Source organism: Phyllobates terribilis, unplaced genomic scaffold, assembly GCF_046119375.1.
Source record: "Phyllobates terribilis strain yellow unplaced genomic scaffold, ASM4611937v1 Scaffold_2__4_contigs__length_985480577, whole genome shotgun sequence".
Lineage (NCBI taxonomy): Eukaryota > Metazoa > Chordata > Amphibia > Anura > Dendrobatidae > Phyllobates > Phyllobates terribilis.
The window spans coordinates 184,027,799-184,316,156 of record NW_027362762.1 but is presented as its reverse complement, the minus strand read 5'-3'; the positions used below and the strand labels follow the sequence as shown (position 1 = coordinate 184,316,156).

Below are 288,358 nucleotides of genomic sequence, written 5' to 3'. Positions count from 1 at the left end.
GAGTATGACTGTTCTGTAAAACTGCTCCCTGAGGCCAAGTTACCTAAATCTAGGTTGTATAACCTTTCTGGTCCTGAGTGGCAGGCCATTAAGGATTATATTTCTGAAAGTCTGGCTAAGGGGCATATTAGACCTTCATCTTCCCCGGTGGCCGCGGGGTTCTTCTTTGTGAAGAAGAAGGATGGAGGCCTACGCCCTTGCCTGGATTTCCGTGAACTTAATCGGATTACGGTCCGAGATCCGTACCCGCTCCCACTTATTCCCGATCTCTTTAATCAGATCGTGGGCGCCAAATGGTTCTCTAAGTTGGATCTCAGGGGGGCGTACAATCTGATTAGAATGAAGGAGGGGGATGAGTGGAAGATGGCGTTTAACACTCCGGAGGGGCATTATGAGAACCTTGTCATGCCATTCGGTCTGACTAATGCCCCGGCGGTGTTCCAACACTTTGTTAATGACATTTTTCGCCGCCTGGTTGGACAGTTTGTTGTCATATATCTGGATGATATCTTAATTTACTCGCCTGATCTGGTGTCTCATCAGGAGCACGTTAGGCAGGTGTTACAGATCTTGCGGGATAATAAACTGTATGCTAAATGGGAAAAGTGTGTGTTCGCCGTACAGGAACTCCAGTTTTTAGGTTTCCTGGTTTCAGCGTCTGGTTTTCGTATGGACCCTGGGAAAGTGCGGGCAGTTCTTGAGTGGGATCTGCCTGAGAATCTTAAGGCACTACAATGTTTCCTGGGGTTTGCTAATTATTACCGGAAGTTCATTCGTAATTTCTCGTCCATGGTTAAACCTCTCACTGACATGACAAAAAAGGGGACGGATTTTTCTAGGTGGTCTGACAAGGCTTGTCAAGCTTTCTCCTCCTTGAAAAAATGTTTTGCCTCGGCACCCATACTCATCCTGATGCGTCACAGCCGTTCATTGTAGAGGTAGACGCTTCCGAGGTAGGGGTGGGAGCAGTGTTGTCACAAGGTTCGTCCCCTGGTAAGTGGCGTCCGTGCGCCTTTTTCTCTAAAAAATTGTCGTCCGCCGAGAGGAATTACGATGTCGGCAATAGGGAACTCTTGGCCATTAAGTTAGCTTTTGAGGAGTGGCGCCATTTTTTGGAGGGGGCAGTCCATCCGGTCACCGTCATCACCGATCACAAGAACCTGCTTTATCTGGAGTCCGCAAAACGTCTGAATCCCAGACAAGCCAGGTGGTCGTTGTTTTTTACCAGGTTTAATTTTGTCGTTACGTTTCGTCCTGGGTCAAAAAATGTGAAGGCGGATGCCTTATCTCGTAGTTTCCCTGGGGCCGGGAAAACGGATGACCCGGTTCCTATCCTTCAAGAGGGGTTGGTGGTGTCGGCAGTATGCTCTGAGCTTGAGGAGGAGGTATTGGAGGCTCAGGGGGACGCCCCTGTTGGACCTCCAGGGAGACTGTTTGTTCCAGATCAGCTACGACAAAAGGTGATCGAGGCACACCATAACTCAGCTTTAGCAGGACACCCAGGGAGTAAAGCAACTGTGGATCTCCTCTCGCGTCGATTTTGGTGGCTTAATTTACATAAGGAGGTGGTGGCTTTTGTTGCATCCTGTGGGGTTTGTGCGCGCTCTAAGACCCCACATACCCGTCCGTCTGGGGCCCTCTTACCTTTGAAGATCCCGGAGCGTCCTTGGACTCATCTGTCTATGGACTTTATTACGGACCTCCCGCCGTCTTCGGGTAAAACTGTCATTCTCGTTGTAGTGGACAGGTTCAGCAAGATGGCACATTTTATCGCTCTTCCTGCTCTTCCTAATGCTAAAACTCTTGCGCAGGTGTTCATTGGGGAGATTGTGAGGCTTCACGGGGTACCCTCCGATGTGGTGTCGGATCGGGGGTCTCAGTTTGTGTCCAAGTTCTGGAAGGCATTTTGTACTCGGCGGGGGATGCATTTGTCGTTCTCATCGGCTTTTCATCCCCAGACCAATGGTCAGACGGAACGTCTGAACCAGACTTTGGAGAGATATCTCCGGTGTTTTGTGTCAGAGAACCAGGAGGACTGGGCTTCTTTCTTACCTCTGGCGGAGTTTGCTCTTAATAATAGGCGGAGCGAGTCCACTGGTAAGTCCCCGTTTTTTGGGGCATATGGTTTTCACCCCCAGTTTTGTACTTTCAGTAGAGGGGGCTCTTCGGGGGTTCCTGAGGAGGAACGATTTTCGTCATCACTCGCTTCTGTATGGAGAGGGGTACTGAATAATCTGAGTACTATGGGGAACCGTTACAAACGTATGGCTGACAGGAGGAGAGTGTCTGGTCCGGACCTAAGTGTGAACGATCTGGTATGGTTGTCTACTAAGAATATAAAACTTAAGGTTCCTTCCTGGAAACTGGGTCCCAGGTTCATAGGGCCGTACAGGATCAGTTCTATAATTAATCCGGTGGCATTCCGTCTTGATCTCCCCCCTACGTTTAAAATTCACAACGTGTTCCACAGATCGTTGCTTAAGAGGTATGTGGCGCCGGTGATACCGTCACCTTTACCTCCGCCTCCAGTGGTGGTCAATGGTAACTTGGAGTTCCAAGTATCGAAGGTCATCGATTCACGCTTTAATCGTCGGTCCCTTCAGTACCTGGTTCATTGGAAGGGGTATGGTCCTGAGGAGAGGATGTGGGTTCCTGCGTCAGATATTAACGCAGACCGGTTAATTCGGGCCTTCCACATGACTCACCCGGATAAACCTGGCCCTGAGGGTCCGGAGGCCCCTCGTAGAAGGGGGGTACTGTCATGGTTGTGTCGCCACGAAGATCGTCACGATTGCACAGCCTGACTTCTCGCAGCTGAGTTTTTGGTGCTTTGTGCTTTTCGGCAGTGAGGGAGTTAACTCTCTCTCTCTGTGCTAGACAAGGTCCAGCCTCGCCCAGCTGCAATCAATTCTGCAGTAGTGAGATTCCTTCATATGTCTGCTGATCTGTTAGGGAAGTTGTCGGTGAAAGCATTTCATGCAGACTAACAGAGCGGATCGTGGTATTTGGAGTTTCAGAGCTAAGTGTATTTGGAGTGGTTTTTCCCTTCCTCGCTTTATCATTTATCTCCTTTCCCGTTGGTGTTCCCTCTGTTGTTGTTGTGTAGTTTTTGTATGCAAGGTGGTTTTGGTTTTACCCTTGTACTGTCTCGTTCGTCTAAGTACTGAGTGTTGGCATATTATTACCTGTCCCCTTTTGTTGTGATTGGGGTCCTTCTCAGGACTAGATTACTTAGGTGCAGGGATCCTCAGGAGGTAGGGGTTACGCTGGCGGCCTGGACCTCTGTACCTTTAACAGTACCTCCAGGTAGAGGGATTAGTCAGGGCCCCAGCTTAGGGTCAGCTTAGGCCCCCTACCTCCAGTACACAGAGACAGCGTGACAGTCTGTCAGCGTAGTTGTTATGATCTGCAACAAGTACTAAGGAAAGATAGGGGGAAAGCTGTCCCTACAGTAAGACTTAGCTGAATCCCTACGATATAGCTGGCTGACTGTTCCTAGCGAACAGACCCGCCTTAGTCCTCGGCTAGTCTGAACGAAGACCTATAGCATAAGGGGAGGGGTCCCTAAAAGAACTAAGGACTGGGACAAAAATGGGACACCTCCTAAACAGAGAAGTTGTTGCAGAACACAAAAGACAAACTGACAAAAAGGTACTAGAGGTCCCAGAATGACCAAGCGAACTGAGAGAGAAAGGCACTGAAGCACCTGGCTAGAGAAACAGTCAAACACTGAAGTCCAGCATAGCCAAAAGGGCGGAGCTGGAATATAAAGGCAGATGGTCACGTGACCACAAAACACAAGATGGAAAAAACAAACAGGAAGCTTCTAACAGTAGTGTCCAGAGGCTGGAGGTGCTACCAGGAGACAGGCCAGTACACTAGGAGACGTGGAGGGGGCTGTAGGAGGGCAACAACCCAGCAGCAGGACTGCTACCTCCGCTTTTGTGCAAGGAGGAACAGGAGGAGCACTGCCAGAGCCCTGGAAAATGACCTCCAGCAGACCACAAATGTGCATGTGTCTGCACAAACGGTTAGAAACCAACTCCATGAGGGTGGTATGAGGACCCGACGTCCACAGATAGGGGTTGTGCTCACAGCCCAACACCGTGCAGGACGCTTGGCATTTGCCACAGAACACCAGGATTGGCAAAGTCGCCACTGGCGCCCTGTGCTCTTCACAGATGAAAGCAGGTTCACACTGAGCACATGTGACAGAGTCTGGAGATGCCGTGGAGAGCGATCTGCTGCCTCCAACATCCTTCAGCATGACCGGTTTGGCAGTGGGTCAGTAAAGGTGTGGGGTGGCATTTCTTTGGAGGGCCGCACAGCCCTCAATGTGCTCTCCAGAGGTAGCCTGCCAGCCATTAGGTACCGAGATGAGATCCTCAGACCCCTTGTGAGAGCATATGCTGGTGCTGTTGGCCCTGGGTTCCTCCTAATGCAGGACAATGCCAGACCTCATGTGGCTAGAGTGTGTCAGCAGTTCCTGCAAGATTAAGACATTGAAGCTATGGACTGGCCCGCCCGTTCCCCAGACCTGAATCCGATTGAGCACATCTGGGACATCATGTCTCGTTCCATCCACCAACGTTACGTTGCACCAGACTGTCCAGGAGTTGGCGGATGCTTTAGTCCAGGTCTGGGAGGAGATCCCACAGGAGACCATCCGCAACCTCATCAGGAGCATGCCCAGGCGTTGTAGGGAGGTCATACAGGCACATGGAGGCCACACACAATACTGAGTCTCATTTTGACTTTTTTTTAAGGACATTACATCAAAGTTGGATCAGCCTGTAGTGTGTTTTTCCACTTTAATTTTGGGGGTGACTCCAAATCCAGGCCTCCATTGGTTAGTCAATTTGATTTCCATTGATGATTTTTGTGTGATTTTGTTGTCAGCACATTCAACTTTGTACAGAACAAAGTATTCAATGAGAATATTTCATTCATTCAGATCTAGGATGTGTTATTTGAGTGTTCCCTTTATTTTTTTTTGAGCAGTGTAATATACTTTTGTGATGATTCCTTCATCTCGCATCTAGCCCTCTTATGACGGGACGTATTCTGAACCGTCTAGGGTGGCATGAAACTAGAGACCGTGCTTTGGACCTTCTCTCGGATCACAGACTGCATGTCAGCCATAAAGACTGCTCCTCTTTAAGGATCTTCGTTATACAATCCGCACATAGGTGCTTTCCATATGTTTCTGGCAGTTCAGTATAAGGCTATGTACCCACGTTGCGGAAATGAAGCAGAAAATTTCTGCTTCATTTCGGCATGTCCTCTCCCGGAAAAACGCATTGTGGAATTACACAAGCGTTTATCGCGCGTTTTCCACATGCGGAATTGCCTTGCGTTTTTTATTGCATTGTAAAGGCAATTCCGCTTGTGGAAACGCAAAGTTAATTGACATGCTGTGGATTTTTCTGCACATCAAAAATGCTGCGGAAAAATCCGAAGTATGGGCATAGAACTTGCGGATTCTGATTGGGGACCATGGGGTGCAGATTGACAAGCGTTTTACACGCGTTTCCGCCGCGGAAATTCCGCAGCAAATACGCTTGTAAAACGCTACGTGGGCACATACCCTTACAAGTCAGACATCTCGGTTTCTTTCGGAAGGATGAAGCAGGATGATTAGCATCCATAGTCAGACTGTGCTCACCCAATACAGCTGTAAGCACCCTTTTATAGGGTCTTACGTTATCCCAGGTGCTTAGTGAAGTCCACCATCAGTTTCTTTGCGTCCCACTCTGGAACGCACGGTGCGCCGTCCAAATCGGATGCTCCCCTCGAAACTGTAAATGTGATCCACACTAGAACGCATGCACACCCTCAAAAGGCACCAGGACCGGAAGTGCCTTCCATGCTGGAGTGCACGCAGCACACTTATCGGAAGAGCGGCCAGGGGATGCAGCGTGATGCCGAGAGCCTTCTGCAGAGGGAGGCGGTGGTGTCAGGAGCAACATCCCGCTCATCTGACCTGGCTAAGTGACCCCTACCCAACGACGTATCAGCCCGAGCCTCTTCACAGAGGGAAGAGAAAAGATTGATCCCCTTCGATCCCCCTGAGCTCCCAGGCACAATCTTTGCTCCGATGCACTCTCCCCTCTCCTGCGTCTGTCCTGCTAGGGACAGGAAAAACACTGAGGGTGTGGTGGAGGTGGGGCTTTTAACCTCTTGGGTGTTTCCTGTCCTTAGAGGATGAGAAGGACAACCTCCTGTCGAGTTGTCATGAGGGAAGTGCTGGGAAAAATCTGGTAGTGTGTTAATAAATTTGACTGTAAGTTATCACTGGTTGCCATCAGTTTACCAAAAGCAAGATATACTGAGGTCACTAACATTTCGAAGGCTGTATTAGCTTTAAAGAAGCACTCCTCCCATCAAAGTTTTTATCTTCTTGGTATATTGCAATCAATTATATAGCACTGTGTACTTACAATTGCTCATTTTGCCTTTCTACCCAGTAAAATCTTCTCTTTTCTGTAGTAACATGAAGTCTCTTATCCCTGCATTTATCATTTTCCCCTTCACTGCCTGACCCAGCTGCTCCCTCCTCCAACCTGCTGGGGATTTTTGCAGTGACTCATGAGTCATGCAGGGAAAATGGACCTCTTCTTTTTACATAAAGCTTAAAAAGATTGTTAGTTTTTAATCATGTGATGTCATAGACCTAATGGAAAACAAGAATTTACTGGGTAGAAGGGCAAAATGAGCAATCTTAAGTACACAGTGCTATATATAAATATGATGATTGCAATATATTAAGATAAAAACTTTGATGAAAGTGCTTCTTTAAAGAGCTTGAAAAGGGTTTAATACAGTCCTAGGAGACCTAAGACTGTCACACACATATTTTCAGGGCAATTGGAGGCTTTGCAGTATCTGCTGCAAATTTAGTTAAACAAATGCCCAAGATGCAAACTGAAATTATAAAAAAAATATTTGATTTTTGGTAACATTAGTGGCTAAAAGTGTTATCCAAATAAATTACATACACAACACCTCCCTAAAATAAAAGGTTAACATGGGCAGTGTACATACATACCACATAAACCTAGGTGTACATTTTATATGTAATCAAAACTGGAGAAACTAAAATTCTTGTTTTACGCTGGTAAATCAGTCATTTATAGGTGCAATACCTTTGGAATGTCTTTACATCCCCACTTTGTTTTGAGATACGACACATTAAGTACTATATGTTTACTTTAAGTCAACATTATTTTTCATATGTCCATACATTTTTTGGACAATAAACAGCTTATAAGTTTAGCAGCAACAATTTAAAACATTTTGAGGATCTTTCAGAAACAAAAGACTACGGTATTTGTTTATTTTTACACAATATTTTATTTTTCAAAACTTTTTTTTTTTCTTTAACTTCGCAGTGGTAATGCATAAAACCTAGTGTTACACAAAGACAAGACGAGATCAAACAGCTTACAGTCATACAAGCAGGTCAACTTCCCCTTCGCAATGGCCAAAGTCTAAAAAAAAATTATTTATTTATTTTTTTTAGAAAAAATAAAAATAATTGTAAAAAATGTAAATTGACCCTTTTTCTTTTAAAGCCCTTATTATTGAAATAAACACAAAACACTACACATATTTAGCATCTTGCAACTTCCTGAACTATTACACTAGCTCTCTTAGTGAGCATGATAAATTACTAAAATTACAGTTCTTCACGCCAAAAAATAGACACCCTCATATGCGGTCTGATAATTTGAGCCTTAAAATGAGCCCTAAACTGATCCTGTATCTGCGATTCAGGCTGAGATATGGCCATTAGTAGCCAGTAGACATTAACTTTCTAATACAAGTTTGTAAAATTGCAGCTATACAGTATGTCAACTGTTTATGCACTTTAATAATAAAAATATTCTTTATGGAAGAAAATGGCTATATTTTTATTTTATAAACTTTATTTTTTAGTCCAAATAAGGGACTTCACAGTGCAATCTATTAATCACTTAAAGGCGATCTCACATCAGTTTTGGCGTATTAGGCTATGTTCACACAAGGCCTTTTTTGATGCTTTTTTATGTAAATTTTCAGCTGAGTTTTACAGTACCAGCAAAGTCTGAGATTTCAGAAATCTCATGCATACACCTTGGTTTTTGAGTCATCAGTATTTTGTACTTTGCATGTTTTTTGCACAATAGAGCATGTAACTTCTTTCAGCGTTTTTCACCAATTGAAAGTAATGGGTGGTGAAAAACTTCTGAAAAAAATGCCTAGTGTGAACATAGCCATCAGATTTTGCTTTGTTTTTAGTGGAAAAAAAAAAAAGTACAGCAGTATGTAAAACTCATTTATTTTTGTGATTTTACCATCTGGTCTTGGTCACCAGAGATGACAGCTTGGATTAATACAGTTTAATTAAATTAGTTATGTACAGTGTAAACATTGGCTCATCTAGATGTGAGATTGAACAATACCTTTGACCCACAGAGGTGTGAAATTGAACAATGCCTGAGCAATTCAATGGCAGACCATAGTGTGAAAATAAATAGTGTCCTACAAACTCAATGCACTGCCAATGTCTTAGAAAAACTATTCCTGAACAATTTGCATCCCTCCACTATTACATTTGAAATTCTGGTTAATATGGTTTCACATATGTCTTGTATTGGTGACCTGTGTTCAGGCTCGGACTGGCCTGCCGGGGAATCCCTTGGTGGGCCCCGCAATGCAAGAGAAGGAAGGCTCCTCCACCTCCAACCCTAGCTCAGCTATGCTCTGCTGGGCTAATCCCCATCCATAGAGTCACATTAACCTGTTTCCCCTGCTGTGCTCACACTAGATGTCAAGAGTCTGACTGACATCAGTGCAGGAGAGGTGTCACAGACAGTAACACCTCTCCTGCACAGTTGTCAGTCTGACTCCATCACCAAGCACAAGCACTGAAGTGGAAGGAGGGAGTGTGCCACTATGGATGAGGATTAACTCAGCAGTCAGTGCATAGGTAATTAGTGTAGTGACACCCCTCCTGCAGGTGTGTTAATCTGACCAGGTTTAAGCGCTCCTCCCTCACCCAGCACAATGAGATCTTGTGGCATTGGGCACAGGGAGGTCACCACAGCAGCAGACCCCTCACTCCTCTCTGGTACATGAGAGTAGGAGCTGGATGAGGCTGTGCTGCGATTGGTGCCCAGTCATTGCCCAGCGTGCAAGCAGCTGCCAGATCTCCTCAAGAAGTCAGTGACTCCTGTGAGCGCAGAAGACTGAGTGGAAGCAGCTTAGTTTACATTATTAAATATTATTTTATGTGCAATTGAGATGTGTAATAGAGTAATAGATCTAAATGTAACAATTTTGGTGGAGGGGGACTTGTCTATATACTGTATACTATTTGTGGGGGAGGTGGATTTGTCTATATACTGTATACTATTTGTGGGGGATGGGGATTGGCTATATACTGTATGCTTTATGTGGGGGAGGGGGACTCAGCTATATACTGTGTGCTGTATGTGGGGCAGGGGGACTTGGCTATATACTGTATGCTTCATATGAGTGGCAGGGGGATTTAACTATTTACTATATGCTATATGTGGAGGAGGGGACTTGGCTATATACTGTGTGCTATACATGGGGAAGGAGGACTTGGCTATACACTATTGTAGCACCCTGAGGATTCGGCTGCTACAGGGGTATTACACCTCAAGCCAGAGGTGTGGTATTCCACTCCCGGGTAAGGATGGAGTGTGGAACTGAGCTCAGTAGGCTGCATGCACTACACACATCCCATTTCCGGGGGACAGACCAATGGTACTCCCACTAGAGAAATGTGCAGGTACGACAGTGTCTGTCCCTGGCTGGAGTGGGAGGGGGGTGGAACATCCCAGTAGTGTAGGGGCAGATAGGGGGAGCAGTCTGGGTAGTGCTAGGAGCTCATTGGGTGCTGGTCACCTGAGCTCACACATAGAGGGAGTATATAAGGTGGGAACCATCTTAGATCAGGGTCAGTCAGTCAGTCTTTTGTAGAGTGAGTCAGAGGAAGAGAGCAGAGGAGAAGAGCAGCTCCAAGGCCCAGAGAGAGAGAGGAGAAAGAAGGACCCAGAGGGGGAGAAGAGAGAACTCCAAGAACCCAAGATTAGATCAGCGGGTGAAGAGTTGGCACAAGGGTACCGGATCCCAAGCTGGTGGAGGGCCCTAATCCTTAGCCAGAGACCGGAGGTCGTGGGCAGGATCTGCCACGACCACCCACTAAATCCACCCGGAAGGCAAACCAAGAATAGGGTCAGGGAACCCAGAGACAAGGGTTTACCAACAAGAGGCCCGAGGGAGCCGGACTTAGGTGGATCCCTGGTGGGGAAGGCCAGAGAGAAGGAACGTCAGAAAGGGAGCTCAGGATCACGCTCCAGAATTACTTGGTAGTTGGCCGAGTCCAGGACCTGGTGGACGCAGCACGGCTCGGGCGGTCACTCAAGGCCGGAGTGACCAGCATAACAGCAGTAAGTAAAGACCCTGAACTACACAGCCCGACTCTGAGTCTCATTACCATCCTCACTGCACCTCCACAACCACCATCCTCTACACCTGACCCCCTGAGGCTATACCCCTCCCGTTGGGGGTTATACTACCAGAAGCTGCACACACACCATCAGCCTCAGCGGACCCTGCTGCAGCGGCGGCCGTATTGACCGCAAATAAACGGGTGGCGTAGTCGACATAAAAGAACATCTAGTAACATCTATAAGGACTGCCACACACTGAGCTTGACACCCTGGGCACGGACCGGGTCACCGCCACTCGGAGAGTACAACCCCCATCTGATCCGGCTCCGGGTATCCCCCAAACAACACTGGCCCAGGGGGCGCGTCAACTTTGGCGTAGTCGGCAGGATTACGTGCCCGCAACAACCGGGTACTGCGTGCCTGAAGAAAAGTTCACCGTTACCTTAAAAAGAAGTCTCCCGCCGGTTCCGGAGGGTCCCCGCCAACGGACCCCATCACAGGTCGTTTCCCGCCGGTTGTCCGCCATTTGCAGCTTTTTCCCGCCATCCATGGAGTTTCCCGCCACTGGGAGACGATTCCCGCCATTTCCAAAGATTTCCCGCCTTGGAAGAGCGGACGCCATTATGGGCGTGCCAGAGGGTGGCAAGAGGTTACCTCCCATCGTGGGCCAGGTCGAAGAATGGCGCCAAAAGCGGAAACCGCCCCCACCAACAGAGACTGTGATGCTGGAAGTGTCCATCAGCGTGAGAGAACTGCCCCTGGAACTGACAATCACAAAGTTGCCCCGGGACCACCCTCAATGTGGGCGGAGACAGAACAAGAGAGCAAAGATGGGTGTCGCCTGGAGCAGTCTGGAGAGAGCGCACCCGGAGACAAGAAGTCTGGAGGGGAGTCCAGAGAAAGCCTACCCGGAGATGGAGGGAGAGTCAGGCAGCACCGACCCAGTGGTCAGGAGCCTGCGGCAAGCAACGACCCCACTAGGCTTAGTGGAGGTCCTGGCACAGCTCCCCCGAGACCGGGAGTGTGCACAGACTGCGCTGGAGAGCCTCGCACGGAGGATGGCCCGGGTACAGCGAGAGACGTTGGCGGAGTGGAGCCGAGAGATGGCCCAGCAGACCGAAACCCGACAGCGGAGCACGCCACCCGAGACGAGGAGACAGACCGCCTCTGAGGATGGTGCAGGAGGACTGAAGGCCGGAGACGGCGCCGAGAAGGGAGCTGAACGGACGGAGGCAGGTAAAGGGGACGTCTCTACCCCGAGCCGGGAAACCGCGTGCCTGCCCCAGCTCCCCGTCGCAGAGCCCGAAGTTCCCCCTGCCGTGCCCGTCGCTGCATCGTCACCGCCGCCGACTAGGCCTCAACCGGAAACCGCGGCCGCGACCCCTGTGACGTCACACGCCTCGACCTCGAGCGTGGCCAAGCAGGAAATACCATCAGCCTGGTCGCAAGGCCTAGTACCCCCGGGCGCCGCAATTCCAACAGCGCCCCCTACCTCCGCGGAGCCACCGGCCTGGTCGCAGGGCCGAGTAACCCAGGGCGCCGCCGTTCTTACGGTGCCCTTTGCCTTTAGGGTGCCCCAAGCCTGGTCGCAAGGCCTGGTCAACCCGGGCGCCGCTACCATCAACGCGCCCTCAACATCTAGAGTGCCGCACCTGGGTGAAAATCTATTTGCCCAGCATACGTGCCCGGATGGGCAGCCCTTTGTATGGCCCCAGGAGTACATTCAGCTGGAACTCCAGAGAGCAAGGCCCATGTGCGAGCCCCTGATTCCGGCTCCGAAGCCTGTAAAGAGGACCTCACCCCCGCTGGAGGAGGCACAGTTTGAGTGGGACCCCACCGGAGAAGACCTCATGGGGTTCACTCAGGAGACTCGGGCGGCCGCAGCGGAGCGTGCAGAGTGCTGCCGGCAGCAGCTCGAAGTCTTCGAGAGGGAGCGGAGAGAGAGGCGGGTCCGGGAACAGCAAGCACAGATAAGGAGCGCGGAGCAGAAGAGCCGGACCAGGAGGAATCCCCGTGCAGCTCATGGTCCCCCTTCCACCGGGACTGTGATAAAATTCAACATGCAGCATGGGTGGGGCTTCATTAGAGACCATCATACCCCCGGCGACGTCTTTGTGACCCGCAGAGACGTAGAAAGCCATCTGCCGGAGGGACACAGAGGTCGTGACCTGTATGTAGGGGACGAGGTCACCTTCACCCGGCACAAGTGTGCCAAAGGACCCTACGCCCTCCATGTGCATCGCCTGACGGAGGAGGAGCTGCGGTGTGAGGAGGAGCAAGAGGGCCCGGACGGGTCTGAAACTGAAACCAACCAACAAGAAAGAGCAGGAGGACGCCGTCGTTGAAGTACGGTAGAGAGAGACTGTATAAAGTTGCCCGTCGGGGTACCAAGAACTGTTACTTATTTAAAATATGTTCCCCGTTGGGACAAAGTGTGAACTGATGCCCGTGCGTCCCTAGTTCCTAATAGCTGGCCGAGGACTGAGAGCGGCCATATCCCCTTTGTATATAGTTGCGCTTCCTAAAGCGCCCCCTACTGGTTTTATGGGAAAACCATTTTTCTTCAAGAGACTGTCGCACTTTACCCGGTCACAAGTTGCACCGTGACCGGAGGAACCAGAGACAGGAATGTTTACAAGAATGTTATTTATGAAAACGTTTTATTGCTGATATATATATGATGTTTTATATGTTTATATGTTGATGTTTATGAAAAATAATTGTATGTTTTGGATGTTTTTATCTTTAACAGCCCGAGGACGTGCTGTGATTTACCAGGGGGGAATGTAGCACCCTGAGGATTCGGCTGCTACAGGGGTATTACACCTCAAGCCAGAGGTGTGGTATTCCACTCCCGGGTAAGGATGGAGTGTGGAACTGAGCTCAGTAGGCTGCATGCACTACACACATCCCATTTCCGGGGGACAGACCAATGGTACTCCCACTAGAGAAATGTGCAGGTACGACAGTGTCTGTCCCTGGCTGGAGTGGGAGGGGGGTGGAACATCCCAGTAGTGTAGGGGCAGATAGGGGGAGCAGTCTGGGTAGTGCTAGGAGCTCATTGGGTGCTGGTCACCTGAGCTCACACATAGAGGGAGTATATAAGGTGGGAACCATCTTAGATCAGGGTCAGTCAGTCAGTCTGTCAGTCTTTTGTAGAGTGAGTCAGAGGAAGAGAGCAGAGGAGAAGAGCAGCTCCAAGGCCCAGAGAGAGAGAGAGAGGAGAAAGAAGGACCCAGAGGGGGAGAAGAGAGAACTCCAAGAACCCAAGATTAGATCAGCGGGTGAAGAGTTGGCACAAGGGTACCGGATCCCAAGCTGGTGGAGGGCCCTAATCCTTAGCCAGAGACCGGAGGTCGTGGGCAGGATCTGCCACGACCACCCACTAAATCCACCCGGAAGGCAAACCAAGAATAGGGTCAGGGAACCCAGAGACAAGGGTTTACCAACAAGAGGCCCGAGGGAGCCGGACTTAGGTGGATCCCTGGTGGGGAAGGCCAGAGAGAAGGAACGTCAGAAAGGGAGCTCAGGATCACGCTCCAGAATTACTTGGGAGTTGGCCGAGTCCAGGACCTGGTGGATGCAGCACGGCTCGGGCGGTCACTCAAGGCCGGAGTGACCAGCATAACAGCAGTAAGTAAAGACCCTGAACTACACAGCCCGACTCTGAGTCTCATTACCATCCTCACTGCACCTCCACAACCACCATCCTCTACACCTGACCCCCTGAGGCTATACCCCTCCCGTTGGGGGTTATACTACCAGAAGCTGCACACACACCATCAGCCTCAGCGGACCCTGCTGCAGCGGCGGCCGTATTGACCGCAAATCAACGGGTGGCGTAGTCGACATAAAAGAACATCTAGTAACATCTATAAGGACTGCCACACACTGAGCTTGACACCCTGGGCACGGACCGGGTCACCGCCACTCGGAGACTACAACCCCCATCTGATCCGGCTCCGGGTATCCCCCAAACAACACTGGCCCAGGGGGCGCGTCACTATACTATATGTGGGGGAGGGGACTTGGCTATATACTGTATGTTATATGTGGGGCAGGGGGACTTGGCTATATACTGTATGCTACATATGAGTGGCAGGGGGATTTAACTATTTACTATATGCTATATGTGGAGGAGGGGACTTGACTATATACTGTGTGCTATACATGGGGAAGGAGGACTTGGCTATACACTATACTATATGTGGGGGAGGGGACTTGGCTATATACTGTATGTTATATGTGGGGCAGGGGGATTTAACTATTTACTGTATGCTATATGTGGGGCAGGGGTATTTGACTATATACTGTATGCTATATGTGGGGGAGGGGACTTGGCTATATACTGTGTGCTATATTTGGGGCAGGGGATTTAACTATTTACTGTATGCTATATGTGGGGCAGGGGTATTTGACTATATACTGTATGCTATATGTGGGGGAGGGGGACTTGGCTATACACTATACTATATATGGGGGAGGGGGACTTGGCTATATACTGTATGCTATATTTGGGGCAGGGGATTTAACTATTTACTGTATGCTATATGTGGGGCAGGGGTATTTGACTATATACTGTATGCTATGTGTGGGGGAGGGGGACTTGGCTATACACTGTATACTATATGTGGGTAGAGGGACTTGGCTATATACTGTATGCTATATGTGGAGCAGGGGGACTTGGCTATATACTGTGTGCTATATGTGGAGCAGGGGGACTTGGCTATATACTGTGTGCTATACGTGGGGGAGGGGGAACTTGGCTATATACTGTGTGCTATATGTGGGGGAGGGGGAACTTGGCTATATACTGTGTGCTATATGTGGGGGAGGGGGAACTTGGCTATATACTGTGTGCTATATGTGGAGGAAGGGGACTTGGCTATGTACTGTGTGCTATACGTGGGGCAGGGAGACTATATACTGTATGCTATACGTAGAGGAGGGGAACTTAGTGTATACACTATGTAAGGGGATGGGGACTTGGCTATTTGTGGTGTGGGGCAGTTGTATCCTCTATAAATGGATTGTATGGGAGCAGCTTTATTGTTAATGTATATGTAGTGTGTGCAATGTGTGGGGAGGAGGATACTTTATAGATCATAAAGATATCATGTGTTGATGAGGAGCCTTTCTGTAAATGCTGTGTATGGCACGTGAGCTGCATAAATTGGAAAATGATTTTGTGGAATAAAGGTCTCTTTCAGATGTTGTTTTTTTTTTTTTTTTTTTTTTTTTACATCTGTGCTACATCCATGTTTTTGACAGATAGACAATAAAAGGTACCAATTCCATGGGGCAGTCCACATATCTGTGTACTTTTTTTTTACATATAGTAACAAACATTGATAAAATTCTGATCCATCCCTTTGATGAAAATCAGTTCACGTTTTTCTTCAATGTACCAGAAAACTACAGATGTCTGAATGAAGCCTGAGGATCTGTTCAAATGTAGCAGATTTTTTTGTGGAGAATTTCCATAAAAAATCAGAGCAAATTAGCAAGAATTCTCAAGAAAATCCACACCAGCAAATTTGCATTGTGTGATTTTGGTGCAGATCTTTCTAGTAAATCACTGTGGAAAACAGCAGCGTGTAAAATAAAAACAAAGTTGCTGGGAGTTGTAGTCTCACCGCATACTGCAGAGCTATTATGGCGCAGTGACGATTTAGTTACATGACCTGGGCCTGCACTGTCACTTGCTGAGAGTTGTAGTCTCACCGCATACTGCAGAGCTATTATGACGCAGTGATGGTTTAGTTACACGACCGACTGGAAGCTGAAAAATGTGCCAAATTCCTTAGGAGGCACAGGCTGTTTTACACTCTGTATTGTATGTTGTACATGTGCATGAGGCCAGAGTATGAACCAGTAAAATGTCTGCATAGAGTAGCAGCAGGGTGGGCCCTGTGGAATCAATTCCTCCTGTGGGCCCTAGGCATTCCAGTCCAACCCTGCCTGTGTTCATGCTTCTGCGGTGGAAGCAAAGCTGAGCTTTAGAATCCTGAAAAACGCACCATAACCTGCGTTTTTGACAGCTTCTTTTTTGCCAAGAGATCAGGTTTAGCTGCAGAAAAGAACACTGAAAAAACGCCTAGAGTGAACATAGCCTTAAACTGACCACGACATGGAATAGCAGCTGTAGAACTGAATAATACTTTTTTTTTATGTATCCTTTCCATTGTAAAGATATTAGCTTATAAAGTTTAGATTACAACTTATGTTAAGTCTAAGGCTATGTGCACACAATGTGGTTTTAATGAGTTTCCGCGGCAGTTTTTCCGCCACGGAAACGCATTAAAACCGCTTGTTAATAGGTCGGCCATGTACAGCAATGATAATCCGGATGTGCTGTGCACATGATGCGGAAATTTCCGCTTTGGATTACCATTGCGGCAAAAACTGCAGCATTACCATTGTTTGGGCGTTTCCGATGCAAATTCACGCCCATTGACTTGCATTGAATCGCAGCAAACCCGCACGTGTAATATCTATACCTGCGGATTTGCTGCGTTTCAATGAAACGCGCTGCGGGTGGTACTCAGGTCGGGCGAGGAGGCTATTACTCCTTTCATCCGACCGCCGCTCTGGCTGATAATAGCGAGAGTGGCGTGAATGGGAGGAGCAGTAGTCTGCTCTTCCCAGCCCACGTGTCCGCAGTAAAAAAAAGAAAAATAAAGTAAAAATAAAAAAATAAACCTCTATACTCACCTGTCCGGCGGCCCCCGGTGTCCTCCTGGTCCCCAGCAGCGAAGTCTTCAGCCCGGCGGCCAGAGGTACACTGCGGGGAGCGGGTCCTGGAAGCACAGTATACTGTGCTGCCAGGACCTGCAATGACATCAGCGATCAGCTGATCAGTCACGTGACCATCAGCTGTCCAGTGACACCAGCGATCAGCTGATGGGTCACGTGACCCATCAGCTGATGCTCACCTGACCCTGGGAACATTCGCAAGAATATTCCCAGGGTTGTAAGTTCACCGGGGCTGATCAACCACAGTGTCCTCCTGCCCAGCAATGTACACTTACAGGAGTGATTTTACACCCCTGTCAGTATACAGTGCTGTGTTGTACAGCTGTGACATCAGTGATCGCTGATGTCACAGCTGTAGACGTGACCCAGATAGTCATGGGACACTCATTGGCGGTACATGGACTGCGTCGTTGACGGCGGACAGGTGAGGGATATGGTTGTTATTTTAAGTTTTTTTCAGGAGATCGAGGGCTTCGTGGAGGCATACAATAAAAAATTTAAAACCTTTTTTTTTATTTCATTAAAATACTTTATTCTGGCCGTGTTTTTATTGAAAAGGCGGCAGATATTTTACCACGTGGTTAGTAATGGGGGCGCCCTCCATTACTAACCTGGGCTTCACATTAGCCACCAATACAAGGCTGACGTTAACCCTAACCCCACTCGCCACCGCTACAGGGCACTGGGAAGAGCGGAGGCTAAGCGCCAGATTTGGCACATCCTATGGATGCGCCACTTCTGCGACTGCTGAGGGGTGATATTAATAGCCACGGAGGGGGCTAGTATCCATGGCCCCCTTCCATGGCTATTAATATTAGCCCGCAGCTTTCTAGTTTAGCCTTTGCTGGTTAGATTTTATAGGGGGACCCCACGTCAATTTTTTTCTGAGGTCCCCCTGTAATCTAGCCAGTAAATGCTAAACAAACAGCAGCATGCTGATATTAATAGCCAGGGAACATTGTTGGCTAATGGCCCCTAGCCCGGATACTAATATCAACCCCCAGCGGTCGGCTTTCCTTCTGCAGGTTATAAAAATGAAGCGGGAGCCCACGCCATTTTTTTTTAAGTTTTTTTAAATTTTAGGTTCTGTGCCCATAATTCAAATGTAGCAGCGCTTTGGACGCAATTTTTTTCTGCGTCCATAACATTGCATTCTACTGAACACAGGTAAATCCACGTGTTCAATGAACCATCCGGATTTACCGCATTCAATACTTTCTAGTGCAGCGGCTCCGGACTGTGGCCACGTACCCAAACTCACTCGCAGCATGTCAATTTCTGTAATGGACACGCCAGTCTCCGCTGCAGATTTTGACCGATTGAAGTGTCATTATATGTAGTGGATTCACATGGACCGACAACAAAAGTGCAGCATTAGAACACTGCATTTGGGACGCAACAAAAAAACGTTGTGTCCAAAGCACTGCTGAGTGCTGATGGGGGGGGGGGGGGGACAGCTGTGAGATGTTAATTATGGGACCATGTTTGCCTATTGGCACCTTCCCAGGCTAAAATTAGCAGCTCACAGCAGCCGCATAATTACATGAATAGAAATGCTAATGAAGATTGGGCCAATGGGACTAGCTGATATCAAGCTCTTTTGTTTGGTGATGACAAGGTGTCAGACCTTTTCATGACCAAACAATTAAAGTAAAGAGTTAAATAAACACACAGAGCAAACACTTTATTTGAAATACAACAGACACATTCTTTAATCATTTAAATGAACCAATATACTCACCCCAGTTCTTATGGTAATGCAAGGGTTTAAGCAATGTCCCACCAAATAACTTTATTTAGCTCCACAAAGCATTCATTGATGTACAAAAACACTTCAAAAACACATGTAAAAAACGCATTTTCTGCCACGGAGAGGAAAAAACACTCAAGAAATTTCTGCTTCAAATCCGCATCGTGCGCACATAGCTTAAGGGGGCTTTCTTTACAAAAGAGATTTTTTTTTTTTTTTTTTTTACTGGGGGCGTGTACTTCTCCTGTATGACGTTTACCAATCATAAGCACACAGGAAAAAAAACACACACCCCAACACTAGTTTTGAGCAGATTTGTCAGTGTGAGGCATGTAATGACAGTCTACTCACACCGATCTCACTGCAGATTTGTGTATGACTACGAAGTGCCCAGACAAGATCAGAGATGAGTGTCATAAAATACTTTCAACTTTAATCTCACAGCAATTGATATGGGAGAGGGACAGTACAGCAAAGCTGAGCTTTGTCTCAGTGCAAACATCTGTGCAGCTTAGGCTATGGCCACACTATCAGTATTTTACAACAGTATGTGTAAGCCAAAGCCAGGAGTGGAACAATCAGAAGAAAAGTATAATTGAAACACATGGATCAATTCTGCAATTTTCACCCACTCCTGGTTTTGACTTTCAAATACGGACGTGAAATACTGACCAAATACTCATAGTGTGACCATAGCCTTACAATGCTATCAGCTCAGAAGTATCCTCTTCCCCTAAAACTGACTGCTCTGCGATGAAAGCTGAAAGGAGCAATTACACTAAGCTCTACTGTACTGCCCCTACCCCCTCACTGGCCGCCATGAGATGAAAGCTGAAAGGTATTAGTAAACTGTGCTCCTGACACACTATAATCACAAACAGCTCTGCAGTGAGACAAGTGAGGAGAGCAAACAGTCATTACATCTCATATAAACCTGCTCTAACCTTTTGTGGCCGTATTCATTTTTCCCCTCGTATCTTGCTACCCATTTATGATTAGTCAACATCATACAGATGAAGTACACGCTCTAAAAAAATCTCTGGTAACACCCCTTTGGACTTTTAAAATATAGACATCACTGAAAAAAAGCAGGTCAGCAGGTCCAGACACAAATGGATGCAGAAGGTTCCCCCATGATGAAGGCGGGGGCAGCACAGGTGCAAAAAATACTAATAAAACAACCACTTACTAACCCACCAAACATTGTTGAGGTGGTTGCCTAGTATTCTAAATGCACACAGGCTTGCATAGGGTGCCATACACACCATTACTTGAGATGCAACTCTGTCCGATTAACAGCCTATTACATCAGGTAGGCTTGTGTAAGTTGGTCAAAATATCGGCCAAAACCTCAGGCATTATATACCTGGGACCGGGCTCTTCAGTGGTGGCTGGGAAATGTGGGGTGGCTCTCCTGTGAGAGTACACATAGTATTGGCAACTGTCCTGATATAATAGTAGAGGTGTTGATAATAGGTTGTTATACGGACAGAGATGCATCTCACATAATGGTGTGAAAAATACCCTATGCAACCCGGTGTGTATGTTGAATACTTGGTAGACACCTCAGAGATGTGGGTGGGTTAGTAATTAGATGTTTTATTAGTATTGTGCACATGTGTTGGCCCAGCCTTTATCATGGACAACCCTGCTGCATCCTGTTTTCCATTTGTGTCTGGACATGGTATATATATTTTTTACAGCGATTTCTCATCATAAATTAGCGCATTAAAAGATGCACTTTTTTCCACCAAATTTGGGGGGAAAATGGGGTTGCGTCTTACAATTCAAACTGTAGCTGCGGTGGAGCGGGGTCCCAGGGTTGCTGCTGTTGGAAGCGGTAGAGGCAGGAGTCGGGCAATGGCTGTGGGCTCCATGCAGGTAGGACATGTTTGGCGGTGAGGGGGGCTCTGTCGACATTTGTGACAGCCCGAAGCACTGCACTTTCCATACTCTATGCGGTGGACTCCGGGAAAAAGGCCGCCGGAGGCGCTGCATGCGCAGATTGAGATCTCAGCACAGAGATCTCAATTGCCAATGCGCCGCCTCCCGTGGCCATTTTCCTGGACTTCACCGTACAGGAGAGTATGGAAAGTGCGGGGTTCCAGGCCATCACGTCGGCGGAGCCCCCTAACCACTGAATTCCCCATCCTACTAGCCTGGGGCCCGCAGTCAAGGACCCACTCCTGCCTCCGAACACCCCATCCTACTAGCCTAGGGGCCGCAGCCAAGGCCCCACTCCTGCCGCCGAACACCCCGTCCTACCAGCCTGGAGCCTGCAGCCTCTCCTGCCTCAGCCAGCAGCGACCCTGCCACCTGTGACCCTGCTCCACCACCGCTGCCCCCCAGGTAACCTACCATAAAAGCGGATTATAACACGCACCATTTTATTAAAAAAAACATATTCCCCCTATTTTCCTTTTGGGGTGAGTCTTATAATCCGCAAAATACGGTATAACAAACTTTACAAGCAAATATCTCCAGAATGGAGAGGAGAAATTGAGTAAAGTAAAAACTGTTTTACTCAGCTCATCAACCATTATTCTGTGAAGTGTCTAGGTTAACATGCTCATACAGGTGAAGGGTCCTCTATAAAGCATTATTGCTCATCAGTGAGAAGCAAAAATCTAATAGGCCATGCCAGAGTTACACTGATGTCTGGGAAAGTTTAAAAGGAGTCTGTGGCATGGACTTCAGGCAATAATTTTGTGTTCTCATTCAGGCTTTGAACCCGATTCATTAAGTAGTTTACACCAGTTTTCTTTCATTAAACTGCTTGAAATTTCACAAAACTTTTGCACAACTCACAGTTCGAGTTTTTACACTAGCCCCACCAAGTTTTTGAAAACTGGATGGTGCTTAGAAAAGAGGAGAGGTCGCCTGCAGCCCAAAAGATTCATTAAAATGTACTCCACAAATGTGGCATACAGAAATGACAAATGTTGAAACTGGAGTACACGGACTGAAGCACATTTCGAACTCTGGCGCACGCAACCTGAAAGATGCGACAAATTCACCAAAGCCAACAAATCTTACTCCAGTGCACCATTCATCAAGACTGACATACAAAACGCCAGTCACGATGAATCAGAGCCTTTGAGTCTGCAAGAGGACAGAAAAATCACAGTATACATTTTTTTCCCATGTTTTTTTTTATTTTTTTATTCTAAATTAAACTCACATGGTGTTGTACAAAAAGAAAATCACAATCTAAAAATGTTTACAAAATATACAAAACTTTACAGTGATCGATACATGTTAAATATTAACAAGTCAAGGTCTACAGTAACAATTAAAAAAATGTTAGAGGTAATCTAATTTCCCTAAATTGTCATTATTTCCAATGCATACAATAAGTTGGACACACAAATCTAATAAATCTTAGATAATACTTGGTTAAAAGGACGGAAACAACAAAACAAATTGACGGGAATTGTGCAAAGTAACATCTACATGAGGTGCGCTCCTAGCCTTGTTTTAGGAGAATATCATGTAACCATTATGACCTCTAGAGGCCATAACAGGCATAAACTTTTGTCACGCAAGTTTAATATTCAGAAGTTGGCAGCTAAAGGTCTTTGACATTGTCATTTTCTTCACATTTGTCTATCCAATTACTGATGAGTGTGTAGGCCTTACAATGGCATATTTGATATCCTTCTACAAAGGGTAAATTAGCATTATTTCTGGACATCATCATGAAACATCTGGGCATTTAGATCAGTATAAGGCACACACCGTTGTGACGATTGCCCATGAAGTAGCACTATTGTGAATAATCTCTAAATTACATTACTGTATCTAAACTTCCAAGTTATTACAGCATTCCATAATCATTATGGTTCACAGATCAACGCAACAGATTAAGAGCACCTTAAAAAAGGCAATGGCAAAGTGAAAGACCAGCTATATTTACATGGATACGCAGTTTAGAAAGCACACTTGTCAGCACTTATGCTAACTTTCTAAAATTGGAAATTTGGTAAGGATCAGAAAAATAGGAAAATCTGTGACTCTTATACGTGAGTTTTCTAGCTTAAATTTTGATAAATGACCCCCAATATGTCCTGAACAGCCTTTTGACCAAGGAAAATAAAGGAGTAAAAACATTGTAAAATGTGAACAGGTTGACTGTGGTAGATGTGCAAATAATAAAAAAACTAGGAGGTAGACTACAATAGAAAGGACTAGTTTAAAAATATTTTGGAGCTGTGAATACTGCAAATCAACCAAAAGCTTCTATAGTGAAGGTGTTACAAGGCAGAACATTTCTACCAATTACGTCAATGAGACACAAAGGCCCACCATACACATTTAAGTCGACTGAGCCTTCTGATTCAATGGGGTCAACTGATCATCTAATGTGTAGGGGAGTTTCCTGTCTCTCCCCGGAGAGATGATTTTAGTTTAAAGGCCCCGTCACACCAAGAGACGCTACAGCGATCCCGACAACGATACGACCTGGCAAGGATCGTTGCTGCGCCGCTATGTGGTCGCTGGTGTGATGTCAAACAGTCAGATCTTCCCAACGACGCAGCAACGATGCAGCGACCCGTAACGATCTGTATAACGATCTGTATAACGATGCACGCCTATGTGTTTCTGTGTCCGAGTGGTCAACAAGGTCGTTGGTAAGGTGTCAAACACACCGATGCATGCTACCCAGCGGGACCTCAACGATTAAAAAAAGGTCCAGACAATTCCGACACGACCAGCGATCTCACAGCAGGGGCCTGGTTGCTGCTAAGTGTCAAACGTAGCGATATCGCTACTGAGGTCGCTGTTGCGTCACAAAACTTGTGACTCAGCAGCGATCTCGCTAGCGATCTCGCTAGCAATCTCGCTTAGTGTGACGGGGGCTTTAGAGGCGTCTAACAGCGGCTCACTCTTCTCTTCCCAATCAGAACACATGCATGCTCACCCAAGCCAGGGAGGGAAAAGCATTTGGCCAAGAATAATGGATATGGCCACCTTTACCCCAAGATAATCTTCTCGCTTTTCTACATTCAATCACAAACGAGTTATATTCAGTTTAGCATCCACATAGTAGGAAGGCAAAAAAAAACCCAAAACAACATCATCATCATCATATAGCTCAATGTACCACTAGATAGACCCCGGTCAAAAAATTCAGACACTCCAAAGAGACAACGTATAAAATGTAATTGAAAGAGAACGCATGTCAGGCTGCCTATCATTTTTAGAATTAAAAATATGGACATAATTAGGGATGAATTGATCAATTCCACTGATGGAACAAGTAGGCCAGTATACATACAAGCATGAACATAAAAACAAAAACAATCTTAGAAATTAAAACCATTTAAGCTAGTGCAGAGGTCAAGGAGGAGGTATGTGACTCCTATTCAAACAACACTGAGGACAAGTTATGCCCCATTAGGCCCAATACTAAGCATGGAAGTGGTTTTCGACATTTGTTCCTTGCAATATGCTTCTGACTACAAATGTACATTATTCCTTTTAGGAAATCTGCAACCAGCTTTTTGTTGCCCCATTTGACAGGAGCATAATGTAGGGACAGGGATCCTAATTTCAGCGCAGGGTCACTTACATGCAGTGTTGACAAAAATCCCTTTTTTAGCAGCTTAAAGGGAATCTGTCAGCAGGTTTTTGCTATGCAATCTGAAGACAGCAGGAGATAGAGGCTGAAACACAGAATTCAGGGATATGTCACTTGTCAAAGTGTGTGCTGTAGTTTACTAACTGTGAAGGATTTATCACTAAGAGATTAACATTGCTGGACTAGTCCGGCAACTGAGCACCTCATGGTCTATGGACTTTGTACATAGGGAGCCTGGTGTGGGCGGGGTTAGCTTTCTCAGCTCTGCTGCATTCTAAATCTAAAAGCACTGATTGTGTGAGAACGGCTGCACCCAGTAATCTAAGTGATACATCGTTGGATTTAGCTTCTCTTTGTCTACATTACGATGCTCTCAGATGAGGTAGCAAAACCTGGTGACAGATTCCCTTTAAGATCTAATAGTTATCTCAATGAGCTTCGTCTAACTTCGTCCATAACATTGACTTGCACCTTTCCATCAACTCTGTATATAGGCAGAAAGTTACATATATAGTTACATGGGTCTTTTTTTCAACATAGGTCCATGAAGTTCAACCTTTTTCCACCAATTACACATTTTTGTCACAAAATTATGTATAACCCTCAATCATGTGATGGGGATTGGGGATAGACAGAGATTATGTATATCAAGGAATACATTGTTCTAGCTGCGCAAGGCCTCTTATAGACAATGTTTTATCAGCAGATCAAAACTACAGCAAGCAGTCCCAGTAAGGCTCTATTCCAGTAGTCATCCTTTTGTATTGGATCCAGTATTAAAATAAAGAAATGGATCAGTTACAAACGGATGAAAAATGACAACGTTTTATAGAAAAAAAAGAAAAGAAAAAAAAAGGGGGTTTCCTTTTGTATTTAGGTGTCTCCTAACACCTCTAGTGTTCTGGGCATGCACAGTGCTATGAAAAAAAAACCCCGATGCTTTAACGGATAACCACTTGTCAGGATCCATTTCCCATACATGTCCATGTTAAAGAAATAATTATCCAGTTGATATCTGTTTTTTGAACTGTCTAAAAAGTTCTGCAGACTATGCGTTATGATCCAGCTAAAAATTCTAATGAACGAAAATGTACAGGACCCATTCAGTTTTTGCCATCCCAAAACATATCCAAAAACGGAAAGAACTATGGACATGTGAATATACCCTTTGTGATACCACTGAAATCAGTGTCTGTCCTTACTTTACGCTTCTCTCAGAGGAGATAAAAATCTGGGTGCTAGAGTCTCTTTACGGTGGTCTACTTTTTATATTATTATTCCAATCAAAAGTTACAATGTTATTAAAAATGAAAAAAATGCATTGGTGTGGTGCACAATATATTTAGTGTTAAAATCTATACAATAAATAAATACAAACTTTATAAAATCATAACATTTGTGAAAGTAGAGCATTGTACATAACAGTCATGTATACCAAAAAGAGGACACAAAGGCTAGAAAACAAATGTCTATTGTGTTCATTAGGAGCTATGAGCACATTACGCTTCACACAATAATCCTCCCCTTGCACTGGTTTGTAGATTTACCTCTAGCTGTCTTACTGACATGTCTCCATTGAAAGGAAGTGATGGCAGAACACCTAACATGATAGGCAACGTACCAGTCAACAATTTGTTAGTCTGTAATAAGAACCTGAAAATATAAATACGTTCTAAAAATCAGCAATTCAAAATCTTTACACTATATTACACTAAACATAACCATAGGTAAAATAATCCTTCATAGTATTTATTGCAGATGTAAGATGCTAATGATATGTGTGGGACAGAGTAATGGCTGATCAAACTCCTCGAACATCAGTGATCAACACACTAATGGCAGATTTGATGGATCACAGACCGTGGTATTAAAATGCAGACCACAAAGTTAGTGTCTGAATGTTAAGAGCCTATACTCTAGAAAATACATACATCTCTTTACAAAGAAATGCATATTTATAAGAACAGAATAACTCAATCTCAATATTATGCCAAGCTATAATCACACTGGATAAGTTCACTATTCCAATTAAGTGCCATGATACATCCTGTAAGCAAGACATCTAAAATATAGGCACAAACCTAAAGCAGAGCTGGTACAAGGCTAATGTCATGTGTTAGTTGACGGCACACAACCTATTAATGCTTGAAAATTAAATGAGCGTTATTTACTAGTGATGAGCGAGCATGCTCGTTACTCGAGACTTACGACCATGCTCGGGTATTTTCCGAGTATCTTCAGTGCTCGGGTGTTATGTTTTAGTCACGCCATGCACATGATTTGCGACTGTTTGACAGCTTTAATACATTTGAGGAATGCCTGTCTTAGGCATTCTTCACATGTATTAAAGCTGTCAAACAGTCGCAAATCATGTTTTAGTCACGCCGTGTGCATAACACCCAAGCACACTGAAGCTACTCGGCGAGCATGCTCGCCGAAAGGGTTAACAGTACATACTTGCTCATCACTATTATTTGCGTCTTAAAGTCTGCGATGTCTCTCCGCTGCTCCCGGGAGTCCTTTTAACAGCTCTGCAGCAGCGACATACCGTCTACAACATGTAACTTCTGCAGTCAATCACTAGCCTCAGCGGCCATGTCAAGGCAATAACAAAGGACTGCTGAGGCCAGTTATTGGTACCATGAATACCTGTCACAGATGGGATGTCACAGCAGAAGTCATGTCAACAAAGTCCTACAGGCAGCAGTGGAGAAACGGCATGGGCGTCAATTGGTAAGTACTACTTTCTTCTTTATTTTAAAGAGTAGCTAGACTGCAAAGTTTCCAATCTATGTTATATACTGCATTATCTTACTTTGATTTCTTCCCTCTCAAACAACGTGGTGAAAGTGCTTTTTGAACTGCCTAGTTCAAGGTCCTTAAGACACTGCTTTCAACATCCGCTCTAACAAGAATCCATGCTCAAACGCCATTTACAAGCACACTCCCTCTGCTCGGCTAAGTATGCATGTTTATTTTAATCTGGAGCGGGGAAGACGTTTTTGCCAGACTCCTTGGCCACAGTAATCTGCCATTGGAACAAAGGATGACGCATGGCTAAATTCAACATTCTCAGTCCCTTTTCTTCATGATATATTCCAACAAGGGAAGTCCATATACACAACAGATTGACAGCTGATATAGTCAATCACATGTATGGCCATCATAAGTCTTTACGAACTCAGCACAAAATCTATAATAACAAACGCTGGTTCATATCAATAATTATAAAAGCCACTATACACATCCTATGCATGAAGCATAATAGCAGTATGTGCGCCGTCTGGTAAAATATTGTTGGAATACAGAGTGTTGCCCATTTACAGAGACTTCCAAACATTATGCAAAAAGGGTGTCCATCGCCCCTGCAACAATGTCACAAAATCCAAAAAATTATAGGTTGAGAGAGCCTTTACTCATAAGGAATAAGCAAAGAAAAATCCGGGAAAACTCTTTCCCATGACCTGGCAACCAAGAGTCCATTTTTGTACACAAGCCTTTACTGTACTATGGAAGCAAACAGGAAATGAAATCACATAGATATCACATAGGCATTACTGGATTTCTCTAACTGGAAGGGCATGTTGTACAGAGAGGTTTTCTTTTGAGGCATTCAAAAACGGAGTTTTCAACTGAAAACCACTTCAGGAAACTAAATGCTATTTAGGTGATTTTTCACATTCTGAAGGGGTTTTTGGAAGTTTTTTTGGGAAGGCTTCTAATTAGACCATACTTAGTTTGGAGGGGATGCCATCATAAACAACTACAAAGAAGTGAAATGCACTATTTTTTCCTACTGGGAATTTGTCAAAACCTGAAGTGTAAAAAAAAAAAAACTAAATAAAAAATCAAATAAATAAAACACTCAAAATACTGAACACATGAATGGCAAACAACAAATAGGAAGAGTCTTTCAAATGTTTAGGGTTCACACTGAGTAAAATTTCTGCATCGCTTGGCAGGAAAAACACAGGGCAAAAACGCATGCTTTTGTGCCCTGGGTTTTTGACATATTTGAGTGAAGTTTTTGGTGCGTTTTTGATATGCAGATTTGCTAGCAAAACCTGAAGCAATCCTGAGGCCAGCAATGTGAATGAGAAACCTGAAGTGTCATGCACACGTTGCTTATTTTTGACTTGCAGATTTGGTGCAAAAAATATTCTGTAGCATGTCAATTCTCTGTGCTGCAAAAAAAAAACAACAAAAAAAACACAACCCGTTTCTCTGGCCAAGAGATGCAGAAATTTCTGGATCCTTTTACTCAACGTGTGCACATAGCCTTAATTTTTTAGGTGTTCTTCGGAGCAGACTTGCCCCAAAAAACTGTGCACAAAGCCTAGAGTCAGGCTATGTGCCCACGATGCAGAAATGCTGAATATTTTTTCCGCTTCTCCCTGGCAGGAAAAACGCATGCGGATTTTACATGCGTTTTTCCTGCCAGGTAGAAGCGTTTGTCAAGCGTTCTTCACATGCATTTCTGAAAGCGGGTTAACAAGCGCTTTCCAAGCGATTTTAGCATCATTTGGAAAAGTGCTTGACAACTTGTTAACACTATATAAATCCATGCAACCGGCATGGATTTATAGTAGTGTGACCAAGTTAAAAAAAAAAAAAAAAAAAAAAAAAAAAAGACTATACTCACCTTCCGATGTCCTCCCGGTGTTTTCTCCGCTGCGTCTGGTCTCTTGCACTGCTCGCGGTGGTGTGAAGGACCTGTGGTGACGTCACTGAGTCATGTGACAGGTCACATGACTCAATGACGTCATGGCAGGTCCTTCACAACACCGCGACCCATACAGCAGACCAGACGGAGGGGAGAAAACACCGGGAGGACATCGGAAGGTAAGTATAATCTTTATTTTTTATTTTAATTTTTTTTTTTTAACAGGTTCTATGGTACCTGGGTCTGGATGAGAGTCTCCTCTCCTCCAGACCTGGGTACCATCCGCACATTGAACCGTGTGATATCCGAATGTGCAGATGCAGTGATGCGGGTGTCAAGCGGTCCAATGCAAGTCAATGGCGGCGATTACGCTGCGTGTCCGCAAAATTAATGGACACGCTGCGTATTTTTCCGCAATGATAATCCGCAGCGGAAATTTCCGCAGCATGTGCACAGCACATGCGGATTATCATTGGGGACCATGGGGCACGTATTGCCAAGCCCTTTTCTTAAGTGTTTTTGCTGCGGAAATTCCGCGGCAAAAACGCTTGAAAAACGCATAGTGGGCACGCAGCGTTACTCATCAGGTGAAAAGAAGACAGTTTTTCCCCTGTCTTCTATCAACACTTCAAAAATGTGACAAAAAAACAAAAACATGCAGCCATGGTTTTGGCAGCTGGTATGACAAGTCTAAAGTCTGCAATTATTTTTTTTATTTTAGCTTTGTTCCCCCCTACATGAGGATTAAAGAGGCTCACTTTGAACAGAAGAAAAAATGGATTGTGAAAATCATACTACTCTTTACCAAATCATGTCCACCTACTCTAGAGTCCAGAAAGCTCTTTTCTACCACAGGAAAAATCTCTCCTCAAACTCAAAAAACTGTACACATTTGTAGGAGGTTGGTTATTGTGCTTTTGAGGTCTACAAGGTCTGAGGTATATATTGTATCAGAAATGTACCTTATGAGTAGATTCAAGGACTATCACAATTCCACGTACAATGTACATTGAAGATCGCTTGTGCAGTGCAAAAGGCAAATCCATCAGAAATCCACTACCACATACAAAGTTACCAAATCTATCAAAAATCTACTACTATGTAAAAAGTAGACCAACTTAAAGGGACTATCAGCACAGAATGACTGTTCAAACGAAGTCTCCGTGCTTCACGCCAGGGTCAATCATTTATATACACCTTCCCACTTGCTTGTTTTCCCTCTATCTCCACCCTCTATTCTTTGATTGACAGCTCTGGCTTCATAGAGTCAAACAAAGGTGGAGATAGATGGAAACTAAGCAGGTGGAAAGGTGTATTTAAATGATTGGCCGCCATGATTTAATCAGCCATCAAGTGACTTTAACAGCTGCGGGTGCAGCGGTGATCCACCCGCGGCTGTTAACCTGTTAAATCCTGCTGTCAATCACTGACAAAGGGATTTAACAAGCGCCAGAGGAAAGCGGGTCTCAAATCCCTCCCACCGGCACCCGTGTCACGTGATCGCAGCGCACCAATGGGTTGTCATGAAAGCTGGGGGTCTGCAGAAGACCCCCCCCACCCTCCTAGCCTGTCATTGTAAATCTCCTGTGAACACTGGCTTGTGGCTGAAGCTCATAAGAGATCATGATTTTTGCAAGTTATGGGGAGGAAAAAATGAAAGCGCAAAAATGGAAAATCGCATGGTCTTGAAGGGGTTAATTTACATTTACCACAACCCTCCTCTGGGTCCTCTAAGGTCAGAGCTGTGAAACAAGACAGAAGAAGAGATGAATGTGAATCAAGAGGGTAGGAGGGTGCACTGAACTGTTTGGCTATGCCAAGAGTGAACCGAGAGCTCGTGCTTGCTTTAATAGTCATTTAATGCTGACAGACGCTCTTTAAAGAAAAAGCCCAGCTATCAAATCATTTTACATTGGTTACTTACACTGAGAATACCAATTGCATACTTATTATTGGGTTTTGAAAAATGTTGTTAAGGAGTTGTCCTAAGAACAGCATTTATCATCTATTACTGAACGGATAAAAAAAAATGTATTAAATCAGTGCAGGTCTGACCACTGGTAGCTCCACGAATCCCAAAAATAGGGATCCCAAAACGTTATGTCATTGGTGTGTCGGCCATACATCAGCATTACTACTCCATTCACACAGGGGATATATTCTCATGATCAGAGCGGTTTTCTGACCTTTACTATGATGGGTGACCCGTGTTATGGGTTAATCTCTTTCAGATTCATCAAGCATTCATTTTCCTTTTAGTTGCGTATCAGTACTAATAGCATATCTAAACTTCTTCACTTTGGGAAAAAACTAGGCTGTCACATAATTGTGTAATAATCAAAATCTGTGAAGCTTGGACCTATTAAAAGGGAATCAGTCAGCAGGTTTGTACAGATTGTATTAAAACGACAGGAAGCTGTTGAACAAGTGACATCCGAGGAATCAGGCTCTTTGCTTCTACATTATGATGCTCTCGGATTATAGTAGAAACCTGCTGACAGATTCCCTTTAACATGTTTGCACCAGTTAGTGTATTTATTGTTGTATTTGCTGGGAAATTTCCTTGTGAATATTATAAAGGTGAACAAACCTTTTAAAGTTATATTTGGGCAATAAGTTTGTGTTTCTTTGGTAAATGTTGACATATAGTTTCTTAAAATGAAAGACATATGCAAGTAGACATTTTCACACTATTTTTCGTCAAAAGTCCACCACAAAAAAAAAAGGTCTTATTGACACGACAATTGGTGCGATAATATGCAGCACGCAACTGGGCACCTACTGTTAAGAGTACAGAGCCATGTACCCCGATAGCCAATTTCTCATTTTTGACTGGAGTTTTTCTTCTAAAAATTAAATGGTATAAAGACCTTTTTACAATTTATGAGGAGCTAGAACTCATAATAAAACGACAAAATACACAATGTTCTCCAAAACAACCCTTTTTCTTTTGCTGGTATACTTTGCTACATTCTGAAGTAGACAATGACATTATCTATTGAGACAAATTATGAAAACATGGAAAAAGGTGGTAAAAAAACAAACAGACAGGTAAAAGGATAAATTAAAAAATAAAATTAAGAACACAAACACACAAAAAACACATTGTTTTAGTAGAAAACATTTTGACAAAGACAGCTGAGGTGGGATTGATTTAAGATAAACTAACAGCTCTATGCCAAGTTTCTCCTCAGCACGCATCAGCTGTCGGCACTCTTGTCTGTTTCTTTGGAGTGAATTGTATACATAAATGTTTGGTCAATGGTGAAGTCTGCAGGCAGGTTGCCTCGGTGCACTGCAATGTGCTCGCCCATGAGGTTTAAAGTGGAGCTGTAGTGTCCACACACAGTACATCGGTACATTAGAGCCCCTGCATGGGTCTTCAAGTGGCACTTGATGGTAGAACGGCCTCGGAAAAACTTGTGACACACTTTGCACTGATACGGCTTTTCTCCGGTATGAATTCGACGGTGGTAATTAAACTCACTGGTGTGAGAAAAGCACTTTCCACAAACCTTACATGTGTATTTGCTATGAACTGGTTGTCCAGTCACTGAATGATCATCTATTGAAAAATCCTCAGGAACTTTTCGCTTTGCCATTGAAGCTTGAAGTTGCGTAAATTCAGAATATCCAGGACGATCTGCTGGAGTACTACCACAACGATGCTGGTTCAGGTGCTGTCGGTAAGTTATTTCAGACTTGAAACCTTGGGTACAAAGATGACAGCGAAATAAAGCTTCATCTAAGCTCTGGTGGACTGTCATATGTTTCTCCAGTAAGTGGCGATCAAGGAAGCTACTAGCACAGACAGAACAGGAGAACACAGATACAGACATATGAGATAGGACATGCCACATAAGACCACAAAGTGTTAAGTGTCGCTGCTCACACAATCCACAGGACAAGTTCTTGGTGTTAAGATGCTCCAAAGCATGAGAACGTACAGAATGAAAATCTCGTAACATGGTCCTATGACATGCACCACATGGCAACTCAGTTCCCATTGATCCTACAAATGAATTCACCTCCCCGGGAAGAGGCTGACCTGGATGAACAATTATATTATGTTCTGATGTAACCCCTTCTTGTCCTCTGTGAAGAGTGAGTTGCCATTGGCTGAAAAATTTGTCTTCACACATATCACAAGAGAAAAGAAAAATGCCAATATGCGACAAAACATGAGTAATCATAGCACCCCGGTCATGGAAGCGGGCCTGACAAACTTTGCAACTACCGTTCCGCAGCTCTATATGTTCCCGAGCATGTTGGCGGATAAGCTGCAGGTTAGGTTCCAACACTTTCTTGCACACTTGGCATGGCATGGCTTTGCCACTTCGACTTTCTCCCTGACCAAATAATAACAGCTCATCTTCGCTACCATCACTCAACTCAATGACTTCCCCAGATGGCCCTGAGTCGTCATCACCTGCTTCATCAAACTGTAACTCTTCCTCTTCTAATTCATCAAGGTGGAGATCACCCATTGCTTCAAAACCCCCAGCAGATTCTTTAGAATTTCCACTAACAGAGGAGTCTCCAGGAAAGTAACCAGTTTTGTTAAAATCACCATTGTGTTGAGTTTTATAAGGTGGGCAAGTACTTGTTGGAACAAATCCAGTGTTCACTGAGCAATGAGAGGACTGGAACCTTGCTGAGGTGCTCTGTTCTTCAGTTTTTGCCGGCAGTGGAAATTGTTCCGCTTGATTCACAGTTGCCTCTTGGTCTTCACCTTTGAACGAACAAATTCCATCTCCAGGTGTGTTAAAATTTTTGTCATCTATAGGAAGAATGTGATTATCCAGTCCATTGCCCTTAGAATCTACTAGACTGGGTTCAATTGATGCTCCGGAACGTCCCTCACTAGAGGAAACAGAGCACTGATATTTCTGACCTGAGGAACCCTCAAGATCAGGAAACGTTGAATGACAAGCATTTATTAAGTCCTCCATGCCAAGCTTTTCGGCAACTTCATAGATGACTCCCACATTAATAAGGTCAGTATATAGCTCTGAGGTGTAGATAAAGTTTAGCACTTTCTCAAAATTGGCTGCTGTGATGAAGTCCACCACATATGATCGAGCAACATCTAACTCGGTGCTTGAGAACAATTTTTGGAAATAAACTGTGGCAGAACCAAGCACAGCTTTATGTGCGGCAAAAGTCCGGTTTCCAACAACGATATTAACATCACATAGTGTCCCTGACAAACGACACTTATTCAGTTCACGTAGCAGATTGCTGGGGTGGTCGCTGCTGTTTAGTTTGATTCTCATACCCATCTTTATATGCGAGAGTCAGGAGGTACGGCCTGTGCAAAGCTATCACACCTGGCTCTTTAATCGGATTACTTCTTCCACATACAGAGAGGCACCTCATCCCCGTTGTATTGAGCAGTGAGAACGTACCTGGAAAATACAAAGCGTGAGAACTTATACAATGTAAAAACTGACATTTTTTAGATGGAATATAAGATGGCCTATTGTAATAAAAAAAAAGTCCAACTAATATTCTATTTGGTGGGGAATAGGAGGGTAGCATAAAGTTAATTGAAAACTTAAAAAAAAAAAAAAAACACAGTATGCTTTGAGACTGTTTCAGGCACATGGTATGTAAACCGATTTATGAAGTGTGTCTGACATCCATTACTTCCACTGCTGTATGTTTGGTACCTATTCACACTAACTAGCAAGGGCTCAAAAAATATCCATCCAAAGCAGGGAACAAAGAAAGTTTGCCATGTTTGATTATTTAAAGAAGATCTATCAACTTCCTGACAACCTCAAAAGTAAAATATGATGAAATATAATCCTCTCTAAAATAACTACAATTAGGAAAATAACAAACGATCCTCACTTATCTATTGAAAAAATCTCTGATTCTATAAGGGGAATCTGTCAACAGGTTGTTGCTACACGATCTAAGAGCAGAATAATTTAGGGGGCAGAGACCCTGATTCCAGTGATGTGTCACTTATTGAGCTGCTAAAATCCCAGTTTTATCTGCTGCAGATCTAGCAGTTCTCTGATTGTTGAGCTCTGAAAAACTTGCCCACATTATCTTTCCTCCCATGTATAGTGTACAGAAAAAGCTGCCAATCAGTGGTGGTGGCAGGGTTATACAGAGCTCCTGAGTATGGAGGGCTACATGGCAACAGGCTTATTAGCCCTCTAGGGATAATCACCAGCTTATAAAACAGGGATTTGATCAAACCTACACTAAGCAGCCAAGTAAGTGATACATCACTGGAATCAGGGACTCTGTCCCTACATCATGCTGTTTTCAGATTAGGTGACAAAAACCTGGTGACAGATTCCGGTTAAGAGAAGAAGACTAACGTTAGCCCAAGTCGAGGCTTTCTTAGCTCACTATTTAATTAAAGAGGACCTTTCACCAAATTTTTCATTTTGTACTGGACACACAATGTAATAGTGGCTGTAGAGGAATACAATTTTTGTTGCAGAGATATCAGAGATCAAAGTAAACAGTAATTATTTTTCCCAAACTCCAAGTGGGCATTACCAGAGAGATTTCACTTCTTATTCTGACGCTGACCAATAAAGCAGGCAGCAACACATCGGGGAGAGAAGAACACGCCTCATAATAGCTCAGAACAAGCTCAGTGTGAGACATGTATTGCCAAACAGTCTCCTCATTGCAGTGAGATGGCATGTGACTTGAGTGTGATTAACTGACAGCTTTCATCTCCAGCAGTCAGTGTGGGGTGAGGTGCAGTATTGGAGAAGTAGAGTCTCATTACAAATATTTCTAGTAGCGCTTCTCTCAATTTCAAATTTGCTTTACTGGCAGAACCAAATATACATTAGTATTGCCAAAGCAAGTGTAGTGTTGCCAACTCTGCTGTACCGCCCCTCCCCCAACACTGTCTGCTGGAAATGAATGGTAAAAGCCATTAATCATACTCAGGTCTGCTGTGCTCGAGCACATGTAATTATTCTGCAGTGAGGAGAGCAAACCAGGTAATTATTTCACACAGAGCCTGTTCTAAGCTACAGTGGTGGGCGCGTTCTTGTTCCCCTTGTATGTGAACCCCTGCTTATGATTAGCAGAACTGGTGGCACTATGAGAGAACTACTAGAAGCAGGGCTGTGGAGTCGGAGTCCGTGTCTATTTTGGTGGAGTCGGTATAAAATGGACCGACTCCAACTCCTAAAATATATAATAAATTGGGTACAGTAGTTCAATGCTGTGTGTGGGGAATATTTTTTCATAAGAATTTGGTAAAGTTATGAAATGTCCTATAAATGTCTGTCCTATTCCTGATCTAAGGGTCTAGATTTTTAGCGGAGATGAATCTGTGTTACAGTAAATTTATCACTTATACATCAGCCATGTATGAGGGAGTCGTAGAGTCAGTGTCATGGAAATTGAGCAGTCGGAGGTTTGGCTTACTGACTCCACAGCCCTAACTAGAAGTGTTTGTAATGAAACCGCCCACACACCGACTGCCAGAGGTGAGAGCTGAAAGTTGTCAGTAAATCACATGCAGATCTGCTGTGCGCCAGCACGTCATCACTCTGCAATGATGGGAGCAGACTGACTTTCAATACATGTCTCACACTGAGCATGTTCTGAGCTATTGTGGGGCGTGTTCTTCTTTCCCCAGTGTGCTTATGCCTGCTTATGATTGCTCAGCATCAGAAAAAAAGTACACACCAGTGCTGTGGAGTCAGTATAAAAAGGACCGACTCCTAAAATACACTACTCACAAAAAGTTAGGGATATTTGGCTTTCGGGTAAAATTTATGGAAAATGTAAAAAGTTCATGCTACAGTGATATTTTATCATGAAAGTAAGGCATTTAAGTAGAATTTCCTCATCTCAAACAATTTATTGAAACAAAAGCCAACAACAGTGGTGGGTATACCCCAACAAAAATTGTCAATGTCTCAATAACTTGTCATGTGTCCTTGAGCATCAATTACAGCTTGACAACGACGTCTCATGCTGTTCAGCAGTGGAGTTATTGTCTGCTGAGGCTTGGCATCCCACTCTTCTTGAAGGGCGGCCCTCAGGTCATTGAGGTTCTGGGGTACAGAGTTACAAGCCTCTACATGGCGACTCAGCTGATCCCATAGGTTTGCTATGGGATTCAGGTGTGGAGAAAGCCACTCCATTTCAGGTACCTCATTCTCCAGCAGCCATTCCCAAATGATGCGACCTCAATGAGCTGGAGCATTGTCATACATGAAGATGAAATGAGGCCTGTGTTGTTCGTGCAGAGGCACAAAGACTGGATTAATGAAGTTATTCAAGTAGTAGGGGCTTGTCACTGTACCATTCACAAAGTGTAGGGCAGCTCTGTATATACTAGACACACTTGCCCACTCTAACACCACCACCAAAGGCTCGTCTGGTGACAACAGTAACTGATTCACAGCGCTCTCCTTGACGTCTCCAAAATCGCTGGCGGCCATCACTTCTGCTCAGTGTGAATTGACTTTCATCAGTGAACAGCACTGAGGCCCAAGCAAGCCGATGACACCTGTGCCTGGTTGTGTGTAAAGGTAGCCTTGCAGGTCGTCCGTCTAGCACACAGACCACACTGATGTAAATGATTTTGAATGGTGTGACGTGACACTTCAGTGCCTCTCGCCTCTCTTAAATGAGCCTGGAGTTGTGTGGCATTCATCATCAGGTTCCGAAGGGCATTGTTCACAATGAAGCGGTCAGTGTGGGGTGTGGCCAAAGGATGTCCACTTATCTACCTTTCTGTGACTCTTTCTGCCTCTCTGTATCTGTTTCAACCTTCTGATGACACTCTACGCTCAGTGGCCACTTCTGTCTGAGAACCTCCTGCTTGAAGCCTAGCAATGGGGAGGTACTGGTGATCAATTGTTAGGTGTCGTCTTGGTCTCATGTCAAAATGTTAACAGCATGATGTGGAGGACTGTTTAAATACAAATTCTAATTGAAGCTCAAAATTTATTGGGCGATTCATGGATCAAACACCTGTTGTGAATTTTGCCATTAAGTTCCTTGTTAGAGCACAGCAAGTTGCACAAAAAGTACTGAAACATTGAGCAGTTGGACATGTGAGTTGAAAAGTTTAGAAAAGGTCACATTAAGTTCACCTGAAAGGTCAGAGGGAATTTTAGGATCATCCTGAAATTTCGCCCAAAAGCCAAATATCCCTAACTTTTTGTGAGTAGTGTATATAATAAATTGGTACAGTAGTACAATGCAGGATGTACTGTACATTTTTTAATAAGAATTTGGGAAAGTTATGAAATGTCCTATAAATGTCTGTTCTATTCCTGATCTAATGATCTCTGCTTTTAGTTGAGATGGATCTGTGCTGCACTTTATGTACATGCTCAGTAGTAGGACAGTGCTGTGGAGTCAGAGTCGTGGAGTCGGGAGTCAGGGAAATTGAGGAGTCGGAGGTTTGGCTTACCGACTCCACAGCCCTGGTACACACCCCCAGTAAAATCTCTCTGGTAATGGCTATTTGGGCTTAAAAAAATAGTTTCAGTGCCAAATACTTTGATTGCTAATAGCTCTGCAAAAGAGAGGCAACATAAGAAAAACAAAACAAGGGTTTATTCTGCTTTGTAGCCATATTATATCATCTGTCAAGATCAGCATGAAAAGATTGGTGAAAGGTCCTTTTTAAACAGCGCTGTGAGACGTCCGGCTTCTAAGCTGGGAGATACTATAGTGTATAGGACTTGGAGTGTGCCGCACGGAAACACAGGACAGTCCCTTATTTCAAGATGAATCGCTCTCTGTGTACTTTGGCTGCTGGCTTTGTATAATTTGTAGTCAGATTCACATTAAAAGGATTTCTTCATGAGTGCACCCCTCCTCTGACTGCTAACTTCCTGTTTGCCAGGGGCGGTGCAGTCCTAGACTAATGACCGTTTTTCCATACTGGAAAGGTAGCTTTGCCTCCGCAGCATGGGAGAAGTGGAAAGGGACAAAGGATAGTTGCATCCAACAATCTTGTCAGCTTCAGAGCGATGCGAGCAGACTCTAAAAGCGTAGAGCCTGCATGCAGCGAGCGCTTCTTGGCTATGTAACCTGCCACTCAGACTGCAGGGTGGCCTGTAACCTAGGCAATGAGTTGTACACTGGAAGATTAAAAATTCGTCCATCCTTGAGAAAGGAATTTTACCCATTTAAGCACTTGAGACAACCTTTCTGTTTACAAGCAGCTGTCTCCTTATCAGACTCATTGTTTAGAAACAGCTATGTTCTCCTACTGTAGAATAACCCTTTAGAAGCAGACATATCTTCTTCCTTTTGCTTGTCTACAGAATACACAGAGACATCTTACTTAAAAAAAAAAAAAAAAAAAAAAATGTTCACCCGATTTTCCTTTCATCCAATTTACTTCTCATTGGAATGCATTGGTGAAATAATTTACAATGTTTGTGAATCTGTTTAGCTGAATTTAAAAGGGGAGGGTGGAATAATAAAGAAAATATCAATCAATTCTCCCCTTGTAATGGCAAATAAAAATAATAACTGAATCCTAAGGCTGTGTGCCCACGTAGCGTTTTTCAAGCGTTTATGCTGCGTACAAAAATCCGCAGCATGTCATTTAATTTTGCGGAAGTGCAGCGGAACTCCCGCCATTGACTTGCATTGAGACGCACAGAAACCGCGACTGTACATTTTTACAAGCGGCTTCTATGCGTCTCTATGTGCGGATGGTACCCAGTTCTGGAGGAGAGGAGACTCTCATCCAGACCTGGGTACCATTGTACCTGTAAAAAAAGAATAAAATAACAAATAAAGTTTATACTCACCTGTCCGGCGTCTTCTCTCTGAATGCCAGCAGCGCTGAAGGACCTTCGGTGACGTCACAGTCATGTGACCGCAGGCCCTTCACCGCTCTGTCTCGCGATATGCCGGCAGCCGGGAACCAGCGCTGCAGCCACGCCGGGGCCTCGGGGGTGAGTATAGCTTTATTTGTTTTAATTTTTACGGTTCACACTGTATAAATCCATGCTGTTTGCATGGATTTATACAGTGTGACCTAGTTGTCAAGCACTTTCCAAGTGATGCTATCGCCTGAAAAGTGCTTGTCAATCTGCATGCGGAAACGCATGTGAACCCGCATGTGGATCCGCAAGTATTCTGCAGGAAAAACGCATGCACAATCTGCATGCGTTTTTTTCTGCCAGGGAGATGCAGAAATGCTGCAGAAATTTTCTGCTTCATTTCTGCATCGTGGGCACATAGCCTAAATCCTGCAGACATAAGCACAGCCCTCCATTTACCATTCAGACGCTGTGCAGAATCAGCGGTCCATCACAGTCGGTGTCTTTCAGAGAATCTCACCAGATTTAAAGCTCACTATGGTAAAGCAAAACTAAAATCTGCTCACTGTCCAAGCGAAATAAACTTCCCTAAAATACATATTTGAGAAAAGTCTCAATTTCATTTAGTGTCACTTCTTGTGTTTTTGTCAGAATTGATATTAGTTTTAAGATACCGTATATTCCGGCGTATAAGACGACCTGGTGTGTAAGACGACCCCCCTACTTTCCTGTTAAAATATAGAGTTTAGGATATATTCACCGTATAAGACTACCCCTTTTCCAACGCATACCAAACACCGGTAAAAATTAAAAAAAAAACAGATTTGAATTTAACATGGTCCTTTTTTAATTTAAATTCTTATGACATGCAGGTATATAGCAGGAAAACTGTCACTCATAAACATATTAAAATAGGGGGGACCCCACGTCATTTTTTGGGGGGTCCCCCATTCTAATAGCTAGTAAAGGCTAGGTATTCAGCTGGGGGCTGATATTAGTAGCCTGGGAAGCTCCGTGGGTATTACCCCCTTCCCAGACTTCAAACATCTGCCCCAGCCGTCTGCTTAACCTCCGCTAGAGACTATAATGATGGTGGATCCCACGCCAATTTTCTTTTTAAAAAATCCTTTATTTTAACACTAAATGACAATTGAGGGGTTAATAAAGATGCAGTCCCTAAATTATTATTAATTTTGTAATTAATTTTTCCCAAAAATGTTGACGTGGGCTTCGCCATATTTTTGTGTCCAGCCAGGTACAGCAGGCAGGAACGGGCTGCCCCCAACCACCAGCTGCCTATTTGTACCTGGCCGGACACAACAATATAGGGAAGCCCTTTTTTTTTTAATTATTTCATGAAATAATTTAAAAAAAAAAGACGTGGGGCTTCGCCCTATTTTTGTGTCCAGCCAGGTACAACTAGGCAGCTGGGGGCTGGAATCTGCAGCGCAGGGAGGCCCAAGCTTTCTGGGCCCCCCCCGCTGCAAATTGCAGTCCGCAGCCACCCCGGAAAATGGCGCGTTCATAGAAGCGCCATCTTCTGGCGCTGTACCCAACTCATCCAGGGCCCTGGTGCGGTGGCTCACTGGGTAATAAAGGGGTTAGGGCCAGCTTGGCATTATCAGCTGGCCCTAAGCCCGAAATTCATGGGGTCACGCCAATATTAGACAAGACCACCATGAATTTCTAGTAAAGTAATTAAAAAAAACACAACACCCAGAAAAAAGTCCTTTAATTGAAATAAAGACACAATTTTTTAATGTTCTAAATTAAACCATACTTACCGTCACGCCCATTCCAGCTGAAGCCAACGATCTCCTGCAATAAAAGTAAAATAATAAAGCAACCTCATCCTTACCTTTCCATGGTTCCCAGGACCGGTCCAGCTCTGCTACATTCACATGACAGGCTGCACCGCAGCAGAACGCTGCCGTTCAGCTTGCCATGCGGCAGACACTGAGAAGCGTAGGCATGCTTGTGCTCCTCAGTGTCTGACTGTGACGGCATCCAGATGAGCCGAGATCATGTCCAATGAACTCGGCTCACCTCATGCACGTCACTGACAGCGTGGGAAAATTCTCCTGCTCCCCGCATGCGCAGTAGAAGTTTCCCACGCTGTCAGTGACGGACGTCCAGGAGGTGAGCTGAGTTCATTGTCGGCTCATCTGGATGCCGTCACAGCCAGACACTGCAGAGCGCAAGCATGCCTGCGCTTCTCAGTGTCTGCGGGATGACAGGCTGGATGGCGGCGTTCTGCTGCGGTCCAGCCTGTCATCTCGATGTAGCAGAGCTGAAGCTGTCGTGGGAACCATGGAAAGGTAAGGATGATGTTGGTTTATTATTTTTCTTTTATTGCAGGAGATCGTTGGCTTCAGCTGGAATGGGCGTGATGGTAAGTATGGTTTAATTTAGAACAATAAAGAATTGTGTCTTTATTTCAATTAAAGGACTTTATTCTGGGTGTTTGTGTTTTTTTTAACTTTTACTATGGGGTTAGTAATGGGGGTGTCTTATAGACGCCTCTCCATTACTAACCTGGGCTTGATGTCAGCTGGCATTATAAGCTGACATCAACCCCAACCCTATTACCCCCTGCCACCGCACCAGGGCAGCGTGGAAGAGCGAGGCTAAGTGCCAGAATTGGCGCATCCTATGGATGCGCCATTTCTGGGGCGGCTGACGGCTGGTGTTTCTAGCCTGGGAGGGGGCCAATATTCATGGCTCCCTTCCTGGGCTATTAATATCAGCCCCCAGCTGTCTGCCTAGCCTTTGCTAGCTATTAAATTAGGGGGGACCCCACGTCATTTTTTTTGGGGGGTCCCCCATTTTAATAGCTAGTAAAGGCTAGGTATTCAGCTGGGGGCTGATATTAGTAGCCTGGGAAGCTCCGTGGGTATTACCCCCTTCCCAGGCTTCAAACATCTGCCCCAGCTGTCTGCTTAACCTCCGCTAGAGCCTAAAATTAAGGGGAACCCCACGCCAATTTTTTTTTAAATAAATCCTTTATTTTAACACTAGATGACAAGTACAGTAACCAACACTATCACTGTACTTCATATATATGTGACTGACATGTTTCTATCTATCTAATCTATGTGTGAAGCTCTATTCTGTCTGTTATAAATTGTCGGGTACCGCTGCTGAATTGCCGGCCGGCTTTTTTAAAGAGACGGTGCATGAAAACACTATTATTTGTTTTAATAAATCCTTTACACTAAATGACAAGTACAGTAAGCAATACTGTCACTGTACTTCATATATATGTGACTGACATGTTTCTATCTATCTAATCTATGTGTGAAGCTCTATTCTTTCTATTCTAAATTGTCGGGTGCCGGCTTATGCCGCTGCTGAATTGCCGGCTTTTCATATATTGTCACAGAAGCGATGCGAACTTCCCTGCTCCGGACACAGCGCAGCGCTTCTGTGACAAGTGAAAGCTGTCGGCACAGAAGCCCTGCGCTGTGTCCGGAGCTGGGAATACGCAGCGATGTGTCAGTTTCAGCACAGAAGCGCTGACTGTCTGGACCTACCGCCGCCGTATTTTAACTCCCTCCACCTTATATTAACTCCGACATGGCAGGGATACGGCCACGGCAGCTTATTAACACCCCCAGAGTATCCCCGCATGTCAATTTCTGAAAGTTCAAAAGCATTACCGGCGTATAAGACGACCCCAGACTAGACAGAAGATTTTTCAGTCTTCAAAAGTCGTCTTATACGCCGGAATATACGGTAATTTTCTTCCATACATAATTCTAGAAATCTGAAGAGACTGCTGAGGTTCCAGAGTTCAAGAACACTAAACTTTCAGAAAGACTAAGAGATGATTTTATTGCCATCAACTGGGACAATGCCCTAAAAATAAAAGTACACAAAGCAAATGGGACACTTTTATAAGCATCCTAAATAAGACCAGTGCACAATATATACCCTATGGGAATAAACAAGCTAGAAATAGACAACCACTATGGCTAAATAGAGCTGTAAGAAGCAAAAGAAATGTCAAAACGAAAGCATTTAGAGAACTAAAAGGAAGAAGGCAGGGACGAGGAATTTCAATGCCAAAGAAAGTAAAAGTAATCTAAAAATATTAAATTTACTTAGTAAGAAACTCAAAAATTATAGTGTTGGCTTTCTCAAAAATAATCTGGGTGTAATGGTGGAAGAGGATGAAGAAAAGGTCACTCTACAATATTTACACAAGAAAATCTCAAGAAAGACAACATGATTATGGATATTATAAATTCTCCATAAAAAAAACAGCGGGAAGTACAGCGCCCAATCAAAAACACCAAAGTTAGACAAACCACTGGGCTTGGATTGTATACACCCCAGAATACCGCAGGAAATAAGTAACGTGACTGACAGATCATTAGTTCTAATATACTGAACAAAATATAAACAACACTTTTGTTGAGTATATTAAAGTGAACCTGACAGTTAATACTTCCCATAGATCGGGCAGAATTTAAGTATTAAACATTGGTTGTATGATCTCAGCGTTTCAGAGAAAAAAAAATACTTTAAGGCTGTGTGCCCACGATATGTTTTTTAAGCATTTCCGAAGCGGCAAAAACGCTGCAGAAAGGCTTAAAAAACGCATGGTAGTAGGCCTGCCATGTCCCCCAATGATAATCCACATGTGCGCATGCAGATTATGATTGCAGAAAAAAAACGCAGCACTACCAATTATTTTGCGGTAGTGCTGCGTTTTCGCGGCCATTGACTTGCATTAGAACGCATGCATTCCGCTTCACTAGATAAGGACATGTGGAATACATGCGTTCAATGTGCGGATGGTACCCAGGTCTAGAGGAGAGGAGACTCTGCTCAGGAACCGGGTACCACAGAACCTGTAAAAAAAAAAAAGAATAAAATAAAAAATAAATATTATACTTACCTTCTGGCGGCCCGCGGTGCGCTCATCCTCCCATGCCGGCAGATCACGATGGACTGAAGGACCTGTGCTGACGTCATAGTCCTATAACGGATCACGTGACGCTGATGTCGGCAGGTCCTTCAGTGTACCGCTGCCGGCAGCCAGGACGGAGCGAAGCAAGACTGCGGGGGCCATCAGAAGGTAAGTATAGATTTATTTTTTTATTTTTAAACATTCTTTTACGGTCACACTATATAAATCCATGCTGTTTGCATGGATTTATACAGTGTGACCAAGTTGACAAGCACTTTCCAAGTGATGCTAAAATCGTTTGGAAAGCGCTTATCAACCCGCATGCGGAAATGCATGTGAAGAACGCTTCACATCCGCATGACCCTGGCAGGAAAACGCATGTGGAAAACGCATGTACAATCCGCATGTGTTTTTTCTGCCAGGGAGATACAGAAACGCTCAGGAAAAATCCGGAGCATTTCTGCATCGTGGGCACATAGCCTAATAGCCGCCACGGACTGAACTGTGCTGAAGACTAGTCGGGTATGTGGGACCCGGGTGGCTTCTCCCCGCCCGCTGCCTTGGATTGACAGCTCTCTTCCTGCATGCGCGTATAAGCAGAGACCTGTCACTCCAGGACAGTGGTAGGGGATAGGCTGCTGAGGACACGTCTGTCCGATAAGTCTACAGCACGGATCAGTCCCTAGCAACTTAAAATATGCTTTTCTCTGAAACACCACATCGTCTCAAAGTCAAACATACCTGGCTGAGATTATGCAGCCAATGTCTGATGCTTGCTGCCCGCTATCAGACTAATTTGATGAACTTGTATGAGGACGCAAGTTCCAGACTGGACCAAAGCAAGGCTGTGGATGTGCTATATCTGGAATTTTCAATGGCATTTGATATGGTACCACATAAAAGGTTGGTATATGAAATGAGAACCATGGGACTGGAGGGAAAATATGTGCAATTTTATGAAATCTTTTTTCCTAGACTTGGCGACCGGGGGACGCCAAGAAATGCCAGTCTATATGCTTAATTTAAATATCCCCCCCACTCCCCTGACCGCCCCTGCATGTCAGAGGGCCCTGTGACATACAGTCTAGGGCTGCACATCCCAAGCATGCGCAGTGCGCCTATAGCGTAAGGCGCATTTTTTTTCTCCCTGCCCTATTTAACTGAACTGCTCTAGTGCGCAGGCGCCGGGGAGTCACTGTGATTTCCGCTCTAGTGACCTCCGGCATGTGCAACAATCAGGTTTGGTCCCCACTTCCTCCCGGCATCCTGCTATCACCTGTATGCCCATATTAGAGGTCTGATAACTCCCAGGGGGTGACAGATATCCTTTAATAGTGGGGTAACCCAGGGATCAGTATTAGGCCCTCTGCTTTTTAATACAATTATTGACCTTGTAGAGGACATATTAGCAGATGATACTAAACTCTGCAAGATAACGCAAAAAAGGATAATCTTACAGACTTGAGGTGAGAAGCGACAATTGAAGATTAATGTAAATAAATATAAGGTCATACACTTGGGTAAAGGAAATAATATGTATAATTATGCCATAAATGGTAAAAGAACAATGACAGGCTGCTGCTACCATGCCAAATAAAATTATGGGATGCATTAAAAGGAAATAGACGCTGATGACAATAACATAGTTTTGCCTCTAAATAGGTTACTAGTGCGGGCACACTAAGAATAAGGTGTACAATTTTGAGCTCTGTTGCCCGCATGCGTGGGGAACAGAGGGTCATAGCGGATGTGCAATGAAGCTGGTAATCACACAGCCTCACTGCGCAGGAGCGGGACAAGCAGAAATGCGCAAGCGCCCCAATAATATCAGCGCTTGCCAGGAGCAGTATTCAAATACATGGGTGGCGGCATCAGTGAGTGAATGCGGTGCTGCCCATGACTGAATAGCAGAATTACACCCCTATGACTGAACGAGCAGGTAGGATATAAGTACATAAAAGATTATAAAATCATTATACTACCACCAATTTTAATGAAAAAAGTTTGTAAGTCTAAGAGCCCACGATGCAGAAATGCTCTGGATTTTTCCTGAGCGTTTCTGCATCTCCCTGGCAGAAAAAACGCATGCGTTTTTCCTGCCAGGGACAAGAGTATGTCACGCATTTTGCACATGCAATTTCACATGTGGGTTGTCAAGCGCTTTTCCAAGCGATTTTAGCATCACTTGGAAAAGTGCTCAACAACTTGGTCACACTATATAAATCCATGCAACCGGCATGGATTTATATAGCGTGACCAAGGTGATAGTTAAAATGCATCCGGTGTCTGGGGTGGCTCGCGGTGGTATAAAAAGACCTTCCATGACGTCATTTAGTCATGTGACAGATCACGCGACCGCTGACGTTGGCAGTCGCATTTTCTGTCACATGACTAAATGACATCATGGAAGGTCCTTTTACACCATCGCGAGCCGCCGGGGAGCCAGGACGCACCGGAGAGAAGACCGGGGGCCATCAGAAGGTGAGTATAAGGTTATTTTTTAATTTAAATTCTTTTTTTTTTTACAGGTACTATGGTACCTGGGTCTGGATGAGAGTCTCCTCTTCTCCAGATCCGGGTACCATCCACACATTGAATCGCAGAATATCCGCATGTGCACATGTAGTCATGCGGATATGAAGCGATTCAATGCAAGTCAATGGCGGCGAAAACGCAGCAATTCCGCAAAATTAATGTAGTGCTGCAGATTTTTCCGCAATGATAATCTGCAGCGGAAATTTCCACAGCATGTGCACAGCACATGCGAATTATCATTGGGGAACATTGCAGACCTTCGACCAAGTGTTTGAGTGTTTCCGCGGCGGAATTGTTGCTGTAGAAACACTTAAACGCATCGTGGGCACACAGCCTTAGTGATGCACACTGCATCACTAACAAAGCAATGGGGGCAGTATAGATAGAAGCTAGGACATGACAGGTTCCCTTTAAACTGCACACCAAAAAATTAGACATCTGGTACAGTCCTTGCCCAATCTGTACTGTAACATGTGCTGACCATTCCTCTAATGATACCTGCTACACACTCCTGTCATACTGATAACACTAGAGAAGAATGTCCTGACAGATGGAACAGATTTCTATTAGTCAGATGACTGTCCTCATAAACATGAGTTTTTAAATAGCTCCACAAAAAAGGCAGTATTTAGCTGAGCATAACATGGGTGCTATTTTGCGCATATATACTACCGATGCAGCAACAAGTTCACGACAACCCAAAAGGTATGGTTCTCCAATTCCAATTTTGATGAAACGTGGGAGGTTTGGAAAATACAGGGTCAGAAAGGCACGTGTATGGCTATGTGCCCACGATGCAGAAATGCGCAGGATTTTTTCCTGAACGTTTCTGCATCTCCCTGGCAGAAAAAAACGCCTGCGGATTGTACATGCGTTTTCCTGCCAGGGACATGCGGAAATGGAGCGTTATCACTGACATTTCCGCATGCGGGTTGTCAAGCGCTTTCCAAGTGATTTTAGCATCACTTGGAAAGTGCTTGTGACAACTAGGTCACACTATATAAATCCATGCAAACGGCATGGATTTATATAGTGTGACCCGAGAGAGTGGTAAAAATAAATGTATACTTACCCTCCGATGGCCCCCGGTGTCCTGCTTTACACTCCGTTCTCCCTTGCTGACAGCGGTGGATTGAAAGACCTGCCGAAGTCAGCGTCACGTGACCCGTCACATGACTCTGACGTCAGCGCAGGTCCTTCAATCCACCGGGAAGCAAGGAGGAGCGCAGCGCGGGCCGCCGGAAGGTAAATATACATTTATTTTATTCTTTTTTTTACAGATTTTTTAATGGTACCTGGGTGTGGATGAGACTCTCCTCTCATCTACACCCGGGTACCATCCGCACATTAGAACGCTTGGATTACGCATCTACATATGCAGTGATGCGTAATCCATGCGGTCTAATGCAAGTCAATGGCGGCGAAGACGCAGCACTTCCGCAAAATAATTGGTAGTGCTGCGTTTTTCCCCTGCAATGATAATCCGCAGCGGAAATTTCCGCAGCATGTGCACAGCACATGCGGATTATCATTGGGGAATATTGCTGCCCTTCTACCATGCGTTTTTAATGCTTTCAGCAGCTGCAAAAACGCTGCAGAAACGCATTAAAAACGTATTGTGGGCACACAGCCTTATACAATATCTAAAAATGGCCTTCGTGAACGCAATAAATTAGGTTGAGAGATTTAGGATTATGGCTAGTGTTTGTTATAGGGGCGGAAAATAAGACGCCTTTACAATACCCAAATTAATTTGTATGAAAAAATATTTGCAGTTTTGGCATTTCTGTAACTCACGCACCGGTGTGTGTAGACCTCTGCCAATTTTTGCTTAGAATCACTATTTGATCCAAAGTTGCATGAAGGCTGTGGTGTATACAATTCATACACAGTATGTTGTACACGTTATTTCACTCTAGTAGCAGTTTGCAGTGTGCAGTATATATTAACACCATTGTGGAGGACTAAGAAATATTGTGTGGCCTCTGTTTCTACAGAGTGAGAACACAAGCTCATGTTTGTCAAGAGTTCCGGTATTGTTCTGTGTAAACCTAGGCTTGTATGATAGTTTTATGTGAAAATATACATTGAATGCTTTTTTAACAAAAAAATTCCCATTTGGGTCACATGTATGCGAAAATGTACAGGGTTGTCAATACAGACAACAACAGTCTGAGACAATGGTCACTGAGGTGCATCACTGCTCCATCCACACAAGGACATACGGTACCTGTATCCCCACATGATAGAGAGCTATTACACGTGACCACTGCTCCATTCATGGTCTATGGGAGTGATGGTGACTACTGCTCACTTGGATCGACAGTGATCACATATGTGAAATACAGCTCCATTCACAGGGACCTTGGGACACCAGTTCTTGTTATTGATGGGTGTCCAACTGCTAGAGCCCAGGGCTGTGGAGTCGGAGACCATTTTGGTGGAGTCGGTATAAAATGGACCGACTCCAACTCCTAAAATATATACTAAATTGGGTACAGTAGTTCAATGCTCTTTGTGGGGAATATTTTCTCATAAGAATTTGGGAAAGTTATGAAATGTCCTATAAATGTCTGTCCTATTCCTGATCTAAGGGTCTAGACTTTTAGCTGAGATGAATCTGTGCTACAGTAAATTCATCACTTAAACATGAGCCATGTATGAGGGAGTCTGAGTCATGGAAATTGAGGAGTCGGAGTCGAAGGTTTGGCTTACCGACTCCACAGCCCTGCTAGAACCCTCACCGATACCAAGAAAAGGAGTCACAAACATTTATTGACTATTCTGTTAAAAGCCAATAAATGTTTTGTTTGATAACCCTTACGAAGGGAACGGTCCATATGTTATGCTGCAATCCCCGATGCAAACAGTGACAGATGCTGATTCCAGCTTTGTGTCTGATATGTGCACTTGTGATGAACCATCGGTCACATTTACAATTGTTATTTAGCTACAGTATTCACATTGATTTGTGATGAAGGATAAGCTGTCAATCAAAGGTGTCAGGGTGAGGATAGCCTGCATCTCATAAATATGAAGGATACCCCCTCACAGTGCAATAATATTGTTGCTACTAATAAACTGTAAATTTCACCAAATGCACATCATAGACATACCAGACAAGGCCAAAATCAGCATGTCAGTCACTACCATATACTGTTCTCTATGGTGGCAGCTTAGTCTCGCCTGAGTATTTCTTCTATAGTACTCAAAATGTCACATTTTTGTAATATAGTTCCCTAAAATATTTTCATCTTTTTTTTTTTAACTCAACTGATGACTAAAGACCCTGAGCAATCCCATTTCATTAAAGGGGTGGTCCGTCACCTAAAATGTATTTTCTAATATCTATCCTTACACTCTAACCAACTTTTGTAACTAGCTTTATTACACAACACCCTACACTTCTCCCCATCAAACTAATCACTAAATGTGTTATTTTTTACTGTACTTCCTGTGATGTTTCGTTTGAGAGGAGTTTCAAATGTGACGAGACAGGAGGCTGGGGCTGCACTTACTCCCCGTAATGTCCAACGCCCCTCCTGCAACAGGACGTCACAGGGGGCAGCACTGCAGTTACTCACTAGTTTCTTGCACTGCCACCCCCTCTTAAGACCGCGTAGATCCTGGGTGATGGATGCTGTGCGAGATGCGAGTGCAGAGCTGGCACTCTTTTCTGTCTACGCTGCCACCGTAGCTTCTAACTGAAACACGTTGTCAGGGGACGGAGATAGAAGCAGTGAGTGACACTAACACCATCCTCAAACGAATCGTCAACAGGGAGCGACGCTAGTCACTCACAGCTTCTATCTGTGCCCCCTGACAACGACTTCTTTCACAGAAGCTGGGATGCGGGCGCTGCACTCACATCTCCCACAGCGTCCATCACCAAAGACATCTTCAGTGACGTTCTGTTCTAGGAGGGGTGATGGACGCGGCAAGGGAAGTGACTGCAGCCCCAGCCTCATGTGACATCCTCTCAAACAAATCGTCACAGGAAGTGCAGTAAATAAACACATTTAGGTATTACATAGGGAAAAGTGTAGGGTGCTGTGTAATAAAGCAAATTACTGTGGTTAGTGAGTAAAGATAGTTAGAAACACATTTTAGGTGCCGGACCACTCTGTTAAAAAAAACAACCCTATTGAATAAACTTTTATGTGCTTTCAAAAGAGGGGGGGGGGGGACCCAGACAAAATACTGTGCCTAAAATTAGTTTATACCATGACCGTCGCGCTTATTTAAACTGGTAAACCCCTCAGTAACACATCTTATCACAAGTAACAGAACAAGGGGAGGTGGTCAGCAGGACAGAGACTTACAGCACTCAGGACTAGTGCAAAGGTGTACGCAGCCCCCATAGTTATGTCTGTCAATATATATACATATAACTAGCAGACATAGCCGTCCCTCTGCATGCTGGGGCTTGTAGTCCTTCCACAGTGTAATAATAGTGTACAGCTCTGGACAGAGGCTTCATCTATTCCTAGGAGTCTGGACGCAGATGTAAACAGACACCCGGGCACGGTGCCCTTCTCTATGTGCCAGCAGCAGCAGTCCCGGGCACTCAGAGTCTCTTACACCGCAGCTGTACTCGTGTGCAGTGGAGAGGACCCAAGCTGTGCACGAATAACCGGGGAATCTTACCGAAAACTCCTCGGTGCCTCACCGGCCGGATAACACAAAGGCAGCTCGGTGGATCCGGCCTCCGTACAAAAACGAGAGCACCGTGCTCCGAAACAAGAGCGCCATCATCCTGCGACCTACGGGGCGTGAGAAAGAACAGCGCCCTCTAGTGTGTGGAGGCTGTGGTACAAGTGCTCCGCAGTCACCTCTGCCGAAGTGTTAATACACAGGTGCGTAATGCCAGGAGAGAAGCTGCGTGCAGAAGCCGGGAAAGTGTTACATCATAGCTGCTGGGGTAGGAAAGATCAAATAGCTCCATATTATTGGTGCATAGTATTAGTAAGCTGCGACTTGTGGCCTTAGGTGCCCTGAGGTTGCAACTTCTAACTGGGCTAAACCTGAAAAAGTGGCAAAGCATGCTGGGAGTAGTATCTGGAGGCTGAGAGGAAGAGTGTGGAGCTTCTTCATCACACAAGGGGACATTGCCTTAAAGGCGCACTCTGGAGATTTATTTGCTTGTCTTCCCCCTTACAGCTCTCATTAGTATGTGTAGAGTGCACTCAGTTGGCGGTCGCCGTCTTCTGCCCGTTTCAGCGCCGCTCCGGTGTCACGTGACTGCAGCGGCGTTGGAGATGGCCGAAATATTTGAATACACAACACACTAATGATTGTTAATTAAAATAATATTTAGAGTGCCCCTTTTAGGCCACGGTCACACGTTCTGTGTTTGTAAGAAAAAAACAGGAGTGGGTGATAAATCCAGAAGTGGTGACGTGTTTCTATTATACTTTTCCTCTGATTGTTCCACTCCTGGTTTTGGCTTAAAATACTGATGGAAAATACTGACCAAATACTGAATGTGTGAACGTGGCCTTAGACTGATGATCATACACTGGAATAAAATGTGCCAAAATTGTTAAGAGGTGAATGAATGCATCTTGATTAATTTGGAGCATTTCGGGTAGCCCCGGTGCTATAACCAAAATCTATGACCTAACGAAAATTTCCGTTACAAGCTACACCAGTTATTGGCAGAAATTATAGTAAATCTGTTGTACCCCATGTCCTCATACTAAGTCTTTTCCACTTTTTAGAAAGGGTAAGGGCAAAAAACATGGGCACAGATCCCTTCATACATATTCACCAAAATCTGTAACTGCTGTTTTCTTTGGCAACATTCCCACGGTATTTATTTGAGTTTTTGATGCAGATTTTCTGGACCTTTTACTTTCCCATGATGAGGTTTTGATGATGCGAATTTTCGGCACCTTTTAGGTTTACTTTACCACGATGAGTTATTGCTGAGTTTTTGACGTGTATTTTTTCTGCACGAAAAACGCCGCCTCCTACATTTTCAGCAAGGTGGATGGGATTTACAGAAATCTCCAGCCCACTGCTTTTTTTTATTTACGTTAGATAAACTAACCTGCGGTGCGAGTTTGAATTCCGCAACATGTCAATTTCTCTTGCGGGTACGCTGAGTTTTATGTGTAGATTTTCCCCAAAGAATTGAATTAGAAGCGCAAAATGCACAGGTAAAAAATGCACATGCGGAAACAAAGTAAGGCTGTGTGCCCACGATGCATTTTTTAAGCGTTTCCGCAGCGCCAAAAACGCTGCAGAAACGCTTAAAAAACGCTTGGTAGAAGGCCTGCCATGTTCCCCAATGATAATCCGCATGTGCTGTGCACATGCTGCGGAAATTTCCGCTGCGGATTATCATTGCGGAAAAAACGCAGCACTAACAATTATTTTGCGGAAGCGCTGCGTTTTCGCCCCCATTGACTTGCATTGAAACGCATGACATCCGCATCATTGCATCTGTACATGCGGAATCCACGCGCTTGAATATGCGGATGGTACCCGGGTGTGGAGGACAGGAGACTCTCCTCCGGACCCGGGTACCATAGAACCTGTGAAAAAAAGAATAAAATAGAAAATAAATGTTATATTTACCTTCTGAAGGCCCCTGCTGCGCACGTCATCCCATGCCGGCAGATCGGGTGGACTGGAGGACCTGTGCTGACGTCATAGTCATGTGACGGCAGGTCCTTCAGTGTACCGCTATCTGAAGGACCTCCGGGGGCCATTGGAAGGTAAGTATAGATTTATTTTTTTATTTTTTACCATTCTTTAAGGTCACACTATATAAATCCATGCCGTTTGCATGGATTTATATAGTGTAACCAAGTTAACAAGCACTTTCCAAGTAATGCTAAAATCGCTTGGAAAGCGCTTGTCAACCCGCATGCGGAAATGCATGTGAAGAACGCTTCGCATCCGCATGTCCCTGGCAGGAAAAACGCATGTAAAATCCGCATGCGTTTTTTCTGCCAGGGAGATGCAGAAACGCTCAGGAAAAATCCGGAGCATTTCTGCATCGTGGGCACATAGCCTAAAAACGCTTGTAATTCACACATGAATGCATCAATAAACTGTTGTTTTGTGAGTGTATGGGGGAGGGAACAGATAATGTTTAAGATAGGAGCACCGCAAGGTATGTGACCCCTGCGTCTCCACCTTCCAGGGTAATCTGGGGAACGGGGATAGACTAGGGTGCCTCCTAGTTCGAGGGATCAGGTAGGTGCCCACTGTTATGTTCTGCTACCAAAGCTAAGGAAAGAGAGGAGATCTGTCCCTACTATGAGACTCAGCTGAATCCCTACGATGTAACAGGGAACCTGATCCTGCGATCAGACCTGCTAAAGTCCTAATCTAGTCTGTACGAAGACCTATAGATGTGGGGAGGGAATCCCTACAAGTACTAAGGACTGGGAGGAATATGGGACACCTCCTAACAGAAATAGTAGCAGACAGACGAACAAACAAAATAGATAGAACATAGAGGTCCGTAGACCAAGCAAACTAACAGAGTTAGATACAGAGCACAGGCTAGCTAGAAAGTAGATATACAATGAAGTCCAGCAAAGCCAGAAGGGCGGAGCAGGACTAAATAGGCCAACAAGGTCATGTGACCAGCAAAGGAAAAAAAACCTAACAGCAAGGTTCTAACAGTACCCCCCCTTCTAAGAGGATCCTCCGGATCCCCTAGGACCAGGCTTATCAGGAAATCTCCTGTGAAACGCTCTGATAAGTCTGGACGCGGAAACATCATCTGACCTCACCCAAGAGTTATCCTCGGGTCCGAAACCTTTCCAGGCCACAAGATACTGCAAACTACCTCTATACCGTCTAGAGTCAAGGATGCGAGAAATTTCATATTCCCCGTCCTCCACCACCGGAGGAACAGAGGCAGAGGCGTCACCATCCGACACAACAGCTTTTTTTAACAGAGAGACATGAAAGACCGGATTAATTCTCCAGGAGGTAGGAACCTCCAACCTAACAGCAGATTGGTTGACAACCTGAAGCACCTTAAAGGGCCCTACAAACTTGGGACCCAATTTCTTAGAAGGAATCTTCAACCGCAGATTCCTAGAGGACAACCAAACCATGTCACCAACAGCGAACAAAACCTCCTGTCGTTTCCTATCAAAGTAGTCTTTAGATTTTCTGTTGGCCTCCTGAAGATTACCACGCACATCCGTCCAAACTCTTTCCAAATCACCGGAAAAATTCTCCTCCTCAGGCACGGCAGATCCCAACTTGGAGAACGACCCAAACGACGGATGTCTCCCAGAACAACAAAAAAAAGGCGAACAACCAGCAGAAGAAGATGTATGATTGTTCAGAGTAAATTCGGCAAGTGGCAGAAACTCAGACCACCCCTCTTGATTGTCTGCCACAAAACAACGCAAGAACTGCTCAACATCCTGGTTTTTCCTTTCTGTCTGGCCATTAGATTCAGGATGATATCCGGACAAAAACGACAAATGAATTCCCAACCTGTCACAAAAGGCACGCCAAAAACGAGCCACGAACTGAGGACCCCTATCAGAAACAATGTCAGTAGGAACGCCATGAAGTCTGACAATTTCCTTGACAAAGGCCTTAGCGAGAGTTTTAGCGCAGGGCAGTTTGACGAAGGGAACCAAGTGACACATCTTGCTAAAACGGTCCACGACCACCCAGATGACTGTAAAACCCTCAGAGGAGGGAAGGTCAGTTATAAAGTCCATAGCCAAATGTGTCCAAGGAGCACTGGGGACCTCCAAAGGACAAAGCAACCCCGCAGCAGGAGTATGTGAGGACTTAGATCTAGCACATATAGTACATTGGCGCACCCACTTAATGACTTCCTTCTGCCATCCAGGCCACCAAAAACTGCGACCCACCAGTCTCTTGGTCTCAGAGATTCCGGGATGACCTGCCAACCGAGATTCGTGACACTCAACAAACAAATCTCTCCTAAAGGTCTCAGGCACAAACAACCTCCCATGAGGAGTGTTAGATGGGGCATTCTCCTGAGCTTTAAGAATCTCATCTTCCAAAACGGAGTCTAAAGCAGCTATCACAACACCTTCTTGTAAAATGTTTTCCTCTTTCTCAGCACCGACTATGGGAGAAAAACTGCGAGACAAGGCATCCGCCTTAACATTCTTAGTACCAGGGATGTAAGTAACGGAGAAATTAAACCGCGAGAAAAACAGTGCCCACCTAGCCTGACGGGCATTCAGGCGCTTGGCAGCATCAAGATATATCAGATTTTTATGATCCGTAAGAACCTGAACGGGAAATTCCGCACCTTCCAAGAAGTGGCGCCAGTGTTCAAATGCGAGTTTAATAGCCAATAATTCCCGATTACCAATATCGTAATTCAATTCAGTCTCCGAAAATTTTTTTGAAAAAAAGGCACAGGGATGTAATCCATCCCCGTTATCCTGAGACAATACTGCGCCAACCCCCACAGAGGAAGCATCAACCTCAACCAAAAACGGCCTAGTAACATCAGGCTGCATAAGGATGGGAGCAGAGGTGAACCTCTCCTTGAGATACACAAAAGCTTCAATGGCCTCAGAAGACCACTGAACCGCATCAGCACCTTTCCTGGTGAGATCAGTCAGAGGTTTGACAATACTAGAAAAATTTTTTATGAACTTTCTATAGTAATTGGCGAAACCCAAAAACCTCTGTATCGATTTCAAACCAATAGGCCTAGGCCATTCCTGCACAGCCTGAACCTTAACCGGATCCATCTCAAAACCTTTGCTGGAGATAATGTAGCCCAAAAAACTAATTCTCTGTACAGCGAACTCACATTTCTCCAGCTTAGCAAAAAGCGAATTGTCCATTAATAACTGTAATACCTCACGCACGCTCCGCCAATGAGACTCCAGATCTGGCGAATAAATCAAAATGTCATCCAAATACACAACCACATTTTTACCGATCAAAGGTCTAAGGATGTCATTAATCAGATTCTGAAAAAATGCAGGAGCATTAGTAAGACCAAAAGGCATAACCAGATTCTCAAAATGACCCACAGGAGTGTTAAAAGCAGTCTTCCATTCATCACCCTCCTTCATGCGCAACAGATTGTATGCCCCCTTAAGGTCAATTTTAGAGAACCACTTGGCCCCCAATAACTGGTTAAACAGATCAGGAATCAATGGCAGTGGGTAAGGATTGCGTACCGTAATTTTGTTAATCTCACGAAAATCCAGACAAGGACGTAAACCGCCGTCCTTTTTTTTTACAAAAAAAAATCCAACCGCCACAGGAGACTTAGAGGGCCTAATGTGACCGGCGGCCAAACTTGTCTGTATGTATTCCTCCAAAGCCTTCCTCTCAGGAATAGTAAGGTTAAATAAACGACTCTTAGGAAGAGTCGCTCCAGGGACAAATTCAATAGAACAATCATAGTCTCTATGGGGAGGCAAAACCTGCGATTCCTTCTCAGAAAAAACTCTCCAAAAATCCTGAATAGGAACAGGCAATTCTCCCCTATCCAAAGCTGCAATACGCCCGTTACAACACTTGTCATAACATTTATGGCTCCAGGATTTAATTTCACTGGTAGACCAATCCAGTACAGGATTGTGAAATTTTAACCAGGGCAAACCCAATATTACTGGAGAAGGCAAGTTATTCAACACTACCAAATCCAATTTCTCATGGTGAACACCATTAATAGTGAGAGGAAATTCACAGACCTTGCGAGTAATATTCTTCAAAGGGGAGCCATCCACAGAAACCACAGCAATGGGGGATGACAAAGGTTCAGGTTTTAAATTGAGTTTTTCCACGAATCCCCCATCAATTACATTCAGTGTAGACCCGCAATCAACAAACACCCGAAATTCCATTAATTTTTCCTGAGCAATCGTGGAAGCAGCTAAAAATATACCCTTGGAATTTAAACAGGCAATACGGGCGTGACTGACCATTTTTTTTTTTTCCTTTCTTCATACGAAGCTCACAGCCTTTAATCAAATGACCAGATTTTCCGCAATAGAAACACAAGCCTTGCGAAAAACGACGGTCTTTTTCTTGAGAGCGAGGTGCCACCGATCCAATCTCCATCGGTTCACCACTGTTAGTACACACATTATCATAACCAGAAACTGACATAGCAGAGGATTTGCTCTCATTAACCCTAGCACGCAGTCTTCTATCCACCCGTATAGCTAATTGCATAGCCTGTTGCAAATCTTCAGGTGTAGGATAAGCAATTAGCAGGTCTTTAACCCTTTCACTGAGCCCAGCAAGAAATAGACTTTTCAGAGCAGAATCGTTCCACCCTGTTTGAGTGGACCAACGACGAAAATGTGTACAATATTTTTCCACATTACCCGATCCTTGTTTTAGACGTCTCAACTCAGTCTCAGCTGATGCGACACGGTCAGGATCATCATATAATAGTCCCAAAGCAGAAAAAAAACTATCCACTGATCTGAAGCATGAATCACTAGGTTGCAAAGAAAAGGCCCACTCCTGAGGCTCTTTGCGCAAAAGTGACATTATGAACCCTACGCGCTGGGATTCATCCCCAGAGGACTTAGGTCTCAAACGAAAATACAATAAGCAAGCATTTTTAAATGAAAAAAATTCTCGGTGTTCACCAAAGAACAAATCCGGCAAACATACCTTAGGCTCCAAGAAATGTGCTCCAGGACAGTTACTCACGTGCTGACGGAGCTCGGCCACTTCCAGAGAGAGTCCCTGCAGGCGATGAGCCAAATCCTGAACCGACACCATGATGGAACAGAGAAATCTTTCCTTAGAGAATTTGCTGGCTGGACTTACTGTTATGTTCTGCTACCAAAGCTAAGGAAAGAGAGGAGATCTGTCCCTACTATGAGACTCAGCTGAATCCCTACGATGTAACAGGGAACCTGATCCTGCGATCAGACCTGCTAAAGTCCTAATCTAGTCTGTACGAAGACCTATAGATGTGGGGAGGGAATCCCTACAAGTACTAAGGACTGGGAGGAATATGGGACACCTCCTAACAGAAATAGTAGCAGACAGACGAACAAACAAAATAGATAGAACATAGAGGTCCGTAGACCAAGCAAACTAACAGAGTTAGATACAGAGCACAGGCTAGCTAGAAAGTAGATATACAATGAAGTCCAGCAAAGCCAGAAGGGCGGAGCAGGACTAAATAGGCCAACAAGGTCATGTGACCAGCAAAGGAAAAAAAACCTAACAGCAAGGTTCTAACACCCACAGTCCCTAGTCACTACGTGACAGGCCCTTGACTCTGGTATTTTATTAGCCTAGAATCACATATGCAGTTTTTGGTACTAGTCATGGCAGTTTTTTGAGCCAAGTAAATAGTAGATTTATAGGGCTGGAAAATTTGCTTTATCCAGCTGAATCTATTTCTGGCTCCCTCTCTGTGCCGGAATAGTCACTGCTCCCCACGCCGGGACTGTGTGCGTGGGGAGCATTGACCATTCATGGACTTTAATAGCGGGCATGCTGACAACTGAGCGCAGCAGGAGCAGCGCTGTGGCTACAGTGTGCGCGCTATTAGGGAGAATGAATGGTCACTGCTCCCCACGCACACAGTCCCGGCATGGGGAGCAGTGACTATTCCGGCACAGAGCGGGACACAGCGCTGGTGGAGAGAGGAGGTGAGTATAATTGTTTATTTTTTTCTGTGCAGCGCGACAGGGATCAGGGGTGCCAAGCATACCAGGATGAGGGGGGCCATACATACAGGGATGAAGGGTGCCATACATAACAGGAAGAGGGATGAGGTGGGCCATACATACCGGGATGAGGGGGGCCATACATGCAGGGATGAAGGGTGCCATACATACCAGGAGCCGCGCAGCAGGCACGTGTGCCGGCTATTAAGGAAAATGAATATTCACTGCACAGCAGTGAATATTCATTTTCTTTAAGTAGCGGGCACAGTGTAGGCTGCAGCAAGCGGCTGCTGCCTCCTGTGCCCTGCTACTCCACCGCTTTTGCTTCCCCCACATCCCCCACTACCCACAGCCACAGTATTTATGTATATTGGACTATAAGACGCACCCCCCACTTTCCTCCAAAATTTTGGAGGAAAAAAGTGGGTCTTATAGTCCGAAAAATACGGTATTTTGCCTTTAGTGGTCCATTCTTTCTCCAAAAAAAGGGCACTTTGATGGGAGCCGGCTCTTCACCATCCATTGTCAATATTTATGTGTCCAGATGGGAGGAAATATATATTTCCTGATCCTGGTATGCGATAGACCTATGTAATTGGCATCGGAATTTGTGTCATATATGAATCATAATAGCATGAACCTCAAATTTACGTCTCCCATAAAGGACAAACAAATCAATTTTATCAACATTACATTGACCCACAATTCTATAGAAGGTGTGGCTGTTTCCACTTACATGAAGGACACTTCCACCAATTCTACTCTCATTGCCACTTCGTGTCATTGTAAACACGTCATTAAAAACTATTTAGGATAAAAAGAAATATGACATCAGAATCCCAATATTTGCAGGAAGCTAAAGAAGTGGATAGGAGACTACGACCACGTAAATATCCTAATTGGATGCGCAAAAGGACCAATAATATTGTATTAGACATGGATTGTAATGATATGCTGAAGAAGAAAAATTTGCAATATGAAAAATAATTGTCATATGTCTGGGTTTGACCCATTGAGCCTGTGCTTTGTGGTCGAATTCTCTGTTCGCCAAGCCACAGGAGATACGTCTTTTCTCTGGGTGTTTAGTTTCTGTTACATTTTAAAGGGGACTTGTACAGACAATAAAATACATTGCAGAATAGCAATAATCACATAAATGAACAGATACCAAGAGAAGTGAGGGCCCTGCTCTCAAGCTTACAATCTATGAGGAAATAGGGGAGACAAGAAAGGTGGATGGCACAAATTGCTTGTATTGTACGGTCCAGCCATCAATATAATAAAATGAGTGTTCACGTAATGCTGCATGAACCGGTCACCAACCAGTATGTGTACGGACACAGAGAACTATATTAAGTGCATGTAGGGTGTGTGAGCAGATGATATAAGGGTCCTGGTTTATAAGAAAAGTTTGTATCGGCAAAACAGGGATAGTTAGATAAGTGTGTTGAGACGATAGGCCAGTCTAAAGAAATGCGTTTTTAGGGCACTCTTAAAACTGTGGGTATTGGGGATTAATCGCAGTGTCCTGGGTAATACATTCCAAAGAACTGGCGCCGCTCTCAAGAAGTCTTGTAGACGGGAATGGAAGGTTCAGATTATTGAGGATGTTAATCTTAGGTCATTAGCAGAATGGAGGACGCTGGTAGGGTGGTAGACTGAGAGGGAGGAGATGTAGGAGGGTGCTGAAGCGTAGAGCTTTGTGGGTGAGAGTGATGAGTTTATATTGAACTCTGTATTGGATGGGCAACCAGTGCAACGACTGGCACAGGGTAGAGGCATCAGCGTAGCAGTTGGTGAGGAATATGATCCTGGCTGCTGCATTTAGGACCGATTAGAGAGGGGAGGGTTTAGTAAGAGAGACCGATTAGTAGAGAGTTGCAATAATCCAGATGAGAATGAATAAGCACAACAGTAAGAGTTTTTGCAGAGTCAAAGGTAAGAAAAGTTTGAATTCTAGAAATGTTTTTGAAGTGTAGATGACATAGCGGGCGAGTGATCAGGTGTGGGGAGTGAAGGAAAGATCTGACTCAAGTATGGCCCCAAGACAGTGGGCATGTTGCTGGGGAGTAATGGTAGAAAAACCCACATGGAAATGGAAAAATCGGGCGTAGGTAGGTTAGTAGAGGGAAGAAACACACGGAGTTTTGACAGGTTAAGTTTCAGATAGAGGGAGGACATGATATTAGACACACTGAAAAGACAATCACTGGTGTTTAGTAGTAATGCAGGCATGATGTCAGGCATAGAGGTGTATAATTGGGTGTCATCGGCATAGAGAAAGAGGAGCATTGCGGCTTTAAAAGTCTCCTCACCTGACCTGCTTAACACGTCACTCTCCGCAAGGAGAAATATTACCCCTAGATACCGGTCTGACGCCTCTCATCCAGCCAAACCAGAACTCACACTTGCAGTACCCCGAAACACAGTGTCTGCAAATTGAGTTTCTGGTCTTGGCTTTTTATCCTAAGTCATGTGATAAGGCTCATTAAGGGGTCACTTGACTTTTAGGATTTCTACTTCCTGTAGGTGGCACTAGAGTTCTAGTCCTCTTCCTCTCTGAAGAGACAGTCGGCATAGAGAAGGTACTGAAAACCAACTCTACTGATTATTTGTTCAATAGGGGCAGTATACAAGGAGAAGAGGAGGGGGCCTAGGATTGATCTCTGAGGATCCCCGACAATAAGGGGCAGAGGAGAGGAAGAGGAGCCAGCAAAAGATACAGTGAAGGAGCAGTCAGAGAGATAGTGGAAGAACCAGGAGAGAATGGTGTCCTTGAGGCTGATAGAGCATAGCACAGTGAGGAGGAGCTGGTGATCCACAGTGTCGAAAGCTGCAGAGAGATCCAGGAGAATCAGCATGGAGTAGTGACCATTAGATTTAGTTGTTAGTAGATCATTAGAGACTTTAGTGAGGGCAGTTTCAGTAGAGTGTAAAGAGTGAAAACTGGATTATAGAGGGTCAAGAAGAGAGTTATCTGAGAGATAGCGGATTAGACGGGCGTGGAAAAAGCGTTCTATGAGTTTAGAGATGAAAAGAAGATTAGAGACAGGTCTATAGTTAGCAACACAGTTTTGGTTGAGGGATGGTTTTTTAAGTAATGAATGTTTGCTGGCGTGTTTAAATGAGGAGGGAAAGATACCAGATGAGAGATTGAATATTTTAGTTAGGTGAGTGGTGACAGCCGGGGAAATGGACTGGAGGAGATGTGAGGGAGCAGGGTAACTGGTGCAAGTAGTAGGGCGAGAAGATGCAAGGAGCCTGAACACTTCATCTTCCGTGACTGGTTCAAAGACAGAAAGTGAGTTAGATGCAGTGGAAGAGGGAGGACAGTGCATGGTATTAAGGGATTGGGAGAATATTTCCTGTCGGATATGGTAAATTTTTTCTTTGAAATTATTGGCCAGATCAACAGCAATGAGATCGGTGGTCGGGGCCTGCAATCTTGTATTGAGGAGGGAATGAAAATTGTCAGAGACGTTTATAATTGTTGGATAGTGAGGTACTGAGTGTGTTGAAATAGGTTTGTTTGGAGAGGTTGAAGGGCATAGTTGTATGTTTTAAGCATAAACTTATAACGGATGAAATCTTCGGCCAGATTGGATTTTCTCCACAGACATTTGGCGCACCTGGAGCACCGCTGTAGGAAACATGTTTACAGCATATGCCAGGGTTGTCGCCGTCTGTGCCGAGTTGTTCTATGTGTAGAGGTGCAGCTTTTCCTGCTGGTGATGGTCTCATTTGGATTTCCAGCCATACTGCTGTAGTTTAAGCCAGTCTGTAAAAGACAAGCTAGGGTTTATGTTCTTTACACTGCACCTATCTTCTGTTTCTTTTTAGGAAGTAAGCGACATATTTTCTACATACTTAATCCTTTATTTTGTATTTCGTGGTTTGTTCTACTCACTCTGGGATCTCTTTCTATTTCAGCACACTTTCCCTTCTGTAGGTAATTTACACTCTACTCTGCCCTCCGGTTCTTTAGGAGGAATGTGTTGCTTTTGATGACCTTTCTGGCAGCATAGGTCCGAGTTGCCATAGTCTAGTCTGTGGTTAGGGCTATCACAGCTCATGCGAGAAGCACAAGCGGGGTCTGGATCTTTAGTCTGTACAGGAACCGGCAGGATCAATTGCAGTTTTTAGTGTGTTAACTATTTTCCCAAGTGAGATGCTACACTATCATAACAATAATAACATGACTAATCACCAGGGGATGGCTAGAAAATTTTGGCCTGGGGGGCAACCACAAAGCAATGGCCCTCAAATTGCAGCTATCCATCTTTAGCCTGCTTATCTCTGGACACTGCATTAAAGCAGCAGAGGTAAAAGGCTTTAAACATAATGGTGACTGGTACATAGATATGGGAATAGAAGGGAGCTTACTACATAGATCCAGGAACAGAAATAATCTACAGCACAGATACGGGAGCAAAACCAAGCATACTACATAGAGACGATAACAGAAAGGAGCTTACTACATAGAGACGAGAACAAAACCAAGCTGACTACATAGATATAGGAACTGAATCAACTGACTACACAGATACAAGAACAGAACCAAGATTACTGTTACGGGTCTGGGTGGTGGAACCTCTGTGCTTTGATGCAAGGAGGGACCAGAGGGGCGTAACTAAGTGCCTACTCGGACCGACCCAGGTCACATGGCGGCTTACTTGACTCCGTGAACCAAGGAGGGACCGGGCAGGTGAACCAGGTGCCACTCTGGGACCGACCTTGTGTGAGAGCAGGTGACTCCCACGGGTCAGATGACAGGAGCTGACTGGTACAGCGGATGAGCACAGCAGGTAGGCTGGCAGCTGATCCGGGTAGACAAGCAGGCGGGTACGGCGGATAGCCAGACAGGTACTCTGGGTAAACGAGCAGGCGGGTACGGCAGGTAACTGGCAGGTGCTCCGGGTTGGCAGGCTGGCGAGCACGGCAGTTAACTGGCAGGTGCTCCAGGCTGGCAGGCACAGCGGGTAACTGGCAGGTGCTCCGGGTAGGCAGGCAGGTGGGCAAGGCAGGTAATCAGGCAGGTGCTCCAGGTAGGCAGGCTGGCGGGCACAGCGGGTAACTGGCAGGTGATCGGGGTAGGCAGGCTGGCGGGCACAGCGGGTAACTGGCAGGTGCTACTGGTAGACAGGCAAGCGGGCATGGCAGGTAATCTGGCAGGTGCTCCGGGTAGGCAGGCTGGCGGGCACAGCAGATAACTAGCAGGTGCTCTGGGTAGGCAGGCTATTTTTAGCCCCTAACAATTGTCACATTACCGCTCCATATGCAGTTTGCCTACTTAAAATCACGTGCCAACCTCTTTCTCTTCTGCATTTTCCAGTTGAAGCAATGCCAAAGGAGTTAATTTCACTTGTCTGTTCCTAAGCTTGGAATGACAGTACACAGGCATGTACACATACACAGACATGCACGCATACATTATAATAAAGGCATGTACACATACACAGACATGCACGCATACATTATAATAAAGGCATGTACACATACAGTGCGCAGGCATGTACACACAGTTGCAAATACACACATAAGCAGACATGCACACATGCAATATCCAGACATGTACGCACACCTGCACACACACATACATGCACATGCACGTTGACATACGCAGACATGAACATGCACGCACACATACAGTTAGGTCCATATATATTTGGACAGAGACATCATTTTTCTAATTTTGGTTCTAGACATTACCACAATGAATTTTAAACAAAACAATTCAGATGCAGTTGAAGTTCAAACTTTCAGCTTTCAATTGAGGGTATCCACATTAAAATTGGATGAAGGGTTTAGGAGTTTCACCTCCTTAACATGTGCCACCCTGTTTTTAAAGGGACCAAAAGTAATTGGACAGATTAAATAATTATAAATAAAATGTTCATTTCTAGTACTTGGTTGAAAACCCTTTGGTGGCAATGACTGCCTGAAGTCTTGAACTCATGGACATCACCAGACGCTGTGTTTCCTCCTTTTTGATTCTCTGCCAGGCCTTCACTGCGGTGGTTTTCAGTTGCTGTTTGTTTGTGACTGACTTGGCCATTCAAGAATATTCCACTTCTTTGCTTTAATAAACTCCTGGGTTGCTTTGGCTTTATGTTTTGGGTCATTGTCCATCTGTAGTATGAAACGATGACCAATCAGTTTGGCTGCATTTGGCTGGATCTGAGCACACAGTATGGCTCTGAATACATCAGAATTCATTCGGCTGCTTCTGTCCTGTGTCACATCATCAATAAACACTAGTGACGCAGTGCCACTGGCAGCCATGGATGCCCAAGCCATCACACTGCCTCCGCCGTGTTCTACAGATGATATGGTATGTTTTGGATCATTAGCTGTACCACGCCTTTGCCATACTTTTCTCTTTCCATCATTCTGGTAGAGGTTGATCTTGGTTTCATCTGTCCAAAGAATGTTCTTCCAGAACTGTGCTGGCTTTTTTAGATGTTTTTTAGCAAAGCCCAGTCTAGCCTTTTTATTCTTGATGCTTATGAGTGGCTTGCACCGTGCAGTGAACCCTCTGTATTTACTTTCATGTAGTCTTCTCTTTATGGTAGATTTGGATAGTGATACGCCTACCTCCTGGAGAGTGTTGTTCACTTAGTTGGCTGTTGTGAAGGGGTTTCTCTTCACCATGGAGATTATTCTGCGATCATCCACCACTGTTGTCTTCCGTGGGCTCCCAGGTCTTTTTGCATTGATGAGTTCACCAGTGCTTTCTTTCTTTCTCAGGATGTACCAAACTGTAGATTTTGCCACTCCTAATATTGTAGCAATTTCTCGGATGGGTTTTTTCTGTTTTTGCAGCTTAAGGATGGCTTGTTTCACCTGCATGGAGAGCTCCTTTGACCGCATGTTTACTTCACAGCAAAACCTTCCAAATGCAAGCACCACACCTCAAATCAACTCCAGGCCTTTTATCTGCTCAATTGAGAATGACATAACGAAGGGATTGCCCACACCTGTCCATGAAATAGCCTTGGAGTCAATTGTCCAATTACTTTTGGTCCCTTTAAAAACAGGTAGGCACATGTTAAGGAGCTGAAACTCCTAAACCCTTCATCCAATTTTAATGTGGATACCCTCAAATGAAAGCTGAAAGTCTGAACTTCAACTGAATCTGAATTGTGGTAATGTCTAGAACCAAAATTAGATAAATGTTGTCTCTGTCCAAATATATATGGACCTAACTGTTCATAGACATGCATACTCACAGATATGTACATACTCACAGATATGTACACACGCACACATATGCTGACATGCATGACCATCTTGACGTACGCAGACACAGACATTCACGTCCATGCATGTACACATGTATGCAAACACACAAATGCACGCAGACATGCACACAGACATTGACACGCATGCAGACAAATGCTAGCACACGCAGTCACGCACATGCAAACACATGCGCACGCCAGATAGACATACATGCAGACACATGCACGTAGACCTGCAAGTGGGTTTCTTGGAACTTTAAATGTGCGTCCCACTTAATGAGTGTTGTCAGCCTTCCCTTTTACTTCTGGATTCACACGCATGCAGACATTCACATCTATGCAGACATGCAAATACATACGGACACGTACACTCACACAGTTATATACATATAAACAAACATATAAATATGCACAATTATTAGGGATGTTCTTACACAGCGCTCACCCTCCTCTGGTTTGTCTCCCGTCTGGCCTGCATACTTCATTGGAGCTCTTGTCTCCGGCGGGAAGTGACAGTGCAAGTCATTGTCCGTGACGTCACTTTTAGCAGACATAGCCGTGTCCATGTCTGCTAACGGTGACGCTGCCAGGCTGACACACACACACTATTAAAGGTGCAGTGTGAAGACACAGGCAGCCTAGCGGACCTGTACAGCTGCTGGGGGAGCAGCCCGGGGGGCATATGTTCTTCTGTCCCCCGGCCCAGCTTGCCCCTGCTAATCACTGTCATTTCTTATTACAGTCCTCAATTTTCGTCTGTTAGCAATATCATCAAACAACACATGCCCAGGATAAGAAGTTAAAAGAGATCCTTTCATAACCTGTGAGATTTGTTGCTAAAAGAGCTCCTACAGTTGGCAGTATATTATATACCAGCCCTTATATAAATGACACCTCTTCTAATAAAACCTGATTACAAACCAAGGGGTTTCATTAACCACTTCGCACCAGAGCCTGTTTTTGCCTTCGTGACCTGGCCAATTTTTTCAATTCTGACCACTGTCACTTTATGAAGTAATTACTCTGGAACGCTTCAACGGATTCCCCTGATTCTGAGATTATTTTTTCGTGACATATTGTACTTCAGGATAGTGGTAAAATTTCTTCGATATCACTTGCTTTTATTTGTGAAAAAATCGGAAATTTGGCGAAAATTTTTAAAATTTTGCAATTTTCAAACTTTGAATTTTCATGCCCTTAAATCAGAGAGATATGTCACACAAAATAGTTAATAAATAACATTTCCCACATGTCTACTTTACATCAGCACAATTTTGGAACCCAAATTTTTTTTTGTTAGGGAGCTATAAGGGTTAAAAGTTGACCTACGATTTCTCATTTTTCCAACAAAATTTACAAAAACATTTTTTTAGGGACCACATCATATTTGAAGTCACTTTGAGGGGTCTTTATGACAGAAAATACCCAAAAGTGACACCATTCTAAAAACTGCACCCCTCAAGGTGCTCAAAACCACATTCAAGAACTTTATTAACCCTTTAGGTGCTTCACAGGAATTTTTGGAATGTGGAAGAAAAAAATTAACATTTAACTTTTTTCACAAAAATGTTACTTTAGACCCAGTTTTTTTTATTTTCACAGGGGTAACAGGAAAAAATGGACCCCAAAATTTTTTGTGCAATTTCTCTTGAGCGCGCTGATACCCCATATGTGGAGGCAAACCACAGTTTGGGCGCACGGCAGCGTTCGGAAGGGAAGGAGCGCCATTTGACTTTTTGAATGTAAAATTTGTTTGAATAATTAGCGGACGCCATGTTGCATTTGGGGGGCCCCTAATGTGCCTAAACAGTGGAAACCCCCCACAAGTGACACCATTTTGGAAACTAGACCCCTTAGGGAACTTATCTAGATGTGTGGTGAGCACCTTGAACCCCAAGGTGCTTCACAGAAGTTTATAATATTGAGCTGTAAAAATAAAATTTTCTCATTTTTCCCACAAAAACGTTTTTCATCCCTTAATTTTGCATTATCATAAGGGTAATAGGATAAATTGCACCATGAAGTTTGTTGTGCAATTTCTCCTGAACACGCTGATACCCCATATGTGGAGACAAACCACTGTTTGGGCGCACGGTAGGGTTCGGAAGGGAAGGAGCGGCATTTGACTTTTTGAATGTAAAATTTGTTTGAATAATTAGCGGACGCCATGTTGCATTTGGGGGGCCCCTAATGTGCCTAAACAGTGGAAACCCCCCACAAGTGACACCATTTTGGAAACTAGACCCCTTAGGGAACTTATTTAGATGTGTGGTGAGCACCTTGCACCCCCAGGTGCTTCACAGAAGTTTATAATATTGAGCCATAAAAATAAGATTTTCACATTTTTCCCACAAAAAATGTTTTTCATCCCCTAATTTTGCATTATCATAAGGATAACTGGAGAAATTGCACCATGAAATTTGTTGTGCAATTTCTCCTGAGTACGCCGATACCCCATATGTGGGGGAAAACCACTTACTTTGGTGTACGGCAGGGTTCGAAAGAGAAAGGAGCGCTATGTTGGCTGGGATAGGTTGCAGACACCATGTCACATTTGAAGAGTCGCTGACATGCCGAAACAGCAGAAACCCCCACAAGTGACCCCATTTTGTAAACTACACCTCTCAATGAATTCATCTAGGGAAGTAGTGAGTATTTTTTAATTTTTAAATTTATACCATTGGGCAGTGAAATAAGCATAATTATATTTTTACCACAAAAAAATGTTTTACCCTCAGATTTTACATTTTCACACAGGGCAATGGGTACAAATGGTGCCGAAATGTGTCACACAATTTCTTCTAAAAGTGGCAATACCCCATATGTGGCTGTATCGTACCGCTTAGCCATACGGCGAGATCTGGGGGGGACGGAGCGCTATTTGACAATTGGAGAACTAATTATTGTAGAATAGGCATTTGGATTTGGGAGCACAAAATTTTCTGAATTTCTTTTGGGGGGCAAGGGCCATTTCGCTTTTCCAGAGCCTTTCTGCTACCAGTAACTTGGAAGTCCCTTATGTTTTTAACAGATGACGGACCTGAGTGGGGACTAGCTTTTTTTGAGGACTGAGTTGAAGCTTTTATTGGGAACATTTTACGTAACATTTATCCGGCGCTCTAGGCTGAGCACTTACATCGGGGTTTCCATCTAAATTTCCAAGTGATGTAATTCAGATGAAACCCCTGCAGGATCCATTTACTGTAATGAGGCAGCAGAGTTACTCTGGACTCCGTCTGGCCTCTGTTTAGCGGTGTCCTTTTTTTCAGAAGTGCACAAAACTGTGGCCAACCGCACTTTTATGCACGCCTAAAACAAATGACACCGTGGGATCACAGGCTAGACGGCATTCACAGTGGCCTATATCTGCCTTATTACAGAGAATCTTCCGTCATGGGTTCCGTCTGAATCACGTATTTCAGAAATTTACACGGAAACTCTGGCGTAAGTGCTCAGCGCCGAGCGCAGGATAAATGTGAGCAGAGACATAATAAACAAATCAGTAGCAGGTGAAGAATTGATTTTATTTATTTTTTACGCCGTTCCTCGTGCAGTATAAGTGATGTGATTACTTTATTCTTCGGGTCGGTGCGATTACAGAGATACCAGATTTATATCGGGTTTTTATGACTGACAGCTGTCACACACTAAAAGACGCTTCTTTTTGCAAAATCTAGTTTTTGCATCGCCATATTTTGAGAGCTATAATTTTTCCATATTTCGGCCGACAGAGTCATGTGATGGCTTGTTTTTTGCGGGACGAGTTGACCTTTTTATTGGTATCATTTTTGGGTGCATGACATTTTTTGATCGTTTTCTATTCCGTTTTTTGGGAGGTAAAATTAACAAAAACAAACAATTCAGGAATTGTTTTTTGAGGTTTTTTTTTATGCCATTCTGCGTGTGGTAAAAGTGATCAGGCAGCGTTATTCTTCGGGTCAGTACGTTTACAGCGATACTACACTTACTTTATTTTTTTTATGTTTTGGCGCTCTTACACAATAAAACAATTTTATAGAAAAAAATATTTTTTTTGCATTGCTTTATTCTGAGCGCTATAACTTTTTTATTTTTCGGCTGATAGAGCTGTATGGCAGCTTTTTTTTTTGCGGAACAAGATGACGTTTTCAGCTGTACCATTTTTATTTCCATTTTGCTTTTTGATCGCATTTTTTTCCACTTTTTGTTTGGCGATATGAGGAAAAAGCATAGTTTTTTGCTCCGTTTTTTATTTATTTTTATTACGGTGTGCACAGAAGGAGTTAATTAGTGTGACAGTTTTATAGCTCAGGTTGTTTCGGACGCGGCGATACCAAATATGTGTACTTTTTTTATTTTTACATAAATATACGGATTTATCGGTTTAGTATTTTATTTATTTATTTTAATTTATTTTGTAGTTTTTTTTAACAGTTTCAAAACATTTTTTTTGTCTTTTTTTTACATTTTTACTTAGTCCCTGTATGGGACAATAATTTTTATTTTTCTGATCGCTGATCTCGTGTAATGTAATAGACATATATTACATTACATGAGATCTTCACACAGTCAGTGTGTCCTGCCAGGCTTCAGCTGCAGGCTGACTCTGGCAGGACACCATATATGGCAGAGCTGAAGGCGGTCATGTGACCTCCAGCTGCCATAGCAACCCAAGGCCCTTGTAGGTATCAGGGGTCTTCGGAGAGGTAAGTATACCACCCCCTCTCCTCCTGCTGTCTTCTATATGCCGCGATCACTATAGATCGCGGCATATAGAAGACAGCAAAGGGTTAACATCACTGGGACCTGATCCAATCAGGTCCCGATGATGTTCCCTGTCAGAGCTATCGCTCTGCATTGCTCTCGCAGCACTTGTAGGACCCTGGGGGTCCTGAGCGCTGCGAGACCACCCACCGTTCTTAAACGTCCGCGCTGCACAGAGCCCAGGCAGCGCGGACGTTTATGTACAGTGGGCGGTCGGGAAGCGGTTAAAGGGAATCTGTCACGCCCTGGGACTTTTCAGACCACTAATATGGGCATACAGGTGATATAAATGTGAATCTATACTTACCTGTATGGCCCATATTAGCGGTCTGTTTTCTGTGTAATTGCATTTTTATTAAATGACTTCTGCTAAGCTTGGCGTCCCCCGGACGCCAAGAAATCCCCGCCTACTATCCCTATTATCATACTTACCCCACCTCTCCTACTTGTGCGCAGGCGCTGGAGTTCCCTGCTCCACAAGGCTGTATGAACGGCAGGGAGAAGAGCGCCGTCCGTACAGAGGAAACAGCGCAGGCTCGGGATCCGGCCGGGAACTGCACGTCACAGGGCCCTGTGACGTGCAGGAGAGGTGGGGTAAGTATGATAATAGGGCTAGCAGGCGGGGATTTATTGGCGTCCGGGGAACGCCAAGTTTAGCAGAAATCATTTAATAAGGCTGTGTGCCCACTATGCGTTTTTCAAGTGTTTTTGCTGCGGAATTTCCGCAGCGTAAACGCTTGCAAAACGCTTGGTAATCTGAGCCCCATGATCCCCAATGTAAATCTGCATGTTCTGTGCCCATGCTGCGGAATTTTCCGCAGCGGATTTTCCTTGTGGAAAAATCCGCAGCATGTCCATTATTTGTGCGTTTCTGCATGCGGATTTGAGGTCCCAATGCATTTGAAAAACGCAAGTCAAATCCGCATGTAAAAACGCGTCAAAAACGCGTGTAAAATCCGCAAGCGTTTTTGACTGCCAAGAACATGCAGAAACGCTGCAGAAATTTTCTGCTTCATTTCTGCATCATGGGCACATACCCTAAAAATGCGATTACACAGAAACCAGACTGCTAATATGGGCCATACAGGTAAGTGTAGATTCACAGTTCTATCACCTGTATGCCCATATTAGCGGTCTGAAAAGTCCCAGGGGGGGACAGATTCCCTTTAAGTGCGGCCACACTGTCTGCACCTGCTGCAAACCAGTAATTATCACTAAAACATTTACATATTCTGTTACCAAACAAATAACATTAATACAGTGGGGAAAATAAGTATTTGATCCATTTCTGATTTTGCATGTTTTCCCACTTACAAAGAATGGAGAGGTCTGTAATTTTTATGGTAGGCACACTTTAACTGTGAGAGACCTGAATCTTAAAAACATCCAAGAAAATCACATTGTATGATTTTTACATAATTAATTTGCATTTTATTGCATGAAATAAGTATTTGATACAATAGAAAAACAGAACTTAATATTTGGTACCGAAACCCTTGTTTGCAATTACAGATGTCAGACTTTTTCTGTAGTTCTTGACCAAGTTTGCACACACTACAGCAGGGATTTTGGCCAACTCCTCCATACAGATTTTCCCCAGATCTTTCAGGTTTCGGGGCTGTCGCTGGGCAACATTAAGTTTCAGCTCACCCAAAAGATTTTCTATTGGGTTCAGGTCTGGAGACTGGCTAGGCCACTCCAGGGCCTTGAAATACTTCTTACGGAGCCACTCCTTAGTTGCCCTGGCAGTGTGTTTCACTTAATTGTCATTCTGAAAGACCCAGACACGACCCATCTTCAATGTTCTTACTGAGAGAAGGAGGTTGTTGGCCAAAATCTTGTGATACATGACCTCATCCATCCTCCCTTCAATATGGTGCAGTCGTCCTGTCCCCTTTGCAGAAAAGCACCCCCAAAGTATGATATTTCCCCCACCATGCTTCACGGTTGGGACGGTGTTATTGGGGTTGTACTCATCCTTCTTCTTCTTCCAAACACGGCGTGTGGAGTTGATACCAAAAAGTTCTATTTTGGTCTTATCTGACCACATAACTTTCTCCCATGCCTCCTCTTAATCATCCAGATGGTCATTGGTGAACTTCAAATGGGCCTGGACATGTGCTGGCGTGAGCAGATTGATCTTGCGTGCGCTGCAGGATTTTAATCCATGACGGCGTAGTGTGTTACTAATGTATGAGACTGTGGTCCCAGCTCTCTTCAGGCCATTAACCAGGTTCTACCATGTAGTTCTGGTCTGATTTCTGACCTTTCTCAGAATCATCTTTACCCCACAAACCTGCATGGAGCTCCAGACCGAGGAAGATTGACAGTCATCTTGTGTTTCTTCCATTTTCTAATAATTGTGCCAACAGTTGTTGCCTTCTCACCAAGCTGCTTGCCTATTGTCTGTAGCCCATCCCAGCCTTGTGCAGGTCTACAATTTTGTCCCCGGTGTCATTAGACAGCTTCTTGGTCTTGGCCATGGAGTAGAGGTTGGAGTGTTATTGATTGAGTGTGTGGACAGGTGTCTTTTATACGGGTAATGAGTTCACTCAGGTGCAGTTAATACAGGAAATGTGTGCAGAGTAGGAGGGCTTCTTAAAGAAAAACTAACAAGTCTGTAAGAGCTAGAATTCTTGTTGGTTGGTAGGTGATGGTAGCCATGACCAAGCTGCTTTCCGATTACACTCTGGCACTTTCCAGACATGGCGTGTCCTAGTGTGCTGTCAGGTGTGGCGTGCATCACACTCACTTGTAGCCCGCAGGGCTCCGCTGCCTTCAGGCTTCTGTCCTCAGGAGCCACCACAGACAATTCAGTGGACACCAAGTTCTTTACAACCGGCAAACATTTACTGGTCAGTTCAAGATCATCAGGTGGTGACATGCTGGATATGGCACAGCATTTCACATTTCCTTCCTCCTTAATACGACACCTCTTCAACCCTGCCATTCATTCGTTCTAGACTACCCGTAAGCCCACTAACTCCATCAGCCTCAGGGATTTCCTGTCCACTTTAGCAGTGCATCCGGGAACAGCCACCTGCCCCCCATGTAATTCTACATCCACCGACTTTGAGATGTCAGAAGACCAAGCCCACTCCCTGATACCTGGCCTGAGCCCTAGGCTTCAGACGCTACAGGAATGTCCACAAGGGATATCGGGACGGCCTCCCACTGCCTCAAACGATTGGTTCTTCTGCCCATGGCAGCTCACAGCACCCGAACTTGGCCTTGACACTGCGCTTCTCTAACCACACACAAGCAGGAAGTGCCCACCTTTTTATTAATACTAGTTCCCACCCACTGGGCTGGTTCTATTATTAACTCATAGCCTAAACCTATTGTCCTTATCTTACGTCCTATGTGTTGCACAGCTTCTGGATACCCACAGTTGCGGTAGAAGCTTCACAGAGCAGATTACATGGGATAACAAGCTTTTACTTCTCAGAACATGAGGTAAAAGAAAAAAACGGACAGTCACACAGTACTTCACCAGGAAGTAAGAACAAAACAGAAAGTACAAAAGAGACTTTTTTTCTTTTACAATACAATAAACAAGGAAACTTTACACAACATTGCCATCTACTGTCAGATCAGCATAAAGTCCTCCTTCACAAAAACAAAGAAGTCCACAATTGTTGCATATACCAACACCCTTTCTCAACGGTAAGGACTTATTCAGTCAAACCTAATTTCTTCATTAGTCTCTGATGTTTTTCTGCATTCAATGCCTTTGTGAAAATGTCTGCTGTCATATCTTCAGTTGCACAATATTCTAATTTCAGGATTCCTTGTTCCTGATGGTCCCTCAAGAAATGATACTTCACATCAATGTGCTTGGTTCTTGGGTAAACTCTTTCCATCTGAGAAAGAACAAGACATCCCTGATTGTCCTCATTTATTTTTGTTGGTTCCAACTATGCTTGTCCTAGGTCTGTTAGCAATTGTCTTAACCATAGAACTTCTTGCCTCGCATGTACTGCTGCAACATATTCTGCTTCTGTTGACGACAGCATTACAATTGATTGTTTTTTACTAGTCCAACTAATTGGTCCACCTGAGAGAAATAAAAAATAGCCACTGGTTTCTGTCAGTCAGATCTCCAGCCCAATCTGCATCGACGTATCCAGTTGAAATGCATTTATCACTTGTAGGCCGTTTCAGTTTAACATTTCTGGTTCCTTTCAAATAACGTATTCCTCTCTTCACAGCATTGCAATCCGCTTTATTTGGCTTGGACACTTTTCTACTCAGAATTAGTGTTGAGCCACCCCCGTAGTGTTCGGGTTCGGTTCGGTTCGTCGAACACCGGGATGTTCGAGGAACTGTTCGTCGAACTGTTCGTTGAACACCTTAGAACACCGTCGAACACCGTTAAAACCAATGGCAGGCAAACAAAAACACATAGAAACACATAGAAAACACCTTCAAAGGTGTCCAAAAGCTGACAAACTGCTCAGAAGACGCTTTCTTTAAAAAAGCCGGCCGGCAATTCAGCAGCGGCATACACCGGTACCCGACAATTTAGACAAGAAGGAATAGAGCCTCACACATAGATTAGATAGATAGAAACATGTCAGTCACATATATATGAAGTACAGAACGCTGCCATCCAGCCTGTCATCCCGCAGACACTGAGAAGCGCAGGCATGCTTGCGCTCTGCAGTGTCTGGCTGTGACGGCATAAAGATGAGACGAGTTCTTGTCCAATGAACTCGGCGCACCTCATGCACGTCACTGACAGCGTGGGAAAATTCTCACGCTGAAGCGCTGAGTGCAGGAGAATTCTCCCACGCTGTCAGTGACGTGCATAAGGTGAGCTCATGTCCAATGAACTCAGCTCACCTCCTGCACGTCACTGACAGCGTGGGAGAATTCTCCTGCACTCAGCGCTTCAGCGTGAGAATTCTCCCACGCTGAAGCGCTGAGTGCAGGAGAATTTTCCCACGCTGTCAGTGACGTGCATAAGGTGAGCTCATGTCCAATGAACTCAGCTCACCTCCTGCACGTCACTGACAGCGTGGGAGAATTCTCCTGCACTCAGCGCTTCAGTGTGAGAATTCTCCCACGCTGAAGCGCTGAGTGCAGGAGAATTTTCCCACGCTGTCAGTGATGTGCATAAGGTGAGCTCATGTCCAATGAACTCAGCTCACCTCCTGCACGTCACTGACAGCGTGGGAGAATTCTCCTGCACTCAGCGCTTCAGTGTGAGAATTCTCCCACGCTGAAGCGCTGAGTGCAGGAGAATTTTCCCACGCTGTCAGTGACGTGCATGAGGTGAGCCGAGTTCATTGGACATTAACTCGGCTCATCTGGATGCCCTCACAGAGAGACACTGTGGAGCGCAAGCAAGCCTGCGCTTCTCAGTGTCTGCGGGATGACAGGCTGGATGGCAGCGTTCTGCTGCGGTCCAGCCTGTCATCTCGATGTAGCAGAGCTGAAGCTGTCATGGGAACCATGGAAAGGTAAGGATGATGTTGCTTTATTATTTTTCTTTTATTTCAGGAGATCGTTGGCTTCAGCTGGAATGGGCGTGACGGTAAGTATGGTTTAATTTAGAACAATAAAGAATTGTGTGTTTATTTCAATTAAAGGACTTTTTTCTGGGTGTTGTGTTTTTTTTAAATACTTTACTAGAAATTCATGGTGGTCATGTCTAATATTGGCGTGACCCCATGAATTTTGGGCTTAGGGCCAGCTGATAATGCCAAGCTGGCCCTAACCCCTTTATTACCCAGTGAGCCACCGCATCAGGGCCCTGGATGAGTTGGGTACAGCGCCAGAAGATGGCGCTTCTATGAACGCGCCATTTTCCGGGGTGGCTGCGGACTGCAATTTGCAGCGGGGGGGGGGCCCAGAAAGCTTGGGCCTCCCTGCGCTGCGGATTCCAGCCCCCAGCTGCCTAGTTGTACCTGGCTGGACACAAAAACAGGGCGAAGCCCCACGTCAATTTTCTTTAAATTATTTCATGAAATAATTAAGAAAAAAAGGGCTTCCCTATATTGTTGTGTCCGGCCAGGTACAAATAGGCAGCTGGTGGTTGGGGGCAGCCCGTTCCTGCCTGCTGCACCTGACTGGACACAAATATAGTGCGAAGCCCCACGTCAATTTTTTTTTAATTATTTCATGAATTTCCTGAAATAATTTAAAAAAAATTGAAGTGGGGCTTCGCACTATATTTGTGTCCAGCCAGGTACAGCAGGCAGGAATGGGCTGCCCCCAACCACCAGCTGCCTATTTGTACCTGGCCGGACACAACAATATAGGGAAGGCCTTTTTTTCTTAATTATTTCATGAATTTCATGAAATAATTAAAAAAAATTGAAGTGGGGCTTCGCACTATATTTGTGTCCAGCCAGGTACAGCAGGCAGGAACGGGCTGCCCCCAACCACCAGCTGACTATTTGTACCTGGCCGGACACAACAATATAGGGAAGGCCTTTTTTTCTTAATTATTTCATGAATTTCATGAAATAATTAAAAAAAAAATACGTGGGGCTTCGCCCTATTTTTGTGTCCAGCCAGGTACAACTAGGCAGCTGGGGGCTGGAATCTGCAGCGCAGGGAGGCCCAAGCTTTCTGGGCCCCCCACGCTGCAAATTGCAGTCCGCAGCCACCCCGGAAAATGGCGCGTTCATAGAAGCGCCATCTTCTGGCGCTGTACCCAACTCATCCAGGGCCCTGGTGTGGTGGCTCACTGGGTAATAAAGGGGTTAGGGCCAGCTTGGTATTATCAGCTGGCCCCAAGCCCAAAATTCATGGGGTCACGCCAGTATTAGACATGACCGCCATGAATTTCTAGTAAAGTATTTAAAAAAAACACAACACCCAGAATAAAGTCCTTTAATTGAAATAAACACACAATTCTTTATTGTTCTAAATTAAACCATACTTACCATCACGCCCATTCCAGCTGAATCCAACGATCTCCTGCAATAAAAGAAAAATAATAAACCAACCTCATCCTTACCTTTCCATGGTTCCCACGACAGCTTCAGCTCTGCTACATCGAGATGACAGGCTGGACCGCAGCAGAAAGCTGCCATCCAGCCTGTCATCCCGCAGACACTGAGAAGAGCAGGCATGCTTGCGCTCCTCAGTGTCTCGCTGTGACGGCATCCAGATGAGCCGAGGTCATGTCCAATGAACTCGGCTCACTTCATGCACGTCACTGACAGCGTGGGAAAATTCTCACGCTGAAGTGCTGAGTGCAGGAGAATTCTCCCACGCTGTCAGTGAGGTGCATGAGGTGAGCTCATGTCCAATGAACTCAGCTCACCTCATGCACCTCACTGACAGCGTGGGAAAATTCTCCTGCACTCAGCGCTTCAGCGTGAGAATTCTCCCACGCTGTAAGTGACGTGCATGAGGTGAGCCGAGTTCATTGGACATGACCTCGGCTCATCTTTATGCCTTCACAGAGAGACAATGTGGAGCGCAAGCAAGCCTGCTCTTCTCAGTGTCTGCGGGATGACAGGCTGGATGGCAGCGTTCTGCTGCGGTCCAGCCTGTCATCTCGATGTAGCAGAGCTGAAGCTGTCGTGGGAACCATGGAAAGGTAAGGATGAGGTTGCTTTATTATTTTATTTTTATTACAGGAGATCGTTGGCTTCAGCTGGAATGGGCGTGATGGTAAGTATGGTTTAATTTAGAACAATAAAGAATTGTGTCTTTATTTCAATTAAAGGACTTTATTCTGGGTGTTTGTGTTTTTTTTAACTTTGACTATGGGGTTAGTAATGGGGGTGTCTTATAGACGCCTCTCCATTACTAACCTGGGCTTGATGTCAGCTGGCATTATAAGCTGACATCAACCCCAGCCCTATTACCCCCTGCCACCGCACCAGGGCAGCGTGGAAGAGCGAGGCTAAGTGCCAGAATTGGCGCATCCTATGGATGCGCCATTTCTGGGGCGGCTGACGGCTGGTGTTTCTAGCCTGGGAGGGGGCCAATATTCATGGCTCCCTTCCTGGGCTATTAATATCAGCCCCCAGCTGTCTGCCTAGCCTTTGCTAGCTATTAAATTAGGGGGGACCCCACGTCATTTTTTTGGGGGGGTCCTCCATTTTAATAGCTAGTAAAGGCTATGTATTCAGCTGGGGGCTGATATTAGTAGCCTGGGAAGCTCCGTGGGTATTACCCCCTTCCCAGGCTTCAAACATCTGCCCCAGCTGTCTGCTTAACCTCCGCTAGAGCCTAAAATTAAGGGGAACCCCACGCCAATTTTTTTAATAATAAATCCTTTATTTTAATACTAAATGACAAGTACAGTAAGCAACACTGTCACTGTACTTCATATATATGTGACTGACATGTTTCTATCTATCTAATCTATGTGTGAAGCTCTATTCTGTCTGTTATAAATTGTCGGGTACAGATGCTGAATTGCCGGCCGGCTTTCTTAAAGAGACGGTGCATGAAAACACTATTATTTTTTTTGATAAATCCTTTACACTAAATGACAAGTACAGTAATCAACACTGTCACTGTACTTCATATATATGTGACTGACATGTTTCTATCTATCTAATCTATGTGTGATTCTCTATTCCTTCTATTCTAAATTGTCGGGTACCGCTGCTGAATTGCCGGCCGGCTTTTTTAAAGAGACGGTGCATGAAAACACTATTATTTTTTTTGATAAATCCTTTACGCTAAATGACAAGTACAGTAAGCAGCACTTTCACTGTACTTCGTATATATGTGGCTGACATGTTTATATCTATCTAATCTATGTGTGAAGCTCTATTCTTTCGGTTCTAAATTGTCGGGTACCGGTGTATGCCGCTGCTGAATTGCCGGCTTTTCATGTTTCACTGTTGGCACTGTTCCCATCGATTTGGGCAATCACTGTAATGCCACAACCACCATGGCTGTGGCATTACAGTGAGTGGCAGACAATCCCTGCATGATTGGTGCTCTAAATAGCACCAGACATGCAGAACACGCTTTTGGTGCACGAACAGTTATCGAACATAACCTCGAACAGCCGAATTTTTTGCAAATCGTTCGGGTTCGTCGAACAACTCGAACACCGCCCAAAACAGCTCGAATTTGAGATTGGCGAACAGTTCTAGTCGAACACCGCTCATCTCTACTCAGAATTCCTACTGCTGCTGCAATGTCTGGCCTTGTAACAGTCGCTAGATACAGTAATTTTCCTATTGAAAAATCCTTGTTATTCGACTTTGTCACGTAGTGTACTAGTTTATTGAACACTTTGCTTTTGTTCTTGATCAAGTATGTGACTGTGTATCTTGAGTAGTCATCTATAAAAGTCACCATATATCTATTGCCTCCTGATGTAGTCACTTTCATGGTTCCACATACACCAGTATGCACCAAATCAAGGGGTCTTGTGCTTTTCGTTTCACTTTCTTTAGGAATAGATATCCTTGTGGCTTTGGATTTTATACAACATTCACATCTTACGGTAATTGAGCAATCAGATATCAATAGATCCTTTGTCAATTCTTTCCTTTGTAGCTCCATTATACTTTCAGGATGTCTGTGTCCTAGACGTCTATGCCACATGTGAATACAATTCTTGTGATCATGTGAACACAACTTTATGTGTTCATTTTAACTTGTCTAGATGATCTAATTGTTCATCTGCCTTGACATTGGTTATTACCTTGTTTCCTGCTAGGATTGTACACTCATCATGTTTGAATTTTACAGTAAGTCCTTTAGCTGTTAGACTTTTACAGATTACAATCCTCCTTCTAATCCTGGAACATATAACACATCCTGTACAAGTATTTTTGAATCATTCCCAAACTTGTTAGAACAGTTTAGCATTCCTTGTCCAACACCTTCTGCAGTTATTTTGCTTCCATCTGCAAGATAAATGGCTTCCTTCTTATTTAAATTAAGTTCAGTAAAGAAATTTTTATTACTTGTCATGTGACTTGTTGCTCCTGAGTCAATAAACCAACCCAACGATGATTTCTTATCAGTTACTTTAAATGTGCCATTCCAATTATTTTCACATGAATAAGAAATCACCTTCTGTGTATATTCTTTATGATGTAATTTCTGTTGTTCTGCTTTCCATATAGTACAGTCTTTCTTTAAATGTCCTTTTTTCTTATATCTGAAACATTCTCTAGTCTCTTTATTATAGGGTATTTTTGATTCTGTAGCTTTAAGAGCATTTCCATTATCTTTTTCAGTAGAAGAATCATTTGTTTGTTCTTTCCTTCTTTGATATTCATCTATGAGTCTGGTCTTCATAAATGATGAAAGCAAAGTTTGAAGGAGAAAATTATTCTTTCAAACAAAAATCATTATTTCTAACCTTGTCAATGTCTGGACTATATTTTCTAATCATTTTGCAACTCATTTGATAAATAAAAGTATGAGTTTTCATGGAAAACACAAAATTGTCTGGATGACCCCAAACTTTTGAACGGTAGTGTAGATGACCTCAAAATACCTATATCATTTCTAAACCCTCTCATTACAAATTACACAAGTATTTTTACGGATTCAGATCTGATGATAAGGATTTTGCTAAACTTTAAAACAATTCTCTGAGAGAAAGCTATAAAAAGCTGCCATAATATCAAAATTTTACTTCTTAAAGAGCTCAGATTTGATTGTTTTTCTGTAATACTGCAGAATTAAGAGGAAGCCTTCAGCAAAACGTAGTGAAATTATGTTAGAAAAAAAAATCGTCTTGTTTTAACTTCTTATATAACCCATAGTGTGCTGGCTAGATGCAAAGTATCATACTAAGAAGCAAAAGCAATCAAAATATAATTTAAAAAAAAATTAAAGGAACAAACCTTGACTAAGGAGTGGCTGACCTTTGGCTTACCTAGCAAACAATCTCCCATCTCCCTCTTTTCCTGCATGAAACATCGCGTGACTTGGATGAAGTGGCTTCAGCAACGTTTATTAAATAACATTCTAACAATATCAGCAGATCACATTAATTACTACCATGAATACAAGGAAAGGGTCTTTGGAGGCCTACCAAACAAGGCCCAGCACCATCAGTTACTCCTCTTTGCCCCCAACCGCACTGCGATGACTCGAGGGTCTCCTGACGAATGGTGCCCCAGATGTCGACCCTCTTAGATTTTTGGCTCAGTAGGGACCCTGAATATTTTCCACCACATACCGAGGAGTGACCCCCCTCCCACCCACCCAAATACGCCATCTGTCACGGGTGTGTCAGAAGTGACAGTCGCCCTGCAGTTGGTTGCAGGAGATCTCTACATTTGGCATTACAGACATCTTAGAGGCTGTCTGTAGGATCCAGCGGCTACCTCCCTCTGGCTAATTAACTCCCTGGCCGGGGTGTGTAAATACCTTCTGTGTTTCAGAGGGAGGTGCCGGCGATATTCATTATTCCTTGTTAAGGCTTTACAAGAGCAGTACTTCTACCTCTCTGTAGCTTGAGGTCTATTGTGCATTTGTCTGGAGTCATCTAAAGCTAAGCAATTTCCCCCTGTTTCTCCTTCCTTGTTGTCTATAGTGTTTAGTGGAGATCGACTAGTGCTCATCTCCTCCCTTCCCTAGCCTGAACCAAACGCCAGGGAAAGACAGGGCGAGGTACGCGTGCGGCGATTGGTGAAGAGCCAATACAGGGACGTTAGGGGAGACAGGGTGACGCTAGATCAATCTAGGAGGTCTCCACTTCCCTCCCTTTCCCTAGAGTCTGGGCTCCTTTTCCCTCTTCCCTTTGTGTTGCACTAAGTCTTCCCACACCTTGCGTGACACCATCTCCCTATTTTACCACACCACTAATTCACTAATTGGCTCTCCCAAGAGCCATTCCTACTAGTTGCCATGACAAAATGCCCAACCCTGTGCAGCCAAACCATCCTAAATTCCATCCCCTAAACCAAAATCACCTCTATAAATCGACCAACATTAGGGTTGGTGCGAGGGATGCTGCTCCAGTAATAGACTGCCCCTGATCCACCCTTTATACCTGCTCTACAGCCACCAATCAGGTACCTTCATGTCATCTCTCTGCCCGCTCCCCCTCATTTCGTTACCATCTTCTTTGTGTTTTACTTTTTCCGGCAACAACTTAGGATGCCCTGGCACAGGGATGCACAACTCCAGTCTCCATGAGCCACCAACACCAACAGTCCATGTTTTCCGGATTTTCTTAGCATTGCACAAGGTATTGGAATCATCACCTGTGCAAGTGATCAAATTATCACCTCTGCAATACTAAGGAAATCCTGAAAACATGGACTGTTGATGAACCCTGAGGACTGAAGTTCTGCAACCCTGCCCTGGTATAGCCCCATTAAAAAAACTGTTAATCAAATAACCAGCCCTGGTGTACCTCTTGGTCATGTAGCCCTCTCTTCTAACACTTTGGATTTCCTGTACAGGCAAATGAGGATCAATTAAGGTGGGATATGTATGCCTCAGATGCATGCCATTGACTTTCATAGAAAAATATACTGCACAGTACTTTTCTCTACAGTTGAGGCACAGGTTTACATGTAATAAGTGGCAATGGAGGGGTGCTATTGCCAATCAGTGGAGGTATCCAATGAGTTCAAACTAAAAGAATTGCAACAGAAACAAAAATAGTTTGTCTCCAAGTCAGAGTGCTGGAATTAGTATGGTGATGGTAGTAATTGAGATTTTCCTTTATTCTGCTTAGGTGATGTGTGTCGCCTCCTTCCCGCTCCAGATGCATTCATGAATCTATGTATGCCAGGTCCAGAAGCTTCATTGCTCTACTGAGTGCTGCACAAATTCTCAGTATAATGTAAGAATATAAGGGTATGTGCAGACTATCCGGAGCTGGCTGCAGCCCCGAGGCTGCGGAGAAGCCGTTTCCGGCTTCCGCTCATTATGCAAATGAGCGCCGGCTTCTTTTTTTTTTTTTTTTCACCTGCAGTCATTCACCATAGAGATTAGGTCTATGGGGAAAGTCCACATGCGGACCTGCAAGAGACATGCTGCGCTCTGGAAAGACGTGCCGCATGTCAATTTCCGCGGGTGTGCCGCAGATGCATAGTGGACATGGGATTTGTATAAATTCCATCCACTATGATGTAACATATGGCCGCTGCGGATTGCACGCAGCGAACTTATGCTGCGTCCAATCCGCAGTGAACACTGATCGTGTGCACATACCCTAAGAGGGTTGAAAATGTAGCAAAACCCTGTTATCAGAGACAGTTAAAGGTGTTGTTCACTTGTTCCCAATGTGCTGCATAAAATAATAAAAGCCATACTTCTCGATTAGGCGCCAATACTCTGCTCTGAATCCCATGTCCCCTGGCAATCTCATAACATAAACAGTGTTGTTGCAGCCTTCACTGTTCCATCAGAGCAAACATCTGCTGTGATGGAATATTGAATGCTGCAGCTTATCAGCAGCCACTGATGGGCTGCAACACTCACGACAAATTGTAATTAGATCACTGGGAGTCAGAGAGGAGAAGCTGCTCCCGTCTAGGAGATGTTTGCTTTTTGTTATTTTATGCAGAACATTTGTGTCATTCAGTTGGGGTTGTCCTATACTGGACATTTGTCTTATTTCCATTGCTAAACAGGATAATTACAGCATGAAATATACAATAACAAATGTGCAAAGAATCCTCAGGTTCACTCTAGCTACTATAGCAGTGTCTGAAGTGGAAACCTTAGCACCACAAAAAGAAAATGAGATTGTAGGTCTTGCTCACACCCTGCCGCATTTCCTGGTTCCTGGCTCTTGCTACACACAGATGTCCTTGACCGCTCTCGGTCGAAACGTTGGACCATATCTGTTTGACTCCTTGCCTGATCAAATAAAAAACACTGCAGCAAGACTTACAATCTTAAGGCATATGTGTTACTTGAGTTCTGGGTTACATTTGTACAAAGATTCAAGTTGAGCTCTCCTTGGGATCATATTTTTAAATGTGATTTTCTGAATACAGTCTCATCGTAATCATATGTTTAATACTAAAGTAAAGCACCAATATTAAATATTTAAATATACGTGTATCAATTTTTTTATTATTATTACGACACTAGACACAAGTTTTTAAACAGAGTATAAGTAGTTAAATCATCAAGCTTTAATATAAAACAAAATGAACTAGTCTGAACAATTAATATTAAGTCTTTAAACTGAGCTTTTATCACCCATTTGTCCCTTCTACTAGGCGAGATTTAATCTTGTCCACAATCTCTTCCTAACAATGGCCATTTCCTTGTGTCAGTATGTATTGCTGTTTTGGGGTTTGGGTCCACCTGAGTTATATCTGATTTTTGTTTACTTTTAATATATCTGGTTTTCTTTGATAAGGATGGGGATGGACCAGAAAGTGCAGAAAAGTCACTTCTACTTCTTCATTAGCATAATCTTTGGAGAGTCCATTAGCCACCAGTGCCGATTGTATTCACAGGTCACATAACCAGTTATGTCATCCATCGCCAATCTTGTGCCATCTTCAATCACTTAATGGACTTCACTGTCATTGCTGAATGAAAAAAATCCTTGTTTTTATTTCTGTTTCACTTACTGGAATGAAAGTGTGTTATTGCTGAGTCCCTTTAATGGGTTCTCCTTTGCCTCTCTCACTTTTAAAATAATATTTCACTTCTGTCAGTATTAACCCCTTAATTTCCACCGTCAGGTATTTATTCATTTGTTCCTTTTTATTGTAATTATTTCTATATTCCGCACCACTTCTGGGGTGTGCTTGGGGTACTCCCCTTCCTAGAATCTGCTCCGGTTGTCTCCGTTACTGGGCAGATCTGGGAGATGTGATTGGATTGGTGAAGAGCAGTTTGAACGGGAAGATTTGAGTGTTTATAAAGCTCATCTCACGGTCCAGTCCGCTGTTCGTCTTGTGAAGAAGCAGCTGAAGCATCCCTCCACCCTCCCAATATCTAAAAAATCACAAGTTTTTTATTTGGAAAACATAGACCCCGCACTTTTAGACCACTGGCTGAACAGATCTGAATTCAATATTTTCACATTGACACTGTTTATATAGATTATTTTTTTTTGTTATTTTTTATAAGTATGATCCCATTGAGAGCCCAACTTGAATTTTGGTACAGATGTGGCTCGGAGCATAGGAGGCACATGTGAATTTTTTTGCAAATTTAATATCATATTGATTTTTCGGAAATGCATTTTGAAATTTTGCGTTTGATTTTACATGAGTAAAATATTAACAAAGATACTCTTGTGACATATCTGTTGAAAGCCTGTACTATTCTGAGTTGAGTGGTGTTTTTCCCCATTTCTCTATTTTGTTTCTTGCCTGAGTTATGAGGAGAAACGTAAAGGCATGCAACACAGAAAATTCAATTTTTTTCACAGCTTTGAAAATTAATTAAAAAAACCCTAAAATTTATAGATTTTTTTTTTAACTCACATTTTGCATCCTCTAACACAGTATTACCAAAGAATAAATTCTCAAAAGAATTAAAAATACAGCGGTAATATTCATTGGTTCACTTGACATTGAATGACCCAGTAGCCCATACCATCCCCTGTACAGTACTTCGATGCTGGAAGCAACGGCCCGCCTCACTTACACCTCTCGTTCATCACTGCATGCATCTACCCCACAAATGGAGTCTTCTCTCGGATCTTCGGTGATTGACTGACAGCAGATGTCTCTTGTACCCGGTGAGGTGAGGGCTGGGCCTCGGCTCTTGACGGGCTTGGTCTGGACTCCAGGTCCTGAACAGCGCAGGTCGGGTTTTTGGAACTTGACCTGCGTCATCTGGATTCCAGAGGTTTCCTGGCGTGGATCGGGTCTTGACTGGTGTCGTCTTGATTCCGGAATTCGCTTAGCGCCGCTTGGGTTGTGCTTACAGGCGCTACAGCCCACTGCCACGGACCTTCTGCTGCAGCCTGTCACCTCGGCCTCAGCATCTTCCTTGATACATGTCCTGCTTGTTCCTCCACTTGGTGCCAAATCTCCTTCCTTTTTGGCTCACCTTTTATATCAGGGAACTGCGTCATTAAGGTCACCTCACCCGGTGCTCCATTCAAACTCTTCCTCTCTGAAACTCTCCCTCTTCTGATTGGTTCCACAGGGTCTCGTTTGGACAGTAGAGGGCTGTCTTCTTGCACAAATGCCGCACAGCATTGGAGATTCTCGTCTCTTATGTCACACCTTCTTACACATGCAGGTCAAGTGGCTATGTTTGCAGGCTAAAGGATCAGGCATTTTTTGAGTCAAAATAACTGAATGAGACCTTGTTTTTTTTTCAGGACAGTATGCCATTATACTTCTACATGTCATCTTATTTTGACTGTGCATACAGATATGTATTGACACCTATGAAAGGGAATCCATTAGCAGTAGTTTCTGCTACCTAATCTGAGAGCAGCGTAATATAGGAAAAGAGACCCTGACTCAATGCATCACTTTGTATTACAACTGCTGCACCCAATAAACTATCAGAGTTCTAAGATGTAGCATAGCTCAGAAAACTAACCCTGCACACACAAGGCTCTGTATGTATATTGTCTATTGACAGTGAGCTGCAAATCAAAGGAGGGAGTATGGTCGGACCACTTGGCATGAGGCAGGTAGTCTGGGCAATGATAATCTCTTAGTGATAAAACCTTCATTGTAAGTAAGCAACAACACACAGCCTGAAAAGTAACACATCTCTGAATTCCATGTTTTAATCCTTCCTCATGCTGTCCTTAGATTACATAGTTAAAACCTGCTAATGGATTCTCTTTAGAAGGGTTTCAAGAGTGCACTGCTTCCAGTCCCCAGCTTACTAATTTGCCATGAGCGGTGTGCTCCTGGATGTTGACAGTTCGGACCAGCGACATTGTTGTGCTGCTCTGAAGTGTGCTCTCTCCAAGACTGCTAACAGAGGCAGCTTTGCCTCAGCCACATTGGAGGGGCGCATGAGCACAGAGGCTGATCGGATCCAGGGATTCATAAACTATAACTCATCCTGAAAAAAAATAAAGCCCTTATACAGCTTTGTCGAAGGGAAAATCAAGAACTTATCAGTTATAGTCTTTGAAATGTGATGATGAAAGAAATGTAAAAAAAATTGATCTGTCCTGAAAGCCCCAAATAGACCAGTCCTTGAGAGGTTAATTAATGTACCATGCTCCGCTGGTACAGTATAATTACTATGGAATTATGTATCTCCTATAAATGAAAGCGCAGAGGAAGAATTTGCGAGATATTTATTTTAATTAGAAGAGGAGTTTTGTCACTCTGCTGTGCTCTTAGAACATGTGAAGTCGGTGCGGTTTGTACCCCTGTTTTAAGATCTGTAGACTCATTTTTTTTGTAGAAAGGGAGCAAAATGTATTTGGTGCAAATTTAAAAGACTGTAATTACAAATCAATTTCCAAAAAAACAGATTGAGCACAAAGCTGAGACAATAAAGTAGGGACCTTGCTGCTTTCCTGTTAGAATATCCCATTCAATCAAGTATTATAAAATAGCACAATTAAGGTAATTTAAGTTCAGAATACACAGCGGCAAGACATTTTCCGAGCATGATAGAAATATAATAACATTTAATCAATCCTAAATATGAAGAGATTTGCTAGCTCCGGTTCATTAAATTCTGAGTGTTGAGCCATTGTGTGTTTTCCTGTTATTTCCAGCACGCTGGAGATATGCTGTGATCCATGACTTATTCCAAACTCTTCAAATATTTGTGGAATATATCAAATTAAAATAATAAAAAGACCTTACCTAGAAAAGGAAACTATAACATTCTAGTAATAGACTCCAACAGATTGTGTGATACCTTGTTCCAACTCTGCATTAATATTGTTCAATATAAATACAAATAATAACTAATTTTCATTCTGTGAAGAATTTCAATACTGTGATCTCATCCAAAACAAAGTTAAGGGAGTTGTCTAGCGAGAAAACCATTCATAGATTTGTGTGAACTCCTTGCAGTACTGGAAAAGCGTGCTAGTTTAGTTATTAAATTGAGCCAACTAGTCCCCTTCATACAGTCTGTTTGACACTGGGCTAACATAGGCAGCAGTCTTGAACCCAATTTGGAAATGGAGCTGTGAGGACCTGGAGCAGGCGCTAACAAGTAAAACTTGGAGCCTTCATAAAGAAACTGCATTAGTAAGTTGTACATATTTTAACTTTCTTAAAAACATGGAAACATTTATTTTTCTAGTCGGACAACCTTTTTAACACCAGTGAAGCATAACTATAGGGGGTAGGTATAGAGGTTGCAGTCCCACCTGGTTCCCTGTACTGAAATATGCTCCAATGCCCAATCCTGCAAAAGAAAAGCATGACAGTACTATAAATAGTAAGTCATGGTTAGAGAACTTTAAAGGAGTTCTCTGAGACTTTAAAATTGATGGCGTATCCTTAGGTTAGGTCATCAATATCTGATCAATGGGGGTGAAACACCTGGCACCCCCGCCAGTCAGCTGTTCTTGGTGTCGGTGGCTCTGTTATGGAGCTGCACAGCTCCATCGATGGAAAAGTCGGTGTGGCCGGGTACTGCACATCCACCCCCTATTGATTTACTTTGGGCGCTGATGTGCCGTACCCGGCCTCGGCCGCAATACAGTCGACGCAGCTGTGCAGCTTCGTAACTGAGTACTTCCGGCCGACACCTGGAACAGCTGATCGTGAAAGTGTTTGGTGTCGCCCCCCCACCGATCAGACATTGATGTTTAGGATAGGCTATCAATATTTAAGTCCCTGACAACTGCTTTAAGACTTGCCTTTGAACATTCAAGATGGAGTCACACATAGTTTTTGGTTCTGTTTTTTAACACTGATTTTTTTTTTCTGCCAAAGGCACAAGTAGATCCCAATGAAATAGTATAAAGTAAAGGCGTCGCACAAATCTACATCAGGGGCCTTCTTCAGAGCCTTAATTGTAGATTCTGCCAAAATTTGTCCAAAATAATAGTGAAGCTGGCAGCATTATTTTTTACAGTACAATAATGGAGTCTATCGGGCCAGTTTGGTATCCTTCGTGTCACGAATTCCTCACTCTCCAGCATTCTCCTTTTTTGTTCCTACAACAGAACAGTAAACCGGAAATAATAATGCATTTGTGAACCCAACTCTATACATCTACAAAGTAAAGTCTTATCTGCAGTATCCTCCAATAAAAGCTGCTCTCTGGGTGCTCCAAACCTCGACCACCATCAATCAGCTCCATTTCTATGAAGTAAAAATACATATCTTGAATGTTCTTGTTTCTAAGGATAGAAGAGACTTAATTTTATGCAAAGTGCAGCAATTCTCTTTAGCGGGCATGCACACCGTCAGTTTAATATATAGTGTAGGAGTTTGGAACTGTGGAAATAATTGTCTCGCTCCTTGTGCTTTTTATTCAGTGTTAGTTTGTGGAAATTGCCAGGTAGTTGAATCCATTAGTTCAGAAAAGCGAAAAATGGAGCTATCTCAATTTTAAACATGTTTGCTACAGAAGAATGAGAGGAAAATTGATTCATTGTCTTCCTTTTGTTGTATAATAGTATTGTTTTCATGTTTTACGTGCCCCTTGAGGAGTGCCATTCTGATTTAGCTTGTGAGCCAGACAGCATTGACTCTGAATATCTATACATTTAGTTACAATTCTATAAAAAGCTGTACCGTGGCAATGACTGGCATACTAAGAATAGACACAATAAAAATAGGTTTGATCAAATTTTAGCTATGTTACCTGTGTGCTGCTATTTGCAAAGACAGGTAAGTATACGATACTAACATCTTTTAGATGCTCCAATATACAGCATATCACATGCATTGTATAGACATGGCAGGCCAATCAAAATCTATAGCATAGTATTAATTATGGCATTTCTTTAAATAGTAACTAATTATTATTTTATTTTTAAATCATCAGAACAAGTGAAGAAAAAAAAACTTAGTAGCACATCTTATTAGAGAAAAATGCCACTTTTCTTTCTCATCAGTTACTTTTTGTCTCCTGCAGTGATCAAAACCGCTGAAATTTGTCCACACATCTGCAGTGGGGGATCCAGTTACATCAGCAACTTATAAAACATCTGTGCTGTCACAGCCATCACTTCCTCTTCAGAATACTTTGCTCCCTTCTGACTACATTTCCCTTCATTCCTTGTGCTGAGCGGCAAGCCAGCGGTCAGCACACCCTCTGTAGCTCTGCTTAAACCCCTCTCACTCCTCCCCAGCTTCACATACAGCTTCAGCATCTTCTGTACAGGACACTGTTACAGGGAAGAGAAGTAATGCACAAAGCACCATTACACCAGTCCTAGCATTAAAGATCCCTATTTTCCCTCACTGACAAATGGATGGGTGCAAAGAGAGATATGAATGAACTCTTATTATAAAGGGAATACAGCAGGCGGGGGGGCCCACTCGCCGTCAGGCACCCCGGCGCGTTATGGGACCCGTGAGCGGAGGAGAGCGGTGCCAGCGTCCGCCTTTCCCCCGCTTCCTCAGGGCCCTGGCCGGGACAATACTTACCTTTCCCCGTGCCTCCACAGCCGGTCCTGTATCCTCTGCGGCTGCTGCACTGTGACGTCTCAGGTCAGAAGGCGCGGTGATGTCTTTCCAGTTCACCCTCTCCTGAGCAGTCACAGCGCAGAGCGGGAATACGCCGGTGACGCTGAGGAGTCCGGAGCAGCAGCAGCAGGTGAGAAGTGAGGTGAGTATTTGATTTTTTTTTTTTTTATGCATGGAGGCATGGGGCATTATATGTGGGGGGGGGTGACATCCTGCATGGGGCATTATATGGGGGGGTGACATCCTGCATGGGGCATTATATGGGGGTGGGGGACATCCTGCATGGGGCATTATATGGGGGGTGACGTCCTTCATGGGACACTATATGGGGAGGGTGACATCCTGCATGGGGCATTATATGGGGGGGTGACATCCTGCATGGGGCATTATATGGGGGGGGTGATATCCTGCATGGGGCATTATATGGGGGGGCTGACATTCTGCATGGGGCATTATATGGGGGGGCTGACATCCTGCATGGGGCATTTTATGGGGGGGTGGCATCCTGCATGGGGCATTATATGGGGGGAGACATCCTGCATGGGGCATTATGTGGGGGGAACATCCTGCATGGTGCATTATGTGGGGGGAACTGCCTGCATGAGGCATTATGTTTGGGGAACAGCCTGCATGGTACATTATGTGGGGGGAACTGCCTGCATGGGGCATTATGTGGGGGGGACAGCCTGCATGGTGCATTATGTGGGGGGAACAGCCTGCATGAGGCATTATGTTTGGGGAACAGCCTGCATGGGGCATTATGTGGGGGGCACAGCCTGCATGGGACATTATGTGGGGGGGGGGGACAGCCTGCATGGGGCATCATGTGGGGTGAACAGCCTGCATGGGGCATTATGTGGGGGAAACAGCCTGCATGGGCCATTATGTGGGAGGCACAGCCTGCATGGAGCATTGTATGGGGGCCAGTATTCTGTATGGAGCGTTTTGGGGGGCCAGTATCCTGTATGGATCGTTATAAGGGGGCCATTATTCTGTATAGAGCGTTATATGGGGCCAGTATCCTGTATAGAGCATTTTATTGGGGCCAGTCTGTATGGAGCTTTACAGTGGGGAAAAAAAAGTATTTAGTCAGCCACCAATTGTGCAAGTTCTCCCACTTAAAAAGATGAGAGGCCTGTAATTGAGATCATAGGTAGACCTCAACTATGAGAGACAAAATGAGAAAACAAGTCCTGAAAAACGCATTGTCTGATTTGGAAAGAATTTTTTTTCAAATTTTGGTGGAAATTAAGTATTTGGTCAATTACAAACAAGCAAGATTTCTGGCTCTGACAGACCTGTAACTTCTTCTTTAAGAGGCTCCTCTGTCCTCCACCCATTACCTGTAGTACTGGCACCTGTTTGAACTTATCAGTATAAAAGACACCTGTCCGCAACCTAAACAGTCACACTTCAGACTCCACTATGGGACCAACGTTACACTGGCTATCATCAGTAACACACTACGCCCCCAGGGACTCAGACCCTGCAGTGCCCGAAGTGTCCCCCTGCTTAATCCATTACATGTCCAGGCCAGTCTGAAGTCTGCTAGAGAGCATTTAGATGATCCAAAAGAGTATTACGAGAATGTCATATGGTCAGATGAAACCAAAGTAGAACTGTTTGGTAGAAACACAACTCGGCGTGTTTGGAGGAGAAAGAATGCTGAGTTGCATCCAAAGAACACCATACCTACTGTGCAACATGGGGGTGGCAACATCATGCTTTGGGGCTGTTTCTCTGCCAAGGGACCAGGACGACTGATCCGTGTACATGAAAGAATGAATGGGGCTATGTATCGTGAGATTTTGAGTGCAAACCTCCTTGCATCAGCAAGGGGATTGAAGATGAAACGTGGCTGGGTCTTTCAGCATGACAATGATCCCAAGCACACAGCCAGGGCAACAAAGGAGTGGCTTCGTAAGAAGCATTTCAAGGTCCTGGAGTGGCCTAGCCAGTCTCCAGATTTAAACCCTATAGAAAACCTTTGGAGGGAGTTGAAAGTCCGTGTTGCCCAGCGACAGCCCCAAAACATAACTGCTCTAGAGGAGATCTACATGGAGGAATGGGCCAACATACCAGCAACAGTGTGTGCCAACCTTGTGAAGACTTACAGAAAACGTTTGACCTCCAAAGGATATATAACAAAGTATTGAGATGAACTTTCGTAATTGACTAAATACTTATTTTCCACCAAAATTTGAAAAAAAATTCTTTCCAAATCAGACAATATGTTTTTCAGGATTTGTTTTCTCATTTTGTCTCTCATAGTTGAGGTCTACCTATGATGTCAATTACAGGCCTCTCTCATCTTAAGTGGGAGAACTTGCACAATTGGTGGCTGACTAAATACTTTTTTTCCCCACTGTATATGGGGACCAGTATTCTGCATGGAGCATTTCATGGGGTCCATTATTCTGTATGGAGCATTATATAGGGTCCATAATACTGTATAGAAGACTATACTGTCAGGTCTGCACTGTGCGCTGCAAGGATTCATCGGTTTCTGAGCTAATGTAGAATTTACAATAGATATTGCTCATGTAATGTAAGAAGTGAAATCTTTGGCATTATACAGTCATGGCCAAAAGTTTTGAGAATGACACCAAAATTATATTTTCACATGATCTGCTGGCCTCTGGTTTTTATTAGTGTTTGTCTGATGTTTATATCACATACAGAAATATAATTGCAATCATATTATGAGTACCAATAGGTTATATTGACAGTTAGAATGAGTTAATGCAGCAAGTCAATATTTGCAGTGTTGCCCCTTCTTCTTCAAGACCTCTGTAATTCTCCCTGGCATGCTCTCAATCAACTTTTGGACCAAATCCTGACTGATAGCAGTCCATTCTTGCATAATCAATGCTTGCATTTTGCCAGAATTTGTTGGTTTTTGTTTGTCCACCCGTCTCTTGATTGACCACAAGTTCTCAATGGGATTAAGATCTGGGGAGTTTCCAGGCCATGGACCCAAAATCTCTGTTTTGTTCCATGAGCCATTTAGTTATCACCTTTGCTTTATGGCAAGGTGATCCATCATGCTGGAAAAGGCATTGTTGGGCGCCAAACTGCTCTTGGATTGTTGGGAGAAGTTGCTCTTGGAGGACATTCTGGTACCATTCTTTATTCATGGCTGTGTTTTTAGGCAAGACTGTGAGTGAGCCAATTCCCTTGGCTGAGAAGCAACCCCACACAAGAATGGTTTCAGGATGCTTTACAGTTGGCATGAGACAAGACTGGTGGTAGCGCTCACCTCTTCTTCTCCGAATAATCTGTTTTCCAGATGTCCCAAACAATCGAAAAGGGGATTCATCAGAGAAAATGACTTTGCCCCAGTCCTCAGCAGTCCACTCCCTGTACCTTTTGCAGAATATCAGTCGGTCCCTGATGTTTTTTCTGGAGAGAAGTGGCTTCTTTGCTGCCCTCCTTGAAACCAGCCCTTGCTCAAAGAGTCTCTGCCTCACAGTGTGTGCAGAAGCACTCACACCAGCCTGCTGCCATTCCTGAGCAAGCTCGGCACTGCTGGTACTCCGATCCCGCAGCTGAAACAGTTTTAAGATACGGTCCTGGCGCTTGCTGGTCTTTCTTGGGCGCCCTGGAGCCTTTTTGACAACAATGGAAGCTCTCTCCTTGAAGTTCTTGATGATGCGATAGATTGTTGACAGAGGTGCAATCTTTGTAGCTGCGATACTCTTCCCTGTTAGGCCATTTTTGTGCAGTGCAATGATGGCTGCATGTGTTTCTTTAGAGATAACCATGGTTAACTGAAGAGAAACAATGATACCAAGAACCAGCCTCCTTTTAAAGTGTCCAGTGATGTCATTCTTACTTAATCATGACTGATTGATCGCCAGCCCTGTCCTCATCAACACCCACACCTGTGTTAATGGATCAATCACTAAAACGATGTTAGCTGCTTCTTTTAAGGCAGGACTGCAATGATGTTGAAATGTGTTTTGGGGGTTAAAGTTCATTTTCTGGGCAAATATTGACTTTGCAAGTACAGTAATTGCTGTTAAGCTGATCACTCTTTGACATTCAGGAGTATATGCAAATTGCCATTACAAAAAATGAAGCAGTAAACTTTGGAAAAATTACTATTTGTCTCATTCTCAATACTTTTGGCCATGACTGTACACTGTTCAAAAAAATAACGGGAACACTTAAACAACAGAATATAACTCCAAGTAAATAAAACTTCTGTGAAATCAAACTGTCCACTTAGGAAGCAACACTGATTGACAATCAATTTCACATGCTGTTGTGCAAATGGAATAGACAATAGATGGAAATTATTGGCAATTATCAAGACACCCTCAATAAAGGAGTGGTTCTGCAGGTGGGGACCACAGACCACATCTCAGTACCAATGCTTTCTGGCTGATGTTTTGGTCACTTTTGAATGTTGGTCGTGCTTTCACACTCATGGTAGCATGAGACGGACTCTACTACCCACAGAAGTTGTTTAGGTAGTGCAGCTCATCCAGGATGGCACATCAATGCGAGCTGTGGCAAGAAGGTTTGCTGTGTCTGTCAGCTTAGTGTCCAGAGGCTGGAGGCGCTACCAGGAGACAGGCCAGTACACCAGGAGACGTGGAGGGGGCCGTAGGAGGGCAGCAAGCCAGCTGCAGGACCTCTACCTCCGCCTTTGTGCTAGGAGGAACAGGAGGAGCACTGCCAGAGCCCTGCAAAATGACCTCCAGCAGGCCACAAATGTTCATGTGTCTGCACAAACCGTTAGAAACCGACTCCATGAGGGTGGTATGAGGGCCCAACGTCCACAGATGGGGGTTGTGCTCACAGCCCAACACTGTGCATGACGCTTGGCATTTGCCACAGAACACCAGGATTGGAAAAGTCGCAACTGGCGCCCTGTGCTCTTTACAGATGAAAGCAGGTTCATGCTGAGCACATGTGACAGGGGTGACTATATATATATATTTCTCTGCGGTATCTGTGCATCATGAATCATGGTATGTATTAAAGGGGCCCACTGAGACTCTTTCGCCTGGGGCCCACAAAAACCTGGAGCTGCCCCCGACTGAGACTTTTAGCATCAGTGATATGAAAACATGGAAGTTTTCTCCTGCATATTAAGTGAAGAGAGGGTTAATAGCCAGGAGTTACAAGGGCATGCTTTACAGGTGGACGACTAAGTGCTGGGAGGGAGTCGTCCACCCTATCTCCTCTCCAGGGCATGGTTTGGGGGCTATAAAGAGCTAGCCTTTGGACTCAAGATGTGTTCAGTACCTGGACATTAGCTCCAGAGTGAGGAGCTCATGTTTGTTTGTGCCAAACTGAACCATGTGTTTTGCTAATCCTGAGTGGCCCGACCCCGGCCGGTGCAAGGACTTTGACATTTTCTCACTTTGTTTAGCCGTTATGCCAGATTGGCTATGTTTATTTTAATGAACTTTGCATTGGTTTATGCCTCATAATAAACCAAGTGAAAACTTAAAGAGACAGTGTTCCGCATTTACCTCCATGTGCAGCCAAGTGAGCGGATCTACCACAGGTGGTGGAGAATGCGGCAGCATTCCCAGCGAACATGTGTGACTGCTACAGGAGAAACTGAATGTCCTGGGTGAAGGCAGCAGTAAGCCAGGAGGCGCAGTCAGACAGCATGACCTGCTTAAGCACCCTGTGAAGGCCCAACAGCAAGCCCAACAGCAGCAACAGCTGGCACAACACCAGGAACAGCGGGCACATCAGTAGATGAGTAAGCTGTCGATGCAACAGATCCAACAACAGCACCTGCAGTACTTGCAGCAGCAGCAACAAGACCAGTACCGACTGCAGTAGCAACAGATTGAGTTGCTCACGGATGCGGTTCATGGAAGGCCGGCAGCCCCTTCCCCAAATCAAGGTGATGACGACACATCCGTCCAGAAAGCGGTAAGACGAGCGATGCAAAAAATGACCATGGGAGATGATGTAGAAGCCTTTTTGACTGTGTTTGAAATGGTAGCAGAGCGGGAGAAGCTGCCGCCGGAGCAGTGGGCGGAGGTTCTAGGCCCCTATCTGACTGGTGAGTCCCAAAAGGCTTATTATGACCTGGCCTTACAGGATGCCCAGGAATACCCCAAATTAAAAACTGAGATACTTGCACGCTCTGGGGTGACTATGTTGGTCAGAGCTCAAAGGGTCCACCACTGGGCATATTGCGGGGATAAACCCCCTCGCTCCCAAATGTTCAACCTGCTGCATCTGGTGCAGAAGTGGTTGAGTCCTCCAGCCCAGATGGTAGAACGGGTCGTAATGGACATATTTATCCACTCCCTCCCCAGACCGGTGCTGACCTGGGTTGCCCAGGGAGACCCCCGAAATGCTGGTGACCTACTGGGCCTAGTAGAAAGGTACCAGGTGGTTGAGAAGGCCCTGAGGAAGCCGGGCGTTGTTGCATCCTCATACTGGGGTACCCAGAAGGAGCCTGAATCTCAGAAAGGGGTGGGGCATCCAAGGTCCAAAGGGGCAGGGGAAGCGGTGCCCAAGGTCCCTGCGGGAGAGATTATTTGTTGGAGGTGTCACGACCCTGGCCATGTAGCTGCCCGCTGCCCTCTGACCCCTGAACAGACGGACTGCAGCGTGGGGAGGCGCTGTTCATATTATGCCAATCTAGCTTGCAGTGTGGACTGTCAGCCCGGGGAGGGGCCACAGGCATGTCTTGTAACAATCAATGGGATACTGGTGACGGGACTCTTGGACTCGGGAGGTTTGGTAACTCTGATAAGGGCCACATTCCGCCACCAGGTGATCCCCGGGAAAAACTTGGGCATCCGCTGTATTCACGGGAACGCCAAAGACCACCCTGTTGCCAGAGTGACTATAAAAACTGACTGCGGTGCTGAGTTCCATGAGGTGGGGGTAGTGAAGGACCTGTTACACCCTGTGATAATAGGGCGGAACATTAACCTGTTCTGGGAATTATGGCAGAAAGCAGACGTACCACGTGACTCAGGAAGGAGCTGGTCCCACCATGTTGAATCCCCATCGCCGTCTGAGACAGATAAATTTCCCCTGTGTGTCCTTGCCGGTGACGAGGATGAGACGGTGACCCAAGAGGCCGAGATTCCTGAGTTGGGGGTTTCTGGGCTAAAATTTTGGAACTGCTAAGATGCAGTACCCCACATTGAAAAATGCATTTGAAAATGTGCCGGTGATAAATGGGTTTGCTCAAGAGCAGGGGGGCTGACACCAGGTTCCCATATTTCACCCTAAATGAAGACCTATTTTATCGGGTCACTAAATCAAGAGGGGAAGTCGTAGAGCAGTTGGTGGTGCCTGGTCCCTATAGGCGTAGGGTGTTAGACCTGGCCTATTCTCATATCTTGGGTGGACATCTGGGAGTAGAAAAAAAAAACAAGAGTGGGTCCTGCAGAGGTTCTATTGGCCCCGATGTCACAGAGAGATTATTAATTACTGCCGGTCCTGCCTCACCTGTCAGATAACTGCTCCCGTGTCCCACTTCGGAAGCCCTCTAGTGCCATTGCCTATCATAGAGGTTCCATTTGATCGGATTGCCATGGACCTTCTCGGGCCCCTGGTCAAGTCCGCCAGGGGACACGAATACATTCTGGTAGTGTTGGACTATGCAACTCGGTATCCAAAGGCGGTACCTTTGAGAAACTCCTCCACAAAGAGTATCGCCAGAGAGCTTGTATATATTTTCTCCTGGACGGGCCTGCCAAAGGAGATCCTGATGGACTAGGGAACTCTTTTTATGTCTAAGGTGATGAGGGAGTTGTGTAAAGCTCTCAAGATTACACAACTCCGGACGTCTGTATACCACCTGCAGACGGACGGCCTGGTGAAGAGATTCAACAAGACCTTGAAAACTATGCTGAAGAAGATCGTGGAGAAGGATGGGCGAGACTGGAATTGCCTGTTGCCATACCTGCTGTTCTCCATTAGGGAAGTTCCCCAGAGCTCTATGGGATTCTCACCATTTGAGCTACTATACGGACTTGGGAAGCAGAGGTTACGCCCCACCGGAGCGTCATAGAGCATGTGTCTCAAATGCAGGACCGGATCGCGAGGGTGATGCCAATTGTGAAGGAGAGCCTCCTACAGGCACAAGAAGCCCATGCAAGGGTCTACAATCGGGCCGCAAGGCTGAGACAATTCAACCCTGGAGACCAGGTACTAGTATTAGTACCCCAGTCGAAAGTAAGTTCCTGGCCAAGTGGCAAGGGCGTACGAGGTGGTCGAGAAGTTGAATGAAGTCAACTATAAAATCCACCAGCCAGGGAGAAGAAAGCCATACCAGATCTACCACATTAACTTGCTTAAGCCATGGCGGGACAGGGAACCGGTGGAAGCTGCGTGTCTGGGGGTTAAACCTGACACCAGGATTGAAGATGTCACAGTGGCCGAGACACTATCATCGGCCCAAAAAACAACAGTGTCGGGAACTGCTGCAGAGAAACAGAGACCTGTTCTCAGAGTTGCCTGGATGTACGCAGGTTGGGGAGCGTGAAATCTTGACGGAACCGCATGTACAGGTGAACCAGAGACCATATCGAATCCCCGAAGTCCGCCGCGAGGTGATCTCCAAGGAGCTGCGGAGAATGTTGAGCCTGGGAGTCATTGAGGAGTCTAAGAGCAGCTGGTCCAGTCCCCTTGTTCCTGTACCGAAGCTGGACGGAGAATGGCATTTCTGTAACGATTACAGAAAACTGAATGAAGTGTCTAAGTTTGACGCCTATCTGATGCCCCGGGTCGATGAACTTATTGAAAGGCTAGGGCCTGCCAGATACATCACTACCTTGGACCTAACAAAGGGGTATTGGCAAATCCTTCTGTCTCACAGTGCCAAGGAGAAGATGGCTTTCTCTACACCCTATGGGTGCTTTCAGTACACCAGGATGCCGTTCGGTTTGCAGGGTTCCCCAACTATCTTCCAGAGGGCCATGTACCGGATCCTAGCCTCGCACAAGAAGTACGCCGCCGCTTACCTGGACGACATAGTGATCTTCAGCCCAGATTGGAGAAGTCATCTGCGGAAGGTCCAGGCAGTACTGGATGCGCTGAGGAAGGCCGGCTTTACCATAAACCCGAAAAAGTGCACTATGGGAAAAGAAGAGACAAAATACTGGGGCTACATTGCCGCAAGGGGCGAAATAAAGCTCCAAGTGAAGAAAGTTGAAGCAATCCAAAAGTGGCCGCAACCGGCCTCCAAAAAACAGGTTTGGGCATTTCTAGAACTTGTGGGATACTATCGGCGATTTATCCCTAATATCACCATGATAGACGTACCCCCGACTGGCCTGCTTAAAGGGACGAAGACAATGGTTGCCAAATGGTCTGAGGAAGCGGAGGGAGCATTCCAGGAATTGAAACTCTCCCTGTGTAAGCAGCTGGTCTTGATTGCTCCTGACTTCAACAAGGAGTTTGTAGTCCAGACGGATGCCTCGGCCATCGAGTTAAAAGCCGTGTTGTGCCAAGAAGTGAATGAGGAGGAATATCCCATCCTGTATTTGAGCAGAAGAGTCACTGGTGTTCTATTTGAGGGGAACTATGTTTCACTACGCTTATTAGCCTTCGTGAACTGAAACCTGTTATGTGGCAGGGGGTTAATTCATTATATTCAAAGGGTGTGGTTTTTGTAGGTGAGAGACGGTCGGGACTCCTACTCACCATATCTCCACCTCAAGGGTGTGGCTAGAAACAGTTAAATACTCAGTCACTGCTTTTTTCCCTGTGTTGTGGTCTGGAGAATGAAGTCTCCAGGCTGTGTGTGGTGAAGCCAGAGAGCTCCACCGAAGGACTTGTGTTTGGTGGGACTTCACTGTGTTACCCGGAGCAGGCAAAGCCCCGCTCACTTATGAACTGTGCTGTACTTTATCTTTTGTTTTCCGTTATCTCGGAGAGTACTTGTTTACTTTTGTGGAACCCTGCTGTAGTTTATGCCATCTAATAAACCAGCAGGAAGTTAACGTGAGACGTGTGTCCTGTGTCTGCCTCTGTGAGAGCCGAGCAAGTCGCTTTACCACAATATATATACACCCTGCTGTATACATAGGAGGAGAGAGGGTGAGCTGTGTCTGCAACTGCATGCACAGGAGTAGTGAAAGATCTGCTGAATGGAGCCTCGCTCACACAGCAAGTCATGCCCACCTATAAGTATCCAGAGCATGGAATGCAGGGAGATTTTCACATGTCAGCACACAAAGTCAGGAGATTATCAGCCAGAGATCATGTGACCATAAGAGGACCTCAGGTTGCAGAAGGATTTGGGAAATCAAGGTATTTAGTAAAGTGCTTATCTATGGCAGTTCACAAGTACTTCTATACTTTTAGTATAGAGGGAAAACTGCTAAAAATGCAGGATATAAGTTAAAATGTCCAGAAATATAGTATAGCATGTACACACATGACAGGTTTTTCTGAAAACCTGCTGCAAAGAGCAGTTACACTTTAAGGAACTTTAAATTCATAATTTATGTGTGTGTGTGGGGGGGGGGGGTACCAGTGGTTGCTGCCAGTTCTTAGCTGCTGTCACTGCTGGACATCTTCCAATTTTGAAGTGAAGTATGATGTGTCTTTCATTGGCTGCACTAAGCTTCCTTGGCCCACCATTGCTTCCAAGGTCCTTAAAGTTGTCCATTTTTTGGGTGTCCTCAATGCTGAGAAATACAGTCAAATACCTATCCATGCAATACCACTAGGGAGGCATCTGAATGGCTACAAATGTATTCTGGAGCAGGACAGTGACCCCAAACGTGTCATTAAGAACTATCATCAGCACAAAGAAGAACAAGGAGTCCTGGATGTGATGATATGGACTCCACGGAGCTTTGATCTCAACATCATGGAGTCTATCTGGGATCACATGAAGCGCAGCACAAGCCTACGTCCCCAGAAGATCTGTGGTTAGTTCTTCAAGATGTTTGGAATAACCTCATTGAAGAGCTCCTTCAAATAATGTGTGCGCAAGTGTACCTAAGAATTGATGCTTTAATGTTTTTTGAAGGCAAAGAGTGAAATTTAGGTTTCTCTTTTGCACATTCAATTTACATTTTGTTAAATTGATGAAAATAAATCATTAACACCTCCAATATTCAAAGCGTTTTTACTTTGCAAGCATTTTTTTCTACATCTGACTAAAATGTTTGCACAGTACTGTATATACTGAATCTTTTGTTCAATTAAGGAAGTATGCTAATGTTTATCCCTAACTACCTCCTGACTAGGGATGAGCGGACCTGAACGGTAAAGTTCGTGGTTCGTACCGGACACCTATGGTCCTGCGCCGAACCCCAAACGCAGACTTCTGACTGTCTGTTACTGTTTGGGGTCAGCAGCCTAATAAAGCTTGAACAAGCGCAGCCAATCAACAAGCTTTAAGACTGTAGGCACTTCCGGCCCCATCACGGCTGTGATTGGCTGGCACACCACGTGACCCGGCCTGACAGTTAAAATAAATACATTTAAAAAACGACGGTCGGTTTCCCCTATTTTTAATAACCAGCTAAGGCAAAGCATACAGCTGGAGGGTGATATTAATAGCCTGGAAAGGGCCATGGATATTGGCCCTTTCCCAGTCTAATAAGACCAGCCCTCAGCTGCCCCAGAAATGGCACATCTATTGGATGCTCCAATTCTGCCCTTAGCTTGTTCTCTTCCTGATTTCCCTGGTGCGTTGGCAATCGGGATAATGGTTTTGGAGTTCATGTCAGCAGCTAGCGCTAAAATCAAGTCCAGGGGTTAGTAATGGAGAGGCGTCTGTCAGACATCACCATTACTAACCCAGTAGTCAAAAGAAATAAACACACACCTTATAAGTTCTTTATTTAAAAAAAAAAAAAAAAAACAATTTCGCTCTTTAACCCATTATGAAGCTCCATAGACTGGAGCAGCAGCCGCTGCCGTGTCTCATGCTGCACACCGTGAGACCCAAGTGATGTGAACTGCGGTAACGTCAGTAAGGTTACCTCAGTTCACAGGCGTCATTTCTCACAGGGGCAGCACGAGAGCCGAAATGATGAGTAGTCACGTCACCACTCTTCATTCCGGCTCTTGCGCTGTACTCCGCAAGAACCGGTGGTTGTGAATTGCGGTAACCTTAATGATGTCACCTCAGTTCATAGTTCACAGTGGCCAGGTCTCGCTTTTGTGAGTGCGACATCAAATATTCTAAATATTACACTCATCTATGTAATGCAATCCTCACAGTTTTTATTTGACCTTGCTTTAACAAAAATACCTTGGCACCATATAAATACCTCAGGCCCTTTCCCAATTGCTAAGTGTAATAGGAATATTAAAATCTCTGCAGCCACTGGAGTGCAGGGACGTTCACCCCCCCTCCTTCTCTATCACAGATTAGCAGTAGGACAAGAGCTTGCAATCTAAGAATGCCCAGTTGACAAGTAGGAAATTACATGTAGCTGGATAGTGAACCATCTTAATAAATATACAAAATCTTCTTTTAGGACAAATGACCCCAGCGGTACCAAGAAGGATGTCTTTTGTGTGTAGACAAAGGGTTATAATTGAAGCAGGAAAAGTCTTTTCAGAGGTTTGGGTAACAATAGGGACATGTTTTACACATAGACACAGAAGTGGAAGAAGCCTTTTGTCCCCAGGAAACACATTGTCCCTTCTAGGGAAACATTACATCTTTTCCCAGTTGAGGCGGTACCAGTGAAAACATAGGAATATCAGGGTGTGTATGGACCCGATGTTGATGAGACATACATTTTCAGCTTCAGGGCTTATCGGGGAATAATATGCATATTTTCTCATAACTGTAACATCTGCCTATAAGCCACAAATCGATAGTGTCCAGATAACTGACACCAGCCATATCATGTTTGGTCTCTGGGTAGCAGTAAAATCCCAATAACAAATATTGCTGCAGTCTCGAACTTCTGTGATCATCGCATAAGTTGGGAATTTCATAAAATCCTAAAGGGCTGAGGACAGCCCACAACCCTTCCCACGTGAGGTCATCACGGGGGGTGTATTGGTGTAACTCATGATAAAAGATCAAGCCGAATTATGATCTGTGTTCCTATAGAGAGATCCACGTCGTGTATGCATGAATCCTGTTCACTGAACGTCCCCAAGTGAAGCACTCTCCTTCAGCTAAGTTGACTCATCTCTGTGAGCGGCATTGTAAGTTCTTTTGTTAATCCCTTTTATTTTCTGTAATTGTACATGCTGTATTGTTTTGTCCCCTTTGTAAAATCTTTTGCATATCTTTTATAAACACTGCCTCATTTTGGATTAAGTATAAAATTGAATAGTTCTGTTCCTTTTGTTCTGTAAACCGTACTTCGAAGCTATGTGCTACCTACCAGGCCTCCAGTCAGCCTATAAAAACGACTGGTGGTGACAGCTAATAATATTTCTTGGTTTATCGAGGAGTTAGCAGTGATCATACGGGGGTATATATATACCCCATGCGTTGGAATCGGAGGTGTATACACCATACACTCACTGTTAGTTTCCCAATAACTGGCCTATTAGTGGAAACAGCCTGCAGCCTCTTCCTTTAATCGTCGGCCAATTGTTTAATTGTCCAGAGAATAGGGGGCAGCAGAGAGATGTTCGACACAAAGATTACAGCGAATGGTTCTGCGTGACCTTTCCGGGCTGTGATCTTTGACAGTGAGGATAATATAATCTGTTTCCAACATAAATATTATGTTATCCTATGTTCTATACTTAGAGCCCCATGGCACTGAGGGTCCCTGCAGAATGGAAAAACATGGTAGTCGTAGCTTGTACAATTTTTATTTGTGAAGATAAGTAGTCATAGTGCAGAATTCTTTTACTAGGGTTAAAAATTCCACTCTTGCCCTGTCAGTAAATACCCAGCCATGCCAAAATAATTTGTTGGTACACCTTCTGTCCCCAGTATGACTACTGGATGTCAAGTGAGCAATGACTGGTCAGAGTGATCCCTTTATTGGTCTCATTTTCTTGGTACCCACATTACATTCTTGGCATTTAATTAAAATGATGTACATTACTATAATAATGTGAGTCATAGATCGGATCAGAACCTACTCCTGTGTTGTCTATTCTCCATCCACAAGTTCGGATATGGCTGGTACTAGAACCATCTACACTGTGTGCAGAATTATTAGGCAAGTTGTATTTTAGAGGATTATTTTTATTATTGATCAACAACTATGTTCTCAATCAACCCAAAAGACTCATAAATATCCAAGCTTAATATTTTTGGAAGTTGGAGTGTTTTTTTTTTTAGATTTAGCTATCTTAGGAGGAAATCTGTTTGTGCAGGTAACTATTACTGTGCAGAATTATTAGGCAACTTAATAAAAAAACAATTATAATCCCATCTCACTTGTTTATTTTCACCAGGTAAACCAATATCAGTGCACAAAATTTAGAAATAAACATTTCTGACATGCAAAAACAAAAACCAAAAAAATTAGTGATCAATATAACCACCTTTCTTTATGATGACACTCAACAGCCTTCCATCCATAGATTCTGCCAGTTGCTTGATCTGTTTTCTATCAACATTGCGTGCACCAGCCACCGCTGGCTCCCAGACACTGTTCCGAGAGGTGTACCGTTTTCCCCCCCTGTAGATCTCACATTTTATGATGGACCACAGGTTCTCTATGGGGTTCTGATCAGGTGAACAAGGGGGCTATGTCATTATTATTTCTTCTTTGAGACCTTTACTGGCCAGCCACGCTGTGGAGTAGTTGGATGCATGTGATGGAGCATTGTCCTGCATGAAAATCATGTTTTTCTTGAATGATACCGACTTCTTCCTGTACCACTGCTTGAAGAAGTTGTCTTCAAGAAACTGGCAGTAGGTCTGGGAGTTGAGCTTCACTCCATCCTCAACCCGAAAAGCTCCCACAAGTTCATCTTTGATGATACCAGCCCATACCAGTACCCCACCTCCAACTTGCTGGCGTCTGAGTCGGAGTGGAGCTCTCTGCCCTTTACTGATCCAGCCTCTGGCCCATCCATCTGGCCCATCAAGAGTCACTCTCATTTCATCACTCCATAAAACCTTTGAAAAATCAGTCTTAAGATACTTCTTGACCCATTCTTGACGTTTTATCTTATGTTTCTTGTTCAAAGGTGGTCGTTTTTCAGCCTTCCTTACCTTGGCCATGTCCCTGAGTATCACACACCTTGTGCTTTTTGATACTCCAGTAACGTTGCAGCTCTGAAATATGGCAAAACTGGTGGCGAATGGCATCTTGGCAGCTTCACGCTTGATTTTCCTCAATTCATGGGCAGTTATTTTGCGCCTTTTTTGGCCAACACGCTTCTTGAGACCCTGTTGGCTATTTGCCATGAAACGCTTGATTGTTCAGTGATCACACTTCAAAAGTTTGGAAATGTCAAGACTGCTGCGTCCCTCTGCAAGACATCTCACAATTTTGGACCTTTCAGAGCCCGTCAAATCTCTCTTTTGACCCATTTTGCCAAAGGAAAGGAAGTTGCCTAATAATTAAGCACACCTTATATAGGGTGTTGATGTCATTAGTCAACACCTCTCCTCATTACAGAGATGCACATCACCAGATTTACTTAATTGGTAGTTGGCTCTCAAGCCTATGCAGCTTGGAGTAGGACAACATGTATAACAAGTATCATGTGATCAAAATACTAATTTGACTAATAATGCTGCACACAGTGTAGAAGAACCTTCACATATAAAATTTGTGGCATCAGGAAAAACTAGGATTCTTAACCCCTTCACCCTCCCACCCCCAGCCAGTTTTCGCCTTTCTGATCATTTTTTTTTAAATTCTGACCAGTGTCACTTTATGAGGTAAGAACTCTGGAACATTTCAACATATCCCAGTGATTCTGAGATTGTGTTTTTGTGACATGTTGAACTTTATGTTACTGGTAAATTTTGGTCGATATGATTTGCGTTTACGGTATTTATGAAAATATAGAAAATTTTACAAAAAAATTGAACGTTTTGCAATTTTCAAACTTTGAATTTTTATGTTCATAGTGGATGCTGTGACGCGTTTGCAGAACCCCTGATGTGCCTAAACAGTGGAAAACCACCACAAGTGACCCCAATTTGGAAACTGCACCCCTTAAAGAACTTATCTAGAGGTGTAGTGAGCACTTTCAACCTGCTGTTGCCTCACAGAATTTTATAACGTTGAGCCATGAAAATAAAAAATCACATTGTTCCCCAAAAATGTTGATTTATTTTCGCAAGGGTAAAGTACAATTTGTTGTGCAATTTCTTCTACCTCATATGTGGTAGAAAACTACTGTTTGGGCACACGGCAGTGCTTGGAAGGGAAGGAGCACCATTTGACTGTTGGAATGGAAAATTGGCTGGAATAGGTAGCGGATGCCAAGTCACTTTTTCAGAGCCCCTGACGTGCCTCAACAGTGAAACTCCCCACAAGTGACCCCATTAGGAACTTATCTAGAGGTGTAGTAAGCACCTTGAACCCACAGGTGCTTCACCGAATTTTAGAATGTTGAGCCGTGAAAATTTAAAAAAAAATGTTTCCCCAAAAAATGTTGCTTTAGACCCAGATTTTTCCTTTTCACAAAGGTAACATTAGAAAATGGACCCCAAACTACTGTTTGGGCAAATGGCAGGGCTCAGAAAAGAAGGAGCGCCAATTGAATTCTGGAGCACAATTTTCGCTGGAATAGATTGTGGATGCCATGTCACATTTGAAAAGCCCCTGACATGCCAAAACAGCAGAAACCCCCACAAGTGACCTTATTTTGGAAACTACACCTCTTGAGGAATTAATCTAGGTGTGTAGTGAGCATTTTTAACTCTTAGGCGATTCACAGAATTGTATAACATTGGGCAGAGTCAATGGAAAATTGCCATTTGTTTCCACTAAAATGTTGCTTTGGCCCCAAGTTTTCAATTTTCATATGTGGGTGTACAGTACTGCTTATCCACATGCTCTATTTGACTATTGGAGAACAAATATAGTTTGCAGACTCTATATACACAGCCCATAAGTGCCAGAAGAGCAGAATCCCCCCTCAAGTGACCCCATTTTGGAAATTATACCTCTCTGGGAGATTTATTTACAGGTGCCAATTTTGACTCCATGTGAGTTTTCCAGAAACAAGCAGTCATAGTGGATGTTGCTGAGTGAAAATTGCAATTCTGCCATTGTAGTGCCTGTACATTGTGGTGCCTGTACGTTGTAGTGCCCAGTATGTTGTAGTGCCCAGTAAGTTGTAGTGCACAGTGCATTGTAGTGCCCATACACTGTGCCCAGCTCATGCTTCTGGAGACATAGATCCCGTAAATTAGGCAGGCTTTCATTGCTACAAAAATTCCAAACATGTGGACTCTAAATGTGGTTTAGGCACACTCTGGGGCTCAGAATGGAGAGAGTCATTTGGATTTGGGAGCGCAGAATTTGTTGGATTTAGAATGAGAGTTATAGAATGTTAGTTGAAAGGGACCTCCAGGGTCATTGTATCCAACCCCTTTCTCAATGTAGGATTCACTAAACCATCTCAGACAGATGTCTGTCCAGCATGTCTGTTTGAAGACATCTATTGAAGGAGATCTCGTCACCTCTCGTGGCAGCCTTTTTCTAATATCTAATCTGTTGCTTCTACCTTTCAGTTACATTCTATTGCATCTCATGTTTCCATGTGCAAATGAGAATAAGGATGATTCCTCTACACTGTGACATCCCTTCAGATATTTGTAGACCGCTATTAAGTCTTTTCTTAGCCTTCTTTTTTGCAAGCTAAACATTCCCAGATTCTTTAACCGTTCCCCATAGGACATAGTTTGCAGTCCGCTAACCATCGTGGGAGCTCTTCTCTGAACTTGCTCCAGTTTTTCTATGTATTTTTTGCAATGTGGTGCCCAGAACTAGACACAGAATTCCAGATGAGGACTAACCAAGGAGGAGTAGAGGGGGATAATTACTTCACGTGATCTAGACTCTGTGCTTCTCTGTGTTTGCTTTTATTGCTGCTGTATCACACTGTTGACTCATGTACAGTCTGTGATCTATTGGTATACCCATCTTTTTCACACATGCTGTTGCTTATTTCTATTCCTCCCATTCTGTAGATGGCATTTTCGTTTTTCTTGCCCGGATGTAGAATCTTTCATTTCTCCCTGTTAAATACCATTCTATTAGTCGCTACCCACTTTTCAAGCATATCTAGATCCTTCTCAATGCTTTCTCTGTCTTCTCAAGTGTTAGCTATCCCTTTTAGCTTTGCATTGTCTACAGATTTGATTAGTTTACTTTCAGTTCCCTTTTCTAGATCATTTATAAAAATTTTGAACAACACTGGGGCCAGGACATACCCTTGTGGTACCCAACGTTAAACTCTTTTCCAATTGGATGTGCAACCATTTATTACAACTTTTTAAGTACTATCACTGAGCCAGTTATGAATCCACCTAACCATATCCTTGTCAATCCCATCTGTGGTACTTTTTTCAATAAGGATCGTATGAGATACTTTATCAAATGCTTTGCTGAAGTTGAGATATACTATATCTACCCCATTTTCCTGATCTACTCAGTCAGTGATTCCATCTTAGGAAATTAGATTAATCTGGCATGACTTGTTTGCTACAAACCTATGCTGGCTCTGGTTAGTTACTGTATTCTTATCCAAGTACTTACATACATGCTGTTTAATAATTTGCTCAAAGATCTTTCCTGGTATAGAAGTAAACCTCACTGGCCTGTAATTTCCTGGCTTCATCTTTTTTCCTTTTTTAAGGATAGGGACAACATTTGCCCTTCTCCAATCTTCTGTGACTTTTCCAGTTCTCCAGCAATTTTCAAAGATTCTGGCTAGTGGTTCTGCAATTTCCTCTGCTATCTCTTTCAGTAACTCATCTGGACCAGAAGATTTAAATTAGCTAAGTGTTTCCTCATCATCTCTTTGTTTTTATAGATAGTGTACATTATTTTATTCCTTCAATAGCAAAGTGAAGATCAGTTGATGTTACATTTACTTTCTTTGAGAACACAGATGCAAAATAGGAATTTAAATGTCCGGCCTTCTCAACATAATTTTTTACCACTTCACTCTTTTCATCTTGTAAAAATCCTATAGCATATTTGACTTTTCTTTTGCTTTTTGACATACCCCCAAAATCCTTTTTTTATTGATTTTGGTCTCACTTGTAAGCCTCACTTCATAACTGGCTTTAGCTCTTCTAACGCCTGCCCTGCATTCCCTGCAGACAGCATTATATTCTTTAGATATACCCCCCTTTTTCCATTTGACATACGTTTCTTTTTTCCTTTTTAGCAAGTGTTAAAGTTCTGAGTTCATCCATCCTGGTCTCTTTAAATGCTTCCATTTCTTCCTTCTTTTCTGGATTGTTACTGATTGTGCAGTGATAATTTCATTTAGCAAAATCTCCCATCCTTCTTGGACATTTTTGTCCTTTAGAACATCCAGCCATTGGACCTTTCCTACCCTCTTTCTGAGTTCCTTAAAATCTGCCTTCCTGAAGTCCAACCTGAAAGTCCGAGTCTTTGTAATAGTGGGGAAGGACGTAGCCTTCCCTAGGCACTGAAGTAGTTAAGGAAAGTGTTCCCTTAATTAATCCTCTCTGCACTGTGGTAGGCCAAGCTAAGGGGTTAGCTCTGGCATAGTTTCTTGTGGGCTGCAGTGCCTGTAATCAGCCACAAGATGCCACTGTCCTGGGTGCAGATGTCAGGTTGAGTCTGCTAGCAGTGTTATAGACAGTGATGGGTTAAAGTTCTGTGATGACAGCTCACAGAGGGTGGGCACACTAGCAAAAAAGCCTCTGTTTTAGTGTCCAGAGGGCAGTAAGAGATAGGACAGTGAATTGTATGGGCAGCTAATATATGTGGCTGCTAGGGTAGACGGGAGCTCCATACCCTCAGACAGTGGGATCACCAGTGTGAAAGTCTCCCTACGCAAGAGCAAGAGTCCTGTTAGCCGGCCGGAGAAACTCATCAAAGGTAGTGAGGACCCGGGGCACTTCTAGTCTGCAGGAAGCAGAGGAAGATAAATAGGACTCCAGGCTAAGACGTGGGGGAGAGATATCAGATCCAGATCACTGTTGATATTGCGGAAGAGTCTCTTGGGCCAGAGATTAGAGTCACAGAGATGCTTCACTTAAAGAGGGAACCAGGGCTGAAGCAGTTGCCAGCGCCTGTGAGAGAGATGATAACCTGTCAGGCCTTATCCATTATATCTGCCTGTAAATATTGTATATATTCCTCTTCCCCAAGTAAAGTTCAAGTTCTGGTTAAGAACCTCGTGATCTCTGAATTTATTGCTGACCTGGTCCCAGAAGAGAAATGCCTGGAGACAGCCGTGATCGGATGGCTTGAAGTAAGTGAAGAGCATCACATACACAGCCACACTTCAGAGGGAGGACACGTATTGTCTGTAGGGTAATGATGGAGGTGCTGGGAGAGAGCAATGATGGGGGTGCAGGGACAGAGCAACGATGAGGGTGCTGGGACAGAGCAATGATGGGGGTGCTGGGACAGAGCAATGATGGGGGTGCTGAGAGAGAGCAATGATGGAAGTGGTGGGAGAGAGAAATGACGAGGGTGCTGGGAGAGAGCAATGATGGGGGTGCTGTGAGAGAGCAATTATGGGGGTTTCACTTTGCTTGTACTGTAAAGCCTTGTATGTTTTCCATGTGCACATAGCCTTACAGTTAATTGGAGAGAGTCACAGAGACTGAATAATTTATATTATTGGCCGGTGCAGATTATAGTTAATGGGCACAGCGCTGCTTATCACTTTATATTTTGATTACTGAGTGGCTAATAGTATATTAATGGGGGGGGTTACATATCTGTATTCGAGGGCACAGAGCGGGGGAGACACATGTATGCATACAATATGTGACCTTGTTATTTTCTAGGCTGGAGATCGTGACAAGACGAGTCGTGGCTGGGAGATGTCGACATGAAGGTCTGACCAGATGGAGAAGAAGCAGCAGAAACTGACTCTGATCAGTGAGACGTCAGCGGTAAGTGCCTGGATGTTAATATTATTCTATATCTGCACTGTGTGACTTGAAGTGATAATATTATCTGTAAAATCCCTTAGGCCACATTCTCACATTTGTGTGAAATGTCCGTGTGCTGCCAGATCTTTTTATCGGATGATCCACGGACTCGTACAGTTTTATAGATCCATTCACACATCCATGAAAATCACGTATCTGAGAATGAGATCTAAGAGGGTCAGAGAATGTCCTGTTCTGATCCGATTTTGAGGATTAGAATAGGACATGCTCAATGCGTCAGTAAAACAGGGCAGCACACTGACATTGCACACAGATGCAGGAATGTAGCCTTATTATGTATAGCACAGTCCCTTAGTATATAGTGTACTCACTTATTATGTATAGCGCCATCCTTAGTTATATAGTTTCCTCTTATTATGTATAGCGCCGTCCCTTATTATGTACCATCCTCTCTAGCGGCTCACAGTTGGGGGATCATACTGTGTTGGGGTCAGCATACTTTACCCTGGGAGTTGAGGTGGGGTACAGTTGGGTCATTATACTGTGCATGTGGAGGAATTCACCATGGGGGTTTCATACTGTGTTTGGGGGGCCCTTTTATTGGCATCACACTTTATGGGGCAATGAAAATTACTATGTAAAGGATGGAAAGTTGTGAGATCTGATCTTTGGTGACTCCGACAATTATTTTATTTTATTTTTTGAGGGGGGGACCCAATTAGAGCTTCTGCTATGGGGCCCCATGATTCCTATGTACGCCCCTGTCTGGGAGTAAACAAACGTCTTCCAAAGTTCTTCCGCTTTCCCTTGAGCGGGGAGCCATTCCACAAACTAGGGCTATGACTGTTTTTGAAGAGGCTCTCTACTCCTCCCTTGAGCCCCACTACATGCTGTTGGGGACACATTTTACAAGGAAAATAATTGTACGTTAGCTTATTCTATGACTATCTTTTTCAAGAAAAATCTTATAAAACATTGTTGAGCAATATAACTGTAGAAGGGAAATGTGAGATTTTGTTGGTTCTGTTGATAAATAAATCTACTTCAAGCATGAATACATCTCTCCATAGTTTCTCTTCTTTGTATTAGCATTTAATTCAAAAGTAAAAGAGAAAATTGGCAAAATAAACCGGTGCTACTCTCTGATATCTTACACATGGATCAAACTGAACCAAGATTCAGCGAAGATACTTAATTACTTTATTGTTAAGAAATCTACACATTTCAACCCCAAAAATGTGGTCTTCGGGATGTATAATCAAAACAGTGTTCATCTCGCAAATAAATGGTGCAGTAATAGACTGATTGGGCCTTTCATCTTCCCGTCATGGGATAGATGCAAATGTTGGTTGTTAAAGGACCTTCAGTGAGGAAATAAACATGGTGGTTCAGTGGTGCATTTGTGTAGATGTCCACCAAGTCCTCTAGCTTTCTCCAACACACACAAAAACCCAATACTCTGGGGAATAACAGTTCTATGAAATTTGCTCCGTGACTGTACAAAAGAGTGCTCACAATCTGTACACAGCATTGTGAATATGTTCCATATGCATAATGTGTTACATAAGCAACAGGAAATAAATAAATTCTGATAAATAAACTTTGTTTATTGGGACTTTGATAATCATATTGGGACAGTGTTCATTAATTAATTTTATCTATTTTTATTTTTTTAACTAATGTTTACTTTTCTTTTCTGAAGAGGTCTCTGTATCCTAAACTAGGATCTCCATTTTTGCACACATCAATATTTTCCTTTATTATTCTTTTATATTTTTCTGTTTTTCTCTTATTCCTGATATCCAACCTCAAAATCAAACTTACCTCTTCCTTTTTAAATGCATAATTATACTGTATTAATGAGGACAAGGCAATATTTATTTTTGCTTGTGTCACCTTCTCTTTCTTACACTAAGAATCTAAGCTTAGTCAAGGTTAACTAATGGGTGGATTCACATTTATTTACTTATATAAATGAGCTGTTTTGTTACATTTTATGAATATTATAAGTTGTTGCAAAATTGATTCTGTACTTTACAACAATTTTGTTTCTACTTTAAAAAACCATTGGTTAATTCCATGGATTGATGGGTGCTAACAAGCCATAAAGATGTGTGCTAATAAAGTGCAGTGCAGGATTACAGCTACACTGCTTAGTACTGAGCTTGTAGATGGAAAAACTGGCACAATGCTGGAAACCAGTTAAATAGGAGATAGTGTTATTCCATTATTCGTGGTCAAACACTTGACAGCTTATTCTGAAAAGTCACCTAAAGTAACTGTCTTTCAACAAAATTGGGGCTAAGATTAGTAATACTTTGAAAATAACAAAACGAGCAATAATTACCTCTTTAAGCTTCTGCTGCTCCAGTGCCCCCTCCCTGCAGGTATTGGTTTAATGGGCTGCAGCGGTGATGTTCCATCTACACCACTTGGCTGCTACAACCTTTGGCCTCAATAGTCTCAAGCTGTCTATTGTCACAAGACTGCTGAGGCCAGTGATTGCTGCAGCTGCCATGTGTCATAGATAATGAGTCAATCCTTTATTACAATCCCAAAATTAAACATACATTTTGGTGCACATTTTACTGATACTATGTGTAGGACCAACAATTTTGTTTCTACAGCTCCTATGCAATCCTAAGTGTATATGTGGCAAAACACCAAACACATTATGTGTAGGGCAATCCTGCAGGGTCACACTTTTTTCATTTGTTTTGTACTTTGTCATATTATGTATTTGGTAGATTTGGCAGAAATGGAGGACCGGTAAAAGGGCATATTAATGCAGGATCAGACTACAAACAGATTGTTTTTTAAAAAAATATATACATTTTTATTGAAAAAAATTGATTTAAAAACCACACAGAAGAAAACATGATGGACAGAATAGTAATAGAATAGACGTTCCGGGTACAGGCCTAAATGACCAAAAGTTTGGTCATCAAATGATCAGCGAGTCTGAGATAGGAAGCGAATATAACACAAGTAGAAATTTATATAATGGATATTAGTAATTTATCTTTTATCTAGTTATAGAAATTGTGCCCTAAATACTGCTGAGATGCTCATAAGTAAATGACCTTACCCATTAGTCAGGGGAAGTGTGGCCTGGCCCAGAATGCAAAAGGCTGGAAGTGGGGCGCTTACTTATGAGCATCTCAGCAGTATTTAGGGCGCAATTTCTATAACTAGATAAAAAATTACTAATATCCATTATATAAATTTCTACTTGTGCTATATCGCTCCCTATCTCAGACTCACTGATCATTTGATGACCAAACTTTTGGTCATTTAGGCCTGTACCCGGAACGTCTATTGTATTACTATTCTGTCCATCATGTTTTCTTCTATGTGGTTTTTAAATCAATTTTTTTCAATAAAAACGTATATATTTTTTTAAAAAGCTACTCCTTTGTTTCTCCTGTTTGATATACAAATTTCCGTTGGAGTACATAGCTATATACTATATGCACTAATGATCTATAAGGATCCTATTCAGATTAATTAATCATGCCCACGGGATTTTCTCTAATTACAAACAGATTGTTGTCTGTTGTGGAATTAGTTGCCGTTTTTGAATTTGGTGCAAAGTTAAACATTTACTTTTTTCCTGTCTTGAACTGCGTTTGTAACTTTTGGTGCCAAAAGTAGCAATTTGGCTCCAATAGTCACAAAATTTGCAGCAAATTACTGGTGTACTCGAAAATACAGCAGGTGGGGGACTAGAGTGAAATTGCACCAAATTATGTGACTTTTTGAAAGTTGCAATTCATGAATCCAGCAAAAACATCTGGAATTGCTAAACTCTATCCACAATGTGGAAAAAAAACAGGCGAGCACCTAGAAATTGGACTTCAAAAAAGGCACAAAGCAAAAAAAAAGGTGCAAGCAAAAAAAAGCCAGAAAGCAAACAATAATAGACAAAAAACAGGCCTAAAGACAATGATGAGTCAGGGCCATAGTCGGCATAAGAACTATGGAAACAAAAGTATGGCAAAGTTTTCATTACCACCCATTGTAAAGTTACTTAATTTTTAGTTTTATATGCAATGAATTGAATAATAAATGTTTATCGATGTGGACACAGACTTTATAGATTATGATGTTTAGAAAAACTAATTTTCAAATATCTTGTTAGGGGATTCTGAGTTAAAGGGGTTGTCAACAACTCAGACAATCCCTTCTGAATCCCTGTTTCATCCCAGTAAAATAATAACACTTTTACTCACCTCCAGTGCCCGTGCTGCTCCAGCGGTGTCAGCACTTGCTCTCCCGAGGCTCATGTGACATGACCATATGGACAATCAGCACTGGCTTTACTCTCCCCTCCTTCAGACAAATCAAGATGTCCTAGGAAGTGAGCTGCTGATGCCCTCTCACATCCTCCAGATGTCCATTACATCCATAGGAGACGAGAGTGAAGCCAGCAGTGATTGGCCACTTTGATTGCGTGACATAATGTCACACAAGGCCCTGGAGAGCCAGTGCTGCCAGCACTGGAGGTGATTATAGGTGTTACCTTACCGGGAGGAAACATAGGGATTCAGAAGAGGTTGACTGAGTAGTGGACAACCCCTTTAATAGTTCAACAATTAATGACCTTGACCTATAAAGCAGAACTGTGAATGTATACAAAGACCCAGGTCTGTCAGACCATGAGCCATTGATACTAGGTTGGCGTCTACGCTGTCTCAACCCATCTGATTCCTATACAACTTTCATGTTACTGTTTATAACAAAGGGTACATTATATTCGCAGAAAAAGACTCAACGCAGAAGATCATATGTAAAAATATTGTTATTATTTTTAACGGATTATTTTCTGTTGAAGCTACATTGTATCTTGCATGGCTGATAGTCTGACCTTTCCAAAATCCAAACCCCTTAAGCTTCTTTCTTGTTTGCATCCTTCATTTACAAGGCACCTAGCTTCATCATTGGTTAAAATTTCAGTAATAGTTAATCGCTTGACTGACAAACTAGGAAATGAAATTACACAAGGACAGCATTATCATTGCCTCAGTGTACACCAAAATTAAGTTGCCAATATTAAAATGCTACTCACAGAGATCAGAAAAGATGTGGCAAGTGTCAAACTACATACATGATATGACCAACACATGTGCCAAACAATATGCAGATGTAAATGGTACAGCTCAGAAAGACATCACTACAGCTCATATGTGTCACTTGTCCTTTTGTTTGATATGTGATGTTTTAATAAATTAGCATGATGGGACACGGCCACACAGAGGAGGGTGAAGCTATATTGCAACATATGTGGGGCGTTTCTCCAGTGATACAAAATAAGAAATCCAGCGTGGTTGGCATTGAACCATGAATGTTTATGTCGACAGGACCTTTTCTTCTGTCCATCCTATACTGAGCGTCTGAACCTGTTAACACAAAAATGCAATATATGTGGTCAATGCACAATACACAATTAGTACATTTATAGGTTAGATTGTCGTGTTATTTAATGAATATTACTACACCGATGTAAATATAGAATGCACAATTGTAATGCGTCTGTTTACTATACTGTTCTACCCACAACTTCTATCGCAGATGTATTCTGAAATACATTTTTATTACATAATTACATTAGTCTGTCTGCAAAAAGACACATCCAATAAATTGCACTGGTGGAGGGTAAAGGACATAAATGAAAAGGTGAAAAGAGGGAGAGTTAAACCTCGGAAGACATCCCTATTATGCAGAGGATTGCAAAAACAATCCTGAAAGGCTAGGGGTACCTTCATGTATGTTTCTTTCCAGTAGTACAAACTGAATGCAGATGTGTGTGTCCAGGTTATCACTGTTTTCAATAACTTTCATGTATCAGCACAGCTTCATTCCTGTAGTGATTTCCCCTTCTTTAGTTCATGAAAGATAATGGGTTTTCCTCTCTATCTACAGCCCTATTTAATAACTTGAATGCTTTATCCACTTTCTCTTCTCTGATCTGTGGTGTACAGCCTGTTAAAGCTGCTATATTTAAGGGCTTACTTACCTGTCAGTTTTTTGCTTTCGTGTACTGTCAATGTTTTCCACTGACACATATTTTTTGTGCCATTTTTTTTTGTTGATCATTAGTCTACATAAAAAAAGATATGTTTTTCATTGATACGATTTTCAAACCAAACCTGTCCATTCATATGAATAGAGTAATAATTTGCGTGCACTCTGTCAGAAGTGGAGGTGCTGATGTAATAGGCAGCAAGTGCCCCTTAACTGTAGAGGATTAATTCATCGCACACTCAGATCCCGTGAATGCAGAATACATTTATTGATAAATAGACAAATATTCAAACCAAGTTGCAGGGCGACAGTAGTAAGACGTTTCGGCCACAATTTCGGCCTTAATCATTTAGTCGCTTACTAGAAAAGAAGAACATATATGGTGTCAGAGCCAAATTTGTAACATCATATTCATAATTCCAAGCATGTTACAGAGAAGCATGACGAAGAGGTAGGGGTGGAGGGGAAGGCAGGAAACTGGTGGCAGTGGGGGTTGTGTTTAAGGACAGGAAAAGGGCCAGGGTTTCACATATAAAGTTCCTATGTACAATATATACACATTTATAAATAAACAAAGTAGGGTAGAAGTACCATAAACAGTATAGAATTGATAAAACGGTTTTATTCTTACTTGTTTATGTGGTTTGAGACTGTTTAGAGTCTGAATAGGACTACAGTCCAGGAAAGAGGAGGGCTACATTATCAAGATGTTAAAGTTTAGATATGTTACCCATGATGTGCCAGTAAGATGATTTTACTGTGTAGGATGGTTACCTCAACCAGGTCCGATAGTGGTATAAGGCCACGTGGATCTACAAAATATATATTATGGAAAGTTAGAAATAGCTGTACATTCATAATGTCATGTGTAGCCCATCTTATGCTGGCTGGTCAGTATCTTACCATACAGTCTTATGAAGTCCCTGTACCGTCAGTTGTTCCCAGGAGAGGTTGTGCCAATCATTGGTGGTGTGGAGGGGTATAGCGGCTCTCCTGCGGATTTCTTTGGCCATGGTAGATGGCATAGTGAGAGGGCTGCGCTTTACATACTGGCGGGGAACGCCGGACCGGAAATGCGTCACTGGTAGGGGGCGTGTCACCGGAAGTGACGTTCCGCCAGCCCCGCATTGGGTGGCCGGGCATTGCCTGTGATTACAGGCATGGCGCTACTGCTCCCATTTTGTATGGTGGTTGTCAGGGAGACTGGAGGTGGCACATGCGCAGGGAACCAGGCTATAGAGTATAGCGCAGAATAGACAGTTCAGATACATTTAGGCCTGAAGGTGTATAGTGTACTGCATTGAGGCATAGTATACATTCCGAAGGCACGGTATAATACACATGTCATTTTTGATCATAATACATGGCATTTGATAATAAATTAATGAGTCACAGTATTTTGCTGGATAGTAGATATGAGAGGTGGCCTGTAGGGATGGTACTAACATAGCCAGGACACAATAAGATATTATTGGATGGTCACATGGGTAATTGATGGAGCAAATCAAAACCTTAGAAACAGGTTATGTTATATGAAAGGATTGAGACACTCACCCGTGGGGCCGGATGGATTCAGTGTGTCTGTGGAGGGAACAAACCAGTGAGTCAATAAATCCAGTCTATTTCTCTATTCAGACCATTAGGCGCAAGAGTTTGCAGGGTATAGATCCAATATGATTCTCGTTGTTTTAGTAATTTCACATGATTACCTGCCCTCCTAGGTCTTGGGACATGTTCGATGACCTGAAAGCAGCGCTGTGATACAGTGTGTTTCACTTTTGAAAAATGATCTAGTAGTGGTAACCAGGTTTTTCCGCGTCTAATAGTTGATTTATGACTTGCTATGCTTTCTTTCATGTGTTGTGTCATCTCACCCACATAGAGAAGGCTACAAGGGCACTTAACTACGTAGACGACGAAATTGGAATCGCATGTATGGAATCCCTTGATGGGGTAACTTTTACCGGTCCTGGGATGCATAATGTTATCTGATTTCATTACATTAGAACAAGCAGCGCTGCTCAGACAGGGAAAGGTTCCGCATTTGCGGGTACTCAGTAGCAGTTGAGAAGGGATGGTGCGTGAACTCCCTATGTCAGCCCTAATGATTTTGTCCTTGATGTTAGGGGCTCTCCTTGTGCACATGAGGGCCAGAGCGGTAAAGGCTGGCATATGGGTATATGCTTTGGTGAGGAGGGGCCAATGTTTCCTTATGGTAGTGTGGACTTTGGACATAAGTGGATGATAGGTATGAACAAAGGGTACCAGCTCTGGTTTGGAGGAGGAGGATTGGGTAGGTCTGGTTACCACTACCAGACCATTTTTCAAAAGCAAAACACACTATAGCTTTCAGGTCATAGAACATGTTTGTTCCCTCCACAGACACACTGAATCCATGTGGCCCCACGGGTGAGTGTCTCAATTCTTTCATATATCATAACTTGTTTCTAAGGTTTTGAGTTGCTCCATCAATTACCCATGTGACCATCCAATAATATCTTATTGTGTCCAGGCTATGTTATTACCATCTCTACAGGCCACCTCTCATATCTACTATCCAGCAAAATACTGTGACTCATTAATTTATTTATTATCAAATGCCATGTATTATGATCAAAAATGACATGTGTATTATACCGTGCCTTAGGAATGTATACTATGCCTCAATGCAGTACACTATACACCTTCAGGCCATCATAAATGTATCTGGACTGTCTATTCTGTGCTATACCCTACAGCCTGGTCCCCTGCGCATGCGCTACCTCCAGTCTCCCTGACAACCACCATACAAAATGGGAGCAGTAGCGCCATGCCTGTAACAACAGGCAATGCCCAGCCACCCAATCACGCAGTGCGGGGCCGGCGGAACGTCACTTCCGGTGACACGCCCCCTACCAGTGAAGCATTTCCGGTCCGGCGTTCCCCGCCGGTATGTAAAGCGCAGCCCTCTCACTATGCCATCTTCCACGGCCAAAGCAAGGCGCAGGAGCGCCACTCTACCCCTCCACACCACCAATGATTGGCACAACCTCTCCTGGAAACAACACCCTGACTGTACAGGGACTTCATATGACTGCATGGTAAGATACTGACCAGCCAGCATAAGATGGGCTACACATGACATTATGAATGTACAGCTATTTCTAACTTTCCATAATATGTATTCTGTAGATCCATGTGGCCTTATACCACTATCGGACCTGGTTGATGTAACCATCCTAGACAGTAAAATCATCTTACTGGCACATGTAATATATCTAAACTTTAACATCTTGATATTGCAGCCCTCCCCTTTCCTGGACTTTAGTCCTATTCAGACTCTAAACAGTCTCAACCACATAAACAAGTAAGAATAAAACCCTTTTATCTATTAAATACTGTTTATGGTACTTCTACCCTACTTTGTTTATTTATAAATGTGTATATATTGTACATAGGAACTGTATATGTGAAACCCTGGCCCTTTTCCTGTCCTTTAACACCACCCCCACCAGTTTCCTGCCTTCCCCTCCACCCCTACCTCTTCGTCATGCTTCTCTGTAACATGCTTGGAATTATGAATATGATGTTACAAATTTGGCTCTGACACAATATAAGTTCTTCTTTTCTAGTAAGCGACTAAATGATTAAGGCCGAAATTGTGGCCGAAACGTCTTACTACTGTCGCCCTGCAACTTGGTTTGAATATTTGTCTATTTATCAATAAATGTATTCTGCATTCACGACATCTGAGTGCGATGAATTAATCCTCTACATTCATGTGAATAGGTAAGTGAAAAAAAAACACATAGCATAAGGATGCAACTCGATGACCGTATACTGTCTGGTTTTTATCACTGATCAATTCACTCGAATGAACGATTTTTAATGGCTGGTTGCTAAGAGAAGCTTAAGAAAACTCCATCAGTTTGATTAGACAAAAAGAGAAAAAGCAGTACAGAAAAAATGTGCACATCTATAGGTACAAAAGACAAATATGTATTGGTATAACAATACTCCAAGATTAAAAGCAATTAAAACCTGAGTATCCACATCAGCATCCAGAGGTAACATGAACTAAAAGGGACTATAGATGTAATAGTTAGGCACTGACCCCTTAGAAATTCACATTCACATCAAATTTAGTATCAAAAAAATCTTTAGGTAAATAGTGTGATCAGGTGTAAATTCCCTACAGATGGATATAGACAGAGGAACAAGACTCCACTAAATATAGAGAACAATCATGAATGCCATATAATAGCCCGGGTGAGGAAGGGCAGAGCCTATGTTGTATGTCCCAAAGTGTAAAATTCAAACTAAATACAAAAATATGGAACATAGAACCAAAATAATAAGGAATAAGATAGTAATAATCATAACATTAGGGCAAATGCAAAATATAATATAAAGAATCAATAATATCATTATAAATATAAATCATATGGAGCATTGTTTTTTCTTTACAGTTATAGCACCCTTTTAATTTGCTTGACTGTACATTTATTTCAACTGTATCCGTCAATTTTATTACTCATTCTTAGTAAAAATGGAAACGCAGACCAAAAGTGAATGAATGAATATTGGATCCAGCACACACTTTTTTTGAATTCAAGAAAAAAATACTAAATATGAATGCAGCCTAAGGCTAAGTGCCCACGATGCAGGAATGCTGCAGATTTTTTCCGCATCTCCCTGGCAGGAAAAACGCATGCGGATTTTACATGTGTTTTTCCTGCCAGGTAGAAGCGTTTGTCAATCATTTTTGCATGCATTTCCGCATGCGGGTTATCAAGCGATTTTAGCATCACTTGGAAAAACGCTTGACAACTTGGTCACACTATATAAATCCATGCAACCGGCGTGGATTTATATAGTGTGACCAAGTTATAGTTAAAAAAAAGAATAAAAATGATAAAAAATAAACATATACTTACCTTCCGATTCCCCTCTGTGTTTTCTCCGGTGCGTCCGGTCTCTTGTACGGCTCGCGATGGTCTAAAAGGACCTGTGGTGATGTCATTTAGTCATGTGGCAGGTCACGCGACCGCTGACGTCGGCGGTAAGTATATGTTTATTTTTTATTTTAAATTCTTTTCTTTACAGGTTCTATGGTACTCGGGTCTGGAGGATAGTGTCCTCTTCTCCAGACCCGGGTACCATCCGCACATTGAATCGCTTAACCCCTTAAGCCCCACGGCTGGTTTGCACGTTAATGACCGGGCCAATTTTTACAATTCTGACCACTGTCACTTTATGAGGTAATTACTCTGGAACGCTTCAACGGATCCCCCTGATTCTGAGATTGTTTTTTCGTGACATATTGTACTTCATGATTGTGGAAAAATTTCTTCGATATCACTTGCGTTTATTTGTGAAAAAAACGAAAATTTGGCGAAAATTTTGAAAATTTTGCAATTTTCAGAATTTGAATTTTTAAGCCCTGAAATCAGAGCAATATATCACACAAAAGAGTTAATAAATAACATTTCCCACATGTCTACTTTACATCAGCACAATTTTGGAACCAAAATTTTTTTTTGTTAGGGAGCTATAAGGGTTAAAAGTTGACCAGCGATTTCTCATTTTTCCAACAAAATTTACAAAACCATTTTTTTTAGGGACCACATCACATTTGAAGTCACTTTGAGAGGTCTGTATGACAGAAAATACCCAAAAGTGACACCATTCTAAAAACTGCACCCCTCAAGGTGCTCAAAACCACATTCAAGAACTTTATTAACCCTTCAGGTGCTTCACAGGAATTTTTTGAATGTGGAAGAAAAAAATGAACATTTAACTTTTTTTCACAAAAATGTTACTTTAGACCCAATTTTTTTTATTTTCACAGGGGTAACAAGAAAAAATGGACCCCAAAATTTGTTGTGCAATTTCCCCTGGGCACGCAGATACCCAATATTTGGGGAAAAAAACACTGTTTAGGCACACGGCAGGGCTCGGAAGGGAAGGAACGCCATTTGACTTTTTGATTGTAAAATTTGCTTGAATAATTAGCGGACGCCATGTTGTGTTTGGAGAGCCCATGTGTGCCCAAACTTTGGAGCTCCCCCACAAGTGACCCCATTTTGGAAACTAGACCCCCCAAGGCACCTTTCTAGATGCATAGTGAGCACTTGGAACCCCCAGGTGCTTCACAAATTGATTCGTAACAATGAAAAAGTGAAAAAAAAAACACTTTTTCATTTTTATGAATCAATTTGTGAAGCACCTGGGGTTCCAAGTGCTCACAATGCATCTAGATAGGTGCCTTGGGGGGTCTAGTTTCCAAAATGGGGTCACTTGTGGGGGAGCTCCAATGTTTGGGCACACAGCGGCTCTCCAAACGCAACATGGTGTCACTAACAATTTGAGCCGATTTTCCGTTAAATTTGTTAGAGGACACCATGTTGCATTTAGAGAGTCCCTGTGTGCCCAAACATTGGAGCTCCCCCACAAGTGACCCATTTTGGAAACTAGACCCCCCAAGGCACCTATCTAGATGCATAGTGAGCACTTGGAACCCCCAGGTGCTTCACAAATTGATTCGTAACAATGAAAAAGTGAAAAAAAAAACACTTTTTCATTTTATGAATCAATTTGTGAAGCACCTGAGGGTTCCAAGTGCTCACTATGCATCTAGATAGGTGCCTTGGGTGGTCTAGTTTCCAAAATGGGGTCACTTGTGGGGGAGCTCCAATGTTTGAGCACACAGGGACTCTCTAAATGCAACATGGTATCCGCTAACAAATTGAATGGAAAATCGGCTCAAATTGTTAGCGGACACCACATTGCGTTTGGAGAGCCCCTCTGTGCCCAAACTTTGGAGCTCCCCCACAAGTGACCCCATTTTGGAAACTAGACCCCCCAAGGCACCTTTTTAGATGCATAGTGAGCACTTGGAACCCCCAGGTGCTTCACAAATTGATTCGTAACAATGAAAAAGTGAAAAAAAAAAACACTTTTTCATTTTTATGAATCAATTTGTGAAGCACCTGGGGTTCCAAGTGCTCACTATGCATCTAGATAGGTGCCTTGGGGGGTCTAGTTTCCAAAATGGGGTCACTTGTGGGGGAGCTCCAATGTTTGGGCACACAGGGACTCTCCAAATGCAACATGATATCCGCTAACAATTTGAGCCAACAATTTGTTAGCGGATATCATGTTGCATTTGGAGAGTCCCTGTGTGCCCAAACATTGGAGCTCCCCCACAAGTGACCCCATTTTGGAAACTAGACCCCCCAAGGCACCTATCTAGATTCATAGTGAGCACTTGGAACCCCAGGTGCTTCACAAATTGATTCATAAAAATGAAAAAGTATTTTTTTTTTCACTTTTTCATTTTTACGAATCAATTTGTGAAGCACCTGGGGGTTCCAAGTGCTCACTATGCATCTAGAAAGGTGCCTTGGGGGGTCTAGTTTCCAAAATGGGGTCACTTGTGGGGGAGCTCCAAAGTTTGGGCACAGAGGGGCTCTCCAAACGCAATGTGGTGTCCGCTAACAATTTGAGCCGATTTTCCATTCAATTTGTTAGCGGATACCATGTTGCATTTAGAGAGTCCCTGTGTGCCCAAACATTGGAGCTCCCCCACAAGTGACCCCATTTTGGAAACTAGACCCCTCAAGGATTTTATTAAGGTGTATAGTGAACATTTTGAACCCAGAGGTACGGCACAGAATTTGTTTACATTAGGTCATCATATTGAATAAGTTGTCATTATTCTTGAGCGCAAGTGCTCGCTACTTGAGTTTGCATCGGGTACTCAGGTATGCACCATGTACAGCGTGTGCTCGAGTGACATGCTCGAGTCCCTGCTCCGCATGTTTCACGGTTATTAGACACCCAAAAAAAAACATGCGGGGATCGCTCGTGCATGGCAGGCAATCCCCGTAAAGTTTTTTGGCCGCGAAGCATATGGGGCAGAGACTCGAGCATGTCACTCAAATACCCACGATACTCAATGCATACCAGAGCACCCGATGCAAACTCAAGTAGCGAGCACTTGCTCTCAACACTAGTCGCCATATCGTCATCTTTTTTTCTTACTTTTGAAAAAAATCCCAACCCCAGCCCTAGCCCCAGCACAACCCTAGCCCCAGCACAACCCTAGCCCCAGCACAACCCTAGCCCCAAACCCAGCCCTAACCCTAGCCCAATCCTAACCCAAGAGTTTATTTTTGACGCCGTTCCTTGTGCGGTATAAGTGATTAGACGACTTTATTCTTCGGGTCGGTGTGATTACAGCAATGCCAGAATCATATGGGGTTTTTATGACTGACAGCTGTCACACACTAAAAGACGCATTTTTTGTAAAATCTAATTTTTGCATCGCCATATTTTGAGAGCTATAATTTTTCAAGATTTTGGCAGACAGTCATGTGACGGCTCGTTTTTTGCGGGATGACTTGACGTTGTTATTGGTGCCATTTTCAGGCACGTGACATTTTTTGATCGCTTTCTATTCCGATTTTTGGGAGGCAGAATAAACAAAAACCAACAATTCAGGAATTGTTTTTTTTTTTTTTTTTATTCTGTTCCGCATGTGGTAAAATTGATGAGGTAGCTTTATTCTTCGGGTCAGTACGTTTACAGCGGTACCACATTTGTATCATTTTTCTATGTTTTGGCGCTTATACACAAAAGCTATTTTATAGAAAAAAATATTTTTTAGTATCGCTTTATTCTGAGAGCTATAACTTTTTTATTTTTCGGCTGATGGAGCTGTATGGTGGCTTGTTTTTTGCGGGACGAGATGACGTTTTCAGCGGTATCATTTTTATTTATATGCGTCATTTTGATTGCGTGTTATTACACTTTTTGTTTGGCGGTATGGTGATAAAGCATTGTTTTTTGCTTCGTTTTTTTTTTTTTTTTTTTTTACCTTGTTCACTGAAGGGGTTAACTAGTGGGACAGTTTTATAGGTCAGGTTGTTCCGGACGCGGCGATACCAAATATGTGTACTTTTATTGTTTTTTTTTTATTTTTTTTATAATAATATTTATTGATGGGTACATTATATTTTTATTTTTGGTGTATTATTTTTTTTATTTTTTTTATAAAATTTTTGCACATTTTTTTTTTTTTTTTTCCACTTTCACACAGTTTATACACTTTATTACTTTGTCCCACTCTGGGACTTTCACTTTTTCTTTTCTGATCGCCTGCATGGCACAGGAATGGAGCACCATCCCTATGCCATGAAGGCTGTCAGAAGTGCACAGTGTGAAGATTGCTTGGAGATGCACTGCGCATGTCCAAGCAATCTTCCTGCTCTCTGGTGACCCGGATGTTGTCATGACAACATCGGGTCGTCATGGCAACACCCGGGAAGCCTTTGCAGACTGCGCTGGAAGCCGGAAGAGGAGGTGAGTATCGCCGATCACCTCCCCTTGCCCCCGCAATGCCGCGATCGACTTCGATCGCAGCATTGCGGGGGTTAATGTGCTGGGAGCGGTGCAGGACCGCTCCCTGCACATAGTACCGGGTGTCAGCTGTGACAATCAGCTGACACCCGGCGGCGATCGCGCCCGCACAGCCTGTGTGCGCGCGCGATCGCCATGACGTACTAATACGGGTCTGGGTATTAAGTCCCAGGGCACAGACGCGTATTAGTACGTCAGATGTCAGTAAGGGGTTAATATCCGCATGTGCACATGTAGTCATGCGGATATCAAGCGTTTCAATGCAAGTCAACGGCGGCAATTACGCTGCGTGTCCACAAAATTAATGGACATGCTGCGTATTTTTCCGCAATGATAATTTGCAGCTGAAAGTTCCGCAGCATGTGCACAGCACATGCGGATTATCATTGGGGACCATGGGGCACGTATTACCAAGCGTTTTTTAAGCGTTTTCGCCGCGAAAAACGCATAGTGGGCACGCAGCCTAAGGCTACGTGCACAAGTTCGGTATTTGGTCAGTATTCTGTCTCAGTATTTGTAAGCCAAAACCAGGAGTGGAACAATCAGAGAAGTATAATAGAAACACGTCACCACTTCTGCATTTCTCACCCACTCCTCGTTTTGGCTTATAAATGCTGAGGTAAAATACTGACCAAATACTGAACGTGTGGACGTGGCCTAACACTGACCGAAGGTAGGGGAAGAGCAGAGAGAATTATCAAAAGCACAGTTTGGATGAATTTGTGATAGATTTTGCAGACCAGCTTACTAGATGAAAAATGTACACTCTGTAGCAATAAAATGGTAGGTGTTTTTTAATGCAGTCTATATGAAAAGTTCACTAATTTTGCATTTAGTAGGCAAATTACAAAATAGGAAATTGATTGCAAAAATGAACATGTTAAACATTTTTTGATGCATCTAAAAATGATAAGTGTTTTTCGTATTCTCAATAGCTTTTATTACAAGCATTTTGTTGTGATTTTTATTTTGCAATATTAAGTACATGCATTTTTTTCTGAAATATTGAAGTCGTATAAACAGGCCTGTGGAGAAAATGCAGGGGAAAAGCCACATCAAAAGCATGATGTATTTAAAAAGAAAAAAACAGTCACTGACCAGTGAAAAATTACTCTATAATCTCCACTGATAAGCAAAGTTTCGTGAAACAGTTATTGCTTGAAAATTTAAGGTTTCTTAACCTCGGAAAAAACTTTGTGTGAATACAGCTTACATATCCCATGATCAACTTTGAGTGATATTATTGAAAAGTGAAAGCATTTAGGAGCCATTCACGGACTGCACAAAGTTATAGAAGTGGGCCGCCGAGTGTTGAGGTGCATAAAAGCAGCTAATAGCTTGTGCCAAGTGCATCTGTGGCTGCGTCTTTGCTGATTTGGTGCCAGTCTTGCTGGGTCCCTCTGCAAAGCGCATAACAGAATAAACAGCCATATATATATATATATATATATATATATATATATATATATATATATATATATATATATATACATACAGTGAAGGAAATAATTATTTTGATCTCTTGTTGTTTTTGTAAGTTTGCCCACTGACAAAGACATGAACAGTCTATAATTTTAAGGGTAGGCTAATTTTAACATTGAGAGATAGAGTATCCCCAAAAAAAACAAGAAGATCACATTGTATAAATTAGATAAATTTATTTGCATTTTGCAGTGCGAAATAATCATTTATTTCCTCTGGCAAGCAACACTTAATACTTGGTGGCAAAACCCTTGTTGGCAAGCACAGCAGTCAGACGTTTTTTGTAGTTGATGATGAGGGTTGCACACATGTCTGGAGGAATTTTGGTCCACTCTTCTTTGCAGATCATCTCTAAATCATTCAGATTTTGAGGCTGTCGCTTGGCAACCTGGAGCTTCAACTCCCTCCATAAGTTTTCTATAGGATTAAGGTCTGGAGACTGGCTAGGCCACTCCATAACCTTAATGTGTAGCCTGCTGTCGTCTAGAGCAGTCACTGTGACTGCTGATGTGACTGCTCTACAAGTCATCCAGATCTTCGTGAGACATGGATTATTTCTTCACTTCGGATAGGTGAAGGATATGTTTGATTTTTATTTTTTTACAGGTGACAATGGCTTCTGGAATTAGCTTTTTTATTTTGTTTTTTTTTACAGGGAACAGTGGCTTCAGGAATTAGACGTTAGGTGAGTATAACTGGGTTTTTTATTTTTAAATAGATGAGTAAAAGCATGTGTACTTTTATTTCAAATAAAGGATTTTTTACATGCCGTGTCTTTATTTTCAAACTTTTACTATGGAGTTAATAGGGGTGTCTTATAGACGCCTCTCCATTACTAACCTCTGAGCTTCATGTCAGCTGCCAATACAAGGTTGACATGAACCCCAATCCTATTACCCCACTTGCCAACTCACCAGGGCAAGAGAGGAAGCTAAGCGCCAGATATGGCACATCTTATTGATGCACCATTTATGGAGCGGCTGAGGGCTGATGTTATTAGTCTCGGAGGGAGTATCCATGGCCCCTTCCCTGTCTTTTAATGAAAGCCCACAGCTGTCTGTTTAGCCTTTGCTGGTTAGATTTTATAGGGGGACCCTGCATCAATTTTTCCTGTGGCCCCCCTCTAAATTAGCCAGTAAACATCAAACAGCTGTGAGCTGTTATTAATAGCCAGGGAACATTTGAGCCTAATGGCCCCTTCCTAGGCTATTAATATTAGCCTGCTGCTGTCTGCTTAGCCTTTTCTTGTTATGAATAATTGGCGGTGGGAGCCCATGCTGTTTTTTTAATTTAATTCTTTATTTTACACATAATGTACATTGTGGGTGCTAACTGCAACTCCCATCATTGTCAGCCAATGAACTCCTTTGAACTCTCTCAAGGCAGCTCAGTGCTATACACTGCAGGACCGATTACGCTCTTGTCAGTGTGTACCTTGCTGGAGGTTACAGCAGTCATATCTGCTGATGTGACTGCTCTAGAAGTGATCTGATCATTGTGGGACAGTATGGATTAGGTGAATATTATGGTGATTTATTATTTTTTCTCTTTTACAGGTGACCTGGGCTTCGAGAATTAGGCGATAAGGTGAGTATTGTGGTGTTTTTTTATTTTTTTTTACAGGGGACAAGGGCTTCAGGGATTAGGTGTTAAGGTGAGTATAACTGTTTTTTATTTCAATATTTATTTATTAATTCTAACTTTTTTTTTTTTACTTTTAGCATAGGCGCTGGTTGATGACTACTCCCATCAGCGGTGCCTGCTCTCGCTGTTATCAGTGACAGCAGGCATAGGCTGATGGGAGTAGCAGTAATTTCATCAGCCGACGCCTGTGACTAGCAATAAGTTTTTTACCGCAGGTCACAGTCACAGCTGCGGGCTCACACTGACATCTGACAGCGTGGTCCCACAGCGCTCTGACTGAAAGTAACGATTTTACCGTCGATCATAGCCCCTGTTTCACGCGATGTTATGTAGATGACAGCGTGGGAAACCACGGATATTCGGGCCCCCCATTCATATGAATAGGGTCTGGGTTCGGTACTGTTCTGGTACCTGAACCAGACTTTTAATAGATGTTCGGCCGAACCCGCCGGACTCAATCATCCAGGAGAACACACATCACTAATCATAATGCTAGGGTAAAGGGTCACTGTCTTTTCACACCCTAATGGAAAGTGGCACTTTTTATTAGGGCATGAAAAGGCAGTGCAGTGACAGAAAGCGGGGTATCTATGGTCACAGACTGATATATCAATGTAGAGAAAATCAAGTTTATTTAATCATGTTAATGAGCTGGCAAGTGCTCCTGCTCTTCACATCAAGGCCATGTGCACACGTTGAGTATTTGGTGAGTTTTTTACCTCACTATTAGTAAGCCAAAACCAGTAGAGGAACAATCAGAGGAAAAGTATAATAGAAATACGTCCCCACTTCTGCATTTTTCACTTACTCCTGGTTTTGGCTTACAAATACTGATGTAAAATACTAACCAAATACTGAACGTGTGCACATGGCCTTAATGCTGCACCTTGGCACTTGGATTTGATAAATAGATGAATTGTTGGGAAATACTCAGAAGCATACAGTGCGTGGTCATTACTTTCTTTGCTGTAGGCAATAGCTTCACTGACATGCACTGTTGCCCACTGTAGAGAGACTGCAGCACATGCACCTGAAATGCACGGAACATGTACAATATTTCAGTAAAGATAACAGTGACCATCACAGTAGTGCAGCCATCCGTAAAGTAAAAGGGGGCAATGTTAGTTAGGGTTTAGCATGGGGAGCTGCAGCATGTGAAACTAGGACTTCTCTCAGAGTACTTTCCAGCTCATTTAGATAATTGCATGAGTTCCCAACCCAGTGATGTCGAAGGTTGTTCAGGTATAATCCATCTGGCAGATTCCCTTTAAATGCTACAACTATTTTATGGTTAGATAGTCTGATCTGATTATAAGTCTTTCATTGATGATTAATATACTGTACAACTGTTCAGATACTTACTTCATTCGGCATTTTGTTGAGTACCTGGAATCAGGCTCAGCTTCGTTCTCTTCGTTATTAGGGTTGCCTTGAAATATAAAGTTGTATGTTGTTATTATATGTAAATAATAAGGTATCTGAGCATAAATTTCTTCTGTTCTGCATATAAAAAATGATATTTTTTATATATTCAAATATCTAACTCATTTTCCTCAAAACTATGTTAAAAAAATCCCAGATACACTGTAAGTGATGAAATGCAAATAATTAAATGTGTTCTGGCAGTTTTTGCTACAGTATATACTGGGAAAAATGTTATTTTCAAGTGCTGAACTTGGGGACTATTATTGTGATTGTTCCAGACATCTGAAGGGGATTTGTAAACATCCATGCACAGGCTACAGATGCAAGGCTTTTTTGAATGTATGGAGCAGTTCTTAAATCTAAGAAATCTTGAACAAATTAGCTTCAGGTAAATTTAGTCATTGAGTGGTCCTCTTTTGTAAAATTGTGGTTTTGTTCAGCAGTTTAACTCCCAGGGAATCCTATATCACAGTTTACTCAGTATTGTGATTTCAGCATTTGCTGCAGATCTTCATGCCCTATTAATTCTGTATGTTTTTCAGCTATTTTGTGAATTTTACTATTGTTAAGGGGGTTGTCTCATCTTATTAAATTGGTGAAAATGCAAATGGTTTTGTTTTTACTAGTACATTGCAATTTACTTATTACAAACTCTCTCAGTTCTCAAGAACAGAGATATTTTTAATTCTGTAGCTTACAGCTCATTGCTAAGGTGGCAGGATCCTAGGCAAGCAACTGCTTGGCTTGCAAGCTCTGCTCTGAAGCTGGCCAGATTGCAGGATCTGGGCAGATTCAGTGCTTTTGGTTCCTTTGCTGCTATAGTGGCAAATCTGCCTCTTCTAACAGCAATGAAAAGTGCATGATTTGACCAGTGGCTCATCCATGCTGCCAGCCCAAACTGTCAATCATCTGGAGATCACTGACAACCCCTCCCTCTCCCCCAGCAAGCAGGAAATCCGGCAGAGGAGCAGTTTGAAAATTGAAAGAGAGACAAACCCTTTAATGGTATAAGAATGCACAAGTAAATCTTCATGAAAAAATGGTGTAGGTGTTATGCAGACGTCTGTATGGATCTGCATGGATTTATTTAGTGTGACCAAGTTGTCAAGCACTTTTCCAAGTGATACTAAAATTGCTTGGAAAAATGCTTGACAAACGCTTCTACCTGGCAGGAAAAACGCATGTAAAATCTGCATGCGTTTTTCCTGCCAGGGAGATGCGGAAAAAATCTGCAGCATTTCTGCATCGTGAGCACTTAGCCTAATGGTGTCGCACAGTTTCTGCTGCTCCTGTTATTGGATTTAGTTTCTAAATGAGGAGTATTTCTAAGAGACCAAATATGTGGATGTCTTTGTTTTAGGATGAAAATGTTATGGGCACAAACAGTTTTAGGCTATGTGCCCACAATGCAGAAATGCTCCGGATTTTTTCCTGAGCGTTTCTGCATCTCCCTGGCAGAAAAAACGCATGCGGATTGTACATGCGGATTGTACATGGGTTTTTCCTGCCAGGGACATGCGGATGTGAAGCGTTCTTCACATGCATTTCCGCATGCGGGTTGACAAGCGCTTTCCAAGCGATTTTAGCATCACTTGGAAAGTGCTTGACAACTTGGTCACACTATATAAATCCATGCAAACGGCATGGATTTATATAGTGTGACCGAAAGAATGTTAAAAGATAAAAAATAAATATCATACTTACCTTCTGATGGTCCCCGGAGTCTTTATTCGATGCGTCTCGGCTTGCCGGCAGCTCGCGGTACACTGAAGGACCTGCCGTCACATGACTAAATGACGTCAGCGCAGGTCCTTGAGTCCACCGTGAGCTGCAAGCAAGCCAAGAGAAGCACACCGGGGGCCATCAGAAGGTAAGTATAATATGTATTTTTTATTTTATTCTTTTTTTTACAGGTTCTATGGTACCTGGGTCCGGAGGAGAGTCTCCTCTTCTCCAGACCCGGGTACCATCCGCACATTGGAACGCATGGAATGCGCATGTACAGATCCAGTGATGCGGATTCCATGTGTTCCAATGCAAGTCAATGGCGGCGAAAACGCAGCGCTTCCGCAAAATAATTGGTAGTGCTGTGTTTTTTTCCGCACTGGGGAACATGGCCGGCCTTCTACCAAGTGTTTTTTAAGCGTTTCTGCAGGGGAAGTGCCGCTGCGGAAACGCTTAAAAAACGCATCGTGGGCACACAGCCTTATAGTTGTATAGCCTAGATGAGTTTTTTGGAAATAACAAAGACATACCTGTCTGTAGATTTCTCTTCCCCATTAAACCCACAAAGAAGTCATGCATGTCTCCTGAAAGGTACAATTAGAAATGATTTTTTTAAAGAAACGTTTTAAAATAATGTCTTATTCTGATATATGTATATAAGATAGTTAAATGTCATTGGACATTCTATTCACACGAATGTATCCCACTAAAAAAATAATGAATAACGAGGAAAGTGGATATTAGTTATGTGCATAAAATATAACCTTTATAATCTTCATTAATATCAATTTAAATAATTCGTTTATATATATATAAGTCTCAAACAGTGGGGAAAAAAGTATTTAGTCAGCCACCAATTGTGCAAGTTCTCCCACTTAAAAAGATGAGAGAGGCCTGTAATTGACATCATAGGTAGACCTCAACTATGAGACACAAAATGAGAAAACAAATCCTGAAAATCACATTGTCTGATCTGGAAAGAATTTTTTTTACAATTTTGTTGGAAAATAAGTATTTGGTCAATTACAAAAGTTCATCTCAATACTTTGTTATATATCCTCTGTTGGCAATGACAGAGGTCAAACATTTTCTGTAAGTCTTCACAAGGTTGGCACACACTGTTGCTGGTATGTTGGCCCATTCCTCCATGCAGATCTCCTCTAGAGCAGTGATGTTTTGGGGCTGTCGCTGGGCAACATGGACTTTCAACTCCCTCCAAAGGTTTTATATAGGGTTTAGAGCTGGAGACTGTCTAGGCCACTCCAGGGCCTTGAAATGCTTCTTACGAAGTCACTCCTTCGTTGCCCTGGCGGTGTGCTTGGGATCATTGTCATGCTGAAAGACCCAGCCACGTTTCATCTTCAATGCCCTTGCTGATGGAAGGAGGATTGCACTCAAAATGGCCTCATTCATTCTTTCATGTGCACCGAACAGTCGTTCTGGTCCTTTGGCAGAGAAACAGCCCCAAAGCATGATGTTGCCACCCCCATACTTCACATTAGGTATGGTGTTCTTTGGATGCAACACAGCATTCTTTCTCCTTCTACTTTGGTTTCATCTGACCATATGAAATTCTCCCAATACTCTTCTGGATCATCCAAATGCTCTCTAGCGAACTTCAGACGGGCATGGACATGTAATGGCTTAAGCAGGGGGACACGTCTGGCACTGCAGGATCTGAGTCCCTAGCGGCATAGTGTGTTACTGATGGTAGCCTGTGTAACGTTGGTCCCAGCTCTCTGCAGGTCATTCACTAGGTCCCCTCGTGTGGTTCTGGGATTTTTGCTTACCGTTCTTAAGATCATTTTTACCCCACGGGGTGAGATCTTGTGTGGAGCCCCAGACCGAAGGAGATTATCAGTGGTCTTGTATGTCTTTCATTTTCTAATTATTGCTCCCACAGTTGATTTATTCACACCAAGCTGCTTGCCTATTGCAGATTCAGTCTTCCCAACCTGATGCAGGGCTACAATTTTGTTTCTTCGACAGCTCTTTGGTCTTCACTATATTGGAGTTTGGAGTGTGACTGTTTGAGGTTGTGGACAGGTGTCTTTTATACTGATAACAAGTTCAAACAGGTGCCAGTACTACAGGTAATGAGTGGAGGACAGAGGACCCTTTTAAAGAAGAAGTTACAGGTCTGTGAGAGCCAGAGATCTTGCTTGTTTGTACTTGACCAAATACTTATTTTCCACCAAAATTTGAAAAAAAAAAATTTTTTGTATGTCTGATAGTTTGTGTGCTATACAGCTGTGAGCCACTAAAGTCTCAGAGTGCAGCCTCAGGGTGTTGTAAAATTTATATTAATAGAGTCCTAACCAATGTCACTCATACAATTAAATTGACCACAGCTGGAAAATCTTTGTATGTTAATTAGGTCAATATAAGAATTGTGTTGCAAAAAACTCAGTGATCAGATATCACTAGTATCCATATATTATACTGTAGCAGGTTTGTTATATGGATATACCATTTCTAAATATTGACAGTATATATAATCGGAAGATAGGTAGTTTGTGCTCTATCCTACATGAAGACAACTGTCAGCAATGAGCTTGAGTAAGTGGTATCATTATGCAAGAGGCTGCGCAGTTCTTACGATACACACAGGGTTATACTGTGGACATGCTGCTTTGTGCATTTTGCAAATTTCGGAATGCTGGCTTTTCATAAGGGCCCTTAGGAAAAGCCGGTTTTCCACTAAACACGCATCAGGGACACATGTCCCGCTGTGCAGATCAGGTGTTAACGAGGGTCAGATAGCTGTGGCAGTCAATCAACAGTTCAGAGAGGATTAGCGCACTGAGAGATTACGTCTACCCCTATTGTCCTACCGACACATCATGGCGCTCATGTGGAACGCCAAGCAGCGTGTCCACAGTATAACACTGGGTGCAGTGAAGTACGCCGCTGCCTCCCATATAACGATACCACTCAAACTCACCACTGGCAGTTTTCTATCTGCAGGATAGAGCACAGACTATCTATCTTGTGATTACATATACTGTCAACATTTAGGAGCCGTATATCCATATAACAAACGTGCTACAGTATAATAAATGGATACTAGTTATATCTGATCACTGAGTTTTTTGCAACACTTAATTCTTATACTGACCTAACTAACATAGAGATTTTCCAACTCCGGACAATTTAATTGTATGAGGCACAATGGTTAGGGCTTTATTAATATTTATTTTAAAACACCCTGAGACTGCACTTAGGGACTTTAGTGGCTCACAGCTGTAGAGCACACAAACTATCAGGCATATAGTAGTGATCCAATAAATACCTAATACAATAATGGGTATATGAGATTCTTATCAATTTAAATAATTATTTTATATACAGTACAGACCAAAAGTTTGGACACACCTTCTCATTTAAAGATTTTTCTGTATTTTCTTGACTATGAAAATTGTACATTCACACTGAAGGCATCAAAACTATGAATTAACACGTGGAATTATATACTTAACAAAAAAGTGTGAAACAACTGAAAATATGTCTTATATTCTAGGTTCTTCAAAGTAGCCACCTTTTGCTTTGATGACTGCTTTGCACACTCTTGGCATTCTCTTGATGAGCTTCAAGAGGTAGTCACCGGAAATGGTCTTCCAACAATCTTGAAGGAGTTCCCAGAGATGCTTAGCACTTGTTGGCCCTTTTGCCTTCACTCTGCGGTCCAGCTCACCCCAAACCATCTTGATTGCGTTCAGGTCTGGTGACTGTGGAGGCCAGGTCATCTGGCGTAGCACCCCATCACTCTCCTTCTTGGTCAAATAGCCCTTACACAGCCTGGAGGTGTGTTTGGGGTCATTGTCCTGTTGAAAAATAAATGATGGTCCAACTAAACGTAAACCGGATGGAATAGCTTGCCGCTGCAAGATGCTGTGGTAGCCATGCTGGTTCAGTATGCCTTCAATTTTGAATAAATCCCCAACAGTGTCACCAGCAAAGCACCCCCACACCATCACACCTCCTCCTCCATGCTTCACGGTGGGAACCAAGCATGTAGAGTCCATCCGTTCACCTTTTCTGTGTCACACAAAGACACGGTGGTTGGAACCAAAGATCTCAAATTTGGACTCCTCAGAGCAAAGCACAGATTTCCACTGGTCTAATGTCCATTCCTTGTGTTCTTTAGCCCAAACAAGTCTCTTCTGCTTGTTGCCTGTCCTTAACAGTGGTTTCCTAGCAGCTATTTTACCATGAAGACCTGCTGCACAAAGTCTCTTCTTAACAGTTGTTGAAGAGATGTGTCTGCTGCTAGAACTCTGTGTGGCATTGACCTGGTCTCTAATCTGAGCTGCTGTTAACCTGCGATTTCTGAGGCTGGTGACTCGGATAAACTTATCCTCAGAAGCAGAGGTGACTCTTGGTCTTCCTTTCCTGGGGCGGTCCTCATGTGAGCCAGTTTCTTTGTAGCGCTTGATGGTTTTTGCAACTGCATTTGGGGACACTTTCAAAGTTTTCCCAATTTTTCGGACTGACTGACCTTCATTTCTTAAAGTAATGATGGCCACTCGTTTTTCTTTACTTAGCTGCTTTTTTCTTGCCATAATACAAATTCTAACAGTCTATTCAGTAGGACTATCAGCTGTGTATCCACCTAACTTCTGCACAACACAACTGATGGTCCCAACCCCATTTATAAGGCAAGAAATCCCACTTATTAAACCTGACAGGGCACACCTGTGAAGTGAAAACCATTTCCGGTGACTACCTCTTGAAGCTCATCAAGAGAATGCCAAGAGTGTGCAAAGCAGTCATCAAAGCAAAAGGTGGCTACTTTGAAGAACCTAGAATATAAGACATATTTTCAGTTGTTTCGCACTTTTTTGTTAAGTATATAATTCCACATGTGTTAATTCATAGTTTTGATGCCTTCAGTGTGAATGTACAATTTTCATAGTCATGCAAATACAGAAAAATCTTTAAATGAGGAGGTGTGTCCAAACTTTTGGTCTGTACTGTATATTATTAAAGATTGTATTTTATTTACATAACTAATCCAACCTCCCCTTTCCTTATTATTCCTTATTTTCCTATAATAATAATAATATTTATACATAAAGCTTATATACATACACTAGATATAAAAAGTCTACACACCACTGTGAAAATGACAGATTCTTGTTATGTACAAAAATCATACCAAGAAGTAAAATTTCAGAACATTTTCAGCCCATAATCAATACAAATCCATTGAGAAACGAACTGAGATCTTTCGGGTGGAAAAAGAAAAATAAAGAAGTAAAATAATATGGCTGCATAATTATGCATACCCTTAAAGGGGTTTTCTAGCCTTAGGCTATGAATCAGCAGTCATTCTATGTGTGGGAGCTGCTGGCATGAGACCGCAAGTATATGATTTCTTTACATGCGGTCACATGCTGACTAGATGGGTGCAGGTGCACACAGTCAAGTCAGAATGTGGCTGGAAGTATGCAGTTTGCATACTTACGGTCACATGACTGCCCGGTCCTGGGATCGGGAAATCCTCACCGCGCAGTGTCACTGCAGACTTGTAGCCTAAGGCAAGACAAATCCTTTAAGCTAATACTTTGTTGAAGTAACCTTTGAATTTTTGCTAGAATTCAGTAATTTTGGGTAGGAGTTTATCTGCACGGAACATCTAGAATTGGCAATCGTTGTCCACTCTTCATTGCAGTAGCACTCCAGTTTCCTGAACCAATTTTCTTTTTGTCCCGTCACCAATTTTTAAGAGATGTCCAGTTCTAGATAGTGTCACTGTTGTGCCAAATTTAAGCCACTTCTTGATGACCATCTTTACAGTGTTCCATGGTAGATCTGATGCCTTGGAAATAGTTTTGTACCCTTCTCCTGACTGATAATTTTCAACAATGAGATCCCTTTGTTGTGTTTTAATCTATTTACGGACCATGGCTTTTGCTGTAAAATGCAACTAAAAAAATTTCAGGAAATTCCTAGTAGAACAGCTAAACTTTATATAGAGTTAATCAAAATCACTGTAAATTATGGCTGCTGTGTACTGACTAATATTTAACATGAGAGTAAATGTGATTGGCTAATTCTGAACACAATCACATCCCCAATTATAAGAGGGTGTTCACACTTATGCAACATCATTATTTTAGTTTCAGTATTCTTATTTTCCCCCTCAAAATTATTTAGCTTGTTTCTCAATGGATTTTTACAGAACTGTGAAGACACAGGGTCTTCCGTGGGCATAATCCTACTCAGACAACACAGGGTGAGGGTAAAACAGTGTGGCAATACTTTATTGAACCACAAAACGGACAATAAATACATAGAACAGTCCCAGCAAATACCCAAGATGGTACAACATTAGACAGTCCTCACCCTTCCACTCCACCTGCCTGGGATAGAACAGCTGCGACTTTGGGACCTCCAGGGCCAACTACCTCAATCAGTGGCCCCCCCCGCTTCTGGCGGGCCCCCACAGAGAGGAGGTAGCGGCAAGCTTAGGAAGCTAGCAGTCCATCGAGGTAAAAGGCCAGGAGACCCGAGGGTCCCACCCTGGTTTCTCTGAATTTCTCCATGGGTTCCAGGTGACCGGATGGTCCCAACTGGCAACCCCAAACAACATATCCATGGGGCCAGGTGACTTCATCGTCCCAACCTGATCTCCCCAAATATATCCATGGTCTCTCTGATAGTCAGTGGAGCAGATCCGTATCTTTCCATGCAGGGCCATACCCTTAGGCCGGAATCAGGTAGAATCCAAATCTGTGCGTCTTTGGTTAAAGCCACACTCCCAAGCTGATGGTCTCAGAGAGTCTGATCCTTGACTCTCCCTGTAAAGTCTTTCTAATTTCAGTACCAAGTCTCCCCTGCTACAGAAGTACATGTCCTTTTTAAGTATACATCCACAGGTTGGGGAGAAAGGGCAGCCTCATGTCTCATTGTTTGAGCATTTAATAAATTTGCTTAGTTTGTCCTCCTGTCTTGTAAGTCAATAAGCCACAAGGTCCACAAAGGTTAATCAACATAGTTAGCAAACATTCATTGTTTCAGAATCAAAGAGGAGACAACAATCAGGGTTATACAAATACTGATCTGTTCTTCTTGACCAGCCACATAAATACACATACATTTACAACTCAACACAAAGATAAGTGTATTTCTCTTGGATTAACAAATCTACACATCTGACTTATTAAGATTGTAGGCTGTATTGTCACAAGAATACATGTGACATTAAATATGAAATGATTCTTCTTGATATTTTTTTAGATGACTAAAACCTGACATTTTAACTGGGGTATTTAGACTTTTTATATCCACTGTATGTTCTTTATGGCTCAATTTTGAATGTGCAAGCCATCCTACATCACATGGAGCATCCTGCTCTAGAAGTAACAAAAAAAAATGTCTCCACATGGCTATGTCCAATCTCTCCACACTTTGATATGGAATTTTATCACATAATATGTTATTCTGCGTCTTACTTACTTTTTAAAGGCATTGATGAAAACTCCTTGGAATCTATAAAACAATAAACTTTTTTTTATAAGGTCTCATATGATACTATTTGAAATTACATACTTTTTACATACTTTTATATCAAGAATGTTAAATGAAAGGGTTTATTACCCCGTGTTTTCATCACACCTGCTGCTCACATCTGCTTCCTGCCTGGCTGCTCTTTACACCCTACATACTGCTATCTATTATGTATAAATGTTACTTGTACGGCATTCTATGCCCCATTACACTGCACCGCTATCTCCTTGGAAGTCTTATAAATAAACTATAGTAAAGTGATATTAATAACACATTCATTTCTTTTTGCCAGGACAGGCTATTTTAACAATTAGAACTATTTCATATTGGTGTTAACAATTTGAGCTAATAATAATAATAGCACATATTGTATAACATTTCCCAGCAGGTAGTGTCTGTGTGGTGCCTAGAGAAGAATAGACTGCAACACATTGGAGATAAATATTATTCAACATCAGGTCAATGAACAACATGTACTCGGGAATAAAATAAAATATACATGGTGTATCCCTTCCCCTCACAGCCTGTTTTCATATTTTCATTTTCATATTTTCATCCTCTACTTCCAAAAGCCATGAATCTATATATATGCATAATTTAAATGTGATATATTTTTCCTGCCACCACTTTGTACAGTATAAAATGCATTTAAAAACTAAAACAAAAATTTTTAGGTTTCAGGGGGAAAAAAACAGCAACTTGTAATTCTTAATTCACTTCTTACGCCATTTAAGAAGCATTTAAAATGAACTGAACTGTATTTTGTGGGTCAGAATGTTTAAAGCGATCCCAAATGTCTAGATTTGTTTTGTTTTCCCTTTTTTGAAAACTAAAAATCTCTTTAAAAACTGCTTTAAAAATAAAAGATGTGTCTCGATATCCTGAAATGCATACCTTACCTTCAACTTTCCATAGATGGAAATTGTGAAAACTTGTTTGCTGTTTTTTTTTAGTAGGGCTAGTAGATATGAATCCGCTGATTTCAGTTAGATCAGCTGACTACTGATTTATATATTTAGCGTTAAATTAAACAAATTCAAAATTGGTGGGGTTTTCTGCATGGAAATTGGACAATTTTTTTTATACGCTTGTGTGAAGTCAGCCTCATTTGTGGATAGGTGATAAATGTGTTTAGAAGAATAAGCCAAAGCCTGAAGAGTCTGGCAGCAGATTATTCCCGTCTTATTAATGTAAAGTTAAAAGGCTCGATTTACCATTTGCATTTTTTATGTTACTTTTCTTATTTGTGTTGTATTTTTTGCTGACATTTTTTGCACCAAATTCCTGAAAATGGAACACATGGTTTATGAATTTAGTGCAAAGTAAAAAATGCTTTTTATTTTTATCTTTGACCTATTTTGGGACTTTTCAATTCAAAAGCTTGCATGTTCACTAAAGGGCACAAAAGTTTGTACCAAAATAATTGGCATACATAAAATCACTCAGGGCGGGGTGTGTAGGGGTGGTGGGAATGCAGTATATTTGCGCTAAATATTGTCACTTTTTAAAAAGTTTCCATTGATGAATTAGCCAAAAACATCTGGAAAACAAAAACTCCAACCAAAATGACGAACATAAAAAATATCAAAAAATAGGTGAACACATAAAATAGGATTTAAAAAGGCACAAATTAAATGAAGAAGTAGGCACAGCTAAAAAAAAACCAGGCAAAAACACCAAAAAATATACAAAAAAGTAGTAAAGATGTAATAATGAATCAGGCCCAAAGTCTCAGCTGTAATGCCTTGTAAAACTCTGTGCTGGGATGAAATGCCAAAGACAACAACTATATAGAACTTGTTTGTTCTTCCCATGCTTATCTGGGTTTTTTAAGAGTCCTCCAGTAAAAACGGATTGAATGGTAATTGACTTTCTATGAAATACCCCTAGTATGGCTCAAATAGAGAAATGACATAATATTATGTAATGAGGATTATAAAAAATGGATAAATAAATGTAATTTTACTTTACCGGAGTTTCTTCTGCCCATAAGTCCAACGAAACCATCATATGAATTGTCTTCATAAAACCTTTTCAGAAGTGATGCTGGGAGTTTGTAGACATCTGAAGATTTCTGTTTAAAAAACATCAAAGATTTGGCTTTACTTATAAAATACTTGTAGTTTTGAATTACACCATTCATTTCTTCAAATCATGTACTGAAAAAGAGGAAAAAAATCCAAGTGAGGTGAAATGGTGAAAAAAAACGCAATTACACAATTGTTTTTTGGAACTGGGGCCGAGCATGGGCACCATTCAGGACGGGATACAGAGCCCCATTTCTTGAGATTCCAATGCCGTCATCTTCGGATCGTTGGTAGTCCTAACTGTCAGACAACCCAGTGATCAGCAAGTTATAGATAGGAGATACCTTGTTTATTTGGGAATAAACCTTTAGAGATTTAACCAATATCTTACTCTATATATACTACCCAACTTTATACAGTACAGACCAAAATTTTGGACACATCTTCTCATTTAAAGATTTTTCTGTATTTTCATGACTATGAAAATTGTACATTCACACTGAAGGCATCAAAACTATGAATTAACACATGTGGAATTATATACTTAACAAAAAAGTGTGAAACAACTGAAAATATGTCTTATATTCTAGGTTCTTCAAAGTAACAACCTTTTGCTTTGATGACTGCTTTGCACACTTTTGGCATTCTCTTGATGAGCTTTAAGAGGTAGTCACCGGAAATGGTTTTCACTTCACAGGTGTGCCCTGTCATGTTTAAAAAGTGGGATTTCTTGCCTTATAAATGGGGTTGGGACCATCAGTTGTGTTGTGAAGAAGTCTGGTGGATACACAGCTGATAGTCCTACTGAATAGACTGTTAGAATTTGTATTATGGCAAGAAAAAAGCAGCTAAGTAAAGAAAAATGAGTGACCATCATTACTTTAAGAAATGAAGGTGAGTCAGTCCGAAAAATTGGGAAAACTTTGAAAGTGTCCCCAAGTGCAGTTGCAGAAACCATCAGGCGCTACAAAGAAACTGGCTCACATGAGGACCGCCCCAGGAAAGGAAGACCAAGAGTCACCTCTGCTTCTGAGGATAAGTTTATCCGAGTCACCAGCCTCAGAAATCGCAGGTTAACAGCAGCTCAGATTAGAGACCAGGTCAATGCCACACAGAGTTCTAGCAGCAGACACAGCTCTACAACAACTGTTAAGAGGAAACTTTGTGCAGCAGGTCTTCATGGTAAAATAGCTGCTAGGAAACCACTGCTAAGGACAGGCAACAAGCAGAAGAGACGTGTTTGGGCTAAAGTGCACAAGGAATGGACATTAGACCAGTGGAAATCTGTGCTTTGGTCTGATGAGTCCACATTTGAGATCTTTGGTTCCAACCACCGTGTCTTTGTGCGACGCAAAAAAGGTGAACGGATGGACTCTACATGCCTGGTTCCCACCGTGAAGCATGGAGGAGGAGGTGTGATGGTGTGGGGGTGCTTTGCTGGTGACACTGTTGGGGATTTATTCAAAATTGAAGGCATACTGAACCAGCATGGCTACCACAGCATCTTGCAGCGGTATGCTATTCCATCCGGTTTGCGTTTAGTTGGACCATCATTTATTTTTCAACAGGACAATGACCCCAAACACACCTCCAGGCTGTGTAAGGGCTATTTGACCAAGAAGGAGAGTGATGGGTGCTACACCAGATGACCTGGCCTCCACAGTCACCAGACCTGAACCCAATCGAGATGGTTTGGGGGGAGCTGGACCGCAGAGTGAAGGCAAAAGGCCCAAAAGTGCTAAGCATCTCTGGGAACTCCTTCAAGATTGTTGGAAGACCATTTCTGGTGACTCATCAAGAGAATGCCAAGAGTGTGCAAAGCAGTCATCAAAGCAAAAGGTGGCTACTTTGAAGAACCTAGAATATAAGACATATTTTCAGTTGTTGCACACTTTTTTGTTAAGTATATAATTCCACATGTGTTAATTCATAGTTTTGATGCCTTCAGTGTGAATGTACAATTTTCATAGTCATGAAAATACATAAAAATCTTTAAATGAGAAGGTGTGTCCAAACTTTTGGTCTGTACTGTATGTTATTGAGTTTGTCCAGGCTGAATTGAAAAGTCGTCAGCCACTTTATGTGATTGCAAACTTTCAAATTGTGACAGCACACAGTATTACGATTCCCCTGTTCTCCCTGTGTCATTTTTCTGCCTGGACAACCCCTTCAGTAGTTGGATAGTATGTAAAGCACATGCATGTTTTATTTTTTTTTCTTCACTAGAAACAGACATACTGTATATCTAAATATATTGAATTTCTTTTGTGTGTATTATTAGCAGCCTCCTAATTTTGTAATATCAATATTTTAAATAGATGGAAATTTTTCATGAGCCGTCACCAGTTACAGCTGCCATGTACTAGATAACAATGAGTAATTTTGGGCACAATGACAAACATGGATTTATGCCTATTATAAGCCATATAAACAAGGTTAGCTCTGCACACCGGCAATAATTTTATCAGCCCCATGTAAACTGGTGATAAGCAAATTCTTCATCAAATAGGACAATGTAATTAAAAAGGTATAGATAGTTTGATATTATATAATAGAATTGAGAGTACAAACATTACAGAAAAGGTACAGAGAGGATGCAAAGAAAGCACAATGATGACCTAAGGCAGTGGTGGGCAATTAATTTTCCCGAGGGGCCACATGAGAGCACTTGAGTGTTGTGGACGACCGAACCAATAAGCTGAAATTAATTCTGCTCAATATTAATATATCAATTATAATTATTATTTTAAATTTACAAATTTACATTAATTGTATTACTTAATATTGAGCAGAATTAAGTATGCTGACACCCCCTACATACCATATGAGCTCCAACACAGGCCTTATATACAGTATGAGTCCACACACAGTCCAGTCCCCCTGTATAAGGTATAAGCCCCCACATAGTTTCCCAATATACAGTATGAGCCCCCACATAGCCCCCTATATAAAATGCAAGCCCTCACATAGTTCCATTATATACATTATGAGCCCCCAGATAGCCCCACTAAATATAGTATGATCTCACACACAGCCCTCCTATATAGAATATGAGTCCACACATTCCCCTATATATGGCATGAGCCCCCACATACATCTTTCTATACTTTATGATCCCACATACAGCCCCTATATACAGTATGAGCTCCCAAATACAGTATGATCCATCACATAGCCTCCCTATATATAGTATGAGCCCCCATGTAATCCCTCATATACAGTAAGAGCTCCCACATACATCTTTCTATACTTTATGATCCAACATACAGCTTCTATATACAGTATGAGCTCCCAAATAGCCTCCCCAAATACAGTATGAGCCACCACATAGCCCCCTATGTACAGTATGAGCACCCATATAGCCTATATACAGTATGAGCCCCCACAGAGGACCCTATATACAGTATAATCCGTCACATAGCCCTCCTATATACAGACACAACTCCACACACATTTACACATATTTAAAAAAAACATGTTTACCTTGCTCCCATTCACTCAGCGCGCTGCTGCGGTCTTTGCTGTGTGCACTGATGCCCCCCTGTATACAGTATGTGCCCCCACACAGTCCCCCTATATACAGTGTGAGGCCTCACATATCCTCCCTATATACAGTATGAGCTCCAACATAGCCCCCTATATACAGTATGAGCTCCAACATAGCCCCCCTATATACAGAATAAGCCTCAACATAGCTTCCCTATATATTGTATGAGCCCCTACACAGCCCCATATATACAGTATGAGCCCTCACATAGTCAGCCTCCCTATTTATAGTATGAACCCCCACATAGTTCCCTCATATACAGTATGAATCCCCTATATACAGTATGAGCCCCTGCATAGCTCCCTATATACAGTATGAGGCCCCATATATACAGTATGATCCCCCACAGAGACCCATGAATATAGTATGAGCCCACACAGAGTCCCATATATACAGTATGAGCCGTCACATAGCCCTCCTATATACAGACACAATCCCACACACATTCACACATATATAGAAAAAAAAACATACTCCCCTTGCTCCCATTCTCCCGGCACTCTGCTCCGATCTTTGATGTGTGCACTGATTCTTTGCACAGCAGACACGATGTAGTGATGTCATCACATCTGCTGGATCCAGGCGCTCCCTACCCCACCACTATATTTACCACTTTTTGCATTCTGAGGATGCAGTTACTGGACAAATTGGAATGCCGGGCGGGAGGGCAACCCATGGGTCACTGTTTTCCGCCCTTCGGCTATCTCGGATCGCATTTTGCCCAAGTCTGACCTAAGGTGTATAAATGAAAGGGGTTCTCTGGGTTAAACTTAGACAATTAAAGGCTTTTAGATGTGTAAAATAATAAACTGGGCTGTTTCTCATGGCTCCAGTGTTTACTCACCGACCCTAGAGAGTAACAGCTCCATTTATTATATTATACAAGTGCTTCTCACTAAATTAGAATATCAAAAAGTTAATTTACTTCAGTTCTTCAATACAAAAAGTGAAACTCATATATTATATAGAGTCATTACAAACAGAGTGATCTATTTCAAGTGTTTATTTCTGTTAATGTTGATGATTATGGCTTACAACCAATGAAAACACAAAGGTCATTATCTCAGTAAATTAGAATAATTAACAAAAAACACCTGCAAAGGCTTCCTATGCGTTTAAGAAGGTCTCTTAGTCTGTTTCAGTAGGCTCCACAATCATGGGGAAGACTGCTGACTTGGTCACTGACATCTCCCACCAAATGCTCTATTTTACAAACATGAAAGAACTTGCAGCTGGTGAGTTTGGAAAGCTGACAGAAAACAATTGTTGCTAACTCTATAGTATTTTTGTGAAATTTATATATTTTACAATCAGAATGCAGATCAGTTTAAAAACAAATAAATGAAATGTCATTATAAATACATTCTTAAAACTTGAAATGTTAATAGTACAGGTGCCTGTGAGCATATGCAGTAGGAAGTTTCCCTACTGTGACTTGGAGACAACCTGTACCATATACTGTCAGTACATACTGTCACGTACTGTCAGCCACTCAACATTTAGAGCAACAGGGTGGATAGCAGTGTGAACAGCCTCTTCTTATCTCTGCACCCCTGGTTTTTCCAGTAATAGATCAGATAGACAGGATGGATAGAAGTGTGAGCATCCTCTTTTTACCCCAGCACACCTGGTATCTTGAGTATTGGATCATATAGATAATGAGAACAACAGTCAACAGTGTGAGTATTGGTGTAGCATGCAGGAAAGCACATATTGAGGGAGAACTTGGAACCCTGAAGACTATAGGAGGCCAGAGGCTGAGAGGATGCAAGAAAGTCCAAAACAATGAAGGCGGCAGGTATGCAGGGTCACAAGGCAGATGAAGGCCAAGAGCTGCATCATTTCATAGTCCAGAACTTGATTTCATACTCCGTGATTGGATCAGAAGCAGAAAAAGGAACTGTTTTGACTTTCGAAGAGGACCTGTTGAACCCCAGAAGGTAACCTGCAGATGGAGAGTTTGAAAATGAAGAGGAAAAAGCAAAGACACACTCAGGCTGTTACGTCTTTCTTGAAGTTCTCTTTGCCCCAATGCCCAGAGGAGACATCTGCGAAATCCCGATAGGAGGCAGGAATATTTGAGGCAGTGGATGCTGAGCAAAGTTTCTGACAAGGTGATAGAGATGGAATTTTGAAGCCATTATAAAAATAAACTGATTCCTACTGGGAAATCTGGTCCGATAACCAGTCAATGACCGGAGCATTTTGTCGAAGCAATGAAAGCTCCAAAAGCACAGACGCATCAGAAAGTGGCAAAACTAAAAGAAATTCTCAACATGTCGTGCACCAATCTTTCACTATCCAGAATTGGATATGACCACCTGTAATTGCAGAGCCATTCAGAGAAGTTAGCTTCAGGGGCGTCTGTAAAGAAACTAAAGTAATTTTCAGCTTTTTGGCCAGAGAGAAGTCCTTAAAATTCTCTGCTGCTCTAGAATCAATAAGCGATTGTCCTGTAAACATAGTATCTGGAATAGCATTTCTGGCGCAGCACCCACCACTCAGAAGGGGCGCCAGTCTTCATGAATCGGCCCCATTGTATTTCAGAAACATTGCATTGCATTTTTTTTAGCAGTACAATGATTCATTAAGCCTTATTTCAATAAAGCGGCAAAGCTCATTTAACATTTTCTAGTCTATCGGGAAATGTCATGATTAATTCTCATATTAGCAGTGGTTTTACCATAAAAAGTTATTACTATGCACATAATAATCAGTTAGATATCAAGTTCAACAATGCGATATCTGCATACAATATGATGTTCATGTAAGCGAATCTATAATAATGTATATGAGATTGTGTTCCCAAGTAACAATAAGTAAAATATTTTTATAGTTTGTGAGCCACAATTTTAACCCCTTCCATCCTCAGCCAATTTTGGTTTTTGCGCTTTTTTCCCTCTTCTTCCAACAGCCATAACGTTTTTATTTTTCTTTCCACATAGCTGTATAATGGCTTATGTTTGCACAACAAGTTGTAGTTTTGAATGGCACCATTCATTTTGCTGTTCAATGCATTAAAAAACAGGGAAAAACGTGGTATGAAAAAAAAAATTCTGCATTGTGCCTCTAAAAGAGAGGAGTGAGAATGGGGAAGCTGCAAGTATCATCAGCCTTTTAATGTCATTTCTCCCTCCTGCATAGACTCTAATGACCCCAGCTCAGAGTTACAAGAAATTTTCTTCATGTTATCACCCTACCATCATACCGCATGGAAGGCTATGGTGGATCATCACACCGCATGGGAGACTGTGGAGATAATAATAATACTGTATATGAGCTGTTGTGGCGGACCATCATACTGTGTTGGTTACTGGTGATCATCATACTTTACAAGGGGCTTTTGTAAAGTATGACAGTCAAAAGGGGCTGTGGTACACAATGTACTGTATATGGGGAGCTGTTGTAGATATCTTACTCTGTGGGGTGCTGTGGGACATCATACTATGTAGGTGGAGGAATGTGGGGGCATCAATCTGTATGTGATGTCCCCGGAGAGGGGACATATCACCCTCATATTGAACATATGAGTTTAATTATAATTGGTGATGTGAGAAAGCTGACACTTCAACCTCCATTTAAGCAGGACCTCCTGCAGTGAACATGTAATTACAAAAGGGATCTGCTGAGAACCAGCCACCAAGTCTAGGATTCATATACTCGGACGCGGAGAAGTACAGGGGCTTCCTATGTTCAAAGTAATTATCTCAGATACTCTAGAGCCAGTGGTCAGTGATGAATAATGGGGTTTGCATCGATCCGATATTTATGGGAGGTATAGTTTAAGCATTGTAGCGAAGACAAACATAACGCATTCATTACATCACCATAAGGCCGGCCGAACCCTTCCAACTTAATTTCGGGGAGATGGATGATGCTATCCATGCCATGTTTCATCTCCATAGAAAGGTAAAATTGTGATAGGAAATATTACAACAATATCTCCCGCTTAGGACCTCGAGGGGGGGGGGAGATATCCTGAAAGTTTGGTATCTCATAATCTTCTAAAGACCTAGCATATCCCCCAACCAGTCCCCCATATGAGCTCACCAAGGGGAGGTATGTGGGCGTAACCTTGATCTAATAACAATCAGAGTTTGGGTTTTTGTCATTTGTCCTGAAAGATTCAGCTTGCTGTGGTCCTGTTTGTTTTCCTTAAAGGAGTACTTTCCTCTAAGCTCTGAGCCATTTCCGTGACACAGGTTTAGTACTTTTCTTTTGTTATCCCTTTTATCACATGTGACTATATATACCGTATTGTTTTGTTGCCATTTTGTAACATCTTTGTATATTTTTTATAAACACTGCTTACTTTTCCGGATTAAATATAAAAAATTTAAGAGCTGTGTTCCTCTTGATCTGTAAACCGCACCCCTGAAGCCATATGCTACTTGAAATTGGTGTCCAATTGGGTTATATAAACGATTGGTGGTGACAGCTAGTTCCTTTTGTTGTTGTAGAGTTGGCAGTGACTGTATCTGGGTATATATATATATATATATATATATATATTCCATACATTGGAATCGGAGGTGTATATACCATGCACTCACTATGAGTTCTCCAATTACATAATAGGGAAAACAGCAGTGGCCTAGTCTATCTGTCGTTAGTCAATTGCATAATTGTCCTGACGATTGGAGGCAGCAGAGTTGCGTCCCCTGACTGGTAGTATAGTGGGTGACAACACTACGGGGCTTCAGTAGGGTCAAAATAACTGTGTAAGTGGAATACATATCCCTCTCCATTTCTTAAAAAGTTGGGAGGTATGATGCTTTGCTATGAGGCCCCTGTGATTTCTATGTATGCACCTGCTCAGGAGCATTGTTACAATCAAGAGGCACTGAGGGTCATTATTAATGAGGCAGAACAGGGGAGCATTATTATAAGTAAGACTGCTGGGGGATTGTTATTATAGGGGATGTATGGGAGACGTTACTATTATAAGAAAGCAAAGGGTGGTGTTTTTATTATAATAAGGAGGTACAGGGTTATTATAAGGGATGAAGGGGGATTATTATTAACCCCTTTCTGTCCCAAGGCGTACTAATACAGTTATATGAAAAAGTTTGGGCACCCCTATTAATCTTAAGCTTAATGTTTTTTTAAAATTGGTGTTTTTGCAACAGCTATTTCAGTTTGATATATGTAATAACTGTTGGACACAGTAATGTTTCTGCCTTGAAATGAGGTTTATTGTACTAACAGAAAATGTGCAATCTGCATTCAAACTAAATTTGACAGGTGCATAAGTATGGGCACCCTTATCATTTTCTTGTTTTAAATACTCCTACCTACCTTTTACTGACTTACTAAAGCACTTTTTTTGGTTTTGTAACCTCATTGAGCTTTGAACTTCATAGCCAGGTGTATGCAATCATGAGAAAAGCTACTTAAAGTGGCCACTTGCAAGTTGTTCTCCTGTTTGAATCTCCTCTGAAGAGTGGCATCATGGGCTCCTCAAAACAACTGTCAAATGATCTGAAAACAAAGATTATTCAACATAGTTGTTCAGGGGAAGGATACAAAAAGCTGTCTCAGAGATTTAACCTGTCAGTTTCCACTGTGAGGAACATAGTAAGGAAATGGAAGAACACAGGGACAGTTCTTGTTAAGGCCAGAAGTGGCAGGCCAAGAAAAACATCAGAAAGGCAGAGAAGAAGAATGGTGAGATCAGTCAAGGACAATCCTCAGACCACCTCCAGAGAGCTGCAGCATCAACTTGCTGCAGATGGTGTCACTGTGCATTGGTCAACTATACAACGCACTTTGCACAAGGAGAAGCTGTATGGGAGAGTGATGCGAAAGAAGCCGTTTCTGCAAGCACGCCACAAACAGAGTTGGCTGAGGTATGCAAAAGCACATTTGGAGAAGCCAATTTCTTTTTGGAAGAAGGTCCTGTGGACTGATGAAACCAAGATTGAGTTGTTTGGTCATACAAAAAGGCGTTATGCATGGCGGCAAAAAAACACAGCATTCCAAGAAAACACTTGCTACCCACAGTAAAATTTGGTGGAGGTTCCATCATGCTTTGGGGCTGTGTGGCCAATGCCGGCACCTGGAATCTTGTTAAAGTTGAGGGACGCATGGATTCCACTAAGTATCAGCAGATTCTTGACAATAATGTTCAAGAATCAGTGATAAAGTTGAAGTTACGCAGGGGATGGATCTCTCAGCAAGACAATGATCCAAAACACCGCTCCAAATCTACTCAGGCATTCATGCAGAGGAGCAATTACAATGTTCTGGAATGGCCATCCCAGTCCCCAGACCTGAATATCATTGAACATCTGTGGGATCATTTGAAGAGGGCTGTCCATGCTCGGCGACCATCAAACTTAACTGAACAGGAATTGTTTTGTAAGGAGGAATGGTCAAAAATACCTTCATCCAGGATCCAGGAACTCATTAAAAGCTACAGGAAGCGACTAGAGGCTGTTATTTTTGCAAAAGGAGGATCTACTAAATATTAATGTCACTTTTCTGGTGAGGTGCCCATACTTATGCACCTGTCAAATTTTGTTTGAATGCGGATTGCACATTTTCTGTTAGTACAATAAACCTCATTTCAAGGCAGAAACATTACTGTGTCCAACAGTTATTACATATATAAAACTGAAATAGCTGTTGCAAAAACACCAATTTTAAGAAAACATTAAGCTTAAGATTAATAGGGGTGCCCAAACTTTTTCATATAACTGTATGTATCTGTGCCCTGGGCCTTATGGGCCAGATACGTATTAGTACGCCCTGGTGATTTCACCCGCACACAGGCTGTGCGGGCGCGATCGCTGCCGGGTGTCAGCTGATTGTCACAGCTGACACCCGGTAATATGTGCAAGGAGCAGTGCCGCACCGCTCCCTGCACATTAGCCCCGAAATTCTGTGATCGAAGTAGATCGCAGCATTGCGGGAGCAAGGGGGGAGGTACGCGCCAATACTTACCTCCTCTCCGGCATCCAGCTTTGTCTGTGCCGGGTCCCGGATATTGTCATGGTGACCCGATATTGTCATGACAACATCCGGGTCACCAGGAGGCAAGAAGTTACTTTGGTCATGCGCAGTGCGCAACCAAAGTAACTTCTCCCTGTGCAGCGCTGAAAGCCTGTATAGCACAGGTATGGTGCTGCATTCCTATGCTATACAGCCGATCAGAATGTAAAATGTGAAAGTCCCATAGTGGGACAAACTGTATAAGTAAGAAAAGTGACAGAAAGTGAAAACAAATAAGAATATTTTTTTACAAAATATTTAAAATAAATAAATAAAAAAATATTCCCCAAAAAATAAAAATATACTGTACCCATAAATAAATATTCTTATGAAAAAAATAAATAAACCAATAAAAGTACACATATTTGGTATCGCCGTGTCCGGAACGACCTGACCTATAAAACTGTCCCACTAGTTAACCCCTTTAGTGAACACGGTAAAAAAAGATGCTTTATCATCATACCGCCAAACAAAAAATTAAATAAGAAGCAATCAAAAAGACAAATGTAAATAAAAATGGTACTTCTGAAAACATCACCTTCTCCCGCAAAAAACAAGCTGCCATACAGCTTCAACGGCCGAAAAATAAAAAAGTTATAGCTCTCAGAATAAAGCCATGCAAAAACAATTCTTTTTTCTATTGAATAGTTTTTATTGTGTAAAAGCGCCAAAACACAAAAAAAAATATAAATGTGATACCGCTGTAAACATACTGACCCAAAGAATAAAGCTACCTTATCAATTTTACCACACGCGGAACTGCCTAAAAAAAATTACACAAAAACAATTCCTGAATTGTTGGTTTTTGTTTATTCTACCTCCCAAAAATCGAAATAGAAAGTAATCAAAAAATGTCATGTACCCGAAAATGGTTCCAATAAAAACGTCAACTTGTCCCGCAAAAAAAAATCCGTCACATGACTGTCGACTGAAATATGGAAACATTATAGCTTTCAAAATATGGCGATGCAAAAACTAGTCTTTGAAAAAACAAGGGTTTTTTAGTGTGTGACAGCTGACAATCATAAAAACCCGATATCAATCTGGTATTGCTGTAATCACACTGACCCGAAGAATAAAGTCATCTAATCACTTATACTGCACGAGGAACGGCGTAAAAAATAAACTCTAGGGTTAGGGTTCTGCTAGGGTTAGGATTGTGTTGGGGTTGGGATTTTTTCAGAAGTAAAGAAAAAAAAAGATGACAATATGGCTATTAGTGTTGAGCGCAAGTGTTCTAGTGTACTTGATTTTGCATCGGGTGCTCGGGTATGGAACGAGTATCGCGGGTGCTCGAGTGACATGCTCGAGTCTTCGCCCCATATGTTTTGCAGCTGTTATACAGCCAAAAAAACCTTGCGGGGATTGCCTGCCATTCACGAGTGATCCCTGCATGTTTTTTTTGGGTGTCTAACAACCGTGAAACATGCGAGCGGGGACTCGAGCATGTCACTTGAGCACCGGCGGTACTTGGTGCATACCCGAGTACCCGATGCAAACTCAAGTCATGAGCACTTGCACTCAAGACTAATTACAACTTATTCAATATGATGACCTAATGTTATCAAATTCTGTGTCGTACCTCTGGGTTAAAAATGTTCACTATACACCTTAATAAAATCCTTGAGGGGTGTAGTTTACAAAATGGAGTCACTTGTGGGGGGGTTTCCACTGTTTAGGCACATCAGGGGCTCTCCAAACGCAACATGGTATCCGCTAATTATTCAAGCAAATTTTACAATCAAAAAGTCAAATGGCGCTCCTTCCCTTCCGAAACCTACTGTGCACCCAAACTGTGGTTTTCTGCCACATATGTAGTATCTGCTTACTCAGGAGAAATTTCTCAACAAATGGTATGGTGCAATTTCTCCTGTTACCCTTAAAGAGCAAAATTAGAGGCTGGAAAACATTTTTGTGGGAGAAATGTGAAAATTTTATTTTTACGGCTCAATGTTATAAATGTCTGTGATGTACCTCGGGGTTCAAGGTGCTCACTGCACACTTAGATAAGTTCCCTGAGGGGTCTAGTTTCCAAACTGGGGTCAATTGTGGGGGTTTCCACTGTTTAGGCACATCAGGGGCTCCCCAAACACAACATGGCATCCGCTAATTATTCAAGCAAATTTTACAATCAAAGAGTCAAATGGTGCTCCTTCCCTTCCGAACCCTGCAGTGCGCCCAAACAATGGTTTTTCCCCACATATGGGGCATCTGCTTACTCAGGAGAAATTGCACAACAAATAGCATTGTGCAATTTCTCCTGTTACCCTTATGAAAATGCTAAATTGGAGGTTGAAAAACATTTTTGTGGGAAAAATGTGAAAATTTTGTTTTTACGGCTCAATGTTCTAAACTTCTGTGAAGTATCTGGGGGTTCAAGGTGCTCACCACACACCTAGATAAGTTCCCTGAGGGGTCTAGTTTCCAAAATGGGGTCACTTGTGAGGGGTTTCCACTGTTTAGGCACATCAGGGGCTCCCCAAACGCAAAATGGTGTCCGCTAATTATTCAAGCAAATTTTACATTCAAAAAGTCAAATGGCGCTCCTTACCTTCCGAACCCTGTGGTGCATCCAAACAATGGTTTTCCCCCACATATGGGGTATCTGCTTACTCAGGAGAAATTGCACAACAAATTGCATGGTGCAATTTCTCCTGTTACCCTTATGAAAGTGCAAAATTGGAGGCTGAAAAACATTTCTGTTGGAAAAATTTGAAAATTTTATTTTTACTGCTCAATGTTTTAAACTTCTGTGAAGCACCTTGGGGTTCAGGATGCTCACCACACATCTAGATAAGTTCCGTGAGGGGTCTTGTTTCCAAAATGGGGTCACTTGTGGGGGGTTTAGGCACATCATGGGCTCCCCAAATGCAACATGGCGTCCGCTAATTATTTAAGCTAATTTTACATTGAAAAAGTCAAATGGCGCTCCTTCCCTTCCAAACCCTGCCGTGTGCCCAAACAGTGGTTTTCCCCCACATATGGGGTATCAGCATGCTCAGGAGGAATGGCACAAATTTTAGCATCCATTTTTTCCTGATACCCTTGTGAAAATAAAAAAAATTGGGGTCTAAAGTAACATTTTTAAGAAAATAGTTAAATGTTCATTTTTTTCTTCAACATTCCAAAAATTCCTTTGAAGCACCTGAAGGGTTAATAAACTTCTTGAATGTGGTTTTAAGTACCTTGAGGGGTGCACATTTTAGAATGGTGTCACTTTTGGGTATTTTCTGTCATAAAGGCCCCTCAAAGTCACTTCAAATAAGATGTGGTCCCTAAATAATGGTTTTGTAAATTTTGTTGTAAAAATGAGAAATCGCTGGTCAGTTTTAACCTTTATAACTCCCTAAAACAAAAAAAAAAATGTGTTCCAAAATTGTGCTGATGTAAAATAGACATGCGGGAAATGTTATTTATTAACTATTTTGTGTGACATATCTCTCTGATTTAAGGACATGATAATTCAAAGTTTAAAAGTTGCAATATTTTTGCCAAATTTCCATTTTTTTTACAAATAAATGCAAGTAATATCGAATAAATTTTACCACTATCATGAAGTACAATATGTCACGAAAAAACATTCTGAGAATCAGGGGGATCTGTTGAAGTGTTCCAGAGTTATTACCTCAAAGTGAAAGTGGTCAGAATTGTAAAAATTAACCTGGTCATTAACATGCAAACCACCCTCGGGGGTAAAGCGGTTAAAGGGGACATTATTACTATATGTTGCTGTATAACTGCACGGAGGGACAGGGGAGCATTATTACCATGAGGAAGTATAGGACGAGCATTATTACTGTGTAGGGGCACTGTCATTGTGTGGAGCACAATAATAATACTATACAGGGCACAGAGGGGAATTATTAAAGTCTGGGGTACTGGTTATAGCAGAGGTCCCCAACCGCGGACCAGGACCGGGCCGTTGGGGTTTTTCAGCCGGTCCGCGGGGAGAGGGGGCCCCTCCAGCAGGGCCGCCATCAGGGCATGACTGCCCTGACTCCAGTATGGGGCCCGGCCGGTAGGAGCCCCCTCGGAGCCCCCCTCTTGTGCGTCTCTCGCCTCATGGGGTCCCCGGCCGCATGCTAAGCGCCGGGTCCGGGACATCTTAGCGCTGCGCTGCTGCGGCAGCACCTTCATGATTCCCCTGACTTCCGGTCATGTGACGGCGCCGTCACATGGCCGGAAGTCAGGAGAACCTGGTGTCAGCGATTTGGACGAGCGCCAGGATTCTGCAGGGATCGCATGGGGGTAAGTATAACAAGTTTTATTTTTTTTTAAATACAATTAACTAGGAGTGGGGGGAATGGGAGATGCACATGGGGGGAGGGGAGAGATGAGAGATGCACATGGGGGAGGGGAAAGATGAGAGATCCACATGGGGGGGAGGGGAGAGATGAGAGATGCACATGGGGGAGGGGAGAGATGAGAGATCCACATGGGGGGAGGGGAGAGATGAGAGATGCACATGGGGGGAGGGGAGAGATGAGAGATGCACATGGGAGGGAGGGGAGAGATGAGAGATGCACGGGGGGGTGAGAGATGCACGGGGGGGATGAGATGCATGGGGGTGGATGAGAGATGCACGGGGGGGTGAGAGATGCACGGGGGGTGGATGAGAGATGCACGGGGGGTGGATGAGAGATGCACGGGGGGGTGGGAGATGCACGGGGGGGATGAGAGATGCACGGAGGGTGGATGAGAGATGCACGGAGGGGGATGAGAGATGCACGGAGGGGGATGAGAGATGCACGGAGGGGGATGAGAGATGCACGGGGGTGAGCTGCACATGGGGGGGTGAGAGATGCACATGGGGGGGGTTATGTTTACATAACTTTGTTGCCTTATGAAGGGCGGGGGGGGCCCCCAAAAATTTCTTGCACAGGGGCCCACTACAGTCTGTGTCCGCCCCTGGGATGAAGTAAATGCAGCTGAACAGCAGCTGTCAGGACAGCTGCCCTGTCCTGCTGCAGGGCGTGATGGGGCCTCAGTGATGCGGCTCCTGGCACAGCACATTATGTGGGGCTCCTGGCGGGGACCTGGTCTACACTATATGATAAGTATGCACTAAACTCCAAATCCCTCCATTACCCCGCCCCCATATGACCAAAGCCCCGCCCACCCCACCCCCTCCTTGCTGGGCCATGGAAAAATGATCTTGCTTCAAGCCGGTCCCTGGTGCAAAAAAGGTTGGGGACCACTGGGTTATAGCACTATACTTTTTTTGTAGAGTTGGTTGAATGTGAGGATGGAGGTGGAAAAGCAATAAGCCAAGGATGTCTGTGTGTTACTTTTTGTAGGGATGAGTTATGGATGGTAGAAGTGGTCATGTCGTTCTTGGACGAATGGAAAATAAAAGGAAAAATAAATGACTATAAACATCGAGCACACCACTGGTGAGTAGCTGCACAGTATACACATATATGGTCAGCAGATCACTGGTGTGAAACTGATATTACCATTATATGGTGATTGTATGGTGGTGATATCAGTCCTAGTACAATGTTTGTGATTATTGATCAGAATGGCGGTATTATCACTACTGTATATGCTGGTAATATTTGGTTATGGTCTGGTGGTATTTGTTTGTTATGCTGCAGTATTATTCTTGTTGTTACTAAATCTTACATAGCAGTATTATTGAAAATATGAATCTTGTAGTAAATCTTGATTTCCTCCCAGTAGGGTAATAGTAGTAGATACCCCAATCTGGGGAAGGGGGCGGGGGCAGTATGGGCCTGTGTGCTTTCAAATAACAGGGCTGAATTTTAGGTCTAGACATGGTTTCAACTATAAAGAGTGAGCAGCTTAAAAAAGTAGCAAACCTAAGAATGAACATGTTGCTTCTTGTATCTGCTTCATTGTTTCCAAATCCTGAAGTGGTTAAACAAAGTAGCAAAAAACTACACATGTGCAAAACAATGTCTTTTTTTTTACATCGCTGTGCATTATGTTAGTTTCTTGCGGCACTTTTCAGGCAGGCTCCACGTGTAATTCGCCTGAAAGAGACGAGTATGTGTCTTTTTACCGAAATTTTGGAAAGAAAACTTTTTTAGGAGGATTTTGGAGTTTCTGCTCAGTTTCTGCTTCAAAACTCCTCAATAAACCCAGTGTTTTTCATTGCATCACAACATCCCTCTTGCCAAATCAAGGACGTCAGACGACTTTGTGACTCAAATGTTTATCTGATCTTGGATGGTGAAGATTTCTGATTTATTTAGTTCAGGCGAATTTGTAACATTTTTGTTCATGTAAACCAAGAAACCAGAATATAATTTGATTATTTATTTTATTATACAGGTTTTATTCGTGTTTGCTGAAATTAATACAATTGTCCTAACACAGCATAGTGTACATGGCATTCTCTATTACATGCCAAGTTATGCCAGCATTCTCCCATAGAGGAATTGCATCTGAAGGAGAATACAATGTCTCATGAATCCCTAAGAAGAAATCATGCCTTCGTACAGATCGTGTACTTGAGCTTGAAGAAGAAAATACCAGTAATTACATGAGTAGTTTTAACCTAATTTAAGATAGGAGAAAGTTATCCAACTGAACAGAAATCCTCATGTAAAATGATGACATATGACAGTAATTCTGATACTTCAAGTATCAAATGATTTCTTTAATACTATGCGTCAAGTTCAAATGATCCTAATTATATTATAAGAGCTTCTTGAGTCTTCTCTTGTCCATGTACTGCTGATTACTTACTCTTGTCACAAGGGGAGGTATGCTACTGGCTTTAAATTAGTAAAATCAAGACTCAGATGGATATTACAAGTGAACACTACATATTAGAGTTAACTATTTATTTCAGTTAATGAGCCACCATTTAAATAGGTGAAAAAGAACCACATTATATCTTCATGCACATAATTGTCTTGCAGATCAATGTAGTACAGATCCTTAAAGGGTTGTACCCTTTCAGAAAAGTTTTTCCTGTGTGCTCCATTAGTAGTGAAAAAAACTAGTGCTTGCAGAGCTGACGTCACATTGACAAAGCTGAAAACAATTCCTGAGCTCAGTGGCTTTGCCGATGTAAATGGCATGAGCCGTTGAGTTCACCAATTGTTTGCTATGCTGTCAACATGACATCAATGCTGCAGACAATAATAGACACAGAAGCAGCAGCTGATACTTAGCCCTGGACCTGGTGAAGGTAAGTAATGTGCAGTTCTTTGTTTTACTACTAACGGAGCTTATAGGAAAAACATTTCTGAAAAGGCACAAGCCTTTTAATGCAGCACCCATCAACTTTATTTTTGGTACACACCTGTCTCAGCTCCAGAGTCGGGCTCTACTGTCTTCTCCTATGGCTGACTTCTCCTTTGCTGTGCTTCACATTGGGTTTCACAAATTACCTGTCAAACTCAAGTGTCATCATCACCTAGGGCCTTTTAAGGCTCACTTGGACTTGTTCCCGAGTATTAAATAAGGAGTATGATTGTTATCTTCTCTCTTCCAGTTTGTTCCACTGGTACCAGTTTGTTCCATGATATTAAAGAGGTTGTCCACTACTTTTACATTGATGACCTATCCTTAGGATAGCTCATCAATGTCTGATTGGCCAGGGTCCGACACCACCGCAGATTAGCTGTTATCGGTGCCGGCCAGAAGTACTCACTTGCCGAGCCGCTCCATTTACTTGTAGTGGCCGAGGCTTGGTACTGCACATCCGCTTCCTATTCAAATCAATGGGAGGCAGATGTGCAGCCACTACAAGTAGACAGAGCAGTTCGGGAAGTGAGGAAGCGAAAAGCGCGTTGGGGACCTGAGCCGATGTTTAAGCTGGACACATGCAATGGGTAATTAACTTTTTATAAATACATTCACATCAAAAGCCTTTTCTCCTTAATATGGCATTTCACTTTTGAATATTAGAGATGCCTTTCATAAACTTTGATGTATGACACATATGTTACTCTATATGTTGTCTGTACCTAGACAACATTAGTGTACTAGTCTTTACTTACACATTCTTCTTATGAACAGGCATGTCTGTCATACATGGCCAACTACAGGTAATATATATGTCTTTTGATATTATTTATTAATTGCAACCAGACCGAACCCTCGACCCACATATCTGGGATCTTTTCACTGATTTTCTATGTATCCATTATTCTAAATTGATTATGTAACTTCATGAAAGACTTTTATCCTAGTTGTATTAATAAAGATAATATTTTATTAGCATTATAGACTCTTACTCTCCCCTTCTTATAATTTATACTGAGTCACTAAATACATGGGTACTCTATAGCAAAATGTTGAGCTGGTATATGTTTAAAATGATAATACATTTTGTCTTCCTTCTCTGTTGTCTGTTTGGCTGTGTCTGATAGCTAGCTTCTCACCCCTGTAAGGTAGCGCTATTCATCACACTGGGGTACTCGCTTCACCGGGTCAATTAAAGCACACATGCAACGTTTTCCGGTAACATGTAGTCCAGCAGTTTATTACACATCATAAACCATACATAACATAGTCCATCTCAGTGGCTCGCAGGAATGTTACACATGTATCCCAGAGCCTTTTCAGTGGCAGCAATGCCCGCTTGGCTTCAAATACAAACTTCAGCAAGGTACAGCAACAATATTCACTTATAGCGCCTATTTACCTTTGCCGGGTCTCAGCTGCTTCTGTCAGCTCGGTTCTGCCACCGCTGTGGCTTTAAGGCTTCCCAGATGTGGCCTCCAGGCCACGTACCTTCCAAGGCTACTGGTATCTCAACCACAGGGATCCAGCCTCTGCCTTCCAGGCTTCACCAGGCCTCACCAGGCCTCTCTCTCTCTGTCTGTTTCAAAACCACCAGGATTTATATATCCATCTGTGCACACAGGACATGTGATGATGTCACATTCATGTGATCAGTCACCTGAGGGGGAGGTAAATGGTCAGCCAGAACACACCCCCTAGACATTTTAGCAATGCAGCAAGCCACTGCATTACACCCCGTAACTGCATTATCTCATGCAAGCTGCTTACTTTGCACTGACGTTTTAGAATGTCAGTGCAGAGTAAAGTGTGGACTGCCAGAACATTTAAAATCTGTTGGCAGTGCAGAAATAGTTAAATAAGTGATGATTCACTTGATGTTTAATATACAGTTAGGTCCAGAAATATTTGGACAGTGACATAAGTTTTGGCATTTTAGCTGTTTACCAAAATATATTCAAGATACAGTTATATAATCAATATAGGCTCAAAGTGTAGACTCTCAGCTTTAATTTGAGGGTATTCACATCCTAATTGTGGTAAGAGTTTAGGAATTACAGCCCTTTAATATTTAGCTGCCTCTTTTTAAAGGGACAAAAGTATATGGACAATTATCTCAAAAACTCTTTAATGAGCTCTATGGGCTATTCCCTCATTAATCCATCATTCATTAAGCAGGTAAAAGGTCTGAAGCTGATTCCAGGTGTAGAATTTGCATTTGGAAACTGTTGCTGTGAACCCACAGCTTGCAGTCAAAGGAGTTGTCAATGGAAGAGAAACAGACCATAATTAGGCTGAAAAAAATAAGAAATCAATCAGAGAGATAGCAGAAATGTTAGGAGTGGTCAAATCAACAGTTTGGCACATTCTGTAAAAGAAAAAATAACTCAGGCTTGAGAACTCAAAAAGGCCTGAATGTCCACGGAAGACAGCAGTGGTGGATGATCGCAGAATCCCTTCCGTGGTGCGGAAAAACCCCGTCACATAATCCACCCAAGTGAAGAACACTCTCCAGGAAGTAGGTTTTCAGTATCTAAGTCAACCATAAAGAGAAAACTTCATGAGGGCAATACAGAGGGTTCACCACAAGGTGCAAACCATTAATCAGCCTTAAAAAATAGAAAGGCCAGATTAGATTTTGCCAAAAAACATCTAAAGAAGGCAGCCAAGTACAGATGGACAATGACCCAAAATATACTGCAAAAGTAAGCCATGATCTTTTTTTTAAGGCAAATAAGTCAAATATTCTGCAATGGCCAAGTGAATTACCAGATCTCAATCCCTTTTCACATGCTTATGACAAAACTTAGGGCAGAAAGACCCACAAACAAGCAACAACTTCAATCAGCTGCGGTATAGGCCTGGCAAAGCATCACAAAGATGCAAACCCAGCATTTGGTGATGCCCATGGCTTTCAGACTTCAGGCAGGCATTGCCTGCAAAGGTTTCTCTACAAAATATTTAAAAATTAATATTTTATTTATGGTAAAGTTAATTTGTCCAATTACTTTTCAGCTCCTGAAATAAGGAGGCTTTGTAGAAAAAGTGTTGCAATTCTAAAATGTTTCACAGGATATTTTTGTTCAACCCATTTAATTAAACCTGAAAGTCTACACATCAATTGCATCTCAGTTATTTCATTTTAAATAAAAAATAGTGACATGCAGAGCCCAAATCATGAAGATTCGGTCACTATCCAAATATTTCTGTGCCTAACTGTATTTCACCCCATGAGAGGTACAACTATAAGATAATCAATGATAGTCACATCACCTGTTGATGGTCTTATTGTTTTGACTGATGGATGGGGTAGTTTTTACTTAATCATGAACGTGTTAATTGTGTGTTCTCTTTCATCTGTAATGAGATCTGCAGTTCTTTGTTTGTGCTGTGCTTTATCACCTTTTTTTTTATATTTTTTTCACTTATAGAGAAAGTTTGTTGTAATATAACCAATGGAGTGCACAAGTGCACAGTAATTTTTTAGATTTTTTGGTCAAACTAGAATACGCTATTTAGCTAGAGTCAAGATGATATCCTATAAGCATCAAAATTATGACTAGTGTGCTAGAATTAAATTTTGATCTAGAATGACCTCCATATATTGTACAGTTTACAGCCAGCATGCATTGATACGACTGACTTTCATTATACTCTGTATGAAGCGGGTCTTTGGAAAATGTCAGATTAATTTTTCCCCATTAAATCCAAACAACTGTAATGAAAAATAAATGTCTTAACCAGAACCATTTTAATATGATTTAAGATGAAAGTGCTTAAAGGCAGTCAAATGAAAAAGAATTGAAATACAAATCACCCAAAGAGACAGACAAAATATTCATACCATAAAAACAAGAATTGTTGAGTTCTGACTATTCATCTCAGCCTCAAAGCTGAGCAACACCAGAGTGCTCTCATTCTTTATTAAAGCAATACCAGAGATTTCACAGATATAAATGCAAAGAAATGATTATAGCTAAGAAAGTATGTCAGGATTAATCATATTTTCACCTTAAAAACCGTTTGTAGATGCTAAAACTAGACCAAATTTATATTTGTGTTTTTGGTTTGTATTTTGCATCATTATTTGAAGGCTAAAATCAGAAGTTGGGTCCAAAACATGGAAGAGTGGCATGGGAGACCAGCCAACAGAGGAGTGTTGCTCCGAGTTCCGTAGGTGGTCTGCAGATACTAGGTGGAATGACCCTGCACTCCGTAGTCAGTGTTGTCAGGGGATTTCTGAGAGGGTAAAAGATGCCTTTGCTCTGTATGAGACCTAGGTTTCCATGGAGGTGGCCATGTCTCTAGCCGAGTGGATCACCGCCTATGTGAGAGACATAAAGAGACACCTCAATTTTCATGGGGTCAGGGGTCAATGGAACCTAGGGTTGAGTCTACTGAGGAACCTATGCAGTGTGGGGAGGGGTGACTTGTTTCATCAGTCCTGCTGCAGTTCGGCGCAAAGAGGGAGTGTGTTTTTTTCTGTGGTAAGAAGAGTTATTTTGTGGTACCTGTCCATCCATACTTATCCGCAAACAGCCGTTGGAAAACTAATGAGCCCGGGTTGCGGGAGGTTAGCAACCCGGGTGTACATATATCCTCTGTGAGTATATCACAATTCTTTTTACCGTCCGAGATTCATTTTGGCGAAAGTAAGATGGTTATTTCAGCCTTTTTGGACAGTGGGGCACGGTTTAATCTGATTGACGCCTGCTTTGTCCAGGACCAGGGTCTCAATCCTCATAAGTTGTCTAGACCTACAGTGGGGAAAATAAGTATTTGGTACACTGCCGATTTTGCAGCTTTTCCCACCTACAAGCAATGGAGAGGTCTGTAATTTTTATTGTAGGTACACTTCAACTGTGAGAGACAGAATCAAGAAAAAAAAATCCAGAAAATCACATTGTATGATTTTTACATGCAAATTGCCTCATCAGAGAAAAAGAGGACTTGTACTCTATAGCGCCACCTATTGAAAGCAGCAATCCTACAAGTCACAATCAACCCTTTAACGAGTCGTGCAATATGACTTAGGATAAAAGCCAAATCAGAATCTCAATTTGCAGACACGGTGTTTCGGGCTGTTGGCCCTCGTCAGTGCAAAGTATGAGCTCTGATTTGGCTAGGTGAGAGGCTCTGGACTGAGGTCTAAGGGGTAACGTTTCTCCTTATGGAGAGTGACACACCTGCTCTGGCACGTCTGGCATAATTAATTGCATTTTATTGCATGAAATAAGTATTTGATACAAAGAAAAACAGAACTTAATATTCGGTTTTGAAACCTTTTTTTGCAATTACAGAGGTCAGATGTTTTCTGTAGTTCTTGACCAAGTTTGCACACACTGCAGCAGGAATTTTGGCCCACTCCTCCATACAGATCTTCTCCAGATCTTTCATGGTTCGGGGCTATCGCTGGGCAACCTTGAGTTTCAGCTCCCCCAAAAGATTTTCTATTGGGTTCAGGTCTTGAGACTGGCTAGGCCACTCCAGGTCCATGAAATGCTTCATACGGAGCCACTCCTTAGTTGCCCTGGCTGTGTGTTTTGGGTTATTGTCATGCTGGAAGACCCAGCCATGACCCATCTTCAATGCTCTTACCGAGCGAAGGAAGTTGTTGGCGAAAATCTCACGATACATGACCCCATCCATCCTTCCTTCAATACGGTGCAATCGTCCTATCCCCTTTGCAGAAAAGCAACCCCAAAGTATGATATTTTCCCGACCATGCTTCACAATTCGGACAGTGTTCTTAGGTTTGTACTCATCTTTCTTCTTCCTCCAAGTATAGCGAGTGGAGTTGATACCAAAAAGTTCTATTTTGGTCTCATCTGACAACATGACCTTCTCCCATGCCTGCTCTGGATCATCCAGATGGTCATTGGCGAACTTCAAATGGGCCTGAACATGTGCTGGCTTGAGCAGGGGGACCTTGCGTGCCCTGCAGGAATTTAATCCATGATGGCATAGTGTGTTACTAACTGTGATGTTTGAGACTGTGGTCCCACCTCTCTTCAGAACATTTACTAGGTCCTCCCATGTAGTTCTGGACTGATTCCTGACCTTTCCCAGAATCATCCTTACACCATGGGACGAGATCTTGCATGGAGCCACAGACCAAGGAAGATTGACAGTCATCTTGTATTTCTTCCATTTTCTGATAATTGTGCCAACAGTTGTTTCTCTTCTCATCAAGCTGCTTGCCTATTGTCCTGTAGCCCATCTCAGCCTTGTGCAGGTCTACAATTTTGTCCCTGGTGTCCTTAGATAGGTCTTTGGTCTTGGCCATGGTGGAGAGGTTGGAGTGTGATTGATTGAGTGTGTGGACAGGTGTCTTTTATACAGGTAATGAGTTCAAACAGGTGCAATTAATACAGGTAATGAGTTCAGAGTAGGAGGGCTTCTTAAAGAAAAACTAACAGGTCTGTGACCAAAATTCTTGCTTGTTGGTAGGTGATCAAATACTTATTTCATGCAATAAAATGCAATTTAAATATTTAAAAATCATACCATGTGATTTTCTGGTTTTAGTTTTTAGCTTCTGTCTCTCACAGTTGAAGTGTACCTACAATAAAAATTACAGACATCTCCATTCTTTGTAGGTGGGAAAACTTGCAAAATCGGCAATGTATCAAATACTTATTTTCCCCACTGTATACCTATAATTGCTATTTATTCTGCACCCTTGAGCCAGGGGTATTTTACTTAGGACATTCAAGAGATACGTCTACAGGTAGGGGCCATGCACTCTGAATCAAACGATTGTTATGTGCTAGAGGGCTTGTCCTCTGTTGTGGTTCATAGACTACCTTGTCTGACTTTGCACAATCCCGTGGTGGACTGGCAGACTCGGGAGGTAGTAAGGTGGAGCGAGTATTGCAAAAGACACTACGTGAGCACCCGTTTAGCCAGGGTTGATGCCCGGTCTCTGCCGGAATACCTTTCTGATTTTGAGGATGGTGTTCTCGGAACACTGGTGTCAAGAACTTAATCATCATCATCCATATTATTGCACCATTAATTTAATTTCTGGGGTCAAATTGAGAAAGAGCAGGTTGTATAATGTTTACTAAGAAAGAAAGAAAGAAAGTCTTGCTAAGGGTCACATCAGACCTTCCTCATCTCACGTTGCAGCAGGGTTTTTCTATGTTAAGAAATAAAATGGAGGTTTACGCCCCTGCTTAGATTTCCGTGAACTAAATCGGATCACAGTTTGAGATCCATATCCCCTCTCTCATTCCGGACCTCTTTAAACAGATCGTCTTGACTAAGTGGATTTCCAAACTGGAGCTCAGGGGGGCATATAATCTCATTCTTATAAAGGGGGAGGGGGGATGAGTGGAAGACTGCTTTTAATACACCAGAGGGAAACTACGAAAACCTCGTTATGCCATTTGGGTTGACTAATGCTCCCGCCGTTTTATAGCACTTTGTAAATTAAATTTTTCGTCATCTGACAGATTTGTGGTAGTCTATCTGGATGACATTTTGATTTATTCACCGGACCTTGAGTCACATCAGGTAGGGGGTCAGACAGGTCTTACAAATACTTAAATTATATGTCAAACCAGAGAAATGTATGTTTTTGGTTCAGGAGATCCCTTTTCTGGGATATTTCTTATCGTCCACCAGTTTTCGCATGGTTCCGGTGAAAGTCTGGTGGTACTGGATTGGGATCATCCTGGAGATTTAAAAGCTTACAAAGGTTTTTAGGGTTCACCAATTATTACCGTAAGTTCATCAAGAACTTTTTGGTAGTGGCCAAACCACTTACAGATATGACTAGGAAAGGGACAGAGTTTTCTAAATGGTCCAGTCTGGCCAGTGAGGCATTTGCTACTTAAAAGAGGTGTTTTGCTTCTGCACCGATTCCGATACAGACTGACATAGCCATTCATTGTAGAGGATGACGCATCCCTGGTAGGGGTTGGGGCTGTATTGTCACAGGGTTCATCTCCAAGTAAATTGCGTCCATGTGTTTACTTCTCCAAGAAACTGTCGTCCGCCGAGAGATACTGTGACATTGGTGATAGGGAACTCTTGGCAATAAAGTGGGCCTTTGAGGAGTGGCGTCATTATTTGGAGGGGGCAGTTCATCCGGTCATGGTAATCACTGATCATAAAAATATTTTGTATTTGGAATCTGCCAAACATCTGACACATAGGCAGGCAAGGTGGTCATTGTTTTTTTACCAGTTTCAATTTTTTTGTGACTTATAGGCTGGGAGATAAGAATATTAAGGCTGATGCTTTATTTTGTTGTTTTCTGGGGGGAGGAAACCGGTTCCTATATTACAGAAAGGGGTAATTATTGCTACTATATGTTCTGATCTGGAGAACGAGGTTGTAGAGGCTCAGGGGAACGCCTCTGTTGCCTGTCCTTCAGGTAAACGTTTTGTCCCTGTGAACCTCTGTCTTAAAATTTTGAGTGAACATCATCATTTGGTCCTGACTAGACATCCTGGTAGTAAAGCCTCCACAAATCTTCTTACTCGTCGTTTTTGGTGGTTTAGGGTGCACCATGATGTTTAGGAATATATAGCTGCCTGCATAACTTGTGCGCGTTATAAGATCCCACATACTCGTCCATCCGGGGTTCTTCAACCTTTGGCGATTATTTGTAGACCATGAGTTCATTTGTCTGTAGATATCATCCCTGATAGTTTACCATTACCTGTTTTTGGAGTTGAAGGAGAAGTTTAGTGTTTATAGTAGGCAGTTGGAGAATTTTTCAGGAGATTTCTGTGTGGAGTTGGTTTGCGTGTTTATCCTTATCCTCTCCCATCTCCACTATCCTGGGTAATCCAGGAGACAGGGATAGCCTAGGGTGCCATTAGATCGAGGGATCAGATAGGTGCTCACAATTCCTTGTCACTACGTAACAGATCCATCACACTGTTCACTGTTTATTTTTTACTACTTGTTTTGACTTAAAATATTGGTGAAAAATACTTACTAAAATATGTCTAATTGAGGACATCTTTACAAACACTAAGTAACTGCATAACTTTACTTACTATTTTACTGACCCTGAATTATAGAAAACTGCAAGCACAATTTTTGCTGAGTTGAAAAGTTTTTCTAGGTTGTTAAAATATTTGCATTTAGGACATCTTGGAAAAAAACAAACTGTGACACCCAGGTCGCCGACACTCCTTTTGTTTCAATGTTCCATTTATAGTTGTTGTGACATCAACACCAAGTGATGTCCACAGGACTGACACCAGTATGAAGAGACCAACAACAAGACCACCAGGAATAGCTGGTAGCTGTAGCAGCTGAGATTTTAAATGGGCTCTGTGAGCACGAAATGTCTGTTCAAACTAAGTCCCGCCGCTCTGTGCGTCATGGCATAGGCCAATCAATGAAATACACTTTCCCACCTGCTTGTTTTCCCTTAATCTCTACTTCCCCTCTTCTTTACTTGATAGCTCTGGCTTCATAGAGCCAGGGAAGGGTGGAGATAGATGGAAAGCAAGCAGGTGGAAAGCTGTATTTAAATGATTGGCCCTGCCGTAAAGCACCGAGTGACTGTTAATTATTTGTTAATTATTTTAATTGACTGGGATAATGACTTTTGTGTTTTGATTTGCTGTAAGCCATGATCATCAACATTGACACAAATAAACACTTGAAATAGATCACTCTGTTTATAATGACTCTATATAATATATGAGTTTCACTTTTTATATTGAAGAACTGAAATAAATTAACTTTTTGATGATATTCTAATTTAGTGAGATGCACCTGTATATGTATCTATATATTGTAATGCAGCGCCTTGCTGCATTGCTAGAATGTCCAGGGATGTGCTCTAGCTGACCATTTACCTCCCCCTCAGGTGACTGATCACGTGATTGTGACATCATCACAGGTCCTGTGTGCACAAAAGGATATATAAACCTTGGTAGCTTTGAAACAGGTAGAGAAAGAGTGGCCTGGTGAGGCCTAGAGAGAGAGGCCTGGTGAAGTCTGGAAGTCAGAGGCTGGATCCCCGGTGTTGGAGATACCAGTAGCCTTGGAGGGAGAGAGGCCTGGTCCCTGTGTGGGACTTCACTAGCCTGGAAGGCACAGGCTAGATCCCCCTGTGTTTGAGATACCAGTAGCCTTTGAAGGTACGTGGCCCAGAGGCCCCATCTTGGAAGCCTTAAAGCCACAACTCTGGCAGAACTGAGCTGACGGAGCAGCTACGACCCGGCAAAGGTAAAAACACTGCTTGATGTGGACATTGATATTGTTACCTTGCTGAAGGCTGTGTCTGGAGCTAAGTGGGCATATCTGTCACTGGAAAGGCTCTTGGACGTTATATGTGTAACATGTCGGCGAGCCACTGAGATGGACTATGTTATGTGCGGTTTATGAGGTGTAATAAACTGCTGTACTACATATTACCGGAAAACGTTGCAGGTGTGCTTTAATTGACCCGGTGAAGCGAGTACCCCAGCTTGATGAATAGCGCTACCTTACAATATACATACATATATACATTGTTATAGGGGTAATGTCCCCCAATTCTGTTAATATCCCCTATCCTGGTATATATGGCCCCCTCCTTCCTGTTATACGTGGCCCTCATCCCCATCCTGATATGCATGGCACCCCTCATCCCCATCCTGATATGCATGGCACCCCTCATCCTCATCCTGATATGCATGGCAACCCTCATCCCCATCCTGGTATGCATTGCACCCCTCATCCCCATCCAGGTATGTATGGCACCCTTCATCCCTCATCCTGGTATGTATGGCCCCCCTCATCCCCATCCTGGTATGTATGGCACCCTTCATCCTGGTATGTATGGCCCCCCTCAACCCCATCCTGGTATGTATGGCACCCTTCATCCCTCATCCTGGTATGAATGGCACCCTTCATCCCTCATCCTGGTATGTATGGCACCCTTCATCCCTCATCCTGGTATGTATGGCCCCCCCTCATCCCTCTTCCTGGTATGTATGGCACCCTTCATCCTGGTAATTATGGCACCCCTCTTCCTGGTATGTATGGCACCCGTCATCCCTCTTACTGGTATGTATGGCCCCCTTCATCCCTCTTACTGGTATGTATGGCCCCCCTCCATAAATAAAAATAAACAATTATGCTCACCTTCTCCTCCAGCCCTGCGTCCCGCTCTGCTGCCAACAGGGATCTCACTGTGTGAGCCGTGCATGATGTGACTGCCATGTGCCCTCACACTGTGAGATGCTGTGCCAGAATATTCACTGCTCCCCATGCTGGGACTATGTGCGTGGGGAGCAGTGACTATTCACTCACTTTAATAACGCGCACACTGTACCTGCAGCGCGGCTCCTGCTGTGGCCGGCGGTCACGTGTGCGCGCTACTGGCAAAGTAACATAGTAACGTAGGTTGAATAAAGACCTAGGTCCATCCAGTTCTACCTTTCTCCCCCAATTGTCCCTACACTACCATACTAACTTACTGGGACTAGGCGTCACAAATGTATTATTACCATTTTTATTATTGCTGCACTATTACAATTAAATATTAACCCGTTTATAATTTTTTTGATTAGTTTTATATTTTGTATTACTCTTATGATTCTAATAGTGATATTACTAAAATCCCTATGCCTAAATCTGTTGATCCAGAAGAAGGCAAAAACCCCAGGACACATTCAGCCAATTTGCATCACGGTGCTGGAGAAGGAGGTACAGTACAGACCAAAAGTTTGGACACACCTTCTCATTTAAAGATTTTTCTGTATTTTCATGACTATGAAAATTGTACATTCACACTGAAGGCATCAAAACTATGAATTAACACATGTGGAATTATATATTTAACAAAAAAGTGTGAAACAACGGAAAGTATGTCTAATATTCTAGGTTCTTCAAAGTAGCCACCTTTTGCTTTGATGACTGCTTTGCACACTCTTGGCATTCTCTTGATGAGCTTGAAGAGGTAGTCACCGGAAATGGTCTTCCAACAATCTTGAAGGAGTTCCCAGAGATGCTTAGCACTTGTTGGCCCTTTTGCCTTCACTCTGCGGTCCAGCTCACCCCAAACCATCTCGATTGGGTTCAGGTCTGGTGACTGGAGGCCAGGTCATCTGGCGTAGAACCCCATCACTCTCCTTCTTGGTCAAATAGCTCTTACACAGCCTGGAGGTGTGTTTGGGGTCATTGTCCTGTTGAAAAATAAATGATGGTCCAACTAAACGCAAACCTTATGGAATAGCATGCCGCTGCAAGATGCTGTGGTAGCCATGCTGGTTCAGAATGCATTCAATTTTGAATAAATCCCCAACAGTGTCACCAGCAAAGCACCCCCACACCATCACACCTCCTCCTCCATGCTTCATGGTGGGAACCAGGCATGTAGAGTCCATCCGTTCACCTTTTCTGCATCGCACAAAGACACGGTGGTTGGAACCAAAGATCTCAAATTTGGACTCCTCAGACCAAAGCACAGATTTCCACTGGTCTAATGTCCATTCCTTGTGTTCTTTAGCCCAAACAAGTCTCTTCTGCTTGTTGCCTGTCCTTAGCAGTGGTTTCCTAGCAGCTATTTTACCATGAAGGCCAGCTGCACAAAGTCTCCTCTTAACAGTTGTTGAAGAGATGTGTCTGCTGCTAGAACTCTGTGTGGCATTGACCTGGTCTCTAATCTGAGCTGCTGTTAACCTGCAATTTCTGAGGCTGGTGACTCGGATAAACTTATCCTCAGAGGCAGAGGTGACTCTTGGTCTTCCTTTCCTGGGGCGGTCCTCATGTAAGCCAGTTTCTTTGTAGCGCTTGATGGTTTTTACAACTGCACTTGGGGACACTTTCAAAGTTTTCCCAATTTTTTGCACTGACTGACCTTCATTTCTTAAAGTAATGATGGCCACTCGTTTTTCTTTACTTAGCTGGTTTTTCTTGCCATAATATAAATTCTAACAGTCTATTCAGTAGGTCTATCAGCTGTGTATCCACCAGACTTCTGCACAACACAACTGATGGTCCCAACCCCATTTATAAGGCAAAAAATCCCACTTATTACACCTGACAGGGCACACCTGTGAAGTGAAAACCATTTCCGGTGACTACCTCTTGAAGCTCATCAAGAGAATGCCAAGAGTGTGCAAAGCAGTCATCAAAGCAAAAGGTGGCTACTTTGAAGAACCTAGAATATAAGACCTATTTTCAGTTGTTTCACACTTTTTTGTTAAGTATATAATTCCACATGTGTCAATTCATAGTTTTGATGCCTTCAGTGTGAATGTAGTCATGAAAATACAGAAAAATCTTTAAATGAGAAGGTGTGTCCAAACTTTTGGTCTGTACTGTATGTTTCACTGAGGTTATTAGCTACAGTGATCTTTAACCCAGATGATTCCCTCCAGCACACTAAGTGGTGTAAGGGGTTAAGCAGCCATTGTAAAAGGGCTGGGTTTTTTGTGAATGACCACAGAGCAGGTGTAACGGGTCTGGGAGGTGGAACCTCTGAGCTATTATACAAAGGGGCAGTCTTTGTAAGGAGGCAGGTGGCTCCCAGGGAAGGCGGGAAGGTAGACACGGCAGGTGACAAGAACAGTCTCAGGGTAGAAGGACAGAACGGACACGGCAAGTAACGGTAACAGTCTCTTGACAGGCGGGTGGTCACGGCAAGTGACAGCAGAGCCTCCAGGTAGGCTAGCAGGCAGGTAACAGGTGAGCGCTCCCAGGTAAGCGGGCAAGAGTCTCTGGACAGGCAGGTGGTCACAGCAAGTGACGGCTAAGCCTCCAGGTAGGCTAGCAGGCAGGTAGCAGGTGGGCGTTCCCAGGTGAGCGGGCAAGAGTCTCTGGACAGGCAGGTGGTCACAGCAAGTGACGGCTAAGCCTCCAGTTAGGCTAGCAGGCAGGTAGCAGGTGGGCGCTCCCAGGTGAGCGGGCAAGAGTCTCTGGACAGGCAGGTGGTCACAGCAAGTGACGGCTAAGCCTCCAGGTAGGGTAGCAGTTGAGCGCTCCCAGGTGAGCGGGCTAGAGTCTCTGGACAGGCAGGTGGTCACAGCAAGTGACGGCTAAGCCTCCAGGTAGGCTAGCAGGCGGATAGCAGGTAAGCGCTCCCAGGTGAGTGGGTAAGAGTCTCACGGCTGGCTGGCAGGTGGTCACGGCAAGTGACGGCATAGCCTCCAGGTAGGCTAGCAGGCAGGTAGCAGGTGGGCGCTCCCAGGTGAGCGGGCAATCTGATCCATAGACAGACTGGCAGGTGCTGGTAGGCAGACTGTCGGACCACAGGAATGCAAGCAGATAGACAGGTATCAGGCAGGTATCAAGCAGGAATCTGGCAGGTATCTGGTAACGGGACCTGAGGGCTGAAGCAGAGTTGATAGGCTTTGCAACAACATTGCTCGGGCACCTCCATTTTAGAGGAGGTGCCTTTTATATGGTGAGGTCCTCCGGCCATTGGCCGGGGACTCCTTAGGACTGCGCGCGCGGCCCCTTGAAGAGAGGGGGAGCGCGCGCGCCCTAAGCACAGTGGACGGGAAGCAGCGCGCGCTGCCAGCAGAGCGGGAGGAAGACGCCGGGCACGGAGCGGAGAGGTGAGGGGAACGGCGTCCCTGCCTACCAGGAGGCAGGGACGCCGACGCTACAGCAGGTTGGAGGTCGTTCACCATATCTCCACCCCAGGGTGTGGTCCGGGGTTTAAATAGGCGGCCTGCTGAGGCATTCAGTGTTCAATAGGTCTGAAGAGGTGAACTCCAGATATGTTTGTGTTGAGCTAACCTGAACGATGTGGAGTTTCTAAACTCTAAGCATGGTGATCCCTGCAACCACAAGGACTGTGCTTTGTGTTGTCACTTTGTTTTGTTTTTCCTGTTTTGTCCAAAGAGCTGTGTTTACTTTGATGAACTCTGCGTTTGTTTATGCCGCATTCTAATAAACCAACAAGAAATTTAAAGAGACAGCATACCTGTGTCTACCTCCATGTGCAGTCGAGTGAGCTGATCTACCACAGGTGGTGGAGAATGCAGGCACAATCCCCTGGAGGAATGTGTAGGGGCTAATGGAAAATTCGTAGATACTGGGTAAAGGCAGCAATAAGCCAGGAAATTACAACAGACATCATGGAGGACATGATCAAGCTCCTTGTGACAGCAGCAGTAACCAGACCAGCTCCTACAGCAGCAGCAGATGGAGATACTCGCAGAGGCGGTTCATCAGAGGCTGACAACCCCTCGCCCAACTCCAGGTGATGACTCATACGTCCGAAAAGCGCTAAGATGAGCCATGCAAAAAATGACCCTGGGCGATGATGTGGAAGCTATTTTGACTATGTTTCAAAGGGTGGCAGAGCAGGAGAAGCTACCGCTGGAGCAGTGGTCGGAGGTGCTAGCCCCCTATCTAACAGGTGAGCCCCAGAAGGCTTATGTGACATGCAGAAGTAGTGCTGTTGCCGAGTGTGACATGCAAAAGTAGTACTGTTGCTTTAAAAGCATTCAGCAACTATTAGAAGTAACACAAGCATATGAGACAGGAGGTGTTGTGCTCCAGAAGCATCCAGCAACTAGAGGGGTTAACACAGTCACAGGAGAAGGGGAGTGTTTTAGCAGAGCCCCAGGGGGATTGTTGGGAAGTTGTTTACTGTCTGGCTGGAGCCGAAGAGAAAGGTGGTGTGTGTGTTCTGTATCTCACAGAAGTGCCCCTGCAAGTGAAAAGGATTCAAGTCAGAAGTGAAACTAAGCACAGGTCAGGTAGAGTTCCTGAACTAGCAGTGCAGAGTATTGTCTGGCAGAAAGATAAGGACTGGAAGAAATGGTGTCACAGGGATCATCTCCCTCAGCAAACCCTCCCCCCTCCTCCATCTCACTGTGCTGTAAAGAATGCTGTGTTCATTAATGTGCCTTTGCATTAGAACTGTGCTGTTCTGTACTACTGGGAAGACTGTGAACTGCTGTGCTGCTAAGGAAACAGTACTGTTCATCACTGGAGCCTGTTGCTCATAAGACTTAACTTGCACTGGCTGTGCGGCTTCTTATTAAATGCTACTGTTCTATCGTTTATGATGACTTTTGTCAAGTGTGTCTGGTCAGCAAGTGAAACAACCTACATGTCTGTGCCTGAGGGTCGATACCCCTGTGTGCCTGAGAGAAACTGCAGCACATGGTCTATGGTCGCCCTGAGTAATGGTTCCCCCAGGATTCCAAAGAACTCATGTATCCTGTCTCATCCCTATCTGAACCTAGCGGCGTGTGTGTAACACTTATTATGACCTGGTCTCGCAAGATGCCCAGGAATATGTTAAACTGAAATACTGACACGCTCAGGGGTCACTATGCCTGTCCGAGCTCAAAAGGTCCACCACTGGGCATATTGCGGGCATAAACCCTTTTGCTCCCAATTGTTCGATCTGCTGCATCTGGTCCAGAAGTGGTTGCAGCCGGAGTCCTCCACCGCAGCCCAAATGGTAGAGCGAGTTGTAATGGACAGATTTTTTCACTCCCTCCCTGGGCCAGTGCAGACCTGGGTGGCGCAGGGAGACCCCTGGAATGCGGACAACCTGGTCGACCTCGTAGAAAGATACCAGGTGGTCCAGAGGTGCCCAAGGAAGACGGGTGGTGCTACATCCCCATACTGGGGTACCCAGAGGGAGCCCGAGTCCCAAAAAAGGGGTATTATTGCCTCCACTGGGGCAGTCCCAAGGGGTCGCTGAGGGATTGCCAAAAGCCACTGGGAATGACTTGCTCAGCTGGAGATGTCACTGTTCTAGACAAATAGGTGCCCATTGTCCTATGTCCTCTGAATAAATGTACTACAGCATAGGGACGTGATGTTCATACTATGCCTAACCTGCCTGCAGTGTGGACTATCAGCTTGGTGAAGGGCCGCAGTAATGTCCTGTGATAATAAATGGAGTATTGGTGTCAGGACTTTTGGATTCAGGGAGTCTTATGATCCTGGTAAGGGCCACACTCTCCCACCAGTTGATCCCAGGGAAACACGTGGGTGTCCACTGTATCCATGGGGATACCAAGGACTACTCCATCGCCAAAGTAACTATCAAAATGAACCGGGGCACTGATTCCCTTGAGGTTGGGGTAGTCAAGGACTTGCTCCACCCAGTGATAATGGGGCGGGTCTTCAGCCTGTTCTAGGACTTGTGGCAAAAGGCTTAGGTGCCCACTAACTCAGGCAGGAGCTGCTTCACCCATGAAGAATCCCCATTGCAGTCGGAGGCGGAGGAGTTCTCCCTGTGTGTCCTTGCTGGCAATGAGGACGAGACAGTGACCCATGAGGATGAGATTCCTAAATTAGAGGTTTCTGGGGGGGAATTTTGGGACTGCTCAAATGGAGGACCTTACCTTAAAAAGCATGGGACAATGTGACTATAATAAATGGGGTTGCCCAAGATCCAGGGTCTGACACCAGGTTTCCTGATTTTCAACAGAGAGGTGAAGTATTAGAGCAGCTATTAGTACCAGGACCCTATAGGCATAGGGTACTAGACCTAACTCATTCTCATGTCTTGGGGCGGGGCATCTGGTCATAGACAAAACCCAAGAGCGGGTCCCTTAAAGTTTTACTGGCCTGGGTGTCACCAGTAGGTAGTTAATTATTGTCAGTCCTGTCCTACGTGTCAGTTAACTGCTCCTGTGTCCCACTTCCATAGTTCCCTGGTCCCGTTTCCCATTATAGAGGTCCCGTTTGACCGAATTGCCATGGATCTTGTACACCCCTTAGTTAAGTCCGCCAGGGGTCACCAATACATCCTGGTGGTGCTGGACTATGCAACACGGTACCCAGAGGTGGTACCATTGATAAACTCCTCTGCCAGGAATATAGCCCGAGAGCTGGTACATATTTTCTCCCGGACGAGCCTGCCAAAGAAGATCCTTACAGACCAAAGAACTTCTTTCATGTCTAAAGTGATGAGGGAGTTGTGTAAGGCTCTCCAGAGTACACAACTCAGGACATCAGTGTACAATCCGCAGACAAACGGCCTGGTGGAGAGGTTCAATAAGACCCTAAAGTCCATGCTTAAAAAGGTCGTGGAGAAGGATAGCCGAGACTGGGATTGCCTTCTCCCCTACCTGATATTCTTGATTAGGGAAGTTCCCCGGGCCTCTATTGGGTTCCCTCCATTTGAGCTGTTATATGGTCGGCACCCTCGGGGACTTCTGGACATTGCAAAGGAGACCTGGGAAGCTGAGGTAACACCCCACCGGAGCATCATCGAACATGTGGCCCAGATGCGGGGCCGGATCGTGAGGGTGATGCCGATTGTGAGGGAGAGCCTCCTTCAAGCACAAGACGCCCAGGCAAGGGTCTACAATTGGTCAGCGAGACTGAGACAGTTTAGCCCTTGAGACCAGGTGTTGGTGTTGATCCACACGGTGGAAGGCAAGTTCCTGGCCAAGTGGCAAAGGCCATACAAGGTGGTCGAAAAGTTGAGTGACGTCAACTACAAGGTCCACAAACCAGGAAGAAGAAAGCTGTATCAAGTGTACCACATTAACCTGCTCAAACCCTGGCGAGACAGGGAACCGGTGGAAGTTACATGCCTAGGGGGCCCATCCTGAAACCAGAGTCGAGGATGTCACAGTGGCAGAGACACTGTCACTGGCCCAGAAGCAGCAGTGCCGAGAGCTGCTTCAGCGGAACTGGGACCTGTTTTCAGAGCTGCCAGGTTGTACGCAGATGGTGGAAGATGAAATCCTGATGGAACTGTATGTGAGGGTGAACCAAAAGCCATATCAGATTCCTGAAGCCTGCTGCGAGGTGATTTCCAAGGAGGTGAGGAGAATGTTGAGCCTGGGCATCATCGAGGAGTCAAAGAGCGGCTGGTCCAGCCCCATTGTCCTTGTGCCAAAGCCAGATGGAGAATGGGGTTTCTGTAATGACTACAGGAAGCTGAATGAGGTGTCAAAGTTCGACGCATATCCGATGCCCCAGGTCGATGAGCTCATTGAGAGGCTTGGGTCAGCCAGATATATCACCACCCTGGACCTAATGAAAGGCAACTGGCAAATTCTCCTGTCCCCAAGTGCCAAGGACAAGACAGCCTTCTCTACTCTTGATGGGTGCTTTCAGTACACCAGGATGCCATGCAGTCTGCAGGGAGCCCCAGCTACCTTCCAGAGGGCCATGGACCGGATCCTAGCCTCTCACAAAAAGTATGCCGCAGCTTACCTGGAGAACATTGTGATATTAAGCCAGGATTGGGGAAGTCATTTACAGAAGGTCAAGGCAGTACTGGATGCGCTGAGGAAGGTAGGGTTTACTATAAACCCAAATAAGTATGCCTTGGGGAAAGAAGAGGCAAAATACTTCGGCTACATCGTCAGAAGGGGCGAAATAAAGCTGCAAGTAAGTAAAGTGGAGGCTATCCAAGATTGGCCACAACCGAACACCAAGAAGCAAGTTCGGGCATTTCTGGGAATTGTGGGATACTATCGACGATTTATCCTAAATTTCGCCATGATAGCTGCCCCCCTGACAGATCTTCTTAAGGGCACAAAAGATGTTGATGACCAAGTGGTCCACTGAAGCGGAGATGGTGTTCCAGGAGTTGAAGCTCACCCTATGTAAACAGCCGTTCTTGGTCGCACCTGACTTCACTAAGGAGTTCGTGGTTCAGACAGATGCCACCGAAGTCGGTTTGGGAGCTGTGTTGTCCCAGGAAATAGATGGGGACAAACATCCAGACCTATTCCTGAGTAGAAAACTCTCCTCCTGTGAAAAGAACTATGCCATCATAGAGAAGGAGTGCTTGGCCATCAAATGAGCAATTGACATGCTGAAGTACTACCTGTTAGACCAGAGGTTCAGGCTAGTGTCAGATCATGCGCCCCTGAGATGGATGAGGGAAAGGAAGGGGAAGAATGCCCAGGTGACTAGGTGGTTTCTAGCCATCCACAACTTAAGTTTTCATATGGAGCACAGGCCAGGGAAACTACATGGTAACGCAGATGCCCTGCAGACTTCCCTGTTTAGCGAGTGAAGGTGCCAAAACCCCAGGCTTTGGGCAGAGGGGGGGATATGTGACAAAGTCACTGGCAAAGTGCTAGAGGGGAGGTATGTTTCACTGAGGCTATTAGCTTCAGTGATCTGAAACCCAGATGATTTGCCTCAGCACACTAAGTGGTGCAATGGGTTAAGCAACCATTGTAAAAGGGCTGGGTTTTTTGTGACCGACCACAGAGCAGGTGGGAGGTCGTTCATCATATCTTTACCCCAGGGTATGGTCTGGGGTTTAAATTGGCAGCCTGCTGAGGCATTCAGTGTTCAGTAGGTATGGAGAGGCGAACTCCCGATATGTTTATGTTGAGCTAATCTGAACCTTGTGGAGTTGCTTAAATCTGAGCAGGCAGATCCCTGCTACCACAAGGACTGTGCTTAGTGTTCCCACTTTGCTTTGTTTTTCCTGTTTGCCCAAAGGGTCGTGTTTACTTTGATGGACTCTATGTTGGTTTATGCCGCATTCTAATAAACCAACAAGAACTTTAAACAGACAGCGTACCTGTGTCAGCCTCCGTGTGCAGTCGAGTGAGCTGATCTACCACAATATATATATAAATGTATATATATATGCGTGTGTGTGTGTTTGAATGTATATATGTGTATATATATATATATATATATATATATATATATATATACACACAGGGTGGTCCAAAAGTAGGTGGACAGAAAGTGTAATAAGGTTATGAAGGGGGAGATTTATCAAACATGGTGTAAAGGGAAACTGGCTCAGTTGCCTTTAGCAACCAATCAGATTCCACTTTTCATTCCTCACAGACTCATCCAATATTACATAAGAGATGCATTTCAAGAAATTAATACCCAAAGAGACTTGTGCAAAAAAGTTTGTCGAAGCGTAAGAGGCAGACTTCAAAGCTGTGCAAATTGTAATGGAAAACAGTTTGAGCACCTGCGTTGATAAAATTTAAGGGCTTTGGTATTATTGTTCAGAATAAAATGTAATTGTCAATGTTATGCTTGTGTTAGTAAATATAATTTTATATATAAATCAAAGTAAATGTTATTATTTTCTGTCCACCTACTTTTGGACCACCCTGTACATACATACACACACACACACACACACACACTAAATATATATATATACACACACACCCCCTTTGTGCCTTATTGCACAATGTAAAAGCATTGTGCTTATATTTGGTGTAATAGTATTGTTTCCACACTGTAATAGACTGTGGCTAATATTTCCATGACACTTTATTTTATACAAATATAATCTGTTATTTCCACTTATACTGCATGGATATTGTATTTTTTCTGTAAGTCTATACTTGTACATTCTATTTATTGTTGTCTTCTAGCAAAGGTTAAAATAGCATGTTTTCTAGCATAAGATATAAAGGAGATGTGCGAGAAGAAAATGAAGCATAATAATGCTCTCTAGACAATCCAAAGCTGTAATGCACGTTAAAGAAAAAAGTCTGTGTTCAAGAAATGAAAGAAACAAGAATAGCCATTATGTATTTGTATCTATTATCATACTTCAAAGTAAGCCTTCACTTTAGGTTTAAATTTACCCAGTACGTGGAGATATAAATCAGAATTCATTGTATATTATATTCATCAATTTTGCCTTTGTTTTTCTGATACCAGCTAGCCAGGAAGGTGGCAACAGAAAATGAATGGGTAATAGTAATAATAACTAGTGATGGGCAAACGTTCTCGCCACTGCTCAGTACTCGCCCGAGCATCTCACTGCTCGAGATGCTCGGCGCTCTGCGAGTATTTCCTGGTTGCTCGGGCGGGAGCTTGGGTCCCCTCCCTGCATGTTTGGCGCTCTTTAGAGAGCCAGTGAACATGCAGGGATTGCCTGCCACACACTGTAATGCTGTAGCCATGTTGGTTGTGGCATTACAGTGATTGGCTGGCCGCACTGCATCATCAGGTGTATAGAAGACCGGGCGCCGCCATGCTCGTCGCAGTTTACCCCGGAATCAGGCAGAGTAGGGAGAGGTGCTGCTGCGTCAGGGAGAGATTTGCTTGTTTAGAGTTAGTATAGGTATTCCACAACATATATCTATAATATTCGTCTGAACTAACAGTCCTTCTAAGGACTAATCCAGCTGCATATAATCTGTGGTGATAGCAGGAATTAGGCAGGCAGTGTATGTGGCAGACTGCAGTGCATATAGCAAGAATAGCAAGAGGGTCCATTGAACGTCCTGCTAGCCTAGGTATTCCACAATAATATATATATATATATATATATATATATATATAGTACAGACCAAAAGTTTGGACACACCTTCTCATTTAAAGATTTTTCTGTATTTTCATGACTATGAAAATTGTACATTCATACTGAAGGCATCAAAACTATGAATTAACACATGTGGAATTATATACTTAACAAAAAAGTGTGAAACAACTGAAAATATGTCTTATATTCTAGGTTCTTCAAAGTAGCCACCTTTTGCTTTGATGACTGCTTTGCACACTCTTGGCATTCTCTTGATGAGCTTCAAGAGGTAGTCACCGGAAATGGTCTTCCAACAATCTTGAAGGAGTTCCCAGAGATGCTTAGCACTTGTTGGCCCTTTTGCCTTCACTCTGCGGTCTAGCTCACCCCAAACCATCTCGATTGGGTTCAGGTCTGGTGACTGGAGGCCAGGTCATCTGGCGTAGCACCCCATCACTCTCCTTCTTGGTCAAATAGCCCTTACACAGCCTGGAGGTGTGTTTGGGGTCTTTGTCCTGTTGAAAAATAAATGATGGTCCAACTAAATGCAAGCCGGATGGAATAGCAAGATGCTGTGGTAGCCATGCTGGTTCAGTGTGCCTTCAATTTTGAATAAATCCCCAACAGTCTCACCAGCAAAGCACCCCCACACCATCACACCTTCTCCTCCATGCTTCACGGTGGGAACCAGGCATGTAGAGTCCATCCGTTCACCTTTTCTGCGTCGCACAAAGACACGGTGGTTGGAACCAAAGATCTCAAATTTGGACTCATCAGACCAAAGCACAGATTTCCACTGGTCTAATGTCCATTCCTTGTGTTCTTTAGCCCAAACAAGTCTCTTCTGCTTGTTGCCTGTCCTTAGCAGTGGTTTCCTAGCAGCTATTTTACCATGAAGGCCTGCTGCACAAAGTCTCCTCTTAACAGTTGTTGAAGAGATGTGTCTGCAGCTAGAACTCTGTGTGGTATTGACCTGGTCTCTAATCTGAGCTGCTGTTAACCTGCGATTTCTGAGGCTGGTGACTCGGATAAACTTATTCTCAGAAGCAGAGGCGACTCTTGGTCTTCCTTTCCTGGGGCGGTCCTCATGTGAGCCAGTTACTTTGTAGCACTTGATGGTTTTTGCAACTGCACCAAACTTTTGGTCTATACTGTATATATATTAGAGGCAGGCAGGCAGTGTATGTGGCAGGCTGCAGTGTATAATGCAGCTCCATTCCCGTTCTGTCTGCTGCTCCTGCTGTTACAGGTATTTCTACAAATAGCCACAGGTATCAGGGGCCAGGGATAATTATTTTTTTAATCTTAATTCTGATTATTTGGTTAAAAAGCAATCCAGAGAACACCGTTTTTCTGCTCCATTTGCTTGTTGCCACAGCAGAGTACAGCCAGATTCTTTCCATATTACAGCGAAAAAAATCCAGAAATTTGTAGTGAATGTGGAAAATATTGGCCATTTAAATTTTGTTGCAGTGTGTCAGTGAAGTTATTGACACCAAGTCGCTGTGAAAAATAGTAACCTACAGGCCCGCTATTTAAAACTGGTTTTCTGTCACACGTATCACATATAAGTTCGCTCCAAATTCAGCCATTTCTGGTCTCCATGTAAATTTTGTTGCAGTGTGTTAGTAAAGTTATTGACACCAGGTCACTGTGAAAAAGAGTAACCAGCAGGCCAGGTATTTAAAACTGTGGTTTGCCGTCACACATCTCACATATCACTGCGGTTCAAATCCAGCCATTTGTAGTGAACGTGGAAAATACTGTCCTCCATTTAAAATGGGCAAGGTGCATGGCAAGTGACGGGGAAGTGGATGTGATGTTGATGATGGTGCATGCAGAGGACAAGGCCGAGGGCATGGGCAAGCTGAAATTGTGCCACAACAGGCACCCACATCTTGTCGCTCTACCTTCCTGTCTCAATTAATAGGGGACCACAGAACACCACTATTGAACACAGAGCAGTGTGAAAAGGTTATTGGTTGGATAGCAGATAATGCTTCCAGTCACTTAGCCACCACCACCACCCTGTCTTCCACACGGTCAAGTCTCAGTAGCCGTGAGTCTGGACTGGATATTCCTCACCCTGATCCTCCTTCCTCCCACCATGCCGAGTGCCCGGAGACAACTGATCACACACTTGGACACTCCGAAGAGCTGTTCACTTTTCCATTTGTAGATTCGGGCCTCTTGCCCAGTCCACTTGAAGCGGGGCAGAGGAGATCGCATGTAGCGATGCCCAAATATTTGAGCAGCCACATTCACACGATTGTGACGGTGGGATGATGATGAGGTGGATGATGAGGAGGTGGATGATGATGAGGTGGATGATGATGAGACACAATTGCCAGAAAGTCAGGAGGAGGGCCATGGTGTGGAAGTGGAAGATGAGGTGTTGGATGATATAGTAACTGACCCAGCCTGGCAGGGGGACATAGGGGGAGGGAGGCATAGCACCACAACAGGCAAGCAGAAGCAGTGTGGAGGCCGCAGACAGAAGACGAGCAACCGTTCCCCGTAACATCAACACGACGGAAGTTTCCAGTACAACAGTTAGGTGTTTCCAAGTCTGGTTGTTTTTTAAAGACTCTGCCGATAACTCCAAAAAGGCCATTTGCACCACTTGCCAGGCCAGCATCAACAGGGGTAGCAAAACTAGTAGCCTGACCACCACCAGCATGATCAGGCACATGACAGCAAAGCACCCGACTAAATGGGCCGAACCCCAGGGTCCAGCAACAGTGTCTGCTGGTGACACCACTGCTTGCTCCGCTGTTGTGCGTGCACGACAATATGCATCCTACCCTGCACCTGGCATTGAACACTCTCAACTAGCACCATCAGCAAGCATGTCCACGTCTTTGTCCCAGTGCAGCGTTCAGTTGTCCCTACCCCAGTCCTTGGAATGCAAGCGCAAATACGCAGCTAACGCCCCACAGGCCACACTACTAAATTCACACATTTTTCGAATGCTTGCGCTCGAAATGTTGCCTTTTAGGCTCGTGGAGACAGAAGCTTTCCGCAATCTGATGGCAGCAGCCGTCCCTCGGTACCCCCAGCCGCCACTATTTCTCCTGGGGTGCCGTCCCTGCATTACACAATCATGTGTCCCACAACATTGGCCATGCCCTCAACAATACAGTTACTGGGAAAGTCCACCTAACCACGGACACGTGGACAAGTGCTTGAGGGCTGGGATGGTACATCTCGCTGACGGCACACTGGATTAACATAGTGGAAGCCGGGACCCAGTCAGTCCATGGGATGGAACATGTCCTCTCGATGCCGAGGATTGCGGACCCTGGGTCAATCAGGGTTGCCCCCACATCCTACAGCTCCTGTACCTCCTCCTCCTCTTCAGCATCCATCTCTGAAATGACCACATCAATCACAAGCTGGAAGCACTTCAGGACTGCCTCGGCCAAGTGGCAACAGGCTGTGCTGAAGCTAATATGCTTAGGTGACAAACCACACAATGCTGAAGAGTTGTGGACAGCTCTAAAAGAGCAGGCAGATCTGTGGCTGACATCGCTGAACCTACAGCCAGGTATGGTCGTGTGTGACAATGGCCGGAACCTGGTGGTGGCTCTGAGGCGAGGCACGCTCACACACGTACCATTCTTGGCCCATGTGCTTAACCTCGTGGTTCAGTGGTTTCTCAAAACCTAACAGGTTCTGTCGGATCTGCTTGTCAAAGCACGCCGCCTGTGTGCCCATTTTAGAAATTCAGCTACAGCTTCCGCTGCTCTTGCCATGCTTCAGCAGCATTTGCAGCTTCCGGCTCACAGACTGGTGTGTCCCCATGTGTTGGAACTCTACATTGCAGATGTTGGGAAGGATTTGTGAGCAGAAGAGGGCAATTGTTGACTACCTGCATCAACAAGGCCATCGGTATTCAGGTCAGACTCCACACAAAAAACCTCAGGAGTGGACATGGATGTCAGACATCTGTACCATCCTCCAAAACTTTGAGAACTCCACCAAGATGGTGAGTGGTGATGATGCCATGATTAGCGTCACCATCCCGCTTCTCTGTCTTCTGAAACGCTGTCTCCTCACAATCAAAGAGGATGCATTGCTGGTGGAGCACAATGAGATGGAGCAAGGAACCATACCAGGTGATTACACAGCCCAGGCTCATCTCATTCCAATGTGGATTGGGTGACAATGAGGAGGAGAAGGAGGAACAGGAGCTAGTTTCCTGCGATATTGACGGTACTACCTACACAACAGCCATACCGTCTGTTGAGCGTGAATGACCTGAGTACAGGGAGGAGGAAGAGGAGGAGGAGAGCATGGTCAGTTGTCCTCTTGGTGAGGACACGGAAATCTTGCCTCTGCAAACTGGCACTCATGGCTGAGTTTATGTTACGCTGCCTTTCCCTTGACCCTCGCGTTGTCCAAATTTTGGGTGACAGTCATTACTGGTTGGTGACACCTCTAGACCCATGCTGCAGCGAGAACTTTATGTCTGTTATTTCCTTGCAGGACAGGCCTAATAAAATGGAGCAGTACGAGAAGGCTCTTGTTGCGGAATTAGTGAAAAAATTCCCATCTGAAAACGCTGGTGGCATAGGTCACAGTTCGTTGAACAACCAATGAATACAGGTGAGAGAGCCACAAATGCAATCCATCAGAGGCAAGGGAACACTGTCAAAATTCTGGGACAAAGTTCTCAGACCCTCCCATCGCACAGGCTCTGAGGTGGGGAGTGCTCTCACAAGGAGTGCAAAGTTTCGGAAGATGGCAAAGGAGTACCTTGCCGACCGTACCAACGTTCTACGTGATTCCTCTCTGCTTTATAATTATTGGGTATCCAAGTAGGACACGTGGCATGAACTGTCTCTCTATGCCTTGGAGGTACTGGCATGCACTGCCGCTAGCGTTTTGTCAGAGTGGGTTTTTAGTGCCGCCGGTGGAATTATAACAGATAGGCGCATCTGCCAGTAAACTGAAAATGCTGACAGGCTGATTCTTAGAAAAATGAACAAGGGCTGGATTGGGCCAGACTTCTCAACACCACCGAATGATAGCAGCGTAACAAACTCAAATCCAGTGTCTTTTTTTGGGGAGGTCTAACTCTATTTGCATGCACCTCTGTCTTCACACCCAGACATGGCTATACGCTTCCTGATTTTTCCTATTTGCTCTTGTCCTCCTCCTTCTCCGCATCCTCATCCTCCACCACCATATGTACCATATCAGCATATCTGCGTCTCTTCCAAGGGTCATTGGAGTTCCTCCAAATTTTTGGCAGCCGTTGCTTCACTGCATAGGCAAACACTGTGGGAGACCCACTTCCTAATAATGGGAACATTGTTTTTAGGAGGCTCTCTGACCTTTACGTCTCTTGCAAGGGGCATTGGAGTTCCTCCAAATTTTTGGCAGCCCTTGCAGTCACTGCATACGCAATAACAGTATAGGAGACCCACTCGTTAATAATGGGAACAACAAAGCATAGCCGGCTGATGGCTCTCTAACAATAGCGAGGGCTGACTGCTGGCCCTTTAAGAATAGTAAGGGCCGCCTGATGGCCCTATAAAAATAGGCTTTGTGAGTTTCAGAGTACCTCCATCATAAATGAAACAGGTTGTGTCTGATGATGTGTCAAACACCACATGGCTAGATAAGGTTGTAAAATGTTAAAATTACATTTCCCGGTGAATGCATTTGTCTTAAAAAACAACGTAAAAAAAAACACAGTAGGATCTTTCTTTAGTATAAAAACCAGAGTCGTCAATGTAACCTCAATGTAATCACATTGTTGAGCTCCTGTACATCCTCCTCCGGTTCGGCCTCCATTTCCGAAAGACCACATCAGTCACAAGCTGGAAGCACTGCAGCACTGCCTTGGCCAAGTGGCAACAGGCTGTGCTGAAGATAACATGCTTAATGCTTTGGTGAAAAACTGCCCACCGCTGCAGAGTTGTTGAAAGCTGTAACACAGCAGCCTGATCTGTGGCTCTCACCGCTGAACATACAGCCAGGCATGGTTCGTGTGTGACAATGGGCGGAACCTGGTGACGGAGAAATGACAGCCGGAGTAGATACGGTTTCCCAAAAGTCAGTCCTTTCACCGAGCTAAAAAATATAGCTGTAGTGAAATACAACTCACTGACACTGTGGACTGGCTCCGTACCGACCCTGGTCACATTCACTTATCTACGTGTTTGTGGTTAGGCAGTCCTTTCCAGTAAGTGCACTGGGGAGAGCACGGGTAATGTTGTGGGACCTGTGCTTGTGGAAGGCGGAGATGACACCGGGAGAAATAGTGGCAGCTGGGGACTGAGTATGGACACCCGGCCAATGCCCCCATGAGGTTGTGGACAGCTTTCAACTCCACAAGCCTAAAAGGCCACATTTCAAGTGTAAGCAGCTTCAGAGGACTTCCTGGGAGAAATGACAGCTGGAGTAGATATGGTTTCCCAAGTCCTTTCACCAAGCTAAAGAGTATGGCTGTGGTGAAATACAACTCTCAGACAAAAAGCTGTGGACTGGCTCCGTACCATCCCTGGCCACATTCACTTGACTACCAGCTTTCTCCTCCACTAGCCTAAAAGGCCACATTTCAAGTGCAAACAGCTGTCAAAAATTTGGCCGTATAGTATTGCAACGTGTGGGTGGGTGGGTGGCTGGCTGCATACTTGAGTTTGCATTCCCAGGAATGGGGTAGGGACAACTGAACACTGCCCTGGGACAAGGACATGGATGGTGATTGTTGCAAGTCTGCAATGACAGGTGCATGGCGGGAGGCATCTTCGCATGCGCCAAGGATCACTTATGATGGGCACACTTTTAGGGAGTGCTCTGGGAGTCATAGATGCTTCCAGGGGTCTTTCCCATGTTGTTCCCATGTCTTTTAAGCACTGTATGTATGTGTCTGATGATGTGTCACACACTACATGGCCAGATAAGGTTGTCAAATATTAAAATGACATTTCCCAGTGAATGCATTTGTCTTGGTTGAAAGCAAAGCAAAAACGCATCAAAAACGCTATGTGTGAACATAGCCCAAGTTGTGGAGGAGTATTTTTGTTTTTGGTTATTTATTTTGCCTTATATACAAGTCATTACCCTGGAAAGAATGTTCCTTAACATATTTCCCAGGAAAATCCATTTTGGTTTCGTTTTTGTATGTTTTATTGTGAGTCCGTAAAAGTGGCGTAATACTCTGACAACGGTGTTGACAGCAGTGATCTGGGAGTCAGAGATTCTTCCAGGGGTCTTCCCCATGCTGATCCCATGTCATTTGAGCACTGTTCCCATCGATTTGGGCAATTTTTAGGCCCTCTGCAGACTGCCGGGGGGAGCCGCTGGAAAAATGCTCGAATTTCCCATAGACTTACATTGGGCTCGTTACTCGGACCGAGCACTCGAGCATTCCAATTTGCTCGACCCGAGCAACGAGTACCCGAGCATTTTAGTGCTCGCTCATCACTAATAATAATATATATATTTTTTGTACCAACATAATATGCAGCACTTTAGAATTAAGAAGAAATATCCTATAACTCCAAAGAATGCAGCAAGATTATGTATCTATTTTGTTTGGGTCTGTTATACAACTGTAGTAGAATAGCATGGGTCCTCCATTGTACCTCTTTAATTTTTTGGGGGCATGCAAAGGTTTTCATCGTGCATTTAAATTGAATATTTTTCTTTCACAGATTCCATCACATGCTGTATAAGGCTTTGTTCACACTGGCATGGTATAGAAGCATTGCCCTAAAGGGGAATATAGTGCCATATGTAGTGCTAACATGGACCTGATAGGACACTAGGTACAATCATAAAGGGTATGTGCACAAACCCCTAATGGAAATCCGTACTCTGATAAACTGATGGGGCAGGGGAGTTCACACTTATACACAGTACCTAAAATAAAAAGTAGGGCTAGTTGTAAAAACTAGCAGAAGTAGATTGAGACTGGTATGCACAGAAATATAATAGCAGGTGTTTTTGTAGCTTTATTAGGGTATATTCACATCATGAATTTAACAGGCCTCAGTGGCTCCTTCGGGATTTCCATCTGAAGCTCTGAAAACTGGGAATCTGGCGGAAACATTGAAGGGAGCAATGACTTTATTTGAAGCAGACTGAGTCGCTTAGTGCTATTTCTGACCTCCTTTTCATTACATTATGTGTAGAATTATTAGACAAGTGAGTATTTTTACCATCATCATTTTTAAGCAGATTTTCCAACTCAGAGCTGTATATGAATGCTTATTGAATGAAGCAGATCGGGTGATGTGTATTTGTGTAATGAGGGCGGGTGTGACCTAAGGATATCAATACCCTTTATCAATGTGTGCAGAATTATTAGGCATGTTGCTTTCCTAAGCGCAAAACGGGCCAAAACACAGATTTAACTGACTCTGAAAAGTCAAAACTTGTTAACATGCATACAGAGGGATGCAGCGCTCTTGAAGTTGCTAAGATATTGGGGCATGATCACAAAACCATCAAACGTTTTGTTGCAAATAGTTATCAGGGTCACAAAAAACGTGTTGAGAAAAAAAGATGCACATTAACTGCTCAAGATTTGAAAATCAAACGTGAAATGACCAGGAAACCATTATCCTTCAGTGCTGTCATATTCCAGTACTGCAACCTCCCTCGAGTCCACAGAAGAGCAAGGTGCTCAGCGCTCAGAGACATGGCCAAGGTAAGGAAAGCTGAAACCAATCGCTACTGAACAAGACACAGAAGTTGAAAAATCAAGACTTGGGCCAAGAAATATCTGAAGACAGTTTTTTCAAAGGTTTTATGGATTGATGAGATGAGAGTGACTGTTGACGGACCAGATGGATGGGCCCATGACTGGATCAGTAAAGGGCACAGATCTCATTTCAACTGAGATGCAACTGAGATTCAACTGAGATGCCAACAAGGAAAAGATGGGGTACTGCTATGTGCTGGTATTATTAAAGATGAGCTAGTTCAGGTTGAAGATAGACTCAAAATCAACTCCCAAACCAACTGCCAGTTTTTAGAAGACACCTTTTTCAAGCAGTGGTGAAGGAAGTATGCACTTTTCAAGAAAACCATGATTTTTATGCAGGATAATGCTCTATCGCATGCATAAAAGTCTCCACTGCTTGGATGTCCGGTAAAGATCGAAAAGATGAAAGAATAATGACATGACCCTTTCCTCACCTGACCTAAACCCTATTGAGAACTTGTGGACCTTTCTTAAATGGGAGATCTACAGTGAAGAAAAACAGTCTGCCACTCTGAACAGTGTCTGGGAGGCTGTGGTTGGTGGTGCCCAAAAAGTTGATAATCAACAGATTAAGGAACTCTATGGGTAAAAGGTTTATGACTGTCATTAAAATGAAGGGTGGATGTATTGGTCACTGATTTTGTACATTTTGAGCTGTTTGGTTATTATTCTCACTTTAACAGATGAAAATAAACAACTGAGATGGGAAAATGTACATTTATTTGAATAATAATTCTGCCTAGTTGCTCAACTAATTCTGCATACACAGATATTCGCAAAAGAAAGACAAATCCTCACTTTTACTTTCTTTAACCCCTTACTGACGTCAGGCGTAATAATACGTATCTGGGCCTGTTGGACCACATACGTATTATTACGCCTTGGTGATGGCGCCCGCACAGAGGCTATGCTGGTGCGATCGCCGGGTGTCAGCTGATTCTCACAGCTGACATCAGGTGCTATGTGCCAGGAGCGGTCCCGCACCACTCCCGGCACATTAACCCCCGAAATGCTGCGACCGAAGTCGATCACAGCTTTCCGGAAGCAAGGGGAGGTAAACGTGCTCACCACACATCTAGATAAGTTCTGGGAAAAAGTTAGATTTTTTTATTTTCACGGCTCTATGTTATAAACTTATGTACAGCACCTGGGGGTTCAGGGTGCTCACCACACATCTAGATAAGTTCCCTGATGGGTCTACTTTCCAAAATGGTGTCACTTGTGGGGGGTTTCCACTGTTTAGGCACATCAGGGGCCCCCAAAACATGACATGGTGTCCTCTAATTATTCAAGCAAATTTTACATTCAAAAAGTCAAATGGCGCTCCTTCCCTTCCGAACCCTGTCGTGCGCCCAAAGAGTGTTTTTTCCCCACATGTGGGGTATCAGCTTACTCAGGAGAACTTGCAAAACAAATTACATGGTGCTATTTCTCCTGCGACCCTTATGAAAATGCAAGATTGGAGGCTGAAAAATATTTTTGTGGGGAAAATATGAAAGTTTTATTTTTACGGCTTAATGTTATAAATTTTTGTGAAGTACCTGGGGGTTCAAGATGCTCACCACACATCTAGATAAGTTCCCTGAGGGGTCTAGTCTCCAAAATGGTGTCACTTGTGGGGTGTTTCCACTGTTTAGGCACATCAGCGGCTCCCCAAATGCGACACGGTGTCTGCTAATTATTCAAGCAAATTTTACATTCAAAAAGTCAAATGGTTCCCTTCCGAACTCTCCCATGTGCCCAAACAGTGGTTTTCCCCCACATATGGGGTATCGGCATGCTCAGGAGAAATTGCACAACACATTTTTCAGGTCCATTCTTTCCTGTTACGGTTGCGAAAATAAAAAAATTTGGGTTTAAAGTAACATTTTTATGAAAAAGGTTAAATGTTCATTTTTTTCTTCCACATTCCAAAAACTCCTGTGAAGAACTTGAAGGGTTAATAAACTTCTTGAATGTGGTTTTGAGCACCTTGAAGGGTGCAGTTTTTAGAATGGTGTCAATTTGGGGTATTTTCTGTAATATATACCCCTCAAAGTTACTTCAAATGTGATGTGGTCCCTAAACTATAACTTCCTAACAAAAAAAAATGTTGGTTCCAAAATTGAGCTGATGTAAAGTAGACATGTGGGAAATGTTATTTATTAACTATTTTGTGTGACATGACTCTGATTTAAGGACACGAAAATTTTAATTTTGAAAATTGCGAAATTTTCTACATTTTCGCCAAATTTCCGGTTTTTCACAAATAAATGCAAGTCATATCAAATAAATTTTACCACTATCATGAAGTACAATATGTCACAAAAAAATCTCAGAATCTGTGGGATCCGTTGAAGCGTTCCAGAGTTATTACCTCAAAAGTGACAGTGGTCAGAATTGTAAAAATTGGCCTGGTTATTAACATGCAAACGACCTTTGGGGGTAAAGGGGTTAATATTCCACTTTATTAACCTTGTTCAATAATAAAATTAATCATCCAAATTGCCCTATAATTGTGCACACAGTGTAGTGTCTGCCTTCTTGAGATGGTCACAAAAGCTTGGATATCTGCGATTTTATTCCTGCCTCAAAAAGGTGGACACTACAGAAAAGAAGGTCATACATAGAAGAAAGGACTCCATCTGCTTTATTAAAGTCAATGCTCTTGTAAATGTTTCTGCACCAGTCCTGGTTTTCAGGGCTTCAGTCAGAAAACCTGAACCCTGATGAAACCTATGATACTAAAAAACATGATGTGAACCTAGCCTTACACTCCTGTATGTACTGATTAGTAGAAAATGGAGGCTAAATATACCGTTAAGTCCATAATTCAGAATTCATTGTTTTAATGTGGGCAACATGACACCGAAATGCATCCACTGCTGAAATGCCAGGTAAGTAAATTTGTAAAAATTTTTTCTTTTAGCTTTTATCAATTTCAAATACTGGATAAAACCAAACATAAGCTTTGATATAATTTCAGAATCAGATGTCCAATAGATCTCAACTTAAAATAGAATCAGGATATTAGAAAAATAAAAACAATACATGAAGCATTATCCTACACAGTGAATAAAAAGAAATTAAACAGAAAAATGAGAAAACGACATAGATGTTTATTGTGATTAATAAAGATAATCTGTACACGTTCTTATAATTACATGCAATGGCTACATAAGGTTACCTTTATTATGTGTCTTATAGTTGCCATATGTTCTTATGACCTTTAAGATTATACAAATAAATTATTTATACTGTTAGGCAATTGGACATAAAGGGTTAAGAATGCTGGATATAAAGGGTTAAGACTAATTAATTGACAGGCCTTATTAATAAAGAAATTTGCAGTAAAGATCTTGGCTCTTCAGACAGATTCATCAATATGCTAATTAAGCCTTGAAATTAAACCGCACATCTGGCATCTATAGTACTTAGGACAATATATAGTACAGAATTTCTATATGGGGTTTGTGATTTCTTGTGATACATTGTATATTTTACACTTGTTTTATTTTCCTCTGGGAAATAATATAATCTGCCTCGCTTTAACTAAAAAAAAAAATATTTTTTTGTTTTTATATTTTCAGATTTTTTTTTGGCATTGATAAATTAATTATTATATTAAAAGGGTTTTCCAGTGAAACAAAAATATAATGAAATAATCTTTAAAACTCTTTTAATTAGGTTTAACACCTTGACAGAGCCACCAAAAACTTTCCTGTAAACTGGGCTAGTCATCAAACCTAAAAATGTTTCAAGCTTAGTAGCACTCAAAAACCTTTAAATAATTTATAGGGACATTGTTCACAAACTTGAATAGATCACAATTTACCAATTACAGTATAAAAAAAATACTGTTATATCTTGTGGCCAAGACTAATCAAGTATCTAAATTAGGAATGTTTGAAATGTCAAAAAAATATAGTTGCGTAAAAATCTTATGGCTTTTGCCTTTTTTATGCCTGCTGCACCAACTTTTGAAAAATTGTGCAGTGCTTAAGGTGAAGGATGCATGACTAAGTGCAGATGACAAATTCATTATAAATTATGACAGAAATGTACTCTCATCCCTAACTGGTATACATTTCTTACAGTGTTGCATGCCAGCCGAAAGATGTGGCAAATTTAATAATGCTGAAGCTACTCAGTGACTTTGGCCATGACATAGGTGGAAGAATGGAAAAGTGTTAAAGAATGCATCATTTCACTGCTACATTTCAACATAGTGCAGGTGACTGGGGTTGTATTGCGACCCATAGGATCAGAGTTGCCATGTTGCCATCCAAACATTCCAGGACGTCCATAAATATAAGGCACTTTTTGCTCTGTTTGTAAAAAAAAATTGAGGCGTGATTTTCTTTGAAGCTGAAGAAATTTATACTGATTATTTTGACGGTAATGATCATTATTTTACAATTTAAAGTGAATGCAGCTGATGTTATCACATAAGAATTATAGGCTGTAGACAAATGTCACATAATGATTTATTATGGTTTTCCAATCTGTCCTTAAAAAATATTGTCTGTCTGTGACTTTTTTGATTAGTTGTTAAGAAAAAATAAAAAGTCAAGTTGACTACCCTACGTGGGATGCCGCGACTATGACAAGCAAATTGCAAGAAGTGGGAGCCAATCAGGTTTTTTGAGGCTTGTTTGTCGTATCCACTTTACTTTCAAGATGCAATATGAACCCATTCTCCTGCATTATAGTGTTATGTAGCAACGGCAAAGAACAATCTTTGGCTGCGTGACCTGTGTTGCAGCCAAAGTTGCTGTGTATTTGGTTGATCAGCTAATCTGAATACCTGGCTGGTCTGACAGTGAGTGTTGCTGCTTGGTTCTGACCTGGCTAGTTACCTATCCCTACCTTTGGATTCTACCCTGATCTGTCTGCATACTTATCGCTGACCTTCAGACTGACTTCTCTTTGCCTGCAATTCTGAAACTTGCTATTTTACTGCTTGATATTGTCCTTGGCTCGTTCATGACCTGATTATACATCATTCTCTGTGTAGTTGTCCACTTGTTTGACTTCAGTGATTGTAGCAGCACTATTGCCATTCTGAAAGTATTTTAGCATTTGTGACCTGGGGACAGCCTGCAGCCAAATTCAGATCCCCATATAGGGTTAGTGAATATTAGGGTAAGCTTAGACTCCACTGCCTTGTTTCAGTTTTAACCATTGCCATGATCCCTGTGGTATCCTTCTACCTTTAGCTGGTAAGCATACCATTATGCTACCTAACCATTTATCATGTAGTTTCTCAAGCTGTAGCTAAAAGAAGCCTTGTATTCAGCAAAACAAAATATATGATTAATAAATTCAGTAGATAATTCTGAACAGCTCTAATCAGGTGTAACTGTATTTAAAAAAAAAGCTAAATAGACACTTTTTTTTTAGTTTTAAGGGAAATGTGTAATCGGAAAGTCATTGTTTAAATAATGTTTTTATGTTACATGTATTTTTTTTTTTATAAGATAAAAACATCCAAAAAGAATGGAAGCTACAAGAGCCTAGGTAGAGATAAAATAACAAGCTTTATTACTTATGCAAGCTGACATACATAAAAAAATCTGTAAAAATCATGAAGGGAGAGTAGAGCACAGAGCTCCCTTCTGCCCAAGACCCAGGTGTACAAAACAGTAGTATGCATAAAGGTAAGAAATACATATATATATAAAGTGAACCCAGATTCATCCACAATGCGGATGAAGTTAAGTATACAATAGGAGCGTATTGAGAGAAGCCAGGTACATTTAGTCAGCACGAGACCATAAGTATGCAGATTGCATAGTGTATATACAGTATATATCTTTAATACATAGGTGTCATTTATATGTTTGTAACTCTGCAAGTTGACATTGACACGTTGAATCCGAAAGGAGTGTAATATACACTCTGTTAGGATGTCACTCTACTTGCTGATTCGAGCAGTCCTCGAGCAGCTCATTTGCGATTTGCAGACTAGTGGTGATGTGCCGACTGACATTCCTGCTGCTTCGCTCATTGTTCTAATTTTTAATTGAGAGAAAGAGAAGATGTCAGTCATCACATGACTACAAGTCTGCAAATCGCATATGAGCAATCACATGATCGCCTGAATCCGCAAGTAGAGTGAAATCCTAACAGAGCGCATATTACACACCTTTAGGATTCAGCATGTAAGTGTCAACTTGCAGAATTATAAACACAGAAGGACATCTGTCAATCTCTTGAGCAAGTCACCATAGTCGCTGGACGGATATTAAATGTATGTTTTACCTGAAAAGGGGCACAATTTCAGAGTAAAACATACACGACCGCAATAATGGTACCAATGTGCAGTAGGAAAAATAATTATGTGGCAAAATAACATACTCCGATATCCATGTAATGGATCAAAGTGAAAATAAAAGCCATTCTATCAATTTAATGCAACGATAACAGCCCAGTAGTGATGAGCGAGCATGCTCGTTACTCGAGATTTACGAGCATGTTCAGGTGTTTTCTGATTATCTTCAGCATGCTCGGGTGTTATGTTTGAGTCTCTCCGTGAGCATGATTTGCGACTGTTTTACAGCTTTAATACATATAAGGAATGCCTGTTTCTTAGGCATTCCTCACATGTATTAAAGCTGTCAAACAGTCGAAAATCATGCACACGGAGTGACTCAAGCATAACAACCGAGCACACTGAAGATACTCGGCGAGCACCCGAGCATGCTCGTCGAAAGGGTTAACAGAACATACTCGCTCATCACTACAGCCCAGATGTATTACGAGGTTCTGCAGTAGCTGAGATGTGTATTGTGCGGCTCTGCAGCAGCTGATATGTGTATTATAAAGTTCTGCAGCAGCTAAGGTGTGTGCTATAAGGTTCTACTTCAGCTGAGGTACAGTGACATGTAAAAGTTTGGGCACCCCTGGTCAAAATTAATGTAATTTTGAGCAGTTAATCAAGTTGAAGATGAAATGATCTCTGAAAGGCCTAAAGATACAAATGACTCATTTCCTTTGTTTAAGAAAAAAAATATATATATTTCATGTTTTACATTTTAAAAATTACAAACGAAAAATGTGCCAATGGAAAAGTTTGGGTGCCCTGCAAGGTTAGTACCTAGTAACACCCCCGTTTGAAAGTATCACAGCTTGTAAATGCTTTTTGTAGCCAGTTAAGAGTCTTTAAATTCTTGTGTGAGGGATTTTCATCCTTTCTTTCTTGGAAAATTTCAATTCTTTGAGATTCCTGGGTCATCTTGTATGCACTGCTATTTTGAGGTCTAGCCACAGATTTTCAATGATGTTCAGATCAGGGGACTGTGAAGGTCATTGTAAAACCTTCAGAACTTGTTTCCAAAATGCATCAGGCTTGTTTAGATATTCTTTTGCATACTTCTGATGCTGAAATTTATGGTGAAGGCATAGTTGAGGTTTTCTTCTGATGACTCTTCCATGACAGCCATATTTGTGCAGTTGTCTCTCATCAGTAGAACAATGTACTACAATGCCAGAGTCTGCAAAATCTTTCTGAAGGTCTTTTGCAGTCAAGCAGGAGTTCTGATTTGCCTCTCTGGCAATCCTTCAAGCAGCGCTTACAGAAATTTCGCTTGGTCTTCCAGACCTTATCATGACCTCCACTGTTCCTGTTAACTGCCATTTCTTAATTCCATTTCAAACTGAGGAAAGGGCAACTTAAAAATGCTTTGCTATCTTTTTATAGCCTTCTCCTGCTTTGTGGGCCTCCATCATTTTAATTTTCAGACTGCTAGGCAGCTGCTTAGAAGTACCCATGGCTGCTGTTTTTTGGCACAAGGTTAGAGGACGCTAGGTTTTTTCTAACAACCCCCCAATGACAGCACACCAGAGGATGTAACCCCACTCTAATAGGGACAGGAAATTTGAAGAGGTTAAATAGTCCCTCCCACATCCTCCCTCCAGTGTTATTTCCTGTCCCTATCAGGGATGAAGAGGTCATCCCTGGTGTGCTGGCCGGGCAGCGGGGGACTGAGTAATCCTACCTCCTCCCTGAAAGCCCTGCTCCCATCTCCTTCAGACTCGGGACTTCCCCCTGCAGTCTGCACCTCCGGGCAAGGTCTGCAGGGCGCGTGGACCGGAGGCCTCCTGGAGCTAACTGGTCTATCCCCCTCCTCCTCCTCTCCTTGGTGGCGGAATGCGGCTCCATAGCACCACACAGGGTCTCGGAGTGCGCAGGTTTCCAGCGCCAGAAGTGACGTTGGACGCAGGGCAGTGGACGATGACGTCACTTCCGGTAGACTTGCGTTCCACGCTGGAGCGCATTGAAACCTATGGGAGAAATGGCGGCAGATGACCGCCGATGAATGGCCACACCAGGACATCTGGAGGAGGAGCCCCTCCAGTTGGAGGGGGGGCGCTACATCCGGTCGCCCATGAAGGAGCCCTGGATGAGGAAGACACCTAAAGGTAGGACAGATTATGTCTGCTATGAAGGGATTAGAATCTTCCTGCTCTGCATCTGCGGAGCCCAACTACGCTACGGTCCCTGTAAGTATGGCACTGGTTGTTCTTCCTCAGACGGCAGGTAGTAAATATTATACTCCTATCCTTCTCCTCTCTTTAAGTGGTACAAGGAACCTACGTCTGAAGACAAATCCAAAACATCCCGTAGATTTCCGATTTGTTCCAAAAAATTATCTTCCTCATAAGAAACCATTATGCAGGGAGTGTACGGAAAAAAATATCAGGAAAGAGCAGCCTTCCTTGATGGAAGAAATCAATGGAATAGTACGCCAGGAGATCAAGTCTTCATTAGCCTCTTTTTCCCAGCCTACACCCTCACCCTTCCAAGCAGCATCTACTTCCCCGGCTACAAAGAAAACGAAGCTCAGCCCGGTAGAAGAAGAAGAAGATGAGGATTCCCTGGATGACACTTCTATTCCAGAAGGACCTCCAGAAGAAGCGAACTGAGTACAGGCACTGACGAGCCACATAGGAAGAAATACTATTTCTCGGCGGATAGTATGGAAGAACTTCTGATGGTGGTAAGGAAGACCATGGAGGTTGAATAAGAAAATTTTTTCCCACACAGTGCAAGAGGAGATGTTTGGGTGCTTGCGCTCTAGGAAGAAGCTAGTCTTTCATATCCATCAGAATATTCGGGATCTAGTACTATAAGAATGGGATTCTCCAGAGAAAAGGCTGAATACCCCTGTGGATCTGAAAGATAGATTTCCGGTAGATGACGAAACAGCTGAATGCTGGTCAGAAATCCCGAAGGTTGACATCCAGATTGTACGGGTGGCAAAGAAAACCACGCTGCCATTCGAAGATTCCTCTCAGCTAAAAGACTCATTGGAACGCAAGATGGAGGGGCTATTGAGGAAATCATGAGAAACCTCTGCAGCTCTTTTGAACATGAATGCTGTTTCCACATGTGTTGCCCAATCAATGTCTCATTGGATAAGTCAGCTGGAAGAACACCTGACCTCACGTACTTCCAGAGAGGATATTCTGGCATCATTTCCACTTCTGCAGAAAGCAGCCGGTTTCCTGGCGGATGCCTCCGCATAGTCTGTAAGGGTGGCAGCAAAATCATCAGGGCTATCCAATTCAGTAAGACGCTCTCTGAGGTTGAAATCCTGGAGTGGAGACGTCACGTCAAAAATGAAACTATGCTCCATTCCCTTTAACAGGAAGTATATGTTTGGACCAGCTCTAGACCACCTGCTTGAGAAAGCATCGGATAAGAAAAAATCCATTCCCGAGCCTAGAGGCCGAAAGAAGAGGCCCTTTCGACCTTTCCAGGATCAAACTCCCCAATAGAAGGGGAAAAGGAAGTCAGGTCGGTGGAGCTACCCAAAAGGTGGACGGGGCAGAAACCTCTTTCTCTCCCAAAAGCAGCGTCAAATCAAACCATGATACCAAAATAGTTGGAATTTCGAACTTTCTTCCTCAGTGGCAAAAGATCTGCTCGAACCTATGGATTCTTAGGTCAGTAGAGTCAGGGGTGCAAATAGAACTCTCCTCCTATCCCCCACGAGGGGTGAAAATAACATGATTCTCCTCTCCAAGGTTACAAGCCTCCCTGATATCTGGTCTGAGACACCTACTATCCTCAGAGGTGATCTCTCTAGTTCCATCAGAAGAGAAAGGCAGAGGACATTACTCCAGACTCTTCCTGATAAAAAAAAAGCCAGGGGGTGCCCATCGGATTATAATCAACTTGACACCTCTGAATCTATATATACCCTATAGAAGGTTCAAAATGGAATCAATCAAATCAGTGGTTCCTCTGATAGGACAAGACTATGTCATGGCTACGATCGACCTCCAAGACGCGTATTACCATGTTCTGATTCATCCAACTTATTGGAAATTCCTAAGATTGGCGGTGGCCCAGGAAGATCAGATAATACACTATCAGTTCAACGTTCTACCATTTGGAATCTATTCGGTCCCACGAATATTTGCAAAAATTATGGCAGAGGTCATGGCACATATCAGGAAACAAGATATTTGCATAATACCTTACCTCGACGACCTTCTGCTAATTGCCCCCTAAGTTCCACTATTCCAGGAACGCGTACGCTTATCCACCCAGATTCTCTCATCCCTGGGCTGGTTGATAAACCTCAAAAAATCGGACATGATTCCCTCCAGGACAAAAACATTCCTGGGGGTGCTGTTGGACACACACAGCCAAACATCCTTCCTGTCCAAACAGAAACAGATCATAGTAAAGTCAAAGATCAACATGCTACGAAGCAAGAAGGTAGTATCACTAAGGAATGCCATGTCAATTCTCGGATCCATGATGTCATGCATTCAAATGGTGTCTTGGGCTCAAGCACACACCAGGATACTTCAAACTCACATTCTGACAAGGTGTCTGGTCCAGAGAAATAGGTCGACAATCTTCCAACTTCAGAGAGTTAAAGACTGTAGAAGAAGTCCTCAAAGCAGCATAATTTCTGATTAAAAATTCCCACATAAAGATCCTCTCAGACAACAGGACCACAATAGCCCATCTTCATCACCAGGGGAGTACAAGAAACAAGGACTTAAAATTCATCTCAAAAATAATATTTTCCTGGGCCGAGGAGCACTTCATATCAAGGGCTCGACCAACGTCCAGACTGATTTTCTCAGCAGGACAAAAATTCATCCTGGAGAATGGAGCCTAAATTCAGAAATCTTCCGAATCCTAACCGAGAGATGGGGTTGTCCGGAAGTAGACCTCTTTGCAGGACATCAAAATGCAAAGGTACCACAGTTTTTCTCCCTGGATTCAAGCAATCCCTGCATAGGGGTAGACTCATTCGTCCACCGGTGGAATTTCAAGTTGGCATATGCCTTCCCTCCTCTGCCAATTCTGCCAAGAACTCAGCAGAAGATAAGAACCGAGGGCGCCAGAGTGATCCTTGTAGCTCCCCTTTGGCCCTAGAGGAGCTGGTTCAGCATTTTGACCAACCTGAGCATAGATAGTCCCCTAATCCTTCCTCCCATCAAGGATCTTCTCCTTCAGGAGCCAATCTTCCATCTGGACCCAGGAAGACTACATCTAGCAGCTTGACTACTGAGTTCTCCATACTAAAAGCCACGGGTCTTTCTGACAGAGTCATCAGGACCCTCCAGAAGAGCAGAAAGCCAGTGATAAACTCCATATATCACAAGATCTGGAAGACATTTGTTTCATGGTGCGCACCTGCTCACCCAGATCCTTATAAAGCAAACATAGCTCAGATACTAGATTTCCTACAGGAATGTCTAAACAAAAGGCCTTAAACCTAGTACTCTGAAATTACAGATAGCAGCATTAAGCTCCTACTTCGACCAGAGCCTGGCTGATCATAAATGGGTGAAGAGATTCATGACGGCGGCCACCCGCATTCACCCTAGGGTGACGAATAGTGATGAGCGAGCACTAAAATGCTCGGGTACTCGTTGCTCAGGTCGAGCAAATTGGAATATTTTGGTGCTCAACCCGAGCAATGAGCCCAATGTAAGTCTATGGTAAACTCTAACATTTTTCAGGCGGCTCCCCCCGGCGGTCTGCAGAGGGCCTAAAAATTGCCCAAACCAATGGGAACAGTGCTCAAATGACATGGGAACCGCATGGGGAAGACCCCTGGAAGCATCTCTGACTCCCAGATAACTGCTGTCAGCAACGTGGTCAGAGTATTACGCTACTTTTACGGACTCACAATAAAACATACAAAAACGAAACCAAAATGGATTTTCCTGGGAAATATGTTAATGAACATCCTTTCCAGGGTAATGACTTGTATATAAAGCAAAATAAATAACCAAAAACAAAAATACTCCTCCACTACTTGGGCTATGTTCACACGTAGCGTTTTTGATGCGTTTTTGCACTTTTGAATTGCTTTCAACCAAGACAAATGCATTCACTGGGAAATGTCATTTTAACATTTTACAACCTTATCTGGCCATGTGGTGTGTGACACATCAGACACATGCATACAGTGCTAAAAAGACATGGGAACAACATGGGGAAGACCTCTGGAAGCATCTCTGACTGCCAGGTCACTGCCTAAAAGTGTGCCCATCATAAGTGATCCTTGGCGCATACGAAGATGCCTCCTGCCATGCACCTGTCGTTGCAGACTTGCAACAATCACCGTCCACGTCCTTGTCCCACTGCAACGTTCAGTTGTCACTACCCCATTCCTTGGAATGCAAACACAAGTATGCAGGCAGCCACCCACCCACAGGCTGTAATACTATACTGCCAAATTTTTGACAGCTGCTTGCACTTGAAATGTGGTCTTTTAGGCTCGTGGAGGCGGAAGCTTTTCACAACCTCATGCCGGCGGCGGCCGGGTGTCCATACTCGGTCCCCAGCTGCCACTATATTTCCCAGTATCGCCTCCACCTTCCACATGCACGGGTCCCACAACATTACCAGTGCCCTCCCCAGTGCACTTACTGGGAAACACCGCCTACCCACAAACACATGGACAGGTGAATGTGGCCAGGGATGGTACGGAGCCAGTCCACAACTTTTTTTGCTAAGAGTTGTATTTAGCTCGATGAAAGGGCTGGCATAGAGGGAAAAGGTATGTACCCTGCGTGTCATTTCTCCCAGGAAGTCCTGTAATTGAGCTTGTTGCAGAAGCAATGGCAGACCGTCCAACATCAACTTGCGCTTGTCGGTGGTGCTTTGACACACACACATCTTTCTTTGCGCATTTAATTTCTTGAATACAGAGTTCGACAATGGCCTGATCTGTAATGCGTTTTGAGAAATAACATGCATAAGCATGGCTGATCCACATTAAAAAAGCAGCCATAGAGTGTCCGGGAACCTTCCCCCACACTTTTCTTAGCCAGGGCTGCTTTTCGGCAGGGTTGGACGGGCTCACCAGAGAACCGGAGACTTCTCCGGCGGGCCCTGGCTTCTCCTTCAGGAGAGTTCATAGTGCCGAGGTGAGGCCATGATGATGATAGAAGCCACCATCTGCTTAGTTTTCTGTTACTTGGAATGCAAGTGCAAGTATGCAGCCAGTCACCCACCCACAGGCCGCAACACTAAACTGCCAGATTTCTGGGCAGCTCTTTGCACTTGAAATATGGCCTTTTATGCTCATGGAGGTGGAAGCTTTTCACAACCTCATGCCGGCGGCGACCGGGTGTCCATACTTGGTCCCCAGCCGCCACTATATTTCCCGGTATCGCCTCCGCCTTCCACAAGCACGGGTCCCACAACAATACCAGTGCCCTCCCCAGTGCACTTACTGGGAAGGACCGCCTAACCACAAACACATGGACAGGTGAATGTGGCCAGGGACGGTACGGAGCGAGTCCACAACTTTTTTTGCTAAGAGTTGTATTTAGCTCAGTGAAAGGACTGGCATAGAGAGAAACCGTATCTACCCTGCGTGTCATTTCTCCCAGGAAGTCCTCTAAAGCTGCTTGCACTTGAAATGTGGCCTGAACATTACTGCTGGTACTTTTCTGTGGGAATTTGCTTGCCTCCTACCAGCCTGGAATATTTTCAGCAAACTATGGTACGACGCCATGGTATTAGCACTGCCCACAGTACCAGTAGCGAAGCAATCCCCAATTTCCTTCTCAGGAATTTTATTTGGTAGACTGAGTGGCTGCCCAAATACATTTTCTCACAAAGGAGCTGAAGATAGAGTGGCAGTAGGTGCAAGTTTCTCCAGCCTGTTAGATATTAGAGGGTGAATGGCTGCACATTGGATCAGTGGTTAGCACTGAAGCCTTGGAGCGCTGGGATCCTGGGTTCAAATCCCAGCAAGGACAACATTTGCAAGGACTTTATATGTTCTCCCCGTGTTTGCGTGTGTTTTCTCCTCAGTAAAAAAAAAGCAGCCATAGAGTGTCCGGGAACCTTCCCACACACTTTTCTTAGCCAGGACTGCTTCTCGGCAGGGTTGGACGGTCCTACCAGAGAATCATCTGGTGTGCCTTGGCTTCTACCTCAGGAGAGTTCATGATAGCGCTAACTTTGCAGCTGCTATGGGGCTCTTGAGTGGGTGAGAAAGGTTAGCCCACAGAATCAAATCCTCTGGTGGGCACAATGCTTTTCAATCTGAAACAGCTTCTCAGTCGGAGTTGTATTTCACTGCATCCATATTCTTTAGCTCGGTGAAAGAACTGGCATAGAGGGAAACTGTATCTACCCCGGCTGTCATTTCTCCGTCACCAGGTTCCGCCCATTGTCACACACGACCATGCCTGGCTGTGTGTTCAGCGGTGAGAGCTACAGATCAGGCTGCTGTGTTACAGCTTTCCACAACTCTGCAGCGCTGGGCGGTTTGTCAATTAAGCATTAAGCATTTTATCTTCAGCACAGCCTGTTGCCTCTTGGCCAAGGCAGTGCTGCAGTGCTGTCAGCTTGTGACTGATGTGATCATTTCGGAGATGGAGGAAGAGGTGCATGAGCTGAACAATGTGATTACATTGAGGTTAAATTGATGCTGCTGTTTTTTATACTAAAGAAAGATCCTATTATTTTAGGATTTTTTACGTTATTTTTTAAGACAAATGCATTCACCGGGAAATGTCATTTTAACATTTTTCAATGTGGTGTGTGACACATCATCAGACACATCCTTTATTTATGATGGAGTGACTCTGAAAGTCATAAAGCCTATTTTTACAGGGACGTCAGACAGCCCTTACTATTCTTAAAAGGCCAGGAGTCGGCCCTAGCTATTGTTAGAGAGCCATCAGCCGGCTATGCTTTGTTGTTCCCATTATTAACAAGTGGGTCTCCTATACTGTTGTTGCATATCCAGTGACTGCAAAGGCTGCCAAAAATGTGGACGCAACCCAATACCCCTTTGAAGAGACATAGAGGAGGGTCTCAGTAAAAAAAATGTTCCCATTATGAAGGAGCGAGTCTCCTATAGTTGTAATGCCCATGCTGTAACTGCAAGGGCTGCCAGAATTTGGGAAAAACCCCACTAAGAATTTAAAGACACATAGAGCAGGGCCACAGTAACAAGGTACGACATGTTCCCATTAGAAAGGAGAGGGTCTGCTATACAGTTATAGGGTACGCAGTGAGTCCAACGGCTGACCAATTTTAGGAAAAACCCCACTAAGAATTTAAAGACACACGGAGCGGGGCCACAGTAACAAGGTACGACATGTTCCCATTACAAAGGAGAAAGTCTTCTATACAGTTATAGGGTATGCAGTGAGTCCAACGGCTGACCAATTTTAGGAAAAACCCCACTAACATTTTAAAGAGACATAGAGCAGGGCCACAGTAATGACAAATTCCCATTAGAAAGGAGAGAGTCTCCAATAGTGTTGGCTTATGCAGTGAATGCAAGGGCTGCCAAAAATTTGTCAATGCCCCTTGGAAGAGACGTGGAGGAGGGCCTCATTAAAAAAATGTTCCCATTAGAAAGGAGCAGGCCTCCTATACTTGTAATGCCCATGCACTAAGTGTATAGGCTGACAAACATTTACTCCTCGGGGGTATACATGAACATACTGTATAAAAAATGTTTTCACGGGCATCATAAACACCGTTAAAAAAATGATGTGGGTGTTGCATTACAGACTACGGTAACCCTGGTGATATGGTGGTGGAGGATGAGGAGAAGGAGGAGGACAAGAGCAAATAGACAAAATCAGGAAGCGTATACCCATGTGTGGGTGTGAAATGGTACATGGGAATACACCTCCCAAGAAAAGACACTGGATTTGAGTTTATGCTATGCTGCTATCATTCGGTGGTGTTGAGAAGTCTGGCCCAATCCAGCCCTTGTTCATTTTTATAAGAGTCAGCCTGTCAGCATTTTCAGTTGACAGGCGGATGCGCTTATCAGTTATAATTCCACCAGCGGCACTAAAAACCCGCTCTGATAAAACACTGGCGGCAGGGCAGGCCAGGACCTCCAAGGCATAGAGAGCCAGTTCATTCAATGTATCCAGCTTAGATACCCAATAATTATAAGGCACAGAGGAATCACGGAGGATGTTGGTACGGTCGACAAGGTACTCCCTCAGCATCTTCCCAAACTTTGCACTCCTTGTGAGAGTACCCCGCGCCTCAGGGCCTGTGCGATGGGAGGGTCTGAGAAAACTCTCCCAGAACTTTGACAGTGTTCCCCTTCCTCTGCTGGATTGAAGTTGTGTCTCTCTCGCCTGTACTACTTGGTTGTCCAACGAAGTGTGCCCTCTGCCGCCAGCGTTTTCAGATGGGAATTTTTTTAATAGTTCCGCAACAAAGGCCTTCTGGTACTGCCCCATTTTTGTAGACCTGTCCATCTCAGGAATAAGAGATATAAAGTTCTCCTTGTAGCGTGGTTCTAGAAGTGTCACCAACCAGTAATGACTCACCCAAAATTTTGAGAACGCGAGGGTCATGGGAAAGACAGCGTAACAAACTCAGCGATGCGTGCCAGACTACTAACAGGCAAGACTTCCATGTCCTCACCAAGAGGATGACTGACCATCCTCTCCTCCTCCTCTCTGTCTTCTGGCCATCCACGCTGAACAGACGGTATGACACCTGTGCAAGTAGTACTGTCTATAGTGCATGAAACTAGCTCCTGTCCTTCCTCCTCCTCCTCCTCTTCCTCATTTTCACCCAATCCATGTTGGGATGAGATGAGGCTTGGCTGTGTGTAATCACCCTGTATGTTTCCTTGCTCCATCTCATCGTGCTCTGCCTGCAATGCATCCTCTTTGATTGTGAGCAGAGAGCATTTCAGAAGACAGAGAAGCTGGATGGTGACGCTAATTATGGCGTCATCGCCGCTCACCATCTTGGTGGAGTCCTCAAAGTTTTGGAGGATGGTACATATGTCTGACATCCATGTCCACTCCTGAGGTCTTATGTGTGGAGTCTGAACTGAATACTGACTGCCTTCTTGATGCTGGTACTCAACAACTGCCCTCTTCTGCTCACAAATCCTTCCCAACATCTACAGTGTAGAGTTCCAATGCGTGGGGACATCACACACTAGTCTGTGAGCCGGAAGCTGCAAACGCTGCTGAAACACTGCAAGGGTGGCGGAAGCTGTAGCTGACTTTCTAAAATGGGCACACAGGCGGCGAACTTTAACAAGCCGATCCGGTAGCTCCGGGTACGATTTGAGAAACCGCTGATCCACGAGGTTAAGCACATGGGCCAGGCATGGTACGTGTGTGAGCTCACCTCGCCTCAGAGCCACCACCAGGTTCTGGCCATTGTCACACACGACCATGCCTGGCTGTAGGTTCAGCGGTGTGACCCACATATCTGCCTGCTCTTTCAGAGCTGTCCACAACTCTTCAGCATTGTGCCGTTTTTCACCTAAGCATATTAGCTTCAGCACAGCCTGTTGCCGCTTGGCCGAGGCAGTGCTGCAGTGCTTCCAGCTTTGACTGATGTGGTCATTTCAGAGATGGAGGCTGAAGAGGACGAGGAGGAGGATGAAGTGCAGGAGCTGTAGGAGGATGTGTTCCGTCCCAAGGTCCGACTGGGTCCCGGCTTCCACTATGTTAACCCAGTGTGCCGTCAGCGAGTTGTATTGTCCCTGCCCACAAGCACTTTACCGGTAACTGCGTTGTTGAGAGTACGGCTAATGTTTTGGGACACGTGCTTGTGTAATGCGGGGACGGCACACCGGGAGAAATAGTGGCGGCTGGGGACCGAGTACCGAGGGACGGCCGCCGCCATCAGGTTGCGGAATGCTTCCGTCTCCATGAGCCTAAAAGGCAACATTTCGAGCGCAAGCAGTCTTGAAATGTGAGAATTTAATAGTGTAGCCTGTGGGGCGTTGGCTACATATTTGCGCTTGTGTTCCAAGGACTGGGGTATGGACAACTGAACGCTGTGCTGGCGTCTTCGCATGCACCATGGACAGGGGATTGGCTTGCATGCACAACAGCGGAAGAAGCAATGGTGCCACCCGCAGACACTGTTCCTGGACCCTGGGGTTCGGCCCACAAAGTCGGGTGCTTTGGTGGTGGTCAGGCTGCTAGTTTTGCCACCCCTGCTGATGCTGGCCTGGCAGGTGGTGCAAACGGCCTTTTTGGGGTTATCGGCAGAGTCTTTAAAAAACAACCAGACTCGGGAAGACCTAACAGTTGTACTGGCAACTTCCTTCGTGTTGGTGTAACGGGGAACGGTTGCCTGCCTACTGTCTGCGGCCACCACACTGCTTCTTCCTGCCTGTTGGGGTGCTCTGCCTCCCTCCCCCTGTGTGCTGCTGTCCTCGCTCTGCATGTCCTCCTGCCTGGTTGGGTCAGTTACTATATCATCTTCCACTTCCACACTCTGGTCCTCCTCCTGACTTTCTGGCAATTGTGTCTCATCATCATCCACCTCTTGTGACACTTTCCCACCGTCGCCTTCATGTGACCGTGGCTGCTCAAATATTTGGGCATCGCTACATGCGATCTCCTCTTGCCCCGCTGCAAGTGGACCGGGCGTGAGGCCCGAATCTATAAATGGAAAAGTGAACAGCTCTTCAGAGTGTCCAAGTGTGAGATCAGTTGTCTCTGGGTACTCGGCATGGTGGGAGGAAGGAGAATCAGGGTGAGGAATATGCGGTCCAGACTCACGGCTACTGAGACTTGACCGTGTGGAAGACAGGGTGGTGGTGGTGGTGGCTAAGTGACTGGAAGCATTATCCGCTATTCAGCCAACAACCTTTTGACACTGCTCTGGGTTCAATAGTGGTGTGCTCCGGTCTCCTAGAAATTGGGACAGGAAGGTCAGGCGAGAAGATGTGGGTGTTTGTTGTGCCACAATTTCAGCTTGCCCACGGCCTTGTCCTCGGCCTCTGCATGCACCATTACCATCACGTCCTGTTCCCCGTTCCTTGCCACTTGCCTTGCCCATTTTAAATGGAGGACAGTATCTTCCACGCTTACTACAAATGACTGAGTTTGGAGCGAATTTGATCCGTGTGATAGAGAAAACAGAGTGAGATGCTCAGGCGAGCACTTAGCAGTAGCGAGCATGCTCGTTCATCACTTAACATCGTCCTTAAAGGATTAACTTTTCCTCCCTTTGAACCCTTATCTACCATAAGACCAGACAGACTTGCCTGGAAAACTGCATTCCTGGTAGCTATAACTACTGCCAGAAGGGTGGGCGAACTTCAAGGCCTCTCAGTCAATGAATCCTATCTGAAGATCCTGGAAGACCGTCTCATCTTTCGCCTAGACCCGACTTTCCTGCCGAAAGTAGTATCAGACTTCCACAGGTTCCAGGATATAATTCTCCCATCCTTCTGCGATAATCCAGCGAATAAGAGAGAAGAAGAGTACCACACTCTAGATGTCAGAAGGATAGTCCTATATTATATTCAGGAAACACAGGAAGAGAGAAGAAATAAAAATCTTTTTGTCCACGCTCAAGGTCAAAATAAGGGAAGAAAGGCGGCCAAATCCACAATCGCAAACTGGATTAAGAAAGCTATAATTGAATCTTACCTAATCCAAGATCTTTCACCTCCAGAGAAGCTCAAAGCTCACTCTACAAGAGCAGTTTCTGTCTCCTGGGCTGAGGAAGCCAGTGCCTCCATCGAGCAGATTTGCAGAGCCGCCACCTGGTCCTCAGTCCATACCTTCTCCAAACACTACTGATTGGACCTGATGTCCGTTAGAGAGTTAGCCTTTGTAAGGAAGGTCCTTCAAGCTATTGTCCCTCCATAAATTTATCTTTGGTATACCTCCGGTGTGCTGTCGTGGGTGGGGGGTTGTTAGAGAAAATAGAATTAGACTTACCGGTAATTCGGTTTCTAACATCCCACCACGACAGCACGGGTATTTCCCTCCCCTTATGCTTATTATTTTACATTATCGTATCAGTGAGAATAAAATATAATTTAAAGCATCATACTCTTGTGGTCCTTTATAATAACACTGGAGGGAGGATGTGGGAGTGGCTATTTAACTTCTTCAAATTTCCTGTCCCTATTAGGGTGGGGTTACATCCTCCAGTGTGCTGTCGTGGGCTGTTGTTAGAAACCAAATTACTGGTAAGTCTAATTTTATTTTTATAAAGCTTGGAAAGTTGCATCACCTGGCCTTTCCTAATGATGATCGTAAACAAGCCATAACCCGAACAGGCTGATTAAGGTCTGAAACCTTGATCAAAGTTAAAATGTAAAAAATGACAATATTTTTTTTTGCCTAAAATACAAACGAAATGTCTCATCTTTAACTTTAGGCCTTTTAGAGATCATTTCATCTTCAACTTGTTTAACTGTTCACAATAACAGTAATTTTGACCAGGGGTGCCCAAAATTTAACATGCCACTGTATGTATTATGAGGTTCTGCAGCAACTGAGGTGTGTATTATAAGGTTCTGTTGCAGCTGATGTATCTATTATGAGGTTCTGCAGCAGCTTAGGTGTCTACATGTGAATACTATGAGGTTTTACACCAGATGAGGTGTGTATTATGCTGATCTGCAGCAGATGAGATGTATATTATGATGTTCTGCTGCAGATGAGTTGTGTATTATGATGTTCTGCTGCATATGAGGTGTGTATTGTGATGTTCTGCAGCAGCTGAGGTGTGATTTATGATGTTCTGCAGTAGCTGAGGTGTTTATTGTGAGGTTCTGCAACAGCTGAGGTGTGAATTCTGATGTTCTGCAGCAGCTGAGGCATAAATTATGAGGTTCTGTAGGAGCTGAAGTGTATTATGGGGTTATGAAGTATACACATACACATATTTACAATCTTTCGCACACACATTACTATAGACTTTTCACTTCACAATATCCATATGTCAGGGGTGAGGTGGGGGACATGTTATGGCTGTCACCTCTGTGGATGTGATACGAGGTAGATTACTGCACTTCAGATGAGGACACAGGATCGCTCCCCTATCACTTCACAGTAATCCTATGTCAGGGGTGATGCGGGGGACATGTGACGGCTATGTCACCATTGTGGATGTGATGTGAGCTAGATGATTGCACTACAGATGAAGACACAGGATTAGTGTTGAGCCACCCCCGTAGTGTTCGGGTTCGGTTCGTCGAACACCGGGATGTTCGTGGAACTGTTCGTCGAACATCTTAGAACACTGTCGAACATCGTCGAACACCGTTAAAACCAATGGCAGGCAAATAAAAACACACAGAAAACACCTTCAAAGGTGTCCAAAAGCTGACAAACTGCTCAGAAGACACTCTCTTTAAAAAAGCCAGCCGGCAATTCAGCATTGGTACCCGACAATTTAGAGCACAAAGAATAGAGCATCACACATAGATTTGGTAGGTAGAAACATGTCAGTCACCTATATAAGAAGTACAGTGACAGTGTTGGTTACTGTACTTGTCATTTAGTGTTAAAGGATTTATTAATAAAAATAATAGTGTTTTCATGCACCGTCTCTTTAAAAAATCCGTCCGGCAATTCAGCATCGGTACCCGACAATTTAGAACAGAAAGAATAGAGCATCACACATAAGTTAGATAGAAACATGTCAGTCACATATATAATAAGTACAGTGACAGTGTTGGTTACTGTACTTGTCATTTAGTGTTAAAATAAAGGATTTATTAAAAAAAAAATTGGCGTGGGGTTCCCCGTAATTTTAGTCTCTAGCGAAGGTTATGCAGACGGCTGGGGCAGATGTTTGAAGCCTGGGAAGGGGGTAATACCCACGAAGCTTCCCAGGCTACTAATATCAGCCCCCAGCTGAATACCTAGCCTTTACTAGCTATTAAAATGGGGGACCCCAAAAAAAAATGACGTGGGGTCCCCCCTATTTTAATAGCTAGCAAAGGCTAGGCAGACAGCTAGGGGCTGATATTAATAGCCCAGGAAGGGTGCCATGAATATTGGCCCCCTCCCAGGCTAGAAACACCAGCCGTCAGCCGCCCCAGTAATGGCTCATCCATAGGATGCGTCAATTCTGGCACTTAGCCTCGCTCTTCCCACTGCGGTGGCAGTGGCGTAATAGGGCTGGGGTTGATGTCAGCTTATAATGCCAGCTGACATCAAGCCCAGGTTAGTAATGGAGAGGCGTCTATAAGACACCCCCATTACTAACCCCATAGTCAAAGTTAAAAAATAACACAAACACCCAGAATAAAGTCCTTTAATTGAAATACACACAATTCTTTATTGTTCTAAATTAAACTATACTTACAATCACGCCCATTCCAGCTGAAGCCAACGATCTCCTGCAATAAAAGTAAAATAATAAACCAACATCATCCTTACCTTTCCATGGTTCCCAGGCCGGCTCCAGCTCTGCTACATCGAGATGACAGGCTGGAGCGCAGCAGAACGCTGCCATCCAGAGAATTCTCTCATGCTCACTGCAAGCGCAGGAGAATTTTCCCACGCTGTCAGTGACGTGCATGAGGTGAGCTGAGTTCATTGGACATGAACTCGGCTCATCTGGATGCCGTCACAGCCAGACACTGAGGAGCGCAAGCCTGCCTGCGCTTCTCAGTGACTGCGGCATGGCAAGCTGGATGGCAGCGATCCAGCCTTTCATGTGAATGTAGCAGAGCCGGAGCCGTCCTGGGAACCATGGAAAGGTAGGGTGCACCCTGGTGCGGTGGCTCACTGGGTAATAAAGGGGTTAGGGCCACTTGGTATTATCAGCTGGCCCTAAGCCAGAAATTCATGGGGTCACGCCAATATTAGACATGACCGCCATAAATTTCTAGTAAAGTATTTAAAAAAAATATAACACCCAGAATAAAGTCCTTTTATTTGAAATAAACACACAATTTTTTTATATTCTAAATTAAACCATACTTACCATCACACCCATTCCAGCTGAAGCCAATGTCTTCTGCAATAAAAGTAAAATAATAGACCAACATATTCCGCACCACTTTACAGTTTAGGGGCGAAGCTTGAACAGACAAAAAGACATTACCAATTAAGCATAGCTCAGATATTAAAAGGAGTGAGGGCCCTGCTCGCAAGCTTACAGTCTATGAGGAAATAGTGGGGGGAGGAAACAAAAGGTAAAATGTACAAATATTGTATAATACAGCCATAATATGCTAAATAGGGTAAGTACATAGCACTACATGAACTGGTCGCCAGCCAGTATGTGTACAGTACAGACAGAGGCTAATCAGTGCATGGATGGTATGAATATGATTTTGAAGAAAATTTGGAAATGGGCCAAACTGGGACATTAAGATTTAAAATGAGAAAACACAATAGTTTGACAATAAATGTCTTCATCCAACCAATAACCATGAGTGGAGAAAAAGTTTTTTGTTATCATTCATATTCTCTGAAACAAGGCCAAAAAAAGAAAAATTCTGCTGGGGTATGTAAACTTTTGAGCACAACTGTATATCTAAGTAAATACACATTTGACGTAGAACCTTGTTCTTTGCTATACTTCTCTTTTTCTCCCTATGTCTATCTGAATATTATGTCTTATGCATTAAACCATGCTATTTTCTGAGACATTTATTCATGTATAATATAGATGACATTATAGGTTACCATATCTATAATTGATCTGCAGGATTTAGTAAACTATACCTATTTGTGTATTATATTCTTACTCTATTCCGAGGTATACTCATCTTTAGTCTCATCTGTGCTATCTCGTTATGTTTTTATGAAATTTGCTTATGTACTTGACTTGTATTAATAATAAAATTATTGTATATTTTACTTGGGCTGAGAAAGTTTTTTCTTTATCGGAGTTATTTATATCTACAGTACAGACCAAAAGTTTGGACACACCTTCTCATTTAAAGATTTTTCTGTATTTTCATGACTTTGAAAATTGTACATTCACACTGAAGGCATCAAAACTATGAATTAACACATGTGGAATTATATACTTAACAAAAAAGTGTGAAACAACTGAAAATATGTCTTATATTCTAGGTTCTTTTGCTTTGATGACTGCTTTGCACACTCTTGGCATTCTCTTGATGAGCTTCAAGAGGTAGTCACTGGAAATGGTTTTCACTTCACAGGTGTGCCCTGTCAGGTTTAATAAGTGGGATTTCTTGCCTTAATGGGGTTAGGACCATCAGTTGTGTTGTGCAGAAGTCTGGTGGATACACAGCTGATAGTCCCACTGAATAGACAATGGCAAGAAAAAAAGCAGCTAAGTAAGGAAAAACGAGTGGCCATCATTACTTTAAGAAATGAAGGTCAGTCAGTCCGAAAAATTGGGCAAAACTTTGAAAGTTTCCCCAAGTGCAGTTGCAAAATCCATCAAGCGCTGCAAAGAAACTGGCTCGCCCAAGGAAAGGAAGACCAAGAGTCACCTCTGCTTCTGAGGATAAGTTTATCCGAGTCACCAGCCTCAGAAATCGCAGGTTAACAGCAGCTCAGATTAGAGACCAGGTCAATGCCACACAGAGTTCTAGCAGCAGACACATCTCTACAACAACTGTTAAGAGGAGACTTTGTGCAGCAGGCCTTCATGGTAAAATAACTGCTAGGAAACCACTGCTAAGGACAGGCAACAAGCAGAAGAGACTTGTTTGGGCTAAAGAACACAAGGAATGGACATTAGACCAGTGGAAATCTGTGCTTTGGTCTGATGAGTCCAAATTTGAGATCTTTGGTTCCAACCACTGTGTCTTTGTGTGACGCCTAAAAGGTGAACGGATGGACTCTACATGTCTGGTTCCCACCGTGAAGCATGGAGGAGGAGGTGTGATGGTGTGGGGGTGCTTTGCTGGTGACACTGTTGGGGATTTATTCAAAATTGAAGGCATACTGAACCAGCATGGCTACCACAGCATCTTGCAGCGGCATGCTATTCCATCCGGTTTGCGTTTAGTCGGACCATCATTTATTTTTCAACAGGACAATGACCCCAAACACACCGCCAGGCTGTGTAAGGGCTATTTGACCAAGAAGGCGAGTGATGGGGTGCTACGCCAAATGACCTGGCCTCCACAGTCACCAGACCTGAACCCAATCGAGATAGTTTGGGGTGAGCTGGACTGCAGAGTGACGGCAAAAGGGCCAACAAGTGCTAAGCATCTCTGGGAACTGCTTCAAGATTGTTGGAAGACCATTTCCGGTGACTACCTCTTGAAGCTCATCAAGAGAATGCCAAGAGTGTGCAAAGCAGTCATCAAAGCAAAAGGTGGCTACTTTGAAGAACCTAGAATATAAGACATATTTTCAGTTGTTTCACACTTTTTTGTTAAGTATATAATTCCACATGTGTTAATTCATAGTTTTGATGCCTTCAGTGTGAATGTACAATTTTCATAGTCATGAAAATACAGAAAAATCTTTAAATGAGAAGGTGTGTCCAAACTTTTGGTCTGTACTGTATGCTTTTTGGCTCATTTACAAGGATTGTGGTTTTAGGTGTTTCTTGCTAATGTATATTATCAGCAGTTTAAAAAGCCCCAATGTCCAGTGTGAAAATTGCACGATTTTTAATTTTATTTTTAATACTGCTTACTTAAAAAAAAAAAAAAAAAAAAAAGTAGGTAGATTTCTGATGATACATTCTCTTTAAGAAAATCCCAATGGTGTAAAAGCACACTGTAGGTGGCAGCTCTTTATTGGGTTTCCACAGACAAGTTTAAAAAAAAGCCACTTCATTTAGCAAGTGCCAGGGGAACTCTGGCCTTCACCATTGTATCGGCGACCCCGTTGTGAGCACGGCGTCCTTATCGTTGCCAAGGTGACCCGATGTCATGGGGTCACCAGACATCAGGAAGTTAGGTAGATCGTGCTCAGTGCACGTTCTACCTAACTTGTGTCTGCAGGGCTGACAGCCTGCAAAGCATAAGGATGCTGATGCATCCTTATGCGATGCAAGCGATTAACCTGCAAAAAATGAAAGTCCCATAGTGGGACAAAGTGTAAAAGTGCAAAAAAGTGTCAGAAAGTGAAAAAAAAAGAAAATTTGTAAAAATGTAAAAAATAAAATATGAAAAAAGAATCCAAAAAAATAAAAATATACTGTACCCATGAATAAATATTATTATTAGTGATGAGCGAGCACTAAAATGCTCGGTTGCTCATTGCTCGAGTCGAGAAAATTGGAATGCTCGAGTGCTCGACCCGAGCAACGAGTCAAATGTAAGTCTATGGGAAACTCTAGCATTTTTTCGGCGGCCCCCTGGAGGTCTGCAGGGGGCCTAAAGATTGCCCAAATCGATGGGACCAGTGCTGAAATAACATGGGAACAGCATGGGGAAGACCCCTGGAAGCATTGCTGACTCCCAGGTCACTGCAGTGATCAATGTTGTCAGAGTATTACGCCATTTTTACAGGCTCAAAATAAAACATACAAAAACAAAACCAAAATGGATTTTCCTGGGAAAAATGTTAAGGAACATCCTTTCCAGGGTAATGACTTGTATATAAGGCAAAATAAATAACCAAAAACAAAATTGATCCTCCACACCTTGGGCTGTGTTCACATGTAACGTTTTTGATGCGTTTTTGCACTTTTGCATTGCTTTCAACGGTGAAAAAAACACTTACCAGTAAATGTCATTTTAACATTTTACTACCTTATCTGGCCATGTGGTGTGTGAGACCTAATCAGACACATCCTGTTTCATTTATGAAGGAGGGACTCTGAAAGTCACAAAGCCTATTTTTATAGGGCCATCATGTGGCCCTTACTATTCTTAAAGCACCAGCAGTCGGTCCTCACTATTGTTAGAGGGCCATCAGCTGGCAATGCTTTGTTGTTCCCATTATTAAGGAGTGGGTCTCCTATACTGTTATAACGTATGCAGTGACTGGAACGGCTGCCTAAATTTTTTACGCCTCCCAATACCCCTTTGAACAGACATATAGGAGGGCCTAGGTAACAAAATGTTCCCATTATAAAGGAGCGGTTCTGCTATACAGTTATTGCGTATGCAGTGACTGCAACGCCTGCCTAAAATTAGGAATTACCCCAATACCAATTTAAAGACACATATAGGAGGGCCTCTGTAACAAAATGTTCCCATTATAAAGGAACTGTTCTGCTATACAGTTATTGCGTATGCAGTATCAAAAGAAAATAGTCGGCACTCCGTGTAGCTAGGGTGGTGCACGTGGAAAACAATATCTGTAGGAAAAGAAAATCCCGGCACTCACGTGTTGATGATTAGTTGGTTTATTCCACAACTCACAAAAAGACGTTTCAGCCTGTCCAAGGCTTTTTTCAATTGTGCGTATGCAGTGACTGCAACGGCTACCTATATTTAGGAAACACCCCAATACCAATTTAAAGACACATACAGGAGGGTGTCACGGGTGTGTCAGATGTGACAGTCGCCCTGCAGTTGGTTGCAGAAGATCTCTATATTTGGCATTACAGACACCTTCTTAGCTGTTTCACTCTAGGACCCAGTGGCTTCCTCCTTCCTGCTGATTGACACCCTGGCCTGGGTATTTAAGTAGTTTCACTTTGCAGCAGGAAGGGACCAGTGATATTCATATGTTTCCTTTTGAATGCTTGGAGCTCTCATACTGCTATCTTCCTCTGTGGTGCTAGGATGACACTTAAAGTTATCTCTCTGAAGTCGGCGAAAGCTAAGCTACTTTCCCGTGTGTTTGTCTTCCTTGTTTTTAGTCGTTAGTGGGGATCGACTAGTGTTCATCCCCCCTTCCCTATCCAGGGCCAAGCGCTAGGGAAATACAGGGTTTAGCGGCGATTGGTGAGGAACCAATATAGGGATGTTAGTGGAGACAGGGTGATATCAGATCATCCTAGGAAGTCTCCACTCTCCCCTTTCCCTAGAGTCTGGGCTCCCTTTCGCCCTTCCCTTTTGTGTTGCACGTAGTCTTTCACACACCTTGCGTGACAGAGGGCCTCCGTAACAAAATGTTAACATTATAAAGGAGCGGGTCTCCTATACTGTTCTTGCGTATGCAGTGACTGCAAGGGCTGCCAAATATTTGGACACCTCTCAATACCTCTTTGAAGAGACATAGAAAAGGGCCTCAGTAAAAAAACTGTTTCCATTATAGAGTAATGGGTCTCCTACAGTGGTAATACCCATGCAGTGAATGCAAGGGCTGTCAAAAATTTGGATGCATCTCAATACCCCTTTGAAGAGACATAGAAGAGGGCCTCAGTAAATAAAATGTTACCATTATAAAGGAGTGGGTTCCCTATATTGGTAATACCCATGCAGTGAATGCAAGGGCTGCCAAAAAATTGGACGCACTCCAATACCTCATTGAAGAGATGTAAAGGAGGTCCCCATTCAAAAAATTGTTGCCATTGTTAAGGAGTGGCTCTTCTATACTGGTAATTCCCATGCACTAAGTACACGGGCTGAAAAACATTTACCCCTGGGGGGTGTATATGAACATACTGTATATCATACTGAATGTTAGAGGTAAGCCTCTAAAAAAAATTCCCTATGGGCATCATAAACACCCTTTAAAAAAATATGTGGGTGTTGCATCACAGTTACCCTGGTGATATGGTGCTGGAGGATGAGGATGAAAAGAAGGAGGAGGACAACATAAAATAGAGAAAATCAGGAAGCGTATACCCATGTCTGGGTGTGAAGAGGTGCATGGGAATAGACCTCCCAAAAAAAGACACTGGATTTGAGTTTATGTTCCGCTGCTATGGTGGTGTTGAGTAGTCTGGCCCAGTCCAGTCCTTGTTCATTTTTATAAGAGTCAGTCTGTCAGAATTTTCAGGTGATAGGCGGATGCGTCTATGAGTTATAATTCCCCCGGCGGCACTAAAAACCCGCCCTGACAAAACTCTAGCGGCAGGGCAGACCAGGACCTCCAAGTCGTATAGAGCCAGTTCATGCCACGTGTCCAGCTTAGATACCCAATAATTATAAGGCACAGAGAAATCACGGAGGACCTTGGTACGGTCGTCAAAGTACTCCTTCAGCATCTTCGTAAAATTATCCCTCCTTGTGAGAGTACCCTGGGCATCAGGGCCTGTGTGATGTGAGGGTCTGAGAAAACTGTCCCAGACCTTTGACAGTGTTCCCCTGCCTCATAAGGATCATATTTGTGTCTCTCTCACCTGTACTCCTTGGTTGTCCAACAAACTGAGACCTCTGCCGCCAGCGTTTTCCGATGGGAATTTTTTTAATAATTTCGCAACAAGGGCCTTCTCGTACTGCACCATGAGGGAATGAGAGATAGAAAGTTCTCCTTGTAAAGTGGGTCTAGAAGTGTCACCAATCAGTAATGACTGTCACCCAAAATTTGGACAACATGAGGGTCACAGGAAAGGCAGCGTAACATAAAGTCAGCCATGTGTGTCGGACTGCTCACAGGCAAGACTTCCGTGTCCTCACCAAGAGGACGACTGACCATGCTCTGCTCCTCATCCTCCCTCTCCTTAGATCATCCACGCTGAACAGATGGTATGACAGTTGTGGTGGTAGTACCATCTATAGCGCAGGAAACTAGCTCCTGTTCTTCCTCCTCCTTCTCCTCCTCATTGTCACCCAATCCACATTGGGGTGAGATGAGGCTGGGCTGTGTGGAATAACCCTGTATGGTTCCTTGCTCCATCTCCTCTTTCTCCGCCTGCAATACCTCCTCTTTAATTGTGAGCAGCGATCGTTTCAAAAGACAGAAACGCAAGATGGTGACTCTAATTATGGCGTCATCGCTGCTCACCATTTTGGTGGAGTCCTCAAAGTTTTGGAGGGTGGCACAGATGTCTGACATCCATGCCCACTTCTGAGCTCTTATGTGTGGAGGCTGACCTGAATACCGACGGGCTTTTTGAAGCTGGTACACAACAACTGCCCTGTGCTGCTCACAAATCCTTCCCAACATATGCAACGTTGAGGTCCAACGTGTGGGGACATCGCACACCAGTCTGTGAGTTTGAAGCTGCAAATGCTGATGAAGCATGGCAAGGGCGGCGGAAGCTGTAGCTGACTTTCTAAAATGGGCACACACATGGCGTACTTTAACAAGCAGATCCAGGTAGGTTTTGAGAAACTGCTGAACCACGAGGTTAAGCACATGGGCCAGGCCTGATACGTGTGTGAGCTCGCCTCGCTTCAGAGCCGCCACCAGATTTCGACCATTGTCACACACGGCCATGCCTGGCTGTAGGTTCAGCAGTGACAGCCACAGATCTGCCTGCTCTTTCAGAGCAGTCCACAACTCTTCAGCGGTGTGCAGTTTGTCAGCTAAGCATATTCGCTTCAGCACAGCCTGTTGCCGCTTTGCAGTGCTGTAGGGCTTACAGCTTCAGACTGATGTGGGCATTTTGGAGATGGAGGCTGAAGAGGAGGAGGTGCAGGCTGTAGCATGTGGGGGCAACCCTGATTGACCCACGGCCACAAACCTTAGCGTCAGGAGGACAAGTTCCGTCCCAAGGTCCGACTGGGTCCTGGCTTCCACTATATTAACCCAGTGTGCTGTCAGCGAGATGTACTGTCCCTGCCCACATGTGTCCTTGGTTAGGTGGACCTTCCCAGTAACTGCGTTGTTGGGGGCATGGCTAATGTTCTGGGACACTTGTTCGTGTAATGTGGGGATGGCACACAGGGAAAAATAGTGGCAGCTTGGGACCAAGTACCGAGAGACGGCCGCCGGCATCAGGTTGCGGAAAGCTTCCGTCTCCACGACCCTAAATGGCAACATTTCAATCGCAAACATATGCGAAATGTGTGAGTTTAGTAGTGTGGCATATGGGGTGTTGGCTGCGTATTTGCGCTTGCATTCCAAGGACTGGGGTAGGGACAACTGAACGCTGTGCTGGAACGTGGACGTGGTTGCTGACGGTGGTAGTAGCCAATGTGCAATGACAGGTGCAGGGCGGGAGGCATCTTTGCATACACCATGGACAGGGGATTGGCGTGCATGCACAACAATGGAACAAGCAGTGGTGTCAGTCAGTTGCTTTGCCGTCATGTGCCTGAGCATGCTGGTGGTGGTCAGGCTGCTAGTTTTGCTACCTCTGCTAATGCAGGCCTGTCAGATGGTGCAAATCACATTTTTGGGGTTAAATGCAGAGTCTTTAAAAAACAACCAGACTCGGGAAGACCTAACAGTTGTACTGGCAACTTCCGTCATGTTGGTGTTCCGGGGAACTGTTTCCCGCCTTGTGTCTGTGGCCCCAACACTGCTTGTTCCTGCCTGTTGTGGTGCTACACCTTCTTCCCCCTGTCTGCTGCTGTTCTCGCTCTGCATGTCACCTTGTCAGGTTGGGTCAGTGACTTCATTGTCCACCTCCTCGTCTTCCACTTCTGCACCCTGGTCTTCCTCCTGACTTTCTGGCAATTGTGTCTCATCATCATCATCCACCTCTTGCGACAGTATCTGCACTTTTCCACCATCACTTTCATGTGACTGTGGCTGCTCAAATATTTGAGCATCGCTACACGCGTTCTCCTCTTGCCCCACTTGAAGCTAGCCGGGTGAGAGGCCCGAATCTATAAATGGAAAAGTGAACAGCTCTTCGGAGTGTTCAAGTGTGGGATCAGTTGTCTCTGGGCACTTGGCATGGTGGAAGAAAGGAGGATCAGGGTGAGGAATATGCGGTCCAGACTCACGGCTACTGATACTTGACTGTGTGGAAGACAGGGTGGTGGTGGTTGTGGTGGTGTCAAAGTGACTGGAAGCATTATTTGCTATCCAACCAACAACCTTTTGACACTGCTCTGGGTTCAATAGTGGTGTGCTGCAGTCCCCTAGTAATTGGGACAGGAAGGTCGAGCGACAAGATGTGGGTGCTTGTTGTGGCACAATTTCAGCTTGCCCACGGCCTCGGTCTCTGCATGCACCATCACCATCACATCCACTTCCCTGTCTCTTGGCACGCACCTTTCCCATTTTAAATGGAGGACAATATTTTGCACAGTCGTTACAAATGGCTGGATTTGTACCGAAGATATATGTGATATGTCTGACGGACGCCTACGGTTTTAAATAGCGGGCTTGTAGTTTCCTATTATTGCCAACGACCACGTGTGAATAGCTTCACTGACACGCTGCTGCCAAACTGTAAATGGAGGACAATATTTTCCAATTTCACTACAAATTTCGGGATTTTTATCGCTGTAATATGGTATCACATCTAATGATGGAAAAGATCTGGCTGTATTCTGCTGTGCTAAAAAGCAAATAGAGCAGTAAAATGTTGGACTATATTACTTTTTTAGAAAATAATCAGTATTAAGATCAAAAAAAAATTAGCCCTGGCCCCTGATATCTGGGGCTTTGTCTACGGATATCTGTAACAGCAGGAGCAGACAGAACGTGCAATTGACACTATTGTGCGGTATAGTGTTCACAAATTTCTCTGCCTGCCTAACTCCTGCTATCACCACTGAATATATTCAGCTGGATTAGTCCTCAGAAGGACTGTTAGTTCAGATGGATATGTATACCTATGTCTAACTATTACACCGCTAATTCTGTCCCTCACACAGCAGCACCTTTCCTTACTCTGCCTGTCTGAAGGTTAGACTGTGACGAGCATAGAGTCACCAGGTCTTATATAGCCCCGATGATGCTATGCGGCCAGCCAATCACTGTAATGCCACAACCAAGATGGCTATGGCATTACAGTGAGTGGCAGACAATCCCTGCATGTTCATTGTCTCTCTAAAGAGTGCCAAACATGCAGGACAGGGACCGGAGCATCCCAGAAATACTCACCAAGCGTAGGCAGGTACCGAGCTGTAGCGAGCACGCTCGCTCATCACTAATTATTATGAACAAAAAAACAATAAAAATAGACATAATTAGTATCGCCGCTTCCGTAACGACCTGACCTATAAATCTGTCCCACTAGTTAACCCCTTTAGTGAACACGATAAAAAAAAGCAAAAAATTATGCTTTATCATCATACCGCGAAACAAAAAATGGAATAAAACGCGATCCGAAAGACGAATGTAAATAAAAATAGTAGCGCTGAAAATGTCATCTTGTCTTGCAAAAAACAAGCCAGCATACAGCTCCATCAGCCAAAAAATAACAAAGTTATAGCTCTCAGAATAAAGCGATGCAAAAAAAAAAATTTTTTCTATAAAATAGTTTTTATTGTGTAAAAGCACCAAAAATAAAAAAAATATATAAATGTAGTACCGCTGTAAACATACTGACCTGAAGAATTAAGCTGCCTTATCAATTTTACCACACTCGGAATGGCATAAGAAAAAAAAAAAAATTCCTGAATTGTTGGTTTTTGTTTATTCTGCCTCCCAAAAATTGGAATAGAAAGCGATCAAAAAATGTCACGTGCCCCAAAGTGGTACCAAGAAAAACGTCAACTTGTACTGCAAAAAACATGCCCTTACAAGACTCTGTCGGCCGAAACATGGAAAAATTATAGCTCTTAAAATATGGCGATGCAGAATCTAGTCTTTGCAAAAAAAAAGTTTTTTAAGTGTGTGACAGCTTCCAAACATAAAAACCCGATATAAATCTGGTATCGATGTAATTGCACCGACCCGAAGAATAAAGTAGTCTAATCACTTATACCGCACAAGGAATGGCGTAAAAAATAAACGCTAGGGTTAGGGCTGTGCTAGGGTTAGGTTTGTGCTAGGGTTACTGTAAGGGTTGTATTAGGGTTAGGGTTGTATTAGGGTTGGGGTTAGGGTTGTGTTAAGATTAGGGTTGGGGTTAGGATTGTGTTAGGGTTAGGGTTGTATTAGGGTTGGGGTTAGGGTTGTGTTAGGGTTATATTAGGGTTGGAGAAAGGGTTGTGTTGGGGTTGGGATTTTTTCAAAAGTAAAGAAAAAAAAATGATAACGATATGGCAACTAGTTTTGAGCGCAAGTTGAGTTTGCATCGGGTGCTCGGGTATGCACCGAGTATCGCGGGTGCTCAAGTGACATGCTCGAGTCTCCGCCCCATATGTTTTGCGGCTGTTATACAGCAAAAAAAAACATGCAGGGATTGCCTGCCATGCATGCGCAATCCCCGCATGTTTTTTTTGGGTGTCTAACAACCGTAAAACATGTGGGGACTTGAGCGTGTCACTCGAGCACCCGCGATACTTGGTGCATACCCGAGTACCCGGTGCAAGGAAAATGAAGTGTCTGTTTATTTCAAGAGAAACATTTCTGAAGAAATGTGCTTATTATCTGATGTACATAGTTCTTATCAAATTCATGTATAGTAAAAAGAAGTTTATTTTTGGACTTTGATCTTCCTCAATAATCCTTGTAACATCTGGTCCTAGTCTGCCCGGTACAACGGCACCATGCAGTCTGCAGAGACGTATGCCCAGCAAACACGAGCACACACACTTAGTTGGGACCCCCGTTTACATGTCGCGTGCAGGGTCGTGAAACACGAGTACCTCGCCGATGGTTACCGCCCAGCGTCATGTTACACTGCCAAAGTTTTAGACCACAAAGGTTGAGCAACATGTAACCTGATGTGAAGTTTTCTTTGGCGCCTGTTTGAGCGAAATTCCCACAAAATTCGATTTCCAGTTATTCTCCACAAATTCAATGTCCCTTATTATGCTCTGGGGTCCTTCCAGAGCCTAAAGCATAGACTCTGGTCCTCGTCGTATCTTCATATCTCTGTTGCTCGCACTGAAATCCCCTGGTCCTCTCATGCTGGGTCTTCCAGCTGTGACTAGGTTCGGGAGGGCTCTGCTTATGATGTCACATCATGAAGCTATTACCGTTCTTGTGCTTCCGCAGAATCCTCCCAGACCTCATCAAACCAGAAGTGCTGGCCCAGCATGAGATGGCCGGAGAGGTAAGCAGTAAAGTGAGTATAAGGATTCTTTTTATTTTTTTAACATTTTGATGGCCCCAGTTTGTTGAATCCATGTAGAAATGGATAAAATGGATAAAAAAAAAATCCACATTTTGGCAATTGGGGATGTTTGTAAAATTTGAGTATAATTCAAATGTATTCCTTCATCTCTAGAGCCAATCCCTACGGTCTCTATTCTATGGAATGCTTCACAAATAATCATGTGGACTTCTCATATGTCCTGTGTAGAGATGAGCGTTGTTCTACTCGAACTGTTCGCCAATCTCAAATTCGAGCTGTTTTGGGCGGTGTTCGAGCCGTTCGGCGAACACGAACAATTTGAGAAAAATTCGGCTGTTCGAGGTTATGTTCGATAACTGTTCGTGCACCAAAATCATAACTGGATTTTTTCTCAGTAATGATGAAAATTAATGTTAATACGCAGTTTGAGTGTACAGCGGGGTGGGGGGAGGGGCAGGGGATGGATCTCTGCAGGAACAATGAAGATCTCCATTTTTTTTTCTCTTTCCCGCATTTACAGTGGGGAGGTGCAATCTGTCAGCCTATCAGCAGCGCACACACGGAGTGAAGTGCTTTTTTTCACACAAGCAAGGGCATGTGTCATTGGCAGTGTATGTCACATGTCCTTGCCCTATAAGACCAAGCCATTTTCCCCGTCGCCACCATTTTCTCACTGCTGCAGCTGCGTGTTAGACGGCACCGCTGTTGCTGTGTGTGCTATACCTTGTTAATTTCAAGCCAATTTTCGCACAAATCTACAGATAGCTTGGGAGTAGGGAATAGTTGTGATTGCAGTCCTTTTAAGGACTAGGTTACAGCATTTCCTACGACTTTTATCAGGCAGGTCTGTGCTCTTAAATAGATAGATTGTGGGAGTAAAGACTAATTGTAATTGGAGTCCTTTTCAGGACTAGGTTACATCAGTTCCTATCAGTTTTTGCCAGGCAGGTCTGTGCCAGTGCTGTGCAAGTTTTTTTCACAGCAATTGGCTGAATCTAGCAAAGCTAATCCTTTTTGGCCTATTGCAGAGTGTGTTAGTCAGTGGAGTAGCCTATCTGTGTTGCAAGATATACCACCTGTGTATAGAATACCAATTTTTTTACTGCACCTAGTGAAGTAAAATCTTTTGGGCATAGCATCATTCTATTAGTCCATCTATACAGACCTCCATCAGGTTGCAAACTGAATATATTTTTTTCTGCATCTACCTCTGAAAAAATATTGGGCTTCTAGCTGTGTGCGGGACTTGTTGTATTAGTCCATCTATACTGACCTCCATCAGGTTGCAAACTGAATATATTTTTTTCTGCATCTACCTCTGAAAAAATATTGGGCTTCTAGCTGTGTGTAGGACTTGTTCTATTAATCCATCTATATAGACCTCCATCAGGTTGCAAACTGAATATATTTTTTTCTGCATCTACCTCTGAAAAAATATTGGGCTTCTAGCTGTGTGTGGGACTTGTTGTATTAGTCCATCTATACTGACCTCCATCAGGTTGCAAACTGAATATTTTTTTCTGCATCTACCTCTGAAAAAATATTGGGCTTCTAGCTGTGTGTGGGACTTGTTCTATTAATCCATCTATACAGACCTCCATCAGGTTGCAAACTGAATATATTTTTTTCTGCATCTACCTCTGAAAAAATATTGGGCTTCTAGCTGTGTGTGGGACTTGTTGTATTAGTCCATCTATACTGACCTCCATCAGGTTGCAAACTGAATATATTTTTTTCTGCATCTACCTCTGGAAAAAATATTGGGCTTCTAGCTGTGTGTGGGACTTGTTCTATTAATCCATCTATACAGACCTCCATCAGGTTGCAAACTGAATATATTTTTTTCTGCATCTACCTCTGAAAAAATATTGGGCTTCTAGCTGTGTGTGGGACTTGTTCTATTAATCCATCTATACAGACCTCCATCAGGTTGCAAACTGAATATATTTTTTTCTGCATCTACCTCTGAAAAAATATTGGGCTTCTAGCTGTGTATGGGACTTGTTGTATTAGTCCATCTATACTGACCTCCATCAGGTTGCAAACTGAATATATTTTTTTCTGCATCTAGCTCTGAAAAAATATTTGGCCTTCTAGCAGTGTGTGGGACTTTCTCTATTAGTCCATCTATACTGACCTCCATCAGGTTGCAAATTGAATATAATTTTTTTCTGCATCTAACCCAGCCAATAGTTTTGGCCTAATACCACAGTTTGGCCACTCAGCTCTGCTCGGTTCCCATCCATTGTTTTTTTGTGCAAACAACTCCAGAGTTGTTAATTAGTTAACCACCAAAATGAGTGGAAAAAGGCCTGCTGCTGGTGGAAAGGGGAATAGGCGTGTTGGGAAGGGGAAAAAAGGTTGTGTCCGTGGGGTAGGTGTTAAAGCAACAGTAACATCTGCAGAAGAAAGACCATCTTCCGGCCAAACTAAAATGTCTACTTCTTTTAGCGGACAATGTGATAAGATCCCTTTCTTACGGCCACGCCAATCGCTACAAATTCCAGATGAGGCACAAAAACAGCAGGTGCTTCAACGGATATCAAGTGCTCCTTTAAGTGGGCTCTCCTCCACATCAACTTCAACATCACAAATACTCCAGTCCTCAAAGGTGTCACCCCAATCGCACTTGCTTCCTCACAGCTCCCAAATCTCCAGCTGCCCGTCTGAGTATGAGGTAGAACAGATGGTTGAGTCTGCAGAGCTGTTTACTCATACTATAGCCTGGGAATCAGAGGTCGACTCCAGCGCTTCTGTGAATCCAGACGAGGAAATGATCTGCACTGATGCCCAGAATCTTTGAGTCGGATCCAGGACCAGACGCAGAAGGTTCTGACCATAATGTAGACCCTCATTCCCAAACTGTAACTCCTGTTGGTGGAGACAATGAAGAAGACGATGATAAGACTCAAATACCTTATTGGAGCGACAACTTTAGTTTTTAGTCAGGGCAGGAACAGGTTGGCTCTGAGGACGACGGGTGTGATAACGCACAGGGTGATGATGATGAGGTTGGAGATCCCACTTACTGTCAACCCACAGTCAGCCAAGAGATGAGGTCAGCAGAGGAGGTGGAGGAAGATGCTAGTGACGACGAGGTCAGGTTGCGCCTTCCTGGACAGAGACGTAGTACTGGAAGCACGTCAACAACTGCATCCTCAAACACAACTCTGCCTCTCACCACAAGTCGTGGTGGCTCTTCAGGTCGCATGGGTGCTAAGCCTTGCATAGCCTGGGCATTTTTTCAGATCGATAAAGATGACCCAACTCGTGTTATCTGTAACATTTGTCAGCAAAAGCTAAGTAGAGGCCAAAAAATACATAGTTTGAGTACTTCATGCATGAACCGGCACATGGACATGAAGCATAAGTTGCAGTGGGAAGCTCAGTGTGCTACAATGCGGCCTAGCCGGCCGGGCCAACCACCGTCTGCCATATCTTGTGCATCCGCGGCCTCTTCATCCTCTGTGACTGGGGGGACAGCAGTCACACCTGTTTTGGGGCGCAGACCTGCCACCTCTTTACCCGCAACAGCCAGCGTGATTGGCAGGTCATCATTTTCTTTGGAGGTGGTAACACCAGCTGGTGTTGAGCGCTGTCCGACATCGATAGCACCACCTTTGGATCAAGGCAACCTAACATGTCCGCCTGCATCTTCCTCACAGACCGGCAGTTTGCCGGGGACACCCTTATCAACCCCGTCTAAGCACAATAGCCAGCCCTCGGTCCCTCAGATGTGGACAAGTAAAAGACCATTTCCTCCTAGCCATGAGAAAGCTAAGAGGTTGAATTTCACCATCTGCAAGTTCTTGGCTACAGAAATGCTGCCTTTCCGCCTGGTGGACACAGAGGATTTTCGAGACCTTATGTCCGTCGCAGTGCCCCAGTACCAGATGCCGAGTCGGCACTACTTCTCAAAGAAAGGTGTGCCTGCGCTCCACCAGCATGTCGCACACAACATCACCGCTTCTTTGAGAAACTCTGTGTGTGACAGGGTGCATTTCACCACAGACACTTGGACGAGTAGGCATGGACAGGGGCGTTACATGTCGCTGACTGGGCACTGGGTAACTATGGTGACAGCAGGACAAGGGGCTGCTGTCCAAGTCTTGCCGTCCCCACGAGTTGTGCGTCAATCCTCTTTATGTCAAAGTTCCTCCACTGCTTCTGCCTCCTCAACCTCCTCTCGGTCTTCCACCTGCACCCAAAGCCTGTCTGGTCATGCCACAAGCTTTCTAACTGCGCAGAAGGGATCCTGCACACCTCCTTACTATGCTGGCAGTAGGGCTCAACGTCATCAGGCGGTTTTTACATTGAAATGTCTGGGAAATGTGAGACACAGCTGAGGAGTTGTGGTCAGCTCTGGAGAACCAATTTCATGAATGGTTGTCTCCACTGGACCTGAAACCAGGGAAGGCCGTGTGCGACAATGCTGCAAACCTGGGTGCGGCCCTTCGCCGGGGCAATGTCACACACGTGCCTTGTATGGCTCACGTGTTGAACCTGGTTGTCCAGCAATTTTTAGCCCACTATCCCAGACTAGATGGCCTTCTGCAGAGGGCACGGTCGCTGTGTGCTCACTTTCGCCGTTCGCATCCCGCAGCTCAGCGACTTGCATCTCTACAGAAGTCGTTGGGCCTGCCACTTCATCGGCTAAAATGCGATGTGCCTACCCGGTGGAATTCAACTCTGCACATGTTGCAGCGACTGTGGCAGCACCGACAAGCCCTGGTGCAATACGTTCTGACGTATAGCCTGGGCCAACGAGATCCAGAGGTGGGGCAAATCACGCTGGAGGAGTGGTCTCAGATCAGGGACCTATGCACCCTTCTGCACAGTTTTGAAATGGCGACGAAGATGTTTAGTGCTGACGATGCCATTATCAGCATGACTATTCCGGTGATTTACATGCTGGAGCACATGTTAAACAGAATTCGGAGTCAGGTGGTGGCACAAGAGGAGGTGGAGGAAGTAGAGGAGGAGGAGTTGTATGCGGAAGGGCTAACATCTGCAAGGTCCAGACGGTCGGCAGCACCAAGGCGGCAGGCATGTGAGGGTGGGGGAGATGGTTTTACCAGGGCGCATGGTAGCAGCCAAACTAGTGAGGAAGGTGCAGGAGCCCAGGAAGAAGTGGAGGACGAACTGATGGAAGACTCATCAGATGAGGGAGACCTTGATCACATTTCTGTTGTGCGAGGTTGGGGGGAGAGGACAGAGGAAGGAAGCATGATTGTTACCTCGCCACCAACACAACAGGGACTTGGTGCTCCTGGATGCGCAACACACATGAGTGCCTTCTTGCTGCACTACCTGCAACATGACCCTCGAATTGTGAGAATTAGAAATAATCCTGACTACTGGGTTGCCACACTGTTAGATCCCCGGTACAAAAGTAAATTTGCAGAAATTATTCCTGCCATAGAAAGGGATGCACGCATGCAGGAGTATCAGCAGAGACTGTTGCAGAATCTTACATGTGCTTTTCCACAAAATACCAGTGGTGCACGTAGTGAATCTCACAGTTCCAACTTGCCAACCGTGGGACCGTCAAGTGTTCAGCACTCAAACCGTAACAGAACCACAGTATCTGCTGGTAACATCAATTTTGCGGAATCATTTCACCACTTTTTTAGCCCATCCTTTGCAAGGCCACAGGAGACAAGAAGTCTGACACATAGTCAACGCCTAGAGACGATGGTACAGGAGTATCTCCAAGTAAACATTGAAGCCACGACTGTGTCACTGGACCCTTGCTCTTTTTGGGCTTCCAATCTGGATAAATGGCCGGAGCTAGCCACTTACGCCTTGGAGATCTTGTCATGCCCCGCAGCCAGCGTTCTGTCTGAACGTGTGTTCAGCGCTGCTGGTGGTGTGCTGACAGATAAGCGCACGCGGCTCTCCACTGATAATGTAGACAGACTCACGTTCATAAAGATGAACAAATCATGGATCCGAAACGACTTTTCTACCCCTGTGTCATCCTGGGGAGAGTAAAAGCTTGATGATTAGTTAAAATCACCCTACCAACCGTTTTAAGCTTTCAAATTACTAATCATGTTTATCTGTATCTTGGCTGGAAAATAATTTGGGCTTTGTAGCAGTGTGCAGCACTGATTCTATTAGGCCATCTATAATAAGCTCCACCAGATTTAAAATTACTAATCATGTTTATCTGTATCTTGACTGGAAAATAATTTGGGCTTTGTAGCAGTGTGCAGCACTGATCCTATTAGGCCATCTATACTAAAGCTTCACCAGATTTAAAATTAATAATAATTTTTAGCTGCATCTAGCCCGGAAAATAATTTTGGGGCTCCGAGATGCGCAAGACACATAAGTGCCTTCTTGCTGCACTACCTGCAGCATGACCCTCATATTGTCAGAATTCGAAGTAATCATGACTACTGGGTTGCCACACTCTTAGATCCCCCAAACTTTTCGATCAACCTTTTCATTTTAATAAAGACCAAAAAAATGGTCATTTTTGAAATTATAAGCATTAGCAGGTTGTTAGAAACTGAAATCAAACAGTTTTCAACTCAAAACTTTATTCTAGGTGATGTTACATTTTCACATAGGACCCCTTGTTCGAAAGGAGCTTCTGAACTCTCTCGTCCATTGAATTTGTCAGGTTTTGGATGGTTTCTGCTTCAATTGTTTTGCATGAGGACAGAATACCCTCCCAGAGCTGTTGCTTAGATGTGAACTGCCTCCCGCCATCATAGACACTCCTTTTAATGATGCTCCAAAGGTTCTGAATGGGGTAGAGGTCAGGGGAGCATGGGGGTCACACCATAAGTTTGTCCCCTTTTATGCCCATATCAGCCAGAGATGCAGATGTTTTATGTGCAGCATGAGATGGTGCATTATCATGCAGAAAAATGATCTTGCTGTGAAATACACGGTTCTTCTTCTTGAACCATGGCAGGAAGTGCTGTTTGAGAAAATCCACATACATTATGGAGTTCATCTTTAGCGCCTTCAGGGATCCTAAAGGGGCCGACAATCTCTCTCCCCATGATTCCAGCCCAAAACATTACTCCACCTCCTCCTTGTTGGCGCTGTAGCCGTGTTTGCGTGGGGTGTCCATCAACCAGCCATCCTCCACTCCATCCATCTGGACCATCGAGCGCTGCACGGCACTCATCCGTGAACAAAACAGTTTTGAAATCAGTCTTCATGTAATGTTTGGCCCACTGGAGCCGTTTCTGCTTGTGTGAAGTGGATAGAGGAGGTCGACAGGATGGCGTATGCACAGCTGCAAGCCTCTGAAGGACCCTGCATCTTGTTGTTCGGGGGACGTTGGAGGCACCAGCAGCTTCAAAAACTTGTCTGCTGCTATGACAAGGCTTTTTTGCCGCTGCTCTTTCAACCTGACGTAATTGCCTGCAGGAAAGAGTCCTCAATTTGCCCTTATCAGCACGCACACGTGTGTACTGTGAATCAGCTACATACTTCTTGATTGCCAAGACACTTCATCCTGATCATCGCACAATGTTGATTGTAGTCATGCCTTGACCTAAACACTCCACAATTTGTTGCTTCTCAGCAGCCGACACATCCTTTTTCTTTCCCATTTTGGCAGAAAATGTAGGCTGCTTAATAATGTGAGACAGCCTTCTTAAGTAGTCTTGCCTTTCATTGGACACACCTGCCAAACTAATTAGCACAGGTGTCTGCAATTGCTTACAGTGATATAAAGAGCCCTGACACACATCACCATCAATGAGTTTAACTGACAAACAAACAAATTCTTCCCTTATCACTCCTAAACACTTTTTGCATAATAATTTGGAACACAGTGTACATGTGCTTTTCCACAAAACACCAGTGGTTCACGTAGTGAATCTTACAGTTCTAACTTGCCAACCGTGGTCTGTATGGAGTTGTTCAATAAAGGGCCCAAAATTAAGATAACATAGATGGGAGAGGTCTCTATGAATAGGAATTCCTAAGTATTTGATACCCTGTGAGGGCCAGGCAAAGGGAAAGTTGGACTGGATGGAATCCTATATGGATTTGGGGAGGGAGACATCGAGGGCCTCAGACTTCACTGCATTGATTTTAAAATTTGACCATGTAACAAAGTGATCTATTTCAGCCATAACAGCATGGATGGATATATGTGATTGAGTGATATATACTAGGACATCATCAGCAAATAGAGAGCACTTGTACTCGATGCCTCCCACCTCAATCCACCTAATATTGGGGTTATGGCGAATTGATGAGAGCAGGTGCTCCGTCACTAGGATGTATAAGAGAGGGGACAGAGAACATCCCTGCCTTGTCCCATTGGTGATTGTGAAAGGTGATGAAAATGTTCTGACGCGCCCCCTGGGCCTTGGGACACCCGGAGCCGGACCCTTTTTGGTGGATGCTGGTGGTTGTAGTCTCCGTGGCGGCGACCCGGTTCCGTGGCTCAGGGCAGTCAAACCAGTGGCGGAACTATTTATGTGGTTTTGATGTTTAAATGTCCGACTACGCCACCCGTGGATTGCGGTCAGAGTGAACTGCCGCTCCAGGGCAGACCGCTGAGGCTGGTGTTGTGGGTGCAGCAGAGCGTAGCATAACTCCCCACGGGAGGAGTATAGCCTCAGGGCAGTGTATGCGGAGGATGGGGGTGATGGTGCAGGGCAGCAGCAGTAATGACACGGAGTCAGTGATGCAGTCCAGGGCCTTTACTCACAGTTCTTATTATCCAGACCACGTCTGCAGGTAACGGCTGCCCACGTCGTACTGTGCTCACCAGGTGAGGGGCTCAGACAACTCCCAGATAACTTTGGAGTGCTTCACAGGACCCCCTTTGTGTGTCCTTTGTCTGGCCTTTCTTACCAACCCTTCTGTCCGGCTGCCTCGGGCCTCCTCTTGGTAAACTTGGCGCCAGTTTCCCTGACCCTATGTGGTGCCTTCCTAGCGGGTGTAGCGAGGGGCTGCGCCACATAAAATGTCACAGCCTCCTGTTTCTAGCTGAGGGTCGTTTCCTGCCTCCACTAGTTTCGGGGACCGGTCTCCCCCTTTGGCCTGACCCCTCCACGCAGGTGGATTCGGGCGTGCGGTGGCGACTCGCCCGTCCGCACCCCTGAGATCCCTTCGTTCCTCGTTCCTGGAGCCTTCTCCGCTCCTCTTACTTCCTTCTCCCTCTTCCAGGCCTGGGCCTCTGTTACTAGGCCCGCCTCCGGAGCAGAGCTCATGCAGAGCCCCTGCTCCCTGCCACTTCTGCTCAGACTTCTCTGCACTGAACTAAGATGGTGCCCACCTTTTATACTCCCTTCTCAATGCACCCAGGAACTGCTTCCTCCCTGCTCCTGCACTACAGGGTTCCCCTTCCTCAGTGTTCCCTCCCCCCACTCCAGCCAGGGACAGGGACTGTCGTGCCCATCTCAGGGGCATATTGGTCGCTCTGCCCCACGGCAATGTGGTGTAATGCATGCAGGTGTCGGGTCCTGATCCACACTCCATCCTTACCTGAGAGTGAGATATCACACCTCTGGGTGAGGTGCAATACCTCTGTAGCAACCGAGCCCTCAGGGTGCTACAGTTCCATTTATCTTCAGCCTAGGTGACGTATTGCGATACAAGGCCGTGATTTTGGCTATAAAAGGGTCCCCTAGACCCCTACCCCAAGCTTTTTAAGAGAATCATATATGGCATGCCAGGAGACTCTATGGAATGCTTTCTCAGCATCCAACGAGAGTATCTAATTACAAATTTTTAACTGCATCTAGCCCAGGAAATACTTTGTGCCTAGTAGCAGGGTCTGCTAGTCAGCGGATTATCCCGGCTGTTAAGCAAGCTACACCACCTGTAGTTTGGACACTTAATTTTTTCAAAGGAAATGCTTCGGGACCACGGGATACTCAGTGAAGAGCATCAGGAGGCACCCCAAGGCATAGGGGCTCGGACTGGCAGTAGGATGCCTTGCGGTGGACAGCCGAGCTCGATCCTTATAAAAGCTTTTTAACTGCAGCAGCTTTAGTGGACGCTACTGGAGCTGGAATTACGCGGCTGCTGGCATGAGACTTGCCCTCCAATAGATCCTTGTAAATGGATTTAAAGTGTATTCATTCAAATTAGAGAGACAATTTAAATTAAAAAGCTTAGAGCTGCCTCCACCACAGGGGGGCTCGCTCGACCCACCAGCGGACAGGCACCAGTATTGGGAGAGGGGGGCTGGCCGTCAGGGTTCACCGCGGCTCTGGCACAAACCCGGCGACACAGAGGTGGCACGGGCAGGAGCGGACTGAACGTGTCGGCTTCTCACTTTTTGGATTTTAGAAGGGCATGACATGCCTATATCTGTGTCTCCCCCTCCTTTTACTCCTCCACCTCTTTTCTTTTCGCATGACTATATGTACTTGTCACTTTTCCATGTGTTAGTTGTGTCTTCTGAGCAGTTTGTCAGCTTTTGGACACCTTTGAAGGTGTTTTCTATGTGTTTTTGTTTGCCTGCCATTGGTTTTAACGGTGTTCGACGAACAGTTCGGCGAACACACGGGTGTTCGACGAACCGAACCGAACTCGAACACTACGGGGGTGGCTCAACACTAGTCCTGTGTGTGCAGTGGTAACAATAACAACAGGAATAATGCAAGTAATAGTGGACGTATTCAGTTTAGATAGAGAGTTTATCCTCAGAGCCATCGCCATGCACCTTACTCCTTTAAAATATTGCTTTTTGTATCCTTATTAATGAGACTTACAAAACTTACGGTGTATGGAAAACTCATGAAGAATTCACTACACAGATGTGTGCACATTGCTCTGCTGGTACTTCCTTGTACACAGCCAAAAGAAAAATATAAATTAACATGGAAACAAGGTGACAGCTGGAACCCTAGAGAACACAACAACAAAAACAAATCTCATACTTACCCGTGGAAAAACTATAGTTCTAAATTATGTAGTTACGACAATTAGGCAATGAAACTTCATGGATAACTGCTATGTAGCTCAGAGCTTAAAGGGGTTATCCCATCTTCTCAAGATTGGTTGCACTGTTCCCCAGCCTCTTGGCTTTATTCTTGCTGAGGGGCAGTGTGCATCTCCTGGTTTGAGAGTTTGGACCAGTGGCATTGCTTTCACTGGCCCAAATTGCGCTCCTCTGATGCTGCAGAGGAGAGAAAAGTGCACATTTTCAAAATTTTCATAGTTTTCAGAGTGGTGCTTTCAAGCAGGGGCGTAACGATAGTATGTGCTGGAGTTGCAGTCCTACCTTGGCCCTGGAGCCTAGGGGTCCCAAACTGGGCCCATATGAGAAGACCAATATTATTACTGACCAATCGATAAGGGCCCTGTTGGAGACTTTTCCTTAAGTCTTACAAGCTTCACCACAAGCCCTATTCAAAAGACTTGTAAGTACTGTGGATTTTTAGCCATTGCTGCCGGTCTACAGTGGGGGCCAGTAACCTAGAAATCGAGCAGTAATTACTAAAATTAAAAATTACTCCATTCTTGAAAACAGAGATGATTTTTAAAAATAGGAAAAGGGCAAAGTTGCTTATTTTTACAAACATTTAGCAATTTTATCAATAAAATAATATGGTAGTAACCCATTAAGCCAGCAAAACACATAGAGACAGTTAACTGAAAGTGTCAATCTTATTCATATGAGAAACTCTAAACGATTCTCCAACGGCAAATACCAGGGCAAATTGTTATGTGCTGTGCAGAGGGACCCAGCAAGACTGACACCAAACCAGCAAAGGCGCCAGCACAGATGCACTTGGCACAAGCTGCCCAGCTAGGCGAGCCCTTGAGCCAAGAATACTCTTAACCCAGCTCCCAGTAAATGTAAGGGTTATTTGGTAGAGCCCTTTACAGGCCCACTGTCGCTGGACAGCTGGCATCTGGTGACGCAGCTGGTACCTAATCAAGAACCAGGTGAGTACCTCTGCAAGAACCCAAGGAAGTGTAAACCAGAAGAGAAAATGAGAAAAACCCTGAAAAGATAGCAAGACTAATACTAGCACCACTCACCACCAAGCACGTAGGGAACTGCAATAAACAGCAAAGGACTGAGCAGTGAGCAGGATTATATAGTCCGCCTAATAATCAGGTGTTGATTACCTCCCAATCATCCCCAGGCAGCCACTCCCTGCTAGCTTCAAGAGCAGACTGGACAACATCCCACCACTGCATTGTACCAGACAAAGCAGCACCCTGCATTCTCATACATCCCACAACACCAGAATGTGATGCTCCACAAGAATGAGACAGTTTCCCTGCACGCATAGTAACTCTGCCTCCACAGTCAGGACAATGGCGGCGCTTTAGACCTGAGTACCGTAGCACCGGACCTGCTCCATTTCCAGGTGGGAGCACAGAACCACAATTCGTAACACAAATATAGAGATGTGCTGGAAAATGTCAACATTCCAGATCCTTTATTCCCATGAGACATAAGCCACTGGCAGGGGGTCTGACAATAGCTTATTTAACTCTCCCAATTGAATAATTCCTACACATTGAGATTAACAGAATGAGCATGTTTATAGTGAAGTCTAGAGAAATGGCTGCCAGCTGAAGAAGTGTTTAGTTATTTAATGTGTGCAGGTTTAGAGTGAATTCATAGTTTCCATAAATGTTTTACTGTCTAGAAAAGAGAATGTTCTATGTGTTTACTGGAAACGAAAGACTGGAATAGCAGATTAATTCACTGAGGGCAGCCAAGATTATGTGCACGAATAATAACTGCTAAATTCAATGCAAAAGAAGATTACTGGATATGGAAAGGCAATCTGTAAACATGTAACAATCAAAACACTTATTAACATAGTGATGCATTACTCGCCCAACGTGGGCAGGCAGACACAGCACCAACTGTGTGTCATGATTAGTACATAATCTGTACTCAAATTTGAGCATTTGAATGATAAATACCAAACAATCCCAAACTTTCGATATATGTTCAGTATAGACTGATAACGCTCCCCAAGGCACTCAGCCTGAATATGCTACCATTAAAGGGGTTTTCCAGGATCAGAATGCTAATCCTTAGGGTAGGTCATCATTGTGTAAGGTGGCTAATGGTCACATAGTCGATGGGAGGTATGTATCACAGAGATGGCTGGTTTCTGTGATGTAACCCGGAGTGTTTCTCTAGTGCATGTAAGCACTAAGAGGTTCGTTTGGTTCATCTAGGAGTCAGGTTGCGGGTAGTTTAGAGAGTTTGGCGGGTCTAGCTACCCACATACCTCCCCTCTGGGTGTGGTTAACAGCCTATATAATGGAGGCTGTTTGGCACATGGTCTGTGTGTTTGGAGGGAGAAGGCCTCCTGTGTATGTTTGTCTCCAGACCGAGCCAGGATACTGGACACAGGCTTGACTGAGCAGAGACCTGCTAAGGACATTTTACTTTCTTTGCCTGATCTAAAGGCTGTTTTCTTTTCTGTTTGGCTTCTGGATTTATGAAGCAATAAACCCACATGAACTTTAAAGGAAAAAGCCTCCTGTTTTCCTCACGACGCACCCAAGTGAGTAAAACCCCTACAATTGTTAGACTCCTAAGCAGTTTTTCATGTACAAGTTCAATCTTTGTTTTTCATGGATAGAAGTCATATCTATTATTGTTTGTGGGGGTTATTTTTGTAGACTGAGTGGTCCGCACCCAATTACAGAGCTATGTCTGATTTTGATCTGAGTCATGAATCAATGTCACCAATGCAAGTCTATGGATTAGTGAAAAAATCTGAGAGCATTTGGTTGCCATCTGTGTGGTGTTCGTTTTTCACTGATTGTTAAGATAAGCTTGAGAAACCTCTATCAGTTTGTTTTTTTTTGCATATGAGAAGAACTGATGAATCCGATGGTAAAATCTGTCAAACTGATGAAAATCATTCAGTTTTTTTATGTACTCTTCCTCCTATGTCCTTGCCTTGAAGAAAGGAGTTTAGATTTCAGATCCTCCTCAGTAAAAGATCAAAGGAGCTGTTAGATTTTCTTAGTACACATGTGCAAGTGCAAAATACCGCCTGAGGGAACTAATATCAGTCAGACCAGTGGTTTACCCCACAGTTGGCAACCCTAGTTGTCCCTCATCAGCTTTCTTAATGTGAATTTGTGTTTCTTGTGTTCCCTTTCCTCTCCAATCTATTAGGTTGTGTCTTCTGCAGTACATTCAAATAGAAAGCTGTGTTCTACAGGAAGGGGTTGTCCTCTACTAGGACAACCCCCTCTCGATCTGAATGCTTTCCCCCGTTAAAACGAAAAACACCTATACTCACCTCCTGTGCTGGTGTCGCTCCAGTAGTGTCAGTACTCATGTTCCCGGGGACCATGTGAGGTTGTTACGTCCAGTCATTACTTTCGCCTCCTTTGGACGTATAAGTAATCAAGAGGAAGTAAGTGGCCAGTCGCAGCTCTCATTTCCTCTTGATTACTTAAGTCTGAAGGCGGGGAAAGTGACTCCAGCACTGATTGGGCACAGGACTCACATGATGTAACAACCTCATGTGAGCCCCGAGAACGTGAGTGCTAACACTGCTGGAACGGCGCTTGCTTGTGAGGCCAGTATAGGTGTTTTTATTTTAACAGGGGCAGCCATTCAGATCGACAAGGGTTTGTTCTAGTAGTGGACAACCTCTTTAAGCAATGTCAGTGTGACAGCAACGGCTGTAACTTTAGGCTGAGAGCGGTGTCATTTCATCCCTAATGAGTGGTGCTGCAGCCTGCTGTGTTCTGGATGTGACACGGTGCAACCCGGTCTCTGGTTGGTGGAACAGAAGTCAGCCATGATTACACATAAGTGCTGCGCACACTAAAGTAACACAGAGGAGAAAAATGAAAGATGTATTACATGTCTCCCTCTTCTCATTCTGTCTGCAAACTGACAGCGTGCCCTAGTACTACATCACTTCCCAGCCTCCCCACTCAACCACACCACGGGCCATCAGGAGCCAGGGGGATGCATGTAAAATAAATTAAGTTATGTTTTTAAATTTGACTTGCAGGGCTGGTGCCACCCCACATGACCCACCACCCTAAGTACTGGTCCTCCAGCACCTAGTGGCAAATAAGGCTCTGTAGATGTATAGAAAATAATGAATTGGAAGTCCGCTGATTTTGAAAAATAGTTGATATGATCATTTCCTATTTTTAAAGAAATCGCATAAGAACAAAGATTAGTCAAAGGGGATTATAGACTAATTTCTACTATTATGATTCACAAAATATTATAAACATATTATAACAATTTTTGCAATATATTATATTATTTAAAAATCAGCATATTCTAATATTTTGCTCTCGTACTGTATGTCTACCAAGCTATCTAGTTGGGATATATGACTTCTGAAAGCTATAACTACTGTATCTGATTCTTATTTCTATACATACCTGCTCCTGGATAAGACTACATTGTTCCTATTCATATTACTTATTTGCATAAATCAATGGTACATGAAAGTTTCTAACAAGGAGATATTCTTCATCGTTAAGCACTCTGTAGTTCCCTTTCCCTGACCGCAGGCTCTTAGTAATAGTTCAGAAAGCTGTTCATTCATAAAAAACAGTCTTAGATTGAAATAGTCATTGAAAAAATGCTGCACAGAGCGAAGGTGTAAGCTGCAGCAGAACCTCTCCCTCAGTATCTGTATGCCATGAGAGGGATGGTGGAAGGGGCATCATGTTGCAATCACTGTGTTTTAAGGCCCCCCATATATATTAGTTTAATGGTAGACAAATCCGCCGATATCGGCGGGCTTGGCCAACAGTCTAATGTGTATTGGAGCACCGACTGATGGTTGGGAGAGATGTCGATCGTGCATGTCCTATTTTGGACTGCCGATCTCATTGTTTTCCTGTATCTAATACATATACATAAGTAAAAGGATTGACTTCATGAGGGCATAGGCTTGTGACAGAGGGTACAGAACTCCACAATGGAGAATGGCACATATGGACCCCACATATTCATACATTAGATGAACAGCCATTCATTGCTATGGCTGGCATGTACTGATGCATTTCAGCCACTGTAGGGGCATGTATAAATGTATAGGCAAATTTTCCCAGTTATATCAGCTGATTCCTGAGGGATTATATACACAGCAATATAAAAAATAGCTGTCCTACCTTAAACTGTGCACCAGAGTCCTGAGAATCCTGTGGTTCCGGACAGCTTCCTCGACAAGTTCTCACTGCCATGAAAAAAAGTATGGCCAGGGCTAGGGCAAAACTCCTCATCTTATCAAGGTTTGAGAGCAGCAACTGAGAAATCAAATATGAATAAATCAATAATTTAGCATTGAGTAGACTTTACAGCAAATGACGACACACTAGTGAACTATGAGGAAATACTATCTGTAAACCAATGAACGCCACTTTGCAACAAAGATTCGGTCAGGAAGTACAGACAGGAATTTAATGCATACCTCAGCAAGTTTTTATTGAGAATTGCAGAAAAAAAACACTGAAAAACAATGATGTGCAATGATCCCAAACGTATGCAGAAATGTTTACTTTTAAATGACATGGTTGTAAAAAGTGTACTTGATGTTTGAAGACCCTCTGTGGTCTGGAATAAGTACTACATACTGGTGGCCCAGAAAATAAGTTATGGACAGAGTAAAAGTTTAACAGAAGTATTATTAGGAATCTCCCAGCAGGAGGCACTGAATTTCAAAAGTTACACTAAAAACTTTTTACCATGTCGAATTACAAAATCACTTGTATCTTTCAACCCCACAGGGTGTGCCTGTGCTCGTGACACCCTCTTAGAGGCCTCTTCTGGATACTTATGAAGGACTTGCATTCACACTTGCGACCATCTCTCCCAACTGTTCTGGATTCAACGGGACTGTCCCGATTTGACGGGTCAGTCACACTGTCCCTGCAGGTCATGGCTTTGTCCCGACTTTCACTCACTCTCTATGACGTTTTCATCTCTGCATAGTTTCTCCTCCTCGGGGATGGGGCCAGCTCTGCACTTGCTATTAAATTTAAAAAAAAAAATCTCTTCTCCCTTTGAAATATGGTCTTCCTGAGAATCGAACCCATGACCTGTATAATTGCAGGCAGTAAGTAAAGCTATTAGCCACAGTCTGCATTGATCAGCAGAGGAGAATTGTGTATACTTGAAGCTGCATTGCAGGCTTTGAACCCACAGGCAGATTATACCGGTACATATACAAGTGCTTCTCACTAAATTAGAATATCATGAAAAAGTTAATTTATTTCAGTTCTTCAATACAAAAAGTGAAACTCATTTATTATATAGAGTCATTACAAACAGAGTGATCTATCTCAAGTGTTTATTTCTGTTAATGTTGATGATTATGGCTTATAGCCAATGAAAACACAAAAGTCATTATCTCAGTAAATTAGAATAATTTATAACAACATCTTGAAAAATGTTTTTAAAATCCGAAATGTTGGCCTACTGAAATGTATGTTCAGTAATTGCACTCAATACTTGGTCAGGGCTCCTTTTCCATCAATTACTGCATCAGTGCGGCGTGGCATGGAGGCGATCAGCCTGTGGCACTGCTGAAATGCTATGGAAGCCCAGGTTGCTTTGATAGCAGCCTTCAGCTTGTCTGCATTGTTGGGTCTGGTGTCTCATCTTCCTCTTGACAATACCCAATAGATTCTCCATGGGGTTAAGGTCAGACGAGTTTGCTGGCCAATCAAGCACAGTGATACTGTTGTTTTTAAACCAGGTATTGGTACTTTTGGCAGTGTGGAGCGGTGCCAAGTCCTGCTGGAAAATGAAATCTCCATCTCCAAAAGCTGGTAGGCGGCTGCGCTGACTTTTGGTCTTGATAAAACACAGTGGATCTACACGAGCAGAGGACATGGCTCCCCAAACCATCACTGATTGTGGAAACTTCACACTAGACCTTAAGCAGCTTGGATTGTGTGTCTCCCCACTCTTCCTCCAGACTCTGGGACCTTGATTTCCAAATGAAATGTAAAATTTACTTTCATCTGAAAACAACACCTTGGACCACTGAGCAACAGTCCAGGTCTTTTTCTTCTTGGCCCAGGTAAGACGCTTCTGGCGTTGTCTATTTGTCATGAGTGACTTGACACAAGAACTGCGACACTTGTAGCCCATGTCCTGGATACGTCTGTGTGTGGTGGCTCTTGAAGCAATGACTACAGCAGCAGTCTACTTGTGAATCTTCCCCAAATTTTTGAGTGGCATTTTCTTAAAAATCCTTTCAAGGCTGCGGTTATCCCCGTTGCTTGTGCACCTTTTTCTACCACACTTTTTCCTTCCACTCAACTTTCCATTAATATGCTTGGATACAGCACTCTGTGAACAGCCAGCTTCTTTAGCAATGATGTTTTGTGGTTTACCCTCCTTGTGGAGCGTGTCAATGACTGCCTTCTGGACATCTGTCAAGTCAGCAGTCTTCCCCATGATTGTGGAGCCTACTGAAACAGACTTAGGGACCTTTTTAAACGCATCGGAAACCTTTGCAGGTGTTTTTTTATTAATTATTCTAATTTACTGAGTTAATGACTTTTGTGTTTTCATTGGCTTTAAGCCATAATTATCAACATTAACAGAAATAGCACGGTGGCTCACTGGTTAGCACTGCAGCCTTGCAGCGCTTGGGTCGTGGGTTCAAATCCCACTAAGGACAACATCTGCAAGGAGTTTGTATGTTCTCCCCATGTTTGCACAGGTTTCCTCCGGGTTCTCTGGTTTCCTCTCACATTCCAAAGACATACTGATAGGGAATTTAGATTGTGAGCCCCAATGGGGACAGTGCCCATAATGTCTGTAAAGTGCTGTGGAATTATTGGCGCCATATAAGTGAGTAAAATGAATAAACACTTGAAATAGATCACTCTGTTTGTAATTACTCTATATAACATATGAGTTTTACTTTTTGTATTGAAGAACTAAAATAAATTAACTAATAATATTCTAATTTAGTGAGAAGCACTTGTAGATACAGCTGAATATAGCCATGTATTCTAGAAGTGAAGAAAATATCTGATTTTTTTTTTCCGATAAAACTACTAAAAAAGTATGAAAAACAATTAGAAAAATATAATTTTCTTTTTTTTTTGCGAGTCTCCCTGGGAATTGAACCCAGAATACAGAAGCAAAAGCTATGAGCCACAGCTTCCAGTAAAATTTCTAGGCAAACATTCTGTTCTTAAAGCTGCATTGCAGGCTGTGAGTTCACAGGCAGGTTAAACTGGTACACAGTTAAACAACTGTATATAGCAGTGTATTTCTATGTCCCTGTATTCTGGAAGGAAAACAAGTCACATTTTTTTTTCCCTATAAAATTACTAAAAGATACTAAAAAGCAATTAGATAAATGTCCTTTTAACTGCACTTTTTTTTAATTAATAAACATCGCAAATCAGCAAATAACATGGACTTATTTGGTGTCACTGTAATTGGAACAATCCACACAACACAGCGATCAGATTATGGTGATCAGTAAGTGGCATAAATTATGTTGTGATTGATTTATTTTCGCTATTAGGCCATGTTCACACGTTCAGTATTGGGTCAGTATTTTACATCAGTATTTGTAAGCCAAAATCAGGATGGAACAATCAGAGGAAAAGTATACTAGAAATATGTGCACAACGTCTCCATTTTTTATCAAATCTTAGTTTTGGCATACAAATACTGATGTGAAATATTGACCAAAACGTGTGAACGCGACCTTAAACTCATAAAAATGTAATAAAAATCTAATGCTGAGACAGTGTTTACACATAGTGAAAATGCTGCGTTTTTTCAACTGCTTTTTTTCTGCACATTTTCTGCAGGCGTCCGAACCACATGACGCAATAACAATTTCCTCTGATTATTGCATTTTCTCTTATGTGTTTTCCCCTTTATTTGATGTGTTTTTGGTTCAAATGTGAAGTCGCATTTTTAACGCTTTTAATAGTACAGAAAAGCACATCCAGGTGAACAGGCTCCACTCCCACACAAGCCCGGTCGTGGTCACACCCTCTGCGACCACGATCATTATGCCCCTGTCCACATAGAAACCTCTAGAGAAAAGAAGAACTAAAACCGCACATTTTAACAGCATCTTTAGACACACAGTAGACAAAGTTTTCATTAAATCACATCCACTTTGCTTGAACATTTAATCCGTGCTCACATGTAGCGTAAATTTCGCATATTTTCGGCAGTTTTTTTGTATAGAAATTCTGCTCTGTTTAACTGTCCAAGCAAACTGGATATGATTTCATGAAAACTGCGCCAACTGTGCGTCTAAGGATGCTGCTACACTGTGCTGTTTTATTGCTTCTTTTTCTCTAGAGGCTTCTATGTGGATAGGAGCATAATGATCGGGATCATAGAGGGTGTGACCATGACTGGGCATGTGTGGGAGGGGGGCCTGCCAACGCCAATTTCTCCTAGGTGTGCGCCCTCGGACGCACATTCATGTGAAATATATTGCGGCACAGAGACCCACAAGGTCACTTCACTGCAATACAGGCCGCCAGCCAATCAGGAGCCAGCAACTGATATTGGCTTGCCAGTGACGCACAGCACATGGCAGTGAAATCATGCACTGCACTTACCGGCTCGACGAAGTCAGGTGCCGGCTCCCGCAGAAGAGGATGCCTTGCGGCGTGGGAACGGAGGAAGGTGAGTAGAATAGTTTGTTTTGTGATGGAGAAGAACTGAAGGGGCCCAGCATGGAGTACATTATATCCCATATTAGGAACATTATACCAGCATGGGGGGATATTATACAAGGATGGGGGACATTATACCGGAATGGGGACATTATACCAGGATAGGACAATTATATTAGAATGGGAGACATTATACCAGAATGAGGACATCATACAAGCATGGGGGACATGATACCATAATGAGGACATTATACCAAAATGGGGGACATTATACCAGAATGAGGAATTTATACCAGGATGAGGGACATTATACCAGAATTGGGGACGTTATACCAGAATATGGACATTATACCAAAATAGGGGACATTATAACAGAATTAGGAATTTATATCAGGATGGGGGAAGGATGGGGGACATTATACCAGGATGGGTGGCATTATATTAGAATGGGAACATTACACCAGGATGGGTGGCATTATACCAGGATGGGGGACATTATAAGAGGAAGGGACCCAGGATGGAGGAAAATGTTATTGTATGGGGCTCAGGATGGTGAAGATTATTACAAGAAGGCCAGGATGGGGGACATTATTACATGGGGCTTACACATATGTCTTTATAGAATCTATAACTCTACAAGGGCCCATACATCTGACCAACAAACCAAAACAAAATTTTGCACTGGGGCCTATCAGAATCTTGTTATGCCACTATATATGGAGCCTAAAAAAAATAGAAATTTTTCTATACTGTAAAAAAACGCTGCTTCACATCGGCACCAAGAACACCAAATCAAATAAGGGGGAAAAGGTATAAAAAAAAATTCTGCACAAATGCAATAGTTTGAGAAAATTGTTATTGTGTAGTTTGGTACAGACATCTGCAGAAAACAAAAACAGTATTTATACAACATGTGAACAGGGCATTACAGACACAAAAAAGTGAATGTCATATAGTGAAGGATACTAGGGATGAGCGAACCCGAATTGTAAAGTTTGGGGTTCGTACCGGACACCTAGTGTCTGGTACCGAACCCAGAACACAGACTTCTTGCTGTTCGTCCGTGTTACTGTTTGGGTTTGGCAGCCTAATAAAGCTTGTTGAAAGCAGCCAGTCAACAAGCTTTGAGGCTGAAGTCCCCGCTTATCATTCCAGCTTTCGCGCTGCTCTCATGAGAACTAGTGCCTTACTGACGTCACCTCAGTTCACAGCAGCCGGGTTTCGTGCAGAACAACATGAGACCTGGCAGTGACTGCTACTCCAGTGTATGGAGCTTCATTCTCTGAATGGGGATCATTGTGGGACCTCCATTTGGATTATGGCGGACCAGTGAGGATTTTATATATTTAAAAAAAAAATGAATGAAAGAGGGAAATTGTGATTTTTTTGATTTTTTAAAATAAAGACTTTTGTGTGTGTGTTTATTTCTTTTGACTGCGGGGTTAGTAATGGGGGTGTCTGACAGATGCCTCTCCATTACTAACCCATGGGTTTGATGTCAGAGCCAGCTGCTGACAATAACCCCACAATCCCATTACCCCAACTGCCAATGCACCAGGGCAATCGGGAAGAGCCGAGGCTAAGCACTAGAATTGGTGCATCTAATGGATGCGCCATTTCTCGGGTGGCTGTGGGTTGGTCTTATTAGGCTGGGAAGGGGCCAATATCCATGGCCCTTCCCAACCTATTAATATCAGCCCCCAGCTGTCTTTTTTCCTTAGATTGTTATTGAAAATAGGGAGGACCCCATGTCAGTTTTTTAGGGTCTCCCCATTTTTAACAACCAGCAAAGGCAAAGCAGACAGTTGGGGGCTGATATAATTAGACTGGGAAGGTCCATGGATATTGGCCCCTTCTCAGCATAATAAGACCAGCTCACACCTGTCTGCTTTCCCTTTGCTGGTTTTTAAAAATAGGAGGGACCCCACATTGTTTTTTTTCATTTATTTATTAACAAGTACAGTAAAATACACACAAGGCACTGCTCCACTCCTCCACTTGGACTTCCACCTCCTGGTTCAAGATTATTTTTTTTTTATGCTATGTTATTTTAAGTTATTTTCCTATCCACATTTGTTTGCAGGGCAATTGTCCTGCTCTTACCCCCATTTTGCTTCCTTTTGCAGCCCCTTAGCCCTTACTATGACCATTTTACAGCACCAACATTCGGGTCCCCATTAACTTGTATGGGGTTCGAGTCCAGGGTCAACTTTGGGTACTCGACCAGTGAGCGCGTCGGTCTAGAAGGCGCAGCCTCGCTCAATATAAGTGTATGGGGAGCAAGGCCATGCCCATTGGCCAGGGGTATGTACTGTATAACACATACATACCCTTCGTTACCGGGTCTCATACCGACGAATCCCCGCAGGGCACAGTGCCTGTTCTAGGGGGAGTCATAAGTCTGCAGTCACACAGGGTGACTACAGACTTATCACTTTTGACCGGACAACCCCTTTAAAGGTTGCATAAAAATGATAAAGTTCTGGCTGCTACAACTATAAATGAAGGAGCAAAAAAAAAAAACAAAGGTCCCAACTAGACATGAGTATAATGCACAGATGACATCACGCCAGCACTGGCTAATCTAAAGCCGGGCTGTAGAAGCCGAAAGGTAAAAGATTCGTGGTCCTCCTGTCCATCCATCAGTACCACTGACCTAGATGCTGGACCAGAGTCCTGTGTGAATCTATCTGCTCATCTCTTGTCCCAACCATCCTGGATAGTTGTCTTGACCCTGTTACTATAGCTTCATAAAATGCTCCTTTTCTAAGGCCATGTTCACACGTTCAGTATTTGGTCAATATTTTACCTCAGTATTTGTAAGCTAAAATCAGAAGTGGAACAATCAGAGGAAAAGTATCATAGAAACACGTCACCACTTCATTTTTCAACCACTCCTGGCTTACAAATACTGATGTCAAATACTGTCCAAATACTGAATGTGTGAACATGACCTTATATATCTAGTTTTGTTTATTTATAGATTTATTTTATTTGTGTGTGGCTAACGGAATAATTTTATATTAGGTGAAAGAAACAATTTTTTATCTATCTAAGCATTTTTCATTAATTGTAAAATAGATTCCTGTACAAGGGCAAATGCAACATTTCTAAGAAGTTTAGAAATACATATCCATTGCAGTTATCATAAAACTGACCTCATAAAATTCACTTTCTATATTCTATTTCACAAATTATTACAGGATTGTTAAAAGTGAATCTGTCAGCAGGTTTTTTGCTATGTAATCTGAGAGCAGCATGATGTAGGGGCTGAGATCCTGATTCCATCGATGTGTTAGTTCTTGATCCTCATGCTGTCATTTTGATACTGTTTTCTATACTGCGTATCTAGCAGTGCTCATAATGTTGAGCTCTGTATAACCCGCTCACACCACTGTCAGCTTTCTGTGTACGTTGTAAACTGACCAAAAACTGCTAGTCAGTAGTGGAAGTGGGGTTACAAAGAGCAGTTGAGTAGGAGGCAGATACACCTAGTCCTGTAGCCAGTGTTACAATATATCAGAGCTGTGAGAGCTGCAGCAAATGTGTTTGTAAGAAGACAGAGTTCAGTTCTACTGTTCTGTGTTAGTTACATGTCTTAGAATAGTAACACCTCCTTTTATTAAAAATAAACCCTGGAGGCAGATTCTCATGCAGATCAGTGTCCAGCCCATAGTTCTTAACAGCTCATTTACATACAAGAAAAATGTGTATTTCTCCGGAATACTGCTTCACAAAGCAGGATGGAATATCGCAAAAACTTCATTGTGAAAAGATGTACTTCACCATGACGTTTTTGTCATATTCCATCCATGTTTTTATCTTTACCTTTGGATTTGAGTGTATTCACCAAATAAAGGCACGTTTTATCCTGTGAAGCTGGATTCCTCCTTGTGCCAGTTATGAGATACACATATAAATTACTGCAGTTCACAGCTAATTCACTATCTTTCTAAAACTCCTTATAAGCTGATTGAATCATTGCTTTGAAGGGGATCCCTCAGCTGCCAACATTGCCCTTTTATCTGAAGTCAAAAGCAATTGGGAGCCCCAGGGTGCTATCCTAGAAACTTCCGTAGGTCTGGTGTGATGTTGATTTATACAGGATTAAAGGTCTTTCAAAGACAAGAGGTAAGGTTATATCCCGATGCTAACGTTAAGCATGTAGGTTTGTATGTCATTATTGAATAAGTAGAGTTGCCCTGTGTCTGAATATGGGCTACATCAATCTGAACTACACTGTGTTCCAAATTATTATGCAAATAATATTTTCTCAGATTTTCCCAAATTACCTATATGAATTGCAGTCATTGTAATTTTCCAGTCAAATAACTATTAGAGTGCAATTGAAATGTTTTTGTACAAACTGCCTATGATAACAGTATATTTTTAAAAAAATAAAAAACTCAAACTGCACTCAAAATGCATGTTCCAAATTATTATGCACAGCAGAGTTTTCAACCTTTTCATTTTAATAAAGAACAAAAAAATAGTCATTTTTGAAATTATAAGCATTAGCAGGTTATTACAAACTGAAATCAAACAGTTTTCAACTCAAAACTTTATTCTAGGTGATGTTACATTTGCACATAGGACCCCTTGTTCGAAAGGAGCTTCTGAACTCTCTCGTCCATTGAATTTGTCAGGTTTTGGATGGTTTCTGCTTTAATTGTTTTGTATGAGGACAGAATACCCTCCCAGAGCTGTTGCTTAGATGTGAACTGCCTCCCGCCATCATAGACACTCCTTTTGATGATGCTCCAGAGGTTCTCAATGGGGTTGAGATCAGGGGAGCATGGGTGCCACACCATAAGTTTGTCCCCTTTTATGCCCATAGCAGCCAGAGATGCAGATGTGTTATGTGCAGCATGAGACGGTGCATTATCATGCATGAAAATGATCTTGCTGCGGAATACACGGTTCTTCTTCTTGAACCATGGCAGGAAGTGCTGTTTGAGAAACTCAACATACATTATGGAGTTCATCTTTACCCCTTCAGGGATCCTAAAAGGGCCGACAATCTCTCTCCCCATGATTCCAGCCCAAAACATTACTCCACCTCCTCCTTGTTAGCGCCGTAGCCGTGTTTGCATGGGGTGTCCATCAACCAGCCATCCTCCACTCCATCCATCTGGACTATCGAGATCATTTCATGCATGATAATGCACCGTCTCATGCTGCACATAACACATCTGCATCTCTGGCTGCTATGGGCATAAAAGGGGACAAACTTATGGTATGGCACCCATGCTCCCCTGACCTCAACCCCATTGAGAACCTCTGGAGCATCATCAAAAGAAGTGTCTATGATGGTGGGAGGCAGTTCACATCTAAGCAACAGCTCTGGGAGGGTATTCTGTCCTCATACAAAACAATTAAAGCAGAAACCATCCAAAACCTGACAAATTCAATGGACGAGGGAGTTCAGAAGCTCCTTTTGAACAAGTGGTCCTATGTGCAAATGTAACATCACCTAGAATAAAGTTTTGAGTTGAAAACTGTTTGATTTCAGTTTGTAATAACCTGCTAATGCTTATAATTTCAAAAATGACTATTTTTTTGTTCTTTATTAAAATGGAAAGGTTGAAAACTCTGCTGTGCATAATAATTTGGAACATGCATTTTGAGTGCAGTTTGAGTTTTTTATTTTTTTAAAAATATACTGTTATCATAGGCAGTTTGTACAACAACCTTTCAATTGTACTCTAATAGTTATTTGACTGGAAAATTACAATGACTGCAATTCATATAGGTAATTTGGGAAAATCTGAGAAAATATTATTTGCATAATAATTTGGAACACAGTGTATTGTTGTAGATTATATATATATCTATGCATGATTAATTACTGATGATGATCACACTCATTACATTACAAAATTACAATTTGATTAATCTTTCCATTAAATCTATTTTCTTGTTTTCTTTGAATCATATCCACCTTCTAATATACTTTAGCTAAGATATTTAAAGAAGACCTTTCACTAAATGTTTCATGGGGAACTTGACACAGGAAGTAATAGTCACTGCAGAGCAGAATAAAACATGTTTTGTTTTTAAAATTTTCTTCTCCATTGCAAAGATATTAGTAATCAAATCAGTAGTGTAGCTACCGGGGGGGGGGGGGGGGCAGAGGATGCGGTCGCCCTGGGCCCAATGCTCAGGGAGGGCCCACCATGGGGTGCCCACCCGGTGCTACGCTACACCGATATACTTAATCACAGCCACAGCTGCACAGCGCTCCCTCTTCCCTGTGTTCAGATGTATTCATGTCTCTTAGACGTGAATACATCTGAGCAACAGTGCAGCGCTCAGCTGGGAGGAGGGGAGCGCTCATCATCTCCCTGCCCCGATGTGCAGTGGAGTGAAGAGGTCGCACACTGCTGTGCTCATCACTCTGCTGCTGTCAGATCACTGAGCCGCAGAGCGGCAAAGGATGCATCTTACTTGCATATGGGACAGTCTGGAAAATTGTGAGAGGGAGCAGAGTGGGGGTGGGTGGACCAGATGGAGAAGTGTTGGGACAGTATGGAGAGGAGGGAGCATGGGGGAAAATATGGAGGAGTGGATGGACCATTTGGAAAAGTGGGGGACATTATGGAGAGGCGGGGGGCCGTATGGAGAAATGGGTGTTCAATATGAAGAAATAAGGAGACATTATGGAGAGGTGGGAGCAAAGGAGATAATATGGGTGAACAGGATGTAAAATTGGGAGCATCTGAGAACCATATGGAGAAGTGGGACTGTGGGGGGATTGTATGGAGGAGTGGGGGACCATTTGGAGAAGTTGGGAACATTATGGAAAGGTGGGAGTGTGGGGGGACCATATGGAGAAATGGGAGCATGGGTGGATCGTATGGAGAAGTGGGTGTACAATATGAAGAAGTGGGGGTACAGTATGGAGAGGTGGGAGCATAGGGGACAATATGGAGAAATGGGGGAACATGATGGAGAATTTGGAGCAAGTGGGGACCATATGGAGAAGAGGGAGTGTGAGGGGATTGTATGGAGCAAAGGGAACAGTATGTAGAGATGGGAGCGTGAGATGACAGTATGCAGAGATGAGAGCATGGGGGACAATATGGAAAAGTGGGGGCGGCACAGTATGTAGAGATAGGAGCATGGGGGGACAGTATGGAGAGGTGAGAGCTTTGGGGATAATATGGAGAGGTGGGGGCACAGTATGGAGATGTTAAATTCATGTACTGACAGTGGATCTGGTAATGGATTCATGTACTGACTGTGGTCCTGATCATGTACAAATGTACCAATCCATAACTGATCAGAGGTTGTCACCCGGCTGAGGTGGTCAGCTTTCTGCCACTGGTTCCCTACTGTGGCTGTCACCCTGCTGCCGAAGTGGGAAAGGTAAGCGCCTTAAAGAGCCGAAGGTTATTGGGACATTTATTGTATATGAGGGAAGTTAATGTGAAGGCACAGTATCTCGTGGGCAGTATGCAGAGGAGGAAAAGTGTGGTTCTAGTGCTGTATTCATCTACTGACGGTGGTTCTAGGACTGCATTTATTTACCAATAGTGGTTCTGGTGCTGCATTCATGTACTGACGGTGGTTCTGTGTATATGGGACCTGTGGGCCCACCATACTGTGTATAGGGAAGCTGTGGGGCATTATATTGTGTATAGGGGAGCTATGGGCCCATCATACTGTATACAGGAAAGCTGTGGGGACATCATACTCTGTATAAGGGAGCTAAGGGTCCACTATACTGTATATAGAGAAGCTGTATATTTGGGGATCCAGTGGACATTATTAAATGTTAAGTGGGCATTTAAGAAGCATTATTGTTATGTGAACTCAGGCTGTGTGCCCACTATGCGTTTTCCAAGCGTTTATGCTGTGGAATTTCCGCAGCATAAACGCTTGGGAAACGCTTGGTAATCCGCACCCCATGGATGCCCATGCTGCGGATTTTTCCGCAGCATTTATGCTGCGCTCAAAAATCCGCAGCATGTCCATTAATTTTGCGGACACGCAGCGTAATCGCCGCCATTGACTTGCATTGAAACCCATAATATCCGTGTCAGTACATTTGTACACACGGATATTATGCTTTTCTATGTGCGGATGGTACCCAAGTCTGGAGGAGAGGAGACTCTCCTCCAGACCTGGGTACCATAGAAACTGTAAAAAAAAGAATTTAAAATAAAAAATAACCTTTATACTCACCTTCCGGTGTCCTCCCGGTGTTTTGTCTGCTCCGTTCGGTCTCTTGCAATGCTCACGCTGTTGTGAAGGACCTGCCATGACGTCACTGAGACATGTGACCCATCACATGACTCAATGACGTCACCGCAGGTTCTTCACAACAGCGCGAGCCGCCCAACACACCGGACGCAGCAGAGAAAACACCGGGAGGACAACGGATGGTGAGTATAAACTTTATTTTTTTATTTTTTACCATTCTTATTCTTTTTTTTTTAACTAACTTGGTCACACTACTATAAATCCATGCCGGTTGCATGGATTTATATAGTGTGAACAAGTTGTCAAGCCCTTTTCCAAGTGATGCTAAAATCGCTTGGAAAAGCATTTGATAACCCGCATGCAGAAATGCATGCAAAGACGCTTGACAAACGCTTCTACCTGGCGGGAAAAACGCATGTAAAAACGCATGCATTTTTTCTGCCAGGGAGAAGCGTAAAAAATATGCAGCATTTCTGCATCGTGGGCACATACCCTTAGAGCAGGGGTCTCAAACACGCGGCCCGCGGGCCGCATGCGGCCCCTGAGGCTGCTTTATGCGGCCCGCAGGCACAGACCCCTTGACGATCCCGACCTGGTCCATGAGGAGCCGCCGACAGCAGCGCTGAATTGCCGCACAGAGACTGTTTCCCAGCACTGCATTTCCAATGCCAGCCGCCGGCCAATCAGAGGCCAGCAGCTGATATCTGCGTGTCGGCGCAGCGAGTATGACGTCATTGCCATATGCAGATGTCAGCTGCTGGCCTCTGATTGGCCGGCGGCTGACATTGAAAATGCTGTGCTGGGAGACAGTCTCTGTGCGGCAATGCAGCGCTGCTGTCGGCGGCTCCTCCTGGACCAGGTCGGGATCGTCAAGGGATCTGACTCTGTGGTGCCTGCGGGCCACATCTGCAGGAAGGCCGCCGAGGGAACGGAGGACAGGTGAGAATCATCTTTTTTTTTTTTTTTATGTGTGTGAAGAACAGCACAGGGGGCACATAGCCACAAGAGGGGACCTGGATGGGGCACATAGCCACAACATGGGGACCTGGATGGGGCACATAGCCACAACATGGGGACCTGGATGGGGCACATAGCCACAACATGGGGACCTGGATGGGGCACATAGCCACAACATGGGGACCTGGATGGGGCACATAGCCACAAGATGGGGATCTGGATGGGGCACATAGCCACAAGATGGGGACCTGGATGGGGCACATAGCCACAAGATGGGGACCTGGATGGGGCACATAGCCACAAGATGGGGACCTGGATGGGGCACATAGCCACAAGATGGGGACCTGGATGGGGCACATAGCCACAAGATGGGGACCTGGATGGGGCACATAGCCACAAGATGGGGACCTGGATGGGGCACATAGCCACAAGATGGGGACCTGGATGGGGCACATAGCCACAAGATGGGGACCTGGATGAGGCACATAGCCACAGGATGGGGACCTGGATGGGGCACATTAGTACAAGATGGGGACTTGGATGGGGAACATTACTACAAGATGTTTGCCATTATTACTATATGATGCTAATTGTAAGACAATATTACTGTATGTGGCCAATTGGGGGAAACAAAATTGTAAAAATCAAAAAAATAAAAATAAAGCCTGAAAAAATATTGGGCACTAAAAATGCTGTTTTATATGTAAACTAAAGTAAACACAAAAAAGTGCACGTTTATTATCGCCACATCCATAACGACCCAAGCTATAAAAAAATAAACACGGAAAAAATGTTCAAAAGGTGTATACAAAAAAAAATGGTATCACTAAAAATGTCACATTGAACAAAGAATGCGGCCCCCCAAATTCAAATTTTTTCCATGTGCGGCCCATATACCCAGCCGAGTTTGAGACCCCTGCCTTAGAGTATTGTAACCATCAAAGGTGCAAAATGTGGACACTTTTTTAGGGCATTTGCTCAGTGTATTAATCTTTTCAAGGCAGCAATTTTACCATCTAGAGGGCACAAAGAAGGCATTATTACTATGTAAGGGGCACAGTGGTGGGCATTATTATATGAGGCAGAAAGAGGAGCTTCTATTGTACCACACAGTAGGTGCAGTAGTCGGGACACATACAGCAGCGGCTCAGTATTGGGGTATCAGCAGGATGAGGTGTGTGTGCAGGTTGGGAATAGATGGGGACGGGGCTGGAAATGTCAGAAGTCAAATGTGTTTTCGTTATAATCTCTGCAGACGAGTTGTGACTGGAAGAAGTCGTCATGTTGTTCTGGGCCAGATGGAAAAGATGGGAAAAGGAACTACTCCACTAGAAAGAACGTCAACTGTAAGTTACTGTAGTGTAATTATTTGTATGGTCTGCAGGTCTGGTATCTACCACTATATGGTCACCATATGGAAGTAATATCAGTGTTGGTCTTTGTGTAGAGATTTATTTTCAGTAATAACGCGGTCATCTGCTGAGGTTCCTCTATACCCACGGTCAGGATGCACCACCGTAGTTGTACACACGGTTACCTGGTGTTGGGTTCACTTAACTGTTTCGCCCCCCCCCTGACCTGAACCCCTAGCTACGCCTCTGAATCAGATTATTGGGTGACTAATGAGTTCATTTTTATTAAATCCAAGTGGGTGTTATCAAAAAGGTTTCATTTAACCCTAGAACGCATACCTGGGGCCTCGCAGGCCCGTCCTGTTAATTGTTTTCTATTTTCTGCAAGATTACTTTAGTTAGAATTTTGAAACTCTAGGTATTCCTCAGGTATATAGTTGTTTGTCATTTTTGTTTGAGTTATTCCATATTATTTGCACACGGGCCTAAAAGGCCCCAGGTATGTGAAAAAGTAGATTTTTATGGTCATGCGTTCTAGGGTTAAAGCATTTACTTCTTTCTCCTGTATGATGTTGACTAATCATAAGCAGGTAGCAACATTCAGGGAAAAGAAAACTACAGACAACCTGATCTCACTGCAGAGCCATTGCAAAATTGAGCACAACAGACCTGAGTGAATTATAGACACCTTTGAGCTGTCATCTCCAGACAGGCACTTTGGAGGGAGAGGCAGTACAGCAGAGGTGACATTGCTATGAGAAAAGGAGAGCTGATAAAGGATTTTTTTAATGTAACACAGCTAAACTTACTGTAGCTGCTCTGCCCACCCCATCACCCCAACACACAAGGACTCCAAGGAGATGAAAGTTCAAAAGTGTCAGTAATGCCACTTAATCTGCTGTGCTCAAAGCAACTTTTAATTGGTCTTCTAGTGAGATATGGCTGTGTGTCATTACATTTCACACAGGAATAGCATGCTCTAAGCTATGGTGGGAGCGTGTTCTTCTTTTCCTTCAGAGTTGCTGCCTGCTTATGATTGGTTAACGTCATACAGGGTAAAGAAGTTCATGCCCCCAGTGAAAGCTATGTGATGATGTCCACTTGGACTTAATGAAAATTAATCAATTACATACCAAATGCTTTGATTGCTAATATCCCTGAAATGGAGATGTGAGATTAAAATACAAAACATAACAAAAAACAATTTTTATTTAATTCTGCAGCCACTATTCCATTGTGTGTCCAGTTCAACATTAAACGTTTTGTGAAGGGTCCTCTTTAAAGGGAATCTGTCACCACGTTTGACCTATCTATTCTATCAACATGGGAATACAGGTTATAGACTGCTGAAAAAATTCCTACCTGTATGCCTCATATCAGATGCCTTGCTGCTAATAAATCAACTTTTATCACTTTATATAAATTACCTCTTCTAGGCTGTGGGGAAGACACTGCCTGGAAGATAACTCGGCCTCAAGATTTTGTTTTACATGAAGGGGGAGATACCAGTGTGATGTGTGATGGCCGCTCTCTGCTCTCCTGATCTCACTGTAGAGCTGTGTGTGCTTATATCTGACACATCTGCAGGTTCCTTTTAGCTTTCATCTCACAGACAGACAGGGTTACAATATTGTTGCAATACAGCAGAACTCAGAGAGCTGCAAAATGTGTTTGTAAGACAAATTTCATTTTTCCTCTTCTGTGTTAGTTACTTGTCTCACACTGGGAACTCCCCCGTCATGTAGAATAAGCTCTGGAGGCCGAGTTTTCTTCCAGGCAGCGTCCTCCCCATAGCCTGTAAGAGGTCATTTACATAAAGTGATAAAAGATGATCTCTCAACAACAAGGATCTGATATGAGGCATACAGGTAGGACATTTTTCAGCAGTCTAAAACCTGTATGCCCATATTAATAGTTTAGGTCAAATGTTGTGGCAGATTTCCTTTAAAGAGTTGATGTTGATACCAGGAGACAGGAAAGGGAGGCAGTGCTAAGCATGGTGGAGTGGAGGCAGTTCTTGAAGTGAATATTTTGTTTTTCTCCTCTTTTTCTTGCACTAATTTATATCTGGTTGTCCAGTAGTGGACAACTCATAACTGATTGGCCTTTTGGGAGGTGGGGAGAAGGGACAAGTTTTAAAAAGCAAATGCACGTTCATTGATACTGGATGAAATGGATCGTAGTTCATCTTATTTAATAATGTGAGTGTTTCTAACATAATCTACTTCAGAACTGTAAAATCTAAATAACAGTATGACTTGTACACTATGAAGTGTTATATGCGTATAATTAAGAAACGGATGTCAAATTATATGTAGCGTCGGCGTCCCTGCCTCCTGCTAGGCAGGGACACTGTTCCCCTCACCTCTCCACTCCGTGCCCGGTGTCCTCCTCCCGCTCTGCTGGCAGCGCGCGCTGCTTCCCGGCCACTGTGCTTAGGGTGCGCGCGCGCTCCCCCTCTCTTAAAGGGGCCGCGCGCGCCGTCCTAAGGAGTCCCCGGCCAATGGCCGGAGGACCTCACCATATATAAGGCACCTCCTCCAAAATGGAGGTGCCCGAGCAATGTTGTTGCAAAGCCTTCACTCTGCTTCAGCCCTCAGGTCCCGTTACCAGTTACCTGCCAGTCACCTGTCAGATTCCTGCTTGATACCTGCCTGATATCCGTTTACCTGCTTGCAAGCCTGCGGTCCGACGGTCTGCCTTCCAACACCTGTCAGTCTATCTATGGACCAGCCTGCCCGCTCACCTGGGAGCGCTCATCTGCTACCTGCCTGCTAGCCTACCTGGAGGCTCCGCCGTCACTTGCCGTGACCACCTGCCTGTCCAGAGACTCTTGCCTGCTCACCTGCTACCTGCCTGCTAGCCTACCTGGAGGCTCCGCCGTCACTTTCCGTGACCACCTGCCTGTCCAGAGACTCTTGCCTGCTCACCTGGGAGCGCTCACCTGCTACCTGCCTGCTAGCCTACCTGGAGGCTCCGCCGTCACTTGCCGTGACCACCTGCCTGTCCAGAGACTCTTGCCTGCTCACCTGGGAGCGCTCACCTGCTACCTGCCTGCTAGCCTACCTGGAGGCTCTGCCGTCACTTGCCGTGACCACCTGCCTGTCCAAAGACTCTCGCCTGCTCACCTGGGAGCGCTCACCAGCCACCTGCCTGCTGTCCTTCTACCCAGAGACTGTCCCTGTCACTTGCCGTGAGTACCCGTCCTTCTACCCAGAGACTGTCCCTGTCACTTGCCGTGACTACCTGCCCTTCTACCCAGAGACTGTCCCTGTCACTTGCCGTGACTACCTGCCCTCCTACCCAGAGACTGTCCCTGTCACTTGCCGTGACTACCTGCCCGTCTTCCCTGGGAGCCACCCGCTTCCTTACAAGGACCGCCCCCTTGTATAGTTGCTCAGAGGTTCCGCCTCCCAGACCCGTTACATTATATATACTGTAAGCATACACACCAAACATGTAGGTGTTTCATTTCCATATGATAGTGTAGTTGCTATTAATTGAATAGTGTTATATGACATGTCAAACTTTGTAACCATTTTTTGATTGCTCCAAAGTTGATATTAAACACAGTTTGCAAAATGTATTAAAATGTATAAAAATCTCCTGCCATTTTATAGCTACAGTTCCATCTATTTGGATATATTATCTATGTAAGCATATGTGTCTGCACAGTTACAGACCATGAAAAGTTCTATATAGACTAATATTAATGCATAGCATTTAAATTCTCCAAAGCAGGATATTTTAATCTCCATCCTAGACCTTCTAGGAAGACCCGTAGGTTCTCCCAGGTTCACCTTCCTGACCAGGTCAAATTTTACTATTCTGACCAGTGTCACTTTATGTGGTAATAACTCTGGAATGCTTCAATGTATCCCAGTGATTCTAAAAATGTTTTCTTTGTGACACATACTTCATGTTAGTGGTACACTTTTTTGTGTTTATTTGTGAAAATAATGGAATTTTGGCAAAAATTTAGAAAATTATTTTCAAACTTTTAATTTTTATGCCCTGAAACTAGATAGTTCCATCACTCAATAGTTAATAAATAACATTTAACACATGTCTACTTTACATAAGCATCATTTTTGAAACATAATTTTTTTGTTAGGAAGTTAGATGGGTTAATAGTTGATCAGCAATTTCTTGATTTTCCAACAAAATTTACAAAACCAATTTTTGTAGGGACCACATCATATTTAAAGTGACTTTGTGGAGCTTATATGACAGAAAATAGCCAAAAGTGACATCATTGTAAAAACTGCACCCCTCAAAGTGCTCAAAACCATATACAAAAGGTTTATTAACCCTTCAGGTGCTTCAGAAAAATTACAGCAATGTGGAAGGTAAAAATGAAAATTTTACTTTTTTTTTCCACAAAAATGTTGGTTTTGCCCCAAATTTGTAATTTTCACAAGGGTAACAGGAGAAAATGGACCATACAATTTGTTGTGCAATTACTCCTGAGAACAGCAATATCCCATATGTGGTGAAAAACTACTGCTTGGGTGCATGGCAGAGCTCCGAAGGGAAGGAGCACCATTTGATTTTTGGAGTGCAAAATTGGCTGAAATAGCCTAAACAGTGGAAACCCCCCACAAGTGACCCCATTTTGGAAACTACAACATTCATGGAGCTTATCTAGAGGTCTGGCGAGAACCTTGAACCCACAGGTGCTTCACAGAATTTTACAACGTTGAGTCGTGAAAATTAAAAAATACAATTTTCCTGCAAAAATGTTGGTTTTACCCTAAAATTTTAATTTTCACAAGGATAAAAGGAGAAATTGCACAACAAATTGTATGGTTCATTTCTCCTGAGTATGGCAATACCCCATAGATGATGGAAACCTACTGTTTTGGCACTCAAAGAAAGGAGCCCCATTTGACTTTTGGAACTCAAAATTGTCTGGAATAGATAACCGACACCATGTTGCGTTTGCAGAGCCTCTGATGTGCCTAAACAGTGGAAATCCTCCACAAGAGTCCCTATTTTTAAAACTACATCCTCAAGGAACTTATCTAGAGTTTGCGTGAGTACCTTGAACGTACAAGTGCTTCACAGAATTTTACAACGTTGAGCCGCAAAAATGAAATGATACATTTTTCTTGCAAATATGTTGGTTTTCCCACAAATTTTTCATTTTCAGAAGGGTAGCAGGAGAAAACGGACCATACAATTTGTTGTTCAATTTCTCCTAAGTATGTTGATAACCTATATGTGGAGGATAACTACTGTTTGGGTGCACGACAGGGCAGGAAGGGAAGGAGCACCATTTGACTTTTGGAGTTCAAAATAGGCTGGAATAAATAGCGGATGCCATGATGAGTTTGCAGAGCCCCTGATGTACCTAGACAGTGGAAATCCTCCACAAGTGATCCCATTTTGTAAACTTCACCCTTCAAGGAACTTATCTAGAGGTATGGTGAGTACCTTGAACCCACCGATGCTTTACAGAATTTTATAACATTGAGCCATGAAAATTAAAAAAATACATTTTTCCAGCAAAAATGTTGATTTTGCCCCAAATCTTTCATTTTCACAAGGGTAATAGGAGAAAATGGATCATAAAATTTGTTATGCAATTTCTCTTGAGTACACTGATATGTGGTGGAAAACTAGTGTGTGGGCATATGGCAGGCTCGGAAATAAAGGTGTGCCAATTGAATTCTAGAGCATAATTTTGGCTGAAATAGATTGCAGATGCCAGGTCACAATTAAAGAGCCCCTGACATGCCAGAACAGCAGAACCCCCCCCCCATAGGCGACCCCATTTTGGAAACTATACCTCTCGAGGATTCATCTAGGGGTGTAGTGAGCATGTTTAACCTTCAGGCTATTCACAGAATTGTATAACATTGGCCATAAAAATGAAAAAATTCAATTATCCCTCAAAAATGTTGGTTTTTTCCCAAAATTTTTCATTTTCATAAGGGCAACAGGAGAAAATGGACAAGACAATTTGTTGTGCAATTTCTCCTAAGTACACAGATACTCCATATGTGGTGGAAAACTACTATTTATGCACACAGCAGGGTTTGGAAGAGAATGAGCGCCAACTAAATTCTGGAGCTCAATTTCAACTGGAATTGATTGCGGATGCCAACGTCACATTTGAAAAGCCCCTGATATGCCAAAACAGCAGAAACCCCCAAAAGTGACCACATTTTGGAAACAACACCTCTCAAGGAATTCATCTAGGGGTGTAGTGAGCATTTTTAACCTTCAGACGATTTACAGAATTGTATAACATTAGGCTGAGAAAATGGAAAATTACCATTTTTTCCACTAAAGTGTTGCTATGGCCCCAAATTTTTAATTTTCAAAAGGGATAATAGGAGAAAATTAATCAATTAATTTGTCATGAAATTTCTCCTGAGTATGTCTATACCACATATGTGGTCAAAAACAACTTTTGAGGCACAGTGCAAAGCTCAGAAGGGAAGAAGCACCATATTGGAGTTCAGATTTTGCTGGAATGATTTGAGGGTCCCATCTCACATTGGTAGAACAGCTGAACCCCTCCATAAGTGACCCCATTAAACAAACTATCCCATTCCCAATTAATTCACCGAGGGATGCAGTGAGCATGTTGACACCACTTGTGCCTCACAGATTTTATATTATTGGGAGAAGAAGAAAGAATAATTACATTTTTTACCATTAAAATGTGACCCACTTGACCACTGCCCCCCATTAAGCTACATTCTGACTATAAGACGCACCCCCAAAGTTTGTGGGAAAATGGTGCATCTTATTGTCCAAAGAATGCGGTATTTTATAGAAAAAATAATTGTTTTTGCATCGCTGTATTCTGAAAGCTATTGTTAGAACCCTCCTGTTTGTTTTTTCCATCTTGTGTTTTGCGGTCACGTGACTATCTGCCTTTATATTCCAGCTCCGCCCTTTTGGCTGTGCTGGACTTCAGTGTTTGACTGTTTCTCTAGCCAGGTGCTTCGGTGCCTTTTTCTGTCGTTTTGCTTGGTCCTTCTGGGACCTCTAGTACCTTTTTGTCACTGTGTCTTTTTGTGTTCTGCAGCAACTTCTCTGTTTAGGAGGTGTCCCATTTTTGTCCCAGTCCTTAGTTCTTTTAGGGACCCCTCCCTTTATGCTATAGGTCTTCGTTCAGACTAGCCGAGGACTAAGGCGGGTCAGTTCGCTAGGAACAGTCAGCCAGCTACATCGTAGGGATTCAGCTTAGTCTTACTGTAGGGACAGCTTTCCCCTATCTTTCCTTAGTACTTGTTGCAGATCATAACAGCTACAACTTTTTTATTTCTCTGCTGATGTATCATGGATTGTTTTTTGCAGGACAAGATGACATTTTCAGCTATACCATCTTTATTTACATTTGACTTTTTGATCCCGTTTTATTCCACTTTTTTGGTGGTATGATGAAAAAGCATAGCTTTTTTGCTATTTTTTATTATTTATTTTACGGAGTTCCCTGAAAGGATTAAATAGTGTGACAGTCTTATAGGCCGGGTGGTTTTGCTCCTGGCAGTGACAGACGAAGCTCGGCTTTTACTTAAGTTGAGCTCCTGGCAGCGATCGTGTGGGCACTGCTCCTGTGCCCGCTTGATAGCTTATGTCAATTGTCGTTAAGGGGTTAATGGGATATTCTCAAGTTGTCTCTAAAGCAGCACAGCTCTCTAGTTTCTTTCACCTTCTTTTACCTAGGGAGTGGTAGGGCAGGAACTCCTTATTGAGTGACAGTTCTGGTTCAGTTTCCTGCTGCTAAGCTTATGCTTCTGTGACACATTATCAATCTGTCAGTGTTTGTTCTGAAGTCTACAGTGTTATCACTATATTTTCATATAGAGATAACATGACATTTGAAGAAGCACACCACTCAAATGAGCAATGAATAGGAGAACTGCTCTGGAAACTGCCAATTCGTGGAGCAAAGAAATGTCATTTTGCGAGACTGACAGCAGCTTCTGGTCATAATAGATTGCAAGCTTGTGAGCACTCAGTCTTCTTATTTAATTGTTGAATAATGTATTGCTGTTCAATGTCTTTTATAGTTTGTACATGTCTTCTCTGATTTCTAAAGTACTGTTGAATGTGTCGGTGCTATAGAAATAAAATTATTATTATTATTATTATTATTATTATGTGATGAGAAGGAGTTGGGGTTGAGCAGCTAACTGCTCAGAAATTAATGGGCTGAAGAGAGCTTTCTGGGATCTCGGGAGTTAACTCCCTACCTGGGACTGTAACCACTGCACATACTTCCTAGACTCTGGTGGCTGATCTCACTGGCAATAAGCTGTACACTATGTAAGTTAAAAGCTCCTCTAACAGAAGAATGACAACAAATAGAAAAGCAAGTCAATTATGTTTATTTTGATGCAGTCTAATTAACTATGTCTATTTCTTAACACCCCCTTTAAGGTACATTTTTATAAAACTTACCTCTTTAAGGTCTGTTTCTTAGAGAAAACCGATAAAATTGGGACAGTTAGGAGTCTTGTAGCTGTTCCTACTTCTTCCTATCATACATTCAGTAGTTTAGAACTTATTAAGGTACAGATGGAAAGCTATAGAACTGCAGGATTAGTTTGCAGTCTATTACCATGGAGATTGCAGACGCAAAACAGTAGAATATTTTTACTTAAAACTATTTACAAAGAGGTATCACTTCTTATTTAGTCATTTGTTGACAAAAAAAATAAACCTGTCATTTAAATTTGTCTTTGAATAGTTCATGAATGTCCTGCAAGCCCTGCAGAACGTCTTTAGAGGTTTATCTAAAGTAGATATCTCCTTTGGAAGCTGAGGACCTGCTGAATCAAGGTAACAAAGAAATGGCTAAATCAAAAAGGTATCAACTACTGAGGACTTTTACAATATGTGAAAAAAAATGCCCCAGAAGATAACTAGAGTGGAATTTCTATTTCCAGGTACATAAATTTGTTATTTCAGTTTAGATAGCTCTTTCTAGTTAAATATTATTAAATATCAATTATGCTGTATAGATGACAGCTATGTATGCCCAATGTGCTTATGCATGAATGCATAACTTACCTCGGATCAAAATATAACCATCTAGCGACACACTGCACCTGTTACGGTGGCCATAGACATCACACTAAAGTTGATGAAAATAGTAATTTTAACCATTCGACGGGTGAAATTTAACAATGAATAATGATTCTGACCAACTGATGACCATCATCGTCTGGAAAATGTCTGCTGTGTTTGTAATTTTTATCCACATATGGTCTTTCGTTCAAAACTCTTCTCAAAAATTGTTCCGTCTTTTGCAAGAGATACAGACAGCTGCAATGTGAATATGGACTAAAATGTATTGTATATAGGTGCTCTGTCGAAACGATCTTTTATTGTGTGGCGTTTTCATTCTAATGTATAAAGTATCGCTCATCTTCTTTTTTATGATTTTTGATAACAAGCAGATAATTTTTAGATCTCTGAACACTGTGGTAGCAGATCATTTAGTACATGAGTCATATCAAGAACAATATCAATGTATGTGCTGCTTGACAAACACCAGTGATAGAATTATTCTCCTCTATCTATGTAATTCTTTTACTGTAAGACCTTGCATCACTTCAATATTCGAATCCCCTAACAGATAATTCACACTGGTAGTGATCGTCTTTTTCCAGCCACCTCATTCCATTATATGTATTTGCAAGTCTCAGGAAGGAAGGATACAATCTAACAGAACAACTGGTTAGGTTTATACCTTATTCCAACTGCATGTATGCTAATCATAAGGTGGGCAAAAATAAAATTAAATAAAATGCAAAATGCTGCTTTAGTTATTGGCTGTATGTGATATCAGCACTTGTGTGTTCATGTGTGTGAGATTACATTGTCAGCCCCACTAGAGGCAAGAGGCGAGATGAGTTTGTGCCGTGATCATTGTAGAAGACATAGGCAACGTAAAATCACTATATGATAAATTACGTTATCTTGGTAGTAAGATCCTTTTCCTATCCACATAGAGTGCTTACTCTTCTTCTAAGTTTCATGTTCATAATGATATGAGATAAACACTGCATGGAATATTTCCCACAGCGCCAGTTACTAGTAAATTAAAGCTAAAAGGAAACCTTTCTTTATTTGTGGTGTACAGTCATTAGCTTTGTCATTACTGTAAGTTTAGCGGCTAATTATTAATTTAAGTAATTTGAGAGCGCTGCAGTTTTGCAGTTATTAAGATGGTGTTTTGCAAAGTGTCACTTGCTGCATCTCGTCATCAGGGGCATCTTGTGAAACCTTCTGAAGAACATTCCTTTTCTATCATAGGACGTGCCTACATCGAGTGTTATTTAAAATCTAAGAGATTGACTTATACATACAAGACTAGTCAGATAAGTATCTCTTATCAGACGCAAAGTGGACACAACTCCAGCCATAACTGTTACTAGCTCTTTCCATATTACCGTCACCTATCTGCTTATGTTTCATTTCAGAACATTACTTCTTTTTCTTATACACTTCAGCATTGCTGGTGCATATTTATTGTGTTTACCTTTGCAAGATATTGGTTACTTAGTCATTTAGTCAGCTATATTCTCTAATTAACACTAAATTCAAACGAGTTTATGATCATCCGATTTTCATGCAGAAAAAACAGACAGTTTCTCATCTGCATGTCACCCGTATAGCATCCATATGACATTTATTATTATACATCAGCAGTGAACAAATTTACAAGACTAAAAATAGCTTCCTCTGTTAATAATGGCAATGTATCCATAAAAATCAGATGAGATTCAGTTGATCCATACGAGATCCGATTTTTTTTTTTGTGCTCCAATAGACAAGTTTCATCAGAAATGCAGAAGAGACTAGTGAATGCTGCAATTTTTTTTCACGTGGACATTAAGTCAATGTGAAAAAAATACATTTATCCAAACAGACCAATTGAATGACATTGGTCCAAGTGCTGTCTGGGTAAGGTCAGTTTTTTCCACGGACACAACTCCGACCAAAAATATGGTCATGTGAACGTAGCCTAAGTTTGTAAATAATATTCCCTTCCTATCTACGTAGAATAATGTGGATATGGAAGAGTTAAAACTGTAAACTTATGTTGATGCCAGCTCCAAAACCTCCATTAAAAAAAATCTGATGTTCAAACCTGAGCAAAAGGCTTTTCCTAACGAGCTCAATCTATGAGGCTACTTATTACAAGTTGACTCTAATGGATGGTAAAGGGATTGTTTTCATCATCTCTTTACACTGTGTTCCAAATTATTATGCAAATAATATTTTCTCAGATTTTCCCAAATTACCTATATGAATTGCAGTCATTGTAATTTTCCAGTCAAATAACTATTAGAGTACAACTGAAAGGTTTTTGTACAAACTGCCTATGATAACAGTATATTTTTAAAAAAATAAAAAACTCAAACTGCACTCAAAATGCATGTTCCAAATTATTATGCACAGCAGAGTTTTCAACCTTTTCATTTTAATAAAGAACAAAAAAAAATGGTAATTTTTGAAATTATAAGCATTAGCAGGTTATTACAAATTGAAATCAAACAGTTTTCAACTCAAAACTTTATTCTAGGTGATGTTACATTTGCACATAGGACCCCTTGTTCGAAAGGAGCTTCTGAACTCTCTCGTCCATTGAATTTGTCAGGTTTTGGATGGTTTCTGCTTCAATTGTTTTGCATGGAGGACAGAATACCCTCCCAGAGCTGTTGCTTAGATGTGAACTGCCTCCCGCCATCATAGACACTCCTTTTGATGATGCTCCAGAGGTTCTCAATGGGGTTGAGGTCAGGGGAGCATGGGTGCCACACCATAAGTTTGTCCCCTTTTATGCCCATAGCAGCCAGAGATGCAGATGTGTTATGTGCAGCATGAGATGGGGCATTATCATGCATGAAATGATCTCGATGGTCCAGATGGATGGAGTGGAGGATGGTTGGTTGATGGACACCCCATGCAAACACGGCTACGGCGCTAACAAGGAGGAGGTGGAGTAATGTTTTGGGCTGGAATCATGGGGAGAGAGATTGTGGGCCCTTTTAGGATCCCTGAAGGGGTAAAGATGAACTCCATAATGTATGTTGAGTTTCTCAAACAGCACTTCCTTCCATGGTTCAAGAAGAAGAACCGTACATTCCGCAGCAAGATCATTTTCATGCATGATAATGCCTCGTCTCATGCTGCACATAACACGTCTGAATCTCTGGCTGCTATGGGCATAAAAGGGGACAAACTTATGGTATGGCACCCATGCTCCCCTGACCTCAACCCCATTGAGAACCTCTGGAGCATCATCAAAAGGAGTGTCTATGATGGTGGGAGGCAGTTCACATCTAAGCAACAGCTCTGGGAGGGTATTCTGTCCTCATGCAAAACAATTGAGCAGAAACCATCCAAAACTATTTTTTTTGTTCTTTATTAAAATGAAAAGGTTGAAAACTCTGCTGTGCATAATAATTTGGAACATGCATTTTGAGTGCAGTTTGAGTTTTTTATTTTTTTAAAAATATACTGTTATCATAGGCAGTTTGTACAAAAACCTTTCAATTGTACTCTAATAGTTATTTGACTGGAAAATTACAATGACTGCAATTCATATAGGTAATTTGGGAAAATCTGAGAAAATATTATTTGCATAATAATTTGGAACACAGTGTATTTGCCTGTACAACTCTGCTTTCTACTTTCTCTAATGTCAAACTCATCATCAGCATAAAGTTTTATCAGTTATAAAATATTGACTGAATTGCATTATTCACGTATGCTGCTCAATGATTATTTAGGACAGAGATGATCTGAAAGGGATTATACAGGGTCGATTAACTTGCAATCAGAATTTTCTATTGTTATCTGTACTAATAAAACTGCTACTTACATACAAACATTGCTGCATGTGATAAAGCCTGGGCTGTACTTTACTTCTGTGCTCTCTGTTAATCACATAGTTGTTTGCATAGGTGCAGATTGTTTTACAGTTTTGTAAATGATCAAACATCCGTCATTAGAATCGATTAAGTCATTATTAATACAAAAATCGGCTAAAACCATACTGCAATCAATAGAATAAACCAAATCCTACAATACCCACTTTCCTATTCGTACAGTATCATTTAGATAAAATAAACTTATCTACAGAATCTAAAGATACAATATATCCTAGAAGAATACAAGTCTTAGAGGACAAGACAGACAGCACACTAGCAGTGCCTCTGGACTCCTATAAGGCAGTGGATGCTGTACCTGGATGTTGGAGTCACTCTGATCCTCTCCTGAAGAGCTGTGAGCTGCCTTGAGGAGTCTGCACTGGATCCTCTGCCTTTAAATAGAGACCCAGGTCCTCCTCAGTGATGCGATGTTCCTGTCACTCATCCCTTCTCTCCCTCTCTTCAGTATAACTCATCCTATTTATTTCCCAGTCCGTCTTTCCCCCTTTTCTCTCTTTCTTTCTCCTCTCAACATTTTTTCCTTTTGTATATTTAATATTATTTGTGTCACTCTTCCTTGTTCCTTGTCTGTTTGTATTCTGGGTTTTTTTGTTTTGCACTTTCTTACAAAGCAATTGTCATTAAATAATTTTATCCCTTGCAAATATGAAATACCTTCCATGTACAGAATGATATAGCAGAGCTGAATGTGTCATTTAACACTAGAGAGCAGCATTGTGTGACATTGTGATAGCTGAGGAAAGATCGTACGGTAGGGTTCCGTAAAACTACACATACCATGTCGTGTTATGTTAAATGACAATTCCAGCTTCACTGCATATTGCAAATTTAGCTCTGCTACATGTGTATATTATCTGCAAAATAAAAATTAAGGTATAAAAACACCATTCTTTATTGTGACTGATAAACTAAATCCTCATGCAGATTAGAAGAAAGTCAGCCATACCTACTGATTTCAATGGGGTTGGCCAGACATACAATATGTAAAGAGGCCAAGCGATTCTCCCTCACTGGGAAACATTAGATGAAAGAAAGGATCAGGCGTGCTGAAATTCAGTATACCTGACCATTGCTAAGAGAGATAAAGGATCTGGAAATGCCTTAACACGGTATCCCCATGAAATTAATTTAAATGTGCATGTATATATAATGGGTAGAACCTCGGTCTGCCACCATTTTACAAAATTAAGGACTGATATCTCACGAACCTCACTGTTATGTGCTGGATTGTCCAGATCTGCTTTATCCTTTGTGAGTTGCTACAGGTAATCGAACACCCTCCTGTTGCAGCGGGAATTCCATCTGATCACCTACATTGTATTATTCCTAAGCAAGTGTCACTTTTTTGCCATAAATGTGCTATTATATGTCATGGATCCCAGGGGTAATGTTTCTCCCTGTGGAGAGTGGCATGCCAGGCCTGATATGCCAAGGTGAGGTGACTTTTAAGCCTTGCAATGCTCCTCTGGGCAATTAAATATGCATATTGCCTCTTCAGAGAGGAAGGGGACTAGAACTCTAGTGGCACCTATTTGAAGTTGAAATCCTAAAAGTCAATGTTGGCTCTTTAATGAGTCTTGCCACATGACTTAGGATAAAAGCCAAACCAGGATCTCAGTTTGCAGACACTCTGTTTTAGGGTGCTGCCCCCCATCCGTGCAAAGTGTGAGATCTGATTTAGCTGGGTGAGAGACGTTTGACCGGGATCCAAGGGCTAACGTTTCTCCTTGTGAAGAGTGACATGCCAATACAACACAAGGAGAAATGTTACTCCTTGGATCCCGGTCAGACGCCTCTCACCCAGCCAAACCAGATCTCACGCTGACAGTTGATTCATGCTGACTAAACTATGAGCAGCACAGATCAGCTCTATTATTGCAGCAATATATGTTTTTCTCTGAATCACTGCGGCTTTTAAAATAAAATACATTATAACTACTATTGGACTGCCCGTAGACTATACATGTTTGGGCGGTCCACATTTTACTCTGCAGTGACGTGCTAAAGCGTTAATGCAGACTAAACAGCTTGCCGGAGATCATGCAGCTGTGGAGTGGGAAGCCTTCTGTCAAACACAGACTGCACATAAAAAGGCACACATGGTTAATTACCATGCTTGCCTTCTTGAGCTCTATATACACAATGCTAAACAAGGGCTGTATACAGATTAGGAATCACTGACAGTGCTTTCTCCTCCAGATCCAGTGACCATGTAATCGCTGGGTGTAGAAAGAAAGCAGAAGCTGCTGGGTTCTAGGAGTTGAAGGGAAGATGGATGGAGCTACAGTAAGTATAGTGGGGGAAAAAAAGTATTTAGTCAGCTACCAATTGTGCAAGTTCTCTCACTTAAAAAGATGAGAGAGGCCTGTAATTGACATCATAGGTAGACCTCAACTATGAGAGACAAAATGAGAAAAAAAATCCTGAAAATCACATTGTCTGATTTGGAAAGAAATTTTTTTCAAATTTTAGTGGAAAATAAGTATATCAATTACAAACAAGCAATATTTCTGGCTCTCACAGACCGGTAACTAATTCTTTAAGAGGCTCCTCTGTCCTCCACTCATTACCTGTAGTACTGGCACCTGTTTGAACTTGTTATCAGTATAAAAGACACCTGTCCGCAACCTCAAACAGTCACACTCCAAACTCCACTATGGTGAAGACCAAAGACCTGTCGAAGGACACCAGAAACAAAATTGTAGCCCTGCACCAGGCTGGGAAGACTGAATCTGCAATAGGCAAGCAGCTTGGTGTGAAGAAATCAACTGTGGGAGCAATAATTAAAAAATGGAAGACATACAAGACCACTGATAATCTCCCTCGATCTGGGGCTCCACACAAGATCTCACCCCATGGGGTCAAAATGATCTCAAGAACGGTGAGCAAAAATCCCAGAACCACACGGGGGGACCTAGTGAATGACCTGCAGAGAGCTGGGACCAACGTTACAAAGGCTACCATCAGTAATACACTACGCCGCCAGGGACTCAGATCCTGCAGTGCCAGATGTGTTCCCCTGCTTAAGCCATTACATATCCAGGCCCGTCTGAACTTTGCTAGAGAGCATTTGGATGATCCAGAAGAGTATTGGGAGAATGTCATATGATCAGATGAAACCAAAGTAGAACTGTTTGGTAGAAACACAACTTGTGCTTGGAGGAGAAAGAATGCTGAGTTGCATCCAAAAAACACCATACCTACTGTAAAGCATGGGGGTGGCTATATCATGCTTTGGGGCTGTTTCTCTGCCAAGAGACCAGGAAGACTGATCCGTGTACAAGAAAGAATGAATGGGGCCATGTATCGTGAGATTTTCAGTGCAAACCTCCTTCCATCAGCAAGGGCATTGAAGATGAAACGTGACTGGGTCTTTCAGCATGACTATGATCCCAAGCACACCACCAGGGCAACGAGGGTCTTTCAGCATGACAATGATCCCAAGCACACCACCAGGGCAACGAAGGAGTGGCTTTGTAAAAAGCATTTCAAGGTCCTGGAATGCCTTTGCCAGTCTCCAGATCTAAACCCTACAGAAAACCTTTGGAGGGACTTGAAAGTCCGTGTTGCCCAGCAACAGCCCCAAAACATCACTGCTCTAAAGGAGATCTGCATGGAGGAATGGGCCAACATACCAGCAACAGTGTGTGCCAACATTGTGAAGACTTAAAGGAAAAGTTTGACCTTTGTCGTTGAACTTTTGTAATTGACCAAATACTTATTTTCCACCAAAATTTGAAAAAAAATTCTTTCCAAATCAGACAATGTGATTTTCAGGATTTTTTTTTCATTTTGCCTCTCATAGTTGAGATCTACCTATGATGTCAATTACAGGCCTCTCATCTTTTTAAGTGGGAAAACTTGCACAATTGGTGGCTGACTAAATACTTTTTTTCCCACTGTACAGGGCAATCCAGGAGGAAAACCTGTTAGAGACTGCAAAAGATTGGGGCATAGATTCACCTTCCAGCAGGGCAACGACCCTAAACATACTGCCAAAAATACAATGGATGGTTTAGATGAAAGCATACAGTTGAAACCAGAAGTTTACATCTATAATATAACCGGCCAAGTGTCCCTCTGTCTGTAGCCTCTATACACTGCGCATGTGCGACTGGCAGTCTGGCTCCAGACAGTAGAACGCTTGGAGCCGTTACAGGTAAGAGGAGTGTATGGCGCCGGAGATCACGGTATGCGTAGACACTGAGTACATACCGCGATCTCCGGCGCCATACTTACATACTTACCTGACCGGGAGGAGCATTGCCGCGGCGCCTCTCTTCAGGCTGGAGACCGGGGGCAGAGTGAAGGCGTCGGAATCAGTGCATGTGCATAGCACTATCCGGCGCCATTTTACTGAAGACACATTTACAGGGGGATGAGGGGTACCACGCATACCAGAATTGGGGGATGAGGGGTATCATGCATACCAGGATTGGGGGATAAGGGGTACCATGCATACCAGGATTGGTGGATGAGGGGACCCATGCATACCAGGATTGGGGGATGAGGGGTACCATGCATACCAGGATTGGGGGATGAGGGGTACCATGCATACCAGGATTGAGGGGTACCATGCATACCAGGAGTGGGGAATGAGGGGTACCATGCATACTAGGATTGGGGGATGAGGGGTACCATGCATACCAGGATATGGATCTGGGGGGCTATGCATACGATTATTGGTGGGTGAGGGGACCATGCATACCAGGATTGGGGGATGAAGGGACCATGCATACCAGGATTGGAGGTGAGGGGACCATGCATACCAGGATTGAGGGATGAGGGGACCACTTATACCAGGATTGGGGGATGAGGGGTACCATACATACCAGGATTGGAGGATGAGGGGTACCATACATACCAGGATTGTGGGATGAGGGGGGCCATGCATACCAGGATTGGGGTGAGGGCACCACACATACCAGGATTGGGGGATGAGGGGTGCCATGCATAGCTGGATTGGGGATGAAGGGACCATGCATACCAGGATTGGGCATGAGGGGACCATGCATACCAGGATTGGGGGTGAGGGTACCACGCATACCAGGATTGGGGGATGAGGGGTACCACACATACCAGGATTGGGGGATGAGGGGTACCACACATACCAGGATTGGGGGATGAGGGGTACCATGCATACCAGGATTGAGGGATGAGGGGGCCACAGATACCACGATTGGGGGGGATGAGGGGACCATGCATACCAGGAATGGGGAGTGAGGGGACCATGCATACCAGGATTGAGGGATGAGGGGACCATGCATACCAGGATTGAGGAATGAGGGGTAACATGCATACCCGGATTGGGGGATGAGGGGTACCATGTATACCAGGATTGGTCGATGAGGGGTACCATACATACCAGGATTGGAGGATGAGGGGTACCATGCATAGCAGGATTGGGGGATGAGGGGTACCATGCATACCAGGATTGGGGGATGAGGGGCACCATGCATACCAGGATTGGGGGATGAGGGGTGCCATGCATACCAGGATTGGGGGATGAGGGGTGCCATGCATACCAGGATTATGGGATGAGGGGTACCATGCATACTAGGATTGGGGGATGAGGGGTGCCATGCATACCAGGATTATGGGAAGAGGGGTGCCATGCATACCAGGATTGAGGGGTGATGGATACCATGCATACCAGGATTGAGGGATGAGGGGTACCATGCATACCAGGATTGAGGGATGAGGGGTACCATGCATACCAGGATTGAGGGATGAGGGGTACCATGCATACCAGGATTGGGGGGTTGAGGGGTACCATGCATACCAGGATTGGTGGATGAGGGGTACCATGCATACCAGGATTGGTGGATGAGGGGACCATGCATACCAGGATTGGGGGATGAGGGGTACCATGCATACCAGGATTGGAGGATGAGGGGTACCATGCATACCAGGATAGGGATCTGGGGGGCCATGCATACGAGTATTGGTGGGTGAGGGGACCATGCATACCAGGATTGGGGGATGAAGGGACCATGCATACCAGGATTGGGGGATGAAGGGACCATGCATACCAGGATTGGAGGTGAGGGGACCATGCATACCAGGATTGTGGGATGAGGGGGCCACGTATACCAGGATTGGGGGATGAGGGGTACCATACATACCAGGATTGGAGGATGAGGGGTACCATACATACCAGGATTGGGGGATGAGGGGTGCCATGCATACCAGGCTTGGGGGATGAGGGGTGCCATGCATACCAGGCTTGGGGGATGAGGGGTGCCATGCATACCAGGATTGGGGGATGAGGGGTGCCATGCATAGCTGGATTGGGGATTAAGGGACCATGCATACCAGGATTGGGCATGAGGGGACCATGATACCAGGATTGGGGATGAGGGTACCACGCATACCAGGATTGGGGGATGAGGGGTACCATACATACCAGGATTGAGGGATGAGGGGGCCACAGATACCACGATTGGGGGGATGAGGGGACCATGCATACCAGAAATGGGTGGTGAGGGCACCATGCATACCAGGATTGAGGGATGAGGGGACCATGCATACCAGGATTGAGGGATGAGGGGACCATGCATACCAGGAATGGGGGATGAGGGGACCATGCATACCAGGATTGAAGAATGGGGGGTACCATGCATACCCGGATTGGGGGATGAGGGGTACCATGTATACCAGGATTGGTCGATGAGGGGTACCATGCATACCAGGATTGGAGGATGAGGGGTACCATGCATAGCAGGATTGGGGGATGAGGGGTACCATGCATACCAGGATTGGGGGATGAGGGGTACCATGCATACCAGGATTGGGGGATGAGGGGTGCCATGCATACCAGGATTGGGGGATGAGGGGTGCCATGCATACCAGGATTGGGGATGAGGGGTGCCATGCATACCAGGATTATGGGATGAGGGGTGCCATGCATACTAGGATTGGGGGATGAGGGGTACCATGCATACCAGGATTGGGGATGAGGGGTGCCATGCATACCAGGATTATGGGAAGAGGGGTGCCATGCATACCAGGATTGAGGTGTGAGGGGTACCATGCATACCAGGATTGAGGAGTGATGGGTACCATGCATACCAGGATTGAGGGATGAGGGGTACCATGCATACCAGGATTGGTGGATGAGGGGACCATGCATACCAGGATTGGGGGGTTGAGGAGTATCATGCATACCAGGATTGGGGGATGAGGGGTACCATACATACCAGGATTGAGGGATGAGGGGTACCATGCATACCAGGATTGGGGGGTGAGGGGTACCATGCATACCAGGATTGGGGGGTGAGGGGTACCATGCATACCAGGATTGGGTGATGAGGGGACCATGCATACCAGGATTGGGGGGATGAGGGGTACCATGCATACCAGGATTGGGGGGATGAGGGGTACCATGCATACCAGGATTGGGGGGGATGAGGGGTACCATGCATACCAGGATTGGTGGATGAGGGGACCATACATACCAGGATTGGGGGATGAGGGGAGCCATGCATACCAGGATTGGGGGATGAGGGGAGCCACGCATACCAGGATTAGTGGTGAGAAGTGCCATGCATACCAGGATTGGTGGTGAGGGGTGCCATGCATACCAGGATAGGGATGAGGCGTGCCATGCATACTAGGATAGGGATGAGGAGTGCCATGCATACCAGGATTGGGGGTGAGGGTTGCCATGCATACCAGGATTGAGGGTGAGGGGAGCCATGCGTACCAGGATAGGGATGAGGCGTGCCATACATACCAGGATAGGGATGAGGCATGCCATACATACCAGGATAGGGATGAGGGCAGCACATAACAGGATGGGGGAACAGGATTGGGGAGCACAAATACGAGGATGGGGGCGGCACAAGTACCAGGATGGGAGACAATATACCAATAAAAATGCTCGCCACCCGGGCGTAGAATGGGATCAATAGCTAGTTGTTAAGGGGACGGTTGCAAACAACTTTATTAAATAATGGAATGCAACCGAACCCGGGGTCCGCGATGCCGCCTGGTGGACTGCGGCCGAACACTTTCCGGGTGAGAAGGTAAAACAACCAACTTAAATAACAATCCCCTCTGTGTTACAGCACACCGGAACAGGAATAGGGATTCGTCACATAAAATCCAAATAAAAAACATTTAAGTTTGTGGGGTTTGAAAAAATATGAAAAGACATGAAAAAAAAGTGGAAAAGTTCATTTGGTATAAATACTTTTTCAAGGCATTGTATGTTGGATTGTAATATTCCTTATAAGGAGTTTGCATTTGACTTCAATTTGGGCCAATATAACTTTGATCCTTTAAGTTCTTATTTAAGGTCTGTCAGATTAGCAATCATTCTTTAATTCCCTGTTTATTCTTCCTCATCAACCTTATTTTACACTTATTTCCAGCTCCCTACTCAATTCTTTATACATAGCATTAGCTGACTATTCACCCTACCACATATCTGCAGCTCAGTTACAGTCTATCACTCATTTTTTCGCTGAAATGTTATTTAAAGTATGTTTTGCAAATTAGATTTTTTACTACATCTATGCAAATCTTTCCATGTCACTTTTGTTATTTGATTCATTGTACCTGAGCTACAGTGACAATATACCAGATTGTTAGATTATTTCACAGCTGTTTGCCAAAAGCTTTTAAATGAGGTCTAATCTAGTAACAACACCTTAGTCTAGGGAACAAAATCTGTAGCAATAAATTTGTTCAGAGTCTTGACATGGTGTTTTCAGGCCTTTGCCTTCCAAAAAGGCTCAGCTAGTATGTAAACAACCATTGTAAAAATAACTTAATTTGATCAGAGATGTATTGTGATCCCATATTAATGTGCCAAATGTGCCAACATGATAACTTTAGATCCTAAAAGTAATATTTTGGTAAGTTAAAAATTACAGTCAGCAAATTCAGCATAAAAAGCCTCGAGCTACTGTTATTCACAGGTCCCGGCTCCAGTGTCAGGTTTGCTTCCTGCTCATGGACGGTTTTATCTGTGCTAGTCCACAGTGGGTTACTATGGTAGCCCTTAAGCACCTTTGACGTCATCATCCAAGTCCTTTTAAGGCCAGCTCAGATGCCTGCTTGAAATACTGCCTTAGTACTCAGGTGGCACTCTGCTATCATATCATATCATATCATGTGTTTTCCTGGAGTTAAGTGACACTTCCCAATTGTTTCACCTCAAAGCCAAGTGTCTGAGTATCAGTACAGCTTCTTCAGACTGCTATCCTGCGACCAGCTACCACTACAAGCTCAGTCCTGCTATCCTGTTGCTGTCCAAACTCTCAACACAGCTACCAAGGTACCTGATATCAAGCATGTCTATTCCATTCATGGTGCTGTTCACACCTTGAACTCTGCTGAATTAAGGTACTGGTAGCAAACACAACTTTGCTATTCCTGGTGCTGTTCACACCTTCAACTCTGCTGAATTAAAGTAAATAATAATAAATTTGACTCTGCTATTATTGATATTGTTCACACCTTTAACTCTGTTAATCTACTATACTCCTGTAACAAGGTTTAAGATTGCTTAAATAACTGTGTTGTTCTTGAGCTGTCCACACATTTGACTCTGCTGCATCTAGTGCTTCTAGTCTAATATATCTCTCCTCTCAGCCTCTATGTACAGAGCCCACTTTTGCAGTATATCTTTTTTTCTCAGCCCATCTGTACAGAGCCCCATCTTGCAATATATCATCCTCTGTGCTCCCTGTGTACAGATACATCTTGCAATACATGACCCCTTTCAGCCCATATTGCAGTGCATCTCTCCTCTCATCTATATACAGCTCCATCCGCAAAACATCGCTCCTCTTAGTTATCAGCACAAAGGCACACCTCTACTTATTTAGTATGAACTCTCTGCACTGTAATGAAGGTGACTCTTCTCCTTTTTGTGACATCATCCCTCACAGTTGAAGCTCCATTCTAGACATGACACAAAGCTACAGTCCTGCTCATCATTATTGGCATCCATGAAGTTTAAGTACTGTGACAGGGTCACTGGCGATGTATGTGAGGGGAGATATATGTCACGGAAGTTGCTGTCTTCCATGATGTGAAACCCAGAAGGTTGTCTCCAGCATGTTAGGTGCTGAAGAGGTTAATCAGCCATCTTGGGTTGGGTTATTTGTGAGCAGGCTTGAGATGGGGGGGGGGGGCTCTCATATCTCCACCTAAAGGATGTGGCTGGGGAGGTTAATTTTCCAGCATTGAGTTTTTTTTCAGTTGTCTATTTGGAGACCAAGGAAGTCTCCAGACTGTGGGTGGAAGCCAGAGAGCTCCACAGAAGGACTTTGGTGAAATTTTGTTGTGTTACCCAGAGTGGGCGAAACCCTGCTCACTCATGAACTATGCTACACGTTATATTTTTGTTTTGATTCTCGTTATGCCGTAATGGCCGTGTTTATTTTTGTGGAACACCGCAGTGGTTTATGCTGTGTCCTAATAAACCAGCAGGAGGTAAACCCAAGAAGTGTTCCCGTGTCTACCTCTGTGAGAGCCGAGCAAGTCGCCTTACCACAGTACATAATGTGGAATATCTCCTGAAAAAAATCACTCATGTTAAATACAAAAGAGTAAATGATAAACCATAATTTAAAAAAAAAAAAATGGGACGGAAAAATAGAAAAACCTAAAGCTTGCTGTGTCACTCGTATTAGAACCTTTTCCATTTATTTAGTATGGAAACACATTTTGACTCACCTGTGGTAAATCACAAAAGAGATTCACCTGTGATTAATTGTCGGTGCCCATGTGACATGAATTAGCCAATGAATGATGACTTCAGTGTTTTAAAAAGCTACATGGTATGCCCTGTTCCTTTGTCACAATGGTGAAGACAAAGGAGCTGCTATTAATAGCAAATACAAGACTTCCAAAGTATATAAGGCCATCTCCAAAGACCTTGGTATCCCAGTTTCAACAGTGTGCAATGTTATTAAGAAATTTGTCAAGCATAGAACCTCAAGAACCTCCCTAGACGGGGGGAAAGAGGAAAATTGACAAGAGATGTCTTAAAAGGTTGGTGCGAATGGTGGAAAAAACACCACATCAAACATCCAAAGATCTGAAGGCCAACCTGGAACAGTCTGGGGTCATGGTTTCAACAAGTACCATATCCTGCACACTAAACCAAGCCGAGCTTTATGGGCAAAGGCCAAGGAAGAAACCATTACTGAAGAAAATACATAAAAAGGAATGACTGATCTTTGCCAAAGAGTACCTTGACAAACCACAATTCTTCTGGGAAAATGTTCTATGGACAGATGAAATAAAAATAGAGCTTTTTATCAATGCAAAGCAACAGTTTGTTTGCAGACGCCACAATGAAGTTTATAAGGAAAAGAACACCTTACCAACAATTAAGCATGGTGGAATATCCATAATTCTGTGTGGTTGCTTTGCTGCATTTGGTACTGAAGGCCTTGACCATATCACAGGAATCATGAAATCAGAGAGTTATCAAGAGATTTTACAGCGAAATGTCCTATCCATTGTAAGAAAACTTGGTTTGAATCAAAGATCATTGGTCTTCTGGCAAGACAATGACCCAAAGGACACATCCAAAAGTACACAGGAATGGTTGAAAATTAAAAAATTGGACTGTTTTAAAATGGCCAGCAATGAATCCTGACCTCAATCCCATTGAAAATCTTTGGGGTGAGCTGAAATCCGCCATTGGGAAAAAGATCCCTGCAAACATTCAAGACCTTGAACAAACTGCAAATGAAGAGTGGGAGTAAATTCCAGCTGAGGAGTGCAAGAAGCTTATAGATGGCTACAAGAAACTTTTGGAGGCTGTCAGCAATGCCAAAGGGTGTGCAACCAAGTATTAATTAAGGGTTCCTTTATTGCTGCACATGCTGTTATTCTGTTTTTTTCTTTGAAATTGCAACATGGAAGTTGAAAAACAATGTTTTATTGTTATATTACTTATGACCATTAATTAAAAAATCCTGTGGATATAACTTTGGTACATTTCCATTTATTTCTGAAGATATTGTACAGTCTATGAAAAAATTAAGGGGTGCCAATAATGGTGAGCAGCACTGTATGCTGGCAGGAAGCCAGCTGAGAGAGACTGCATTGTGCATAATTGACCATGAGCACGAGAGGTACTACAGACCGATTCAAATGACAACTGGAAGATAATTAGAGCCTTAAGGTTCATCCTCAGAGGGGTGATACAGTGGGGAAAATAAGCATTTGATACACTGCTGATTTTGCAAGTTTTTCCACCTACAAAGAATGGAGAGGTCTGTAATTCTTATCGTAAGTACACATTGTATGATTTTTACATACCATATTTTTCGGACTATAAGACGCATCGGACCATAAGACGCAGCCAGGTATTAGAGGTCGAAAAAAGGGGAAAAAAACTTTTGAAACAAAAAATATGGTAAAATATTTTTGATGAGTGAAAAGGTTTTTTTGGCACCGTTTGCTTACGGATTGGGAAGTGAGCGGTGCTGATATCCTGCCAGCAAGTCTACCAAGACACCTGCATGATAGCTACCAATCATGCGTCTGTCCTTTCAGGTATCTGTAGACATGATGTCCTCAACACTGCTCACCTCCCAATGCGGAAGTACCATAAGCAGTGCTGAACAAACACTTTATAGAGAATGTGACAGCTGATACATTCTGCCTGATCCACGGGCAGCATATATCAGACACTGGATGTAGGATCTAAGGCAGATACTGTATTTTTCCCTCTGAAATGCTGCTGCAGAGGAAAACATACTGTACTTTGGCTTCTCCTCTCCTACTGTCAATGACTGACAAGTCTCTTCCTGTACATGCACGCAGGAGGAAAATTGTCACTCAATGGGAGCAGATGGGGAGAAGCTACTGTGGACCCACCTGTCCGGCCAGTCTCCAATGCGGCTCGGTCCCTGTGGCTTTTAAAGTACCGTACCATATGTTTTTCTTTGAAACGTCGAAAAACATAAGCGGCTGAAGTCCTACAGCCAGTACCTGATACATGCTGCCTGATCCACAGGCAGCGTGTATCTGGTACTGACTGTATGACTTCAGCCACATACGGTATGTCCTCTTTAAGATCCCATAGGAACCACTTATGTCATGTGGTTGCCTTTGCGGAGAACTATAACTCCTAGTATGTCCTGCAGTTCCTATGGCATGCTGGGAGTTATAGTTCACCACATTTATGCCATGTGGTTGAGCTGAGGAGAACTATAACTCCTAGCATGTCCTGCATCTCCTATGGCATGCTGGGAGTTTTAGTTCTCCATATTTACGGTGTATAATGTGGTTGCCCTGAGGAGAACTATAACTCCTAGCATTATTATTATTTATTATTATAGCGCCATTTATTCCATGGCGCTTTACATGTGAAAAAGGGGGTATACATAGCAAAGACAATTACAGAAATCTTGAACAAAACGAGTCAGCGACTGGTACAGGAGGAGAGAGGACTAGTGTTGAGCCACCCCCGTAGTGTTCGAGTTCGGTTCGGTTCGTCGAACACCCGTGTGTTCGCCGAACTGTTCGTCGAACACCTTCGAATACCGTTAAAACCAATGGCAGGCAAACAAAAACACATAGAAACACATAGACAACACCTTCAAAGGTGTCCAAAAGCTGACAAACTGCTCAGAAGACACAACTAACACATGGAAAAGTGACAAGTACATATAGTCATGCGAAAAGAAAAGAGGTGGAGGAGTAAAAGGAGGGGGAGACACAGATATAGGCATGTCATGCCCTTCTAAAATCCAAAAAGTGAGAAGCCGACACGTTCAGTCCGCTCCTGCCCGTGCCACCTCCGTGTCGTCGGGTTTGTGCCAGAGCCGCGGTGAACCCTGACGGCCAGCCCCCCTCTCCCAATACTGGTGCCTGTCCGCTGGTGGGTCGAGCGAGCCCCCCTGTGGTGGAGGCAGCTCTAAGCTTTTTAATTTAAATTGTCTCTCTAATTTGAATGAATACACTTTAAATCCATTTACAAGGATCTATTGGAGGGCAAGTCTCATGCCAGCAGCCGCGTAATTCCAGCTCCAGTAGCGTCCACTAAAGCTGCTGCAGTTAAAATGCTTTTATAAGGATCGAGCTCGGCTGTCCACCGCAAGGCATTCTACTGCCAGTCCCAGCCCCTATGCCTTGGGGTGCCTCCTGATGCTCTTCACTGAGTATCCCGTGGTCCCGAAGCATTTCCTTTGAAAAAATTAATTGTCCAAACTACAGGTGGTGTAGCTTGCTTAACAGCCGGGATAATCCGCTGACTAGCAGACACTGCTACTAGGCACAAAGTATTTCCTGGGCTAGATGCAGTTAAAAATTTGTAATTAGATACTCTCGTTGGATGCTGAGAAAGCATTCCATAGAGTCTCCTGGCACGCCATATATGATTCTCTTAAAAAGCTTGGGGTAGGGGTTTAGGGGACCCTTTTATAGCCAAAATCACGGCCCTGTATCACAATACGTCACCTAGGCTGAAGATAAATGGAACTGTAGCACCCTGAGGGCTCGGTTGCTACAGAGGTATTGCACCTCACCCAGAGGTGTGATATCTCACTCTCAGGTAAGGATGGAGTGTGGATCAGGACCCGACACCTGCATGCATTACACCACATTGCCGTGGGGCAGGGCGACCAATGTGCCTCTGAGATGGGCACGACAGTCCCTGTCCCTGGCTGGAGTGGGGGGAGGGAACACTGAGGAAGGGGAACCCTGTAGTGCAGGAGCAGGGAGGAAGCAGTTCCTGGGTGCATTGAGAAGGGAGTATAAAAGGTGGGCACCATCTTAGTTCAGTGCAGAGAAGTCTGAGCAGAAGTGGCAGGGAGCAGGGGCTCTGCATGAGCTCTGCTCCGGAGGCGGGCCTAGTAACAGAGGCCCAGGCCTGGAAGAGGGAGAAGGAAGGAAGAGGAGCGGAGAAGGCTCCAGGAACAAGGAATGAAGGGATCCCAGGGGTGCGGACGGGCGAGTCGCCACCGCACGCCCGAATCCACCTGCGTGGAGGGGTCAGGCCAAAGGGGGAGACCGGTCCCCGAAACTAGTGGAGGCAGGAAACGACCCTCAGCTAGAAACCGGAGGCTGTGACATTTTATGTGGCGCAGCCCCTCGCTACACCCGCTAGGAAGGCACCACATAGGGTCAGGGAAACTGGCGCCAAGTTTACCAAGAGGAGGCCCGAGGCAGCCGGACAGAAGGGTTGGTAAGAAAGGCCAGACAAAGGACACACAAAGGGGGTCCTGTGAAGCGCTCCAAAGTTATCTGGGAGTTGTCTGAGCCCCTCACCTGGTGAGCACAGTACGACGTGGGCAGCGGTTACCTGCAGACGTGGTCTGGATAATAAGAACTGTGAGTAAAGGCCCTGGACTGCATCACTGACTCCGTGTCGTTACTGCTGCTGCCCTGCACCATCACCCCCATCCTCCGCATACACTGCCCTGAGGCTATACTCCTCCCGTGGGGAGTTATGCTACGCTCTGCTGCACCCACAACACCAGCCTCAGCGGTCTGCCCTGCAGCGGCGGTTCACTCTGACCGCAATCCACGGGTGGCGTAGTCGGACATTTAAACATCAAAACCACATAAATAGTTCCACCACTGGTTTGACCACCCTGAGCCACGGAACCGGGTCGCCGCCACGAAGACTACAACCACCAGCATCCACCAAAAAGGGTCCGGCTCCGGGTGTCCCAAGGCCCAGGGGGTGCATCAGAACATTTTCATCACCTTTCACAATCACCAATGGGACAAGGCAGGGATGTCCTCTGTCCCCTCTCTTATACATCCTAGTGACGGAGCACCTGCTCTCATCAATTTGCCATAACCCAAGAAGGCACTTATGTGTCTTGCGCATCTCGGAGCCCCAAAATTATTTTCCGGGCTAGATGCAGCTAAAAATTATTATTAATTTTAAATCTGGTGGAGCTTAGTATAGATGGCCTAATAGGATCAGTGCTGCACACTGCTACAAAGCCC

At 43.6% G+C, this 288,358-nt stretch overlaps 2 protein-coding genes across 3 annotated transcripts; both read right to left on the bottom strand.

Annotated features, from left to right (window-relative positions):
• Positions 1-29,333: 29,333 nt before the first annotated feature.
• ZBTB39 (zinc finger and BTB domain containing 39) lies at positions 29,334-52,231 on the bottom strand. Its single transcript, XM_073663353.1, has 2 exons — positions 52,101-52,231; positions 29,334-34,621 (listed from the first exon to the last, which is right to left on the bottom strand). The coding sequence occupies exon 2, from the start codon at positions 34,493-34,495 to the stop codon at positions 32,414-32,416; it is 2,082 nt and encodes a 693-aa protein (XP_073519454.1). The 5' UTR covers positions 34,496-34,621; positions 52,101-52,231; the 3' UTR covers positions 29,334-32,413.
• Positions 52,232-116,849: 64,618 nt separating this feature from the next.
• On the bottom strand, positions 116,850-272,880 carry TAC3 (tachykinin precursor 3). Of its 2 annotated transcripts, XM_073670173.1 has the most exons (8): positions 272,721-272,880; positions 244,486-244,620; positions 144,673-144,775; positions 142,651-142,683; positions 135,720-135,773; positions 133,402-133,468; positions 119,504-119,587; positions 116,850-118,886 (listed from the first exon to the last, which is right to left on the bottom strand). In XM_073670173.1, the coding sequence occupies exons 2-8, from the start codon at positions 244,594-244,596 to the stop codon at positions 118,868-118,870; spliced, it is 471 nt and encodes a 156-aa protein (XP_073526274.1). In that variant the 5' UTR covers positions 244,597-244,620; positions 272,721-272,880; the 3' UTR covers positions 116,850-118,867. The 2 variants fall into 2 exon arrangements, with proteins under 2 accessions (XP_073526274.1, XP_073526278.1); XM_073670177.1 differs by lacking the exon at positions 119,504-119,587.
• Between the last annotated feature and the right edge of the window lie 15,478 nt (positions 272,881-288,358).

Excerpts from the sequence above, each read along its gene's own strand:
- ZBTB39 (XM_073663353.1), bottom strand. The coding sequence starts at position 34,495 with ATGGGTATGAGAATCAAACTAAACAGCAGCGACCACCCCAGCAATCTG.
- TAC3 (XM_073670173.1), bottom strand. The coding sequence starts at position 244,596 with ATGAGGAGTTTTGCCCTAGCCCTGGCCATACTTTTTTTCATGGCAGTG. Across the intron at positions 142,684-144,672 it reads TATGGGCAGAAGAAACTCCG|ATTCCAAGGAGTTTTCATCA; the intron begins GTAAAGTAAAAT and ends ATTGTTTTATAG. Across the intron at positions 135,774-142,650 it reads TTCATCAATGCCTTTAAAAA|GAGACATGCATGACTTCTTT; the intron begins GTAAGTAAGACG and ends TGTACCTTTCAG.